This window comes from Gymnoscopelus braueri, assembly GCF_963280865.1.
Source record: "Gymnoscopelus braueri genome assembly, chromosome: 19".
Taxonomy (NCBI): domain Eukaryota; kingdom Metazoa; phylum Chordata; class Actinopteri; order Myctophiformes; family Myctophidae; genus Gymnoscopelus; species Gymnoscopelus braueri.
The window spans coordinates 43,768,341-44,027,624 of NC_137621.1; the positions used below are offsets into that span (position 1 = coordinate 43,768,341).

Sequence of the window (259,284 nt, forward strand, 5' to 3'; positions counted from 1 at the left end):
CGTCCAAATAATAACTAACGTTCGGGCGGGGTACCCCTATAATTTGTAATCCACAAAGAAACTTAGACGCTTGGATTTGCCTCACCGCTGGCCTCGGCTCCTCCCGACTCCAACACCGACCGGCGTCACGTTCACAAACACTACAGCGCTCGTCTCCCACGGCAGCAACGGTAGGCTTCTTCCTCCGCAAGTCCGCTGGGTTCGAATGTTCTTTGTTGTTGGCTGCAGCTTACTATCACGTTTAAAACTTTAACTTAAACTCTGTAATGCTGGCGCCTGTAGGAGATCTCCTCTCTCTCTCTCCTGTTGCTTCTGCTACACAGGTTTGGGTGATCGATTTCCTCCCCCCTGAACCGCACCCTCTATTAGTAACGTCGGGTGGCACAAATCATTCAATCACCCCCTAATCAGACCCATTACCCCTCACGTGAATAGGAAATGTTCATATTGCTCATTGTGTCCAACATGTTACATATCACTCGTATATGATAACATGCATAAGTCGGGCAGATGTTACATATCACACGTATAAAATAACACCCATAGATCAAGCAGATAAATATAATAAATATAATGTGCATTTGTCACAGTCCCCCCCCCCCCCAGCTGGAAGCTATTTCTCCAAGTCCTCCCAACGGAGGGTTTGAGATTGACCACATTAAAATGTATCCACTTTTTAACACTTCCCATTTCACTCGGTAATTTTTAGGGCCTATCTGACTCGTTCTCTAGCTGGACCTGACCATTTCGGGGGCACTAGCTTTGACGAGTCTGTGTCAGATGCTTTTGAAAGTGGGTGCGTTCTCGCCCAGACCAAATCACCTGGCTGGAACTGATCATGTTCCCGCCAGTCCTTACCATCTTTGGCTCGTCTAGACTGAGAGACACCCACCCTTCGTGTAATTTCTTTGACCATGGCCCACTTGGTATTATAGTCAATGGTGACCAGCAGCATGGTGTTCCTTTTCTTACTCCTCGGGAACGGCCCGGCCGAGCCGATCCCCAGGGACTCTCCTGCCTGGTCAGCCTTAGTGGGCGGTAGTAGGGTGGACGGCTTACGATTCTCCGGCCTGCATCGCTGACAAACGTGACACCTCTTGACGTACTCCCACACCTGTCTGCGGACTGTCGGCCACCAAGCCACTTCAAGGACCCGAAGGAGAGTCTTTAGCCGACCTGGATGACCACTCGTGGGGCGGTCATGGAAATATTCCAGGACACAGTGGACCCGGCTGTTGGGCACCACCACCTGATATTTCCGTCCGCCGTCTTTGGATGGTCGCCTTCGGTATAGGACTCCTCGGATTTCCTCATAGCCCACACGATCCGCTCGCTGGTCGGCCTGGTCTAGATGTTCCTGTAGATCTCTTACTCTGGGGTCTGCACCCTGAGCCCTGGCTAGGCCTGCAAGGGTTAACCCCGACGGCCAGCTCTGGATCAGACATTCCACCTCCGGTGGGACGCCTCGGGCTCGGGATCCCAGAGTGACACCATCACCGCCCCTCGATGGTAACCCCGGCACAGCCTCACACATCTGCGCCGACGACAGGTTGGGCGGTGGCTGTGAGGCGCCTTGTCGGTTGATCTTCTTCCAACAGTCGCTGGAGGGCAAGCCATGGGAGGCAATAGTGGGTGGCCCCTGAGATGCACCGGCGGGCTGACGGTAGGGAGTACTGGTGGGACTGCCGTGAGGAGTACGTACTCCACAGAAAGTAATGTCTGGCTTAGGTGGAGTTTGGGACCTTAGGTGTGATGCCCCGATTTTTTTCATCTGCGCCACTTCATGATCCCTCCTCTCGTCTCTCCTCATAAAACATTCAGTCACTTCTTTCCTGAGTTGTTCAACCGAGTCTTTGACGAGAGTCTCCATCTCCAGCATCCTGCGAGCTATGTACCCCCTTAGGCTCAGTTCCCTATTAATACCACTCTCCATTGCTTCTTCAAAGTCACCCCTGACCTGTTGTACCTCATTTTTGCAGGTTTGCAACTTGTCCTTTAATGAGGCCAATTGTTGCTGCACTGTGAAATCAGGGCCCTCACTTTCCTCAAAGTAGGCTGTCACCGCTACTACCTGTTTTGCCTTTTCCCCCTGGTGTTCCATAGTACTTTTCCCTTTTTTTCCCCCGTTTTTCCCCGGTTGTGTTTTTTACAGTGTATTTTTTTTATTTACTTTACCTTTTATGACAATTATTAAATTGTGGCTTTTAGTATTTACTTTTTAACCTGCGATCCCCGTACGGGCCACCACATGTAACAATCGGCCTTTACCTTGAAAGGACAGTTATTAACTAAAAGGAAAATCAACAGGATCGGCAGGTTTGAACTTAAATTACTTTATATAAATTAGCCACAAAATAAACAATTGTCAAAACAAATGGTAAATAAATAATACGGTTCGGCTTTTAAATAAACTTCTGTCCCTAACTCTTTCCCTAATAAACGAAATAAATAAACAAACAGATAAACAAAAACAGTACTTCTTTCAACAACCCCTTCCCACCCAAATCACAACTTCCCCCGTAAACAATAACCAAAGTCCCCACGTCAGTTACAATATTCAGAGAGCGCGGCACGGACAGTCGCCTACTCGCTGGACAAACAATAGCAAACAATCTCTCTTTGACGTCCGAACTGCCTCTTGTGCAACCACGGTCTCGGGAATGTCTATTGTGTCCTTATATCCAAACGAAAACGTAATCGATCTTCCGCACTGGCGTCCAAATAATAACTAACGTTCGGGCGGGGTACCCCTATAATTTGTAATCCACAAAGAAACTTAGACGCTTGGATTTGCCTCACCGCTGGCCTCGGCTCCTCCCGACTCCAACACCGACCGGCGTCACGTTCACAAACACTACAGCGCTCGTCTCCCACGGCAGCAACGGTAGGCTTCTTCCTCCGCAAGTCCGCTGGGTTCGAATGTTCTTTGTTGTTGGCTGCAGCTTACTATCACGTTTAAAACTTTAACTTAAACTCTGTAATGCTGGCGCCTGTAGGAGATCTCCTCTCTCTCTCTCCTGTTGCTTCTGCTACACAGGTTTGGGTGATCGATTTCCTCCCCCCTGAACCGCACCCTCTATTAGTAACGTCGGGTGGCACAAATCATTCAATCACCCCCTAATCAGACCCATTACCCCTCACGTGAATAGGAAATGTTCATATTGCTCATTGTGTCCAACATGTTACATATCACTCGTATATGATAACATGCATAAGTCGGGCAGATGTTACATATCACACGTATAAAATAACACCCATAGATCAAGCAGATAAATATAATAAATATAATGTGCATTTGTCACAATCTAATTGTTATGCATAAGCCATGGCCAACATTATAATGTACAGACAGTGTGTATAATAGTGTGTATACTGTACGATGCCACACAGTGTGAGCTTGTAAATTGGCTATTTTCAAAACATTTAGGAATATTTATTGGATCATTTTAGCACAAATCTTGTATGAGGGTGACAAAATATGTTCTGCATATTTATCTATTTAATATTTATCTATTCTGAAAGTTGAACATACAACTTTAGGGGTGCCTCCCCGTTTCCCCCCGGGGGCCTCCTGAGGTATCTCTGCGGCCGGGCACGGGCCGCTCGCCCCCGGTGTGACTGTCGACCTGGACGGACTGCCCCCCAGTGCGTCCTGACCGCGTCGCGCCACTCGGGCGGGGACCGGTCCTCGTACAGCGGGCGCTAGGGGTCGGCGACGATGTCGGCTACCCACCAGACCCGTCTTGAAACACGGACCAAGGAGTCTAACGAGCACGCGAGTCGGAGGGCTCGCTCGAAACCCTGTGACGCAATGAAAGTGAACTTTCTCTCCCGTACGGGGAGAAAGAACTCCGGAGAAAATACTTTCTCTCCCGTACGGGGAGAGAAAGTGACTCACGTCTATCTATTCTGGATACTCATATATCCTGCAGCTAAATATGTTCAGTATAAATTATTTTGGGGTCCTTGACATGAAACCACTGTTATATTAGACTCCATACTAGCTGTGTATGAATATATCTGACCCTTGACCCCTCTGTGTACCATGATGACCACACCAGCTAGTTCCAACCAGTAATCAACCACTCACACTTAACCACAACCAATCACCACTCACACACCAGCTGGTAACCAATCAGCACCACTCAATCCCCCATACCAATGAGGGGGAGGAACATTCACAGGACAAAACACCACACAGGGAAATACACATATGACCATATAGGGTCATAACAACACAAAGAGTCAAAACAAACAGCTTCCATGACGTCCATGATGATGACAATATGCTCTACATACATATCTGTAACAGTGAGAATAATCACCACCTGTCCTCTGTACAGACCACCTTCACAACACATAGACCTCTGTCCTCTGTACAGACCACCTTCACAACACATAGACCACCTGTCCTCTGTACACCCCACCTTCACAACACATAATCAGAGATAATACATGGAACCTCACTGCTTTCTCACAACATCAGCAGCACCACTGCTGCTGTGATTCACTGTTAGTGTCTCAATCACCTCCTAAACCCCCTCACAGCACCAGTATACACATTCACCACCCCCAAAACAACAAAAACAAAACAATAAACAAAACAAACAATCAATAAATAAGCCAACAACTACAACAATGCAGCAGCAGCAGCCATTGAGCTGGACATATGATGATGAGTATAAACAAAAGAAGAACAACCTTATATACAGGTACATCGGCTATTTGAACCGATCTACAAGCTCATAATGTCTCACGATGCGACACATTGTGAGCTTGTAGATTTTTCAAAACATTTAGTAATATTTTTGGATCATTTTAACAACACAAATCTTGTATGGGGGTCCCTGACACAAAATATTTCCAGGTGGGAGATGACATGAAACCATAGCCCCTTTCGGGACCCTGTTTACCTTTTTTGTATTTGGGAAGGCGGTATACCAGGGTCCCTTGTTGGTTAGAACACGCTCTCTCGTACCGGCGGCTACCACTGTCTGGTCTCGGGCGTACAGCTCGTCGCTTAGAAGTTGCAGAGATTTCTCAAAGGTACCAACAAGAGCAATACTAACACGCGAGAAAGCGGCATCAAAAAGCGGGGATCGGCGATGCCGTTTAACATTTTTAATAATTTAGTAAACCTTAAGCTCATTTCTCACTCTGCTCCTGCAGCTCCACTTCCCATGTCCCGCCTCCCCGCGTTGTGATTGTCATGCAAGCGTGTAGGAGCTCGCCAATCAGAGGCAGTAACGTAGGACGCGCAGCTTGTCAGTCACCGCGGGGAGGCGGAACATGGGCAGTGGAGCAGAGTGTGAGAAATGAGCTTAAGGTTTACTAAATTATTAAAAATGTTAAACGGCATCGCCGATCCCCGCTTTTTGATGCCGCTTTCTCGCGTGTTAGTATTGCTCTTGTTGGTACCTTTGAGAAATCTCTGCAACTTCTAAGCGACGAGCTGTACGCCCGAGACCAGACAGTGGTAGCCGCCGGTACGAGAGAGCGTGTTCTAACCAACAAGGGACCCTGGATACCGCCTTCCCAAATACAAAAAAGGTAAACAGGGTCCCGAAAGGGGCTAATGAAACCACTGTTATATTTGACTCCATACTAAGCTGTGTATTATATCTGACCCTTGACCCCTCTGTGTACCACACACAAACACCCCTGTACAGACCACCTTCACAACACATAGACCACCTGTCCCCTCTACAGACCACATAGGCAGATACGGTGTGTCTGCACCCTTACGGCAGCCTGACATTATGACATCATGGCAGCCAAAGAAAAATAAAATCATTTCACTTCATGTGTCGCTCGCTCAAACACGCTCGCTCAAACACACACGCTCAAACACACACACACACACACACACACACACACACACACACACACACACACACACACACACACACACACACACACACACACACACACACACACACACACACACACACACACACACACACACACACACACAGTAAAGCATCCAACATACATGGTTGTCTTAACTTTGTGCCTCAGTGTGTTTCACATCCACATCAACCAACAAGTGTCATTAAATCAGAGTCTTACCTGAGCTCCATAGAAGGAGGAAAACTATCCCTGTTTTATTCATGTCTGGATTCACTCACACTGGATTTTCAACTGGAACTTCACTGATCAATACTTGATGTCCTGAACAGCACTGATCAACACTTGATGTCCTGAACAGCACTGATCAACACTTGATGTCCTGAACAGCACTGATCGACGATCGCTGTCGTCCGTGTCTTTATGTGTGACTCTCCTTATCTGACCATCACATGGTTTCTCTGGAAAGTGGCAGCGCTCTTGATGACAGGAAATTAAACCACAACCTGCCCTACATACGACAGAGGAGCACATAGGCATCAAAATGGAGGACCACTTAACTCTGCAGGTGACAAAATGGAGGACCACTGAACTCTGCAGGTTCCAAAATGGAGGACCACTGAACTCTGCAGGTGACAAAATGGAGGACCACTGAACTCTACAGGTTACAAAATGGAGGACCCTAATTTTATTATTAAAAGGATCAAATCTATTTTATATTCATGTAGGCCTATACATTCTCTGTCTGACAGATGCTGTACTGCCATTCTTTTAAAACAGAATAGCCTTAAGACCAGTGAGGTCTACTGCATACAAAACTGAGGTTCCTTGAAATTCTAAAGTTTGAGTACCAGACCCACATAACTCTGAGTGTGTATACATGGACCATTCAGTGTTTCCGTTAGCCGGTATTTACCGGCCATTGACCGATAAAATGCTTAATTGGCCGTTATTTATAAACATCACCGGCCACCGTGGCCGGTTGGGAAAATGCTGATATTAGGCTATTTTATCATTAAAGCCTATTATTAATATTATTATTTGGATAAAGTAGTACAGGAGAGAAGTGGAGAACCTGGTTCTACAGGAGAGAAGTGGAGAACCTGGCACAACGGTGCCAGGAGAACAACCTGGCTCTCAATGTTGCCAAAACAAAAGAGATAATCTTCAACTAAAGTACAACCTTGAACCTTGAACCTTGGTCACTTCCTTCCAGCAGGCAGGTGTAATGCAGGTAAACAGTGTGTTGCCAGATTTTGCAAGGAAAACAAGTGGCCAGGTCTATGAAAACAAGCCCCAAAGAAGCAACTAAATTCTACAAGCTCACAACGTCACACGTTGTGAGCTTAAAGATCTGTTCTTTTAAAAAAAAATAGGAAAACAACACCAGCTAGTTCCAACCAGTAATCAACCACTCACACTTAACCACAACCAATCACCACTCACACACCAGCTGGTAACCAATCAGCACCACTCAATCCCCCATACCAATGAGGGGGAGGAACATTCACAGGACAAAACACCACACAGGGAAATACACATATGACCATATAGGGTCATAACAACACAAAGAGTCAAAACAAACAGCTTCCATGAAGTCCATGATGATGACAATATGCTCTACATACATATCTGTAACAGTGAGAATAATCACCACCTGTCCTCTGTACAGACCACCTTCACAACACATAGACCTCTGTCCTCTGTACAGACCACCTTCACAACACATAGACCACCTGTCCTATGTACACCCCACCTTCACAACACATAATCAGAGATAATACATGGAACCTCACTGCTTTCTCACAACATCAGCAGCACCACTGCTGCTGCTGTGATTCACTGTTAGTGTCTCAATCACCTCCTAAACCCCCTCACAGCACCAGTATACACATTCACCACCCCCAAAACAACAAAAACAAAACAATAAACAAAACAAACAATCAATAAATAAGCCAACAACTACAACAATGCAGCAGCAGCAGCCATTGAGCTGGACATATGATGATGAGTATAAACAAAAGAAGAACAACCTTATATACAGGTACATCGGCTATTTGAACCGATCTACAAGCTCATAATGTCTCACGATGCGACACATTGTGAGCTTGTAGATTTTTCAAAACATTTAGTAATATTCTTGGATCATTTTAACAACACAAATCTTGTATGGGGGTCCCTGACACAAAATATTTCCAGGTGGGAGATGACATGAAACCACTGTTATATTTGACTCCATACTAAGCTGTGTATTATATCTGACCCTTGACCCCTCTGTGTACCACACACAAACACCCCTGTACAGACCACCTTCACAACACATAGACCACCTGTCCCCTCTACAGACCACATAGGCAGATACGGTGTGTCTGCACCCTTACGGCAGCCTGACATTATGACATCATGGCAGCCAAAGAAAAATAAAATCATTTCACTTCATGTGTCACTCGCTCAAACACACACACACACACACACACACACACACACACACACACACACACACAGTAAAGCATCCAACATACATGGTTGTCTTAACTTTGTGCCTCAGTGTGTTTCACATCCACATCAACCAACAAGTGTCATTAAATCAGAGTCTTACCTGAGCTCCATAGAAGGAGGAAAACTATCCCTGTTTTATTCATGTCTGGATTCACTCACACTGGATTTTCAACTGGAACTTCACTGATCAACACTTGATGTCTGGAACTTCACTGATCAATACTTGATGTCTGGAACTTCACTGATCAATACTTGATGTCCTGAACAGCACTGATCAACACTTGATGTCCTGAACAGCACTGATCAACACTTGATGTCCTGAACAGCACTGATCGACGATCGCTGTCGTCCGTGTCTTTATGTGTGACACGTCAGCTCTCCTTATCTGACCACAGACCATCACATGGTTTCTCTGGAAAGTGGCAGCGCTCTTGATGACAGGAAATTAAACCACAACCTGCCCTACATACGACAGAGGAGCACATAGGCATCAAAATGGAGGACCACTTAACTCTGCAGGTGACAAAATGGAGGACCACTGAACTCTGCAGGTTCCAAAATGGAGGACCACTGAACTCTGCAGGTGACAAAATGGAGGACCACTGAACTCTACAGGTTACAAAATGGAGGACCCTAATTTTATTATTAAAAGGATCAAATCTATTTTATATTCATGTATACATTCTCTGTCTGACAGATGCTGTATGAATCTGACAGATACATGTTCAAATAAATGAAAGATTACTGTCTCACGCAGGACAATATCAGTCACCAGAAACATGGATAAAATGGAGTTCAACATGTTTATATAGAAGGGGGGGTGTCTGATAAAATGAATATCAAACATCTAAATATGGAATGAAGCAACTTTAAAAAATCTGGAATTCACACAAAAGCCGGAGTAGATGCTACAATGACCCCCCAAATGCTTTAAAGTGAAATGCCCCTTTAACTGCTCCTGATGAGCGTGCCTTGCATGGTTTCCTCCTCCATCGGTGTGTGAATGTGATGCATGTTGTGAAGCACTGTGGATAAAGTGCCTTGCTCAAGGACCAGGGGGAGCCGGGGATTGAACCTTCTGATTCCTAAGTGGGCCGCTCTACCTCCTGCACGACTACCCCCCCCCCCCACCCATGTACCACTAAACCCCCCCCCCCCATGTACTGACAGTGTTAAAGTCAGTGTGTTGAAACTAACCAACCTGTACTTATATTAACGTTAATTTTAATAATAAGGTTTGATCAAACTTTAAAAAAAAGTTTAAACAGCAGATCTACAAGCTCACAAAGTGTCACACTTTGTGAGCTTGTAGATCAGCTATTATGGACACATCTTGCCAGTTAGTAGTACCTCCTGAGCAGGGTAATGAGAACCATGTGAAAGCCAGTCATGTATGGAAACAAACCCAGAACGAGTGAAATGTGTCACCAGTGGTTCCTAAAGCTTTTAGCTCCTGAACCCAAAAGAGACATGTTGATGTCTCCCCGGGACCCAAACTAGTGAAAATACAAATCTACAAGCTCACAGCGCGTCCCAATGTACGTGTTGTGAGCTTGTATATCTGCTAATTTCACTACATCTTGAAAGTATCCGGCCACTTAAACACACACGTACATGCATGCACTGTTTCTGTATCCGTTCAGTCAAGACCGGGCATTTATTTTATCCAATAACAGCCCTGGCCTAGGGGGACAAGGGAACAACACAAATACAGGGGAGACACAGTTTACAAAGAATATAGTGTTTATTAAATAATCAAAATGAACGAACAGATCATAAATGAACAGATGAGGTGTGGAAATCAATCAGTCAGTAGTGTAATGCGTGTATGCATGAGTGGATTGTGTAGTGTGTGTGTGAGTGTTGAATGTGTGAACATAAATGTGGGATAAGGAGGTGTAGGTTGGGTGAGGAGCAAAAGCAAATTAACTGAAGTGAACAGAGGCCTTGGGAGGCAGGCTTTTATAGGGCGTGGACACCCCGGCCCAGGTGCACGCCAATTTGGCTGATTGCCAACATCTCACTGCTCCCCAAGTACTATAGGAACCAATGAGAACACAAATGAATACTATGCAAACCATAACCATATAACCTAAGAGTGACATAACATACTATAATATCATGCAGGGAACCGTCACAAGGTATTGTGTAAGGAGGTTATACATAAAAGTTGTGATGCCGAAGTGGGGAAAGTATAAAAAGTTGTAGAGGAAGGAATGGGAGTCGGATCCAGAGCTAAAGGCGTGGATCGCCCCTGTCACCGATGACTGTGCCAAAGCTCGGTGTAAATATTGCAATACTGTTATAAGAGCACAGTATAATGACTGGCCAGTCAAAAGAACATGGCCAGACAAAGAAGCACCAGTCCTGTTATGTGCCCAGTGTCAAATCCTTCACGGTACCAGTCAACGCTGGTCCATCAGGCACGATTAAAGATGACCAGAAACGGCGTGAGCTTAGGATCGTTGCATGATGCCACACATCCATAAATGCCGTGGATGAGCTGCCAGATATCCTGCAGGATGAAACGGGAGCATTCAAAATGCACAGGATGAAATGCACAGCAGTAATAAAGTCTGTGCTGGCACCACACTTCAGAGAAGAGTTAAGGCAGGTACACACTGCAGGATATTTGGTCCGATTATGCTGTCGGCGACCTTTTTTGGCGCTCGCCGACAAAACCTCCCGATCTGACGCAGATCGGCGAGATAATGCTCGCTGTGTGTGAAAGGCTCTGCGAGACGATCTGGCCGCGATCATCCGCTCGTGCGATGGCTTTCTGACCGTTTTCAAATAACTACCAGGTTAGATATTCGTCTCTGTCCCAGACTGGAATTCAGACAATATCATACAGTGTGAAAGGAGCTGAGACCACTCTGCGAGGAGTTGTACGCTATAGCCAATGAGAGCACGTTACAACATAATTGCGAACGCAGCGGAAGGAGGCGCGCCGAAGGCGCGCCTCCGCGCAAGTGGAGCTTACTATGAAACCGTGCTCGGCTTGTGAGTGTGTGTGTGTGTGTGTGTGTGTGTGTGTCTGTGTGCACTGCCTGCCTGCAGCTCCTCTGAGATAAGTAAATGTCCAATTTAGACGTACCATACAGGTCTTTGAAAACTGAACACACCTGTCAAGGTTGCGTTTAAGCCCGCCCCTTCCCCCGGAAGCCACGCCCCGGAGAAGGCTCCTAAAAACTCCCCATTGAAACCCCATGTTAAATGAAAAGTGCCCGAATCGCTCCGAAATTTTTTCTACCCCCCCTAAGTGGGGGTCTACGAACAAATACTTCGGGCTTGGATTTTGGCTCCGCCCCCTGGAAGTGGGCGAAACAGGCACTTCAAACACTTTGTTGAATTGTTCAAAAACATTCAAAGTTTCTTTTTTGTGAATTTGTATTTTTCTAAGATGCTCCTTTTAACGCAGAGTTTTTTTGTATTTTTTTTTTAATTTTTTCATTGGTTACTTTTTTTTTAATCTTTTTTTTTCATATTTATTAAAAATGTTTTGCGTTCGCTTCCCGCGTTCGCGCGTCTTACTTGTGTTTAGTCACGTATCCGTGACTAAACTCCTGTGTATATGTGACTAAACTCCTGTGTATATGTGACTAAACTCCTGTCTATGTGTGTCAAGTACCGATCGCTGAAACACGGCAAGTTTATCAGCACATATCTGGGGCTTGTTGAGATTGTCGACGCTAATGCTAATGGCATATCAGATGCAATTGTTAAGTTTCTGATAGTGTGTGGCCTGGACATCCGAAACATGGTGGGGATTGCTACTGATGGAGCAAGTGTTATGGTAGGAAATCACCACTCTGTGTTCACTTTATACAAACAAAAGTTTGTATAAAGTGAACTGAGGAGGAATGGACTGACGTCCTCTACTTTCAAACCTCCCCGGTGGCTGTTGGGGAGATTTGATTTATCCATGTATTAGCCAGCTGACCTGGCTTTTTTTCTTTTCTTTTTCCTTTATTTATTCAGGGAAACCCATTGAGAGCAAGCTCTCTTTTTCAATGACGCCCCGATAACAAACATTTGAATCACATAACAATGTCACAACTAATTTAACAAAGCAAAAAAGAAAAGCAGAAGCATAAAACAACATTAAAATAATCGCAAAAGGAGGTGAATCAGACAATACAGTGAGGACATGGATAACAACCCAGAGATTTAAAATAAACAGTGTTACTGTAAGCAATGAACATCAAGCCTTAGCGAAACAAATGCTCTATGAGGAGTCAAGTGCGTTTGCTCAGGATGAAAATGACATGGGGTGCATTCCAAGCCTCCAAATGGGAATAACCCTGAAGGATGACATCCCAGTACAGAGAACCTATGCTGCAATTCCCAAACCACTGTACAAGGAAGTTAAGGAGTACATCCAAGACTTACTGGCAAAGAAGTGGATTGTAAAGTCCAAATCTCCATACTCCGCTCCAGTGGTCTGTGTCCGCAAGAAGGATGGAAGCCTGCGGCTATGCATTGATTACAGGCTCCTGAACCAAAAGACAGTCCCAGATAGACACCCACTTCCCCTCGACCAGCTCATCCACACTCTGTCCAACCCACCAGTACTAGCCTGATTTCAAGCCAGGGAGGGAAGCTCAGAATCATTGCATACGGGTCCAGGACGCTGACGCCTGCAGAGCGGAATTACAACCTTCATTCAGGCAAACTTGAATTCCTGGCTTTAAAGTGGGCCATATGCGAAAATTTCAGAGACTACCTCTTCTATGCGGCCCACTTTGTTGTGTATACAGATAACAACCCATTAACCTACGTGCTGAGCACCGCTAAGCTCGATGCTTCGGCCACCAATGGGTTGGCGAGCTAGCAGACTCGCCAACGGTTTGACGGTTTGAAGTCAAGTATCGACCGGGGAAGGTTAATGTGGATGCTGACACCTTGTCCAGGATGCCATTAGACATCAACAACTATGTTGACTCATGCACAGAGGAGCTGTCCAGAGACATCATACTGGCAACAGACCGCAAAACACACCATATCACAGACACAGGAAACGTTCCAAATTATAGACAGTACCTGCAGAGCTGTGGTAACAAAGAAGCCCTTTGCTTGTTTGTATCAAACTACGTCCTTGGAGCAGCACAGACAAGACTCAAAGACCAAGATTCCATTGTATTGGCAGGAGGATTCGAAAATGGTCAGGAGGTCAGGATTGTTGACCATACAGGAGTCCGCTGCTTGCCTGAATTGTACAGCACCCAAGAGGAAGCTGACACAAGAATGGTACTGCATGCAATCCACCTCTCTCACACATACAACACCATCATTGTGAAAAGTGATGTTGTATTGCTGATCTATTATGTCAGTCGACGACTCTTTGGAACAGCTACCATTTTCATGCATGCTGGTCATGGGGATAAACAACGATACATCCCAGTGTCTGATATTTCAGAGAAATTGGGAACGGCTTTGTATGAGAGTCTACCAGCATGCCACGCATTGACCGGATGCGATACAACTAGCTCAGAATTGGCAAAACAACTGCTTTCAACAAGTTGGAGAAGCACATAAATGAGCTTCAGGGTCTAAAAATCTTTGGCTTGACAGATAGTTTTATCAGGTGCAAGACAATATGCCCTTATTCTGTATGGCCTAAAAAAGAAGGCAAAGGGCCAGCCGTGTTATAGTCTTGATGAGCTCCGGTGTATTATTGCATCAACGACAGACATGCCAGTCTCACATCTGCCTCCCACTGAGGACACTTTTGAACAGCATGTTCAACGGGCTATATACCAAACTGGTATATGGTGCCACAGTCATGTCCCCAAACCCCTTCTGTGGAATCCAGTTGGAAAGGGTTGGATGATAAAGGATGCATCACTGCAGCCTGTCCTGTTCAAAAAGGAGCCTGCACCAAAAGCAGTAAGAGAGCTCACCCAGCTCTACTGCAATGATAAAGATCGCAGTCAAAGTAAAACGTGCCAATGTCTGTCTGTGGGATTGCACTGCACAGAATATTACTCCTGCAGTTACAAGGACTGTCCTAATGCTTGACTAATGAATAAAATAAACAGAAAAAATAAATAGGTTTGTTCCCTGCACCTACACTGCTCGATATAGTATGTTGATTTGGGGAAATATTGCAAAAAGAAAGTAAATAACTGAAAATGAAAAAAGCCTGCTGTTTGATTATTTGTCATTAAGAATGGCACACACAATGTAGTTTATTCTATTGCACGTGCTTAACCTATACTGCATTTTAAGTCTGACTACCATAGAAAGCTTATAGAACAATATTATGTCATTCCTGCTGCTTTGAGGTGTAGAGATATTAGAACTACATGAGAATCATACGTAGATTATATGAATTTGAAGTGGGTAAAAACATGGTATCAAATTGTATTCTCTGTTATTAAACAGTCATTTTGTTGTATTTGTAGGCATTTTACAGTATTAATAGATCAGGATTGGAAGTCACTCTGGAAAATAAAAAGCATGCTGATTCACAATACAAGCATATTATGACAGATTCTTCTGGTTGCTTTTGGGTGCTGAAGTACTACCTGTAGACAATCTGGGGAAATATGATGTAAATCCAACCAGTAGGTGTAAAATGGTGCAGGATTAACTTGTGGGGACATTGCTGCACTCTCTTTGGTAAATCACTTATTGAAAAATGTCATGACTTTTGCAGTAAAAGTAAAACTTCTGACCATCCATTTCATGAAGAGGACAAGTCAAAGTTGAAAGTCAAATGAAAAAACATGTCTACCCCTGATAGAAGAGTATCACCAGGATTAGAAGGGTTAGTAGGGATAATGTTCCTCAGAAAGGTTAACTTTTTGCTAATTCCGCCTATTAAGGCCTTTACAAAAGGCTGCTGATTCACAATTGAACCAAATATTGGCATTCTGATTGTTTTGGGATGTAGGGACACTACCTGTAGACCATTCTGTGCAAGTATGATCTAAAAACAACCAGTAGGTAGAAAATGACAGAGGATTTACTTGGAACTCCCACTTTCAGGGTAGGCGTTTTTTGCTTTGCAGTAAAAGCAAAACTTGTGACAATCCATTTCATGAAGGGGACATCCTAAAGATATGAAAAAACTATGTCACATTTTGTTCTACCCCGGGTAGGGGTATCTCAAAAACTATGGCTCTTTTTGAGGGTTTGTTCCTGCACTATTTCTTTAGTTTTTTAAACCAGTGGTTCCCACATCTTCTCATGTCAAGGACCCCCAGATTAATATGTATTTGGTCGGGCGGCCTGCTCCACTCTGCCCTAATCACTCAGGCTGCCGGCTAGCCAACAGTGAGGCAGAGGTAGGGGCAGGGCCGTCACAGTATTGTGTGTAGTAAAATTGTGTATTTTCTTCTATACAGTGTCTGTTGCAGAGCGTCAGGTGTGTGTATTGTGTGTAGTAAAGTTGTGTATTTTCCATACAGTGTCTGTTGCAGAGGGTCAGCAGTTGTGTGTATGTGATGAGTAGTAAAGTTGTGTATTTTCTTCTATACAGTGTCTGTTGCATAGCGTCAGCAGGTGTGTGTGTGTGTGTGTGTGTGTGTGTGTGTGTGTGTGTGTGTGTGTGTGTGTGTGTGTGTGTGTGTGTGTGTGTGTGTGTGTGTGTGTGCGTGCGTGCGTGCGTGTTTTCTAACCTGGTTTCGTAGCTGTTTGATGGAGCCCTGCAGTGTGAGGATGTTGGCCAGCAGGGGGCTCTGCAGAGCCTCTCTCAGGCTGCCCAGTGATTGGCTGAGACCCTTCCTCTGCACCAGCTTGACCTGCAGGCGCTCCAGAGCTACCAGTACCTTCTGACCGCCTGACTAGAAAGCAGGGGTACAGACAAAAAAGAAAAAACAATAAAAATAAAAATAAAGAGTAGTTTTGTCCACTGACGTGCCCTAACACTAAATCACTGACCTCCTTTATTGTCTCCGCCAGGCCGAAGGCATGGTGGAGAGTATGTTTTCACTTTGTCCGTCCGTGTGTGTGTGTGTGTGTCCGTCACCTAACATTGGTCAAGCTTCACGTGACATCACAATATGTAATATAAATAGGTAAGACAGATTGACTTTTACCACCTCGCCTGGCGGAGACCTGTGCTCCGAGGAGCACATTTTCTAGTTCTCTTTCATTCTTTCGATCATATTTTGCACGTGTGTGTTCTCCTTGGGGTGAGGGAGGCACAGTCCCTGGGTCCCACCGAAGAACCTGGCAGAAAGAGCACAGAATTAAAATTAGGCCCAATCTACAGCCCTTAATACTGTAAAATGATTATTCACGCTTGTAGAATGTAACAACACCAGCCGTGGCATAATAGTTTTGAAAAAATCATGGTAGGGCAAGCAATATTATTATATTATCTATAGCAATGATTACTATAACAATATAGAGTTATTTAATACTGTTACTGAACAAACACTATAGCAATGATTACTATCACAATATAGAGCTATTTAACTAGGGTTTAACACCGGGATTCCAGAGATTTTATCGTCCCGGGAATTGAAACCGGTTCCCGGGATCCCAAAGGTTGTTTTTTCTTGTTAGAAATTACTACTAATTAGTAGAAAGGCCTATCTACAGCGCGGAGGAATTACTATTATAATTAGCGAAGTTACTTGCCGCGTTGCAGACCTGGGCATGGTCCCATCGTCCCGTTTTGAACCAATATGGGACGCACTGAATTTAACAGTAATGAACAAAATAAAACACAAGGAGAAGGCCAGTAAGTTTGTTGTAGGAGTCGTAGGACCCAGGTTGGACCTCCTATGCCATATGTTCAGTCTGCGCCGCTCTGTGCCATGCTGCGCAGTGTCGGGTGAACAGTAAACGGAAGACTTGCCCCAAAACACGTCACCCCCATTTCTTTCGCAGACAAGCGGTTCTTGTATTCTTGTATTTGTTTTACTGAGGATAAGGTTAGGAATATAGTTTTACTGAGGTTAAGTGTAGGAATAAAGTTAGGTGTTGGCACCGTTTTACTGAGGTAACGTTTAGGAATAAGGTTAGGTTTAGTTTAGGCATAGTTTACTGAGGTTACGTGTAGGACTACCAGGTGAATACCGCCGGATTTGCCCCGGGGCGACTGTGTTTTGGGGCGAGCGTGTTGCCACGAATACGAGCGCAGCGCCTGGGTATTTAGACCGATGATAGCTCAGTAAGCCTACTAACTCCACCACCATCACATCTCCAGAACTGAAGAGAAAACGCTAAAGTTAATGCGTTACGGTTAACGGCACAACACATGGTGGTCTGTCTGATCAAACAAAATCCCCAAAACAAGAGCAAACAGTCCCGTAACGTAACGTCACGTCAGAAACACTGCAGCAGCAGTGCCGTGTCACACAGCTGGCTACCCCAGGCATCTCCCGATATATATGGTATGGAACATTGTTCTAAATCTGATCAATCTGATAATTTCTTGCATATTTAATAGCAAATAGATAGGTGTCAATGCTTACTAGGAATACAGGATAGGTGGGCACAATAGGGACATCTGGGCACCTCGATGTAGAATTGTAGAATACTATTTAAGTATCTACATATAAATGCATTTTATTGGCCTTTTTTTTTTTTTTACCCTTTAACAGGAATTCCCGGGAAGCCCGGGAAAAGGCCTGAAAATTCCCGGGAATAAAAATTAGCTATTTCCCGGGAAATGTTAAACCCTATATTTAACACTGTTACTGAACAAACACTATATACAGTAGCAATGATTACTATAACAATATAGAGCTATTTAACACTGTTACTGAACAAACACTATATAGCAATGATTACTATCACAATATGGAGCTATTTAACACTTATTTTAACAAAACAATATCACTTACCCTACCTTAATGGTAGTGAATGTAGCAACCATCACAAAAGTATACATTATAACTACTATCTTGACGCTTATCATTAACTCACTGAGTAGCGTTAAAGTCACAGCGGTCATCTGCCTGGATTACGTAAGACGTGAAGCTGTTGACGTCTAGGCGTCGAAAGGACTGAGGCTTACAGCAAACTGCAAAAGATACAAAGGGCATCATAGATAGACGGATAGATGGACAGATACATAGATAGATACATAGATACATAGATAGATCTATACATAGATGGACAGATAGATGGACAGATAGATGGACAGACAGACAGACAGACATATGGACAGATCGATAGATGGATGGGCAGATAGATAGATGGATGGGCAGATAGATTGCTAGATTTTTTTATTTTTTTTTTGCATTCCCAAAAAAGATAAAGGCGACCCCTTACAAGTCTGACCAAATGTCGGTGTGATGTGACTGTCACTGAGCAGAAGCAATGGAGGCCCCTCCAGAGAGCAGGACCATCCTGTAACTTTGTTTTATTTTTTATGTGAGCCATGAGGACATGGCTCTGTAAAAGCTGGGGTGGATGTAACCGGGTGGAGTTTTAGTGTATGTCTTTGACACTTGATTGTGGTTTATTGTGTCATTGAGTGCAGGTGGAGATGTGCTTATTGTAATAATGTAAGGCTAACTGATTTGAGTGTCACTGCGTAATGATGTTGCACATGTACGTGCACTGCACACAGGAGTTGCACTCCTGTGTGAGGCAGATTTCTGCATTAAATTGCACTTCACTCTGCTCACCCGGGTAAGAATGTTTGTTTTTATCATTACATGCATGTAATGTCATGTTTGTTGTGTACTCATTGAATTTGTATAGCCTATTTATGTTTTAACCCACTTGTCAATAACGTAGTAGTCCTGAGCTCTCCACTCTGTTACAATGTCTGCGCCTTGATAGTAACTTTTTGTGTGCTTTTTGCAGTGCAGTGATCTGACTTACTGAGTTGAATACTCCCTTTTGCTGTGATGTGGGATTGCTTGTCTGCTCTTGATGTTTGACGAAGGACAAATTGTGATCTATTGTGTTGGAGGACCAGTTGCAGTTATTGTATGGCAGTGGCCTAATTTGTGTTTATATATTTAAATGTGAAATAAATGTTATGTTTTTGTCAATCTGGTGTCTTCACTAAGCCTCCCAAACCCAGTTTTAAAGCTCTGCAAAACGAACCTGTGTTTTTAAAGTTAAAGCCTTAAATGGTTGTTGGTGCAATTCCAACTGGCGTAGTCAGTACAGTTTTTTTTCTGTTTTTAGTAACCCCTAAATAGTCCATTTGGTTACAGTTGCATAGCATGAGAACGAGTTTGTTCCCTTGTTTGTGCCAGATCTGGGTTGAACATGATCAGTGGAGCTGCCTCTGGTGTTGTGATTGTGAACTTCATTAACGTTTTTGAAGTATTTTGACAGGTACATGGGTATCCCAATGTTGTGGTGTATCTTGTAGACCAGGCCCATTGCAAGTTGCCATACACCAGAGGCAGCTCCACTGAACGACTATGCACTGAAAATGGCCCTTTTCTGACCCCTGACCTCACTGGACGGCCCGCCACTTTTGAAAATACACCTCCCCCGCTTAGCGGAGAGTGTGGCGTTGTAGAAGGGGGTCTCCCTGAATGCATGCGCATGTCACAAGTGCCACGGCAAAGAGCCGTCTTGTGTCCAATTTGTAAAGGCTATGCACTCCAGTGAACAGCATTTATCCATTTAGATACATTCTTAATGTTATCAAAACAGTTAAAAACCATAAACATAATTTGTGTTGTCTAGCTTCGTTTAAATGCTTAATTTATAGTTTAAATGTGCAAATGATTGTAACCCCACGGCAGCAACGACTCATTCCTCTTCCGTTGGGCTCGCTGTTTCTTGCGTCTTGGCCGCAGCTTACTGTTTAGTTAAAACTTTACAACTACTAGTATCACTGGCGCTCAGGAGATCTCCTCTCGATTCCACCCGTTCCCACCGGGACACAGGTTTGTTTGCTTCCCACCTCCCCCCAGTACCACACCTTCTATTTGCAAAGTCGGGTGGCGCAAATCATTCAATCACCCCCACTGATCAGACCATTACCCTCACGTGAATTGGAAATGTCCATATAGCTCATAGAGTCCAACATGTTACATATCACTCGTATACAATAACATGCATAAGTAGATCAGATGTTACATATCACACGTATATAATAACACCCATAGATCAAGCAGATAAATATAATGTGCATTTGTCACAACTGTACTGGACTGGACTGGACTGACAAGGCATTTCATGACTTAAAACAGGCCTTGGATGAAGCCCCTACTCGCTACCCATGACGGGTAGATCAGGTGGGGCTTACAAAACGCACTACTTGAGTTGTATTCATTGACTTGTACTTTTATATTGTCCTTTGTTGAGGTTTCACCAATCTCTTGTAATTGTAATTTTAATCTGTTTTAACACAGATGCAGAGTTTGGTTTTATTTTCATGTGTGCAAATTATATTACTGTAGTATTTGCATAATATTTAATTGCATGAAAGAATATTTAAAATAATTGTCAGCTCTGGAAGTCACGCCATATGTGAGGGGCCCTTACTGTATTGGTGTCATATTTGAGCGTTAACCTGTATACATTTTAATAAGTGGTTGATTGGCCTCGCAGCCCTGGGCACTGCCCCATTAGCCGCATAGCATACGCCCACTCTCTTTCATTTTGTGATTTCAATCAGTGTAAGATAAATGCATAAGGTAACTCTACCTTATCTTACACTCAAAGTTAGCCTGTAGTTAGTGGGTTAGTTTAAGTTTCATTCACTCTGTTTCACAAACACAAAATCACATACACAAAGTAAACACCTGGAAACACAACAAGAACATTTTCCCTGTGCCCCTTCCACAAGTTATAGTGAAAAATCGTTACGCGGCGGATAAAAGCATGAAATTTGATACAGATGTCCCTTGGGTCATCCTAAAACATCCTAGAAGGGGTGCCCAAAAAAATCTTAAACAGGAAGTGAGTTATGGACAAAATCCAAAATGGCCACCTAAACTGTTGACCGTTGACTCAAAAGACACCAAAAGAATCTCCAAAAAGCATAAAATGTGGCACACATGTCCCTTGGGTCATCCTAAGACATCCTAGAAGGGGTGCCCCAAAAAATCTGAAACAGGAAGTGAGTTATTGACCAAATTGAAAATGGCCGCCTAGTGTTGTCGATTGACTCAAAAGACAACTAAAGAAACTCCAAAAAGTATGAAATGTGTCACACATGTCCCTTGGGTCATCCTAAGACATCCTAGAAGGGGTGCCCAAAAAAGTCTTCCAACAGGAAGTGAGTTATTGACTAAATTGAAAATGGCCGCCTACAGTGTTGGCGATTGACTCAAAAAGCCTATAGAATCTCCAAAAAGCATACAATTTGGCACATATGTCCCTTGGGTCATCCTAACACATCCTAGAAGGGGTGCCCAAAATAATCTGAAACAGGAAGTGAGTTATTGACTAAATTGAAAATGGCCGCCTACAGTGTTGAAAGATGATGCAAGATACCTAAAGAATCTCATAAAAGCATGAAATGTGGTACAAATGTCCCTTGGGTGATCTGAACGCATCCTACAAGGGGTGCCCAAAAAGGTTTTAAACAGGAAGTGACCGCCTAAAGCAGTTGACACAAAAGAAAACATAAAGGGAGGTCATAAAAGTGTATAATTTGGTACGTACATTGAGTGCTTCTTAATATATCCTAGAAGGGGTTATTTATTTGTTTGTTTGCTTGTTTATTAAACTTTTTAGGAAGGGACCATGTTGAAGAAATTCTAAATGGCTGTTTAAACAGTTGACCATGGCAGTCTGCATATTATGCAGACTCAATACGACAGGTTATGCAGTGCATAACCTAACGTATTTTGTAGTCTACCTTCTGTTTTCATTTCTACATCACTTATTTATTTTACTTTCTGCATTATTTTTTTATTGTACTCTTTGAATCTTCATTATTTATCTAACTCTCTGCATATTCTTATTCATTTTACTCTGCATCTTATCTTATTCTGCATATTCTTATTTTACACTCTGCATCTTATTTATTTTACACTCTACATCTTCTTGCTTGTTTTACACTCTTTTACAATCTTCTCATGTATTTTCTTCTTGATCATTACTGTTTTTTTGTGATTAGTATTTAGTAACTACATGTATTCATGTGTGCCATTTCGCAATTACCAGCACATTGGCATAATGCTCTGCAAGGTAACCCAGCATCCCGGCATCTACACTTTCTCGAACAGAAGGGCTCAGCTTTGCAGCCACACTTTGAGTTCTCTACAAACTTAAGCAGCCTCTGGCAAGAGTGTCCATAAAGGTGTCCACGAATCAGCGACTTTAATCCATCCATATTTGTCAGGAGATTGTAGAGATTGCATAGCTTTCAGGCTTCTGGACCAAATGCCAGATTGGCAAACTGCTCGATTTGAATATTGTAGCAGTGCAGCCCGTGTGGGAGGAGTGTTTTCCATTGAGAGACTATTAAAACTTTTTTTTGGCACCCCTTAGGATGCATTCAGATCACCCAAGGGACATTTGTACCAAATTTCATGCTTTTATGAGATTATTTTTTATGAGTGTCTTTTGCATCATCTGTCAACACTGTACACGGCCATTTTCAATTTAGTCAATAACTCACTTCCTGTTTCAGATAATTTCAGGCACCCCTTCTAGGATGTCTTAGGATGACCCAAGGGACATGTATGCCAAATTGTATGCTTTTATGAGATTCTTTAGTTGTCTTTTGAGTCAATCGACAACACTGCAGTGATGTTGCTAGGTTTTCAATGTAATGGGTCCTGGGACCCAAGGGTGGTCTTTTAGATGGGTCCCAGGGACATTTTATGAGTCCCACAAAAATTCACACCCTACGTGGTGCAGTGCTTGGACCCAGTTCGGTGCCCCCCCGGGACGGTTTTGTCAACGGGGGGCAATAGAATACATTTAATCACAGAACCTTTTTATCATTATTATTTTATTTTGTATCATTTATGAATGTAGAATTTATTTTTACTATTTATTGTGTAGCAATAAAAGACTGAAAACACTGGCTTACAGTGGAATTATTGGCAACTAAAGAAATAGGAATTCAAGAAATAATGAAGACAAATACTGACAATGCCTATTAACATTGGCTTGCAGTTATTGCACATAGACAAAATGCAATAATAATTATTAGGCTTGTCATTGAGAAAGGAAAATAAAGTTGTCTTTTTGAGGAGAAGTGGAACCTTTTAAGTCACTTTAAGTTTAGCATGAGGGAGAGGGTCTCCCTCTTCAGGGAATTTCTTGATATGATATCTCTACTAGGCTACAGAAAACATTCAGTTGGCTATTAAACATACACAAGACACAGATGATAGACAACCGGTTACTTACAGCTGCCATTAATTAGTGCTTTTGATTGCCTTTGTGGTCAAATCAGGGTCAAATGCATAGGCTCAACGAGCCATCGTTAACCTGCTAATGTTACACAGCTGATTGGCAACATGCGTTAAACGCATCCATCACATCACTCTGATCTCCATTCTCCAAGCAAGTTGGAGAACACTCTAAAATCGTGGATTTTACTTTGGCTGGTCAATTTAAGATGACAATAGCAACAAAGGTTATAGTAGTAGACCTGTATGTATGATGACTTTTTTACACGTTTGAGACCAGGTCTCAACCAGCTCCTCATGCCGTCTCACTCTCTCTCTCTCTCTGTGTAACCTGGCGTCGCCAGTCTTTCCACCTCTGTGTGTAGCGTAGCCTAACAGTGTGAGTGTGTGTGTGTGTGTGTGTGTTTGGGGGGGGGGAGGGGCGGGGCTGTGCTGCTGCTGCTGCTGCGACAACGTGTGTAACCTCGCATCACCAGTCTTTCCACCTCGGAGGAAAACAACGTGTGCGAGAGAGTCTCCACACAACGGTGTCTAACCGAGTTATACTTCTCTAGTACAAAGGTGTCTAACCGAGAGTTATACTTCTCCAAACAACGGTGTCTAACCGAGAGAGTCCATGCAGATCACAGCAACTAATTTTACCGCAATTTTTTTTTTATTTGTCTCTGTTGTTGGTGACAACTCTAGTGCGTCCCATGGACGCCACGACGGTGTCATGAATGCGTCCTTTCGCAATATTGTGCGTCAGCGACGCAGGACGCAGGCCTATGAGCATCTCTGCACTGTCATTTTCAATTTTGTCAATGACTCACTTCCTGTTTAAGATTTTTTTGGGCACCCCTTCTGGGATGACCCAAGGGACAAGTATGCCAAATTGTATGCTTTTATGAGATTCTTTAGTTGTCTTTTGAGTCAATAGATAACACTGTAGGCGGCCATTTTCAATTTAGTCAATAACTCAGTTCCTGCTTAAGATTTTTTTGGGCACCCCTTCTAGGATGTCTTAGGATGACCAAAGGGACATGTGTGCCAAATTGTATGCTTTTATGAGATTCTTTAGTTGTCTTTTGAGTCAATCGACAACACTAGGCGGCCATTTTCAATTTAGTCAATAACTCACTTCCTGTTTCAGATTCCTTTGGGCACCCCTTCTAGGATGTCTAAGGATTACCCAAGGGACATATGTGCCAAATTTTATGCTTTTTGGAGATTATTTTTGTGTCTTTTGAGTCAACGGTCAACAGTTTAGGTGGCCATTTTGAATTTTGTCCATAACTCACTTCCTGTTTAAGATTTTTTTGGGCACCCCTTCTAGGATGTTTTGGGATGACCCAAGGGACATCTGTACCAAATTTGGTGCTTTTATCCGCCGCGTAACGATTTGGCCATTTTTTGTGCTTAGTACCCCCTACTATTAATGAGAATTCATTGTACACAACAGAGACATAGAGAACGTTGCCACCACCAAGAAAGTGCAGGTCTTATGCATCGCCGTTACAAATTGGACGCTGGGCACGAGACGGCTCAGGAGCTTTAAACACTAAAGGGAGCAACAAACATACGGTGTTGAAACCCGGCAGACGGACAACAAACAAACAAACCAATACAAAAACACGACATTTCTGGTATAACCCCAAGACACGCTTTGCTTTTGCATTACAAAGTGCTCATTCTGAACATAATGTTCTAATGTTTAAGTGGAGTAGTGTCTCATGGAGACGTTGTCACACTAGAAATCTGACATGATTTGCTACCTGGGAAACGGGGAAAACGGGAGAGTGAGTCAGTTTTGGTGCTGAGCTTCCTGAGCAGCCTAGTAACAGCTGTGTTCCGTGAGCAAGGTTTTTTCTTTGCTGCATCTGAAGAGCTGTGTCCGTGAGCAAGCTTTTTTCTCTGCTGCATGTTCTTATGCTGCCTCTCTTCTTCTTTTGGCTTTCCGGCAGTCTAGACGCCCATTGGCGTATTTTGCCTCACACTGAGGCAGTGGTACTGCTCATTTTATACCGTGGCCTTCTTTGAGAAAGATTGCCACCTTGTGGCGAAAAGTGGGATAGGTCTGTTCCTAAAATATAAGTTACCAGGTAACTTATACCAAGTCTTATTCCAAGACACAATAAGGCTCTTAAAATACAAAGAACACAGTAAGAATATACCTTGAAGATTCTTACAGGGGCCCTCATCCAAGGTCATTTCGACTATGCGTGCGTCTCATGGTATCACAACACACTAAGGCCTTAAAGGTGTCATGACATTCATTTTCACTTTTTTTATTTTCAATGTTTTATTTGGGGTTTTATGACCTCAATTACACCCAAAAAACCTGAACTTAAAACATTCAGTGGATTTTCTGTGGTCTGGGGTTTTCTGAATAATTAGGCTGAAAAGTAATCTGAGCTTGGCCCTTCGACAGTGAGGTCACTGTCAAATAATCCCGCCCACTCTCCTCCTCGCCCCTCCCCTCCCCTATCCTTTCCTTTGGGGGGGGCGGAGCAGAGGCGATGATTGACAGGCAAAATCCCTCACCAGCGACACCCGCAGGCAAAGATTTCTTTTTTCATTGCAGTTGAAAAGGCTTTAGAAATGTGAGAGAAAAACACCTGCCATTGATCACTGGAATGGAATTTTCACTTAAAACTTTTTGTACACTTTTGAAGGACCAGGACAAAGACTTTGAATGTGGTGTAAAAGTGAATGTCATTAAACCTTTAAAAATAAGGCTCCAGACATCCCAAAACAAACTAGTAAGGCTACTTTTTGGCCTCAAATGTGGGTGGGTGGGCATTGTTTTTTGTATGCCACATGTTGTTATGACCTTTCTGATAGGAAGCAGCAGTGATGTAGGCTCTCAACACACACTTAAACAGTGTGCAACCTGGAAGTAAGTGATATAGGCCTACACAACACAACATCCCACCAAACCGAGATGTGGATATATTATAGGTATTAGCATATTGTTTATTTAGGATGCACTGTTAGCTGCAGCATTTGATTGATTGAATACTTTATTAACATAATTGTTAACAGTACAGAGTACAGTCTAATTATGCTAAAAGGATAACACAAAAGCCCCAGGGGCTTGTTTCCATTGTGGTCCATTGTACTCAATTCATCAGTAATCAGTAAGTACAATATGTGCAGCAGTAGCTATTCTTCCTGGGGACCACAGACAACTTTTCAGTGTGACAGGGTTACATAACAACCAATGTTGGAGGCAACTAGTTATAAAGGTAATTCATTAATGTTATATTACTTTTAGCGGTAACTGAGTAATGTAACTTGTTACTAAAGATATTTCAGTAATACGTATAATTATTACATTTTTAAAGTAACTTGCCCTACACTGATATTAACGACTCGCATCATAATTCAGAGTTCAGTAATCGTTTGTTTAATTGAGGTTGATCTTGCTTGGTAATGGTACTTCATGTTAGTCATGTCAATATAAATGGAAAAGATAATTTCTCATACAGAATAAAGTATTTGCAACACAGTGTTCTTTCTGATAGATACAAGTAACAAATGGAGTAATCTGTTATATTGAATACTGTATAGCAAATTGGTAAATTTAGTACAGTTACTCAGATATGTACTCAAACACTAAGTGCCTTTCACCTTTTACTCCCTACTTTTGATACCTTCTAATTGCACCTATGTGTTGATATTTTATGCTTCTGCCCTAATATATTACACAGGTAAATGAGTGTGCTTTGCACCACTACCATAAATGTCCAGCTTTAGTTACAGTAACGTTGCACGTATGCTAAATCAGTGGTTCTCAAACCTTTTGGGCTCTGAGTTGTTTAACCCTAAATTACAGTGGTATTTTTACTACTTTGGTATTCTACATATTAGTATAGGCACTATGACTATAACTATTGATGACCTTACAATGATTTATAATACTCTAATTTATTATCAGATGATAACACGGTTAGAAAGTATACGCCCACTCTCTTTCATTTTGTGATTTCAATCACTTGAAATTCAATGTCTTTAGGACTTGTATCCTGGACAGCAAGAGTCTTGAGAGAATATCAGTTTCAGTTAGAACTGATTGAAACCAACTTTGTGATGTCTAAAATAATTTTAGAAGTTTTATTTGTACATTCCAAATATTATCAAGGTATTCCACGGCACTCCTGAACTGCCTTCATGGTACCCACTTTGAGAAGCCATGCACTTAATGAATGGGGAGGTATTGATAGAGGTTCAGCTACCAAGCTGCAACATTAAAGTGAACATTATTGTGTAGTGGGCCAATCTACAGAATTAATACTTTACCTTTAGGACTAATAAGTATATTATGATGCCAATACTCACTTTTACGTAACTTTTAATTACATTCTAATGCAGAACTTCCAATTGTATATGAGTATATTTTGTATTGTGGTATTGCTACTTGATTTAAGTACCATCTGAATACTTCTCCCGCCACTACAGTGAATAAGGAGGGTTAGTTACATACTACCCATAAGGAGAAATATTTGGGGTTGGGGGGGACTAGCCTCTGAAGCATATTTTAAATGCAGGTCAGCAAGAGGTCAATTACGGAACAAAAAGATCAAATTGATATTGCATCATAAATGTTATGGCTTATTGTTCTTTCCCTTCCTCCCTTCTCACTCTTTTCCTCCCCCAGCTTGCTGATACATCGGGTTGCTTCCATCCCACAAAAGCAGCATTTACTTAATTCCACTCTGATGACGTGTTTACAAAAAACGTTTTGGGGGGAATTGTAACAGAAATACAATTTATATTCCCTTTAGGCTATTGATTTATCGATTATTGATTATGCATTTAGTATTCATCTTGCTTCAGTTATATTAATATATGACTGTATGCTGATTTGTCTGAATGTAATGTCCCAAGAGAAGTAAATTAGTCTGATAATATGTCTTATGAGTTTAGTACACCCTCAGTGTACTTATTAAGCAGCAGGCTCACACAGCAAGGTCAAATAGCTATTCCTCTGTAGGCAAGCGGCAGACCTAGACAGCAAGACGACAAGTTATAAGATTTTATGAACGCAAGGAGAATGTTCCCCGTGTCAGGCGTCAGTATGCTGGCTAGGGCAGTGACTATGGCCTCTGCATATAGCAGTGGGCCTTCCATTCTCAGTCGATGAGAATGGAACACATGTTAATAGTTGGTCAGGGTAGTGTCGCCGCTCTTGGACGCTGAGCGTGGAGCGGCACATTTCATAGTCAGGCAGAATTGACCTTCCATACTCAAGTGCTGAGAACACATCTTTTGGTCAGACAGAGGACAACAGACGGTCAGTCCTCAGAATTATCCTAACAATGTGTATGTATCCTTGTAGAATCTGTATTTAAGCTGCCCCAACCTCCAGATCGGTGTCAGACTCCCGTTGCCTTCCGAGACAACCGGACCCTGTCCACCTTTCCAACCATCTCATTCCATTCCTTTTCCCTCTCCGTTCTTTATTCTTATTCTCATTATTATATTACATAGGAATTAGTTATATTATTGTCATCTGTTGTATTTAATAAATGTACTGAAACAATATTTCAGTATTAACACTTCATTCTCTCACAGAGGAATTATTGAATTTCCACAACAGGTGTAGATAGAAAAAGTGGTGAAAGTACAGTTGTAACTCAAGTTCAGTTCTAAGACTACAGGGTTTAAGCAGTTAATAAATAATGTTCTGTGGCACAAGAGTCAACTGTTTGCTTGAAGACCAGAGAGCAATATGACCAGCAGAGGGTACTATTCGTTCACTCACCATCCAGATATCAGTCTGACATTTACTAAAGCTTTCATTAGTGTATGCATTTTCCACCTCAAGTAAAGTGTGACCGAAAAGATATGTTCAGGTGGGTCACCAATTTCATTCAATCTGTACCCATTTATCAGCATGTTCCTGATCTACAAGCTCACAACTTTTAATCCCAATTTTTTTATTATTTAAACCAGTGGTTCTCAAATATTTTCATGAAAATGTTGTGCCCAGGGAGCCTTTGTGTTGGAATGTTTAAAACATATTACATTTTATTGCAAGTTTTTGAAAATAGATCTACAAGCTCGCGACTATTTTCAAATATTCTATGTATAAAATAGGGCTAAAGTTAATGCATGTTTTATAATATAATTTGTCTGCAAAGTACTGTAACTAGTAACTAAATGTAACCCTGGCAGAAACAGTCAGATCAGTACTTTCGACAACGCCATCTTGGGAGTTTCATCCAAGGAATCAATTAAAGTGCTAAAGTAACCACACTGATTTGCAACATTGGAACACATTATACGTTTTCCCATCTCCTGAAAAGTAACAAGTTTTGGGTTTACGTGGTTAAACACACACAAAGCAATCCAAACCAAAAGGCACATCCATGTCTTTATTGAAGAAAGTTATCATAGAGCTGTTTGGTAGCAAACATGCAATCTTGGATGTAGCGCCCTTAAATACAAAGTGGACAAGGCAGTATAAATAATACAATGTGCACTGTATGTCATGTAAAATATATACTGTGTATATTTATATATGTATAAAACATGCTTCTTGGTTAATGGAGAGAGCACACTCGGCACACAAAGTGTTCCTCTCCACCTGCTATGTGAGCCACATACACACACACACACACCACAACGTGCCCAAACTAGGAGTTCGGTTTTAATACAAAAATATAAGGACAAACACATTCTAACAAAAGCCTCCATCGCATGGTGCTGCTCAATACTTCACTTTATGGGCCATGATTGCATAAGTCTTCTTGCCCCATTTTGTTTCGTTTTTTTTACCCATAAAATTTGACAAATTCCCCTCATCCCCCAGGAATAGTAGTGGACAGCACTTAAAGTCTGTGAGGCCCAAATGGGGGGGGCAAACAACACATGCAAGTTAACTTACGGAGCCCCCAGTCAAGTAGATTTGGATCAAAGAAAAACAATTCCACGTCATACAATGCTAGTGTGTCATCTCTGGTAAAAACTCCAGATGTACATTCAAACAACGAAGGAGCCAAGCTTGGATCAGAGGAGCAAAAGAACAAAATGGTGTGCCCCTTGCATTCAGTAAACATTTCCCTCATAAAATTGATCTTGCAATTTTGGTAATGGTTACAGGATTGCCTGGGCGTTACGCCTGGCCCCGGCTTCTATTATCAAATGAAGAATAGGCTCTATGCACAGCAGCCATATTGGACAGAGATTGGGCCTCTTCTTACTTCCTTAACAGGTGTTACCAATAATACTAATTAAGGCTCTGTTCCATTCTGGTCAAACAGAGTCAGGGTGCTGATGTTGTGCATGTTGGCTCACTGGAAACACCAGTGGGTCTCAAAGTGTGGTCCAGGTACCTTCGTGGTTCCTTGAGGGGGTTCCAAATGGCCCCTTACGGATGTGTAACTCTGAGAGTGTACACATGGAACCGGTTCCATTTGTACACTCTAAGAGTTACGGGTGTGCTTGAAATTAAAAAGTTTGAGAACCACTGTGTTGCACTAAATGGAACAGAGCCTTCATTAGTATCATTGGTAACACCTGTGAAGGAAGTAAGGAAGAGGCCCAATTTCCTTCTAATATGGCTGCTGTGCATAGAGCCTATTGTTGGATAACCCTTGTGTAATATTATCGTACTTCGAATCAATGAGGCAGTGCAAGGTTGAGTCAGAGAAATCAAGAATTAGAGGCACTCGAGGAATGCATTTTACAATGTTCAAGGATTCCAGACCTAGTCGATTTTTTTCCCCCTGGAAGTCGCAGCTCGCTTAGCTTTTAAGTACCTTATTCAAGTTCCTGTGGCTCAACGTGCGCGCTCACCAAAAAAAAAGTAGTGTTATGCGAGGCAAGTATCTATGGTCAGCATGACATAAAAAGGCAACAGTTTGGAAGTGAAACAATGCAGGTTATCAGGGGCTACACTTGACCTTCAGCTGTATTTACCCACCCAAGTTGGGAGTACTTACTATCCCATAAGTATAGCCTGTCAATATGAGACCCTTCAGATTGGTTACAATCACGTAAAAGTTTAAAAGTCTTTTCTTTTTGGCCACAAGGAGTCCCGTAGGTGGTAGGTAAGCAGTAGCCTACGTATGTCTTTTGGTTCCTTCTCTGAACAGTGTCTTGGTGGAGAAGTTGAGGTAAGTGCATCACCTTGTCAGGTTACAGACGGGCTTTCAACAGTGCTCTCGTGTTCAGAACAAGTTTGCCCAAACCATCGCGCCACACCGACATCATTTCTCGGGTTATGGACCTAAAGAGGACCTCCGCTAACTGGGCTCACGAAGCCAACCAGTCTCGAAATCATCACAGGCGTTTGAGGCGAGTTTGATACAGTCTTTAACTCCACCAGTCCAGTAGTTAGCAGTGGGTTGGGGTTGGGTGGGGTTTGGTGTGGTGGGGAGGGGAGCCTTCATCACAGAACCGTTTTTTTTTGTTGGAGGAGTGAAGTGTTGGTGCGCTGATGATGTGCAAGTGGAGCATTGTATGGTCCATCTCTGACTGAGGAGGAAACACCTCCCCACCACCCTGACGTTGAGCCTCACACCCAAAGCAAGGTTAACTGCAGGGAAAAAACAACAGACACACAGGCAAAGGTTAGTTTCTGGCAATCTCAAATGAAAATGTCAATCTAACGCAATGTTCCTCAAACTTTTAAAGGTTTCATGACATTCAGTTTTACAACACATTAAAAGTCTTTATCATGGTGCTTCAAACGTGTATTCAAATGTTTTAACTGAAAAATCCACTCCAGTGATCCATGGCAGGTTTTTTTCTCTCCGATTTCTAGAGCCTTTTCAACTGCAATGGAAAAAGAAATCTGTGCCTGCGGGTGTCGCTGTTGAGGGGTTTTGCCTGTCAATCATCGCCTCTGCTCCGCCCCCCCAAGGATAGGGGAGGGGAGGTGCGGGGAGGAGAGGGGGCAGGATTAAGGGACTGACGTCAAAGTCAAGGGGCCAATCCCAGTTTTTTAAGCCTAATTATTCAGAAAAACACCAGACCACAGAAAATCCACTGAATGTTCAAAGTTCTGTTTTACTTTTTGGGTGTAATTGAGGTCATAAAAAAAAATGAAAGTGAATGTCATAAGACCTTTAAATTCCAAGGACTCCGCCCTTAACTCTGACAGTATACAAATGGAACCAAATGGACCCGCTAGGGTGCATTTGGTTCCATTTTTATACGGTCACAGTTACAGACTTGTAAGGGTCAATTTAGAGTCCTTGGACCCCACTTTTGAGAACCACTGATCTAACGGATTGACATTATTGTTCATACGTAATTTGATGGGTTTGTTCACATCATAGGCAATTAAATATTTCACAAATATAATACCACTTTTATTCCCCTACAACATTTGTGAGAAGTTGTGGGAATTGTCTTCATTTCACTGCACAGAAGAAAAAAAAATTAATCGACAGCCAACTTTCTATGAACGATGCATCAGGCATCTGTGAAATTCAAATAAATAAATGACATTTATTGTTCTATTATGACCTTTTTGGTTTGCATGTAAATAAAGACAATGATCCTCAAATCAGCTTCCATTCCGAACACCCAGTAATATGCGGTAGGGTGCAGAGTATATATGGGGTGCGTTCGGAAATTGCGCACCGGAGCGCACTCGCCTATTAAGTTTGTATTGGCCAGTGCGCTCAGCGCTATATTTCCGAACGCACCCTAAGTAAAAAGCAAAATGGTCACTGTGAGAATAATTATGGTGTACAGATTAATAAAACAATTATTAAGTCAATTATTTTCAATCAGTGCATGCATTAGGGCAGTGGTTCCCAAACGTTTTAGCTCAAGACCCAAAAGGGAAATGTGATATCTCCCCAGGACCCAAACTAGTGAAAACAGCAATGTACAAGCTCACAACGTGTCGAAAATCTGCTATTTTCACTACTTATTATATGCTTTTTTTGTTTGTTTTTTAATGTATGGAATTTCTTTGATTTCTGTTTTTATTTATGACATGTTTTGAAAATATTTTTTATTTATGAAACACTTCTATTTTTAATATTTTGAAACGATATATTTTTGTATGTAAGGATATTTTCTTGTGACCCATAAAAATGGTGTCCCGACCCAAGTGTTTGGGAAACAGTGCATTAGGGCAACATGCCACATGTAGCCACTAGCCACCACCTGTAACATTACAGACACCTCATTACACCAGCACCATCACAAACCACCCAATCAGGGTTGTGTCCATCAGGTTATTGCACAAAAAAAAAAAGAAGCCATTTGTGGTTGTAAAACACTAAAAACACACATACATTCTCAAATTCAGCTGTGAATCAAGAAAACGTCTGGAGCAAAGTATAAGCACACAGACTGACAACTGTCATGATTTGTGCCAGTATCCATTGTTGGACTCCTCTCGTCTCGTCTTGGTACCGCTTGACCTGTGGGGACTGAGGTCAGAGGGGGAGGGTAAAGGTCACAATGGTTGTACTGTACTTGTAAAGCGTCTTTGAATTAAGTGGTATGCTGGTCACAGGAATGTGTATAGGAGCCAGCTAAGAAGTTGGATAAATACAGCTGCATTTATGAAGTTCATAAGTCATCAGTGGTGGAATAAGTACTCACATTTTGTACTTACGTAAAAGTACCAGTACCACAATGTAGAAATACTAATAAGTTACAAATAAAAGTCCGGTATTCAAAATGCATTTGAGTAAAAGTACAAAAGTATTCGCATTAAAATATACTTAAGTACTACTGAAAGTAAAAGTACTCATTATGCAGAATGTCCCCCCCAATGTCCCAAGTTTCCAAATGTATAAAAATGCTTTGAAAATAGCTTGTAAATCGTCTATTTTCAAATAGCCTAAGTATACATAGGGCTGAAGTGGTTAAGGTATGTTTTGTAATAATAATCAATTACAAATATACTCTCGGAGGTTAACCTATTCAAACCGGGAACGCATCTGTGTAACCACATAAACCATTATTTTATACTTTGGCTATTCAAAAAATAGCACATATACAAGCTCATGACATTTTTGGCTTAGGAATGCGAAAAAAAACAAAAACATATCCATAAATTCAAGTCTCCATGGGGTGACTAATCGATAGAAAAAAAGTCATTTTGGGGGTGAACTATCCCTTTAATGGGTTAAAAGATGGATCCTCTCAAAGCTGCAGTTTTATAGCTTAATGTATAAAGTGCTGTCGGTATGAACAATAAAAAAACTATTCAATAAAAACAAAACAAACTTGGAGGAGCTTAATGAATCTGGGTACTTTCCAATAAATGGTGCATTTATACATTTAAACATGGCCACCCAGACGGCGGAGGGAACCATGCAAGGCTTTATAGCCAGATTCCATTCCCCAAAGCTCGGTCACTCGCTCACTCTCCTCGCTTCCTCCACTCGCGCCTAAGCCCCGCCCCTGCGAGGAGCCGAGGATTATTTGTGAGGTCGAGTGGTCGAGTGGTTGCCGTCAAAGGATCGGACTGCACTGGGTCCGTCATTTCAAAGCGACAGAAAATTCCGCGATCACTTATGACGTCTCAAACAGCTGGACCAGAGCCGTGGATGAAAATATACATGCATAGAATAATATGCAGGTATAGAATAATACATAATATAAGAATAGACAATTCATCAATGTGGATGGCCACATTGTTATCTTTATAGTTAACATTTTGTGCAAAGCCATTTATTCCTGAAATAGTGAACGAAGCGCCAGGATGATTAAACATTTATGAATTAAATCCTGACCCGTCCCTCTTTTTGCTCTTACAGTCCCCAGACCCCCCACCCCCCGCAGCAGTCCCGCACGGCACTGCTGCTTATAACAGCCACCGTATATTACAGAGTATGTCTGACTCTGAATTACATCATTCATGCAGGGTAGCCATACGTCCTCTTTTCCCCGGACATGTCCTCTTTTGGGGGGCTGTCTGGGGAGGTTTCATAAAATCCTTCAAATGTTCGGGGTTTTGAGAGTTTGGGTGATATCCCTCCCACTTATGGGACGAAGAAAAAAGAAAAAAACTCAGACGATTTTGTGATTTTGCTTGATATTGTTTGATAGCGAAATAAATCATGACTGATAGACATGAAAGAAGACCCTTCACAGCTAATAGAGAATTTTAAATTTTAAGAATCGGTTCAGAATTGAATGAGTACGGCTATAGTTAAAGCGTAAAGTGTCCTCTCCTATATTCAGTCTATATATAAATACAATACATTATTTTAAACATAATCTTTGTCACAGTAATTTATAGTAGTCCATGCACTGCATTGAGACATGCAAGGAGAGAAATGAACTATCAGCTTTTGAGACAGAATAAGTGTGCACAATATATTACAATGTATATAATTGTATTATACTTTATATCGTATTGTTGCGTCTTTTCAGTCAATTTACACTGTGTGTGTGCGTGTGTGTGTGTGTGTGTGTGTGTGTGTGTGTGTGTGTGTGTGTGTGTGTGTGTGTGTGTGTGTGTGTGTGTGTGTGTGTGTGTGTGTGTGTGTGTGTGTGTGTGTGTGTGTGTGAGATGCGCAAGTGATCGGCGGGGGCGAGGGGGGGGCAGCCGGTGTTTTCGGGGCATGGTTTCGGGTTTCAAGCATTGTTTGTGTGGCCACATGTGGAGGAGGACCATGTATACGTCACAGGAGAAGGGAAAAAACTAAAAAAACGTGTACACGTGATGCGGAAGTCTGCCACGGAGGAGCTGACGAGAGTGGTCGAGCCTACACTTGATGTACACTCGCTAAATGCGGAAGTAGAGAGCCTCCTCAGCTCCTCCACTCGACTCCACTCGCCTCCTCCAAGAAGCAACTGAGTAATTGGAATTTAGCACATCCGGTTTGGAGTTGGAGTGACCGAGTGGGAGTGAGCGAGTGGCCGAGATTTTCGGGTTTGGAATCTGGCTTAAGTGTCTTGCTCAAGGACACTTGAGCCTTACGATTCCAAGATGGCCGCTTTACCTCCTGAGCCACTGCCGCCCCACATGAGTTGGAACTAATTAGACCCTCCAGAAAAATGTGATTATGCGATCAATCACATACTTTACCGCATATTTTGCAACTTCACTGCATAAAATCACATAAAAACCCCGCATATTTCATCGCAAAATCTAGGATTTTTGCCCACGTTTTTCTGGAGGGTCTAACTAATGGAACCCAACCTTACAGTATATAAATGAATGTCCCCATGTAGATTAATAAAATGTTGAATTATTATCATTATGATATGTACCCAAAGGTGCATTATGAACCACACTTTTCAACTAGACTGAAAATAACTGAAGCATTAACCCATTAAGACCTGAGGCCGAGTCTACAAATGTCAGTTTTCTGAAAATCTTATGTTTCTATGTGAGTGGTTCTCCAAACCTTTTCATGTCAAGGATCACCAAAATGATATGTATTTGATATGTATTTGGACCCCCATCTCAAAATATTTTGTCCCAGAAGAAAATACAAATATTTCAAAAATAGCAGCTCTATAAGCTCATAGTGTGGCACTTGGTGCAGCGCTATGAGCTTGCTATGAGATCTGCTATTTCTGAATAGCCAAAGTATAAAATAATGGATAAAGTGGGTAAAACCTAAAATGACAGACTCCTTCCCGGTCTAAATGAGTTAATAGGGAAGAAAGACATCGAAGTACATCGCTGTCTTTTATCAACGCTGATATTTGCCGTTTCAGTCCCTTTGGCAAATCAGTGTGCTTTGGTATTCCTGTGTTGCGATCAAAGCCCTCAAAATGTCCAGAGCTTGCAGTTCAAATATCAAACGCACTGCACAGCACACTGCACACAGTTTTACCCCGTCGGCTCATCAGAAATGAATAGAGGAACAATCATCATCGATATCATCCAGTGCCCAGTGCCAGTCCTGAAGACCGAAATCCAGTAATCTGAAAGGGAGATCATCTTAGATGGCCAAGCAGAGTGACAATGAAACTTTTCATCTGAACCTGACAGGGAGTTGAGCTGATCCTGTGTTAAAGTACACTCAGTGGTGCTTTAACTTTAAAAACAGCGTAATTCTTGAATCGCACTTGAAACAAACACAAATATATGAGTGTGTAATGGGAGAACCCATGTGTGGACGAACAACAAGGTTCATTCCACAGCTGTGAAGCATCAACAGAGCCTCCTGTTCATAATGGGGATTTTTTTTTACAGTACGCGCACATTTTATTTTACCTTAAAAGGAGTAGTTCACCCAAAAAATTACTTATTTTCTATCAATTACACACCCATGAAGCATTGAATTCATGGAGATTTTTCAGTTTTTGTCACATTCCTGAGCCAATAATTTTATGATAATAATAAAGATGCTAATGTATGAGACACAAAGGAGACTCTTTGTGTCTCCTACCGGAGAGACCGCAGGTTATCAAATTATTGGCTTAGGAATGCGTTAAAAACAAAAGATCGCAATGAATTCAATGCTTCATTGGGTGTGTAATTGATAGAAAATAAGTAATGTTTTGGGTGAACTACTCCTTTAATGTGAATACACAGTAGGAAACATGTTTGTATAGGAAATTACTAGTTTTTAGCTTAGTTTTAGTCTTTGTAAATCCTCTCAAGGAATGCCTTGAATTATAGGAGCTGAAACTAAAAGTTTGCCCTGGACGAGTATCTTTCTCTTCTTCGGCGGTGACTGAGGCATTGCTGCGTGCAGATAGGATGCTGGCAGCAGCCCTACTGAAGCCAAAATGCTGTGATGCTTACCGTGTACGCGAGGAGTGAGGATGCATTTGCACACTCACTTGTGAACCTGTCATGCAAAGTAGCCATTTGGGTAGTTGGCTCACGAAATCGAGGGGAACGTGTTCATGTGCGTGCGCATGATCTTGCCAAAAAAATAACTAGCGGAACGCCATGGCGTCGTGTTTTTAGATTTCTTTGGCTATTCAAAAATAGCAGATATGCAAGCTCATAGCGTGGCACCGAGTGCCGGAACCTGAATGATTCCAGTTCATAAGGAGACCACAAATGTCTAACTCCGCTTTTGTGTTTTGACAAAAAACAGTCCAACAAGTGTCTAACCCTGGACATCCCTGTACAAAGTCAAGCCCATATCCCTGCAGCCTCTTAAGGACTATAACCTTGCATCACTAGGCTTTCATTCTGAACTGACCAGTGCGATCCGGTCTAGGCCACGCCTACTCTAGAATTCTAGAAAGTGGTTTCCGGTTGGCCGCCACTTTGTTCCTGTTCCGACCAGATTGAATTACTAATTTAATCTAGTCGCGGCGCGAAGCGACGCGTTTCGAGCTTGTGGATTTGATACTGGATTTGGATTTGATAAAAGGAGATATTCAACAACATCCCCTCTAGACCGGATCAGAAAATCCCCAAAAAGGAGTCGATCCCGGGGTCTACTACTCAGGGAGGCCACAGTTCTACTGTACCTGCTCTTGCTGGGGGGAAGCTGTCGACTGGGTCTCCTCATGGACTGGCTGGGCTGGACCTTCATGGAGGCGCGCGGCGAGGAGCGGGCAAATTCCGACGCCGGGGGCTTCTTGGGGATCTTCTTGACCAGCCGACTCACCCACTTCTGCTGCTCCTCCTGGGAGATGGCCAGTAGCAGCAGGTTCTTGGCCGTGGACACGTCGTAGTTCACTGCAAGACAACGGGACATATTTTTAACACAGATCTAGTGCTGCGGACTTATCAGTGATTTACTTAGCGATTATTCTGTCGGTTACTTTTTTGATTGAATCATCCAGAAGCGTTTACCGGTATTTATTTATTATATATATCAACAAATCGATTAACCACTTGTTATTTCATACTTTGTCACACAACAGTGTGGTGTAATTTATTTATTTTAAATACCCCATCTATCTGCTATTTTCACCATTTTGAAAGTTTTTACCCATACCCAAAATAGGGATGATTATGAATCGATAATTTTATTAACACATTAAAACCGGGAAATCTTCGGTGTCATTTTAGATTTTAGATTTGGCTATTCAAAAATAGCAGATATACAAGCTCACATCACGTCACTTCGTGCCGAGCTGCGAGCTGCCATTTTTGGTGTTTAAGAATGTCGAATTTTCGTTTTTTCTGTGAATGATTTCTACTGTTTTTCAAAAAACAAGCCACATTCAAAAGGCCGTATAGCTCTGGAATGGAAGATCGCGACCGGCCAAAGAGAGTTAATGGGTTAAATTACCAATTACCGAAATGTTTTGTATAATCAATTGTCCCTGTACATTTGCCCCGGCCCACAGGTTGGTAATCACTGAGACGGACATACCTCGACACGGCGCGATGATCTCCTCCTTCTTGTCCATGTGATCTTTGTGGCACTTGATGTGGCAGCGCCGGCACTCCAGCGCGGGCGGGGGCTTGAACATGTTCCACAGCGGCTTGGTGCAGGCCTCACAGTTGGTGGGGAAGTGGTAGAGGGTGGGGATGAACTCGTGGCCCTTGTGGCAGATGTAGCTGGACTTCTCCCCGATGGCCAGCGGTTCAGGAAACTCTGCCTCCTTCTTACTTTCACCCTCGTTGGCGTAGAGAATCTAGTTGGAATTGGAATGGATTTTTTTTTAAAGATTGTTAAGACCGAAAACAACTGAAGCATTAACCCATTAAGACCGGGAAAGCATCCGTGTCATTTTTAGATGTCTTTGGCTATTCAAAATAGCAGATCTATGAGCTTGTAGATCTGGTATTTTTAAACATTTTTGAACATTTGTGCAAATCTTTGAATATATATATATATATATATTTTAAAAAGCGAACATTTGTAACTAAAATCTTTGCTTCTGGGGATTCTAAATCCTAGCAGTTTTGTTTAGTTTTTTTACACTTGTTGCTATACATCAGTGGTGCTCAAACTTTTTCATGTCATGAACCCCAAAAATGTATTTGGCCGCGGACCCCCATCTGAAAATATTTTGTTCCAGGGACCCCTCTCCCCCCCCCAGAAGCAAAGATTTTAGTTACAAATGTTCGCTTTAAAAATATATATATATATATATAAGATGTGCGTAAAAATTCAAGATTTTTCAAAAAATACCAGATCTACAAGCTCATATATCTGCTATTTTTGAAAAGAAATCTATAAAAATGACACAGTCTATGCTTTCCCGGTCCGAATGTATTAATAGGGAACATTTTAAAGATTGTTCCCGCCGCGCCTCGGCTGGCATTCACTGAGGGCACATAATGATGAGGTTTACTTTATAACGCGACTCTTTTTTTGTTTTCCAGCCGTAAGCCGAGTGGGAATCGTAAGGTCGCCAGTGCATGGATGTTTGTTGGCAAGAGTTGGGTAAGGAAGAGGGGAGGGGGCTCTGAGACTATGGAGGGGCTGACTACGTTACACTACGTTACAGAAGCACAACAGGAGGAATGCCATTTAAATGCAGAATAATACATTGTACGGTATTGTTTTTTTTTTTACACATTTCTGTAATAAAATTATCATATATATTTTTTTTTTTATTTGTGTAGTTTTCAGCTGGCATTTCATATCTGCGAAACCTAACCAAGAATGATGTTAGTTGGTATGTCAAATACGTGTAGATTGGCAGGTATGCATTATTCTGCAGTTCTGGTGCACACAGGCAGCTTATATTCTTTACGTTTTTCTTAGTTGCTGGTGCATAAAAGGCATTGTGGCATCAACTTTCCAAATCGTTTTTTGGGCAACACAACTGATTCCAACATCATGATTAAAGCAGCACTATGTAACTTTTTTTTAATGAATAAAATGTAATGTTGTCCAATCTGTACGGTAGAGCAGAGGTCTTCAACAGGGGGTCCGCGACCCCTAGGGGGTCCGAGGAGGTACTGCAGGGGGTCCGCGAAATTGTTGTTTGATTTTAAAAAAAAAGTTTTAATAAAGTTTGTTAATTTTTTTCCAAAAATGTCAATATGAGACATTTAGATCGTGTCAAAGGTCATGTTTCACCTAGACACAGGATCTGACAAGAATTTTGACCTGATGCTCAAGATTCAATTTATCCCCTGAGCAAGCAGGCCGGCTCTATTGGCTCAATGGTAATAATTTCAGCACTTGCGCAGGAAACCAGCTTCAAATACGGGGTAGAAGAGGAAAGTTACTTAGTGCTGATTTAATGAGAGACATTAAAAGTGTGATAAGAATCAACCTGGAATATCCTTGGAATCTCTTTGGAGTCGGCGCGGTACACATCTGTTTGAGTGACAGGCCTCACATGGAACAGTTTGCTGGAAAGGAAAGAAACGTTCCTTGGTAAGTAATGAGTATCATAACTGCATTAACACGAGCTATTATCACAACCTTGAATCTCCATATTTCATCTTTTTCTATGAATTAATCATACATTTATCATGAATTAATTCTCTATTTAATAGCGCATTAATTTATGAAGAATTATATCATAGTCTATTATATAATTTGTCGTAAGACAGTGCCTCGCAACAGTAGCAGAAACAGCCACAGGCTCTCAACGCGTCGTGATGCAACACGTGAAGCTTATAGATAGGCTGTTTTCACCATTTTCTTTGCCTATATTGACATACACAAAACAGGGACGCCAGGTTGAAAGTGGTTGTCTGTGGGTTGTATAAGTTAAGCAATGAGAAGTATAATAAGAGCTTACAATAATAAATAGATAGGTTCCACTGGAACACAGGTTGTTTTTTTCCCCTCCGTATCCTTAAAAGTACGTTTTGGACATACAAGGCTTCCACCCGACAACAACGACAATGTTATTTCTACAGCAAACGACAGCAGAGGAATGCACTTACTCTATGTCCAACACCATGTAGGGAATGGACTGCTCTTTGTCTTGCTCACTGTTATAGAAGAGAATCTTCTTGCTGCTGACTACGACATACTACGATATCAAAACAGAAAAAGACAAGGTTAAGGAATCAAGTTGTTTCCCCCAGTCATATTCCCCAGTCCAATGGTTCCCAAACTGGGGGTCGGGGCCCCCCCCAGGGGGGTCCCCAAATGATTTTGGGGGGAGCCCCCAGATGATTAGCTTAATGTGCAACATTGTTTTCTCACTCAACAGTAAACAAACCAAGATACAGTATAAGTGTATGCAGGGTATCTACACATTGTGGTCTTAAAAGTTACAATTTAATTGTGACTTTTAAGACCTTTTTAACCCATTTACACCAGAACCCCCTATCCGTAACTATGCATTTCAATCCGGGAACCCCTTTTGGGGTAGTTGTTGCTATGTACAGTATACAGCAACATACATTCTTTGGTAATTTTTGAATACATATTTGATCTGTGGAACAGAGTCAAACTAAAATGTAATGCCTACAATTCCAAGTGCAATTCCAAGACCCCTATTCAAATATGAATATTTTTGGGGGGGGGGGGGGGGTCACGGCCTGAAAAGTCTGGGAACCCTTTGGGTTACAGTACACAAAAGCTCAAAGCATGGAATCATTTCTACTTCACCTTTCTCTCCCATCCAAACTTCTTGGTGTTATTCCTAACAGGAAGCGAGAGCCACCCTTCAAGCCGCGTTTCTGGAAGAGAAAAGAGATGGATATTAGAACAAGTGGTCCCATGGAATGAAGCTAGACAAAATCTCATGACTGAAAATGTAACGATGATGTTTAGGTCTTTAATCTTAAAACAACCGATAACCGAAAATAGCCGATCTACAAGCTAACAACACGTGGCGTGAGCTTGTAGATCTTTTTGTTTTCTAATAATAAAATGGAATCAAAAACGTTATTAAAAGCTGCGCAAACACATCCTCAAAAAAACGCCACTGACCGACTGTGTATGCGTCCTCGGAATCGAACTCGGGTCCACTGCTGATGCTGGTGGAGTCCATGGACTGGACGCTGAGGGTCTGTAGGAGATGTCTGAGCTGCTCTATTTCACTGTCCTTACTGTCCAGGGCCATCTGCAGCTCAATACGCATCTGGCTCTCTTCTGCCAGTTGCTGCAAAACACAACGTGACGGGAAAGGGTTGACATTCAGCCCCGATAAGTCAAAAGTATGGATCTGTATGGTACCGTATAGGCCAGTCACAATCATTACGTAATCGCAATTGAGATATAATTAATTTTGCATAATCATCAGAATCGTGTACAAATAGATCTGTTGAAACATAGCGATAATAGCCGATCTATAATCTCACACAGCTATTTACGCTAGTTTTTATTCATTTATGTTGAAGTATACAATTACAGTATGAAATGCATGGCCTTGTTTTGGCCATAGTACATTATTTATTTTGATTATTCGTACCGTCATTATCAGTCATTTCCGTGTATATTTAAGTTATTTGTCATATCTGCCCTGTGCAATTTGTGTTTCAAAGCCTAAAAGGCAAACAGAAATGAAAAGTAGATTTTTACGCTCTTATGTTCAATGCCAAAAACTTTTTTTTTTTTAATTACGTGAAAATAATCTGCGTTCAAAAACGACAGTGGCGGTGGCGGTGGTGTTATACTGACCGCCTGCGCGTCGTTCATCTCCCGCTGGTACTTGATGATGGTGCTGTTGAGCTTCTCCTTCTCCGAGCGGAGCTCCAGCTGCAGCTTCCTGTTCTCCTTGTCCTTGCGCTTCATGTCCGTGTCGTTGCCACGCCGACTGCCTCCGGCGCGCACCTCCTTCCTGTTCATGATCTCCGCCAGCTTGTTGACGGCCTGCGGGGGGAGTATTTCCAATGTTTGAGTACTTTTATTACATCTAAGAGGCAAATATTGTACTTTCACTCCAGCACAATTATTTGACAGCTTTAGTTACTAGTTACTTTGCAGATATACATTATTATATTATAAAACATACATGAACCACTTTAGCCCCATTTCATACCTAGGCTATTTGAAAATAGCCGATCTACAAGCATTGTGAGCTTGTAGATCGGCTATTTTCAAACATTTTAGTACTTTTACTTTTGGTACTTTAAGTATATTTTGATGCCAATACTTTGGTACTTTTACTCAAGTAACATTTTTATACACTGGCCTTTTACCTTGTAACAAAGTATTTTTATATTGTGGTATTGCTACTTTTACTTAAAACGTAAAATATCTGAGTACTTTTTCCACCACTGAGGGTTTGGGATCGAATCCAACATTGAGGAATCAGAATCGGTTTGGAACCGTTTCCGGAACCGGTTTCATCTACACTGTCAGAGCTGGTATGTGGACCAATGAGGAGAGAGAACTCACACAGGATACAGGATAAACAAGTGAAATCGGAAGTGACGGCACTAAGAAATGAACAGGCAAAATTGGAACTGGATCACTATAAAATGGAAGCTCATAAAAGGGGACTCTCTCCTGATTGGCACAGATTTCGCAACCCACCTGAAAATGTATTTTCTGTTTATTGAAGAGTTGGAGAGACAGGGAGACTCCTGTTACTGAACAAACACTCTATAGCAACGATTACTATCAGAATATAGCAGAGGTGGGACAAAGTCCCTATGTTGCAAGTCCAAGTCGAGTCTCAAGTCTTTGCTCTCAAGTCCCGAGTCAAGTCCAAGTCAACACAGCCAAGTCCCAAGTCAAGTCCAAGTTCTCAGCTTTTTGTTTCGAGTCCCACACAAGTCCTTAGCATTTTGGTTCGAGTCCCACACAAGTCCTAACCTTTTGTTTCAAGTCCCAAACAAGTCCTAACCTTTTGTTTCGAGTCCCACACAAGTCCTAACCTTTTGTTTCAAGTCCCAAACAAGTGAAAATGTTAATTCAAGATATGTAAAGATTTACATAAATCATGAGCATTTTTCACAATTTGCATTTGTTTTAAAACAAGGTTTCTTCCAGGCCAACAGAACGCAGATACTGTACTTTTAATTTCCTCCTTGAGGACAGGGTTTAAAAGGGCCCTTTTTAATGAATATAATGTAATTTTGTACAATCTGTATGGTAGAGTATGTTACTACAATATAACTTATACAATCAGGGTGGTTGTATTTTGTCTCCCTGCTCTTCTATTGAGACATTTAGATAATGTCAAAGGCCATGTCTCACCTAGACACAGGATCTGACACAAATTCAGTGTATCCTCTGATCAAGCAGGCAGGCTCTATTATCACAATGGTGAAATTTCAGCAATTGCACTGGAAACCGCGTTCAAATCCGGGGTAGAAGAGGAAATGTATATAGCGCTGAAGTGGTCAATGTATGTTTTGTATTAATAACCAAAATCTACAAAGTAACTGGTACCTAAAGTTTTCAAATAATTGTAGTGGAGTAAAAGTAGGCTAATATCTGCCTCTGATATGTATGTAGTTGAGTAGAAGTAGGTAGCTTTAAAGGACAACTTTGTTTTTTTACAACCAAGGTCTATGTTTTAGCTTGTAATTAAAGTAAATAAAAGATGTGTTAAATTTCTTTTTTACTGCTTTCTATAGTTTTAGCATATTTTTTTTTTTTTACAGTGGGGGGGGGCATTCGGGCAGGTATGTATTTTTAACACAATAACCCGATGATTTCTTTATTATTATTTACAGTAGCTCTTGTAGCCCCCAACAACTCACATCTGGCCATCAAAAACCACGGGACCTTTTTTATTGTGTAAAAAATACATATTTAGCCACCTGCCTGAATGCCCCCACCCACTGTAAAAAAAAAAATCACAAAAATTGCTAAAGCTATAGAAAGCAGTAAATGAACATTTTTAACACTTATCTTTTATTTACTTTAATTACAAGCTAAAACATAAACCTTGGTTGTAAAAAAACAAAGTTGTCCTTTAAATCTATTATACTGAGGCTGTCTGTGTATGTGTCTATCTATCTGCTACTTTGTTCACCAGATGGTACAGAAAACACCCAAACAAACACTTTGTAGACACAGCCTCATGGCTCAACTATCGTTCGAAATTGTTCCATCTATTTCGTTTACAACGACGACCATATTCAATTAAATGACTGAATGACAGGTAAGGCCTTGTGATTGAACTCCTACCTGGGTCTTCAGCGTCCTCTCTGACTGCAGCTGCTTCTCAAACGTTGCCTTCATGAGGCTGATCTGTTGCTCCCAGTCCTGGGCCCGCTCCACATCTGCACAAACAACACATCAGCCCATTAAGACCTGAAGCCGATTCTACATAATGTCTTCTAAATCAATCCCAACAGTATTCTGAAAAACATAATGTTTCTATATCAGTGGTGCTCAAACTTTTTCATGTCAAGGACCCCCATAAATTATATTTGGCTGCCGACCCCATCTCAAAATATCTTGTTCCAGGGACCCCCCAGAAGCAAAGATTTTAGTTAAAAATGTTTCGCTTTAAAACAATACATATTCAAAGATTTGCACGCATTTTCACGATTTTTCAAAAATAGCAGATCTACAAGCTCATAGCGCGGCACTCGGTGCCGCGCTATGAGCTTGTCGATCTGCTATTTTAGAATAGCCAAAAGGGTAAAATAATGCTTTTTAGCTCAAATAAAAAAAAATGACACAGATGCGTCCCAGGTCTTAATGGGTTAACTCTGGGAGTGTGCAAATGGCCTTATGGGTCAATTTGGTTCCATTTGTACACTCTCAAGAGTTACAAATTGGTACATTAACCAGAGGGGGTTTACTGTGCACTAGGAGCAGGGTTAGTTTGAGGTAGGGCTGTCACAATCATGGCATTTTACTTGACGATTAAATGTCATTCAAATAATTGCAAATAAAGTTTTAATTGTGTTTTTTTTTTCATTGAACATTGGAAGATTTAAAAAAAAATCTGTTTGGCTTTTAGGGCTTTGTAAACAAAAATTGCACGTGACAGATATGACAAATAACTTAAATATACGAAGAAATGACTCACAATGACCAATACTCAAGCTATTTATATTCAAGATAAATAATATACTATTGCCAAAATAGGCCATATTTAATAATTTTACACTCAAAATTTGTAACACAAAAAATATTTTTGTATTTCCACTATTTCTTTATTTTCTTTTGAACATTTTCCAACATGGAAACGATTATGACGATTAGCAAAAGAATTGTGATTATCTCAAATGATTGCGCTTGGACGATTGTGTAATAATTGTGACAGGGCCTAGTTTGAAGTGTGAAGTGTGAAGGTGTTACCTTCTAGGGTCTCCTTCAGTTTGTTGTTCAGCTCTTCCTTCTCGTTGGCTAGGTTGGCCACGTCACTGGTCAGGGTGCGATTAGCTTCCTCTAGCTGTGGCAGGAAGACAAAACACCATTCCTGTTAATGAGCGCTACACAAAGGACTGTGTCAAATCAGAATTGTTCTCTGGCCAGTTCAGATTCCTCTTTTTTCTTTTCATGCCCGGAATGCCCTTCAACACGTTTTAAAGTTTAGTTTCACCGTCATCGTTTGCACAGTTCAAATCCATGACCACTCTCCATTGTTTGTAATTGTTTTTAATCTACTTAGCATTTCATTCTTATATATATATATATATATTTTAGTTTCTAGCTGCTTTTTCTTTCACATGTCTTCCTGTCTGTGTTTGCCTCATTGTTTGCTGCTTTTAATTTTTAATTTTGTTTTGTGCCGTCATATAAGCTAACTGACCGCAGACTTTTAAAGGAGCAGACCAGGATTTTAGGATTTCATTTCATAAGCTAATCTCTCCCAAAGGTCCCATGCGATTGATACAAGAAGACCAACATCAGGATAGCATTTTGAAGTGTGGTAAAGTTTTGTGTGATTTTGAGGTGGCTAAGATACTGTTATGTTTTGAGAGGCATCAGACTTCAATAACAATCCTGAATAGGCTGATACATCTCAATAACGGAAAAAGCATGTAAAAGGAATGGAATCCTATCAAAGTGGCAAAGGATCCACATCAAAAAGGGTGGTATGCTCCTTTAACCCTTTAAGACCGGGGAACCATATGTGTGTCATTTTTAGATTTCTTTGGCTATTCAAAAAATATCAGATCTACAAGCTCATAGCGCGGCACTCGCTGATATTTTTTTGAAAAATCGTGAAAATGCGTGCAAATCTTTGAATATATATATTTTAAAGCAAACATTTGTAACTCAAATTTTTGCTTCTGGGGGATTCTACAAGTGTCTTCTAAATCCTACATTTATTTATTTTTAAACGTATGTTTCTATACCAGTCCAACTTTTTCATGTCAAGGACCCCCCAAATACATTGTACATGTATTTGGCCACGGACCCCCAATATTTTTGTAATAGGGAATCCCAGAAGCAAAGATTTGAGTAAAAAATTGTCCCTTTAAAAATGTATATATTCAAATATTTGCACATTTTCATGATTTTTAAAAAAAATTGCAGATCTACAAGCTCATAGCGCGGCACTCGGTGCCGCGCTATGAGCTTGTATATCTGCTATTTTTGAATAGCCAAAGAAATCTAAAAATAACACAGATGCTTCCCCGGTCTCAATGGGTTAAGAGTGAGAGCAGTGTGTTTGCTTCATCCTGTTGTGACCAAATCCACGCTAGAAATGACACCGACCACATGCACCACAGCACCACACAAGACTTCACAGTTTTCTGCCTGGAGTCATGAAACTGCAGCTCAAATCCATCCATTTCATTCAATTCAACTTTGTGACATGAGGATTTGTTACAAATAAAACTCAAAACAGGCGTACACATTTAATGTCAAACAGCCACAAAAAAAAAAGGCCAAAATCCAGCACGAATGCTGTGGAGATTTTATTAAAAAAAGGCATACAACGTGCCTTTTTCTCAGTCTGCTTTTATTTATTTTTTATTAGATCTTTGTCTATATACTTCTTCATCCACAGAGCGGTCTTTCACTATAACAACATCACAAGCTGTTTTTCACACTGTGTGCCTGTTATGAAGAAAAAGTCTTGACTAGAGCACTTTTTCTGGAGCAGGAAGAAGATAAATCTTATTTATACCTGCCCCTATCTACAATGAAAAGTCATCAATTAATAGGTGCTCTGTCCAATGGCTACCAACCAGTACATCACCATGATTCATCAAAATAAAAATAAAAAGGAGGATAAAAAATGTATTATAATAATAATAATTGTACTATAGCAGACGTGAAGTCCATACCAGCTCTGATAAAGCGTTAACGTAAAAAAGTGTGATAAAACAGTTCTGGAAAATGGTTCCAAATGTGATGGAACCGGAATTCCGGTTCCCCGGTGTTGGATCCGATTCCTCCGGTTTCCGGATCCCAGCCCTAGCCTTTACCGTACCAACAAATAAAATATGTCTTATTCTTTTGCATTGCACTGATTTTAATGGTTGCACGGTTGACACCGACACCATTTGTTTTGGGGCAGGATACTGTAAGGACGCTGTAACCTGGTGGTGTTGTTTTTCTGCATTGTGCAGGATAGTTGTGTACTCTTGTATACTGTTGTTCTGTATTGACGGTGCTTCTCATTGTCTTTCAACCTTTGTATTGCTGTATACGACAGTACTTTCCTTACTCTGTACCTGTAACTTTGTAACTAACTGCTGTGCTGCCTCTTGGGCGACTGAAATTCCCCCACAGGATCAATAAAAAGCATAGACTGTAAAAAAGAATGGACAGCGTTTACGCCCATAGACTCAAATGAAGCCTATTTTTCAGCTATTTCAAATCCGCCATCTTTCTATATCGCGAATGAATGCTATTGGTTGGGACCAGAGCGGGGGTGGGGAATGAATGCTATTGGTTGTGTAGCTTGTCAATCAAAGCATCACAAGGTAGCCACACCCCTCCTAGAGCATACCCTACTTTATCATCCTTTTTTTTTTAATAAATGGGACCATAATTGACCAAAAGGCATATCATGGCGATTGAAAGAAGACTTTAAACTAGCGACAGGAAGCATATAGTATTTATGACAATGTTTATTAAGGTAATAAAATCAAGTCTAAAGTTCGGCAAAAACCCACCCACTTGCATTGAGAGTTATTTCTTCTGACACCAGCAGGGGTAAAACAGCGAAACTACACAGGCCATTCATATGAACTGCCACTTCCTATATAGACTCAATTTCAAAGCCGGATGCTGGGCCCTTGATAAAAAGGTATCTATATCTATATCCATCTATCTTCCTCTCACCGAGCTGATGGTGATGTCCTTCTCGGACAGCTCCTGGCGGTGGCGGGCCATCATCTCCTTGAGCTCCAGCTCCTTCATGATCTTCTCCTTCTCCAGGTCAGAGTACTGCTCCTCGGCGATGGAGCGCGCCAGCTGCTCAGAGTCCGCCTTGGTCACCGTCATCTCCAGCTGGGTAGCCAGGGAGTCCCTAGAAACCCAGGAAACGTTTGTCTTTAGTGTGTGTGTGTGTGTGTGTGTCTTTAGTGTGTGTGTGTGTGTGTGTGTGTGTGTGTGTGTGTGTGTGTGTGTGTGTGTGTGTGTGTGTGTGTGTGTGTGTGTGTAGCAGCCGGCATCGTCCTCAGCCATGTCTACGCTTAACCCATTAAGACCGAGTGCCGCGCTATGAGCTTGTAGATCTGGCATTTTTGAAAAATCGTGAACGTTTTTGCAAATCTTTGATGATTTTTAAAGCGAACATTTTAACTCAAATCTTTGCTTCTGGGGATTCTACAAACAGATTTTTGAAAAAACGTATGTTGCTATAATGTCAGTGGTTTTCAAACCTCCCAGTGCCGCTTCTCCCTACACGCACACTACGCAGGTTGCGTGGGGCCCCGCCTACCCGCCGGAAAAAGAAAAATTTAACGAACCCAATCCGCCCAGAACCGCGAAAAAAACGAACCCAATCCGCCCAGAACCGCAAAAAAAAATTGCGGAGGACACATGCACGCGTGCGCAGCGCGTGTGCATGTGTCCTGTATCATGCTTAGGGCCCCCGTGGAGTCTAAAGCGGCACTGCCCCCAAAATTATATGTATTTGGTCGCGGACCCCCATCGCAAATTACGTTGTTCCCGGGACCCCCCAGAAGCAAAGATTTGAGTAAAAAATATTCGCTTTAAAAAAAATATATATATATTTTCAAAGATTTGCACACATTTTCAAGATTTTCCAAAAATAGCAGATCTACAAGCTCATAGCGCGGCACTCGGTGCCGCGCTATGAGCTTGTATATCTGCTATTTTTGAATAGCCAAAGAAATCTTAAAATGACACAGGCTAAGTTATACTTCGTTCCAACGACCGACTTTCTGGATTTTCAAGTGCTCTGATGAAGCCACACTATTGGTCACCCTCTTGAGGACGTAATTGAAGATCCCTGCAGGCACAATTGAAGACTGTGAAGCCGCCGTTTCATGTAGAATCGTTTTGAAAGAGCAACGGGTCAGTGGAAAAACAGCAACACTCGGCTGGCCGACCAATAGTGTAACTTCATCAGTCAGTCAGTCAGTCAGTCAGTGGCCGAGCGACAATCATGTGCGCAAGCACACACGTGCACGTGTAAAAACAGACTGTAAAGACAGACTGAGAGCACAGTAAACCCACCTCTCCTCCTGCAGGTCCTGCAGTGACTGCTGCATGTCTTTATACAGCTTGTTCCTCTCCTCACACTCCTCCTTCAGCTCACGCACCTGGGTCTTATACAACGTCTGCAAAACACACATAACACCTGAGTCTTATACAACGTCTGCGAAACAAACACGCATAACACCTGAGTCTTATACAATGTCTGCAAAACGCATGCAAAACTTAACTTCAACATCTAGCATGAATCCACTTAACTGATGCCCTGAGTTCAGTAAGGCATACTAAGCCTAGTTTGAATATCGTTGCTGTCGGGCAGAAACCTCTCATCTCTTTTCATAAATGAATGCCCTACTTGATCATACTACAGCATCACACAAAAACATCAAAAGTTGCAGATCCACAAGCTCGAAACGTGGCACATTTTGAGCTTGCAGATCTGCTACTTTTGAATTTGAATCCTGAAAAGGATTTTGGACATCTGAGGTTTCCACCCGACAGAGACGATAAGTTTAAATGAGACATTACAGATAGATAAAGACCACTGGATTATGTATCACATTAAAAACTAACGTCATTTTTTGTTTATGTATATAAGTGGTCCGTCCTTAATGGACTCAGCAATCCATTAAGGCCCACTTATATGTTGAGAGAGGAAAACAGAAAATGCATGGAAAGAAATATGGACTTTAAATTCGACTCAAGTTCAGCAAACAAGGAGGCGCGCCATCGAACAGATGCAGAATGGACAGCTTATACTGGCTGGTTTAGGCCTAAAAACACCCACAAACCTCTGCATATAATGAGCCTTGAAGTATGAAGTAATTTTTTTAACCACAGCGGTTTCAATAACACAGCAGCGAATAAGACTCACAGAAAAATACTGCTCAGCTTCCAACTGCTCTTGAAGTTCCTTCATTTGGCCATCGGAGTCTAGTCGTTCCCTGTGGTGGGGAAAAAAACATATATTTAGTTCATTTGTACAGCCTTTCTATCAGTGGTAATTTTGACAGCTAATTTGTATTTTGTTTTTATTCATAGTCTTTTGAATAAATTGCCATTACGTTTTTGTTACATTTTAGTTATCTGAAATGTTTCAGTTTTAGCCTTGTTTTAGTTAAGATTTTAGTCAACTAAATCTATGGTTGATTTAGTCGACTAAAATGTATCTTGGCGGGCCGTGATGGCGTCGTAAGGCCTGATTTATACTTAGCTGCCTGCCGAAAATATCTGCTATTTTCCGAGCACGATCCCCACGCACAACCAAGCATAAATTGACTAGATCTCTTCTCCGCTAGCCGCTCCTTGACATTTTTGGCTAGTTTGTATTGGTTGACGAAATTGCCCATATACTTCAGTGATACTTTTAGTCATCATAGCTTAGTTACTATTTAGTTTTTGTTTAGTTTTCCGTCAGTGAAAAAAGGTCGATGAAATGAACACTGCTTTCAGTTTTTTTTGCCAAGCATTAGGCCCACCTCACCACCTTCGTTTCACCGTCTAGAGACTATAAAACATACAGTAACATACAGTAACATCCACCAAATAAATAATATACAGTAAATTAAGTCGTGGTATGGTTATTTACACTTGAAAGATATTTTGCTGTGTTTTTGGTGTGGACCAACTAAAGTCCTTGGGGGGGGGGAAATATTATATACATATTTAAACAGAGGAATTCTACTGTGCGTCCAAAACCAATGTAAAGACAGTATGGTTATCCCCAATATTTGATAATAAAGAATATCTCAATATTTATTACCATACTGTATACAGTAGTGGTTCTCAAAGTGGGGTCCGGGCACCCCCAGGGGTCCTTGAGGGGGTTCCAGGGGGTCCCCGGCAAAAGTAGTTAACATAGCATCACAATCGTTTTAACCACTTTATCCATTAATATGTTGGCTATTCAAAAATAGCAGATCTACAAGCTCACAGCGCGGCACGAAGTGACACGCTGTGAGATTGTACATTTGCTATTTTTGAAAAATTCGGAGGAATATCGAATAATCTTGGATTTAAAAAAAACATAAATCTTCTCTTCTGGGGGGTCCCTGGCACAAAACCTTTTCAGATGGGGGTCCGCGGCCAAATACATTTTAAATGTGGGGGTCCTTGACGTGAAAAACTTTGAGAACCACTAGTGTATGGAATAATAGTTTTTATTTGTTGACAAAATTGTCAGTATATTTAGTCTAGTTTTAGTCATAGTGGCTTAGTTTCTATTTAGTTTTTGTTTAGTTTTTTCGTCAGTGAAAAAAAAAGGTAGTTGAGTTTTTCGTCATAGTTTTTTAGTCGAAGAAATCAACACCGATCTAGATCTAACAATGGGAGGACTTCAGGCAGCGACAGGGTGGAGGACTGACTTGCGAAGCTCCTGGGTCTGCTTCTCCAGGCTGCGTTTGATGTCCAGCAGATGGTTGGTCTCCTGCTTGAGCTGCTTCTCGGAGGTGCGCAGCGAGTTGAGCTGCTGGTTCTGGGCCTTCAGGTCGTTCTGGGTCAGGCTGCGCTTCTGAGTCTCCTGCTCGATCTTCAGTGTCAGATTTTTGACCTAGGAGGGAGGGAGAGAGAAACAAGTGGAAAAAGTACTCAAAATCTTTACTTAAGTAAAAGTATCAATACCACAATGTAGAAATACTCTGTTACAAGGAAAAGTCTGGAATTTTCAATGTACTTGGGTAAAAGTACAAAAGTATTGGCATCAAAATGTATGTAAAGTACCAAAAGTAAAAGTACTCATTATGCAGAATGTCCCATTTCAAGTTTTCAACTGTATAAAAATCTTTTGAAAATAAATAGCAGATCTACAAGCTCACAATGCGTCGCATCGCAACGGATTGTGAGCTTGTAGATCGGCTATTTTCAAATGGCCGAAATGTATATAGGGCTGAAGTGGTTAATGTGTGTTTTGTAATAATAATAAAAATCTACAAAGTGACTGAAGTTTTCAAAGAATTGTAGTGGAGTAAAAGTACAATATTTGCCTCTGAGATGTAGTGGAGTAGAAGTTAAAGTATTGGAAATTGGAAATACTCAAGTAAAGCACAAATACCTCAAAATTGTACGCAAGTACAGTACTTAGTTACTTTCCACCACTGTATAAAACCCAAAGCCATCCATTGCACATTCAAACGTGCTCCTATAACAATCTGCCTGGTGAAAATAAAAAAAGGTCCAATAGACAACATTCAGCCACTAGATGTCACACTTACACCACCTCTGTTGCATAAGGTTCATTATTTCCCTGATTCCCTGAACTTTTGAACAGTGACAGAAATATCTAACTCTAAAAATCTTTGTTCAACTATAAAACAACCATTTCTCTTGTGTCCTCAAAATGTCTACTTCTGAAATTCTACTATAATTGGGGGGGAAACTCAAGCCCTCACAAGTACAGCGCGCGCGCGCGCACACACACACACACACACACACACACACACACACACACACACACACACACACACACACACACACACACACACACACACACACACACACACACACACACACACACACACACACACACACACACACACACACACACACACACACACACACACACTATGTATCTGTGTCCACATAAACAGAAGTACAAGAATGCCTTGTACTAAGGACATCAACACTGCCAATGCAGTCAGACAATAGTAAAACAGCCAGTTACAAAGTGTCTAGACTGCAGAACATTGTTACAAACCCTAGGCCAGCGGTTCTCAACCTTTTCAGGCTGTGACCCCCCAAAATAATTATATTTGAACTTAGGACCCCCCCACCCTGACAAGCACTTGGAATTGTGGGAGTTATTTAGTCATTATTTAGTTCGACTCGGTTCCACAGATAAATAGCAGATCTACAAGCAGATCCATCTACAGATCGATCTATCTCATGTTGCGAGGCGTTGTAGATCGGCTATTTTCAAAATGTTTGCCTCTTTCTTACATTTTATTTGACAATTTGACCAATGTTTCACCAGTTTTTATAGTATGGTTTGCTGATTACTTTTGATGCAGTAATGGTCTTTTTTTCTTTCTTTCTTTGTCACTTAACTGTAATCTGTCTGCATAATCGTCGCCATGTTGAAAACTAGAAAAAGTGCTCCTCGGAGCACTGCCAGACCCCTAGTGGTTGAAATCTGAATGGCCGGACTTCGCGTGTGTGCAGAGGAAAAGAGGAACAGACCAGAGGAAAAGAGGGACAGACCGACCGACAAAGCCTCCTGTAGGCCGACCCCTTGGGTCTGGCAAATATACATCATATATTTTCATGCAATTAAAAAGAAGCAGATCTACAAGCTCACAAATTACACAAATCATGAATGCAGTGTCCGATTGCCGTGAAAGGCCTAAGAAGAAATATGGCACCTTTTTCACATTGGCCTATTATAGCGCCACCAGGAGGCCACAATAATGTACCTGACCTGGCGGAGACCTGTGCTCCGAGGGGCACTTTTTCTTTTTCTTTTTCTTCTTCTTCTTTCTTCCTGTCATGGCTGCCAGTTCCCACCTGATGTTGTGTGGGAGTTCTGACTGCTCCACACCGTACTGGATAACTGCTAGCTTGCATAGTGTCTTCAGTGTTGGACTTAAATCTAAGATGTACAGATCATCAGTGTATGCATATTCTGCAAAGAGGATGATACGATCTCCCACCGTGCAACAGAACATCTTATGGTTAGAAGGGCCGTTTCCCTTGAGTTCAACCTTCTTCCAGGAGAAGGTCTCTGAATTGAATTTCCACAGATCACTGAAGTGCTCGTTCCAGGAGCCACCATATATGTAAAGCTCTCCATTGTAGACAAAGGCTGAATGACTACGGCGTACTTCTGAGAGAGGCTGAGTGGAAGGTGTTCTCAGCCAGCTGTTGGTCTCTGTGTCAAACACACTGACCTTGCCAAACCCTATGGCCCAGGCCCCTCAATGAACCAGGTGGTTGTTTGCCTCTGGTGTTAATCAAAGCCCAGACCATGGTGTTGATGTCCAACTTGTAGATGTCATTAGTGAGTCCAGTCAGCCGGGTGAGTCCTCCATAGATAAACATGACCTTCTCCAAGACACAGGCTGAGTGGAGACGCCTCGCATCTGGAATGGTTCCAGAAACCATGGGCTTCGACCATCTATGAGCGTCGACATCAAATGCATAAAGCACGTTGCAGTGAGGATACCCTCCCCACATGTAGATATCTTCTATGAGCACAGCTGTGTGGTCGCAGCGCCTGGAGGGAACCTCAAGGGGACGCTCTCCTCTTGTCACTGGAGGCAGCTTCATCCAGAGTAGAGAGACTGTGTTGAAGATGTGCACTTCCATCTGATCACTGTTGCTATGTCCCCCTGCAAAGCAGTACACTTGTGTCTTACTGCGACAGCAGCATGAGCACTCTTTGGTCCTCCTCTCAGATATACCGTCCATCGAAACATTTCACACACCAGCACCACCGTCAAACAATGTCACAAACTACAAAAATTACCCAGTGTCAATTGATAAAATGGTAGCAATGACGCTAAATGCTGCCAAATTATGTTTTGCTTATTTGACAACTCATTTTAAAGGACAATTGCACGGCCGTGATGACAGTGTGACGTCATTGCATTATGACGTCATTATGTAGATTAATCCATTAAGACCGGGAACGCATCTGTGTCATTTTTAGATTTATTTGGCTATTCAAAAATAGCAGATCTACAAGCTCATATGGTGCGGCACCGAGTGCCGCACCATATGAGCTTGTAGATCTGCCATTTCTGAAGGAGGAGCACCTTTTCTAGTTTGGATTTATATTGACTCCTCCTTTGACTTGACTCACGTTCACAATGGACTTATAGTATGTACTGACTTGTATGACTTATTTATAATTCCCTCAATGGCTCGATGTGACGCGTTGTGAGCTTATAGATCGTCTATTTCACACTATTAATGTTTTTTTTTTAGTGAAGTATTAAATATGTCAGTCATAAATTTTGGTTATTTGTCATATTTGCCCTGTGCAACTTCAAAGCCAAACAGAAATTACATTTGTATTCATATGCTCCAGTGACAAAACCACAATGAAATTGTTTTTATCGCAATTATTTGTGTGACTATTAATCGTCATGTAAAATGTCATAATCGTGACTAGCCCTAATAGTGCGGCACTCGGTAAACACATAACATTTTGGGGGTTCTTGACATGAAAACGTTTGAGAACCACTGTTTTAGCGCGCGCACGGGCACACACACACACACCTCCTCCGTGAGCCGGTCCTTGGTGCTGCGGAGCTCGTCCAGCTTCTGCAGGGCCTGCTTGTAGTCGCAGTCCGTCATGCTGCTGTGCTTCTCCAGCTCCAGCATGCGGTTCTCCAGCCGCAGCTTGGCCGCGCGCTCCTCGGCCAGCTTCTGCTCCAGCTCTGCAGGGCATTATGAGAAAAGAAACCATGATGGAACACATCACACACACAGCCACACCATGATGATCACATGCAGGACAAATTGACCAAGTAAACCATCCCCACTTAACCCTTTTAGACTGGGAAACTGTTAGGATTCAGAAGACATGTAGAATCCCCCAGAAGCAAAAGATTTGAGTTACAAATGTTCACTTTTAAAAATATATATTCAAAGATTGGCACAAAGTTTCACAAAAAAAAAAAATAGCAGATCTACAAGCTCATTTATTGCACTGAGCTTGTATATCTGCTATTTTCTGAATAGCCCAAAGTATAAAATAATGGTTAAAGTGGTTCAAATCTAAAATGACACAGATGCGTTCCCGGTCTTAATGGGTTAAATGTCAATTTGTCATTCATAAGAGAAAAGACATGACACAGAGGTTGGACAATGCTGCTTGTGGTCGTTCTGCATTGCATTGGCTCCATTCTGCACCAGGCGAGTCTCAAAACCTTTTCATTTCAGTGACCTCCATAACTCGGAGAGTGAACAAATGGAACCGTTTGTACACTCTCAGAGTAACAGATTTGTACTTTGTATCGTATCTCAGGTACTAGTGTAAATATGTAGATAATTATAATTTTTCCTCTTTTTTGATCTCCCTTCCCACTTGTGGGATGGACTCTCAAGAGTTAAATTACCACTTATGATTTTTTTCCTCTCTCCTTTAAGAGAAAAAAAACCCTTAATCTACACTGTAAAATCAAATGGAGGTACAAATCCTACAAAGAGGTACAAATCCTATCAAATGGAGGTACAAGCTCACAACGTGTTGCGTTAACTTGTGAGCCTGTCGATCTGCTATTTTCAGCGAAAAGGCTATTTTCAGCGTAGTAGCTTTCGCGGCTGTTTCCAGCGAAAGCTGCTACGGCTCCAACCCTGGCCGCAGGTCACAGCTCTCACCCTTCATGGACTCTGACTTGGCTCCATCGATGGTGATCTTGCTCTTGTCGGCCAGGCGTGCTTTGGTGGCCTTGTGGGACGCCTCCTCCTGCTCCAGGCCTTGCTGCAGAACCTTCAGCTTGTAGGTCAGGTCGATCTCCTTGTTGCTCTTCTCCTGCGAGGTGAAAGACGAGGCGTAGTTACAGAAGATATGTTACAGTATATGTCGTTGCTGTCGGGCAGAATCTTCTCACTTTTTGTGTCTTTTCGTAAATGAATGCTCTACTTGATCATACTGCAGCGTCACACAAAAGCATCAAAAGTAGCAGGCAAGTACAAGCGACGCGTTTTGAGTTTGTGGATCAGCTACTTTTGCGATTTTTGAATTTCAATCCTGAAAAGTCAGTTTTGGGCATATGAGTTTTCCACCCGACAGAGACGATATATGATGATACCAACAATCAGTGTTGGGCAAATTAAAGGAAGGGTAAGTGATATTTTTTGGTCAAAACAAAACGTTTTGTTGTTAATAAGTTAAGAGCTCTATATTCTGATGGTAATCATTGCTAGGGTTTGTTCAGTAACGGGGGTTTCCCCGTCTCTCCAGCTCTTTAATAAAACAGAAAATAAATGTTCAGGTGGGTTGCCAATTTCATCCAATCAGCAGAGAACACCCATTTATAATGGTCCAGTTAAAAAAAATAATGTCTGCTCACTTCTTTGTGACTTCACATCACTTCCAATAGCACTTGTTTATCCGGCATCTTTCTCTCTCCTAATTTGACAAAATAGGTATCCCACCCGGAACATGTATTTTCTGCTTTCTGAAGAGCTGGCGAGACGGGGAGACCCCTGTTACTGCACAAACACCCTGTAGCAATGAGTACTTTGAGAATATAGAGCTATTAAACACTCATTTTAACCAACACCACCAAAAAAAAAATCACTTACTGCACCTTTAAGAACCAACCAATACAATTGAGAAATGTGACAACCAGAAGCTTGTAAGATTGAATAGTTTCAAAAGGTGTACCTTCTCCAGATCAGTTAGTTTCTCTTGGAGCTGTCTCTTCTCCGTGTCAGCCTTAGACAGAGCCTGTCTCGCCTGCCGCCCCTCGTCTTCCAGGCCAGAAATACGTCCTATACACAAGCCCAGATCAGAGTCGAGAGAGAAAAAGGGCACAGCGGTCACAGAGTGAGCCTGGAAATGTGTTCACATGCACGTGCAGCAAGTATCTTGGGTCCTTCTTCCCCGTCTCTCAGTAAAATATACATACATACATGCTCACTCACTCATTCTGCCCCTCAGTTTGGCCTTTATGCCCCTCAAAAATTATCTGCTCCGAGGGCCATAGTGGCCTTGATGCCCCTTGATTGATCCAAGGCTGTAGTGTGTATGAACTGTTAACTGGTAATTGTTAAATACCAATCAAATTATTTCATGAAATAAACAGCTTATTTATTTACTCATTTCACTGACAGTTATAGTATTAACACTTGGGGTGCCAGAGGTTTATTAAAATATTATACGTTGAGTGCCGGGATTTTTTACCATTTTTGAACCTTTTTCAAGTAGTCACAAAATATTTTCAGTGATCTCCGTCCTCACGGTGATCCCCTCATTACACACATAGAGGTCTCGTACAATCGGGGGGAAAAAAATTAAAAACATTCCGTAATCCGTTCCATAGTTGCAGCCAGTTGAAAATAATCAAAAATACATTGTAAAAAAAAAAAGTACACAGGAGCCGAGATACAGGCTTTTGAAGTCATAAGTTAACCAGGAAGTGGATTGGAGTCTTGGCATTTGGCCTTAGTGAACTCAAACAATTTACACCACCGAAGGCCAAGTGGCCTTGACCCTAAAAATGATGAAATTCCGGGCCTGGGCATGATGCAGGACTTTCCAGGAATACAGGACATGTTCATTACAGCAGCGGTTCCCAACGTTTTTAGCTCAAGACCCAAAAGGGAAATGTTATCACTATTTTCACTAGTTTGACCCAAACTAGTGAAAACAGCAGATGTACAAGCTCACAACGTGTCGCTTCGTGCCACGTTGTGAGCATGTACATCTGCTATTTTCACAAGGCTATTTCTTAAAAGTTTTTGGGGGTAAATGTATGGAATTTCTTTGATTTCTGCATTTATTTATGACATTGTTTTGAAAAATGTTTGATTTGTATTATTATTTTCTTCTTAGCCTTTGAAACAATCATACATATTTTTCCATGCAAGGATAATTTCTCGCGACACATAAAAATGGGTCCGCGGCGCAGTGTTTGGGGAAACAGTGCATTACAGGACAGCGGACTAAACTGATCCCACCCTGTGCCCACAACAATCAAAGCCTCCGTCCGTCTCTCTCTCTCTCTCTCCCTCTCTCTCTCTCTCTCACCCATCAGGTCAGTGATGGTCTCGGAGCCCTGGCTGTGCTCCCTCCTCTCGGCCTCCAGGGCGGCCTGCAGGCCGATGCACTCCTTCTCCAGGCTCAGCTTGCCGCGCTCCAGCATGCAGCACTTGTCCTGCAGCTCGCGCCCGTTGGCCTCCATCTGCTGCAGCTGCTTGCTGCCCTCCGTCTGCGTCTTGCGGAGCCGCGCCGCCGCCTCCGACTCGGCGCGCAGCAGCGTGTTGGCCTCCTCCAGCTGACAGGCGGGGCACAAAAAAAAAAGAAAAGCGGTTGTGAATGTCTAGGGTTGTTGGGATCCGGAGGAATCGGGAGGAACCGGATCCAACATTGAGGAACCGGAATCGGTTCAGTCACATTTGGAACCGTTTCTGGTGTCAGGTTTTTAATTGAAAATGTACTTCGGTATGCTCAAGTTATGCCAGGTTAACACAATGCCAGGTTAACACAATGAAATCCCCCCAAAAAGAGCAATTATTTCATTAAAATGTATTTTATTTTAAAATGGGTTAAATATTCTTGGAGGCTTTAGGTGGCCGACCTGTTTCTGAAGGTGGATGTTCTTCTCATTGGAGATGTGTGAGTTCTGGTTCCTTCTCTTCATGTCATCCAGCTGGTCTCGCAGGCTGTTCACTGTTAAAGAGCACAGAGCAACAACAGACTGTATGACGTTTCTGTCGGGTGGAAACCTCATATGTCCAACACTGTTGCTTTTCAGCATTCAAATTCAAAAGCATCAAAAGAAGCAGATCTACAAGCTTCGAGCTCGCGGATCTGCTATTTTTAATGCAGTATGATCAAGAGGGGCGGTAATTTACGGAAAAACACAAACAGTTGGAATATGGAGATAAGAGGTTTCTGCCCGACAGCAACGATGAGCTAAAACCTCAACCACACTGTTCACTGTTAAAGATTACAGAGCAAACACAAACTGTATGAGCTAAAAACCTCAACCCCACTGTTCACTGTTTGAGCACATTATGAGCCAAAACCTCAACCACGTCTGGGGTTGGATTATCTTTCGGTTCAAATCGATACAAAGTGGATTTCTTTCCCAAAAGTGACAACCCCCAAATGAGTTTAATCTTCTCAAAGAAGATATAAATACTACCGGTATTAGTAAAAAAAAAAAACTAAAGTTCACTTTCACTTTACCCTTTGTGTTGATTTCAGTTACATTTGACCACGAGATAATACTCCCCAACAGCAGTGTATTCGCAAATAATTCATGGATATATTGGACGTTATGACAGTCAGAACAAAAGCAGAATTGAGATTCTACCCCCCCATCAGACATGGTTAACCCATTAAGACCTGAAGCCGATTCTGCATGTCTCCTAAATCCCAACAGTTTTCTGAAAAACATACGTTTCTACTGTATATCAGTGGTGCTCAAAATCTTTTTCATGTCAAGGACCCCCAAAATGATATGTATTTAGCCGCAGAGCCCCATCTCAAATGATTGTTCCAGGGACCACCAGAAGCAAAGATTTGAGTTAAAAATATTCGCTTTAATATATATATATATTCAAAGATTTAAACACATTTTCAAGATTTTTCAAAAATAGCAGATCTACAAGCTCGTAGCGCGGCACTCGGTGCCGCGCTATGAGCTTGTAGATCTGCTATTTTTTAAAAGCCAAAAGTGTAAAATAATGCTTTTTAGCTCAAATCAAAAAGTGACACCGATGCGTTCCAGGTCTTAATGGGTTAAAGTTGAAAGTTACTATCCCTAAATCCGATCCTGTTTATCTGTGTGCATTTCTGGCGGTCCACCATAACAAGTGCATCATGGACGTCGGATACCATAATGTATCATTTACATATGGCCGAAGGAAAAGGTTTTCCTGAAGCACAACAAAGGAAAAGCAGGGCTGCGGAAATATGCATCGTGCGAGCATGTTAAACTGGACATTTATTGAACTTGAGGCGTGCGTAATCCTTAAAAGAAATGGCTTGAGATTACACAGTCGTGACAGCTTCTAGAATAGTCCCCCCCCCTCCCTTTAGCTCAACATCAAGTAGGCATTTATTTGACCAGTAGGTGGTGGTAAAACCTACAATATGTCAGTCCATCCCATAAATGAGGCTATTGCCAGGCTATCAGCTAATGCAATGGTTCCCAAACGTTTTAGCTCAAGACCCAAAAGGGAAATTTTATATCTCCCCAAGACCCAAACTAGTGAAAATAACAGATGTACAAGCTCACAACGTGGCGCCACGTTGTGAGCTTGTACATCTCTGCTAATTTCACTAGGCTACTTCTTAAGTTTAAAATTTTTTGGAGGAAATGTATGGAATTTCTTTGGTTTCTGTATTTATTTATGACATTCTTTTGAAAATCTTTTGAAACAATAGTATATATATTTTTTTATGTAAGGATGTTTTCTCGCGGAGCATAAAAATGGGTCAGCGACCCATTTTTGGGTCCCGAGCCAGTGTTTGGGAAACAGTGCTCTAGTAGTGAACCTCCTATCCTATCACGAGTGATATGCTGATTGTGACACGTTAACATCTCATGCTTTTGTTAATTTCCCCACAGATACTACGCCAAGCTATGTATCCTGGGGACTTCATTGGTCTTATGTTATGTTGTTTTGGGCTATATTGTGTGTTTGTTTTTCTTCTGTGGAACAGACTGTGAACATGAATATCCCTGTGGGACAATAAAGACTATTATTATTATGATTATTAGTAGTAGTAGTAGTATTATTAGCCAATCAGAAACAAGGATTGGGACTATCCCTTTTAGAACAGAACAGATCAAACAATAAATTATATAGGTAATACCACAGAGGGTCACTTGTAAAAATTCTTGGAGTTTATGGTATCTTAGATCAGGGGTAGTTCTATTTGATGCAGAAACACAACATAATTGCCTTGATGCAAGTAACATTAACGGGCATCAATGGATTCCGAACCCCACTTTGAGAAGCACAGTTCCAGTGTACCTTCATTCTCCAGGCAGCGCTTGCGGTCGGCCTCGCTCTCCGCCTTGCGGTGGCTCTCCAGGCTCTTGTGCTGCAGCAGGGCCTTCTCTCTCTCCAGCTGCCTCAAAGTAGACTCCAGGTTCTTTCTGCCAGTCACCTGCCAAACAGCAACGCGGTAAAAGTTTGATGACGTTTTTTTTAAGTTCTACTTTTAATTAATACATTGTACTTTTTTTCTTACTGGTACTTGTTTTGCATGCAGTTTTTTGCCTCGTCCTTTGTCTTACTTTCTGTGGTATCTTGTGTTAATGTTACATGTCAGGGATTAAAGAAGAAAATGTACAATATATACTGTATATAATATAATAACTCTAATATTCACACTGCATTCTTAACTGTACTGTACAATACTGTACTGTATTTGAATGCCCTATTCATTCATATATATATACTGTCACCCTCAGATAAACAAAATAATTTATGATTTTTTTGCTTCGGCGAAGAAAGTGTCAACACCTCTTTCAAGAAAAAAAGGCTTAACATGATAAGAAAACGTTTTGATAAGCTACTCAAAACTCCTGTGAGACACAATTTACAATGCCATGTAATCCTGTAACCGGTTCTGTAAGAATTGGATCCCTAAATTGCCACTGGAATATATTGTTTGGAAGACATGTACAGAATAGATAAGATTGCTAGTTTTCTTAAGACATTCAGTCATGCAGGGAATAATTGCTCCATTACATATTGTGGTAACTCTGAATGAGAAAAGCAACCCAGTCAGATCAAACTATTTGAGCCTGTAGAACCAGACAAACAATAACAGAAGAAAAGCGATCTGCCTACACAGTGAGCAAGGCCTTCATGCCCAAAATAGGATTTGTCAAACAGAGCAGCAACAGGACACCATGAATAAAAAACATTAACAGCAACAGGTGTCATAGAAGATCTCTCCGCATTTTACTCTACGTCTAAACTACTGTAGCTTACCTCTTCTTCCAGCTCTTTGGAGATCTTCTCTAGACGACCGGTGGCCGTCCTGAGCAAAGAAAACATTGCAGAATGTTAAAAACAGCTCCGGTATTAAGCCTGATTTATAGATAGCAGTTACGCGCCAGTGTCTCCAAAAATAGCCGAACTACAAGCTCCCGACTCGCCGTGCTGCGACGCGCCGTGAGCTTGTAGATCGGCTATTTCCGTGCGCACACTGGCACACAACCGAGTGTAAATCAGGCTTTGTGGTGACGAGTGAACGAGAAAGGGACATTAAGTCTCAAACATGTCGGGTGGAAACCACGTCCAAAACTTTTGCTTTTCAGGAAATGGAAAAAAAGAACCTGGATCCAATGACGTGATTTAGAGACAAGCTCTCGTTACTTTTTATACTTTTCATTGCTTCAATATTGATAAAACCCACAGACACACTTAACCACTTTCAAGCTGGCCTCCCAAATTTTGGGCATATCATTATAATTTTCAAACAATTAAAAAAATAGCAGATCTACAAGCGCAATGCGTTCTGAGCTTCTAGATGGCTATTTTTTGCTACTTCTGCATGACACTGTCATACGACAAAGTATAAAATAGGGCATTCATTTATGTAGAAAAAATATATACAAATATTAAATTTGGGGATTTCTCAGCGCATAGGACTGGATGCAGAATTTTTCCAACATTTACCTGTATTTGTGCTCTAGTTCGTCTTTGGACTGCATCTCATTGTTGAGGTGCTCCTCCAGATGGTGGAGTTTCTTCTGTAGTGCTGCCGACTGAGGAGAGAGACAGGAGAGAAGAGTCACACAGGCTTTCTACAGGGTTAGGCAACTTAGATTTAAGCCTTTTTCAAACTTTCCTGCCAGTCAGAATCAGTGGTGGAAAAAGTACTCACATTTTTTACTTAAATAAAAGTATCAATACCATGATATGGAAGTACTCTATTACAAGTAAAAGGCCTGTGTTCAAAATGTTACTTGAGTAAAAGTACAAAAGTATTGGCATCAAAATATACTTAAAGTACCAAATGTAAAAGTACTAAAATGTTTGAAAATAGCAGATCTACAATGCGATGCGTTGTGGGCTTGTAGATCGCCCTATTTTCAAAAAGCCTACGTATAAAATATGGCTAAAGTGGTTGATGTGTGTTTTATAATATAATAATTTATATCTGAAAAGTAACTAGTAACAAAAATGTTCAAATAATTGTAGTGGAGTAAAAGTATACTATTTGCCTCTGAGATGTAGTGGAGTAGAAGTAAAAGTATTGAATATGGTAAATACTCCAGTAAAGTAAAGAATCCTCAAAAGTGTACTCAAGTACAGTACTTGAGTAAATGTACTTAGTTACTTTACACCAGTGGTAAGAATAAAATGTAACAAGCTTAACACTAGCATTCCTATTCTGGGGGAGGACATTCGGAGAAAATAGCCTGACACGGTGTGAGCTTGTACATCGGCTATTCACAATAATAACACTGCTGTCATTCATGGTTTGAACTAAGAATATAGGGTATAGTGGTTGGGACTAATGTATCAATAACAAAAAAAGCACAAATACAACGCAAGAATAACAAATCCTAAATCAAATTTGACGAGTCTGCAGCATTTGAAGCATACATTTTAGACTTTGTATGTCTTTTAAACTGCCTTATTTTTACATAAATGAATTTAACACCTTTTAAGGATCAGCAAAAATCCCCCTGGTCACGTGAAGCATCAAACCAACGGCCTCTTGAACTAAAGTGCACACCACATATGTTTATGATTACTTAAATCTGAGTCACACCCAACGTTCCATGAGAACCATCCGCTATCACACACCGTCTTCCAGCTTTAATATCCAGTTAAAAGGCAATAGATAAAACAGATTAGGAATGACAAAAATATATTTTTTTCTCTTTTTTTTCACAAATGAAGATAATCTATCATTGCACTTTTTGGTCTAGATACATGGAAATTGGTCTCGTATCAAGTATGTTAACACATTGAGTGCCAGGGTTTTTTTAAACAGGGTACTCACAGTGCCTGGATTTTTAACCATTTTTGAACCTTTTTCAAGTACCGGTAGTCACAAAATATTTTCAGTGATCACCGTCCTCACGGTGATCCCCTCATTACACACACAGGGGTCTCGTACAATCAGGGGGAAAAAAATTAAAAACATTAGGTAATCCGTTCCATAGTTGCAGCCAGTTGAAAATAGTCGAAAATAGTCAAAAATACAAAAGAAAAAGAAAATGTACACAGGAGCCGAGATACAGGCTTTTGAAGTCATAAGTTAACCAGGAAGGGGATTGGAGTTTAAATCTTTAAAAAAAAAAAAAATCTTTTTTTTCTCAAAAACGGTCCGGACCGTTTTTGGCACTCCTCGTTTGGATTATGAAAAACGGTCCGGACCGTTTTTGGCACTCAATGTGTTAAGATAACCGAGATAAAAATGACTGGAAATACAAAGTTTAAGCAACAGATCTGGACTTAATTTAAGGATATAGTGTACTAGCCATTTCCTGCAATATATCATTTCACAAATACAAATTGTGAAGAGTTGTTCCATAACGCGCCGGAGCTTGGAAAGTGGAAACCTCCAAAATTGAGTCACAGCCCTTCATCAGGCATGCACAAATGTCTCGACCGGAATACTGCATTTACATGACATATTTATGCAGTTACGATCTCCATAGCACCTGCAATACTATACTTTTACAGAACATGAATAATCAATAGGTAATGCGACATGACAGAAGGTGGTCAGGAGGCCAACGCATATTTGGATTTGGGAGGAGAGCTGTCACAAATATTACATAATGGCGGGATCGCAATCATTTGAGCTAATGACAATTATTTTGCACAACCGTTTTTCCATTCATCTGTCAAAAAACATAAAAAGAAAATAGTGGAAATCGTAGATCTACAAGCTTGTAGATCAGCTATGCAAGCACAAAAGCCCACCGATTTATTTTTAATTATCTACAGGTTCCAAAAACACAATTAAAACCGTTAATCGCAATTATTTATATTGTCAACTGAAATGTCATGATTGTGGCGGCCCCAGAGCCGGTCTGACTTTATGACACCAGCGGGTTGCAATAACCCATAACTGGATGCGTACAATCCGGACACAAAACACACGCTAATGTTAATTATAAAGTAATGAGTGGAAAACAGCAGTGAGATTAACCCTGATTAGCTTTGGCTTCATCTACCTGGAAGGTCCTTGAGTTTTTATGTGCAATGCAGAAGTCATAGCACAAAGTAAAATAACTGAAAATGTTTGTATGACCAACAGTATTCTGAAAAAACGTATCAGTGGTGCTCAAACTTTTTCATGTCAAGGACCCCCAAAATGATATGTATTTGGCCGCTGACAACAATCTCAAAATATTTTGTTCCAGGGACCCCCAGAAGCAATGATTTGCTTAAAAATGTTAAAAATGTTCGCTTTAAAACAATATATATTCAAAGATTTGGACACATTTTTGCGAAAAAAATAAATAAAGATCTACAAGTATATTGTATATCTGCTATTTTTCAATAGCTAAAGTGTAAAATAATGCTTTTTAGCTCAAAATCTAAAAATGACACAGATGCGTTCCAGGTCTTAATGGGTTAAACACAATATGTAAAATGATGATGATTGTTCCTGCTGTTCTACATACTGCCAACCAGGTGAAGAAATCACTGATTGAGGCTTTAACCTTCATGAAATATAGATTTTATGGAAGATGCTTCTCAACATATTGCTAGTTTGTCCACTTCAAATGCTCTAATCTTAAAATAATAGCTTCTATGGAAGCTGTGCAACATGAAGACATGCGGGCTTCCATATCAACTTGAACCCTATATACCGGGGTCCCCCAGGGGTCGTCTATACTTGGCCCCCTCCTTTCTTCCCTCTACACCAAATCTCTTTAAATAGCCGATCTACAAGCACACAACGCGTCGTAAAACACACCATGTCCAGAATAGGGACTCTAGGGTTCATGCGGTTGAACCTAGAAATCTTTCTTTATGCTTCAATTCACTCTTACTTTGAGTCAGCGTATTTAAAATATTCATGAGGATGTTATGAGCGCTGATGTGAGGCTATGTCTCTCTAGTTATGTTGTGAAGCTTGCACTCCACGTTGACATTATTTGCATAAGTCCACATTGTGCGGTTCAGATGGAATGCTTCCAAGTACTCACCTCTCCTTTCATGGTTGCTGAATTTTCATGTGCATCTGAGCTATTATTTGAGGCGATTAGCAGTCTGGAGAAAGAAAAGTAGAAAGTTGTAACTATGCTATGAACATATAAAATATAGCCAGAGGTACGTTCAAGAACATTGTTTGCCAAGTTTATATGTTTACTTTCGTTTCTTCTTAAATGTTTCTCCTTAACATTCCTGAATGTTACAAATACTTAACCTCAAAACATAAACGCAGTTATTTCCTAAAGCACTCACACAATGCCCTGTTATACGAACCTATGTTTATAGAAATGACCTATGTTACAAGAAAACAGCGTTTCTGTATGAACAGCAACTGACAGTAAAACAGAAGCCTTACTGGTCCTCCTTGAAATAGGTGAATCCAACAAAGGGCAGCTGATTTCCAACAAAGGCCTTAGGCGTTGGGAAACTCTCCACATCGCCCTTTATCTCTTCAATTTCATCAAAGTTACTGGTGTCGATGTCACTGCTAAGCTCTGGGACCACTGGCGCAACCGCTGACAAAGAAGAAGAAGAGAGAGACGTAAGAATACAGATCGCAATGTGAAAAATACCAGTCCAAGACTAGAATATTTTATTCGATTCAATTGTGCTAAGAACCACTTCGTTTTGTCAACATCCTACACTGAAGATTGACTGAAAAGTCAAGAGTCTGTGGAGAAATACAGAATAAACTCATTTTGGCTGTTTTTGATCCCCCTAAACTACAGTATATTGTCGGTGTTGGGTGGAAGCAAAACTGTTAAAACTGTTACTTTTGATCTACAAGCTCAAAACGCAACGCACCGCGTTTCAAGCTTTTGGATCTGCTACTTTTGATACTTTTGTGTGACGCTGTAGTATGATCAAGTAGTAGGGCGTTAATCTCGATTTTTTTGGGGAGGGAATTTTTTGGGGCTTTTCTGCCTTTAATTGGATAGTAGAGTGACAGGAGGTGACACACAGCAAAGGTCGTCGGGCTCGGGAATCAAACCTGCGACTCGCTGTCAGGCTGCATTAGAGCCTATACTGTATGTGGTACGCGCCCTAACCACTACGCCATTGGCACCCCAAGTAGGGCTTTAATTTATAAAAAAAACACAAAAAGTTAAAATATGGAGATACAAGGTTTCTGCCCGACAGCAACGATATGCAAGATGGAACGCTCTCTTGTGGAATCAAGTTTCCAACAAGATAGGGATACGGTCCCCACTCCTTTGGGGTATTTTCTTTTTAAATTGTCACATTTGCACATACGTGAAACATACGTGAAATTTGTGCTCTGTATTGATCGCATCCTAACTATTAGGAGCAGTTGGGCAAGTAACATTAATACAGCGCCCGGTCGGGGGTTAAGTGTCTTGCCTGGCCTCCTGGTTTTGGGCAAGTTATTAAAGGCAAAAATCTTAAATTTGAATTTTAAATTACTTAATTTTTTTTCCTTCACAAGTTTTCTTGTACAAACTCACAACAATTATGTGATGCATGGGGAGGTCGTAGATCTGCTATGTTCACAGATCTACGTGTGCCTTGAGATATTGACTAGCCCATTGGTATGCCTTGGACACAAAGGGTTTGAAAAAACAGTAAACTTGAGTGTCCATCTATTTCCTTCTCCACTAACCTGACCAGTCCATCCAGTCTTCAGTCCTCCCCTTGTTAACTAATGACTGACCCCTGACCTCACTTGAACAATGTGCATTATCGTCGCTGACAGGCAGAGAACCTTGTTTTTGGGTTTTTTTTGTTTTTTTTCTCCTTGTGAGAACCGTGTATGTCCAAAACGCTCATCAGAAAATGAAAAATAAATAAATAAATCTATTGTGAGCTCATAGATAGGCTTCTTTCGCTACTTTTGCAAATGTTGCTACTTTTGCAAATTGAAACTATGGAGATATGAGGTTTCTCCCCGACAATAACGATATACGCCAGTCATGGTTAGTATGTCTGAAACCCCTGTGTCTTATCCGTAGGGGCGGCTCGCAATACTTGGGGGATATTTTAGTTTCTACACTCTCAGAGTTAACCCATTAAGAACGGGAACGCATCTGTGTCATTTTTTGATTTATTTGGCTATTCAAAAATAGCAGATATACAAGACACAGAGTGCCGCGCTATGAGCTTGTAGATCTGCTATTTTGGAAAAATCGTGAAGATGTGTGCAAATCTTTGAATATATATTTCATAAAGCGAACATTTGTAAAATATCTTGTTCCAGGGACCCCCAGGAGCAAAGATTTGAGTTACAAACATCCGCTTTAAAAATATATATATTCAAAGATTTGCACAATTTTCACGATTTAAAAAAAAACAGCAGATCTCATGATCAAGCTTCATAGCTCATAGCGCGGCACTCGGTGCCGCGCTATGAGCTATGAAGCTATGAAGAGCTATGAAGTATAGAATAATGGTTAGAGCTCAAATCTAAAATGACACAGTATGCGTTCCCGGATGGAATGGGGTTAAATGGACACTAAGGATACGGACGGCGTACGTACTGTCTCTGATGGTACTGAAGGTCCACTGGTCGTTCTTGAAGAAGGGGTGTCGCTTGATTTCTTCCATGCCGTTCCGGCCCAGTCGCACCTCCCTCAAAAACAAAGGAAGCAAACCTCTCTGATTATCCAATGTCTCTCTACTGCTGAGCAATACAGACATATTATACACTATACAGTACAGCAGGGGTCTTCAACAGGGGGTCCAGGACCCCTAGGGGATCCTCAAGAGTTACTAAAGTCACCAAATCTTTGTGCGATTGGCACTTTTTCTGTGGGGAACTTCACTCCTATTCTGAGGGGAACGTTAGCCGAAAATAGCAGATCTACAAGCAAGCAACGCCTCACAGCACAAGATCGGCTATTTTTGGCAAATAGGTTTGGCATATACAGAAAAAGGAGCACACCAAGTACAGAGCCAACGATATGGAAAAGTTTCATCTGCAACACAATTTTATACAATATGTAGTGGGGGTCCCTGCTTCATCTCTCTGCCAGCTAAGGCCTGAAAAATTTAGTGAACAGTTTTTTGTTTGTTTAAAGCTCCGTCTTACCTGTCGGTCAGGAAGGCACAAATGATGTTCTTGGCGTCCTTGGAGATCTCCACATCATCGGGGAAGTTGAGAGAGTTCTTGTGGTCCATGATCTTACTGTAGGTTCCCACCAGAGAATCCGCATAGAACGGAGTGTCACCTGACAGGGAGCAAGTTACAATGAGGAATGCTGTTGTGACCCTTAGTGCAACAGTTGATGGGGGAAAAAAACTATTTAATAACAAATCCCTATTTTAGGCATGTCATTATAGGTATATACAAACACACACACAATTTAGTATAAATCTTATAAATATGTTAAAGGGCAAGACCACTTTGGTAGAGGTTTGGGTTGTGTAGTTATCTTGCCATGAAGAAATCAAAAATAATTGCTCCATTGATTAGAAATTGATAATTCAAAATATGCTCCTCATTGACTTACATTGTACAGTAAAACAGCTCTCAAAGTCACTCTTTTAGCACGTAAACGAACACAAACAAAGCGGATTCAGACAATATACTGTAGAACATCACCAAACCCAGTACCGTTTGTTTTTTTAATAAAAATGTCAACTTCCTGCTGATTTTACTATTTGAAGATCCGGATCTGCGGATCCAGTCCGTGTTTTCTTCTTAATAAAAATAGTAAAATCAACACATTTCTAATCAATGGAGCAATTATTTTTAATTTCTTGGAGTTACACCATGGCAAGGTAACTACACAACCCAAACCTCAAGTGTCAGGTGCCTGTGGTGAGGGTTAAAATATTGTAGTTGGGTGTGTGAGGTGTCCTATCTATGTGCGCGCGTACTTGCGCAGTACGCAGACCAGGCAAATAGGCCAAATGAGTCATAAAAGACACGTCGACTGACCGACGAGCATCTCGAAGATGAAGACCCCCACGGACCACCAGTCACATTCTCGGCCGTAGTAGCCGTCTCCTCCCTGAGACTTCAGCACCTCGGGGGAGATGTAGTCCGGTGTGCCCACTGCCGTGTCACAGTGGACCATGCCCGTCTGCTGCAAGACAAAGACAAACCTCACATAGAAAAACTCCCCTAGCAAGAACGGTGCAACCCTAATGTTATACCACTGGTGAACAACAGTGGTATAAAGTAGCTAAGTACATTTACTCAAGTACTGTACTGAAGTACAATTTGAGGTATTTTTTACTTTACTGGAGTATTTCCAATTTTCAATACTTCTACTCCACTACATCTCAGAGGCAAATATTGAACTTTTACTCCAATACAATTATTTGAAAACTTTAGTTACTACGTAGTTACTTTGCAGATATAAATGATTATATTATAACACATACGTTAACCACTTTAGCCCTACTTTATACATAGGCTATTTGAAAATAGCCGATCTACAAGCTCACAACGCGTCGCGATGTGAGCTTGTAAATCAGCTATTTTCAAATATTTTAGTACTTTAACTTTTGGTACTTTAAGTATATTTTGACACCAATGCTTTTGTACCTTTACTTAGGTAACATTTTGAACACAGGCCTTTTACTTGTAACAGAGTATTTTTATATTGTGGCGAGTACTTTTTCCACCACTGGTGTTCACATGCCGGCAGCCACTAAAGACACAAAGCTACAAAGCGACGTGGCATAACATAGCTGCCCGTGTGAACACCGCGTAAAGACACTTGAGAAACACCATCCTTGAGAAGAGCTTATTTTGCAGATGGCATTCACGCTTTCAAGGACTATGGCTTCACTTGGCATCCACTCTCTCTCTCTCCAATGTCAAACGTGTGAGTGTTGTCCTGCCAGCTGGACGGGCTCATAAAACCAACTTTTTTTTTAATTAAAAGCTGCAATGCGTAATTGCTACGGCCTACCCAGGATTCAAACCCAGGGTCTCCCGTTTTGAAGGAGAGATATTGCACTTATAGGCTTCAGGCGGTACTACTTGTCAAACAGTAGGTGTCCTGCCCGACAACAGGGTCTAAATGTCTCAGTGGAATAGTAGAGAGAGCACCCTCAACCACTGCACATGTGCTAGTAGTTAGATTGTATTAACATATTCTACCACAACCTAACATTTTAATCGTTAAAATAAGATTTAAAAGAACAGTCCAGTAAGAGTATGATAATAAGAATGACGGTACATGTTTGGCATGAATTAAATGGGAAAAACAACCTAGAAATAAGATGCTTTTAGAGAGCCTTGCACTGATGTTACAACAATGTAGTGCACGAGTTCCCAAACCATGTCAGCTCGAGACCCAAAAAAGAAAATCTTGGTGTCTTCCCGGTCGTCCAAATTTAGAAAGTATACATTATTAATTAACCACTTAAGCTCTACTAAAAATAGCGGAAATACCTAAGCTCTACTAAAAATAGCGGAAATACCATCGCTCATTTATAAGCTAGCAATGGGACGTGTTGTAGTGCTGCTATATTCACTATTTTCGAAAGTTTCTGAAAATGACTGGAAAGGTTTTTAAGTGTTATTTTTTTTAGTGGCTGAACGTTTTGTGAGGGGGAATATACATATTATATCGTCTCTGTCGGGTGGAAACCTCATATGTCCAAAACTGTTACTTTTCAGGATTGAAATGCAAATCTACAAGCTCAAATCTACAAGCTCAAAACGCGTGGCTTCGTGCCGCGTTTCGAACTTGCAGATCTGCTACTTTTGATGCTTTTGTGTGACTGTAGTTTGATGAAGTCGGGCATTCATTTAAAAAAAACACAAAAAAGTTAGAATATGGAGATGGGAATAAAAAAGGGGAAAAATGTACGAAAAAAAGCAATATTTACTTGCGAGTCACGACCCATAAAAGAAAATGGGTCACGACTCTCAAGTTTGGGGGAGGAATGACCACAACTCACAGTGTCCATCTTCATGCAGGTACCGAAGTCGGCCAGCTTGAGGTGTCCGTGTCTGTCCAGCAGCATGTTGTCAGGCTTGACGTCGCGGTGGATGAAGCCCATGGAGTGGATGGCGTCCAGGGCCAGCACCACCTCGGCCGTGTAGAAGCGCGCCCACTTCTCTGGCACGTCGTACGTGCTGGTGAGGTTGACCAGGTCCCCTCCCGGCATGTACTCCATCACCATGTACAGGTAGTGTTCGTCTTGGAAGGCACAGCACAGCTATGGACACACACACACACACACCAGTGTTAATTTCGTCGACTAAAACTATGACTACTTTTTTCGTTGACGAAAAACTAAATAAAAACTAAATAAAAGCTAAGCTATGGTGACTAATAATGAATTGCATTTTTATAGCGCTTTTCCAAGTGCTCAAAGCGCTTTACAATGGTTCATTCATTCATACAGGGGGGAGACATTGGGAGGTGGAGCGGCGAACAGTCGACTTTTCCCACATTCTCACACCAACGGTGGCAAGCTAGCGCCGACCGAATCATTGGAGGCAATGTAGGGTTCAGTGTCTTTTCCAAGGACACTTCGACATGAGGAGCCGGGATTCGAACCGCCGACCCACGGATCATTGGACGACCTGCTCTACCTCCTGAGCCACAGCCGCCCTATGAAGACTAAACCAGTTCAGTGGCCTTGTGGTTAGAGTTTATGTCAATTTCCCATGTATTGTCACAATTATTCATCTCAATTATTTGAGATAAACACAATTATTTGGCATAATCATTTCCGTGTTGAATTTTTTTCATACATTTTCAAATATATATTTTTTTTGCAGAAATAGCCTGTCTACAAGCTCACAACGTGTCGCATCGTGCTGCGTTGTATTCATGTGACCAAGGGTGCGTTCGGATATATAGCACTGAGCGCGCTGGCCAATACAAACTAATACGTGAGTGCGCTCCCGGTCCGCATTTCCGAACGCACCCCATGTCATTATTGTGACCTGCATGTGACATCAGAGGTGTCTGTGACAGGGGTGCAGGATCACGCACAGTCGCACATGCACCGGTGTGCACTTGCGTGCCCGCAGGCATGCGTTCCCATACTATGGTCACACACTGCTACTACTGTAGTACCCAATACCTCTGTTGTAGCCTAGCACGCAGATTAGCTGTTGGTAGTGTAGCTACATAAGGAAAACAATAGCCAGCAGTAGGCACTTTACACCCCATTAGTTGCGCAACCCAACCCCCGTCTGGTCATCTCTCCATTCAGTAGAATTCTTTTCTCCTCTTTGTTGTCTGTGTGTTCATGATAGCGACAAAATACTGCTGAAAAGTGAGTTTAGGAAACTTTTTTTGTGTGTGTGTGTGAAAAATCAAACGCCTTTCAGAAGCCATAGTCAGGAGAGCCTAATCTGATCAGCGCCGCACTGACACACACTCAAAATAACAATGCAAAACTAATTAGAATTGCATATAAAACCATCTTCGTTCTATTGATAGCCTATACATTGTATTATCCTACCTTTCTTTCTAAACTTCAATAAATCAAGGCATTCCTTGGAAAAATTACGACAAAAACTAAACAAAAAAATGATTTGTAACTAAAACTACTCCTGTAAACCTAACTAAAATGAATGAAACAAAAGAAATCATTCATAATGCAGGTCAGAGCGTGTCTGTGCACAAACACACGCGTGAACGTGATGTCATTAAAATAGCGTTCCCCCCAGTAAAAATAAATAAATCACCATTACACCACTGGTCTGTGACCTATGACTCAGCATTCAACCCGATCAGAGCCCCATTGTCTTCCACTATAAAATAAATATATACACATACTTATATAATATAATAACATGTGAAAAGATATAATGGAGGTACTTCTGTGGCCTACTGGCAGTGTGTATACAAAGTCTGAATCTGATCGGTCCAGCGGTTTTTGATATTAGCTACACACACACACACACACACACTGTAATAAAGCATATAAATGAGTGAGTCTCACTTGTACGATCCAGGGACTGTTGGCGAAGGCCATGATGTCTCTCTCCTCCCAGAAGAAGGCAGAGTCCGACCTCTTGATCATCTCAAACTTGCTCAGTAGCTTCATGGCGTAGACCTTCCGAGAGGCTTTATGCCTCACCTGTTAGACACACACAACACAACACAACACAACACAAACACACACACACACACACACACACACACACACACACACACACCATGAAAAGGTAGGCTTTATTCAATATATTGCAAGTAGGCCCCCAAATAATTGCCAAAACACTTTTTTTTCATTGATATAACAATAATTATGTCAGTATTTTTTTTTTACCTTGAAAGGTTTGTTGTGATACCGATAAATAGGGCCTTAACGTATACTACGTTCCATTGATCCAAGCCGGAACGCAATCGATTGATTGATCATTAAAATAAACTATGCAAACTGAAAATGCACACAGCCCACCCATCGGAACACTATCCCAAACAAAAATTGGCTAATTGAAAATAGCTGAACTACAAGCTCACAACATGTCGTAAATTGCATAAAAATGTAATAAGAATACAACAACAAAAAAACTTGTATGGGCGGTCCCCGGCACAAAATATTTTCAGATATGGTTTCTGTCAAATACAGAAACCATTGCACTAAATGTTCTTAATGGAAGAATAATAACTTTCGGACTAAGACGGTACTCACCAGCTGAACCTCGCCGAACGCCCCTCTGCCAATGACCTTGACTCTCTCAAAGTCCTCAGACTTCATCTGGAGGTCTCTGATATGGGCCATGATCTTCTCATCTGCAGAAGAGGAGAGATGTCAACCATTAATATCAAAAGCTGGTCCTCTGCCAGGTGGAAACTGCTACTTTTCAGGATTCAAATTCAAAAGCATCAAAAGTAGCAGATCTACAAGCTCGAAACACGCCGCGTTTCGAGCTTGTGGATCTGCTACTTTTGAGTGACGCTGTAGTATGATCAAGTAGACCATTAATTTACGAAAGAACACAAAAAGTTAGAATATGGACTTAAGAGGCTTTTGCCCGACAACAACGACACAAATGAGCGAGATCAAAAGCCAGTGTACACCGTGTAAGATCCTCAGTGTTAATGTAACATTTGGTTACATTTGTACACTATCCCTCTGATAGTGTACAAAATGGACCTGTAAGGGTCCATTCCAATTGGTTACATTTGTACACTCTCAAGGAATAAATGGATAGATAAATGAACGCTGAGGATTTTACTAGCTATATCCAGCAGTAACAACACTGTAAAGCTATATAATTAAAACAGAATCTAGATTTACGAAATGGACATCTGCAGGTCTAAAGTTAGACATACAGTAAACACACACAGTACTTACATCTGATTAGAAAGGTTTCTATGTTTTTGTTTTTGCGTAGTGCAGGGTAGTCCAGATCCAACACCAAGGCATTTATGGAGTCCTGAAAGGAGAGCCAAAACAATAATCACTCATCTTCACAGAGCAGGTTTTCTGACAAATAAAATAAAAAAAATGTTATGCTGATGAAAAAAAATACACTTTTTTCAATGACACTTGGGAAAAAAACACTGACTTTTGTGATGTTTCAAAAGTAAGTGTAAGTTGTGTTTTTTGGGATGAGGACAGTGTGGACGCGCTTTTTGATTGATTGAATACTTTATTAGTCAGAAATGTAAACAGCATGGTACAGTCAGAAATTAAGGTTAAAAGGATAACACCAAAAGTCCTGGGGACTTGTTTACATTGTGGTTCTATGTATTCAATTCATCAACATACTGTAGCATTAAAAATGTACACAATATCTGACACGGGAGACGGCGTCAAGAGGCGGCTGTTTGTAGCGAGAGTGTAGTCAGTACTGCTGTACGGGGCCCGAGACATGGACGCTCACAGCACAGCAGGAAAAGGCCCTGGATGGCGTCTACACAAGAACGCTACGAATGGCACTCGATGTCACATGGGCGGACCACATCAGAAACATGGGCCTTCACGGAGGCCTCCCACGGATGGGTCACTGACAAGGTCAGAGAGAGAAGGATGCGGCTGGCTTGGGCACTGCGTCAGGCACCCGGAAATGGTGGCAAGCGAACTGACACTTGTGGGAGCCAACCCAAGGCCCAGGCACCACTAGCTAGGAAGGGGAAGAAAGACGCACACCACCTACGTAGACAGACTGCAGGCGGTGCGACAGCGGAGCTACCAACACTGCAGAGCTCAAGACTGATGATTCTAGACAGGAGGGCAGCGATTCAGAAGTCCCGAGTTGGTGCTGGGATCGGCATGTCCGCACTCTCGCATCGCAAGGTGTAATAATGACTGGTTCCGGGTCTACTCTCACATAACCATGCTCCTCCAAAGATTTATATTTCGTCTCTGTCGGGTGGAAGGAAACCTCATATGTCCAAAACTGTTACTTTTCAGGATTCAAATTCAAAAGTAGCAACAATAGCAGATCGACAAGCTCAAAACGCGATGCAATAATTTTGTGTGACACTGTATATGATCAAGTAGGGCGTTGATTTATGAAAAAACACAAACAAATTAAACATGGAGATAAGAGGTTTCTGCACGACAGCGACAATATTTATTTTTAATACCTGTTAATAGCTCATACAGCACACACACATTCCAGGCAGTTCAAGTACAGTGGGCCAAGCAAGGACCCTAAATCTCCGGTTGGTTTTTAGTGCACTAGCACCATTTCTAATAGTAGTATCTGTTCTTTTTTCTGCCCAGTGTTTCCAACTGCGGTTATACAATACAATACAATCATATTCATTAAAAAGGGAAGTATCAGTCAAACTAAAGCCACACATAATTTATTGCACAGCTGCTTATCGTTGCTGTCGGGTGAAAACCTTGTACGTCCATATTTAAACTTTTGTTTTTTTGTAGTTTTTTTGTAAATTAATGCCCTACTTTGTAGCAAAAATAGCCGATCTACAAGCTCACAAACGCGGCGCATTGCGTGAGCGCGATGCGTTGTGAGCTTATAGATTGCCTATTTAATTATATATTTTTTGGTGAAAGTGGTTAAGTGTATCAGTGGGTTTTGCAAATATTGAACAGATGAAAAGTAGTAACAAGAGCTGGTGACTAAATAATAACTACATTGAATCCATTGGAACACAGCTGATTTTTTGCACATTTCCTGAAAAGTAACCGTTTTGGACATACAAGGTTTCCACCCGACAGTGACGTTATGATGTAGCTATCTAGCTAGACAGCCAGCTTTGATAGCATGCTATTTGCATGGAATAAAGCGAAATAAAAACCCATGACTGAAACTGATCTTTTTTTATGCTTTAAAGGGATAGTTCACCCCCCCAAAAAAAGTCTATCTATTAGTCACCCCATGGAGACTTGAATTCATGGGTATTATTTTGTTTTTGTTGCATTCCTAAGCCAAAAATTTGATGACCAGCGGACCGGTAGGCAGCGGTTCTGGTAGGAGACACAAAGGAGACTCTTTGTGTCTCCTACCGGAACCGCTGCCGGTCATCAAATTATTGGCTTAGGAATGCCTCCATGGGGTGACTGATCGATAGAAAAAATGTCATTTTGGGGGTGAACTATCCCTTTAACCTTTGCTTTTATGAAATATCCGAGACCATTAGGATTTATGGAAGATGCTTCTGCACATATTAGTCTATTGTTAGTTTAAATTGACCACTTCAAATCTTCACTGACCACTTCAAATCTTAAAATAACTAATAGCAGATCTACAAGCACAGTGAGCTTGAAGATCGTCCATTTCCCGTGCAAAACATGTTCCCAAATGACTGAAATTTGACAGAGGAGAGTCCAAATGAAGACCCCTTTGGCAACCGCAGCGTTAAAGGCCATAGTGAATCTGATATTATATAATGTTACGTAATGCAGTATAACAAACATCAGTCTTTGTGTGATTGTAAATACTTGTGGATCGTAAATCACAGAACCGGAGTGTTTACAGTGTTGTATTGTCATTGTGAGCCTCATTGTAAACTACATAACTTTACCCCAATTTCAATCAACTTGAGCAAAGTTCACATTGCAGGAAATTAATGTTGAATGAGTCACACAGTGAGAAAGATTTCAGTTACTTTTCAGGATTCAAATTCAACAGTAGCAGATCTACAAGCTCAAACACTCTAGTATGATCAAGTAGGGCGTAAATTTACGGGTAAAAAACACAACGTATGGAGCTTAAGAGGTTTCTGACCGACGGCAACAATATACTCAAGTAAAATACTGAACTGTACTTTTCAATACAAGTATTCAAAAGTACAAATTGCAAAGGTAGAGGCAGTAGAGTTTTTACTGCACCGGGTTTGGTTACGAACCCCAAACTCCGGTCTTTTACAGGGTCGGCTCGCTAAAGCATTATAAAGATAAAACCGATCAGTGCATTCACTCTATTCGAGAAATTTAGCAAATGTGCTCATTTGCTAAAGGGGACAACAAGCAATGGTCAACTGGGCTGTCATATTGTCCTCTAGAGTTTACATGGATTAAAGCTCATTTACATCTCACGACAATGTGCATGGCCAAGTCCTATTATGTGATTTGTGAAACAGTGTGAAAGGAGCCCCCCTTCCCCCCCCCACCCCCCACACACACACACACACACACACACACACACACACACACTAGTACAAAATGTCAAATTATGATGTTTTAGTAATATTGTTCCTGCGGTTCTACATACTGCCAACCACGTGACGAAATCAGGCTGAGGCTTTAACCTTTGCTTTTATGAAATATCTGAGACCATTAGGGTTTTATGGAAAATGCTCCTAAAATATATTGCTAGTTTGACCATTTCAAATGCTGTTTTTTTTTTTATTACCGAAAATAGCCTTGGCTATGTTCGCTGCGCAACATGCTTCCATGGAAGACATGCTGACTTCTATGGAAGACATGCTGACTTCTATGGAATCCAAAGGACTGAAATCAGTGGTGGCGACTGCGAACTTCAAACCATGAGTTTATTATGATCTCAGGACTGACATTTCTTTTTGAAAAATAACTACTTTTTTTTCCTTTCGGAAACAGTTTGACCCAGGCCAAATAAAAATGGCCACCAATAAAATAAGCACACCAAAAAAAAAACTAACGTGGGACCTGCGAGTCGCAGAAGGAGGGTTGCGGCGGCAGCAGCAGCAGCAGCACATGCAGCACAAATGAGGAAGTAATATATCAACATGTGCATTCCTCATCGGTCAAGCCACAGCTCTCGGTGTTTAAAACACAGCAGCCAACCCAAACACTACAACAACAAGTAACCCGCCCCGGCCCGCCTCCAATTGTGTCAATTTGTTTCTTTAACACCCTGTAATCCTCTCGTCTTTCTCCCATTTTCTTTTCTTCTGTTTTCTGTCTATCTATGGCTATTCTGGTTGGTTGGTTGGTAGGCAGGCTGGCATGGTCTTGAGTCTGTCACTTCCTGCTTTTTTTTTAATCCCCCTCCTGCCCTCTCTCACTATCTTTCCCTCTCTCTTTCTCTCTCTCTCTCGTTTCTCATGATTATCTTCCATCTCAAGTGGTTCTCAAAGTGGGGTCCGGGGACCCCCAGGGGTCCTTGTTTTTTTTCCCCAGGGGGTCCCCAGCCATGTTGAGCTTATAGATCTGCAATTTTTTTTTTAATGTTTGAAAAAATATCATAAATGTTTTACATAAATCTTCTCTTCTGGGGGTCCCTGGCACAAAACCTTTTCAAATGGGGGTCCGCGCGGCCAAATACATATCAATTTGGGGATCCTTGACATTAAAAAGTTTGAGAACCACTGTTCTCCCAGCTCTCTCTCTCTCTCCTTCCCCGGTCAGTCTGCAGCAAGCGGTTTCATCATCTGTACTTCTTCGCTTTCCCCATTAAAGGACTGACCTCACACAAAACTACTATTTAAGGGAAGAAAAAGCACGCGCACACACACTGTGACACACACACACACACACACTCGTGACGGACACGCGCAACACACGGATCTCCCCATGAGCTCAGCAATACAGGAAATGATCCACCCCGCCCGAGGGCTGGAGGATCATTTCACTGTCATGAAGCGAGTCCCTGTGTGCAAGTCATTTCCTCTGAGGCAGCATTCTCCACTACTATTGTACTGTGTGTGTGTGTGTGTGTGTGTGTGTGTGTGTGTGTGTGTGTGTGTGTGTGTGTGTGTGTGTGTGTGTGTGTGTGTGTGTGTGTGTGTGTGTGTGTGTGTGTGTGTGTGTGTGTGTGTGTGTGTGTGCGTCTGAACCGAGACAGAATACGCGCATGCATGCGTTGCCACAGACAGTCTGAAAGCCCACCTCTTCACACTTCACCTCATCCTAGGACTGGTGGTGGGCACTCAACCGAAAATAATGTCGAAAAACCAACATTTAGAACCAGTAACCGACTTAATCTCGCTCATGTAGGTTAATCCAATAATCCAGTGGTTCAGTGGGGGGGGGGGGGGGGTCCCCAAATTATTTGGTCCCCCCAGATTATTTGCTTTATGTGCAACATTGTTTTCTCACTCAACAGTAAACGTACTGTACATCATAAGTGTATACAGGGTATCTTCACATTTCTAAAGTGACGATTTAAGGACTTTTAAGGCCTTTTTAATACCTCTAACATGATCAAATAAAATAAGACCATTATTGTGTCAAAATAATCAACAAACTATACAATAAAAAAAGGACAAACATTGGCCAAATTGTCAAATATTACCCAAGAAAGAGGGAAACGTGAAAATAGCCGATCTACAAGCTCACAAGAGGAGAGGTGAGCTTGCCTTGTAGATCTGCTATTTTGGAACCGAGTCAAACAAAGTGTAATGCCTCAAAGTCCTACAATTCCAAGTGCTTGTCAGGGTGAGGGGTCCCCAGTTCAAATATGAGTATGACGGGGGGTCGCAGTCTGAAAAGTTTGAGAACCAGTGGAATAGAAGAAGCAAGTTGTTGGATGTTTATTTTTTTAACGCCCTACTTGATCATACTACAGCGTCACACAAAAGCATCAAAAGTAGCAGATCTACAAGCTCAAAACGCGCCGCTTTGCGCCGCGTTTCGAGCTTGTAGATCTGCTACTTTTAGCTGTTTTTGAATCTGAATCCTCAAAAAGTAACAGTTTTGGACATACGAGGTTTCCACCCGACAGAGATGATATATTACAGTGTCACTGTCAGGCAGAATCTATCCATAATTAATATTTTTCTTTTTTTAGGTTTTCTCATAAATGAATGCCCTATTTTATACTTTATCTTATGACAGTGTTGTGCAAAAGCAGCTAAAACAGCCCGTCTACATGCTCACTATGTGTCGCGAGGGGGCCCCGTTGTGAGCGTAGATCGGCTATTTCAGCTATTTCTGATGCTTTTGAAAAAATGGCTGGAAATCTTTGAATTTTGAAAGATTCTGAAAGATTTTGCGTATAAATGCCCAAACATAGGGGCACAAATGTAACGGTTTTGGAGGTTCATCCCCAACGTCAACAATAGTTATGTTATTAAAAAACAATTACATTGTTTTCCCAGTTCACACAGTATGAGACGTATGTCATTTAGATGTATGCTGTGTCCTTATCCACAGATGCCTGCTATGCTAGTCACTTAGGTAGTAGCACTTGTTTTTTGGCACTGAGTCACTCTATTAACTTGACCATACCTGTTGTTTGTTGACTAGGGCTCATGCCATTTACTGTGATTGTGCTGCAGCTTGTAAGTCACTCTTGATAAGTGTCTGCTAAATGCCTGCTAAAACATATATATGTTACAGTACAAGTGAGAAAAACTGAGCAGTTTTTCTCACATACCACACATACTGGTTTCCCATGCACTGTAATATATATATACGCGTATGGCCAAGAACCGCCAGCAAGCGCACACATGCAAACACACTCATACACTTTGTGCCAAAAACAAATCTTTTAAATGCCAGCAGCATTCCTGAATCTGATGTCCAAATCATCAGTGAGTCAGTCTGAGTGAACACAAGGTTAGAACATGCATAACAAAAAGCCAAGCGCCACAAGAGACATGACTGCACCACACACACGTTTGTAGTCCATTAACATTGCTATAAAAAAATACAAAAAACACAACAAGGCTCTGGAGTACATTTGTCAGCCCCAGACATAAAGCATCCATTTAGAAATATTAAAGAACCCTAAGTGTCTTGGAGAGTGTAAAACCACACTGAAACATATTTATTCTCTAATCCGCTGGATGTATTTGAACTTGTTCCAATCCACCACCAACACTGTACTCTGCCCTTCCCTCCCAAAATAAAAATAAATAAAATCACCCACACAATCAATCACATTAGCTCATGCTGGATTGTGATAATCTCAAGCTCGTCTTCTGGCAATCACTCAAAAAATAATGTTAATAATAACATAAGTCAGTTTGTTAAAGCAGCAATGTAATATTAACGGAGCTAGACCAAGATCAAAGATGGCTTTTAACACTTCCCCAGAAAACGGCACAGGTCTGCTGCTGCAACTCTGTTCTTTTTACATCAAAGCTGAAGACTTTTCAGTTTGGCGGTGCCTTTTATTGAGGCTTAAGGCAGTGGTTCTGAAACTTTTTCATGTCAAGGACCCAAATGTATTTGCCCATGGACCCCACCCCATCTGAAAAGGTTTTGTGCCAGTAACCCCCCAGAAGAGAAGATTTATGTAAAATATACAAATATATATTCAAAGGTTTCCAAAACATTTTCGATAAAAAAAATATATATCAAGTTCACAGCACGGAACAAAGTGGTGCGCTATGAGCTTGTACATCTGCTGTTTTGGAGCCTCCTGGAGCAATTATTTGAGTGACAGTGAATCGTCAAGTAAAATTTCATAATCGTGACAACCTTTTTTCATGTCAATCACCTCTAGGGCTGAGAAGAACCCGTGCAACCTAGGCTAAAAATCCACTTCCCTTGCCTTGAACGGCACAATCTATCCCTGAACAACTTGCCAGGTGGAAGTTTTGCGTCTCCACTTCACCCAATCAGCCTGACTTCTTGCATATCTGCTCCGCCGGCACTTAAGCTCTGTTATCTTATGGTTCTACTCTACGCTGTACTGTAATCAAGCCAGTTGGGCTATGCCTTGTTGCCTGGCAACCCGTGGAAAAATACAAAGAGATGAAAGCATGCAGAAGGCAAGAGAGGTTGCTTCTTTTTTTTTTAAAGCAAAGCTGCAGCACGATCATTGGCAACTGTTTGTATTTTATAGTGTTATTGTGTTCCATTCTATTTATGACTCGGTGTGCTGTTTTAGCATTCCTGCGCTGTCATTCTCTTTTACTTTTCGCCTGTTTCGGCTCTTTACCACCCAATAAAGGAAGCCACGTGGACGTAGCAGCCAGGAATGTGATGATGTAAAAAAAAAAAGAAAAAAAGCCTGATTTATAGGGCTACTTTGTTTGGGGCGCGGGTGAAAACAGCCGATCTGTGAGCTTGTAGATCGGCTATTTTCGGGCCAGTGCCGGGGGAGGGACCAGATATATTCGGCAAACGCAGTGAGGAATCACCAAAGTATTCAAAGCACCCCCCTCCCACACACACACACACACACACACACCAGAGACCCCCCCCCCACCACCATCTCTCTTTTTTACACCCCGTTTCCCAAAATCTCCTCCTCCTCCTCCCACTCCTTTCCGAACCATTCTCATCTCTAGCCATGTGGAACAGAAAACAAGAGCAAGCGCTCTGGGCTTTAAAAGGACTCGAGCAAAAGAAAAGCTAATGTTTTGATCAAATTCCAGACGTTTAAAAATAGTTTGTGGGGGGATAAACGGAGAGAGAGAGAGGGCCAGGCCGGGCAAGAGTTGGAGGACCTTGCCAAGCGAGGCCCATAACTCTTCACGAAAAGTCGACAAGAATCCTTGTCGAGAGAGAGAGCGAGAGCGAGAGAGAGAAGGGTGTTCTACCTACCTAGTATATCGTTGCGGTCCAGCAGAAACCTCTTATCTCCATACTCTTCTAATTGTGTTTTTACGTAAATTAGTGCCCTACTTGATCATACTACAGCGTCACACAAAAGCATCAAAAGTAGCAGATCTACAAGCTCGAAACACGTTTCAAGCTTGTGGATCTGCTACTTTTGCCATTTTTGCACTTGAATCCTGAAAAGTAACAGTTTTGGACATATGAGGTTTCCACCCGACAGAGGCGATGTTTGATTGCAAAGTTGCAATGTGACGCACAGCTTTAGTTTACACACATTGCTCTATTCTAGCGGCCCTGTATCTTTAAATGCACATACTTCTTCTTAGTTCCGATTGTATTTCACACTTGCTTTGGCAATGTAAACACATGTTTCCCATGCCAAATAAAGGCTGTTTGAATTTAACCCACTTAGACCGGGAACACATCTGTGTCATTTTGACATTTGATTTCTTTGGCACCGAGTGCCGTGCTACAAGCTTGTAGATCTGCTATTTTTGAATAGCCCAAAGAAATCTTAAAATGACACACAGATGCGTTCCCGGTCTAAATGGGTTAACTGAGGGCAGAGAGAGAGAGATAGATACAGAGGGAGATACGGAGAGGCTCGCAAAATAGCATGGCCAAAGACCCCTCGAGGGAGGCCGTCGTCTTATTTTTTCATTTGACAGATTGTTGTCCCACCATGTGCCGTTGGCCGGCGATGTACGAGCTTTATTAGAAGGTTTACTGAGGAATGTGACAGGATAAAACAGCAGGTCGAGAGAGCAGGGCTTGGATTTTGCTTTATGCCACTGGTTATCAAAGTGAGGGTCCGGGGAGCCCCAGGGGTCCTTTGGGGGGTGGGGGGGTTGATCCAGGGGGTCCCCTGCAAAAGTAGTTAGCTTGTACATCTGCTATTTCTGAGATTTTTTAGAAAATATATTTAACATAAATCTTCTTTTCTGTGGGGTCTCTGGCACAAAGCCTTTTCAGATGGGGGGGTTCGCGGCCAAATACATGTGCATTAGGGGGTCTTTTGGCACAAAAGAGTTTGAGAACCACTGCTTTTATGCAACAATAAAAACATGTCAACGTGAAAAAGTGAAGAATGAAAAAGAAAGGGGGGGGAAAAAATCACAAAACACAGTGGCATGCCTCCTACTACCGCGGTGGTTGAGGTAATTGCTGCGGTCTAACCCTGTAGAAATGCCAAGCATCCATTTAACTGAGAGAGCGGAGCCTTTACGGGTCAATTTTTACACTCTCCAGAGTCAAACTGACACTTAATGTTTGTGCAGTGTCATGCCAAACCGGGCTTATTATCTTGTCATGTCATAGTGAAATACATATCAATGCTCTATCCTACGAAAACACACGTGCACCTGCATGATTAGTTTTTCGGCGTTAAGTGATAGCTGCACCGGGAACAGAGTGTGTGACTGTGTGTGTGTGTGTGTGTGTGTGTGTGTGTGTGTGTGTTTGGGGTACTTTTTTTTTTGTTAGTGATCAAAAAAGCATGTTATGTGTATTTGTGTGCAATAGTTAATCGAACTAATTAATTATAAAAGATGATTGATAATCAATGATTTCATAAAATAATCCATTATAGGCTTTTTTTCAAGAAAATAGTGCACAAATCAAAGTCGATCATCAGGCTTGTCAATGACAAAGTATAAAATAATACTCAAGTTGTTATTACAAACATTATTAGATTCATTTAAAAAAAATCAATAGAATTAATCGCCAAGAAGATAATCGACAGTTGCAGCACTATATTTACCTATATTGATATGTGCATGCATATCGTTGCTGTCCGGCAGAAACCTCTTATCTCCATTTTCTAACGTTTTGTGGTTTTATCGTAAACGAACGCCGTACTTGATCATACTACATCGTCACACAAAAGCATCAAAAGTAGCAGATCGCATTTTGAGCTTGTAGATCTGCTACTTTTGCTATTTTTTTTATTAGAATCTTGAAAAGTAACAGTTTTGGACAAGTATGAACCAGGCTTCGGTGCATGCATGCATGCATACATACATACATGTGAATGCTTGTGTGTGTGTGTGTATATAATTTGAGAAGGATAGAAGCAGAGAGAGAGAGAGAGTGGGTGGATTGTGTTTCAACCATCAGGTTGGAGATGGAGCGCTGGTGATGCCGAGACCAGATGGATACAGCATCATGTGTGGGAGTTGTCCTCTCTCACCTCCAGGGACCCCCACCTCCATCTACTCCTAAGCCCTGAACTCGTGCACTCACTGGCAGCCCCAAAAAACATGGTGCTAATCGAAAGCAATCAAAGGAGGAGCAGACTCCCCATCGCAGTCAGAACGGCAGTCAGACTCACTGATCTGAGGACTGACCGGTGGTGGGGAAAGTACTCACATTTCTTATTTAAGTAAAAGTATCAATACTGCAATGTAGGAATATTCTGTTATTTCTATATTTACTTGAGTAAAAGTACAAAAGCATTGGTAACAAAATGTACTCAAAATGCCAAGTATAAAGTACTCATGCAGAATTGAAAGTTTTCAAATATATAAACATCTTTTGAAAATAGCAGATCTACAAGCTCACAATGCGTATTGTGAGCTTGTAGATCTGCTATTTTCAAATGGCCAAAAGGTATACAGGGCTGAAGTGGTCAATGTATGTTTTGTAATAATAATCAAAATCAAAAAGTAACTAGTAACTAAAGTTTTCAAATAATTGTAGTGGAGTAAAAGTACCAATATTTGCCTCCGAGATGTAGTGGAGTAGAAGTAAAAGTACAGTAAGTAACAGTACCCAATGCACTTCACTCTCCCTATAGCCGTTCCTGCCACCTTCTGCCTCCATTGATGCTAGCTATTGACCAAGATATGGCTACCACCATGCAGGCATATCTTGGCCACTCGCTCTCATATTTTCTTTGACCAGAATGTTAAGATTGCAATTCAGATTCAGCATGCTATTTTAAACAGATGCTAGGTTCATCGTTTACCTGGTATCCTATAGTTTCAACGTACAGATTGTTATTTTTTGACAGTATATTGTTTAGACTGACGCTATAGGTTCTTGGTTTACCTGTGATCCTAGTTTCTTGAGGCACTAACACTGTCTCTCTGGCATTCTATGTACGTGATTACCTTGCTTATCCTAAGTTGCTCTGGATAAAGAGCGTCTGCTACATGCCTACATTTTGAAACTCTGATATTCATTCAAATACTGTATGTTACTCGTCAGCGGTCGTTGCACCTTAACCTCATCTCCTCACTATTACACAAGTGGATAAATGATCAATCGCGGTTATAAAACATGATTACGATCTTAATAAGCATATGATTGGCGCCATAACTGTGCATACCGATCAGCTAATAATTATTTTTGCATAATCATCTACATGTTGAAAAATGTTCACACATTTTCAAATATTAAAAAAAGCAGAAATAGTAGATCTACAAGTTTACAACGTGTCGTAAGCTTGTAGATCAGCCATTTCTGCTATTTTTACATGTATAAATTTTAAATACATATTAAATATGTTAATCATTTTGTTGTATAATTAAGTTTTGTCATATCTGCCGTGTGATTTTTGATTACGAAACCTAAAAAGGCAAACAGATTTTTTTATTTTATTCAGATATGTTCCAATGTTCAATGCCAAACACACAATTAAATCGTCAATCGCAATTATTTTAGCGACAATTAATCGCCAACTTAAATTTGAAATGGTGACAGCCCTATATCCAGTGTGAAGAAGAATGAAGATGGTGCCTATAGGTTGCAGTATTGTTGGTGTAATATGCTTTATGTGGGCGGTGAGATGTTTGATCTGCAGCACGCTGGGGAAACCTTTTCCCTTTGTGCTGAATAAATCTATATTAATATCCCAAGAAGGTCCAACCATACTGTTGCTGCTGTACACAACAATGCATCCGTTACAGGACTACAACTGGCACGACAGAGACTATGTGGTGCACTGGTTCTCATCGTGGGGTCCAGGTACCCCCCCAGGGGTCCTTGACGGGGTTCCAGGGGGTCCCCAACTAAATGACTGATAGTTCAACTGCTTTCATCATAAATCAGGGTTGCCAGATCTGCTTATTATAATTTCCCTGCAAGATTTCATTTGAAAATAGCCGATCTACAAGCTCACAACGCGGTGAGCTTGTAGATCTGCTATTTTCAAATAGCTGCTGTATATGTTAAAGTACTCATGTGGCCCATAGTCGTTTCTTTTGGGCTGGTTTTCCAAGACCTGGTTGCTTGTTTCTCTCACAGAATCTGGCAACACTGATCATAATTACATGTACAAGTCAAGAGCGATTATTGTTAGAGGGCTGTCCCGATGTTATGAAATTGAACTGAAATGACAAATAACACTTGTTGGCAAGCAGTGTGGGAACATGTTCAACACTTTTCCATTGACTATTTGTGGTATAATGTCAGGTGGCATGAAAGTTTCAAATCAATAACATTTATGCAATGAATCAAGGTCAGATTAAAGCTATAGAATAACCCATTCTGCCACCCGAATACAAAACATTTAACACCATGTCTTCTGGGGTTCACTTTTTCCTAGGTCTGGGCAATATACTGCATATCACATTGATATCATATGAGACTAGATATTGTTGTTGGTTGGTTTTAAAGGCTGCCTTACAGTAAAGTGCTGTTGTTTTTGACTGTTCTATGCGCAGTTATTATAGATAATTAAAAGTCTCATTGTATAAATATTTGGTCTTTCCGGCAAGATCATCGCACGTTATGGATATTTTGGTATCTGGTAAAAAACACGGCATTATTTCATTTCTGTCTATATCACCCAGCTCCATCTTTTTCCCTTAGAAAGTTTAATATCGTTGCTGTCGGGGGGAAACCTCATATGTTACTTTTCAGGATTCAAAAATAGCAAAAGTAGCAAATCTACAAGCTCAAAACGCACCGCGAAGATCTGCTACTTTTGTGTGATGCTGTAGTATGATCAAGTAGTAGGGCATTAATTCACAAAAAGAAAATGGAGATAAGAGGTTTCTGCCCGACAGCAAAGATATGGTGTAATACTGTGTTGTCATTTCCTGGTTTGAATCACTTAACCACCCTATTCTGGTGGCAAACATTCTGTGAAAATTGTAGATCTACAAGCTCACAACACATTGCAAAGCGACGCATTGTTGTGAGCTTGTAGCTTAAGATATATAGCGTAGACTAGAGGGAAAACAGATGGGGCTTTAGTATAAAGTATATAGGATGTTAGTGGTTAAGCCTTATTTTACTTTCAAAAATTGAGAAAACGTTTTTTTTTAAATGGCAACAAAAGAAAATTGTGCCGATCAAGTTCACTTGAGCTTGAATATCTGCTTTTTTTTGCTACTTTTGAATTTTTTTGACAAATTAAAAAGAGTCTCTGGCAGGGACCTCCTGGAATTATTAATTATTAGCATATATCATTGTACAACACGTCAACGTGTTGTACAAGCTTTTGTATACAGCTTTTTTGGTGCGCAGCTATTTTTGGTGTGCGACATGCTTCCATAGAACAGTGGTTCTCAAACTTTTTCATGTCAAGGACCCCCAAATTGACACTTATTAGCCCAGGGACCCCCATTTGAAAAGATAAGCTAGGGACCCCAATAAGAGAAGGTTTTTACGGCTCTCTAGCAGTGATTCTCAACCATTTTAATTTCAATGACCCCCAGTTTGACATGTATTAGGCTACGGACCCCATTTAATGGCATTTATATCTCTGGGACCCCAATTTATATTGTAAAAATCAATGTTAATGTAACTCTGAGAGTGTACAAATGGAACCAAATGGACCCGTCAGAGTTACAGACCCATAAGGGTCCATTTGGTGCCTAATCTATCATTTAGCTGGGGACCCCCTGGAACTCCCTCAAGGACCCCTGGGGGTCCCCGGACCCCACTTTGAGAACCAATGCCATAGAAGACATGCTCCTACGGAATCCAAATGACTGACATCGGTCGTGGCGAAGCCTGAGAGAACTTTAATCCATGCAGACACCACTTTGAGAAACACCGCCATATCACAGTCAAAGTGGACATAACCTAGGAGCCGCTGATGGTTCGCTGGTCACGCACCCAGAAGACAGCCCGTCTTCTTTAGTGGCGTGCAAGAAGCTGTGGATAGATCTATTCGTCTCACCACAGGAGGTGTGGAGCAGAGAGACTAGCTTGTTTTGCAAAAAAAAAAACTGGTCCAGGCCACCATCCCCCAGTGCCTTATAAGGCAGTGTTTCTCCCAGCGAACAGAACACACTGCTGCTGCCTGCGAACAGAACAGCATGGAACACACTGAGACTAACCGGACACACTGACTCAGTCTGTGAGAGAGAGAGAGAGAGAGACTCAGAGAGAGACTCAGAGAGAGACTCAGAGAGAGAGAGAGAGAGAGAGAGAGAGAGAGAGAGAGAGAGAGAGAGAGAGAGAGAGAGAGAGAGAGAGATGGGGGGGATAGAGAGAGAGATGGGGGATAGAGATAAAAAGAAAGCGAGAGAGATGGGGGATAGAGAGAGAGAGATGGGGGGGATAGAGAGAGAGAGATGGGGGATAGAGAGATAAAGAGAGAGAGAGAGATGGGGGGATAGAGAGAGATGAAGGGATAAAGAGAGAAAAAGCGAGAGGGAGGGAGAAAGGAACAGAGGGAGTGAGAGAAAGGGGGAGAGAGAGAGAGAAAAGAGAGGGGAGGAGAGAAAGAGAGAGGGGGGGAGAGAGAGAGAAAGAGAGGGGCAGAGTGAGAGATGGGGGGATAGAGAGAGGGAGTGAGTGAGAGAGTGAGAGAGAGAGAGGGTATCCCCACCTCCTCCACCCCAAAACACCTCCACAGTGGAGAGCAGAGAGGTACTAGGGACAGATAGGGACAGAGAGAGAATAGAAATAAACTGAAGGCTAGAGAGAAAACATGTCTCTGAAATAAATGATAGCTGGCTGAATGCACCAGCACAGATGAGATGGGGAAACTTTATGAACCCTAGTGTCCCTATTCTGGGGGCAGACATTCACCCTGACCCAAAATAAACCAATCTACAAGCTCGCAAACGCGTTGCAACGCGCTGTGAGCTTGCAGATCAGATTATTTTTGCAAGGAGGAGATTTGGTGTAGTCGGGGGAAAAGGGAGGGGGCCCAAGTACAGACCCCTGGGGGACTCCGGTCAACTAGAGTTTAGGGTTTAGAGAGGAGGGGCAAATGACAGTGCGAGATCAGGCCTTGGGGACAACATACTGTAGGTAGGGAAGACATGCAGTGCATTGTGTGCTAGATGCTGTAGGCTACTCGTTTTGGAATTGTAATGTGTAGGCTAGTTGAAGCATCATACAACATGCAAATGCAGGGTGCTAAAAAAACAGGGCCAGAGGCTTAAAATCCAATAAAGAAGAGATATGGAAATAACTCAAATAAAACACGAGGGAAGCCCACGCACAGTAAAATCCTGAACATTATTTCAAAGAGTAGAATTGGACTTATTTTGAGACAAATTAAGGGGCATTGCTGAGTAGGACTACTTACTGCCTGACAAATTCAGAACAAAAACAGACTGAAATTGCCAAACAACAAATTGTTTGAGTAATGGATCTTTACGTGTAGCAATACTGACAGGGATTACATGCAACAACAAAAGGAAATGTTTGACAGGTTTGGACATACTGTAGGTGTTGTGTATTTACGCCACACCAGCACCCACAGTACTGTAAGTATCCCATGTGACAAAGGCTATGTCCCATGTACACAGGAATTTTTTTAATAGAATTTTCCTTCATTTTCAGAAAAACACCTGTCTACGAGCATGTTTACAAAATAAATCTCTGTTCACGTTGCTGTGATCGCAAGACGCCTGTCAATTGACAGCCTGTCAACAACAGTAGCAGCCCGGTCTGTGCTCTTATACATATCTCAATAACATTATACAATGTGCAAATCAAAACAACAAGAGATCAGACAAACAACATGTAATACGTCTTCTTTTACTACCCTGTACCTATTATTATTTGACAAAGTTTGCGATCATTCAAATATAGTGTTTATTCATACGCTTGTCCACTCGGCTCTCACTACTGATTTCAATGCATTCCGTCAGGGCTTGTTTGCCTCACGGTGCGTAGCCTAACGTTACCTCTCTCCTTCTTTGCGTAGCCTTGTGACAGTCCACTATACCAATTTAAAACCAGTGACGTCTGGTCCTCAACATTGGTGGAATAGTAACTGTACATTTACATGTGTAGAAAGTCCACATTAGCAATGTTAGAACCAGCACTATATATACCGTATATATTTATACATGTCCGCCATTATGTAATACTGATGTGTAAACAAGGAGATAACAGCGCGAGGAGAGACGACGCCACATGCAAAAAGGAAAATGTGGCGCATACTATGGCGTGCGTGTGGACAAAGCCCCCAAACGCATAGAAAAGGCTACGTTTTTCTGTGTGTACGTGTGGCCAGGGCCAAAGTGTAACCACTTGAACTCCACCATCCCTTCTCTGGGCATGTCATAATAGGCCAACATTCGGCAACTATAGGCGACCATTCGGTGAGAATAGCAGCCAATCTACAAGCTCACATTGTGAGCTTCATGGCTATTTTCTGCAAAGATATTTGATGTAAAGGAGGGTTTGGGAGGGGGACAATGATAGAACCCTGGGGGACCCCGGTCAATGAAGTACATAGGGTTTAAACAAGTGAATAAGTGGTTAAACTAGCAACTCAAGGATACGCGTTGAACTTGTCTGGGCGTTCAGCTCATCATGCCAGATACCAGCAGTGACAAACCAAAACGAACAAAGGAAAGGGAAACAGATTAGAAAATAAATTGTTGGCTTTCTCTCTAGCCAGTCATACTTGATTCATTGAATTATTGTTAGTATCACACGTTATTAACCTCTCATTTCCTATCGGTGCAACTCTGCCTATTGCAGCGCGCCGCGCAGCACGTGGGGGCTCGTGACGTAACCCCTCCCTGGCCATTAAAAGCCACTTTTATCATAACGTGTCTCTGATTGATTGATTGTACCGCACTTGTGACCAGAAGATTATGCTTGAAAGAGCCCTGACAGGTCTTTGTTGACCATGTCCTCATGACAACATTAGACCTAAGCCTACACTATTATGACATTTTACATGACGAGTAATTGTCACACAAAATAATTAAGATTAACTATTTAATTGTGTTTTCGTCGTTGAACACTGGAACATATTAATACAAATTACATCTGTTTGGCTTTTAGGTTTCGTAAACAAAAGGTGCACAGGGCAGATATGACAAATAACTTGCATAATTTAATAACTTAATCTTATATTAAAATTGGCCTACGGGAAAACCAGCCGGCCGGCAGGGCGGACCACGTCGTCACACTCATGTCACTATGACTCAGCCATAACCTATAAGAGTTCCCAATGCAGCTACGCCCAAATACTTGGAGTGTGTTGTCTAACCTCAATGTGTCGTCATGGCATCAGGGGTAAACAAATCAGTCAGCTCCATATATAGGCACAAAAGGGGGCATTATGGGCATATACTTATGACATCAGCGATCTCCATATACGGGCATAAAAGGGACATGGACTGACATCTCCATATATGGGCATATTGGTGGGATATGAGCTGCGACTTAGGTATGAGGGCCGCGTAGTGGCCCAAACTTCTAGTACGTAAAAAAGAAAAACATGAATAGTGGAAATAGCAGATCTACAAGCTCAAAGCGTGTCACATCGTGTGGTGCGTTCTGAGCTTGTAGATCTGCCATTCTTTTTTTTTTAATGAAAATATATGAAAATGTTTCAAAATGGAAATGATGATGACGAAAAACATTATTTGAAATAATTGCGATTAGGCGATTATTTAATAACTGTGACAGGCCTATCTATGAATGTACCTGACATGTATCAACCATGGCACCCCTATTCTGGGCATGTCATATCATAGGCGAAAATGTGCCAAAAGTAGCCGATCTACAAGCTCATAACGTGCCGTATTGTGAGCTTGAAGATCGGTTATTTTCGGTGTGGAAGGGGGGGGGGGGGAGGAGGGGGCCAAGTATAGACCCCTGGGGGACGCCGCTCAACGAAGTATACAGGGTTTAAGCGGTTAACCACCCCAAAATATGCTGACTAAACTCCAGTTTAGGTCAGGATACCCAAATTGGCGGTACAATTAGGATAAATACTTGGGGGCAGGGGGACACAGCGGTTAAGAGATTGAAGCATGAAGCCTGATGTTTACTTCATAAAGACAGTCGCATGCCGAAAAAATAGCAGACCTACAAGCTCACAAAGTGTCGCATCCGCGACACTTTGTGAGCTTGTAGGTCTGCTATTTTCAGCATGCGACACCGACGTACGACGGGAGCATAAATCAAGCTTAACAAGAGACAGAGATAAGGCCACAAGCGAAAGGGGAAAGTGCAGCCATTGGAAGGGACTTTGAGCCCCATATATAGACGCCAACTATTTACTCAGTGAGGTCATTTCCTTGAGCACGGCAGAAAGGCAACTTAATGTTATGTGACTGTGCAATCAAGTGTCCATATTTCTTTATCAGGAGATATGCCCTTTCTTTATGCTTGCCCTCGCCAATCACTCACTATTCCCCCAAGCTGCCAAGTGAGTCCGGTACCTCGGCTGTTCGGCTGCCAAATAAAAATCGTTTGAGCTTGCACAGGGGAAAAAGGGTTCCTGCCTTTGCTTGCATTCTACTGTTAATTGAGGCAACAACAGTAGACGTTTAGCTATAGTTTTGCACATAGTGTAGGTGGGTGCTGAATGAGCACTTGCTGAGGACTTTTTTCATGGCTATTTGGGTGTTGTTTTCAAAAACCATGGTTTAACTTCAGTCCTTGACTAAATAGTTTATTTTTCTTCTCCATGTCTAGACTGGGACATTGCTATGCCTGCAAGTCTGGCCCTGAATGTCTTATCAAAAAGGGACAGGTCACACTGCATTTTGAATTCTGCTGGAAGTCAAACATGGTAGGAGCGTAGCAGCATACCACCGACCGCACCAAGACAGATACAGTATATTCATACGATTTTGAGAATGTACCTTATTTTATGAATCAACCACAACTGAAATATTTCAAACCATACTCTGAACTTAGGTTGTAGACAAAATAAAATGTCATTAGGGGTGCAACAATTAATCAAACAAATCCATTTAATTTAATAATAACGATTTATAATAAATTTAAAAAAATGCAATAATCAATCATTCAATGAAAGATTTGGGGCATGTCATCCTAGGCGAAAAGTAGCTGATCCTCAAGCTCACAACGTGTTGCAATGCGACGCCTTGTGAGCTTGTAGATCGGTTATATTCAATACTTTTGCACGACAGCTCAGTGCGACAAAGTATAAATAAATAAGCGGTTAATTAATTCGTCGACATACAACGTATTCTTTTTTATGTGCTTCTCAATTATTCGATTAATCGAACATGGCAATCGATACAGAGTAATCGCTAAAGGAGAGATGAATAATAGCCACAGCCCTAAATGTCAGTCATCCAGGACAGGACAGGTATGTGATGCAGCAGAATGCTGTCTCATACCAGCAGTCAGATTCACACAGTCAGCGTTCTGCAGCCTCGGGGCTACAGTCAGTCAGTTAGTCAGTCAGCCACAGTATACCTCAGCCAAGCCTTAATTGCACCTCACAATAGACGGAAACCATTACTGATATGTGTGCCCCTCTCTCTCTCTCTCTCTGAGAGTCTTTCTCTCTCTCTCTGGCCTGAACCTGTATGAACATTACTGATTTAACCGTTACTATTACAACTCAACGGTCCTGGGCACCTGGCTATTTCAAGAGCAGCGTTTTATTGGGGTTGCTATGGCAAAATAGCAGGAGTGTCGTGAGTCATTCTTTTAACTCATTTAGACCTGAGGCAGATTCTAAAAACGTCTAAATCTAAATCCTTTCTATAAAACTGTATTTAAAAAATGTATACGTTGGCTATTCAAAAATAGCAGACATACAAGCTTGCACATCTGCTATTTTTGAACAAATGTAGAAAAATAAAAAAATAAAACATTTTGAATAATGTATGCATTTATTTTTTCTACATTTAATCTTCTCTTCTGGGGGTCCATCATGGAACAAAACATTTTCTGATGGGGGTCCGCGGCCAAATGTATATCAATCTGGGGGTCCATGACACGGATGCTTTCCCGGATTGAAGGGTATAAGAATGTAAAGGCTTTCCAGGTGTAAATGGGTTAAAAGTGAGAATGAGCCAGAGAGACTTAAGAGAACACGATCGAAGCCCCGCCATCATAAATCCCATCTTCTCCATCCCGGTGACAGCAGCAACCAACTAAAGGTGGCTAAAAATGGAAACCTGCAGGCTGTTTCCTCCTACGCGTGCTTCCCACTCAACTTTTGTCTAGAAACACACTCATCGCTCTTGTATCTCGTCGACTCAACGCAGGAAGTAAACAGACACCGTGGCACTGCTGAATGTTTATGTGCAGTGGTTCTTAAAGAGGGGTCCGGAGACCCCAAGGGAGGGGTTCTTGGTCCAGGTATTAGAGCAACGGCTTAACTACTTTTATATCGTTGCTGTCGGGCAGAAGAAACCTCTTATCTCCATATTTTAAATGTTTGTGTTTTTTTTACTGGATCATACTAGTGTCACACAAAAGCATCAATTCAAAAGTAGCAGATCTGCAAGCGTTTTGAGCTTGTCGATCTTCTGCCTTTGTTATCTTTTTATTTTAATCCCGAAAAGTAACAATTTTGGACATTTTCCACCTGACAAGAGACGATACATAGACTACATTATATACATCAAGCTCTGCCATCTTCAAAAAATCTAGTACATTAAAAAAAGGTTGGAATATTTTTGAAACATTTTAAGAAGACAAATCTTATATGTGTCCCTGGCACAAAATATTTTCAGATGGGGGTCTGCAGGCCAAATGCACGTTAATTCGGTTGAGTCCTTGACATGAATACGTTTGAGAACCGGTGGTTTAACAAGGAATGGATGCCTGATATCGTGGTCATGCTGACCCGCGGTGTTGAGGAATGCACAGATGTTACTAATTCACCAGACTAACTTTATCGTAAGCACTGATTCATTAAAATTCACGGCAAAACATCAACTTTATTCTCTTACTTTACTTTTCTCCACTGGAGAGGGAGATAGAACTTTATTGGAGTGGTTCTCACAGACTTTGTTCATGTCAAGGACCCCCCACCCACATTAAGATGTATTTGCCCGTGGAACTTTTTCAAGGTTTTTGTGAAAATAGCATATCTACAAGCTTCACAACGCGTCCCCACTTTCAGCCCCACTGCTTCATTGATCACACAGGGGATATTCAGTTGGCAGTACAAGTGCAGTTTCTAATATGCTAATTGTGGCTCTTTATACATCATAATTCATCTGGTACCAACCCCCAAAATGACCCCAAACCGTAGCATTGATGATCCCTGAATGCCTCAAAAAGCAAGCTGCTTATGGTAGTAGGTCCTACTACCAAGGAAATGTCAACATTGGCACTGCATTCTATTTAACTTTTGAAATCACTGACTAATTTTGACCACGCAGGCCGAGGGGAATCTAATGTTGGCACTGCAACTCAAATAAATGCCTTTTAACATCCCGACTATCCACTGTCATCATTCCTACGTGTGACCTAGGTTTACATCTAGAATGTATGACACTTGTTTGAAATATTTTAGTGTTAAAGCAGATGCTTTATCTTGATTTATCATATTTAAACCGTTCTCTTGGAAGTCGCCAGACTTATAAGAGGGTTGTAAATCACTTTTGAGTTATTTGACTCAAGGATTCTCATGAAATGGCCTAGAATCTTTTGTTTATTCAACCTCTAAGTATAGTCCTGTAAACTCCTGTTGTGGCCCCACTATGACGGTTTCCAGATTAGGGGCCACTAGTTTCCCTATAAAAAGGTTGTGTGTGTAATTCAAATTTTAAAAAATCATTTCAGAAGTACCTTTTTCATGTTGGAGAACTGATTCAAGGCCAGGGCATTACATAATGCAAAACGGTTGAAAAAACAACAACAACACTACAGTATAGCTGCTCAACCATCGATCAAGGGGGTAAAGAACCGATAGTGTGCATGCATGAATTTGGCATCTGCTCTGCCAATAATGATATACTTGGTCAAAACTGGGACAGTAGGCTACTATCCTTGTCTAACGTCTAAGTGGGCATAGCCTACAGTAGAACCCTGAAGTGACCAAGGGACAGGGATAGTAGCCTTACTGTCCAGTAGGCTAATATGCTTGTCTAGTGCCATGTAGATTTCAAGCTCTCCCCTTAACTTTGACAGTATACAAATGGAACCAAATGGACCCGGCAGGGTCCATTTGGTTCCATTTGTATACTGTCAGAGTTACAGACTTGTAAGGGTCAATTTTAAGTTTTAAACCCCCCCTAAAAGGAACCCTGGGAGTCCATAGAATCCACTTCGAGAACCACTGGTATAGTGGGCCTAGAGAGGCTACAGTAATAGACAAGGATAGTAGCCTACTGTCCAGGCTACTATCCCAAGTCTAGTGGGGGCCTACTAGCCTACAGTAAAATCCTGAAGTGACCATGGCGTGGGTGGGGGGGGGGGGACAGGCACATTTGTCCACTAATCCTAATCTGCAGAGACACCAACAACAGATTGTCTGCACTTCTTTTGGCTTAATCATTAGCCAGGGCCTGTCTCTGTCTGCCCTGTCGTCCATGTGCGTTTATTTTGGCCTCACTTCACCTTTTTTATCTCCTCAAATAGTATTGTTATTGCGCAAAAAAAAAAGAAGCCTTACATACTTTATTGCAAACCAGAATAGCTACATTGTTACCGTGGCCTAGGGATGTGGATAGTTAGTAGTTAGTGTCACTAAATTGGCAATAATTCTTCAGCAGCAGCACCATAGTGGAAGGAAGTCCGCCTACTCTAAAAATGATAACAAACCCTCCAGACTGCTACAATGTGGGACAATAACACAGCCAGTTGCCTATTATAAACATTGCTTGTGTCACTTTCAATATGTCTAACTCGTACTGTTTAGATGGATAGTGGTGCACGCCACACCGGTACAGTGGCGTGCACTACTATCCATCTAAACCAGGGGTGGGCAACCTTGGGCATGGGTGCCAACATTGGCACAGGGGAGGGTAGCCACTGGCACACTGGCATAAGTGTGAGAGAGAGAGGATTACTTTTTGTATATACAAATCTGTATGCATGTTGCACCCTGCACATGATTCTACATTCATACAAACTCTGACTAGGGTCTGGTAGATACAGTAGGTGTGGGGTTAATGGTGAGAGTCTAATGATCATTATAATTTCGAAATAAATAAAAGGTTATTGTGTACAGTAGATGGACGATCAAAATCTGTTGGAAATATTTGTATTTTGATGTGGTGTCATAATCAAACATATCGTTGATATGGCACACTGACCATCAAGAAAATAAAAACATGGCACTTCATGTCAAAAAGGTTGCAGACCCCTTGGATCTAAACACTACGAGTTATAGAGTTTAGAAGATCACCACCAAAAGCTCTTCAACTTGTATAGAAGATCACCAGCAAAAGATCGATCTGATCTTAAACTTTTATAGAAGATCACCACCAAAAGATCTTAAACTCTTATAGAAGATCACCACCAAAAGATCTTAAAACTTTGATCGACTTACCACCAGACTCTCCAGGTTGATGGCACATTTGGGGTCCCTGATCATGCCCTCCAGTTGTTTCAACCGAGTTTCCATCCTCCTTTCGGCGCCCGACGACATCTCTGCAGTCTGGTATATGGAAGCCGGAGCCCCCCACCCCCCCAAACGATCAAAAATGTTAAACCGTTTTGACGTTACATGTGGAGTTGTGGAGGGATCGGAACAACAACAAAAAAAAGAACCTTCTCTTCTTCTTTGTTCCTGGGCTTAATAAATGGCCGTGGGCCTCTCTAGCAGAGCTAGACTGGTGCTTAAAATGTGTGGACTGGACTCTGATCACAGTCACAGCCCACCCAGATCGCCTCTTTTTGTGTGCGTGTGTGTGTATGTGTGTGTGTGTGTGTGTGTGTGCGCAACAATGAACAAGAAAAGAAAAAATAATATCCCCCCTTCTCTTCTCTTCTCCACAAACAAACACCACCGTCCACAGATATAGAGATGAAAACTCCTGCGGTCTCGAAGTTGTTGTGTTATGTTGTGGCTCGAGTTTTAATAGATCCGAAAGTGGCGATCGAACCCACTGACTCTGCAGGAGGGACCAACCGATCCGCTGTTCCGAGAGGGGATGGATGGAGGATTATGCAGAAAGTTTGAATTGTGGAGGATCCACAGCAACAGGCAGCAGCAGCAGCAGCAGCAGGGCGTTTTCAGCGCCCCCCTCCCCTTCCTCCCTCCCCTCCTTTCTGGCTGCTTCACCCAAATACTTTTGACTCGATCCGATCACCCTGTTGTTGTTGTTGTCGTTTTATTCCTGCATCCAGATCATAACAATGAGTTGTTTTTGGGGGGGTTTCTTTCTTTTGCATGATCCAACAACAGGTCGATCACCCGCGGAAAGAACTACAATGTCCAAGCTCGCTGCGCCGTGCTCTCCCGCGCTGCATGTTTAATGAGACAACATTCTCTTCTTCTTCCTGGAGTTCATTTTTCTACAATGGTCTTCTCCTCCTCCTCCTGTTCCTCCTGGTGGGGTCGGTTATGTTCCCGTTGGGGGTCTGATGTTCTGCTCTGATCTCCTCGAGGCTCATCAACAACCCGATTGTTTTTAGTCGGGCTTCTTCTCTCTCTCTCTCTCTCAAACTCCACCAACCTCCTCCAAATTCCTCTCTCTCACACACATACACACACCGATCGCACACCAACACGTCACGCACACACAAACACACACTGCTAAACACGCACACTCCTCCCCGGCGTTGCCAGGTTTTGTGAGAGGAATAAGCAACCAGGGTCTATGAAAACAAGCCCAAAAGAAGCGAGCCCTTCCTTCTCGCCCTTTAAACATACTACATTGGCTATTTGAAAAGAGCATTATCTACAAGCTCGAGCTTGTAGATTTGCTATTTTCAAATAGCCAAGAAAGTTTGGAAAATGTGGAATATAACGTCCCACTCCCTGGCATAACATATTTTCAGATGGGGGTCTGCAGACACATACATACAATGTGGGGGTCCTTGACATGAAAATGTTTGAGAACCACTGCTTTAAACAACATTAGGAAAGAAGCTCAAAATAAGCAACTACCAATATTTACAAGCAACTTTACAGAAGCCCAAAGTCGCTTATAATAAAACAGACATGGCAACACTCCTCCCGTCTGTGTGTGACTGTGTGAGCTTGAAGTATTTCTCTCTCTCTCTCTCTCTCTCTCTCTCTCTCTCTCTCTCTCTCTCTCTCTCTCTCTCTCTCTCTCTCTCTCTCTCTCTCAGCAATTCAAATAGCTTCATTGCCATGACAAGCGTTCTTATATTGCCAAAGCATTGCATACAGTATGGTGCAAAATAATAATACATAGCCTATTCAGAATATAATAGGCTACAAACAAGACAAGGAAAAACATTATGCAAAATGACATTAGTCTATTAACTGTAGTAGACAGTGTTCACCCATTGTCCCTCATGTTGTGGCAGGCTGCTACATATTGTTATTTTTGTGAATTTAGGGCAGTGGTTCTCAAACCTTTTCATGTCAAGGACCCCCAAATTGACACTTATTAGCCCGTGGACCCCCATTTCAAAAGATATGCCAGGGACCCCCATAAGAGAAGATTTTTTACGGCTCTAGCAGTGATTCTCCACCATTTTAATTTCAAGCACCCCCAGTTTGACATGCATTTAAATAGGGCTACAACCCCCATTTAATGGCATTTCTATCACTTGGACCGCAATTTATATTGTAAAATCTATATCAATTTAACTCTGAGAGTGTACAAATGGGTCCATTTGGTTCCATTTGTACACTCTCAGAGTTACAGACCCATAAGGGTCCATTTGGTGCCTAATCTATCATTTAGCTGGGGACCCCCTGGAACTCCCTCAAGGACCCCTGGGGGTCCCCGGACCCCACTTTGAGAACCAATGATTTAGGGTAGTGTTCTTCTCTTAATATGTGTTTATATTTGTCACATGCAGTCAAGAAGTGGAGCTCTGTCTTGAGGAAGAAGTTATATGGCTGCTTATATCTAACCTTTATATTATCACTTATAATACTTCTACAATACATTATGATATTTGACAGCTTGTAAGAGCCTATAGGTGTCTCCACTAGGCCTAATAGCTTTTGTTTTGGTACAGCCAGTGGTGGAAAGTACAGTAAGTACATGTACTTAAGTACTGTACTTAAGTAAAATGTTGAGGTATTTGTACTTTACTTGAGTATTTCCAATTTCCAATACTTTTACTTCTACTCCACTACATCTCAGAGGCAAATATTGTACTTTTACTCCACTACAATTATTTGAAAACTTTAGTTACTAGTTACTTTGCAGATATAAATTATGATATTATAAAACATAAATTAACCACTTTAGCCCTAATTTATACCTAGGCTATTTGAAAATAACCGATCTATAAGCTCATAACGCGTCGCATCGTGACGTGTTGTGAGCTTGTAGATCTGCTATTTGAAAACATTTTAGTACTTTTACTTTTGGTACTTTAAGTACATTTGGATACCAATACTTTTGTACTTTTACTCAAGTAAATCATGAATTCCGGACTTTTACTTGTAACAGAGTGCTTCTACATTGCAGTATTGATACTTTTACTTAAGTAAAACATTTGAGTACTTTTTCCCACCACATTCTACAATACATTATGATATTTGACAGCTTGTAAGAGCCTAGGTGTCTCCACTAGGCCTAATAGCTATTGTTTTGGTACAGCCTATCTTGTTATGGTTCAGTTTGTCCTTCAGGCAACTACAGTATAACTATGATCTCTGCCCTGTGCTCGTGGCAGAACCACGTACACTGACATGAGTGTTAATGTAGGCCTACTTCTGACCATGATATCATGTACATAAGCATAACTCTCTCTCTCTCTCTCTCTCTCTCTCTCTCTCTCTCTCTCTCTCTCTCTCTCTCTCTCTCTCTCTCTCTCTCCACCCTCACCCCTTCCCCTCATCTCTCCTCCCTCACCCCCCCTCTCTCTCCTCCCTCACCCCTCCCCTCTCTCTATCTCTCTCTCCTCGCTCACCCCCTCCTCTCTCTCTCCTCCTCACCCCCTCCTCTCTCTCTCCTCCCTCACCCCTCCCCTCTCTCTCTCTCCTCCCTCACCCCCTCTCTCTATCTCTCTTTCCTCCCTCACCCTCTCTCTCTCTCTCTCTCTTCTCTTCTCTCTCTCTCTCTCTCTCTCTCTCTCTCTCTCCTCTCTCTCTCTCTCTCTCTCTCTCTCTCTCTCTCCTCCCTCACCCCCTCCTCTCTCTCTCCTCCCTCACCCTCCCCTCTCTCTATCTCTCTCCTCCCTCACCCTCCTCTCTCTGTCTATCTCTCTCTCCTCCCTCACCCCCCTCTCTCTCTCTCTCTCTCTCTCTCTCTCTCTCTCTCTCTCTCTCTCTCTCTCGCTCTCGCTCTCTCTCTCTCTCTCTCTCTCTCTCTCTCTCTCTCTCTCTCTCTCTCTCTAAATAAATGAATACATTCCCAGAGGATGATATATAAAAAAGTTGTTATAATAGGTGTGTGCTAAAGTGCTGCAAAATGTTACAGCTCCTGATAAAACCATTGTTTGCAATTTATGAAAATGTACAGGTACCTGCGTCCATCCATTTGCACATAAATACTAAATATTGTTGGTATAATATCTATTATTGTATCAGCAATGCTGCCATTTTCCCTTGTTCCTCCAACAGAGGGCGTAGTTGAGCTAACATTATTTCTTTCAGGCAGTGGTTCCCAAACTTTTTAGCTCAAGACCCAAAAGAGAAATTAGATGTTTCCCCCGTTACCCAAACTAGTGAAAATAGCAGATCTACAAGCTCACAACACGTTGCTTTGCACCGCGTTGTGAGCTTATAGATATTCTATTTTCACTACCTCTTAAAGGTTTTTTATTTTATTTTTCATTTTAATTAATTAAAAATAATTAATAATTTCATTAAAACAAATACAAATGTTGGAGTTGCTTTTAATTGATGAAAAGTTGTGTTTAAAAAAAAAAAAAAAACTTTTAAAAATCTTTTGAAAAGAAAAGAGATGTACTTTTTTTTTTACGTAGGAAACAAAAAAATATATATTTAGTCGTGACCCATATAATTGGCCTGCAACCCAAACATGGGGTCCCGACCCACTGTTTGGGAAACAGTGCTCCAGGGCACTGAGCTCCAGCAGTAGGCCTACGGCCTCCTATCTGCCCTGACCCCTCCAACAACAGCCTGGCCTCTCACTTTGACCTCTGATAACCTTTCCCCAGACAAGTCAACATAGTTTGGTGGGCAGGTCTTATCCTGTTGACCCCCCCTGTGGAATTCCACCCAACCTGAAGAGAAATGGCTCTCTCTGTCTCTCTCTGTCTTCTCTGTCTCTCTCTCTCCACCTTACAGGCCCTAAGCTTCTATTCTACTCCAAAACAGAGTTGTTTGATGAGTTGTCTTGCCTGCAATTTGTCTCACGCTGTATGATACATTTGCAACGTAGCTGCGCCCCCGTTCCTGGTGACCTTTGAGGGACATTACTGGAAGAATTGGAGTCAGTGAGTTTCAGTCCTCAGGGCAACACAAAATAAAGCATTGTTTTATTTCAGTAGCTATTCAAGACAAAACAAACACCCAATTCTAAACATGTTTCAAACATGTTCCGAAGTCCGGAATACATGCCCACTCGTTCGTGCAATACCCCCTCTATCTGATGTAGTCGTTGTACATGTTGTCTGACAAATTGGAGCCTCAGGCTTATCTCACAGTTTCTCACGCGCCGCCACTTGTATTGGCGAAGCGGTACAAACGTGACGCAAGGCTCAGCCAATTAGTGAAGCCGATGGGTCGGGTTAGCCAATCAGGGAAGCTGGTGCCCACATAACAAACACATCGGCGCAGCGGCACAGATGTCGGGTCAGGCCGGGAGAGGGAAGCCGGTGCCCACACCCCTCCCGGACACATGGGGATTGAGATGACCAAAGTCATGACGCCATCCCAGTGATTTTCTAGGACTCCCAATTTGATGTCGTTGCTGTCGGGCAGAAACCTCTTATCTCCAAATTTAAACTTTTTGTGTTATTTTGTAAATGAATGCCCTACTTCATACTACAACGTCACACAAAAGCATCAAAAGTAGCAGATCGACATCTGCTACTTTTGCTATTTTTCAATTTGAATCCTGAAAAGTAACAGTTTGTGTTTCCATCCGATAGAGACGACATAGAGCAGAGAACATTTTCTAAGAACATTTTTAATGTCAGACAATGATTTGGTCCAATAATGGTCTGTGATTTGGCCCACAATTCCTTTACTGAGTTTATTGAGTTGCTTTTCTTTTTTTTTCTTCTTTCTTTCTCTTCTGCACTGTAATTGTATCTATGATTATTTTTTACTTCTTTTGTTTTATGCATCCTAATGGCATTGCATTATTGTGTTTTCCTTTGCTTGAAGCACATTGAATTGCCTTGTTGTTGAAATGTGCTATACAAATAAAATGGCCTTTGCCTTGCCTTGCCTTGCCTTGCCTACTGTTTACTGTTGGTATAGAGAATGATAACCATGAAATTCTGATAAAAATAGCCATTTTTCATTTCAGCTGCAGACCCCCCGGGAACCTCCCCCACGGACCCCTGGGGGCCCACGGGGGGCCCCACGTTGAGAACCACTGCCTTAGATCGCTCTATTTTTTTGTAACCCGTCTGTGCAGATGCAATCCCATATCAGACATTTGGAAAGCAAATGCTTTCCATTATGTTAGAACTGAGGGCTTCTTTGTTTTCAGGGGTGGCATGGTGGTTCAGTGGTTAGCACTGTTGGCTCACTGCAAAGAAGGTCCTGGATTCAAACCTGACTTGGAGCCTTTCTGTGTGGAGTCGTTTCTCCTTCACCAAAAACACTAAGAGTACATGTTGGCGACAGGATGTCTCCATGTGCTGCTGCTCATAGGATGGGTCAAATAGAGAGGACACGTTTCCTCACGGACGTTCAATCACGTATAAAAATAAAAATAAAAATACAAGAGGAGATCTAATATCCTCCCATTTGACTTGAGATATTCCCAAAGTGTTTTCAAGTAAACCGCAGTGTTCATTTTGAAGGACATTTTGATTTATTTTTATTCTATAGTCTTGTGAATACAATTCCATGTAGTTTTAGTCATATTTTAGTCATCTGAAATGTTTTACTTTTAGTGTAGTTTTAGTTCACTAAATATCATAGGATTTTAGTCGACTAAATCTACAGTTGATTTAGTCGACTAAAATGTATGTTGGCAGGCAGTAATGGAGTCATAATGCCTGATTTATACTTTGTGAGCTTGTAGATCGGCACACACACACACACACACACACACACACACACACACACACACACACACACACACACACACACACACACACACACACACACACACACACACACACACACACACACACACAATCACACACACACACACACACACACACACACACACACACACACACACACACACACACACACACACACACACACACACACACACACACACCAGCACTCCTTCTGACTCTGAGGTCATGTTTGTTCATTGCAGGATCATCATTAACAAACATGACCTGTTTTTGTCACAAACCGCATTTTATGAATTCTTATGGTTATAAACATTGATATATAGCAAAATCAACATAACAAGGCCGTGCAAAAATGTTGCTCATTCTTCCATGTTTTAACAGCACACAGAAAACTACATTAATTCACTTCCCTTCAATATTCAGGACTGTAATATTCTGTGAAGCCACAAGATGGTGTGAGAGACCACAGGCTTAAACGTTTCCCCCTCTACAGAGAGATTCAAATGATCCCATCATCAGTCTTTTGAATTGAAAAAATAAATAAAATAATACATAGAGTTGTCACATAAAATCTATTATGCCTTGCCTAGCTCTAAAAGAGGGGCATTATATAAATACAAAACAATCTGCATCCTTTAAATGCCTACTTAGTTTTCTTCATAAAGTCCATTAACTACACAGTAATATCCCTTTGTCTTCATTGTTTCCATATTACTATATTACATCATCATATAACACAATTTTGTGACAGTTTTTGATTTTTTTTGTGAGATAACGAATGACTCCTCAATTATTAATTGGTGGGCTATTATACTTTTAAATGGGCCCTTTAATTAGTATAACAAAGTTCAAATGCTTTGCTAATGACAATGCCATAAATATTTGATTAGTTGTTTCTTTATGAATATCATTCATGATTAAAAAAATGGTGTTATGAAGAGTATTAAAGAACTTTTGAAATGTAAATTTAACTTTTTGCCTTGATAATCAATGCCTCTAAAGCATCTTTTCTATTCTTATTTTTGTGTGTTTTACTGCTTATAACAATTTTTGCATTTTCACAATTCATACTCACAAACTGTTCTAAAGAAATAGCATAATGAATTCTTATCAAATGTGTGGCATCCCCCTTTAAAGGGTAAGTTTACCTCCAAAATGACTCATTGTCTACACTATACATATAATACAGTCAAGCCCCTAGTAGGGACCCCACTGAGTCTATACATTTATGGTGATTGTTATTGCTTAAACATGTAATTTCATAATTTTGTGGGACATAATATGCTAATATGCATAATATGAGGGTCCCGTGGTCTTTGATTGCCAGATGTGAGTTATTGGGGGCTAGAAGAGCTACTGTAAATAATAATAAAGAAATCGACGGGTTATCGTGTAAAAAAATACATATTTAGCCACCTGCCCAAATGCCCCCGCCCACTGTAAAAAAAGATCGCAAAAATTGCTAAAACTATAGAAAGCAGTAAATGAAAAAAAATTAACACTCATCTTTTATTTACTTTAATTACAAGCTAAAATATAAATCTTGGTTGTAAAAAAACAAAGTTGTCCTTTAAAGGTATGATTCCATTGGCAGTATTTCTTCTTCTTTTTCTTTTTAAGTATGCAGAAAGAGTAACATTCCAGGAAAAAGTGACCATTTGAAGTTTAGTATGCATAGAACTTTCATAATTGTGGTTTTGGTTTGTTTGGGGTGTTTGAGGAGAACATAATATTGTTTGATTTTACAGCAGCATTGTGATTCCAGACTACAGTTTACTCCAAAAGTCTATACACTGCAGTGATTCCAACATGTGGGCCGGGGCCCAGTGGTGGTCCGTGAGGGTATTGCCCCGGCCCACCTGTTGGAAATGGTGTACACCAAGGGTCTTCAACATGGGGTCCGGGACCCCTCGGGGGTCCTCAGAGTTACTACAGGGGGCCACATTTTTGTGTGATAGGAACCTTTTTTTAACACACTTGAACCCTAGCATCTCTATATTCTGTGGTGAACATTAGCCAAAAATAGCAGATCTACAAGCTCACAACACGTCTTGTAGATCGGCTATTTTGGGCAAAGAGGTTTGGTGTAGAGGGAAAAAGAGGAGACCAAGTATACAGAGCCAAAGGTCAAGTTTACTAAGTACTGAGAGTTTTACATGTCTGAAAATACCCTGATGATAGTGCTGTCTAGCAAGTCTATGAAGCTATCTATGAAATCTATGAAAAGGTTTAATCTGCAACACAATTTTATACAGTATATAGTGAGAGGGGGGTCTCTACTTCATCTCTCTCTCAGCTAAGGGGTCCCTAGCCTGAAAACGTTGAAAACCCCTGGTGTACACAATTTGCTACACACTTATGGGCACAATATGTGTTTATGTTCAGTGTATTTGAACAGATATGAGCCAGGGGAAACGGAGCAGTGTGTGCCTCATATTTATTTGTCTTCATGAGCAATTCACTGGATAAAACAAATACTGTTACAACACAAAAAAATGACTCTTTTTCCAAAGCAATTTTGGCCACGTGTCATGTAGCCTACATGTTACAACGTCATAAGAAAAAGACAAGGATAATCTCCTCATACCACCATTTTCCCATTTTTAATTATAAAAAAAGCATTTCACTGTTCACCAGGCATTTACACTTGAATAGAATGCTCAGGTCAAACAATCTTATTTTTTTTCTCTCTTTTCATTATTTGCAAATGCAAAAAACTTGTCAACAATAAATAATACTATAAAATGTACACAAAAAAGTTGACAGTCCACCACAAGTTAAAACGTAGAACAGATTGGATGTTAAGGGAATAGGAGCTGGGGAGTTTTCAGAATTTCTCTTTTTTTTTCTTAGCAAAAACTGTGACGGTCCATACAAGATACAGAAAAAGCTGATCATCTATACATTGACACTAGCAAGATAACAAAGTTGTTGTTTTTTTGTTTTGTATATTTCATTTTGTACAAAGTGTAGGGGGGTGAGAGTCTTTACAAGCAAGCATCATTGTCTTAACTGTAGAGATTATACAAGCAAGAGTTAAGGCAACTTCTCTGTTATTATTCTTTTCTTTTTTTCCCAAAAAAGTAACACAACGCCATTTCATGTCATTGTTTCGTCTTGTGGACCGTTCGTCTCGGGGTTTGAAATAGTTGTCATTGCATAATTCCGGCCGTTGACCAAAGGCCTACAGTTCGTCTTGTTAACAGGAATGCTGGAGATTTGCGTGTGTCTGTCTGCCGTCAAAGAGACCGTGGTCCAAAAACAACCACACAGAGAACAGGCATTCATAATCATTTGTAAAACATACATACCATTTGCATGTCCAACACAGATAAGCTGTTAGCCATGGTTCACATGACGCTCTTCTGTCATGGTATGACAGATGTCATGTTTCAGGGCTAATAAGCTGATACAGTACACCAGTGATTCTCAAACCTTTTCATGTCAAGGACCCCCATCTGAAAATATTTTGTGCCAGGGACCCCCATACAGGATTTCTGTTGTAAAAATATTTCAGATATTCAATTTTCCCCCGCAAGATTTTTGGAAAATAGCACATCTACAAGCTCACACCGCGCCACACGTTGTGAGCTTGTGGACTGGCTTTTTTCAAATAGTCGACGTACATAGGGTCAAAGTGGTTAAACTGATTCTGATGCTGCATTAAGTCATTTTGCTCAAGGACCCCCAGGGTTCCTCGGACCCCCACTTTGAGAACCACTGGGTATACCATTTCCAAGTACCAACACAGATTAAGCTGTATCGTAAACAACTATGCGTGCATCTCCCTTGCGTGTGGAGAGTGGAAAGAGATTGAAAGCGTTCCTCTGTCCAAAAAGCCCCCTCAAAACTCTGACAAAACTGGACTGGGTAGAACTTTCGACACAGGTCAGACACAAAACAAACAGGGAAACTGTGACCTATCCACTATCAGACAAAGGACAGAGCAGTTTCGTTGTCGGGAGTGTTGTATGACTCACACATCTGTCGACAGAAACGCACACAGACACAAATTGTAGTGTCCAGTTTCAAGACTCCATCAGTCCTGGGTGTCGATGCATTGAGTTACAGGAGCTAAGGCCCAGTGAAAGTGTGGAGAGAGAGGACATGGAACTGGGTTCTGACTTACACGGTTCATTTTAACTCCGAGAGGGTACGGATGTAACCAAATGGACCGTACGGTACGGGTCCATTTCGTCACATCCGTAGGTCCTATCTTAAGGGCCCCCTTTGGTTACATTCGTATACACTTGGGAGTTGCAATTGGATAAACGTAAAAAGTGGACCATTGTGGGTCCAATTTGACACTTTCAGAGTAAAATAAACACTGGGGTGCCATTACTGTCCTTAAAAAAAGTACATTGACCTGTTTTATACACATGTGCGTCTACGTTCATTCTTGAGGCAAAACAAAAAAACGGGGGAGAGAAGAAATATCTGTCACGAGAAGTCGGGCAAGAAACTGAAGAGGGCAACGGAATTTCTAAAAGTGAAAAAAAGGGCGTATTGGTTTTTTTTAAAAAGAGGAAAGTGAAGCACACAGTGGAAGGGCAATGATTAAAGCGACATTAAAGCCGGGCCTTGGCACCGGACGAGCTCAAGTCTAAATGCCTGACTAACAGGCAACAGATAGGGTTGCACACGCTGCTCACTCTCTGAGTCAACACTCTTTCATCTCAAACGCCACAGGAAAATACTTGGCGTGCGTTTAACTCTGACAGTATAAGAATGGACCCGTAAGGGTCTGCTTTTGCACTAGAGAGAGGTAAATGAACACTCAGGTTTTTTCTCCCCCTGTGCAGGGCTGCTCTCTGCTTACACCTGCCTGGCACACACGAGTTAAACCTATTATTTGGAAAGTGTGCGTCATGTTTGCGGTGGTGCGTGTGCCGTGCGTGTGTGTGTGTGTGTGTGTGTGTGTGTGTGTGGGGGGGGGGGGAGAGAGAGAGGGAGAGAGAGAGAGAGGTTGAATTGTATTAAAAAAAAGGCAAAGAATGTACAGTGGTCGTGACAACATGAAATAAAACAAAAACAATTACGGGAGCGATGACAAAGCATGTGAAACTGTATCACTTGCCTGGCATTATTGTTTAAATACAGTGTTGCGGTTCATCTGGTGTGGACATATACAGCAGCGCTGTACGCCTGTGTCAAATGAACAATGACAGAGTGAAATGACAGGGGGGGTATTACTGCGTTCCAACGTTCTCCTCTGTGTCCAATTGCGTTACCGGATGAAATCAGAGCTTATTATTTTGGCAACAAAAGTTTTTCATTTTTTCCTCTATTGAAAACATGACACGTTTAAGGGATGATTGGGCTTGAACACACACCAGAAGCCTTTGGCATCATGATAATACTTTGTCTTTCATTGGTACAGCGTATTCTCAACCAGTGGTGCAAAGTACATTTACTTACTGTATTTTTTAAGTACTTGTCTATTTGAGTATTTAAAGTATGTAAATCTAGTAACTTTTGTTACAAGATTTAGATTCTCATTACAAAACATCCATTAACCAATTAAGCCCTACTGTATTTTATACTTAGGCTATTCGAAAATAGCCGATCTACAAAATCACAACGCGTCGAGCTTGTGGGTCAGCTATTTTCGAAAAGTCTGACTCATTTAGAAGACTTTTAATACTTTTACTTGGGGACTCTAAGCATATTTTGATGGCGATACCTTTGTATTTAAACTCAAGTAAATGTATTGCTACTTTCACTTAAGTAAAAAAAACATCCGAGTACTTCTTCCACCACTGATTGGTACAACGTATTCCCTCCAAGGGAGAGTCTCAAGTAAATACTGCCTTTGTTCAATGCCATCCATCCCAGCCCGCAGGCCAGTGTAACTGGATCAGATGGAACTGGAGAGGAGACAGTAATATGGCAAAACATCCACCTAAAACTCTGCAAAAATGCATGCGTAAGAGCAATGGCCGTTTCTCAAACTTTTTCATGTCAAGGACCCCCCAAATTAATATGTATTTGTCCGCAGACGCCCCCAGTCCTGAAAATATTTTGTGTCAGGGACCCCCCACACAAGATCCGTTTAAAAAAGAATCAAAATTCTTCACATTTTCACGTAGCCTTATGTATATAGGGTTAAAAGTGATTAAACCCATCTTGACCGCTATATTAACTAATTTTGCCGGGGACCCCCTGGAGCCCCTCAAGGACCCCACTTTGAGAACCACTGGGTTAAATGAATGCTCAATATTTGAGTGTGTGGGCCTCAGGCTCGAGGTCAATCTCTCCATCACTAGCCTGTCTGCAGTTCAAGCACACACACTCGTGACTATGTCAAGTCAAATATGATCTCCATGGTAACGATTGCATGACTCCACGCACATACAGTATCATTATTTCGTCACTGTCAGGCAGAAACCTCGTATCTCCATATTTCAGCCTTTTATGTGTTTTTTTTCTCCGTAATTTAATGCCCTACTTCGTGAAAGTGGTTAAGGGCATCTGCAGGGTTTTATAAATATTTATCCAATGAAAAATATTATGAGCTTGTGCCTAAATAATAACTATATTGGATCCATTGGAACAGGTTCTTTTTTCCCCATTTCCTGAAAAGTAAAGGTTTTGGACATACAAGGCTTCCACCCGACAGCGACACTTTGCTGGTGAATTTCTACCCTGTCAACCTCAACCCTGCTGACTCATTAGGATCCATAAAGCTACAATCCGGGACTTATTTTAATGAATAAAACATCATTTTAAGTATCTCTGCTGTCCGGCAGAAACCAGCTAACTCCAAAATGTTCATTTTTCAGGATATGACTAAAACTAAACAAAAAGTGGAGTTAGGAGGTCAAAAGGGGGTGGAGCCTGGAGTCAGCAAAACCAGCTAACTCCACCCCCCTTTGGTGGATTTAGCTGGTTTAGCAGAAAGTGTGAGGATCCAATGGAGTTAGCTGGTTTTGTCAGAAGCACTTTTTAATACTTTTCATTGGTTCAATATTTTTTTAATCAACACACAGACGTAAAGGGTGTTCAATAGCACTGATTTATGGAAAAAAATGCAAAAGGGGATAAATGGAGTTAGCTGGTTTCTGCCGGACAGCAACGGTATGTTAATACAATATAAGCAGTACATCTGCAGTGGTTGGAAGGTGGCCTCCCTACGCTTCCATTGAGACCCTGGTGTCAGGTAGGACGACTTACTGGCTGACAATGTCGATAAAGTTATTTGAAACAGACCACCGGATTGGACACCGTAGTTTGGACATGGTTGCAGTTAACCCTCTGTTGGGAGAGGGAGACAACGAACAGAAAGCTTACGGATTGTAGCTTTAGTGTTCAGAATGGGGAGCTTGCATTTACAACACCCGACTCTTGGTTTAATCTTCCTCACTCTTAATCATTTTGAAAAAATAACCCATTAACTGCATTAATATATCACACGCCATGTTTGACACGTACCGCCCATCACTATTACCCAACGGGATTGATGTGAGGTTGGCAAGAGTCTTGCGTTGCCAGAGTATCTGAGATCTGTACCCACAGTACATCTGGTGACATCTAAAGTCAACATAGATACTAGAACTAGAACATTTCTAGGACCCCCATAACTCTGAGAGCGTACAAATGGAACCAAATGGTTCCATTTGTACACTCTCAAGAGTTACAGCTCTCCGACTGTCCGGCAACTAGGCAAGAGCAAGACTGGGTTGGCAACTCCATTTTGTCTGGCTATATGGACAAGCAATGGTACAGCATGGGATTTCTGCTGTTTTGTGGCTTTTTTCCAATGTATACAGTTGAAGCTTTGTGAACTCTGGTTTATGCTGTAGCTACAAGTTGTGCAAATAAGAATGTACAACTTAAAAAAACAAACAAAGAAAAATACTAAAGACACTTTTTTTTGTATGCCCCCAACAAAAAGTGGCACATGGCTTGAACTACTTTTTCATGGATTGATCTCTTTGATACAATTTCTTTCCGAAAATCCCCTCAGAGTTATTTGAACTCTGAGAGTGTGCGAATGGAACCCAAAGGCGGTTCCATTGGGTTCCATTCGTACACTCTCAGAGTTACAGACCCGTAAACGGGTCCCTGGCGGGGCCCCCCGGACCGGACCGGACGTTGAGACACAGTGGAGTACTGGACACTAATCCATGTGCGTTTCCTTTCCACAAGAACAGACATGACAGAGCAACTTGCTTTGCTTGGAGGGGAGGGTGGTGGACCAGGACAGGACACTAGGGGGCAGTGTGGGCTGGGAGTCTTTAAATTAGTTGAAAAGTAGGCTTAAAGTCCTGCTCCTGTATTGTACTCTTTTTAGTCCAAAGATGCTTCTCAGACAGGCCTCCCGTGGTCGAGAGCGCAAGGAATTCACATCACAGAGCGGACGCTCTGGACGTCTGTCAAACAGACAACGGAGTCCCTCCTCCTCTCTGTTTCTACTATGTTACACATTAAACAAGTTTGGTTGGACTCTCACCCGGCGGGCGTCATATTATAGGCTGTTTTTGGAGTGCTGGTAGACTGGACTGTGGCGAGGAGAGTGTGGCAACGGGGTGTGGCAGGTGGGCGTGCGATCGGGCAGGAGGGAGGGTGGGGTTACGTTTTCGTTGATGGCACAGCGTTCCTCAGAGCATCCATCTGCAAGACAATAGAGAGGGAGTGGAATTAAAGACAGGTACTTACTTAGGTACTTACAAGAACCATGCGTGTAATCCTGAAACACCAAAATCCACATCTTAAAAAACACCGTGATTAAAATAAAGAACGAGATATCCTTATTCATTCTTGTTCCTTATTAATTAATGTAATACAGCATGTTAATATAATATATACTGTAATATGAATGATATTGTTTTAATTCACAGTAACCTTACCCAGAAACCTTTGCTCACTTCAATCAATAGGTTCCACTGTGCATTACATTAATGATTTGAGTTGTGCAAAATAAACCCTTTGACACGAACCCCCAGAAGACAGAGAGAGAGAAAGTGTTTGTGTGCATGTTTTTCTATTTTTATTGCTTGACACACAGCAAAGGTTATCAGGCTCGGGAATCGAACCTGCAGCTCGCTGTCCTTCGCTCGCTACATTAAAGCATATGTGGAATGTGCCTTGACCACTAGGCCATCTGCACCCCCAGCATGTGTGTATTTTTGTCTGTGTTACTGTAGGTATGACAGACAGAAACTAACATTTAACGTACATTGCTCTATTTGGCTGTAATGAGTGATTGTCTGTCATCTGAGGCTGACAAAAAGAAAAAGAAAATCTGTTTTCATTATACAGTCCATAGAGGTAATCTGTCAATCAATGTACCGCTATATCGATATTCTGTTAAAGTGAATGCTGAATATAATACGGATTAATAGCAGTGCAATATTCCATAAATGATGTTTCTGGCTTCAGTTAAGAATATAATGACATTCATCAAACTCAAAATAGCATGAGAAAAGAATAAAAAAGGCATGCACATTATCAGCCCTATATTTTTCTCTCTGTACAAGTGTACGTACGACACATTCTCTTCCAAATCAAAATGTCATGTCCATTTGAAAGGTAAACCGTTACATGATGCAGAGTGAGGGATGCACAAAGTACGGATGTGATGAGACAAGGAGGGGAAGAGGGGGAGGGTGGGAGGGAGAGAGGGAGGGAGAGAGAGCCTATAAACCTGACGCGTCGCGCAACAGCGCGTTGTCAGCACAATAACCCTGCAATGACAGGCAAGCTGATCGTTTCAGCTTGTATGTAGTATATCAAATCTAATTTGAAATCAGACATTTTATTTGGACACTGGCACAACCAATCAAACTCATCCATATTTCACTCAGTCTTTTTTGTCCCCCCCGCCCTTTCTGTCTGTCTGTGTCAGCAACCAATCAAATCATTGAAATATCTAGTGAACATGGTTGAATGGTTTGAACTCATAGCCACTTCTCCATTAAACACAGAGGTTCTCCAGTCTGGAATGCACACTAACTTATTGCCAACTCCTCATCTTCACTCAGTAACTTTAAGCATAGATTGAGGGCCAGCCTGATGAATCAAGCCTCTCCATATAATATAGCCCTCCTTCTGCATACACACACACACACACACACACACACACACACACACACACACACACACACACACACACACACACACACACACACACACACACACACACACACACACACACACACACACACACACACACACACACACACACAACTTTAATTTGTCGTGTCTTATATTTGATTGCTTTGTTCAATTTACAACATATTAGCCCTATATGGGTTTACTTTCTCACCTGCACTTATTGTGTCTTTTCACAATTGTTACCGTATGTACTGTTTTTATTGTGCGAATAAATGAAACATATAACAAGGACTTCGTGTATGAGCAGTGGTGTAAAGTAACTAAGTACAATTACTCAAGTACTGTACTTAAGTACAATTTTGAGGTACTTTTACTTTACTGGACTATTTTCAATTGTATATACTTTTACTTCTACCCACTACATCTCAGAAGCAAATATTGTACTTTTACTTTTACTGTACTTAAACTTTAGTTACTAGTTACTTTGCAGATATGAATTATTACATTATAAAACATACATTAAACACTTTAGCCCTATTTTATACCTAGGCTATTTTCAAACATATTACTGGTAGTATTTTTACTTTTGGTACTTTAAGTACATTTTGATACCAATACTTTTGTATTGAATGTAAAATTCCGGACTTTTACTTGTAACAGAGTACTTTTACATTGCAGTATTGATACTTTTACTTAAGTAAAACATTCGAGTGCTTTATCCACCACTGTGTATGAGTGACCTCTCACCTCACTTGTTCTGATTGCGTATTCGCAGGCACCTCCTCTTGAGCGGGGGCTCCAGCTCGGGGCTCCCGGAGCCCGACAGCGGCGCGCTGATGGAGCAGGACAGGATGGCCGTCTTGTCGATGCCGCCGGCGCCGCCGACTTTTGGCACGGGCTGGATGACCACGCAGCCGCCGCCGGCGGGCAGCAGCGGCAGCAAGTAGCCGTGTTCGCCCCCCTCCTCCAGGCCGTCATCATCGGGGATCGGCTTACCCTCACCTGTGCGTGCCGGGCCGTGGGAAGAGTACATTTACTCAAGTACTGTGCCCAAGTGCAATTTTGAGGTACTTTTTTACTCCACTTGAGTATTGTACTTCTACTCCACTACAACTCAGTGGCAAATGTTGTACTTTTTGCTTCACTACGTTTATTTAAGAACTTTAGCTAGTTACTTTGTAGATTTAGATTGTTATTACAAAACATACATTCGTCATTTATCATTCGTCATGATTTGGCTATTCGAAAATGGCAGATCTACAAGCTCACAATCTGTCGTAACGGTTGTGAGCTTGTAGATGTGAAATGTGAAACGGCAAATGGGTCGTTCTGCATAATAAGTACCGCATAAGTACTAATAGTGCATTTTCTATGCCAATACTTTTGTACATTTTTTAATTCAGGACTTGTAACAGATTATTTCTACATTGTGGCATATACTACTTTTACTTAACCCATTAAGACCAGGAACGCTTCTGTGACATTTTAGATTTCTTTGGCTATTCAAAAATAGTAGATCTACAAGCTCATAGCGCGGCATCTGCTATTTTTGAAAAATCGTGAACATTAATGCAAATCTTTGAATATATTAAGCGAACATTTGTAACTCAAATCTTTGCTTCTGGGGGTCCCTGGAACAAAATATTTTGAGATGGGGGTCCGCGGCCAAATACATATCATTTTGGGTCCTTGAAAAAAAAATGTTTGAGAACCACTGATGTAGCAACATAGGTTTAAAAAAAAAAACTGTTAGGATTTAGAAGACATTTTGTAGAAGCCTCAGGTCTTAATGGGTTAAATAAAAAATTACATCGGAGCACCACTACCACTCACCTGTGAGCGCCGCCTCATCGCCCGCCGCGCCCCGTTTCCCCGGGTCCCACTCCGTCACCGAGCAGCTGTTCTCTTTGAGAGCCTCCCGCTCCAGCTCGCCGTTAGCCGCCAGCTGCTCCTCCTCTCCTCCGCCTGTTACTCTACCGTCTCCTCTTCGGTCCGCGAGAGGAGGCTCAGCAGTAGAGGCAGCAGCAGTAGGCGCGAGGAGCGCGTGCCACCCCGTGCCGTTGACGATGACGTTGCACGGGGCAGCGCTGCTAGCCTGGAGCTTTGGCAGGGAGTGCGGGTGCTGGGGCAGGGGATGCTGGGGCTGGGTCCGTGCTGTGCTGCTGGGTAAGGAGAGCTGGGCGGGGAGGAGGTCTGTCCGCGGCCCTCCCGGAGGTTCCACGCTGCAGGACGAGCTGTCGTCGCTGCCGGGCGAGGAGCGGGACGTCTCCGGCGCGTTAGCGTTCCCCGCGGCCCCGTCCGACTCCTCGGAGCAGAGGCCCGGCGAAAAGGCCCCGTCTCCTCCTCCTCTCTCGTCCTTACCCACCTCCCCCCCGTCCCCCCACAACAGCCCCCCGGCCACGGCCGGAACACAAGGAGGTCCGGGCAGGAGGGGAGGAATGGGATTCGGTTCCCCGTCCGCCTCCTCCTCCTTGACCCGGACCCCCGGGAACATCCTCTGGATGACCTGCTGCTGCTGCTCTTGGCACGAGCGTTGGCCCACGGTGAGGTCGATCACCCCGTCCATCGGTCCGTGGGGACCGCCGGACAGACACGGGCCCCCCGAGCCGTCCTCCGCCTTTACCGTCAAGTCCACCACCGCTGTCCTGCCGCGTCTCTCGGAGAAACCGGGAGAGACGGCTGGTCCGACCTTCCGGTCCACGGCGTCTCCTCCAGAGGAGCCGGGAGACTGCGGCCCCGAGGCGGAGGGTTCAGAGGGCTCGGGGGCGCTGGAGATGGGGCTGCTGCTGTCCCTGGAGGCTTTGGGGCTGAAGGGAAAGGGGATGGGGATGGGGATGGGGATGGGGATCGGCAGGGGTACGATGACGGGGTACGGGACCAGGAGAGTGGGAGGGGGCACCAGCGGGGCGAGGGACGGCATGCCGAAGTTCATCATGGGAGGCATGTGGGGCATGTGGGGCATGTGGGGTCCGTTGGGCATCATGTTGACGGGGGGGAACGGGGGCATGCCGGGCATGTGGAAGCCAGGGTACGGAGGCCAGGGTTGTCCGGGGTTGTGATTGGCGGAGGGGTGGACGTGCGGAGACATCATGGGCCTGTGCATGGGGCTGGAGGGGGGGCCGAGGTTCCTCGGGGGCGGCGGCGGCGGGCCGATCCCGGGGATCATGGGGTTGGACAGCGGGCTGTTGGGCCCGCCCGCGTGGGGAGGGTGGCGGAGGAACGGCGGGCGCATTTGCTGGAACATCTGGTGCTCCATGAAAAGCGGCAGGGGCATGGGCCCCCGGGGCGTCATCACCATGGGGGGGCTACCGGAGGGAACCCCCATGGGCGGGTGCAGGGCGTGGGGCATGGGCGGGGGAGGGGGCGGGAGGGTGGGGCTCTCGTGGGGCCGGGGCGTGGGTATCTTCGCCGAGGAGGAGGAGGAGGGGGAGCAGACGGTGCCCGTGTCCGAGGGCGAGGCGGCGGAGGAGGTGGAGGGGGGAGCGGGGCCCCCCGGCGAGGGGGCTTTGCACCGGGGGTCCCCCAGCGGCGTCCCCCAGGACTCCGGAGTGAGGAGCTGCACCCCTCCTCCGCCGCACTCGGCCTGCCCCTCCCCGGGCGCACCCACCATGTGTCCCGGGTTGCACATCCCCCCGGGCAGGGCCGCCTGGGTCTCCTTGTAGAAGATGTCCATCTTGTACTGGTTCAGACACTTGGCGCTGCAGAACTGCAGCCTGCGCTCCCCGGCGCCAAAGTCCAAGTACTCCTTCGTGTGCCGAATATGTTTGCACCAGTCACACACCTGGAGAACACATGGAACACGAGAAGGCGTCAGTAACTCTCACCCAGCGCGCAACAAATACACAACTCATTAATGCAATCTAAAGTCAGATTTTGTTGCTGTCGGGCAGAAACCGCTTTACTCCATATATAACTTTTTGTGTTTTTTCGTAAATTAACGCCCAGGCCTAGTTGATCATACTACAGTGACACACAAAAGTATCAAAAGTAGCAGATCTACAGATATAGAAGCTCAAAACGCGTCGCTTCGCGCCGCGTTTTGAGCTTCTATATCTGCTACTTTTGCTATTGTTGAATTTGAATCCCGAAAAGTAACAGTTTTGGACGTATGAGGTTTCCACGCGACAGAGACGATTTATACTTAGTTGTGTGTCGGTGTCGCGCGCAGAAAATCGGCACGTGACACCGGGCATCACGCGGTATCCGAAACTTTAAAGCATCACTTCACCCATTTTCAAACGTATCTTCATGTAATTGATCCTCACTGAAGCTCATTGTAAGAGCGTTTGCCAATGGTAGGCATTTCAGAAACCTGCCTACCAGTGACATCATCGGTAGGCAGGTTTGGCCATTTCAAACAAGATTTCTTTCTTTTTTTAATGCAAGAACAATGGCTTCTATTTCATGTGCTAACTTTCCAGGAAGAGAACGGATGTAGCAGGGCTGTAGTCTAGCAGCTATTAGTCTGTTAGCTTGGAATCAACATCGATGTCCTTGGTAGGGAGGTTTCTAAACTGTCTATAGCCCACCAATGGGACAATGTGAGTGAGTAGATGGTAATTGTGCCATCTTATAATGAACATTAGTGAAGAATGGAGATATGAAGATAAGGTTGAAAATGGGTGAAGTGCTACTTTAAGTAACGACACACGAAACTCGAGTATTACTTTAAGCTATTTTTCTTTTTAAGCAGGAGCTCAGCCTCCAAACCGTCTGGACATGAACACAACACAACTATTACACAGTAGAAAGAGAACTGAGAAGTCCTTTTCTAAATGACCTACAGTTGTAGAGAACAGGAAAATGTGATAAATGTGTTAAATGGGCAATGTAACAGCATCACTCTTAACCACTCTTAATAATCCCCCAATCCCCCAATGTTTTCCCTCTAGCTCTACACCAAGCATCTTTGATGAAAAATAGACCCAGAATAGGGATGCTAGGGTTCATGTGGAGACCTTGAGGTAGCTTTGTTTAGAAAATTGTTAAAGGACCACTTCACCCATTTTCTTCATATAATTGATCCTCACTAATGTTCATTATAATATGGTACAATTTTTGTCTACTCCGTGTCTCAGAGGAGGGCTGTGGACAGTTCAGAAACCTTCCTACCAGTGACATCATTGGTAGGCGGGTTTGGTCATTTCAAACAATATATCAAATGTTTTATTATTATTTTTAAATAATGTGAGAACAATGGATTCTATTATAGCGTGCTAACTTTCCAGGAATAGAAAGCCGGCAGTTTCTATTAGCTTGGATTTCCCCATCGATGATGTCACTGGTAGGCAGGTTTCTGAACCGTCCACAGCCCTCCTCTGAGACACAGACCGAGTTGACAAAAATGGTACCATGAGCATTAGTGAGGACCAATTATATGAGTTGGAAAATGGGTGAAGTGGTCCTTTAATGTTAATCAACATTTCAATGGAGCAAGGAGCACATTTTATTAACAACAAACTGCAGATACCAACGCGGCAGTCACTGCAGGCAGCGCTGTAATAGAGAAATGTGTTTCCTTTACCATTTAAACCCTACACACTTCATTTACCGGGGTCTACACTTGGTGAAGCATACAGGGCTTAAGTGCTTAATTAACACATTAACCACATGAACCCTAGCGTCCCTTTTATAATAGGCGGACTTTCGTCGAAAGAGATTTGGCGTAGAGGTAAAAAAGAGGGGACCAAAGTATAGACCACTGGGGGACCCCGGTCAAAGAAATGTATCGTCGCTGTCGGGCAGAAACCTTGTATCTCCAAAATGTTCACATTTTATGTATTTTCGTAAATGAACGCCTTAGTTCATCATACAAGAGTGTGACACAAATGTTTTAATAATTAAAAAAAACGAGAACGGTTTTGGACATATAGGTTTCCACCCGACAGTGACGATATAGGGGTTTGAGTGGTAAAATTAAGATTTTACTATGTACTGTGGAGTGAAAGGTCCTTCATTTTTAAAAGAAGTTCATAGATGTTTTTCTTCAGTTTTTCTTTTCAGTCACTGTAAGGTGCAGAGGCCCAGTACGTCCCTGTTTCACCAGACTCACACATACTTCCTCCTCGGGACAAAAAAAAGCTTATTTCCCTTTGGGGAGGGAGGGACAGTGATGGAAGAAGTACTCACATGTTTTACTTGAGTAAAAGTATCAATACTGCAATGTAGATATACTCTGTTACAAGTAGAAGTCCCGTATTCCGAGTAAAAGTACAAAAGTATTGGTATCAAATGTTCTTAAAGTACCAAAAGTTGAAATTACTCATTATGCAGAATGTCCCATTTCACAGGTTTCAAATCGTTTGAAAATAGCCAAAGTTTAAATAGGGCTGAAGTGGTTAATGTATGTTTTGTAACAATAATCAAAATCTACAAAGTAACTAATAACTAAAGTTTTCAAATAACTGCAGTGGAGTAAAAGCATAATAATTTGCCTCTGAGATGTAGCGGAGCAGAAGTAAAAGCATTGAAAATTGGAAACGCTCCGGTAAAGTAAAAAAAAATACCTAAAAATGTTACTTTAAGTACAGCACTTGAGTAAATGTACTCAGTTACCCCACTGTGGGGAGGGAGTATTTAAGGAAACGAATGTGACCCTGCTGGAGCAGATAGCGGTGGGCGAGACCCGAACACCGCGCTGTACTCGTCAGGCCACACACAGCTCACTCTGTCAGCACTTGGAGGAGTGTCAGGTCCTAGGCTGCAGATAATTAAGGCATTAATCAGTTGTCAGACTCCTCAACGACATCCATCCATCACGCGGACCCTTAATCCCCCCTGCTGAATGTTAATAAGTTGAGGGATGCAACAACCGGAAGGGGGTGGGGGGGGGGATAAAGTCTTTAACCCATTTAGACCGGGGAACGCACCTGTGTGTCATTTTTAGATTTGAGCGATATAGCAATTATTTTATACTTTGGGCTATTAAAAAAATAGCAGATATACTGTACGAGCTCGTAGCGCTGCTATTTTTGAAAAATCTTGAACATTTGTGCAAATCTTTGAATTCATATATTTTTTGGAAACAACATTTTAACTCAAATCTTTGCTTCTGGAGGTCCCTGGGAAAAACAATTGACAAATGTCCGCTTTAAAAAATATCCATTCAAAGACTTGCACACATTTTCACGATTTTTCAAATAATAACAGATCTACAAGCTCATAGCTATGACCTTGTATATCTGCTATTTTTTGAATAGCCAAAGACGTCTAAAATGACAGAGATGCGTTCCCGGATTGATTGGGTTAAGCATCCTGCCGCATGCAGGTTTATTGGTTTTGCGGGTTTATTTGGCAACAGACAGTATACTCTAATAGTATCCTCTGTGCCTGTTTGCGGACACTCGCGGTCGCGGAGTGCTGGACAAAGTGCTCAGCCCCCAGTACTTCAGTGAAAATATAGATGCTCCTGGTCAGATATTACTCCACTACGAGTTAAAGTTGCTCTGTCAAATTTTGAACTTGAGTTAAAGTACTGGGGTAGTATTCAAAAGGACACATTATAAAGTACATTTTCTTTTTTAAGATCAAACATTTAAATGTGGACAAAAAAGTAACTACTGTAGCAGATCTACAAGCTCAAAAACCAATCGCATTGCGACACATTGTGAGCTTGTAGATCTGTTACTTTCACTACATTTGAAATAGGGCGTAAGTGATCTTTTTTCCATTCCTAGAAATGTTGGAGTCAAAAGTCCAAAAAATACAGTACAGTAAAGTACAGTACTCAAGTAAATCGTCTCTGTTGGGTGGAAAGCTCAAAGGTCCAAAACTGTTACTTTTCAGGATCCAAATAAAAAAACAGCAAAAGTAGCAGATCTGCAAGCTCGAAACGCTTGTAGATCTGCTACTTTTGATGCTTTTGTGTGACGCTGTAGTATGATCAAGTAGGGCGTTCATTTACAACAAAAAAAACACAAAAAGTTAAACTATGGAGAGAAGAGGTTTCTGCCCGACAGCAATGTACTTTGTTAAGAGTCCACCACTGGTTTTGAGACGGGGCATTTCATCCTGTTAAAGGCGTGTCCTGAATGACCCTGTAATGGTGCTCTTTCACTCAGACACCGTATCTCTCAAAGAATGAAAGTATCTAAAAAAAACAGAAAAGTGGTTTCACTGTCTCCTAAGTGGAATCGACCTCCACTTTCGGAGCATTTTGACAATCCAGACCAGCGGTTCTCAAACCTTTTCAAGTCAAGGACCCCCAAATTGATATGTACTTGGCCGAGGACCCCCATCTGAAAAGGTTTTGTGCCAGCCCCCAGAAGAGAAGATTATGTAAAAAAAACCAGAACATTTTCAATATTTTTCACATATTTTCAAAAATAGCAGATGTACAAGCTTGTGAGCTTGTAGATCTGCAATTTTTGAATTTCCAACGTAAAAATGGATAACGTGGTTAAAATGATTGTTATGTTATGTTAACTACTTTTGCTGGGGACCCCCTGGAACCCCCCCAAGGACCCCTGGGGATGCCCGGACCCCACTTTGAGAACCAATGATCCAGACAAAATGCCTGTCGTGAGAAACCGAATCATTTGTGTGTCTAAAAAGCGTAGAATGTTTGGAATACACCACATGACGACACAGCTGCAGCTCGTTGCAGAACCTCTACAAAAAATAAACAAATAAATGAAATAATCAGGACAAGAGACTTGTTCGGTTCAAACCTAAACTGCGATGGGGGATCAGCCTCTGGTTCAAAAGAACCAGAACCACACAGGTGACGCGCAGATGTCACTTTTTGGATCGTCCCTCTTTTTAAACTTTAAGCAGTGGACAATTCAACGAGCCGTGACTAAGTAAAAGTCCCCCGAAAACGTGCTCTGGAGAGAGTTGAGTTTGATAATGGCTGTTGGGCCCAGGGTATTTTAAATAATAAATGTCCAGAAAATTTTCCCTCGTCTCTGGGAAGACAGATGGAGAGCACTTAACGACTTTCTGCTCTGCGAGTGAAAATTTCACTGTGCATTACCCTAATGGAGTTATGCTTTTTTCTCTCTCTCTCTCTCTCTCTCTCTCTCTCTCTCTCTCTCTCTCTCTCTCTCTGTCTCTTTCTCTCTCTCTTTCTGTGTCTCCCCGCTCCCCGCACACAGATGTTTGCAGTTGAATGTAATTACGGTCATTTATTTCCATCGTGGCCAACGAACCGGCAGCCCAGTGGTGTGGTTTAAACCGTTTGCCTTTACAACAATTACGGAGCCTCCTATGCGAGTGCAATCATCTTCCGCAGTGACATTAACCACTTAAACCCCTCTCTGGTCTTGGAGAACCGGACTTGAGTTACGGCTGCACTTTGACCGCTTTCTTCCGTCTCTGCACCAAATACCATTCGTCAAAAATAGCCAACGAGCTCAAGCTTGCAAATCTGCTATTTTTGGTGAATGTTTCCCCCAGAATAGGCATAGTGTTGTTTTTTTTTAATATATATTTTGTGGGATTTTTGGGCCTTTATTGACAAGAAACAGGGGGAGAAGTGTCAGGGAGTGACATGCAGCAGGGGTCAAACGGGCCCGGGAATCGAACGCGCCTTAACCACTCGGTTATCGGCGCCCCATGGGCTCAAATGGTTTTAAGGCCCCGGTATACTTTAATTACATTTTTTATAAGATTTATTTTTGGGCTTTTTATGCCTTTATTATAGATAGGACAGTAGGCTGACAGGAAATGGAGAGAGAGAGATGGGGGTTGTCACGCAGCAAAGGCCGTCGGGATCGGGACTCGAACCCGTGACGCGCTGTCAGGCTGCATTGCAGCCTAGGTGCCTGGACCGCTACGCCAGCGGTCCAGTATACTTAGTTGCATGCGGGTGTCGCTCACTAGAAACAGCAAGCTCACAACAAGCTTGAAGATCAGCTATTTTCCGGGGCGCAACACACTGCCGCGCAACTAAAATCACCCTTTATAGTCCTTTAATTCTCTCTCTCTCTCTCTCTCTCGCCTCACTTCCCGAACCACACAGAGCTAGTAAAAAACTCGAGCAATCACTCAGTCGGATGGCACCGTTCCACTTTGTCTATAAGTACCTTGCATGCTAGCGGAGTAACAGCACAACACACAGCGGGGAAACTAGGTCACAGTTTTGGCTGGCGAGAGAATGCCCAGAAGACACCCTGTGGTGTTTATAGAGAGAGAGGCTGAGGGGAGCTTATTACGAGGCCGCACCGGGGTTAATGGTTTTTGTTTTCCGAACGGAGAGGATGAAGAGGTATAGAGGATGGCTCACATTCCAACAGGTTGTAGAGGAGGAAGATGCTTTTTGGGGAGATGGCGAGTACAGTACATGCAGACTGCAGAGGGCAGAAGGTTTGAGGTTGGGAAGTTGAGGAGATCGCGGTGAATGAGGAAGTTTGGCATTTGGTCTAAAGTCGGAGTCGTGAGGAGTCGAAAACCACCGATCGGCGAGCTCACAACGCGTTGTGATTCGATGCTCTGTGATCATGTAAATCATTGGTTCTCTAAGTGGGCGGACCCCCAGGGATACTTTGGGGGGGGTACCAGGGGGCCCCTAGCAAAAGAAGTTAATATAGCGTCACAGTCATTTTAACCACTTTAACAATTTTTTATACTTTGGCTATTAAAAAATAGCAGATATCTATGAGCCTTGTAGAAAATGTGTGCAAATCTTTGAATATATATACATTTTTAAAGCGAACCTATTTAACTCTAATCTTTGCTTTTGGAGGTCACTGGCACAAAATATCTTTCAGATCCCCATCTTATCTTTCAGATCCCTTATTTTCGTACGAAAAAGTATAAAAATTGGGCTAAATCCCCCATGTTATAGCCTAGACCAAAACAGGCAGTATTTCTGGGACGCCAGCCACTGAGAAAGGAAGGAGAGCTTTTTAAGCTGTGTAAAGTTCACTAAGGGGACAGTCTTGCATGCTTAATTTTTGTTAGACATGATGCTGTTTCTTTTCAAAAAACACTCACAGGGGCTGCTAACAGCTAGTGACAAAAAACTGGATGAGAATCCAACTGAAAAATTGCAACTACTGTACTTCTCCTTGCCGTCATGATATCGATACAGTTACGAAAACAATTGGTCTGTGGAAATGTCAGTATTTTAGTTTATCATCATTACTTTTGCTCAAAGCTATAGACCATGCAAGATATTAATACTTAGTTCTTAAATTGGGGGGAGAAAAATGGAAGACTGTCACACAGTGGCTATTTGCACTAACAGGTTGGCAAACATTGATGTCATCTTAAATCAGAATCGTCGTTGTCGGGTGGAGAACTCATATCTCCAAAAATTTAACTTTTCAGGAAATGGGGGAAAAAAAAGAACCTGTGTTCCAAAAGGATCCAACGTGGTTATGATTTAGTCACGGAAGCTCTTGTTAACATTTTCATTTCATTGGTTCAACATTTATAAATCCCACAGACACACTTAACCACTTTCACTTCAAGACATTTCAGAAACAGCACAAAAAAGCAGATCTACAAGCTCACAACGCGTCGCGATGCGACGCGTTGTGAGCTTGTAGATCTGCTATTTTTGCTACTCTTGTGCGACGCTTTAAATATGGAGATACAAGGTTTCTGCGCGACAGCGACGATACAACTGTATAAATATGCTAGACGACTGGTCAGACTAGGCTGGACAAGGCACGCAATACAACTTATTCTGGGCCCAATTATTATTATTTTTAGATATTTATTTAGGAATGTCTGCTTAATTTTTTGATAATGACCATGAGAGAGAGAGAGAGAGGGGGGGTGGGGGGGTATGACATGCAGCAAAGAGCCAAAAGGATTTGAACCCAGGCCAGCTGTGGGTAAGAACTAGTCTTATTTATGTGGTACATGCACTCTTACCAACCAGGTGATTCACACACAGAGGAGCCCCCCTGGGCCCGAGTTTTTGAGATATCTCGGTGTCTATATCGTCGCTGTAATCCATATTTCAACTTTGTATGTCTTTTTTTTGCGTCATACCACGGTGACTCACAACAGTATAGCAAAAATAGCCGATCTTCAGGCTCACGTGTAGATCTGCAATTTTTTTGCTGAGAGTTTTAAAGTGAAAGTGTGTCTGTGGGTTTTATAAATATTCAACCAATGCAAAGTCTTAAAAAGAGCTTGTGACTAAACAATAACTACATTGGATCTATTGGAACACAGGTTCTTTTTGCCACTTCAAGTATGTCAGTGTCTTTACCGATGATGCATTTGGATGCTACAGTGTACTGTATCTCTAACCAGCCACCTCTGTGTGGGGAGAAGGCATTGGGTTCGCACAGAGTAAACACTTAACAGCACTTTTTAATTAGTGACTGAACGCCATGACTGCTATAGATGATTCATTGACTCTTTGGACAGACCATGCCCATGGACAGACGGCTCCCAACATAAATTACTATCATTATCAGTCATTACAGGTATTTTGTTGCTGTCGGGTAGAAACCTCTTATCTCCACATTCAAACCTTTTGTGTTTTTTCGTAAATTAACGCCCTACTTGATCATACCAAAAGCATCAAAAGTAGCAGATCTACAGGCTCGAAACAAGTTTTCAAGCCTGTGGATCAGCTACTTTTGATACTTTTGAATTTGAATTCTGAAAAGTAACAGTTTTGGACATATGAGGTTTCTTTTACAAGAGCTCGGCACCTTTCTACAAGACGAACAACCGCAGACACACACAGGCGTGCACGCATGCGCGCACACACAAACGCGCACACACAGCACACACGCTCACGTGCACACACACGCGCGCACGTCTTCGTATGCATTTTGTAATGTATTGCCCATTCTACGACTCCATCAGGCAGCCTCTTTAATAAGGTAGATAAAAAAAGAATTGTCAGGTTGGATGACTCAAGAGAAACTTATTTTTCAATATAGTATATGAATTTTCTTTCATTCATTTCTTGAAAAAGGCCTGCCGCCAGCCTGGTCAACGAGGGCTATGTAACATGTAAAAGGGTCAGGGGGATTTGTTCATGTACTGTATGTACTGTGCATGAACTGCATGTATATCTGGTACATTATGTACTACAGGCTGTAATAGACCACCGAAGTCTGACATAATTTACACATCCTAGGTTTGTCTACCTGGTTCGCAGTTTTCCACCCCCATTCTGAATCCCTATAGACGTATTTAATATTGCGTCAAATAAGAACTGTGTTCCAAAAATAAACAAATGACCCTGGCGGTTTTACTCTTATGGATATGAAGCATCAACTGACGGTGAGAAAACGATAATGTTACTTCCGCCGAATTAGTTAAATCTTCGCCAGAAACAGACTGTATCAAATATAAGTGACTGACTATCATAAACGATACAGAACCTCCTCCCTGACAATATCACCGAATATATCTCCATAGCGAAATTACTTTACGAACCTGGGGATGAACGAGTGACGTCAGGACTTCTGTAATCTATACCGACAGCAGGGATTTGCTTATGTCATAATTCGTTTTTGTGTAATGTGTCATATAATCCCATAGGAGGTGGGCCGAAATGGTGGCATGACACGAAAATCTAAATTAGTCAAAAATAGCCGCTCTACAAGCTCACAATGCGTCGCGTTCACGACGCATTGTGAGCTTGTAGATCGTAATTTTTTTGGCAAAGAGATTTAGGTGTAGATGGAAAAAAGTGTTCAAAGTACAATTGTAACTCAAGTCCGGTTCTCTAAGACTACTAAGGGCTTAAGTGGTTAAACAACTTGAGCTACACCCCAGTAAATGGAGAGACATATTGTAAAGGGCAGGTATAGAGATGTATTTATGTTTTGTCAACCGTCCCCTGTTGTTGGATACTTTGTGAACCTTACTTGTGTCCTAACCTCGTGTCACCAGGCTTTCCACCACGGAGGGAAGCCTGATATTCACTGTGATTCGGGTGATCCGGTTTAGAAAAAGGGAAACAAATAATTGGGCTCCGGTTGGCGTCGCATTGTTTTTGTTCCCCACATAATGCAAATAAATGTGTTTAGTCACACTACGAGTTAGAATAAAAGATGGATATACCAAATGATTATGATACCAAAAGAAACAAAAAGGTTATACCATACTAAACACATTTTAAACTAGGGGAATAATTTTTGGGGGTGCACGAGATGCTTGGTTCCGGTTGGTGATAATTGTTTCCCCTATAGGATGAGCAGGGCCAGACGCGGTTTCTGATTGGCTGAAACTGGGGTAGGGAACGCTCGTCTGTGTTGACTTGGACCGTGCGCGAGACTAGGGGGTTGGGTGATGATTTACGACTTAACTCGAGCGGACTTCGCAACGTTTGGCACAGCGACATGCTCGCCGGTGCCTCTCGTGGCTTAAGTCTGCCTCAGACGGCGCACCTCTGCCGGGGTGTCAGAAAACTAGCGCTCCCGCGCCCCGCTCATCCTAGGAATACAAATTTAGCTTCCGGTTGTGGGTACTGGCCAGAGCATGTGAGCGGAGCGGAGCGGAGGAGTGGAGCGACACGATTTTGACGTGAGCGTGGAGCTGGTTTATAAAAAGGTTGGAGTGCTACTCAGAGTGAGGACCGCCTGCCGGCTGCCGCTCCAAGCCGCCCCGGCGGGGGCCGCGCACCGAATGTTTGAGGTCGCACGGACTCAGAGACACACAGACATCCAGCAGTGCACAGTGCACCGAGATTTCATTAGAATGTCTACTTTCTTTTTCATTTCTTTTTTTTACTGTTGAGCGACCCGGTTTGAGTGGAGCATGGAGCGAGAGGTGCGCAAATCAACGTGAGCGACGGAGCGACGGGGAGCGGAGTGCGGGGAGAGTCAACGTGAGCGAATAGCGAGCGTGAAACCAGCCCCCTGGAGCGCCGTGCGGCATTTCCACCCGCTCACGTGCTCTGGTACCGGCCGCCTGATGACGTAACGTTATTTCTGCTCCAGACTGGATCAGAAAACCGAAAATGGTATTGATTCCAGGCTACTTTTGTCCTAGACTGTGGGGCTCCACAGCTCATTTGGTAACCCCGTAGTTGTCTGCTAAGATGTGTGATTTACCTAAGTAATCCACAGGGGCCAATAAGGTTTAGAGTGTATTATTTAGTAATCCATAGGGATCAATAAGGTTTAGTGTGCATTATTTCTCACTTGGGACACATTTGGCCTGCAATCCACTATGCTCCGTTTATTCACACAGATGTAAGATATTATGCAATCCATGCTCAAGTATTTAGGCCTTGTTATTCACAGATTTAAGATATCGTTAGTGTCGGGCGGAAACCTTGTATCTCCATATCTCCATATTTCAACTTTTTATGTTTTTTTCATAAATTAATGTAAATTAATGCCTTACTTCATTAAATATACTACAGCGTGACACAAAAGTAGCAAAGATAGCCGATCTACAAGCGCTCAACACGTCTCGGCTTGAAGATCTGCTGTGAAAGTGCAAGTGGAAGTGGTTAGGTCTGTCTGTGGGTTTTAATATTGAACAAATGAAAAGTATCAACAAGAGCTTGTGACTAAATAATAACATAGGATCCATACGAACACAGGTTCTTATTTCCATTTCCTGAAAAGTAACCCTTTTGGAAGAGTTTCCACCCGACAGCGAAGTATTTGGCTCCGTTATTGTTGTGAAGAATAGTCTACAAAATGGATTTGAAATAAAATCATGAAATGAATGTATTCACATATGTATCTATGTACGTATGTGCCACACACATTGTCAAATTGATGATGAAAAAAAAACAAAAAAACACACATATCAGTCTGAAATGCATCCCAGAATCGAAATGCCATCATGATCATTTAAGTCCTGGATTGGTTGAAAATTGACTGATGAATCCGATAAATCCAAAAGACCCAAGTCGACGCATGAATATGAAGCAATAATAGAAATGAGAAAAGGCATGATGAAAAACAAAAAACAAATCTAACTTATAAAGGAAATAAAAAAATCAATCAAATGATCTGAAGCCACAGGGATCACACACTGAAAACAATAAATGCTGGACAGTATATTGGTTTGACATGCTATGCTGTGTGTTTGATCTGCATCATCTGTGTCACATAAATAAATCATGGGCAGTGTGTTAGATATGTTTCACAAATAGGCTCTATACACGGCAGCCATATTGGAATGAAATTGGGCCTCTTCCTGACTTCCCTCACATGTCTTACCAGTGATACTAATGAAGGCTCTGTTCCATTCTGGTCAAACAGAGTCAGGGTGCTGATGTTGTGCATGTTGGCTCACTGGAAACACTCTGCTACACCAGTGGGTCTCAAAGTGTGGTCCAGGTACCTGCGTGGTTCCTTGAGGGCAGTTCCAAATGGTCCCTTACAGGGTTACGGGTCCATTTGGTTCCATTTGTACACTCTGAGTTATGGTGGTCGTTGAAATGCAAAAGTTTGAGAACCACTGTGCTACACTAAACAGAACAGAGCCTTAATTAGTATTATTGGCAACACCTGTGAAGGAAGCGAGGCGAGGCTTAATTTTATTCCAATATGGCTGCTGTGCACAGAGCCTACAAAACAATAAACTTAAAGCTCTAGATTCTGGTGTTAAAATGGTTATGTCAGTGTCCTTACAAGTACATCGCTGTTTGTCTTGAAGACAACCCTGGGCGGTTCCTGTGTAAAGCTGATGTGCTGGGGTAATTTCACACCGAGGCCATCTTCGTCTCTCGCCTGGGAGGGGGGGGAAGAGATAATGGCTTCTTTTTACGAATGGACAAAAAATAAACAGATGAACAGAAACAACAACAAACTCAGAAAATGAAAAAAGACATGTGATGATGAAAGCAAAAGGAAAAATGATCAACATGCAACGGATGATGGACATGCATTGGGTATTTGTTGTGTGGGCCAGATTGCAATTTTCTTATTGCAGAAAGAGCTCTTCGTACATATATGTGCGTGTGCTTTCTTTTGTGCGCATGCGTGTTCTGTGTGTTTGTGCACGTGCACGTACTGTACATGGTATCAATCACGTTAATATGACACGTTTTAAAGTACAGCCCCTGATAACGTCATTCATTGAAATAGAATACATTTAGGACCGGTCCTTTCAATAGATACATTTGTGTGTGTAAACTGCATGTTTGATACTGTTGTAATACAAGTTAAATAACGTAAGAAATAACATATTATTCAATCATGAATGATCTACCAAACAAAAACGATATATCTACTTCATTGACCACAGTCCCCCAGGGGTCTATAGGGGGGCCCCACTCTGTTTTCCCCTCAAATCTCTTCAGTAAAAATAGCTCATCTACAGGCTCACGACCCGTGGTGTTGCGAACTTGCGACACTTTGTGAGCTTGTAGATCGGCTATTTTTGCTGAATGTTTGCCCCCAGATTAGGGACACTACAGTAGGGTACATGCGGTGAAGAAACAATATTATTCAACTTTTAATTTTAAAGAGGAAATTAGTCAAAGGCTGTCATTCCCTTCATTAAACAACTTAATAAAACCCTACGGTCACATTAAGACCAGATGTTTGGTTCAGTCTGGTTCAGTGTGGAGCACAGTGACAGTCATTCAAGAAAGAAAAGGTTAAAGGTCAACATCACTGACGCCATGTTTTGCTGTCGGGTGGAAACCTTGTAAGTCCAAAATCGGTCCATTTGAATTATTATTTCAAATTATTTAAAGTAGTGAAAATAGCCGATCTACAAGCTTGTGGGCTTGTAGCTATTTTCACGACTTTTGTGTGACAGTAAGGCATTCATTTACGAAAAAACTAAGATATGAAACATGGAGATACGAGTGTTCTGCCCGACAGCAACGAAAAGAGAAGCACATCCATCTAAAGTCCAGGTGCTGGACAAATGACAGATCAACAGTAAAAAATTCTAAACACAATCGGCACACCGGTGCTCAGCTCCACTCTTTGGCAGCTTAATCGATGTTTCGATCTCAGTCGACGGGGGAATCTCTAAAATTCCTGATGAAGATCGACTATTGATTGTATACTTTATTAATCGGAAACATAAACAGCACGTGGTACAGTCATATATTAAGGCTAAAAGGGTAAGATGAAAAAGTCCTGGGGACTTGTTTCCAGTTCAATAAGCATCAATAAAAAAAAAAGTGGAACTGAGAACCAGCGTTAGGATTAGATTTTTATTTTCTCCTTCGAAATGCGTCACTCATCGCAATGTGTCATTCATCAGCTAGCGTGACCTGTGTTACAATTATCATCATAGAAAGATCAGAGGTTTTCACTGCTGTTGTTTGGGATGTGACGGACGCACGCGTTGCGTGAGTCTGGGAACAACAGCAAAGTGTTTAACGTGTCACAATCCAGCTGAGGAGGAGCTCTGCTACTTTGTCACAATTCCTAGGAGAACAAAAGCTGAAAGAAACCAACGCCAAGGTCACACGGCAAGGTCACCGTTGTTTCCGTGCTGGAGTGTCACAAGGTGTTCATGCTGAGTGGACCTTATCTTAAGACTGGTTCCCAAGGGGTCCTTGGGGCAGTTCCAGGGGGTCCCCAGCAAAATGTATTAATATACATATCATCAAAATCAGTTTAACCTGCAATTTTATACTTTGGCTATTTTTGAAAATGTTTCCAAAAATGTGGAACATGTGGAATAAGTTTGAAACAACACAAATCCTCTCTTATGGGGGTCCCTTCCCTGGCTCAAACTCTTTTCAGATGGGGGTATGCGGCCAAAAACATTAATTCAGGTGTCCTTGACATGAAAAAATGTGAGAACCACTGATCTAATATATTAGTGTAGTTGATTTGTCACATTGTACTCTCTGCATCTGACACGCAAACACACACACACACACACACACACACACACACACACACACACACACACACACACACACACACACACACACACACACACACACACACACACACACACACACACACACACACACACACACACACACACACACACACACACACACACAAGCCCCATCCTCTAAGAGCACACAAACACATTCTAGGACACACTCACACATTTTAGACTTGGTATGCATCTTGGCAGGGGTGTGAACACATACAGATACACACACAAAAAAAACTGTCACATACATGCACTGTGCGCACGCGCGCGCACACACACACACACACACACACACACACACACACACACACACACACACACACACACACACACACACACACACACACACACACACACACACACACACACACACACACACACACACAAAGACATGCCATTGTGTCATTATTTTTTCTCCAGTTTGTGTTGTGACCCTCTGGCCCTCTGCCAGTTCATTTACATATAGCGCTAATGAGCTGTTGGCTACTGTGAACAAGACACGAGGCACACAAGATACCGAGCTTATAAACATGCACACACGATGAAGTGATCTAAGGTAGATAGACAGACGGACGGACAGACAGACAGACAGACAGACAGACAGACAGACAGAATGATCGATTGATCGATTGATCGATTGATCGATTGATCGATTGATCGATTGATCGATTGATCGATTTATCTTTATCGGTCTGTCTGTCTATCTATCGACTGATCTATCGGTCCATGGACTTTGTACCATGCAGATTCAAAAGCTGTAGGACAGGACTCTGCAGCAGTTATGCGGAATGGGCTAGCCTTAAGTCAATCAGCAGTATTGTTAACTTTAAGTCCTCCACAAAGAGCCGGCTGGGTGGCAACTGGACCAAATCATAATTATAGTTGTAGCAGGTTCCATACTACCCACAGGGGTCTTCAACATTTTTGTCAGGCCAAGGACCCCCTTAGCTGAGAGAGAGACGAAGCAGGGACCCCCCCACTACACATTGGATTCATGTTAAATGTGTGCTTTCCGACATTTAACCACTTAAAACCTACAATACTTTGTAAACTTGACCTTAGGCTCTGTACTTGGTCTGCTCTTTTCTTCCCTGTACACCAAACCTCTTGGTCGATAATAGCCGATCTACAAGCTCACAACGCGTCTGCGTAGCTTGTAGATCGGCTATTTTGGCCAACGTTCCCCCCAGAATAGGGATGCGAGGGTTCAAGTGGTTAATGGAAATATAAAAATGAAAGTCCCTATCACACAAAGATTTGGCGGCCCCCCTGCAGTATATCTGAAGACCCCCTAGGGGTCCCGGACCCCCTGTTGAAGACCCCCGACCTAGAAGATATGCAGTATGATTGATTGACTGATTTATAGATTGATTGATTGATAGATAAACACTGATAGATGGATGGATGGAAGGATGGAAGTAACATCACAGCAGAGCAGTGCAGCTGCTCTGGAGCTGACGTTCCAATGGCCTCACTCGCGCTTTGGTGGCCCTGTGGCGACTCACTCTGGCATCCCGAGGGGGTGACATGCCAGCTGTCACCGCGCTAGCCTCCATCTGGGCACTCGTGTGTGTGCCCAGGTGTGTATGCCCGTCACCTGCCAACAGAGCTGCGGTTCCCTGACAAAAGATGCTGACGGGTAAAGCTGTTGTTGGTACGTCGAGACACAAAACAGCCACCCTCAGAGGGGATCTACATAGTCCCCCCCCCCCCCCCGTTCTGGAATTAAGGTGTAACTGGCGCTCTCCGCAGCAAAATATGTCCTCCTGCATAATACTGTAATGAGGATCAGGTTTATACTTTTTCAGCTACTGTACAATCATGGACTGATTTTAATAAATGAAATGCCATTTTAACTGATCTGTATGGTAGAGTATGTTAATATAATATAACTAGAACATCGTCTTTGTCGGGGGGGAAACCTCATATGTCCAAAACTGTTACTTTTCAGGATTCAAATTCTAAAGCATCAAAAGTAGCAGATCTTCAAGCTTGCAGATCTGCTACATTTGATACTTTTGTGTGACGCTGTAGTATGATCAAGTCGGGCGTTGATTTACGAAAAAACACCAAAAGTTTGAATATGGAGATAAGAGGTTTCTGCCCGACAGCAACGACATCTGCAGTGGTCACCAGTGGTCTCCCTACTCTTCCATTGAGTGGGTGTCGGATAGGACACTACAGTTATTTGAAGCAGACAGCCCACCGGTTTTGGACACGTTCTAGATTCGCCACCTTCTTTATTGTTGATCAGACATAATTGCAGTTTTAACTTATAGATTGTAGATTCAATGTTTTGGAATGTCATGCGCCGTGTGAAACGCTGCTCTATATAACATTTATGAAATCACTCTCAATCGTTTCACTTCATTTTACGATGAAAATGTTCTGAGGAGACTAACCCTTTTGTTCCCGATTCTGTAGGTGAATTGCTCCTGATAGTGTAGTCAATTCATTCCAGTTCTTCTGTTGGTGAATCTATTCTACTTGACTTTCTGAGAGTGCATTCACACAAGGTTGCAAATGGCTCAGGTAGATCACCATTCAAAGTTGCCATGGAGGACACAAAGTTACATTTATACATACAGTAGGCCTGTGGAAGTGTGATATACACACAAATAGTAAATTAAGAAGCCTTGGGAACCCACTGTTTCCGAACCATATGGCCCAGTCAGGAGCCTATCTACTGTTTCTGTAGCGTGAGGGGGCGTGATGTACAGTACAAGTACAACCCCTGGACATGACGCTAGTATGTCACAGGGACTAACGACCATTCCAACCCTTTATGCTAAGTGTTAAGCAGGGAGGCAATGGGTACCATTTTTATAGTCTTTGGTATGACTCGGCCGGGGATTGAACCCCAAACTCCCAGTCTCTCTAACCAAAAGTGAGACATGTTTTGGAGCAGCTCTCATTAACCATCCAGTCAGACCCACCCTTGTGTACCCAGAATTTCCCAGGCATTACCTGGCTGAGGCTCTGTGGAGTTATTTTTTCTGGAAGGATGACTAAAAATGGCCACGTCTTTAACAAGTCGGAGGACAGATCCATCCTCAACTCCCTTCTCTTTCTATTATTGGCCTTATTGAACAGTCTGCCTCGGGGCAACACGGCTGGTGATATGCCATACCCACTGATTATAAAGAGACACCGCCAATTACAGCAGCCTTTTGTTGTCGTTTGACCTGTTCTTTCCCAGTGTTTTATCCCTATAAGCCCTCCCATATCTCATAGCCCCCCCCCCCCAAGAGAATGCAGAGCAAGACAATGTGGCAGAAAACTAAATATTCACCTTCATGTTCAATCATACATACTGTTCAGCTGGATTATGCTATGTATGTCGATATCTTTGTTTCTATTTACTGTTTGATTTCTTTTCTCCTTTCTTCTTTGCTCTCCCTGCCCCCCCCCCCCTTCTTCTTTTTCTCTGTCCTGAAGACAACAAAAACAATGGAATTTGCACAAAAACGAATTTCACACAATTCTTTACGCCTGTAAACCTGTGATGTGATTCATTATAGTTTGGAAGTATTAGCTGCCGTGTCATTGTTTACAGCTGACATCCATACGTTTTATCATGTTCTACTCGGTATTCAAACCCACCAAACTTCTACCGCTCCGCCAAGAGAGCGAACCCCTGCTTGGCCAGGGGAGATATTGCACTTATGAGGTTCAGACAGTACTACTTATCAACCAGTAGGTGTCCTATCTGACGCCTAAATATCTCAATGGAAGAGTACCGGGAGACCACCTCCAACCACTGCAGATATAGGTAAATTGCATAAACATACCCTACCATACAGATAATTGGGTTAAAATGATGTCGTATTCATTAACTCTCTCAGTGCCACGCCCCGACATATCCCGAGTTTTTCCCGAGTACCCTCAGTGCCAGCACGAGAAATCCCGAGTTTTTACTTTTGACTGTGATCGCGCTATTCTGTTTATTTTTCATGATCACTTTCGCTTCCTGACTCCTTCAGACTCACCCGGAGCCGGATGTAAAAAAATTTTTTCATTTCCGGGTCACGTTGTTTTTCTCCGGTGATTTTCGGCCAGAATAGGGAAAGTCACGGTTTTTCACACGGTATAAAAAGCGAACGGAGAGGTCCACGTCTACTCTCTTTGGTCTGGGTGACGATCAGTCATCGTAGTCGTGTATCGCATCGTAATATAGCCTGATCAACGATTGTCGAAAATGTCAACATCCGATTCTGACCGGATATGACGTGAGCCTGTTTGGGAGGGGGCGAGTGAGCCAGCGAGATCATCAATGTGTCGATTTGTTGCTCTCTACTGGTAGAACTGTATTATGGGTTTAAAACCCCAATCAGATCATTTATTTGAATGAAAAATTAAAAAATTAAAAAATTAAAAAAAACGCAAATTCCTGGCAGTTTGGGAGTACTTTATGAAAATACTCTTGGCACTGAAAGAGTTAAAAAAAGAGTTATGGATTGCGGCTTTAATGTCATGACTACTGTACATGTTATAGTGTACATTTGTGATGCATACTGTGTGCTATGTGCCTGAACATTAACAAGTTATAATATATATATATATTGGAATTCTTTATTCGGAATAACCCCTTGAGATGAACCATCTCGTTTTCAAGGGGCTCCGCAGTTACAGAATACATAATAATACATTTAAGAAACAGAACAAAACAAAACATAAATAAACAGGACAAAAACAACATCAATCAAGGGGGGAAAACAAGACAAAACATACAACAATAACACAACAACAATACACAAAGCACATACAGTACATGAATTAGATCTGTTACTGATAATTAGTGTTACTGATAATTAGTGAAAACATGAGCAGGTAGTCTCAAGGTGAGAGGACAGCGCCGTTTTAAACAATTGAGGAGATGATATTGACCGAATATGAACAGGTAGGTTGTTCCAGTCAGAAGGAGCTTTAAACCTAAAGGATTTTTTGGAAACCGAATCAAATACGCGTGGAACATCAAATTAACTTGTGCACAATGTCTCAGTTGGTGTCTAGAAGTAAAATGATTCATATACTGTTTGAGATACTGTGGGTAATTAAAGTAGATACATTTAAAAATGAACTGTAACCAGTGCTGCTGTCGTCTTACTGTGGGAGATGGCAAGTTAAGGTTTTCATACATGGTGCAATGATGAGTCATATAAGGACAGCCAAGAACAAATTTACATAAACGGTTGTATATTGTATTAAGTGGAAGAAGGTTATTTTTAGATGCAGTCTGATAGACTACATCAGCATAATCCATAATAGGAAGTATGAGTTGAAGAGCAAGTTTTTTTCTAACTGTAAGTGTAAAACATTTTCTGTTACGGTAGAGAACACCAGTACTGAGATTTATTTTTCTAACAATGTTGTCAATGTGACATTTGAATGTAAGTTCAGAATATCATTTATGTTTCATTTTTCCTAGAGAGTCACAAACATACTGTATATAGACATCCAAAGCACTAGGTTTTTGTAGAATGACATGCTGGTGTCATATCCATCTATGCTTGTGACCTCACTTTCACAACTGTGACGCCTAGTTGTATAGTTTGGAGTTCTCCTCTCTCTCTCTCTCTCTCTCTCTCTCTCTCTCTCTTATATTTGAGTTGGAATGGCTGGCAGCTATGAGATAATCACCTTCCTCTCCATGTCCTGCAGCTGTGTCAAGCAAGCCTGAAGCATTCCACTGAGCTACTGTACCAACACAAGCACACGCACGCACACACACACACACACACACACACACACACACACACACACACACACACACAGACATGGACACGCACGCGCACACACACACACACACACACACACACACACACACACACACACACACACACACACACACACACACACGTCTCCCCATTTTCATCTCCGGATGCACACGCGTGGTAAAAAAAAGAAGAAGAAAAAAGGCATAGTGTGCTCTGTACAATCCTGAGTGTTAATCTAATTCTGAGCATGTGCAAATGTAACGGTGTAAATGTGAATGTTATGGGTCCATTTGGTTACATTTGTACACGCTCAGAGATACAAATGGATTAATTAACGCTGAGGATTTTATTATGTGTTTATCGGGGAGGGCAAATCGCAGCAACAATGGTGTATGTGTGTACGTGTGTGTGTGTGTACGCGTGTGCGTGATTGAAGTGGTGTACCCTGTAAATTCCTGAGTATTAATCTAACTCTGAGCATGTACAAAATGTAACCAAATGGACATTTTGTACATGCTCAGAGTTACAAATGGATGAATTAGCAACACTGAGGATTTTACTATGTATATCGGAAAGGGCAAATCACAGCCACAAGGGTGTGCGTGCGTACATGCATGTGTGTACGTGTAGTGAAGATGTGTATGTGCGCATGTGTGTGTGTGTGTGTGTGCAGTAAAGACGTGTATGTGTAGTGAAGACGTGTGTGTGTGTGTGTGTGTGCGTGTGTGTGTGTGTGCGTGTGTGTGTGCGTGTGTGTGAGGTGGAAGTGACATTTCTGTGCTGACATGAAGAGGCACTCTGCCCCCTCTCGCCTGGAGGGAGCTCCCGGGGTAAGACACGCAGGAGCCTCCTGCAGGGGTCTCCCGGGGGGGATTCCATCCCATCCCATCCCGTCCTCCTTGCAGAGTGCCAAAAAAAAGCCCTTACACTGCGACAGGCACCAACCGACCAACCACCGACCGACCTGCCACTAATCCTGCTGTAGTCTCCTTCCAGACCTGTCTAATCCTCTAACAAAATACTTTTATGCCACGTTGGAAGCGCCTGTATGTACACTATATGTACTGTATGTTATGTTCCTAATGACATGTGCTTGTGCGCATTTGTGCTTGACTAAGCGTATAACTCCTGGTGTAAAAAATGGACGCGCCGTTGAATCAAAATTATTTACTTGAAGCACTATTGTATAAAAATCTTTTTTTTCCTGTGGTAGAGTATGTTAATACAATATAACACAGTATTTGGTCTCCCTGCTCTTCTATTGAGACATACCGTATAGATATGTATGTTTGACACGATCCTGTTTCTGGTTTGACACAAACACATTCTATTTCTCCCCAGAGCAAGCAGGCAGGCTCTATTAGATCAGTGGTCAGCATTTACGCATGCAGAAGACCTGGTTTAAAATCCGGGATAGAACAGGAATGTTACAAGTTGCACCAATTTTAACCTGGTGTCCCTATTTTGGGCACTTGATTATCACTGCCAAGGACGACTTATGACAACTTTTTTTTTTTACCAGGTTGCAAAACCTGGTCTACATCTACACTCGCTAGTCCTGACTTTTGCATCACTTTTTCCTCATTGGCTGGTCCTTCAGCCAATGAGGGCTCAATGTCCTCTCAGAATATGGGATCTAAAGACGACCCGCAATACTGTCTTCAGCCACTGTATGTATCTCTATGAACTGTGGCGCTGTTCCTCATTTGGCCTTTCAACATTGCAATTTCAATGTTTAGTGAGAGAAATAAGCAAACAGGTCTAGCAAAACAAGCCCAAAAGAAGCAACTATAGGCCACATGAGCATTTTCAACCGCCGCAACCTATAATATGACTGTGTCATATCTTGTTTCACACGGAAGTAGGAGATAATGTGATCCGAAGATTTACTGCTCCATTCACTTCCTGGTTCATTTATTTGGGAAATAACCTGTATTTCGGCTCCTGTGTTTTACTATGTATTTTTGGGCGAGACATGCTGTTTTCAACGGCGTATAACAAAGCGAACGGGAGGTCGCGATGACATTTTTTTTGTTTGTTGCTGAAGCACAGTGAAACCCTCCATGATTAGCAACCATCAGGGGATCGATCATACTGGAGATAAATATTCTGTGACTACTTGAAAAGGTAAGAAAATCTGGCAGTCAGGGCTTTATTTATTTATTTACTCTGGCAGTGGAAGAGTTAAACAGAAAATACATTTTCAGGTGGGTTGCAAATGTTCAGCCAATCAGGAGAGCATAATACCCATTTATCAGCTTAAATTTTATAGTGTTCCAGTTGTCTACTCATTCCTTTGTGTCATCACTTCCGAATTCACTTGTTTATCCTGTATCATGTGTGAGTTCCCTCTCCTGATTGGATAAAATTGGTATCCCGACCTGAAAATTTGTTTTCTGTTTACCAAAGAGCTGGAGAGACAAGGAGACCCCTGTTACTGAACAAACACTCTATATAGCAATGAGTACTTATCAGAATACAGAGCTATTCAACACTTATTTTAACAAAACAATATCACTTACCCTACCTTTAAGTGGTTAAAAAGCCCTTACACTGCGGCAACGAACCCAACCAATAACCTGCACAAAGTCTCATTCCAGCCCATCTAATCCTCTAACAAAATACTTTATATTGTGTTGGAGCGCCTGTATGTACAGTATGTTCTGAATGTATGTAATGAAATGTACTTGTATAAGCAGCAAACTCATATAACTGAAGGTGTAAAAGTGGATGGGACTTCACAGTTAACCACTTAGACCCCTTTAGTCCTAGAGAACTGGACTTGAGGTACAACTGTACTTTGACCACTTTCTCCGTCTACACCAAATCTCTTCACCAAAATTAGCCGATCTACAAGCTCACAATGCATCATGATACAATGCACATAAAGTAGGGCTTAAGTGGTTAATACATTCAGTCAGAATCCATACGTACTGTAGCCTACCACAAAATGGACAAAACATGATATGAGACTCATAGTATAATAAGTGCTTTTGTAATTTTGAGCGCCTCTGTGATAAAGTACTGTTGAATGACTTCTAGACAATATGGGTTGTTGCGGCAACCATCAGTGCAACATTACATTGCTTATAGGACAAAATTAACCCATTAAAACTGGGAAAGCAACTGTGTGTATATATATATATATATATATATATATATATATATATATATATATAAACCCTGAGGAAGACTACATTGTCAAAACGTTGGTTGTACCTTTTAATACACTTTTGCATCGTGGCTAAGAGCTGTGCGGCATCATCCTTTTCAACACTATTACCAGCACCTCATCAACACAGGTGTGCGCTCCCTCCTTTGTGTTTGCCAGGTTATAGATATACAAGTAAGACGCGCGAACGCTGGAAGCGAACGCAGCTCGAAAATATTGTGTATTTACGGACTTGTAATCCGTGTTATTTCACTGTGATGGGGGATTGTGTGTGTGTGTGTGTGTGTGTGTGTGTGTGTGTGTGTGTGTGTGTGTGTGTGTGTGTGTGTGTGTGTGTGTGTGTGTGTGTGTGTGTGTGTGTGTGTGTGTGTGCATTGTCTAAATTCCTGCACTCTGGCGCCCTCTACATAGGTACTGCATGCACACAGACACACAGACAGACAGACATACAGACACACAACCTGAGCAGGGTTACATAGGGTGCGTTCGGAAATACAGCACTGAGCGCACTGGCCAATACAAACTAATAGGCGAGTGCGCTCCGGTGTGCAATATCCGAACGCACCCTTAGTAAGCTCCACTTGGTCGGAGGCGCGGCTTCGCCGCGCCTCCTTCCGCGTTCGCAACCACATTGGTTCTCAAAAAGTCGGGTCTTACAGTAGGTCTCAGTTGGCCTCAGGTCTTAATGGGTTAAAGAGCAATTATCAAACCAATGTGGCTTTTACATGCTTTCAAATGTGTAATCAAAGCTAATTTCATAGCAATAAATAACTGAGCAAATCTTGCATGACGCATATAGGCCTAGTATGTAAATGCAAGTATTTGCATCTTGTTTGTATCTATGTATAAATCATTGACGTGGTTAGTGCGCCTGCCAAGAAACATAGATGAACTCCTGTCGGTGCAATCTCATATACACTGAGTTAATTTACTCAGAGTTAAAAAATGTACTTAAATTGATTGAGTTTTGAGTGTACAAATGGAACCAAATGGACCTGTAAGGGTCCATTTGGTTCCATCTGTTCACTCTCAGAGTTATGGGCGTCCTTGAAATTAAAAAGTTTGAGAACCACTGTGCTACACTAAACATAACAGAGCCTTCATTAGTATCATTGGTAACATCTGTGGAGGAAGAATTTCTTTCCAATATGGCTGCTGTGCATAGAGCTAACTAGGGATCAGATACAGTAGCAGCATTCTATATATGCAGTGGTTTCCAACCTTTTCTGGATCAGGGGCTATTAGAAAATCTTGACTGGCTTGAATCAATGGAATGGACATACATACGTTCCTATTTGATGGTATTACTATGAACTAATATTTTTCAAGGTTTCAAATAAAAAACACAACGTTACATTTAAAAAAAAAACTATTTTCTTTGTTTATATTAACGTTATATTATCATTAAAATCTTGGTTGTTTTGCCAATTATTTGGCGGCCCATGGCCCACGGGTTGTGAATAACTGCTTTACAGTATATCTGGAACGCATCTTTTGAGTTGGAGACGGACTCGTGTTTGAGTTGACGTGATCACGCACTGCAGCTCGCTGCTCTAGCTGACTCTATAATCACGCACAGCTGATTAGAGTCTAACTAGCTGTGCATGATTCAGTCAAAGCGGTCTTGCATGCATGCACACCCAGTAATAATGTTTGTAAACAAGAAACCTGTCTATTGACTGTATTCACGCGGCAGCCATTTTGCTCTTACGCTGCACCCTGGAGTGGGGTTTCCCACAGTGTTGCCATGTCCACTTATTCACTTGTTTTTATGTAAAGTTGTTTGTAAATATTGGTAGCTGCGGGTTGCTTATTTGGGCTTCCTTCCTAAATGTAGTTTAAACCAGTGTTTCTCAAACGTTTTCATGTCAAGGACCCAAATGATATGTATTTTGTCTGTGGACCCCCAGCTGAAAATATTTTTGTGCTAGGCACTGCCATACAAGTTTTGTGTTCCTTCAAAAATATTCCAAATATTTTTGTTGTTGTTAAAAATAGCAGATCTACAAGCTATGTGACGCGTTGTGAGCTTGTAGATCAGCTATTTTCAAATAGCTAATGTATATTGATTGGTGTGTGTGTGTGTGTGTGTGTGTGTGTGTGTGTGTGTGTGTGTGTGTGTGTGTGTGTGTGTGTGTGTGTGTGTGTGTGTGTGTGTGTGGGTGTGTGTGTGTGTGTGTGTGTGTGTGTGTGTGTGTGTGTGTGTGTGTGTGCGTATGATCATGTATGAATGCATACATGATCATACACAACACACGAAAACAAGCCCATTTTGGGCTTGTTTTCGTAGACCTGGTTGCTTGTTTCTCTCAGAAAATCTGGCAACATTGGTTTCCCACCAGGTTTGGTCAATGTCCTATAACCACCCTCTCATGCCCTGTGTGATTTGGGGAGGGTAAAGGAAAGACTTATTACTGAAACACTTAAAACCTGGCCAGTGAGAGAAGGAAAAATCCTCAGCACATAATCTTCACGTCACTCCTCCCAGAAATCTGCGTGAGAATGATGGTGAACCGGGGAAACCACCAGAAACCACGGAAAGTACGATTTTAATCTGTAGGATCATTAATAAAGACACAACACCAGGAACAGCTCAACAACAGAGAAACTGTAGCCTGCCACTGGGGTCGTCTTGGAGATAATTGAAAGTGCAGTTGTGCACAATTAGAGCTGTTAGAATAAAAAATATAAAACTATCCCAAATAAGACATTTGTTTCGCTTTTTACCCCCTTTTCTCCCCAATGTAACCAATTAATTCCTCCCCACACACATTTATGTGTGTTGTCACCGCTGTTGTATCCTACTGGCTCACCTGCCAGTGAGGAGCCCCCACCAGGAGGACTTAGAGCCTTCGTTCTACTCCTTCCGCCCAACACTCCCCGCTGACAGGTGCCGCCCCAGCCTGTAGGATTGCGTGCAGATTACGCCTCGCTTCCCTCCCCCGAACTCGGGCCAATTGTGTTCATATAGAAACTCGATAAAGCCGGATGCACCACCGGTGGTGGGCAGGTACTTGTGCCACCCCTCTATGCTGGTTAATCTGTAACTGTATCTGTAACTGAAAATTGTTCACTTTCATATCCCATTCACAGAGAGCCCGCAACAGTGATGTTCAACTGGCGGCCCACAGGCCAAATCCGGCCCCTGCGGCCTTTCTTGTGGCCCCTGGAACACATTCCATATGATCAAGTGGGGCATTCATTTACGGAAAAACACAAAAAGAGGTTTCTGCCTGACAACAACGATATACAATAATGGAAGACAATGGGGCTTGGATCAGGCTGAAACCATGCCCAAATGTGTTAGTCATACGACATAGATACGTCATAGTTCTGTCTTGTTTTCTTGACATGGCAGGCCTGACTTTTGTCTCTTGATCCTTTAGCTGTGACATGGCCTGTCTTCAGAAAGCCACAGTGAGCTTTCCATGTGTAAATGATCTTCCTGGAGGGACAGTTTTTTTATTTTTTTCCTTTTACTGGGTTACATTTCAAATTAAAACTGGCTTTGCAACACAGAGGGTCACACAAACCGGCGGAAAAACGCAGTCGGCATAGAGACGCATTTCAAAATAAAGACACGCGTCACAATCAATGTACCGATCCAAGAAGTGTATAGTGTGTGAGTGTGTGTGGGGGGGGGAATAAAGCCTGATCTTATTCTTCGCCTGCGATAGTGTCACTCGCCGAAAATAGCCAAGTTTGTGGCTTGTAGATCTGCTATTTTTGGCGAACGACACCTTTGTTCGGCAAGGTACAAATCAGGCGTGACTGAACACCAGGAATAACTGATACCTTCCACACAACCTCACCCGCAAGCTTAAACCCTCCAATAAACAGCCAAATAAGTGACTGATCCAAGTCCAACACTGATCTGACCATTAATCATCATTTGCCCTGCACATAAACACGTGCACACACGCTCTCACACACACACATACACATACACATACACACACATACACATACACATACACATACACATACACATACACATAGAGTGAGGAGTTAAGCCTGATTTATACACCGTTGTGCTCCGGTGTCCTGCCCCAAAAATAGCCGATCTACAAGCTCACAACGTGTCGCACCGTGCTGCTCGTATGCAGTGGTGGACAAAGTACTCAACCCCAGTACTTGAGTCAAAGTAGATCTACTCCTGGTCAAATATTACTCAACTGCAAGTAAAAGTCGCTTGCTTTAAAAAAATAATTCAGTATTCAAAAGTAGATGTTTTTAAAAATACGTAAGTATTTACAAAGTACATTGTGTTTTCGATATCAATGCATTGGCGTATTGACATTTCTAAGTTCCACAAAGATTAAAAGATTTTCAACAACATCGACAATTGTGAAAATAGCCCGATAAACTACAAGCTCAGAACGCGTCGCCCTGCGATACGTTGTGAGCTTGTACATCTGCTATTTTCGGGCACGGGACACCGTCCCACCACTAAGTAGAAATCAGGCTCTATGCAGAGGAGATGGAAGAAAGTAACACCCCCCCCACACCCACAGTCCCCCCCTCAAATGCCCAATTGCTAGTCACCATAGGAGGGGATTGGGTTGCACGGATGAAGCAACTGAGTATATTTCATGCAACACAATACCAGTGACTTTGCTTACCCCCCCCCCCCCTCTCCTCCTACCTCATTCCCACCACCCCCACATCGCTTCTCTCCTATCCAACGCACACAGACATGAGATACGCATTTTTTTTTCTTTCTCCCCAGCCATGACAATTTTTTTTCTCTCTCTCTCTCTCGCAAGCAAAAAAGAAAAAAGCCTTGGAGGCCTTGTTGTTGTGGCCAACCTTGTGGGTGCATGAGAAAAGAAACATGCGGGTATCGCTTACACAAATGGCCTGCATGAATGTGCGAGCGCCAGACAAAATATAGAATCTGAGCCGCCCTGCCGTGGCAGACGAAGGCCTTTTCCTGTGCGTTCGCCGCTCGCAGACGCTTTTTCGGGATGCTTTATACATACGTATGTGTTTCCTGCCCGGGGATGAGGTGTGTAACGCAGAGCGCTAGCCTGTTAGCGCTGCTGCGATTAATTGTCAATTAATTGTCACACAAATAATTGCGGTCAACGATGTCATTGTGTTTTTGTCGTTGAACAACTGGAACAAATGAATACAAATGTAATTTCTGTTTGGCTTTTAGGCTTTGAAGTTGCACTTTATACTTAAAAAAATAAACATTAATAGTGGAAATAGCCGATCTACAAGCTCACATCGCGTCGCATCGAGACGTGTTGATTAGGCGATTATGTAATAATTGTGACAGGCCTGGCTGCGCTCACAGCCAGGCCTGTCAGCCTTTTAAACGGTTTGGTTCTTAATGATAATGCTGCTGCTTCGCGTCATCGTCTCAACAGGTGCAGGCGGCATCGACACAGGGGATGGATTGCGTTGAATGGTTCGTGCCTGTAAAACCAGTGGTTCGTAAAAATGTTCATGTCAAGGACCCCCAACTACAAGATTTGTATCGTTAAAATGTTTCAAAAACAATCCTAATTTGTAAAAAAAAAAGAATTGAATAGCAGATCTACAATCGGCTACTTTCAAATGGCCATTGTATAGGGTTAAAATTAAAGTGGTTCAACTGATTTGGATGTTATTTTAACTAATTTTGCTGGGGACCCCCTGGAACCCCCTCAAGGACCTCTGCGGGTCCCCCCGGACCCCACTTTGAGAACCACAGCTGTAACCGATTTCAACTTATCGTGTGGCTCCGTGTGGATCCTGGAACCAATCAAGGTTCAGCATTTTGTCCACATTTTAACCACCGGTGTCGTGATTAAGGTCAATATGGGTAGAAATCAACCCAATCAGAAATGTTTTCTTTGATAGTGACCAACATTAGGAATATATGCCATGTGTTGCGTGTTAGAGCCCTGTTAGAGCGCATAAGGTGTTTGTTACAATTGTTTTGTGACAATGACATATCTTTATTTTCATCCCTCCCCACACTTCCCAGCATGCCCCAAGTCACCTTGAAAAGCATCAGTTGAACAGGCGGGCACATCCAAAATGACCCATATGAATGCATATTTATAAAGCCTCATGCCTGAAACCAACAAATGCCACAATCTGGAGGTCACTGGAGACATGGAAATAGACTGTTTGTGTCCCAACAATTGCATATGCAATGGCCTAAGGTATCACTGACTGTCTATTCATGACAGCTCTATTCCAAATGACTGGATTTCATGCTTGTTGGGCATGGAGATCTGAGCTGCAGATACAGTACGGACGCTCTACATTTCATGAGATTTCTCCATTTGAGGTTTATGTAAATGTCTGTCCAGTTGTGCCTAATAAAACATCACTGGGAATGTTCTCCTGAATACCCTTGTTTGTCATCGCCGCGAGGCCCAAGGCCAGGGATGGAGATTATGTTTTTGCCCCTGTGTGTGTGTGTGTGTGTGTGTGTGTGTGTGTGTGTGTGTGTGTGTGTGTGTGACTGTGTGTGTGTGTGTGTGTGTGTGTGTGTGTGTGTGTGTGTGTGTGTGTGTGTGTGTGTGTGTGTGTGTGTGTGTGTGTGTGTGTGTGTGTGTGCGCGCTCGTGTGCGTGTGTGTGCGTACTATATTCTCAGCTAATCTCGCAAACCACTGAACCTATCAGCATGAAACTTTTCGTGCACACTGCCAGTAGGCAAATATTTTAAATGGGCCTCATGGCGGCACTTTGTGGCCTATAACTCCTGAACCTATAGGTCGTACCATCACAATTTGCATGCCCATTTCCGCCTAACTATTTTTTTCCATTTAGCATTTTCTTCAAAAGACACTTTTTGATACTACTTTGATGCTATAATTGGATCCAATATTAAGGGAATGGCCTATTTTGACTGACCCCATATTTGAATCACATAAGACCTGGAACAATGTTGTTATACCTTTCAAACTTTGAACAGATATACCTGTATATACAGTATACTGTATGCAACATTAATTTCTTATTTTTAAAAAAATACAAATTGGAAGTTTTTCAGAAAACTTAGGACAGGATTTGGAAGGCGTTTTTAGAATCTGCCTCAGGTCTAAATGGGTTAAGCGCTTAAATGCTATTCCCCCCCGCAGCTTTCTCATGTCCTGGCGGCTGCAACCCATGACTTACACAGCCCTGGATAGGCAACCAAGCCTGGTGGGGATATGCGCTCCGTAGAGCGCCTCTTTCTAGTTTGCTTTGTTTTTTGACCGGGACAGTGCACACTAATAAACATTGTACTTTTAATGTGCCGTAGTGAGACAGAAGGCTAGTTTTCATTGTTGTCGTTGGGGCTACAATATGGTTTCTAGCCATCCTATAGATTTTTATACATGAATTCAGATTGATTTGTGATATAAGCTTTTTATTTTTCCGTCTTAATGAAATCCTATATGTCTAGAGCTTATGAGTTGCTTATGTTGCATTCATGCTGCTTTGATGTCCTGTTAACTGTTTCTCTGAATCAGTGGTTCTCAACCTGTGGGTCGGGACCCACCTGATTTTGGAGTGGTCCCCAGATGACAGTTAGGTGACCATTTAAGGACTTTTAAGACCTTTTTAATACCTTTTTAATACTGATAATAATAATGGAAAAAAGATCATAACAAAAGTAATCAACAAACTATACCATAAGAACTGGTCAAACATTGGCCAAATTGTCAAATAATATAAGAAAGAAGCAAACATTTTGAAAATAGCTGATCTACAAGCTCACAACGCCTCACAGCTATTTTCACAATATTTATCTGTGGAACCGAGTCAAACTAAATTGAATGCCTCAACTCCTACAATTCCAAGTGCTTGTCAGGGTGGGGGGTCCCCAGTTCAAATATGATCAATTTAACATGTTTAGCTCATGACATTCAGTTACATACTTCTTTGAATTCATCTTACACCTTTTAACTTCACGCGTTCTCAAAACAAAGCATGTTCCAAAGTCATATTTTGATCGTATATGACACCTAAATGCTTGAAGGTTGCCTCGCAGGGTTTCAGCGTGTCAGAGGGTCTTTGCCTGTTACAAGATGAGTCATGTGCCATTAACCCATTAAGACCTGAGGCCGATTCAACGAATGCTTTCCAAATCAGTAGTTCTCACACTTTTTCGTGCCTGGGACCCCCAAAATGATATGTATTTGGCCGCGGACCCCACCATGTGAATAGGTTTTGTGCCAGGGACCCCCATAGGAGAAGATTTGTGTTAAAACAAAAAATTCAAAAGTTTCAAAAAAAGAATATAAAATATTTTCTAAACCACTGTTCTAAATCCTAAGTGTTTTCAGAAAATCTTGCTATATACGTTGCTATATATACCGGTACTATATATAGCTCAAATCTAAAATGACACAGATGCTTTCCCGGTTATAATGGGTTAAGTGCGCCCCAATCCACAGGCCCTGTGAGAAAGGTGGAACATCTACAAATATTTAGGTAGAAAATGGTGAACAAACATGGTGCGACGGGACAGCACAGCAGGCACAAGGCTCAGCCTGATTCTCATGCTGGGAAAAAAAGTGTCAGCAAAGAAAAATAAACTGGATATCACTTGATTCAAAATGAACAGACACATGTATGTGCACCCTGGATCTCATTCCCGCTCCACTAACAAGTGCGCTAAAAAAAGTGATTAATGTTTGGATGAAGAACTGATTTTAGGACAAACAAGGAAGGAGATTAAAACACGCTCATACTCACATTGTAATTCCTTACATATCCAAGCTTTGGTATAAGAGAGAAAGCAGATTGTTTTATTTTTTACTGTTCATCATGGACGAAATCAGAAAACAGTGACAACTTCAATCATGACTGCCTTCCGTCATTCCGTTTTGTGGCTTCTGGTTAAATGCTCTTGAACGCACTAAAAGTGTCTATAAGCCATAAGCCACGGAGGGGCTGACAGTGGTGTTCAAAGTGTGTATTCGTGACGAGCTTTCGCAAAGACCCTGGTTAGAGAAGAGCGCTTCAAAATCTGGAGCTTGTGAGACTCAGGGAAATAACAGCCAAAGCCGCAATAAGGGACGAGGCTCCCCTGACCAACAGCTTGAGGCTGATGCCGATAGCTTCCTTCACCTCGATTAAGGTGAAAGAATAATACAATATGTGTGACGAGGAGGGACACCGTAGAGCTTCTTTGTTTTTGTGATTTTGATGCCCTGTGTTTTGCTCGACTCGGACCCACTGATGATAGGGGGGAAAAGGAGGGGGGGCGGTGACTTACCTTGTTTCTCTTGAAATAGGCCCTGCGGCAGGCAGCGAAGCACTTCTCGCTGCAGAAGCTCTTGAGTTCGCTGCCCATGCTCAGCGAGTAGCGCTTGACCCCGACCTTCTGGCACCAAGCACACATGATCTGGACATTGGACGCGTCCTCGTCTGGAAGACACAAGTATAGCGACAGGGGATGTTTATAGAACCCTTATGGACACAATGGAAATATGGTTGCATATGGTTGCACTAAAGGGAAGAAATGGTTGTCGCCTATTTTGATGTATAATATACATCAAAGTAGAAGACAACCAGGCTACTACTACTAGCGAGTGGTGGAAAAAGTACTCAACTTCTTTACTTAAGTAAAAGTACCAATACTGCAATATAGAAATACTCTGTTAAAAATAAAAGTCCAGAATTCAAAATGTACTTGAGTAAAAGTACAAAAGTAGTGGCATCAAAATGTACTTAAAGTACCAAAAGTAAAAGTACAACAATATTTTCAAATAGCAGATCTACAAGCTCACAACATGTCGCGATGCGACGCGTTGTGAGCTTGTAGATCGGCTATTTTCAAATAGCCTATGTATAAAATACAGTAGGGCTAAAGTGGTTAATGTATGTTTTATAATGTAATAATTTATATCTGAAAAGTAACTAAAGCTTTCAAATAATTGTAGTGGAGTAAAAGTACAATATTTGGCACTGAGATGTAGTGGAGTAGAAGTAAAAGCATTGGAAATTGGAAATACTCAAGTAAAGTACAAATACCTCAAAATTGTACTTAAGTACAGTACTTAAGTAAATGTACTTAGTTACTTTCCACCACTGCAAGTGATGTTTGAACAATTACAATTGAGGCATTTAGCAGACGCTCTTATCCAGAGCGACTAAGCAAGGTAATCACCTTAATAATACATAGAATGCCAGAGAGACAGTGTAGTGCCTCAAGAAACTAGGATACCCGGTAAACAGAACATAGCAACAGTCAGACAACGTACTATCGAAATAACAATTTGTACATTGAAACTACAGGTGTTTGTACATTGAAAATATAGATGCGTGTGTGTGTGTGTGTGTGTGTGTGTGTGTGTGTGTGTGTGTGTGTGTGTGTGTGTGTGTGTGTGTGTGTGTGTGTGTGTGTGGAGGATGGCCAATTTATCCAGTGTGCATCGATTAACAGATGTGTACTAACACCCAACCCAGAGCATAATTAGACTGAGGCCAGGTGTGACTGCTTACATCAGCCACCATCCACACCACAACTACACTTCTGAACACTGAACACAGAGCGTCAGCGACTGAATTCTAACCAGTGTTGGACAGTAACTAGTACATTTACTTGAGTACTGTACATAAGTACATTTTGTAGGTCTTTTGTCTGTTTGGTTTTTATTTTTGCAAGCTCCTGACTTTCACTCCACCAAATTTCACATTAGAAATATTGTACTTTTAACTCCACTATATTTCTAGGAAGGGACACTTGGGACCCAAACTTACAAAAGTTTACTATAAACTAGAATTGTGCTCCTCGGAGCACAGGTCTCCGCCGGGTCAGGTAGGATATTGTGGGCCAGCAATGTTGATGGAATATGAAGAATCAGACAGATCCGTACAAAGTTTTACACAGATCGGTGCAGTTATAGGTAAAAACACAAATCGTCCTGTTATCGCGCCACCATGAGGCTGATTTGAACATTTCTTCCTCGGCCTAGTGGGAATGTGCGTGCAAAATTTCACGGAAATCGCATGCTGTGTTCATGATTTGAGGCATTTTGTTCAAAACGGAGCACTCCTGCAAACTTTGGAAGCCAATCTTAGCCAATCAGGATGGAATATGAAAAATCTGAATGAACGGTTGGTTTAATTACTATAGAGATGTGTGTACCGATTTGCGTGATATTTGGAAAAAATCTGTAGGAGTAATATTAAAAAAATGTTTTGCACAAATCGACCTCCTGGTGGCGCTATAACAGGCCGATCTGAAAAATTCGGGGCAGAGGTTCTGCTCTGGCATCCAGGGAGTGTGCGATCGGCCCAACGGTGCCGGAGATTAGCTGCTCACAGACAGGCAGACGGACTCACACACACACACACACACACACACACACACACACACACAAGCACGGACGGACTTCGGCCTCGAACCACTTGAGCCCTATTTGAAGCTTAACTGCAATTTTCACTATTATTTAAAATGTCCGATTTTTGGGGGGTAGGGGGGTGTTCTAAATTTCAATACAGCAATGCATTGATACTAAAAAAACGTACTTCGTAATTTGTACTTTTGAATACTGTGTTGTACTTTGTGGCACTGATCCTAACTGTACGCGTAGAAAGCATTTGTCACATGTGTTAATATGTCTAGTATAGTCCCTTTGCTCTGTATGTGTGGTCCAGTAGTTCCAGTAAACTGTGCATCGGTTTGTGTCAGTCAGCATGTAAGTTGTCAATATGTCTGTATCAATACCACCAAGACAAATTCCGCCATATGGTATTTGGTGTCCTCGCTGATTAAAGCACTTCTGATTCTGTTTATACACAAAGGCATGTAGGCCGGGATAAGTGAGACTTATTACATTATAAAGCGTGTAAGTCCACGGCAGAGGGACTTAAACAAGCATGCGGAAACAAGAAGAAGTATCGGGCCCAAAAGACCCAAATGGCGTTTATTCTACTGATTCAGTCCAGCTGCCGGTTCAGTTTAAAACAGATCAAACTTCAGGCCACAGAAACCACCGCTGGATTTATAATGAAGTCCTGCCTCAAGTCAGTGTTCCAAAAATGGATACAGGGAGTCAGAGACTCTGGGAAAATGGCTATTTAAGGTCAGGCCGTGTAGATATATTAGAGATCCGGAACTGGGGCCAACAACGCTCCCTGACGCTATTAATAATGACGAATAATGTTGCTAACTACACAGGGGGCTCTTTAAAGAGAATATATTGGGGGCTCAGTCAGCTGCTGCTGGGGATGACATGATGTCCTCATCAGACCTAGTTTGGGGACGGCCATAAGCTGAATGGGTAGAGAGGCCGCCTGGGACAGTAACACGTGCCAGGTTTGATTCCCGGTACCCGGCAATGTGCCAAGGTGTCCTTGAGCAACATACTTAACTGCTATCCCTGCTGCGCTCAAGACTGACCACTTGGGCAGCAATCAGCTGGGTGAAGCTGAAAACTGAATTTCCCCTGTGGGATCAAATAGGTCTAAATTAATTAATGAATTAGATTAATTAATAAATGTTGGTGAGGATATGCCTCATACAGTAAGCACAGAATGCTTTGACAAAAAATACTGAAATAAAAAAGCCCAGATTTTTTACATTAATTTTTTTGTTTAGTTTTTGACAAATTGACTACTTAACCCTATACACTTCTACAAGCTCGCAACGTCGGCTATTTCCAAATTCAAGAGTGTTGTGTTTGTCACTCACTCATACAGGGACAAGCAGCGACATGTTGGTGTGGCAGATCGACATCATCAATACAATATAACAAGATAATAATAGCGATAATAATGAATGGAATATAATAAGAACATGAAATAAGAAAAGGAAAGACAAAATAAAGTTGGCCATAGTACAGGTAAGAAAGGTAGGCTCATTTCAAAAAATCTAATCTAATATATAATATAATATATATTTTATATTTTATAATATAATTGCCCAAAATACGGACACCAGGGTTAATGTGGCTAAAGTCCACCCTAAATCTCCTGATATGGGTTTGAATCCAAAGCCACCCCACTCAAAAGCCAGAATGCTGTCTACCCTCTTCCCTCTGCCATCTCACCTAAATTAATCAACGCTTTTGATGAATGTGAGCTTGACGTGTCATTGAAGAAACAGAACATCTATGGAAAATTAATCTCAGATTTACAGACGTGCAGAAAAAAAAGAAGTAAACACATAGTCATTAAAATCAAAGTAATGAGTTGTATAAACAGACCCTCGGGGACACCCGTGTGTCTCTTTTGTGGTAAACGGTGACTGCTGGTGGCATGTTGTAAGCCTCTTACGTCTGATTTATACTTGCGCACCGGTGTCTCGTACCAAAAAATTGCCGATCCACAAAATTGGGGCGGCCATAGCTGAGTGGTTAGTGAGCCCGCCTAGGGAACCAGAGGCCCTGGTTGCCCCAGGTTCGATTCCAGGCTATCCCAGCATATGTGCCGATGATATGAAATTTGTCCCTGAGCAAGACTCTTAACCCCAATTGCTCACAGGTTCTCATTGGAAACAAGACCGCAAGGACTTTCATGAACGACCTGTTAAAAGGAATTATCCTTATCCTTAAGCTTGTTGTGCTTGTAGATAGGGTTCCAACTAGGGATGGGCATTTTGGTAAACGTTTAACCTTTTTTTTAACCAGTCAAGTGAGCAGGCACAGGTCCGGGCACCAAACTTTAAGTCATGTCTTTGTTACGGACTTCAGCAGTTTACATAGATTATCCAGTATAGAAAGTGAATTGAATGCCAAACTTAAACTTGGCCCCACACCCTTCCCCCCCAAAAAACAAAACAAAAACTACACTAACAACTGGATGTCTTTGCGACGCGAAAAGAAAACTTTGCCACACTCGGAAGCTCTCCCAAATCAGGCGGGAGAAGAGTCGACTAATGAGCTTAGATACCTGCTGCAGGGCCTTGTTTTTCCCTCTGCACCTGCCCGAGTGTCAATATAACCCCGTCAAACTCTCTGTGGAGATGTTTGCATTCCGCCGGCCAGACACAGGGCTTCATTATCCCCTGCGTCTGCCGTGGCACAGGAGGTCGGTCCGCCCTGGCGCAAAGCAGAGCGGAGCAGGAGCTGTGTTGGCATCGCCCAAGAGGAGTCCCCAAAGGCCCCTGCATAGGCGGGGAAACAGATGGTGTGGTCCTGCTAAAAGCCCGTACGCCAAAACCCACCACCCCCCCTTAAACTTGCCCACCCCCCGCCTCCGCTGAATTATTCATGCTCCCAACGAGAGACAAAAAAGAAAAAAGAAACGACAAAGGGCCTTTTTGAGGTGCAGGTATGGCGGAAGATGGTGGCATTTTAGTATGGAGGCTGGATAATTGCTGGGCATCTTTTTTTGTCCCTCTGTGCAGATGTGAGCGTTTTGTTGGAGAGCCAGAATTGGGGATGGCGAGCGAAAACAACCCCCTACCTAAGACTCTCTGTGTGAAAATAACAAGGTGCCGTGGAATCAATAACGAGACCTTGTGACGTTGGTTCCCATTCTCTGTTCATTAGCCTTGCATTCATCCAGGTAATAATGCAAAAGAGCAACATTTCGAGGTGAGCCTGAAAGAAGATGTGTCTGGAGGGATGCTTTTCTTTGACATTATTGTGTTTTTGTAATTTCTATCTCCACTCCACTCACTGACCCAGAGAGCAAGAGACTGCAATGGAGAGACCATAGGAATTGGGAAAGAGACACAGAGACAGTAAGAGAGAGAGAGAGAGAGAGAGAGAGACACAGAAGGATATAAAATATGCATGATGGGGGCCCACTATGCAATCTTTTAGAGCCCCGAGGACTTATTCCCTTAATTGTGAGTTAGTCTTTGCTTAAAATCTGATGGCACGGCAGATCCATTAAGCTTAACAAGAGGTGCAAAACCTGGCCGGCTGGCGATAAGGAGGTGAGCGGAGGTGAAAGACTAATGGGCCTGGGTTTTTTCTTTTTTTCTTTCACCCTCACACTCTCGTAGTCATAATAATGTGATAATTGGGAGCTATACCGGAGGGAACCTCAGAGGATGTCTCTCGTTGCAACAGGGGAGCCTGATTTCGTTGCTGTCGGGCAGAAACCTCTTGTGTTTTTTTTCTTAAAATGAACGCCCTACTTGATCGTACTACAGCGTCACACAAAAGCATCAAAAATAGCAGATCCACAAGCTCGAAACTTTTGCTATTTTTGAATTTGAATCCTGAAAAGTAACAGTTTTGGATATATGAGGTTTCCACCCGACAGAGACGAGATCTACAAGTAGGGTTGCCATTGCCAACAACCTGAAATTCAAATAATGGACACCCGGCCAGGCGTCCCTTATTTCCAAGAGATAATGTATAATTATATTAACCACTTGAACCCCAGAATTCCATATTCTGGGGGGAACATTATTAGCCAAAAATAGCAAATCTACAAGCTCACGACGCAGACATTTTTGGTGTAGACAGAAAAAAAGCAGCCCATGTACAGAGACAACTCACGTCCAGTTTACTAAAGTCTAAGAGGGTTTAAGTGGTTATAACAACACCCTGATTTTGATAGTGTATAGTAACACATTTTGCTGGAGACACTGGGGTCCCCGGACCCCACTTTGAGAACCACTGGCGTATTCTGACCTTGTGTAATCCAGCATATGTGTGTGTGTGTGTGTGTGTGTGTGTGCACACGTGTGCTTGTACGAGTAACACCCGAGATTTTAACCCAGGTCCCCCGCATGGGAAATCAAACATAGACCGCTAGGCCAAGAGGGAACATACCCCCGCAACCTTTTCAACCCCAGCAGCTTGTACATCTAATTTTTTTTTTTATGTTTCAACATTTTGGGAAAAAAAAGAAGATTGGTAATAATTTAGAATTTTTTAACACACATCTGGCACAAAACATTTTCGGATAGGGGTCCGTGGCCAAATATATATCAATTTGGGGGTCCTTTGGCTGGTCCTTTGGCTGATCAGTAGCAGACTCCGCTGGTCATCAAATTATTGGTAATGTGACAAAAACTAAAAAAATCTCCATGAATTCAAGGCTTCATGGGGTGTGTAATTGATCAAAAATAAGTAATTTTTGGGGTGAACTATTCCTTTAAGTAAACAATCGGAGTACTTCTTCCAGTACTGCAGTATACACATGCATGTGTGGGCGCGTGGGCATATTGCTATACCTGCAGGTGGCTTGATGAGCGGCGGTGGTGGGATCATCGGGACAATCATGGGCAGGGTGCCATGCTCCATGATGCTGGGTGCTGACGTGGACGGGGTGGTGGAGGGATCTGGGACCCCGTTCCTGGAGGCTGGCGCCGAGTGGGTGGCGTTGGCTCGGTCCGGAGAGCCTTCGCTGCTCTCTGTCGACGCTGGCATTTTTGGCAACGAGTTTTCTAGAGGGGGGTGGGGGAGAGAAACGGAACAAGAGCTCAGTCCAGCGTCATTTGTTCTATTTATTGGATTTTGTCACTGACGGGCAGAAACCTTGTGTTTCCATATTTTTTTTATTTTTGGGGTCTTTTATGCCTTTATATACAGGACAGTAGGCTGACAGGAAATGGGGAGAGAGATGGGGAGTGAGTGACATGCAGCAAAGGCCGTCGGGATCGGGACTCGAACCCGCGACACGCTGTCAGGCTACACTGACTGAGCCTAGGTGCCTGGACCGCTACGCTAGGCCATATTTCAACTTTTTATGGTTGTTGTTTTTTTTCTTCGTAAATTCATGCCCTACTTCATCATACTACTAGAGGGCCACACAAAAGTAACAAAAATAGACGATCTACAAGCTCACAACGCAAGCACACATTGTGTGCTTGTAGATCAGCTTTTTTTTAAATATATTTTTGGGGCTTTTCTGCCTTTATTTGGATTGTACAGTGTAGTTTGACAGGAAACAGAGAGGGAGTGACACGCAGCAAAGGCCGTCAGGCATTAGAGCCTGCCCTATACCATAGGCATAGTATGTGCCTTAACCACTGTAAATGGGTGAAGTCGTCCTTTAAGTCTGTCTGTGGATTTATCATTATTGAACCAATGAAAAGTATTAACAAAAGATCCTGTGATTAAATAATAACTACATTGGATCCATTTTCTATTCCCTGAAAAGTAACAGCTTTGGACATACAAGGTTTCCATTCGAAGGTGACGATTTGTTAGTTACTCACGATAACAGAGCATCAGGTAAATGTGCAATGTAAAATCACACATAACACGGAGGCTTACGCCCATTCCCCTTCAATACGTACACAAGGGGTTTTCACAAATTCACACTTAACACAATTCACAGCAGGTTCAAGACGTGCTTTGTGATACATTCATCGATAGTGATACATTAATATTCACGTTTGTTTCATTGCCTAATGTGTGAGCTGATCCTTCATAAATTCAATTACACTTTTAAAAAAGTGTGCTTTCAATGTAGTCACCTGTGTCACCTGACAGTGAGGAATTCTACCGGAGAAGGGTAACGCACAACAGAGGTTTCACAATATCTTGAACCTGGGTCTCTGTGGTACTACGTTAAGTTTACTTCATACAGCACCCAGATGCTGCAGATTTTGACTTTGCCTTTGCTCTGCAATTATCATGAGCAAATGACAATAGATGAAACAACGGAAAAACACAAAGCTCTAACACTGGCAATATCATAGTCCACCAATAGTAGAGAAGAGCATTTTTAGGAAAATGCATGAAAAAACACAAACAGAATCAGTTTTATTGTCACATCACAGGTTTACAAGGTAAAAGAGTGGGTGAAATTCTTTTTTGTACATCGTTCCCATCGCAACGTTAGTTTCCATAGAAAGAAGAGGGGGGGGGAGAAGAAGAGGGTGGGGGGTAAGTGGGAAGGAGATCAAAACAAGAGAGCAACAGAAGGCCAGACAAGTTATCTACATATTTACAAATTACCTGAGATAATAAAAACTAAAAAAAAACTAAACTAAGGTGCCTGAGCATAGCAGCAATGTATTGTATACTGTGCATGTTATACTTATACTGTGCAAACATTTTAAACATGGAGATAAGCGTCCCGACAGTAACGATATGCAGTATGTATGCTATATTCGGGACAGACAAAGTTGCCCTGAATACAAAACACCATGTTTTGTGGTAAAAGGAGTACCATTTACTGTATGTACCTTTGAGAACTGAAATGTGTTGTGGGGTCTCTCCTATGTCCAAGTTGTCAGAGTCTCTCAGCTCCACCTTGTCATAGCCGTACCAGCCCAGGAGTTCATTCATAGTGTTCTCTGCAAAACTCTGCAACACAAAGGGTTGAGTAAAGGTTAGATTAACGACAGACACCCTTACAAAGACAGACGTGGCGGGAAAAGGCAAGTAAAAAAGAGTGTTAACAGAGACTGTATTTATAAGTTGTTGTTTGCAAGAGACAGTGGTCCTAGTTGGTACATCTTATGCCAGGTGCCATTCATTCTACTGTCATACAGCATGTTGGCAATATGTAGAAAGTGAAATACAAATGTTTTGGACGAAACAATTGTTTGAAATGATGAATGTAGCATTGAGTTAGTTGCTGTATACCTGAGGAGACCATGACGGTTCAATAGCACTGCTTATTACACGGCTTGGTTGAATGCTTGTTTCTGATTGGTCAATCGCTGAATTGAGTGGTGTGTTATTTCTTGATAATGACCGATGAGCTCTATAACAGACGGCTGTCTAATGAAAGACTCAGAGCACCTGCTCATATCAACCTGAGCTGCTTGATTTTATGCTGTATCCAACATGACAGCCATGTAAACAAACACATGTCATTTACAACTAAACGTGGCTCTCAAGAATGTTTTTGAAATCATTTGAAGCGAGAAATATATTCTATTTGATCCACTACATTTCCTTGTTTTCCGAGGCGCCCGTGTCCGCCCAGCACAACACTTATGGAATACTTTACCGTAAGCAAGGAAATACTTCATTTTGTTCACTTTAGGGTTAATTTATTTATGAAGTAGCCGTGTAATAAGCGGGATAACGTACGGGTAGGTGGTCATTATTGAAAAATAAATCCCGACAGGGTGATTATGCACAGACGCGGAGCCGTACCCGTACATTATCCCTTGCTCATTGCATGGCTTTGTTGAATACTCAGTTCTAATTGGTCATTCAAGGCATTGTACATTCTTTCCTGATAGCAGACGAGGCAATGCAAAGAAGGAAAGGAAATTTCACTTTCCAGAGGCAAACTGGAGCCAAACTTTCAACTGGAATACACCGAAGTTTCGATGTATTTAGGAAAAGTCAGGAGAATAAAAGAAGACATATCACACATCGTTTCATGCTGTCTTGTTTTTTGATGCACACGCTATATCATTTTATTGAGGTCTCTGATTGCGGTAAGTGCACAGAGTAAGTTTCTGACTGTGCAGTAAGTATGAGCTGTCATTGTTGTCATGAGACTGTCAATTAGTGTGACAGCCTGTCAACCAATTCCCACGCTGACAGCCCATACTGTCCAGCCAGACAGGGTTTTTAACCCATTCAATCCGGGAACGCATCTACGCATCCTCTAAATCCTAACAGTTTAAAAAAAAAACGTATGTTGCTATAATATCAGTGGTTCTCAAACTTTTTCATGTCAAGGACCACCCAAAATGATATGTATTTGGCCGCGGACCCCCATCCGAAAAAAAACATTTTGTCCCAGAGACCCCCAAAAGCAAAGATTTGAGTTACGAATGTTCGCTTAAAAAATAATAATATATATATTCAAAGATTTCTTCAACATCTCAAAAGCGTTCCTGGCCCACCCATCTGACCACTCGTTGGGTGGTCCGCATGTGTTTTCAAAGCATGTTTATTTCTTTTTTTTGTGCTTCTTACCCCTCCTTCTCCCCAATTTAGTCGTTATGCCAATTCATTCCTCCCCACACACATTTCTGTGTGTTGTCACGGCCGTTATATCCTACTGGCTCACCTGCCAGTGAGGAGCCCCCACCGGGAGGACTTACTGCTCCCATTCCCTCCCCCCAAACACGGGCCAATTGTCTTTGCATAGACGCTCAACAAAACCGGATGAACCCGCGGTGGATTCGAACCCCTAGAGTCTGCGGTGGTGGGCAGGTGCGTTGCCGCTGCACCACCCGAGCGCCGCAGACTGTTTGTTCTCGACAGCATACCGCTGCTCTGCTTTCGTTTACATTGCTATGGAAGCGGACGTAATACAATTTTTCGGAATAAATATTTTGTGTCAAATTATTGATTTTGTTCAGTAGTAGCCCTGTAATAAGCTGGATAATGTGCAGTGATGAGGTTATTTTTGGAAGAAAACCCCTAGTACACTATCCCTTACATTTCTGCACATTTACTTGTAAATGTACTACAGTATATGGACATGCTAAGTGATGGTTAGCACTTAGTACGATTTTTGTGACTGCCGGTTAATTATTTAATCATTTTATTTTTATAGTTTTCCATAAATACTATTATACTTTGTCGTACGACGGTGTTGTGCAAAAGCAGTGAAAATAGCCGATCTTCACGCTCACAACGGGTCGCACCATGACATGTTGAGAGCTTGTAGATCAGCTATTTACTATTTCTTTTAAGGTTTGAAATCACCCATAATGACATGCCCAAAATAGGGAGGCCAGGTTGAAAGTGGTTAAGCGTGTCTATGGGTTTTTATAAGCATTTATAACCAATGGAAATTCTTAACTAGAGCTTGTTGTGACTAAATAATAACTACATTAGATTGATTGGAACACAGGTTCTTTTTTTCCGTTTCCTGAAAGGTGACAGTGATGATTTGTAAAATGATGTACTGTGTAAAGCCCCAATAATGCTCAATGTCACACTCAAGGTACTAAGCACTAAAGCAGGGGTCTTCAACGTTTTTCAGCTCAAGGACGCCCTAATTGACCCCCCTAATTGAGGAAGCAGGGACCCCCACTACATATTGTATACAATTGTGTTGCAGGTTAAACCTTTTCATAGACTTGTTTGACAGCAGTATAATCAGTGTATGGTGGATTCATGTTAATGTGAATGTCAGATATTTAACTGAACTAGGCCTGCTCCTTCTTCCCTCTACACCAAACCTCTACGAGCTTGTAGATCAGCAATTTTGAGCTAAATTTCTCCTCAGAATATGGAAGCTGGGGTTAAGTGGTTAATGTAAAAAATGTTTATCCTATCGCACAAAGATTTGCCGGCCCCTCTAGTAACTCTGAAGACCCCCTAGGGGTCCCGGACGCCCTGTTGAAGACCCCTGGACTAAAGAATGGTGAGTGAGGTGAGTTAAGACAAAAGCAACTTTGTTTCAGGGCAGCACCGTTGCAAAGTTACACTACAAAAGAATAAATATAATATTTTGATCTTTTAAAGCAGGACTTCTGAAAAGCACTAACTTGGCGGAAGTGAGCATTTCCCTACGGGGATGCACACAGGCTAATTAGGCACTGGCATCGCCTCTCACAAACTTCTGAAGACAACGGGCAAAAGAAATGCTCCGATGTGGATTTTTTCCCCTGGATCTTTCCGCTCTTCCTTTGTATGAGGCACAGTCTAATTGGACCACCTAAATCCTGTCAAAATGCCACACTGTGTGTCCAACCTGAGATAATAGTCCTTATCACGGCACGATAAAAGAGGAGGATCCTATCACAGCTTAATAAAGAGAAACGGAAACCTTATCGCGGCACAATAAAGACCAGACAGTAGGATGTATCATGATATAGTAAAGTGTACACCGAGGCGCAGTGCAGGGAGTCAGGACACGTCACATTAGAGACTCTGTCTACGGAGCTGCACACAGTCGGTCGACATCCAAAACCCAGCACAACAAAGAGCAGGGGGACATTTAGCCCCGTCACAATATAGGCTCTACGCACAGCAGCCATATTGGAAAGAAATTGGGCCTCTTACTTACTTCCTTCACAGGTCTTACCAATGATACTAATGAAGGCTCTGTTCCATTCTGGTCAAACAGAGTCAGGGTGCTGATATTGTGCATGTTGGCTCACTGGAAACACTCTGCTACACCAGTGGGTCTCAAAGTGTGGTCCAGGGACCCTCATGGTTCCTTGAGGGGGATCCAAATGGCCTCTTACGGGTGTGTAGAGTGTGCAAATGGTTACATTCTCAGACAGACAAGAGTTATCAGGGTCCTTGAAATTAAAAAGTTTGAGAAAACTGTGCTGCACTAAATGGAGTTTTAATTAGAATAATTGGTACGACCTGTGAAGGAAGAGGAAGATTTCTTTCCAATATGGCTGCTGTGAATTATTTGAGCTAATCACAATTATCTGAGCAAATTGCAATTATCTTTGTCTACAAAGTTTTAAAAAATATGTTCAATGTCAAAACAATTAAATCATTAATTGTCAGCTAAAATACCATGATCGTGACAACCCTTAGAGGGACATTCACAATGCAGTAATGACTCACAAGGAAGGAGAATCCTAGTAAAGACAACCACAGCAAAGAAAGTATAGTCCTTCACATAAAGGATTTATCACAGTAAACACAAGTGCGTTACATAAAATGTCAGTCCAGTAAAACACATAGGCTATCGCAACACAATAGACACCCTATTGATACTTAGTTGCACGTGAGCTTGTAGATGTGCTATTTTCAGTGCGCGACCCTGGCGTGCAGCCATGTAAAAATCAGGCTGTAATGCCAACCATATTATAACACGTTATCGCACTAAAAATCCCATCATCACCTAATAAAGGGTAGACGGGCATCTATGATGCAAGCGTAGAACGTGAGACAACGACACTTTGCTAGAGTTGCACTGCTGCCAAAGTGCCCTTGGGCAGTTAGTTAGTGTGTGTGTGTGTGTGTGTGTGTGTGTGTGTGTGTGTGTGTGTGTGTGTGTGTGTGTGTGTGTGTGTGTGTGTGTGTGTGTGTGTGTGTGTTTGCGTGCGCTAGCGCCTGTGCCTCTCAGGGGGTATGCAAAAACAAGTAAATTTCCATGCTAATGAACTGAGAAATGTTTTCTTCCAAACAGCCAGTGACATTTTACAGTTAGGAGCATATCGTTGCTGTCGGGCAGAAACCTCATATCTCCACATTTTAACTATTGTGTTTTTTCTTAAATGAATCCCCCCCTTAATCATACTACAGTGTCGCACAAAAGCATAAAAACTAGCAAGTCTTCAAGCTCGAAACGAAGCGCAAAGCGGCGCGTTTAGAGCTTGTGGATCTACTTCTTTTGCTATTTTCAAATTCGAATCCTGAAAAGTAACAGTTTTGGAGATATGAGGTTTCCACCCGACAGAGACGAAATGGTAAGCAGTAATAAAACCATGAGACAAATGCAAAGAGGCTACAATCATTTAAGGTGCTGTAACTGATATTTTCTGTGTGTGTTCAGTAACAGGGGTCTCCCCGTCTCTGCAGCTCCAGCTAAACAGAAAATACATTTTCAGGTGGGACAAAAATTTCATCCAATTAGGAGAGAGAACACATTTATCAATTTCTTCTTCCAATTTCTTCTTCCAATTTCACTTGTTTATCCTGTATCCTGTATGAGTTCTCTTTCCTGATTGGATTCAATTGGTATACCAACAGGAACATGTATTTTCTGTTCACTAAAGAACTTGTTACTGAACAAACACTATATAATAATAATAAACTTTATTTGTATAGCACCTTTAATGACATGACATGCAGCTCAAAGTGCATTACAGAGCAAGAATACAATTACAAATAATTAAAGGGTACACTTATATTTATGCTGTTTTATCCTCTTTATGTAGTATTTACATTATTATTTTTACTATCTTGCGGCTGCACTTTAACAATTATTAATGGAATAATTCCTAGATCCTAGATTTCTTTTTTTTATATAAGGCATTGGTTTCAGATCGGTACTCTGTATCGAATGATACACACTTACATATTAGAATCAGTATTGGGAAGAAGTGCTGGTGTCAGATCATGTCTAGGTGCTACAGAGACGAAGTCTTTTTTTCAGCTAACACCACCACCACATGTCGTTTAACCGTTAACCAGCCAGCCTGCCTCTGGTCTGCCTTTGTTTGTTGTGGTATCATGACAGTGGCTGTCAGTCACTCTACACTGCTCAATCACAACTGTCAGTCACAAACAACTGTTGACAGGCTAGCACTGTAGCAGTTGTATCAGAGAATTCCTATTCCACCCAGTGCATTAAAGTGTAAACCCCAATCACATGCACGCACGCACGCACGCACGCACGCACGCACGCACGCACGCACGCACGCACGCACGCACGCACGCACGCACGCACGCACGCACGCACGCACGCACGCACGCACGCACGCACGCACGCACGCACGCACGCACGCACGCACGCACGCACGCACGCACGCACGCACGCACGCACGCACACACACACACACACACACACACACACACACACACACACACACACACACACACACGTGTGTGCATGCGTGGGAACGTAATGTGAACATAAATATAGGAGAAAATAGATGCAAAATAAATGCAGCTTTAGATCTTGTTTAACCTATTACAATTACTTGACATGACACCTGTCTCCTGTCTCTCTCTAAGCTTTCTAGTCATTCTTTCTATAGAAAACAGTTGGACCTATTTGATCCCACGGGGAGAATTCCGTTTTCAGCTTCACCCAGCTGATTGCTGCTCAAGTGGTCAGACTGGGGCGCAGGGGGGGGGGGGGGGGGGTAATTAGGGGTTAAGTGTCTTGCTTGTCATTGCTGGGGCTCAAACCTGTGAACCATCCCCCACTAAATATCGTGGGGGATATATATATATATTTTTTCATGAACAGTTCCTAATTAATCAGACATGACATCCATGTAAAAAATAAGCCTACAAATTCAAATAAAATTATGAATAATATAATGATAAAGTGGATGCTTTGAATAGAACAGAAATACAATAGAATTGCAATTATCAGTGGTAGCGAGCTAATGGCTCTCCTCCATGCTGAGCTCATCATAGACAGTGATACAATATGTCCTGCTGTTCTTACTGGAGGTACTTGGCGTGGAGCCCTCAATGTCGTTACCATTCAGTCCAGCCATGGCCGCCCGCACGCAGCCAGCTAACAACAGGTAGTTTCTCCGACTCAATTACCACTTTTAATTAACAGAGCGCCATCACAAAGCACACTGTGTGGATATTGCTTACAGAGGGGTAAGGCAGACACGAGCAGGAATTTACATACAGACAAAAAGCACACACACACACACACACACACACACACACACACACACACACACACACACACACACACACACACACACACACACACACACACACACACACACACACACACACACACACACACACACACACACACTCACACACACACACACACACACACACACACGCACGTTTGTATTACTATACTTGTCCAAGCGGATCTACAAGCTCACAACGAGTCTAGCTGCAACGCGAGCTTGTGAGCTTGTAGATCTGCTATTTTCGGTGCTTGACACCAGCACACAACTAAGTGCTCTAAATCCTAACCTGAATCTAAAAAAAAAACATTTTAACCATAATAACCGCATGACCAGGAAAACGGTCCTCACAATGTCTATTTCTCACATTCTACTATACTTGTGGGGACATGTGGCCCTCACAAGTAACACAAGTACTCACACACACACACACACACACACACACGTGCGCATGCGTATGTATGCACGCACGCACACAAGTACAATTCCAAGCAAAATCCTCTCAAATTTTCTTTTTTTCTGAAAGAAAATTAGCTTGGAGAGCATTTGGTTCTTTTATGGCCAGAGTTCCTGAGGTCCCTTGAAGATGTACCACACTTTGTAAATTGTTATTGTGTGTACCATTACTCCAGTAAATATCCCATTGCACGCTACATGAATGCACTCTTTGTTTCATTATGGCAAAAGTACTGTATCTCATCATCAAGGGGCGACACTGTGGCACCATACACATACAGTATACAGTATACAGCTTACAGAGGCAGATTTCCACTTAGCCCAGTTATTCAGGACCTAAGCAATTTTTCACGGAATGTCAAGCTATGTATTCGCATTTCGTCACTGTCTGGCAGAGATCTTGTATCTCCATATTTCAGCTTTTTTCTATGATATTTTTTCATAATGAAAGCCCTATTTTATGATTCATCATAGACAGAGCTTTTAGATCTGAAAGACTGCGAACGATTTTTGCCTATGTGCCCAAAACAGGGACGCCAGGTTGGGTGGGGGTGGGGGGCAGTTAGGGGTTAAGTGTCTTGCTTGTAAGGGTCCATTTGGTTCCTAACTATCAATCATTTAGCTGGGGACACCCTGGAACCCCCTGGGGTTCCCCAGACCCCACTTTGAGAATCACTGCCCTAGAGTTTTTGGTCCCTGAAAAAGTGAACTTTTTTTGGCGTGGTTATGTGTTGCTACTCTTAAAAGGGGATTTACTCAAAATGCTAGGAAAGCGTTACTAGCATTACTAATGAAGAATGACAGGAGCTATTGATCTGCCTGATATGAAATACCACTGTGGTGATGTGGTCAACAGCTAGGAGTGGCAGAAAGGTATAGAGGGCACAATCCATAGCAGGTGAAGCTAAACCAACACTACTGCTTTGATGAGAAGGACAACGTATATGCATCAGCGCACTAATGAGCAGGCATACTGCAGCTGGCAATTCCACCTGTGGAATGGCTTTTGAAAGCACATTTGATTCACTTTTGTAACCAAAAAGTGAAAGTGAGAAGTTAGTCAGACATAAGGCCTAGAATACAGTCTGAGCTTTGACGCCCCAAAGCTAAATAAGCCTCTCTATGGGCACAGTGTTTTTTGATTGATTAGTCAGAAATGTAAGCAGCATGTGGTACAGTCAGACATTAAGGCTAAAAGGATAACACAAAAAAAGTCCTGGGGACTTGTTTCAATTGTGGTCCTATGTATATAGGCCTGCCTGAAGCCCAGAAGCCTAATATCTCCTTTTGGCCAGTGGGGAATCACCTCGGTTTCACAAGTGGGAGTTCCGGGTTTGAATCCAGGAGGTAAAATCTGCAATATGCCTAAATAAATAGGGTGCTCGTCCGGAACAGATATCCCGGTTTTGGGGGTGGGTGGGGGGTGGAATTAAGCTGCCGATGCCCAGCAGCCTAACATCGCCCTTAGCCAAGGAGTATCCCTTTTGACTGAGTGGTGCAGGAGACGTTTGGTTTCAGGTTCGAATCCCAGGTGGTTAAGCCCCACGGCGGCAACCGAGCGACGCGCCACAAGGATGCTCTGACACAGAATCAAAACCTGGCACAAGTTGGGGGCGAAACTGTGGCACAGTGTACGTAACTTCCTTCCAGCGAGGATGAAACCTTGAGAAAGAGTCAACAGTTGGAGGGCAAATCCCTTTTGTTCCGTTGAGCTGTAGAGCACAGCCTATTCTGAAGACGGACCAGCGTGAACGCTCCACGGCTTATTGAGGAAAGAAATAAAAAGAAGATTTCTCACTTCCTCTGTCTCTCTCTAACTCTCTGGCTTTTCCAATCTGTCTCTCACTGTACTCTCTTTTTTTGTACCATGTCCTCTGTGTCACCCTAGCACTTCCACAAACAGGGAGTGGTAAAAGAGAGCGGAATCTAATCCTGTTTGGCGGCTCATCAAAGGGACCAAGTAGCCACTTGGCGCTAGATAAGGTGGGGAGGAAGTAGCGAAGGAGGCACAGTGTCAACTACAGATGTGCATTATGTTACACTGGATCTATAGCCTTTTCATCTGGCTTCACACAGACAGATTCTTCTGTTTAGCAACTGAAGCCTGATTTATATGAAGAAGACAAAAACAGCAGATCTACAAGCTTGCGACGCGCTGCGAGCTTGTGGATCAGTGTTTGCCGTGCGACACTGCTGGCGGCAGACAAGCGGCCGCTCTACCTCTCGAGCTACAAAGTATAAATCAAGGCTAACTCCACAACCTTATTCTCGCTTCTGTGTTGCTATAGATGACGTGATCATTTGCAGTGTGGCATCCATTGAAACATGACGTTTTAAACAGCAACATACTAACTGGAGTAATAAAAATAAAATGGAATCTAGTTTAGCTGCATGGAAGTCCAAAGTGATGAGGTTTCACTAGCGGAACAGGTGCATGAAGATGGAAGCCTCTACCTCCTCTGGACTTCCTGTTCTGTCCTGCTATGCAATTCACCAGCAGGCATTTAGCAGCCGCTCTTATCCAGAGCAACTTATAAAGTGCCATGAGTCTAGTCTGTCAACCAACCGCATCCCGACCATGAGGATATTGGCAAAAACTAACAAGATAACATTCATATTTAAGACAATTAACGTAAAAAGATATGTTGTGGTGTTTATTTTTCTTTCAAACCTTGAAAAATGAATTGTCATTGTGATACCGATGAATAGGAACCTAAAGGTCCAAGCCGGACCACAATCGATTGATTGATCATTAAAATAAACATGCTCTGAAGATGCCACCCATCGGACCACATAACACCACTTAACAGCCGTCAGATGGGTGGGCCGCGAACACTTTCGAGATTTTCAAGTGGGCTCCCCTAATCCAGAAAGGTTTGAAAGAAAACCAATAATCGACGCTGAGAATTTCGGATCCTTTCAGTCACAGCTTCCGAAATGTGTTTGCTTAGCATTGTTGGGAGTGTAATGACATCAAACTAAGAGAGGCTGCCATATTTATAGGCAGACTTTTATGTGACCTCTCTACATTGTATACACTGTATAGGCTGTAGTGCACTCATCCACCTTGGAAATCCCCCAAGATGTCTCTGTTGTGAACCTCCAGCACAACTACCCTGAGTGGGACTGACCTGAAACAGATCACTCTCAATCAAAAAATACATACTGTAGGTGGACTTTAAACACTTTCCAGTAAATGTGATACTATTATATCAACCGTATCCAACAATTACTAATTGGGATCAAACATGTTACATCAGTCAGGCTCAGTAGGATTCTAAACATAGAATGAAGAAAAAAAGATCACAATTTTGAGAACCTCTGCTGTTATCACTCTGTACCAGGAGTTGAGTGAATTGAACACGAGCGTAGTGTTGCTCATGATGTGGTGAATTTGACAATAGGGACCAAGCCTCAAACTGATGTCCCTCAGCCATTCCCATCTCGCACACCCATATTCCTTCCCCTTTATTCAAATCAGACCGCATCAAAAAGAAGTACGACAAAAAAAAAGGTTCTAGTACAGTGATACAATGTCCCCTATACAACAACCTGTCTATCCCATGTTTCTCTGTAGTAGTGTGATCCAAACAGGGCCAGTAGGGCATGTGTTGGTGATGGTGGTTGGGAACTTGATACCTTGTGGCCAGAAACCAGAGTAGGTCACAGTACACCGTGATAAAATTCCCTAATCCACAAGCCAAGTTTCCTTTTGCAGAGCCCTCTCCCGCCTCTCCTCTCCAATCCTTGCCTGGCCCACACTTTTCCACTCCCTTGTTCCCTCTCTCCCTCTCTCTCTCTCTCTCTCTCTCTCTCTCTCCCTCTAACCGCTCTGCTTTCATTTCCCTCTACTTTCCTTGATATGTGATCCGGTGGAGACGCTCGGGTTTCAGTTTTTACAGCTTAGCCAGCCTATTGCTGTATACATTCCTTTCTCCCCTGTTCTTAGCCCTCTCCTGCCTCTTCTCCATACCCCCCTGTACCCACTCCTCTTTCTCCCTGATTACTTACCGGGCCTTATTTTACCATGGCACACATTAACCCATTAAGGCCTGCAGGCCGATTCTACTTAATGTCTTCTAAATCCTTAAGAGTTTTCTCAAAAACGTATGTTGACTATATATCAGTGGTGCTCAAAACTTTTTCCATGTCAAGGACCCCCCCCCCCAAAATGATATGAATTTGGCTCATCTCAAAATATTTTGTTCCAGGGACCCCCGGCAGCAAAGATTAGAGTTAAAAATGTTAGCTTAAAAATATATATATATTGAAAGATTTACACACATTTTCACGATTTTTCAAAAATAGCAGATTTACAAGCTCATAGCGCAGCACGAAGTGACGCGCTATGAGCTTGTATATCTGCTATTTTTTAATAGCCGAAGCATAAAATAATAGTTAAAGTGGTTAAAATGAAAACGACACCAGACGCTTCCCCGGTGTTAATGGGTTAAGCAGGCGAGATGAAGGAAACACTGTCAAGACTGTTTAGCTTTTTTCAGAGGTATGGTCCCCTAAACAAGGGCACATTGTGCGGCTTTCGCTTCCCCTCCTCGTGTCCGAAATAGATGAGAGAACACGGGAGAAACTCAAGAAGACGGGAGACATTTTCGAGAGAGGATCAGGGCATCGCACACGCGGCTCTGACTCGCTCCTGAGGTCCGCGGCTCGATCGACACGGTTCACGAGGAACTTTTTTGCTCCGAAAGAGCACAACAAGTGTCCCCGGAGATCGCCACAACCCAGGGTTTTATTGGTCTGAGGTCACCTGCCAACATGCATCCATGCATGGTGGAGAACCGCCCTCCGAGCCATGCATGTCATCAGTGGTGGAAAAAGTACTCACATTTTTAACTTAAGTAAAAGTGTCAATACTGCAATGTAGAATTACAAGTAAAAGTCCGGAATTCAAAATTTACTTGAGTAAAAGTGCAAAGGTATTGGTATCAAAATATACTTAAAGTATAAAAGAAGAAAGTACTCATTGTGCAGAATGTCCCATTTCACAAGTTTTCAAATGCATAAAATGTATAAAAATCTTTTGGAAATAGCAGATCTACAAGCTCACAATGCGTCGCATCGCAACGCATTGTGAGCTTGTAGATCGTCTATTTTCAAATGGCCGAAATGTATATAGGGCTCAAGAGGTTAATGTATGTTTTGTAATAATAATCAAAAACAAAAAAGTATATTTGCCAATATTTTCCTCTGAGATGTAGTGGAGTAGAAGTAAAAGTATAGACAATTGGAAATACTCCAGTAAGGTACAAATACCTCAAAATTGCACTTAAGTAAATGTACTTAGTTACTTTCCACCACTGCATGTCATAACAGCAGGTCCATGATGTCAGGCTTTTAGAGCATTCTGGACATAGCCATGGGATATCATAGCCTTACAAATATGTATTTTTCTTCTTAACCACTCAACCACTTAAACCCTATTTGACCGGCTGGAGTCCTCCAGGGCTTTATACTGGGCCTCCTCCGTTTTTCACTACTACACACCAAATCTCTTCTGCCGAAGGCTCGCCCCAGAACAGGGTGGTTAAGCCTAATTTAAAACATTTGCAAAAAATAGCCGATCTACAAGCTCACAATGTGTCACAGTGGAAAATAACATTAAAAAATGTTTTTAAACATTTTTTTTTTTTAAACATTGAACGATTTGATTTGATATTTTATGAAAACATGGCAAAGATATGGATGCCAGGTTGAAAGTGGTTAATAGTCCCTTCAGCAGCAGGCAAGCACAGAAACAGATTGCTATCGCTGAAGCTGGAGGGACAAGCTAGAAACTCCAGTGGCGGTATTTGTACAGTACTGTGAATGCAGAATTCAAGAAAGAACATCATTACCTTAAAATGTTCTGCTAAGGAATTGCGCTGTGCCATTTTAAATTCATGGAAATACTAGATTTGAGTTTACTGGTCTGAGCCCAGCCCGATAATGTTTTGAGCAAGGCTGGGCAATATGGAAAGAAATCAAATATCACAATAGCTATGATCACAAACCTCGATATCGATATGGAGACGGCATTGCTGGGATGACAAGGTGCTTTCACAAAATATTTACACAATGAGATTTTTGATTAAAAATCATCAGCAATGCCTTATATATATAATAACTAAGTTGGTAAAGGCAAATAATAAAACTGCTAGAACAGTCAGGCATATAAGTTCATAAATATGACATCACTTAACTGTAACGCTAGTCTTGCATAGCCAGACGACCAGAGATCTCGGCCGCCTACTGACATGTCAGGGGAAATCTGGGTTTGAAACGGTGGAGAAAACCAGTGCTAACAAATGCCTACTGCTTTGAACACCAGTCCTGTTCTGATACCGTCCCAATATGAAGGACCGCCCTGATCGTCTTTGCACTGGCTCTGCGATGCTGTTATTTCCGAATCGTTTCCACCCAGTCATAAGCCCATCATCATCCATTAAATCTAGATGTCACCCACTGGACGTATCAGTAGGATGGCTACGCGAGACTGCTGTACTACTGCAGTAAACACCCAAAACACAACACTCATGCCATATCATGATGTTACGATATCCCACATCCCAGACGATGTCTAGTTTCATATCACGATATCAATATAATATTGATATCGCGTTGCTGTCGGGCAGAAACCTCTTATCTCCATATTCTAACTTTTTGTGCTTTTTCGCAAATTAATGCCCAACTTGATCATACTACAGCATCACACAAAAACATTAAAAGTAGCAGATCCACAAGCTCGAAAAGCGGCGCGTTTTGAGCTTGTAGATCTGCTGCTTTTGCAATTATGCAATTTTAATCCTGACATGTAACAGTTTTGGAGATTTCCACCCGACAGAGACGATACCATGATGTTAAGATGTCCCGAATCCCAGACGATATCAATGCAATATTGATATATTGTCCAGCCCTATTTTGAGCTGACCAGAAATGTCTTTCATTGACCAAAGTGACCAAAGTTGCCCCACAGAAACCCAAGTTGTGGCAACAGCAGCAATAAGACCCCTCGCAAGCATCATCACACTCCTCCCTGGACAACATCACCCTCAATGTTTTAGCCCTCTCTGCCAGGCTGCAGTGTTGGGGGGGGGGGGGGGGTGGAGTTACAAGCGGTGGAAGCTTAAGTACAATTTTCAGTCCTGTGTGGTAAGTGGTAACTAGTTCAAAATCTAGTAGCTTTTAACGTCAGTGTTTCCATCAAATATCTGGATAGCTTTGAACATTACAGTTACCCAGCTCCAGCAGAAGAAAAGGAAAAAAAACAAGGAAAAGGAGCACAAAACATCAAACTTTTCAAAACAAAAAGCTGCTTTTTCATATACATATATATCATAAATAAAATAAATATATCATACAAATAAATAAAAGTTTTTTTGGGGGGGGGGTTACAATTAGAGCAAAAATATATATTATATGTGTCATGTATTAAAGTAAATTAGGTAGGTGGCAACTTAAAAAGAAGTAGATTTAGCGACAACTACTTCTCTCTCAGTGGCAGTTTTGTGTTGTGTTGCTATTTCCAGTGTACAGTAGTATGGGTGAGCTTCTGATACTGCCTCTCTGTAGAACTCTGTCTCAACAATAAATAAATAAACGAACAAACAAACTAACAAACCCAGAAAGGTGGATTGTTGCTTTGCCTTTACAAGCAATAAGGCAAGTAGCCTAAATTAGGTCCACGGAGAAATATTTGGACTCCCACAGTTAGAGATGACTTATTAGAATCAAACAATTCTACGAACACATGGGAGACAATGTGTCTTTCCCTCTGTTGAAACACGCTCTTGTCCAATGTCTTTTGAGTGAAAACATTTCATATTTTTGTTGAGTGATATGGTGACCGTTTTTTTTTACCACAGAGCAAGTGGCCAATTATGGGCTGATAATATGCTACAATACTGACCCATGAAAACGACGAGAATGTCATCCCTCTCTGGAGAAATGACATAAAAGCATTGCTGTCTAACGGAATTGCTATTTTTTGCTGCCTATAGGCTACTTATTGTTTTAACAATAATAGGCTACAACAATGGGAACTCATCTTCTAATCTAGATAAACTTTACTTCAGACACAATAGGTCCATATATAACACAATAGGTCCATTAAAAATCAAATAAAATCATATAAAATCAACACCGGCTGGGTGAATAATGCAGATTAATCTATAGGTATAGGCTATTGCTCTGGGTTCATATAGATAGAGACAGATGATTTACAATAGCATGTTATGTGTCTGTAGATTCAAAGGGATTTCTTACAGGGTTGCTTCAGGACTTGCAGAGATGAGATCCAGCATCAGTGGCTTTGCGTTTTCCCACATATTTTATGCTCTGGTATATTCTTCTTTGTTCTAAATCATAGGCTCAGACATGATTACCCAACTAGCCTGCACATTCAGCCGATGAAGGCAAAATAAACAACTGTTAGCGTCCTAAAAGGATGATAACGCTTCTATGATCCAAACGCCACAATGTATACAAACAATGAGCACATGAAGACAAAGCAGGCTGCAAACGCCACTAAACACATCACGAACCACCACGATCCATATGCGGCTCAGATATCATCACAATATGCACCAGCACACAACAGACATTATGCATTATAGAAATACATAATGTGTATATTTCAGATATAAAGGCCTACGGGGGGACAATGCGATCGTGTCTGCTCCGTGCGCGATCGAGGCTCACATCTGGATAGCACGCCTCTGGCGCTTTGGGAGCCTCCACTACTATACGCAGCTGGACGGCAATCACACACGCGCACACGCACGCACGCGCCCGCGCGCACACAGTCACACACACACACACACACACACACACACACAGAGGGAGAGAGATCAGAGCACGCGGTGGTGTTGATCGCTACGAAATACACTTAAATGATGTATTCCATGTGTACTGCTACAGTGGCTGCTTTCAGCGGGGGCAGCCGTTGTGTGAGTGTGTGTGTGTGTGTGTGTGTGTGTGTGTGTGTGTGTGTGTGTGTGTGTGTGTGTGTGTGTGTGTGTGTGTGTGCGTGCGTGCGTGCGTGCGTGCGTGTGTAAGCAAGGGGACTGTTGACGCCTTTCACTGACGCACTGGATTTTCCATGAACTCTCCAGTCAAAGCCATGCATGTAACTATAATGGTGACACACACACACACACACACACACACACACACACACACACACACACACACACACACACACACACACAAACGGCTAAAATATCAGATGGCCCCCCAACATGTGAACACTGACCATGTTTTGTCATTGATCAAATAAAAAAAACAAGCTCACAACAAATACCATGGTAAATGAATGGGGTGCCGCCGCATCCATTGTGTGTACTATAGCCCCGGCTACTATAGTGCGGGGAGCGCGGATGAGACACGGGCATCAAACGTGCACAATGACAATGAAACTTAGGGAAAAAATCTAAGTTGGTCAATCAAAGACATCTCACTCCAGAGAATCGTGTATTCCCCCTTGAGGTCGAGCAGGCATGCATGCTCTCACAAGCGCTCCCCCCCCCCCCATCCATGCGTAATAATCACATGCAACATGGGCACATCAGAGCCCCCTTTTTTTCTTTAGTTTTTACCTTCATTTCTTCATTTATTTCCCTTTTGACTGGGTGAGCTGGTTTTCTGCTTCTTTTATTTTCCGGAGGTCTGCCCTCTTTTTCCATCTCTGCCATTTTTATGATACTTCTGTCAATATTTGAGGTGAGGTGTGGTAGAGATCGGAGAGGAGAGGAGAGGAGAGGAGAGGAGGAGGGGGGGGGGCAGCCTTACAGTTGCCAAACGGCGGATCTTGTCTTGAAGCTTGGCAACGGCCCGCGTGGTGCTGGTGCTGGTGGTGATGGTGGTGCCGCCGAGTGGGGCTCGCAGCGCCCGGCTAAGTCAGCCATCTTCTGCCCCTGGTGTGTTTTTCTAACGGTCCGATCCGTGCGCTTACGACTCTGTGTGAACCAGCCTCCGTGTGAGTCAATAGAGAGGTTGAGTGAGGGGAAAAAACTAGACAGGGGGAGGGGCGTCCGCTGAAACATTATATGACGCGCCGATGATCATCAGAGGTAGGCTATTTTTTCTTCTCGGTTGTCCATGGATGGAGTGTGTGTGTGTGCAACCAGAGCAGTCAAATCCACTTCGGCCGTCTCCGTCTCCCTTCTTCATGATGTTTGGCCAACTATAGCACCCGCAGTGACATTCTGCAAGCAGCAAACAGGTGCCCCATGGCAGGTATTCTTTTTTTTTTGTTCTTCTCCACAAGTTCTTCTTCTGTTCCAGAGGCTAGAACCTGCCTGTGAACCTGCTGCTCTCTGAATCCATGGACAGAAATCTTAAGACACACCTTTTTAGCATTGCCTTTACCTAGGTTTTAGCATTACTCCTTTTTCATTCTATTTATTAAAAAATATATTTTTTTTTCCTTTCATTAATGTTTTAAAAATGTTTTTCATATTTTGATCTGTGAAGTGCATTGGGTTGCACTTACTGTATGAAATGTGCTATATAAATAAAGTTTGATTTGATTTGATGACTTAACCTTGTCTGTTCCAGCAGCACAGTAAAATCCCTCACTGTTAATTTACCCCTGAGAGGGCACAGATGGAACCTAATGGACCTGTAATGGTCATAGTAGTGATGTCCCTTATAGGCAATTAATTGAGCAATATTGGTCGGTTTGGACTTAGTTAACCAGGCTTTGTTAGTTGATTAGACATTTGTTTAGCTTTTTTCCATTCCACTCCATATTAAACCCTTTAATTCTGCCGGTCAATAACTTTCAATTGCCAGTAGCCAATGTGAAATCAACCTCACCAAACTAAAAGGGTTGATTGTATGCAGCAAACACAATTTTACACACATTTCCATTCATTAAATTAACTCAATTACTCGAAAAAGAATTGCTGTATAGCTGAGGACAGCCCTATGGTCCCATGTGACTTTTGTTTCATGCTATTGTTGTGATATAGAATTCTCTGTTGTAATCCTAAAAGCTTTGCCTCAGTCTCTATCAAGGTGGTGACTTCATTCAGTTGAATTACTCATCTGAAAGCTCAGAGAGCAAGATGACAACGAGGTAGTGTCTGACGACATGTTCTGAAGTTTATTAATCACATGAATGAACCCTATTGCCTCCCTATTATGGGCATGTCATAATAATAATATGCGAACGTTCAGCGAAACAGGCGAACATTCGGTGAAAATGTCACATTATACAAGCTCACAACGCATAGGAGCGTGACACGTTGTGCGAGATTGTAGGTCGGCTATCGGAAGAGACCAAGTATACATTTACACAAGTCACCATACATGACTGGAAGATATGTGAATCATGATTAGGGACAAATAGAAAACATGATGTTCTAATAAGTACATGATAATTGTAGTCTAACACAGTACTTCAATATTAACATCCTGAGGGAGGGATGCTTGCAAAATCGACAACCTGGTCAAGACAGCAGCCTCTGTCATTGGAATAAGGCCGGACCTCCTAGACCCCCATTGTGGAGAGACACATACGGGCCAAAATGTCCTCCCTTATGGACAACTAGACTAGTGCCTTTTGGGCACCGGGAACCGGCTAACTCGGGAACCATGCAACTTGGGAACGATGCACCATTTATGGAATACCCGTTACTTGTTGTCAAAGTGCTCGTTGTCAGAGTATCCAGTGTGGTAGTAGGCCTTGCCGAGCCATGTGGCCCATCGGGCAGAAGCCTATCTCCTGTAGCGTGAGGCAGCTTGATGTACAAGTACACCCCCTGGACATGACGTAACATCCGGCCGGGGATCTAACACCGATCTCCCAATCTCAGGGCGGACACTTTAACCACAAGGCCACAAGGCCACAAGGTACACACTACCTAATTGACCAAATATGGAGATACGGGGATCCCTGACGCCGTGTGTTGATGACGTACATGGACATACTGCAAATGGGAGACAGACAGACAGACAGACGCACAGACGCACAGACGTACATACGTCCATTGTGCACGCTGCCACTAATATTGGCAAACCCAAAACACACAGAGATTGCAGACAGACAGATACAGACAGTTGTGGTTTTTCGGTTCTTGTAAAGAATTGGTGGCACTGCACACCCACAGGTCATACTGTATGGGACACACACGCCAGGTTTGAGGTCGTTCGGTCAGACGGCGCCCGAGTTACAGTATGTCCGGGACAGACACACACAGACGCATGGAGATGTTGTCCCTGACTGCGCACACACACACACACACACACACACACACACACACACACACACACACACACACACACACACACACACACACACACACACACACACACACACACACACACACACACACTCCGTGAATGTAAAGATAGATGCCACCCATCCCTACTTACTTACACAGCAGCGCATCACCTTCAGCAAATGGCTCATCATGATGAGTTGCTCCACTGAAGATCTGAAGTGCTCTTTCTTCATGGCTGCCATCCAGTATTATAATGAGCATAGTGAAGCGCTGGCTCCCTATAAATGGCTCGATAGACGTGATTTTACATGTAAATTCTGGGGGCGAACATTCGGCAAAAATAGGAGATCCACAAGCTCACAGCACAACACGCTATGAGCCTGAAGATCGGCTATTTTCAGCAAAGAGATATGTTGTAGAGGGGAAAAGGAGCGGACCCTGGGAGACTATGGTCAACTAAGTATAGGATTTAAGTTTAATGTAGAGCGTTAGGAGCATTGGCTCCATTTTGGTCCAATGCACTTTTAAGAAAGTGAGTGTCAGTTCTCACATAAAGGCACCATAGACTCGTGTATACTGCATTAGTGCATTGCCCATCAGAACGGGTGGTTTCAGGCATGTTACAGTGGTCAGTTCACATCTCAAATGCACTGGTGGCAAGTGGCAGGCTTAAAAGAAATTGCTCATGAGATGTGTTTTTTATTTAAAAAGCAATAACTACCTGATTATTCTTTTGACAATTGAGTTGATTTTAATATTAGTCACACGTCAAATTACTGTAGGGATTAGAGAGAGGGGTGAACTTCTTTCTCAAGTCATTATGTACTGTCTCTGTATTGTGTTCTGTTGTCCTGTCTTGTATACTGTGTGTATACTATGTTTCTTTTTTTCTTCTTCTTCTGAGCAGCTGCATGACAACCAAATGTACCTCCAGGGATCAATAAAGTATCTACCTGTCTGCTGTACCTATCATTGGGCCTGCAGTATCTTGATAAAGGATAGCACATGACAGAAGCACGTATCTTCAAGCTTACACAGATTCAAAGTGATCAAGTGTAGTTATTAAAGTATGTACAGATATATGTGAATCAAAAGGAGTATTGTATCATCCCACGGGGGGTGGGGGGGGGGTTACCTTTCCGAATTCACCAAGCAGATGGCTAGCTCCCTCATGAGCTCTCCGTGGGGGGCAGTTAGGGGTTAAGTGTCTTGCTCAGGGACACTTAGCAGGGCTGAACCGGGGACCAATTCTGAATGATTCCCAGACGGCCTCTCTGCCCATTCAAGCTTGTGCACAACACTAATCATTCACAGATCTTGAGCAAATGATGAACTCTGAACTCCAAAATAACCAACGCTATAAAAGTTATAGGTGCAGAAAATTAAGTGCTGTCGCCTGTACATAAAACCTAGCGGAAATGGACAGTCGGTGCCAAGGGACATAAATTACGTCTCATTCCCATATTGCAACAGAAATGTAGTGTTTCTGATGGGTTCCAAAATCTCTGATTTAACATTTGAAATAAAATAATGAAGGAAATGAGAGAACTGGTTTAAAGCAGTGGTTCCCAATGTATGGTCCAGGTCCCCAGCTCTGTAACTTTGAGTGTACAAATGGAACCAAATGGAGCCTTACGGGTCCATTTAGTTTTTACAGCTTAGATTGGGATCCCAGATATAAAACATTTGATCAAATGATGTCTGTGGCCTACTGCATATCAAACCAGGGCTCCTTATATTTAGGAGCCTTTCCTCCAACCGCTTCAACTAATGACTGAGTAATGTTTGGGACTGTGCTATGCGAGAGGTCCTGAGGAGGTGAAATGGGACAAAGCAAGAGGTTCTCCTGGAGAGTAGGTGAGATCAGAATTAACTCTATCTGGCTTTCAAATCACATCTCTTTCACCTGCAAGCCCTCAACTCACCGTCTTAAAAAGGGTTATATCCAAACTAGTCATCTATCACTGACCTCAACCGCAAAGCAATGGGTCATGCGGACACCCGAGTGCATCAGTGGATGTGAACGTCCCTCCATCAAGACATATACGACGGACGTTGTGTCAGCGAAGCTCATAGAATCATCAGAGATCGTAGCCATCCCCACGACGGACTGTTTCAGATGCGCCTCATGGATGGAAATTGGCTCTGTAGCCACAAGGCCACAGGCTGTGGATCGCTGAAGAGCTTATCTTCTCGCGGACAATCAGACGTTATGAACAACCTGAAAAAAGAAAGGAAAGATAGGTTTGGAAAACACTAATAACCCCCCCAACCTTGAGCCTTATTAATTTCTATCAACATCGTTCTTATAACCCAGGACAGCTCAAGCAATGTTTTTCAATGCAAATGAAATGACTCTGCCTAAAATAAATAAATAAAAGAGTTGTTCGTTAAAGGTCTAATTAGAAATATCAGACTAAGTTTGTGGATGTTTGATTAACCACTTTCAAGCTGGCATCCTCATTTTAGGCATGGCAAAAATACACGTGAAATGTTTCGAATTTTCAAAAATAGTAGATCTGTAAGCTTATGTGTCCTGATGTGGCATGTTGCGAGCGTGTAGATCTGATATTTTTGCTAGTGATCATACAATCAAGGTATATCTGTGGCAAGGTACATACACAACCCAAACCTCTACCAAAGTGGTCTTGCCCTTTAAGCAAATACATAGGCCTACTTCACACACACTTGCACTCAAAGGTCCACATTGGTAATAAGCTCTCAAGCTTTATTGTGTTTTATCCTTTTGATAGATTTTTGATTTGATTTGATTGCCAAATAAAGATGTCAATCATTTTAGTTAGACAAACCTTTCAGATTGCATTAAGGTCGCTTTTTAGTTCTGGACCAGACAATGTGATCCTTTCCCCAGAATAAAAGAGTCTCGGTTATATGATAGTGCACATAGAGTGAGTCCCTCATTCATTGTCAGTGAAGACTTGCATGCAGACTTATATGCATCAAAGATCAGAATATTGGATTTCTTGCTTCCAGCTTTGGGAGAGGCTTTTGCGCAATATTCAATAATCCAGACAAAATTGTCGAACATAATATGATTCCTATTTAAGGGTGTTTTTTTTTAAAGAGGGACACGGAATCCACAGCGCGAGGCAAGCAAATCATGTGTTACTTTGGGGTGGCATTTATATGCTTAAAGGCTCCATGTTACAATTGGCCCACTGATGTGAAGTGGAATTACAATGAGGTGGCAGTTGGAAAGCTAAGCATGCTTAGCGATGCCGCTCATCCCGCGGTGACATTCATTTGAGCTGGAAAATCACCTGGAACAAGTGCTGTGAACCGTAGCACAGGGTCAGGGTGAGTTTGACTGTTGTGCTACACTGTTTACACTGCATTACTGGTACACTAAAGCAAGGGTTCCCAAACCTTTCAGGCCGCGACCCCCCAATATAATCATATTTGAATTATTAGGCGTTACATTTAGTTTGACTCGGTTCCACAGATAAACATTGTGAAAATAGCCGAACGGTGCGAGGCGTTGTGAGCTTGTAGATCGGCTATTTTCACAATATTTGCCGGTTTCTTACGTATTACAATTTGGCAAATATTTTGGTATTAAAAAGGTCTTAAAAGTTATTCAATTGTAACTTTAGAAATGTGCATATACCCTGTATACACTTACACTGTATGTTGGTTTGTTTACTGTTCAGTGAGAAAACAATGTTGCACATTAAGCTAATCAACTGAGGACCCCCTAAAATCATTTGGCCCAGTTTGGGAACCACTGCACTAAATGCAGTGACTCGGAAAGACCCTCAATTTAATATGCATCTGTGATTAGTCCACAGACCCCCATTTGATACAATGTTTATCTTTGGGACCCTACACTGTAAAATCCTCAGTGTGCGTTTATTTGTTTAACTCTTCCATTTTTCATTTGGACACTCTTGGAGATCCAAGGGTCCATTTGATTCCTAACTATCAATAATTTAAATGGGGATCCCCTGGAACCGCCTCAAGGACCCCCCATTTATATAACGCCTTTCAAAAACCCAAGGACGCTTTATAATTACAAAAATAAACAAACTATTTACCAGAAGCCTGAGTAAACAAGTGTCTCTTCAGTGCGGACTCGAAAGAGTCCAATCTTCAAACATACAAAAGTAATGAAGAAAGTCAACCAAAAGATCTCCTCGTTGGTCAGTAGGAATGCAATGAGGACACTAGCTGGAGCACTCATCCAATGTCATTTATGCACCTCATGGTACTCTAGCTAGCACCTCAAAGGCATCAAAAGCAAAACTTCAGACCTCTCAAAACAAACTGATCAGGTTACTACTAAACCTCACACCTAGGACTCACCTAACCCCTGCTCATTATGCTAGGGTGGGATGGCTCAGGGTAGAGGACAGAGTACAGAAACTTGCAATGGGCCTGGTCAAAAGGTGACCATGCTTTTTCGGCTGCTGCCCCAAAACTATGGAACAACCTACCGCCATCTATCAGGGCTGTACCCTCGTTGGACATTTATAAAAACAGATTAAAAACGCACCTGTTCTCCCAGGCCTTTTAAGTAGTACCCCCTGCCATGGAGAAATTGTTGGACACCTGTTTACGTGCTCCCACATTTTTCCTTAATGTTTCCTTAGCTACTTGCCTTTTTGCTATGGTTTTTGTATTATTGCTTTTTTGTATATATTGTTGATCTTCTTGTTTTGTTTTTGTTTTTTGTATTTTTGCTTGCAGTTGTATGTGTATGTATTTGTTGCTTTTTGTGTGTTTTTTAAGCCTGATGTACAGCACTTTGGTCAGCCTTTGGTTGTTTTTAAATGTGCTTTATAAATAAAATTGACTTGACTTGACTTGGTCTTCAAGATACTCAAGGGACCAGTGACTACTTCAAAAGAGTGAGTAACGCCCCCACAGGCACAACACCAGAGGGAGCTCCACCGATCTCATTCCCCCCAGATTCGGCACAAATATGGGCATGAATTCATTCTACTATTATGCTACCAAAATGTGGAATGCCATACCAGCAATCATCAAAAAGTGAGACTCCCTAACCCCCTTCAAAACCGTCATAACCACCTGTCTGCAATTTGCAACTGGACCTAGACGAGTCTTCTAGCTTGCCAAAATAAATTACCCCCTCACTCTTTCTCTGTAAATATGCCTTTACTGCTCCTAGTATTGATGATCTCTTGTAGTCTTTATATGTCTTGATGAATTGAATACACAGGACCACAATGCCCTCAGGGCTTTTTGTATTATCCTTTTATCATTATTGTATAACTGTACCTCTGTACTTTTTGCAAACTGTTAATGTATTCAATCAATCAATCAAAACAGGAAGACAAAATGTTCTCTTATAGCATAGGGCAGTGGTTCTCAACCAGGGGTCCTTGATGGGGTTCCAGGGGGTCCTCAGCAAAATGAGTACAGTAGTTAATACAGCATCAAAATCAGTTTAACCACTTTCAACTTTTATACATTAGCTATTTGAAAATGTGGCCGATCTACAAGCTCACAGCGTGTCACATTGCAAAGTGTTGTGAGCTTGTAGACCTGCTATTTTCAAAGAATAAAGTGAAAAATTAATGTGTAATATTTTTTACAAACATTTCAACAACACAGATCTTGTATGGGGGTCCCTAGGCACAAAACATTTTCTAATGGGGGTCCGTGACCGTGGCCAAATACGTGTCAATTTGGGGGTCCTTGATATGGAAAGGTTTGAGAACCACTGTATCATGGCAAAGAGAGGAGATTAACTATTCTGTGGTTTGTTTTTAAGCTTATTCAACAAAGGAGGATACAGCTCCTTGGTTGCAGTATAAGCTGTCCTTGACAGACTGTGCTTGTCCAGGCTCAATTATAAGCAGATGGAGTAGGATTCAATGAAAGCATTGTTAAACATAACCCTGCCTGGGCAGTTTCGTATCATTCTGCGAGTAACTGTTATATTGTCACAAGGATTGTATTACATGAAGTGAAACATGAGGGCTGCGCAATCTTTTCCATCACTATGTGGAGCATTTAGCTTTCAATGGTGACATTAAAGGACAATTCCTGTGTATGATGTATTCAGATGGGTCTTTGTTCTTTGGAGTAGTTTAAGCATGAGATAAAAGTGGAGGTTTGACTATGTGATAGTGTGCAGTCATACTTGATACTTCATATGTACAGTTGAACTTAGTGACTGACGCTGTTATGTCACCGTTGCTGCAGAGCATGTGGACATGGGCAACCAAACCTTGTATCTCCATATTTCAACTTTTTATGCTTTTCTTTGTCATAAATGAATGCCTACTTCGTCATTCAAGAGTACAAACAGATCCAGTACTTGTAGATCTGCTATTTTGGCAATTTTTTTTGTGAAAAAGTTCTTTATAGGCTAATACAAAAGGAACGGTTTTGGACATACAAGGTTTCCACCCGACAGCAACAACATATCATGTTTAAAAGTACAGGCAAAATCTTCTTCATTTAGCATAAAATAGCCTAGTTCTTTAATTTTTTTGTTGCAGTTTGTACTAATGTTTTGTTGAAAGCTGCTACGCATGTGGTGATTTCCAGGATGATAAAATATTTGCTTAATTTCAAGTGGTTCTGACCAATGTGCGAGGCTACCCGAGCATAAAAATTCTCGTTTCTATCTGACTATCCACCCGTTTCTGTCTCGATGGTCAAACCAGATATTCACTCTGTTTGCAGTGTGGGTGTACATAACAGTAGCTAACAGTTTAACTAAGAATTCTAAGAAAGTGTAGATATATAGTAGATGAAAATAACTACTTGACCTAAAGTAACACACTGGATACTGTTCGAAAACTGATTATAAATTAAACTTTGTTTTATCTGGTTTGCTAATCAATTATATTTTCAGATCACCTTTACAGTTGTGTTTGTAGGCCTTATTTAAGTTAAGACACCACTAGTATCAAATGCATGGCAATGGTGGGCGTTAAAAACAAAGGCTAATAAAATCTTCTGCATTCATGTCTGGAATTAGCAATAATTAACAAGGGGAAACGTGAAGCAAAAATACTTAAATTGGATTAAAAAATAAAATACTACAGTATGCTATGGTTTTGCTTTGTTTTGCTTTTTACCTGTACAGCACTTTGGTTGACCTGGTCATGTTAAATGTGCTATATAAATAAACTTTGATTTGATTTGATTTGATGCTCTGTTAAACAGAGATAGTACTCACATGTTCTACTTGAGTAAAAGTATCAATACTGCAATGTAGATATACTGTTACAAGTGTCAGAGCTGTCTCTTGCCATGACACACTGGGGAGAGGAGACCAGGGTAAAAGGTATAACAAAAAAGTGTTTATTAAACAAGGCCTAAGAACAATCAACTAAAGAAGGTGAACAGAACATATTAACGACGGATCCGATGAGGTGTGGAGTCAGTAAATCAGTAGTGTAGATGTGCATGAGTGGAGCATAGTGTGTAGTGCAAGGTGTGAGGATGGAAAGTAAAGTCAAACAAAACAGGGGCATGGAGAACAGAGTAGAGGCTGGTGGAGACAGCAGGTCTGTCTCCTCTGGATCTCATCTCCAAATGGCATGGACAGGGCTATTTATGGACTCCTGGATGCACCGGGCCCAGGTGCTCCCCAATGAGCCATTAGGCCAGGAGGCCCCACCGTGCTCACCTAGGTCAACGGTTAATCGCAAGGCAGATGCCCCACTATAGTGGCAGATAACACCCCCCCCCCCCCCCCCTAAAGTCACGGTCCCACTAGGATCCATGGCTCTCCAATTGAACACTAATTTAATTAACATAGCAAATCAAATCCAAAAACTAGAAAAAGTGCACAGGTCTCCGCCAGGTCAGGTACGTTATTGTGGCCTCCTGGTGGCGCTATAATAGGCCAATGTGAAAAGGGTGCCATTTATTCTTAGGTCTTTCACGGCAATCAGACACTGCATTCATGATTTGAGGCATTTTGTTCCAAAAATGTGTTATGCTAAATTAGACCTGCTGGTGGCGCTATAACAGGCCAATGTGAAAAGGGTGGCATTTCTTCCTCGGCCTAGTGGGAATGTGCGTGTGAAAATTCACGGAAATCGCAAGCTGCGTGCATAGTTTGAGGCTTTTTGTTCAAAACGGACCAATCCTGCAAACTTTGGAAGCCAACCATAGGCAATAAGGATGGAATATGGGAAATCGGACAGATTTGTGTTGATCACATGACTATAGAGATACTGTGTACCGATTTGCATGACGTTTGGATAAAATCTGTAGGAGTAATGTAAAAAAAAAGGGTTTTGCACAAATCGGCCTCCTGGTGGCGCTATAACAGGCCCATGTGAAAAAAATGGGGCAGAGGTTCTGAATTGGCATCCAGGGAGTGTGTGTGCACAGTTTCGGAGCGACCGGGCCAACGGTGCCAGAGATTAGCTGCTAACACACAGACAGGACACACGGACGGACACACGGACGGACGGACGGACAGGGGCGAAAACATACTCTCTCGCCATGCCTTTCGGCCTGGCGGAGACAATAACCACTTAAGTGCATTTTACATCACACAATTTTAACATGAACTTTTACCATGGTATTTACTACATTTTAGATTTAGATAGTTTTAGATTATTTGTCGAACACTTTTTCATTTGAGCCAACAAGAGAGATAAACCCCCTTTCCACAAACGGTCGATACGCCTCATCTACACCGCCGAGACTCCTCTCGCTCTCATGTTAAGGACCTACCGACGTCACAAAAGACACAGGCGCAATAGCCGCTGTCAACTTCACCTCCATTGTTTCTCTCCGTTTCAGTGAACAACAGTCTGCTTTAATGTGACCTTTCTTGCCACAGTAGTGACATGTTTTGTCAAACCAACGTTTCCCGTCCTCCGGTTAAATGTCCTAATGAAAGGTGGGCTGCGACCGCCGCCACCATGGCTGGATGCGGTGCTCTCCCGGTGCGTAATTTGGGCGCCTCGCAGTACCCAGTCTCTGTGCGTCAACACATACTGATCAGCCAAAGCGGCCGTTTCTGCCACAGTTTTAGTCTGCTGTTCGGTGATATAAGTTGCTATACGACTTCGAATTGCATATTTAAACTGCTCTAACAGTACAAGTCACAAATCTGGTTGATTCCAATAACGAACAAGACTCCGGCTTGTTAACTAGTTTTGCGGCCCTGTGTGGTCGGCGACTAACTTCTTAGAGGGACAAGTGGCGTTGAGCCACACGAGAAGGAGCAATCCACTAAAATTGTGTAAATACCTACACTGTATTTAAATGTTATCATTGATTCTTTTATTCAATCATTCATTAAAAGAATATTATTTGTGTGATTAACAGTGTTTGTTATCGTATTTGAAGCCTTTTAATGTCTGTTTACGGGTTTCAGCAGTTCCGACACTTTTCTATAAATTAATATGGCTTTAAAGCCTTTAATGTCTGTGATGCCCTTAGATGTCTGGGGCTGCATGCACGCCACACTGAGCGGGCTCAGCGTGCGTCTACCCTTCGCCTAGCTCTCGAACCGGTAGCGGAGGGAGAGGTTCGAAATGGGGCGACCCTTCACCGAGAGGCACGGGTAAACTGCTGAGCCCCGCTCAACAGTGGAGGTGCTGGGATGTGTGCGCTTCCCCCTCGTCTCCAAGACCTTCCTGTCCAAGACGGTGCAGGCAGAGCCTCTCATCCAGGACAACTTTCAGTGCCTCAAGATGGTCATCATTGGTGGGATTCGCTATCACCTGCTGTCCCTGGAGGACCGTGAAGACCTCGGCGAGAGCAGCCGACCGCGACGCAAGAAACACGACTACCGCATCGCACTGTTTGGAGGCTCACAGTCCTGTCACTACTTCAACCCCAAGGACTCCAGCTGGACAGACATTCGCTGTTCGAGAAGCGGCAGGACGCCACGGCCGCCTTCTGGGACAACGTGGTGTACATCCCGGTTAACCCGCTGAGCCCCGCTCGTGATGGGGATTGAAATTATTCCCCATGAACGAGGAATTCCCATTCACAATCATTGGGTTGCTGGTGGAGTTCATCTACACATTTAGGATCTCAGTGAACAGCAGAAACGTCCAGTCGTAGCTGGACGCAGCCAACCGGTAGGCCTACCAGATTGAGCCGGTGAAGAAGATGTGCGTGGAGTTCCTCAAAGGACAGATTGACGCCACCAACTGTTTGGGTATCGCAGCGCTGGCAGAGTGTATGGATGGACTGTCCAGAGCTGAAGGCAGCAGCGGAGGCCTTCGTTCAGCTGCACTTCACTGAGGTTTCAGCTAGGTGCACACCTGCAACGTTTGTGGATGGAAAGTAAAGTCAAACACAGTGTTGGAAAAAGTACTCAAATTCTTTACTTAAGTAAAAGTACCAATACTGCAATATAAAAATACTCTGTTACAAGTAAAAGTCCAGAATTAAACATTTACTTGAGTAAAAGTACAAAAGTATTGGCATCAAAATGTACTTAAAGTACCAAAAGTTAAAGTACTAAAATGTTTGAAAATGGCCGATCTACAAGCTCACAACGTGACGCGTTGTGAGCTTGTAGATCGGCTATTTTCAAATAGCCTATGTATAAAATAGGGCTAAAGTGGTTAATGTATGTTTCATCATAGTTTATATCTGCAAAGTAACTAGTAACTAAAGTTTTCATATAATAGTGGAGTAAAAGTACAATATTTACCTCTGAGATGTAGTGGAGTAGAAGTAAAAGTATTGGAAATTGGAAATACTCAAGTAAAGTACAGATACCTCAAAATTGTACTTAAGTACAGTACTTAAGTAAATGTACTTAGTTACTTTCCACCACTGGTCAAACATAATCGGGGAATGGAGAACAGCGTAAAGGCTTGTGGAGTCAGCAGTTCTGCCTCCTCTGGACTGTGGAGCTCCTCTCAGAATGGTACTGACACGGACAGGGCTATTTATTTACTCCTGCAGGCACCGAGCCCAGGTGCTCTCCAATGAGCCATTAAGGCAGGAGGCGCCACCCTGCTCACCTATAGGACAACGGTTAATAGTAGGGCAGTCACACCATAATTACCCAGACTATAGACCAATTATTTGTTTACCAACATTGAGACTGGATGCACAAGTGATTGTTTATGCAATACATTCTCAACCTGTTGTTTCAGGGTACGCTGGTTTCAGCGCACCCCGACCCCCTCTTGTGTGTTGGCTAGTGCTGCGTGCCCTAGCGAGATCTGACAGAATGGGCTTCATTTGCAACCAGAATGACACTTGCAACCAGTGTGACGTTGTCAAGGGGTCTATAGTGTGGGGCATGCATCACACCAGTAAATTAAAATGTACTAGAGTAAAAGTACAAAAGTATTGGTATCAAAATGTACTTAAAGTACCAAAAGTAGAAAGTACTAATTATGCAGATGTCCAATTTCACAGGCTTCAAATGTATAAATAAATCTTTTGAAAATAGCAGATCTACAAGCTCACAACGCCTGAGCTTGTAGATCAGCTATTTTCAAATAGCCAAAGTTTAGGGCTAAAGTGGTTCATTGTATGTTTTGTAATAATAATAAAAATCTACAAAGTAACTAGTAACTCAAGTTTTCAAATAATTGTAGTGGAGTAAAAGTATAATGTTCTGAGATGAGTAGAAGTAAAAGTATTGAAATTTGGAAATTCTCCAGTAAAGTAAAAAATACCTCAAAATTTAAATAAAAGTACAGTACTTGAGTCAATGTACTCAGTTACTGGGTCTGTTAAAACCATAGAGTTAAAAATAAGGTTAAAACCTCAGCAGTGTTGTTGCGTCAACTCTTTTCAAGGGAGGAGTGTCCTCTACGACGTTTTTACGACGTAACGTATTCCGTCTGTCCAACATGGCGGCCACCAGTGTCAGGTCGTGTGTTTATGAAACACAGCTAGTTGTTCTTTAGTGTTTTTTAGCAACGTTAGGGTAATTCTATCGGGTAAAGTATATATTTTAAGTCCGTCACACAGAATACGCACATACATAGTTAGCGTTTACGTGTGTGTGTGTGTGTGTGTGTCGTAACAGCGGTAATATCTGCTTCATATCTGGTCATAACATGACATTGATGTCGAGACATGGTGAGAAGAACTTCATGTTATTGAGCCTCAAAGATAAGTTATTAATGCATATGTCAGTGGTGGAAAAAGTACAACATATTTTTACTTAAGTAAAAGTATCAATACTGCAATGTAGAAATACTCTGTTACAAGTAAAAGTCCTGTAATCAAAAAGTAGAAGTACAAACGTATTGGCATCAAAATGTACTAAAAGTACTTGTTCTATGCAGATGCCCCATTTCACAAGGTATCATATGTATAAAATGTATTAAGATCTTTTGAAAATAGCCGACGTATAAATAAGGCTAAAGTGGTTAATTTATGTTTTGTAATAATAATCACAATCCACAAGGAAACTAGTAACAAGTGTAATATTTGCCAACTGAGATGTAGTGGAGTAGAAGTAAAAGTATAGATAAATGGAAATACTACAGTAGAGTAAAAATTCCTCAAATTTGTACTTAAGTGCAGTACTTGAGTAAATGTACTTAGTTACTTTACACCACTGGCATATTTATTGTTGACTGAAAAAAACAACCCAGGATTACGATTGCTAAAAGAGGACATGCGTTCAGTGTGTGCTATGAGCGCGACATGGTCGCGACTGTCCTGCATTGGTCTGATGAGAGGAGGAGGAGGAGGAGGACAACAGAGGAGGAACATCAGCCTGTTCAACTCGCCATCCTCCTCCTCCAACTGGAGTAAAGTGGTGTCGGATGCGGAGAAGATCGTGGGCTATCCCACCTCCTTCATGAGCCTGAGGTGCTTGCTGAGCGACGAGCTCAGCAATGTGGCCATGCACGTCAGGAAGCTGGTGGGCACCAAACACCCTCTACTCAACACTGCCAGGTAAACCTCCAAAGAACCCACACGCAAACAGTGGTTATCAAGCTTCAATGACCCTCATTTTGGTACGCACTAGGCCAGTGGTTTTCAACCCTTTTCATATCGAGGTCCATTATTTATTAAGCATTTGAGCCACAGACCACCGTTTGATGAGATTTAGCCTTTCAGACCCAAAAGGGTTAGGGTTAGCCCCTAAAAAAAACGTTAAAAAAAGTATTTTGGTAACGTTATACGATTTTGTCCACAATTCCATGCTGTGTTGATGTGGTACCATAGGAGAGAAGACAGGAAAACATTGATCAAAATAACTATTCTTTAATTCAGTAATGCGGATGTTTAACAATAATTAAACTCTTGAGTGTAAAATGAAACCAAATGGACCCGTAACGTAAGGGTCCATTTGGTTTCATTTTACATTCTCAAGAGTTACATATCTAAGGGTCTATTTGGTTACCAACTCTCCATCATTTAGCTGGGGACCACCTGGAACCTCCACGACCACTGGTTGAGAACCACTGCACTAGGCCACAGACCCCCATCCATGGGGTCATCCCTATGTTCCCCACTTACCTTAGGTTTAGATAAGAGGGGAACATAGATGTTTCCCAGGTTTCCCAGTGAATTGTAACTGTTTCCCAGTTTTCAGCTTCACCCAGCTGATTGCTGCCAAGTGGTCAGACTTGAGCGCGCGCGGGGGGGGGGGGTGGTTGTACTTAGGGGTTAAGCGTTTTGCTCAGGGACACGTCCTCGACACATTGCTGGGCTGTGAATGAATCGAACCTGGGACCTTCCGTTTCCCAGGCGGGATCTCTACCCATTCAGCTATGGATGGGCACCCACTGACCAATAAGGGTCCATTTGGTTCCTAAATATAAATCTTTTTAAGCTGGGAGTGGGGACCCCCTGGCTGTTCCCCCACTTTCAGATGTTTCGTGTCCTATCCAGGATTCGAACCAGGGTCGAGGGAGGGACTCACTGGTTGGCCTAATGGAACTGAATGGAACCAAATTGATCATTTGGTTCGTTTGTACACTGAGAGTTACAAATGGATAAATGAACACAGTGGCTTTTACTGCAGATGTTTTTAATCAGTTAAACATGTTTAGTTGTTTTAAGCTAACAGCCATTGCCATTTGGGAATTGGGAATCTGTATAACAACTGGTAGAAATGATATGGATTGTCATGCTAGGTATGTCCATATCCCTGGCTCGCTTCGTTGTTTTTCCAACACACCGACTGGGGTTGTCTTTGAGACCCACAGTATCTGCATTCTGCACTCATATGTCATATTCTCATGTTCATATTCGTATTCTAATGTAATGGTCTAGTAATCTAAAAACACCAAACCCAAACCTAAAGACAGTAAAAAATAAATATTGAATACTTCATTAACAACATTGTACATGTAGTACAGTCAAAAGTTATGCTAAAAGGATAACACAAAAAGCCCCAGGGGACTTTTTTCCATTGTGGTCCATTGTACTCATGCACTCATTTACATCAGCCAGCCGCTGTACAAGTTTCATCTCTGGACTATCAGGTTTACCCTAGCTTTACTACCAGCCTTCTAAATGATCTTTCAATAATAATAATAATAATAATAATTATTATAATCTTTTATTTATAACGCACTTTACATTTTTGGAAGTGCTACAGGGTTTAAAAACAGTAGTTGACCTGGCAGCTCAATCCATTCCAGATGCATAGATGCACATACATACCATCAAGACATAGTATAATAGACTTCGCGTAAAAGACAAATGAACGATAACAATAAAGACAAACTGCTGGAGTATTATAACAGAGGGCACAAGAGTGCACCCCAATCATCTAGCCGAATGGCAGACATTTTACTGTGCCATGTAACATACCATACCCCAGCATTACCAGTCATGTGTAAGCTCGCTGGGACATATCCTCTTCCCTTTTAACATGGGGTTAAATGGGAGGCCAATCTGATAGGCCTGATATGCTGGAGGCATAAAGAGAGTGACACTCGGGTTCAACTTAACTGTTTGTTTGTTCATATCCTCCCACAATGCAATCAGCTAAACACTAACATCTACTGATGCAAATTGACAAAGCAATCTATATGTACATTACATATTAATATGAGTTAGGTCGTTAGGAGGACCATAGCAGGGTTTCCTGCAGGACAAAACTCAGTCTAGACTAGGTGCTACTAACTGGAGGTAGGTGCATGTGCCTGCTCGTGCGGGGGCTTCCCAATTTGGACAAAATGTCATACCTTAGTATACAATATGACTATGGGTTCACACTTATCTTATATTTTATGTGTAGCAACCATGCAAAGTAAACATTCTTTAAAAAACTGCATATTGCAGAGCCATAGAGGTATATTCTTCTATTCTGATGTTTAGTCTCGGTGCTGACTAATTAAGTGTCTGTGGTGCGCCTAGACTGAACCTGTCCGGCGGAATCCCTCCGTAACATCAAATCCAGTGGTAGCACATATTTATGTCCATTTAAGTGTAGCCTATACTGTATGAAGGAAGGAACCCAGTGTTGACTTTGGTCACTTTTACTTCCCTGCCACAAACATTAACAAGCCCCATTTTTCATTTCAAATTCAGTTCATTTATCCTGTTAGGCTTCAGCCTGGTTTCCACAGATCATTTGCTATACATAGCGAGGCTCTACATTTCTGTGGCCTACTTTTTAAGCATGTAGTGTATGGATGTTTATAGTCTCATACTTCGACCAAGATAAAAGAAGGTTGCATCAACTGCAACCTACAGTACATGGTCTTTTGTTCCATGCTGATTGTCTTTGCTGAAGGAAACATGACCTTCGGTGGTGTGGTGAGGCTGTAGGCCTATGTCTAGACAACTGGCCAGTGGTTTACAGACTAGTGACCGATTGACTCTTTAAAGAGATGAAATATTCATTTTGATAATTTTATTAAGGTTTTATTCCAGATTATTCTGGTGATCCAATTTCAAATTTTCTATGGCATGTTTGGGCTTTTGCGAGTCATTTTATAAAGCGGAAAGCTTGCCCGGCGTTGCTGGGGTCATGTGTTGGCAGTAAGCACGTTCCCTTTGGCTGGGTTATTGTTTGGGTGCCTGGCTGCACAACGCTTAGCCTTGTCCGAGACAGGTTATTGCGTGGGTGAAATAGGCTCTCTCTCCTCCTCTGGGTTATTGTGTGGGTAAAATAGCCCCCCCCATCAGTCTCTTCAGTACCCATTGGCTTGGTTATTGGGTACCCACCCAATAACCAGGCCAATGGGTGCCTTCTGCTCGTCGCTTATGTTGCCTGAGTTATTGCTTGAGTGAAATAGGCTCTCTCTCCCTGTCCAAGTTATTGTGTAGGTAAAATAAGCACCTGACAAATAAGTCATGTAGGTCTAAATGTTGTGTTGTCTAATAAAAATGTTTTGGGAGCTTATGAAGACGGTGTGCAGATATTCTTCTCAATTGCTCCCTCTAACCTCTCTCTCCCCCTCTCCCTCTCTCGCTGAACGAGCTCTGGTCTGACGTCACATGACAGAAACCATTGCCTATCAACGGCGCCTGGAGAGATCTATATCTGAGCATCATCCAACGCACTGACCTCCATATTTGGGTATAATCCGGGCACACTGACAAAAAAAGCCCACAGACAACTTGAACTTTATTTACTCACGTGACACTGATGCCCGTTAGGAATGATGCTCGTTGGAAAAACGCATGCAATACCTGTTGTACCCGTTGTCAGAGACAGAGTAGTTTGTGCATTATCGTAGTACTTGGAGGCCAGTATATGATGTCAGTACTATGACATTATATTGATGACATCCTATTAATGTCATAATCTCCAGGTATCTCCATATATGGCCATAAAATGGAGACAGATACAGACAGATACAGAGATCTCCATATAATGGGCAACACTGTCGCATGTTGGTTCTGGACAACCGGCGATCCGACAGACTTCCCACTTGGTGCATCACACCCTCGGATCCTTGGCGAATACACCCACCAAGTTTGAAGTCGATCGGTCGGACAGTACTCGGGGGTGGGGGGGGTGACACATTCACTCACTTACAGAGATTCTGTGTCATAATGTGCAATTACCCATAAACTGATAATGAACGACTGGATGGTTTATTTCGGTCATCCATTGAAAAGAACGAAACTGCTTGTGTGAATATTCTACCGATAAAGAAAAAGAAAACGTCATCATATATGATGATACACCAATCCATTTCACACAATCAATGACTGAAATAGGAATAGGCTTGAAGCCCAGGGTTTATTATTATTGCCCAAAAATGCTTATAATATTCAATAATGCATGCATAATGCCTTGATATAAGGGCAAACAAATACTTTGCCTCCCTAAATCATATCTAGATTGCCACAGAAAAGCAGAATTAATATCTAGATTGCCACAAAAAAGCAGAATTAAAAGTAATTAAAACTAATGAATTGTAACTGTTTCAAGTGTTCTTTGTTGGCACACGATCTATACAGCCGATCCTATGAGTTAATTAGAAATGCCTATATCTTACTGCCATTTCCCTCATCTCTGCTGGGACACACAGTAAAGACCCACTGGACAGGGAAGCTGAAGTATGCATTAACAAGTAGACCCTTCATTATTGCAGAGCATTTTTAACCTACATGTTCATCATGTTAAAAAAGTGCACATTTCTTTCCCGCAATCATAGAAATCAAATACAAAAGTTCACTGAGAATCAGAGAATAAATTGATTATGATGCATTCAGTATGATCTAATACTTTGTATTCTGTGGAAGAGTCCAAAGTCCAAGACTTTGCACTTGATTCCATTTTTATACAGGTCTATGTGGCCGTGTGCCTTCATCAGAGGCCAATACATTCATCCCCATTCAATGTTATCTGGGAAACTGGCCATGGATTCTGTTCGGTCACAGTGATAACTGGAAGTTGTACATTCAGGAAAGGCTACACCAAAGTGTTATATATTATTCATTGGTCAAGGAGCTATTGAAACAGATCACACCTTCCAAAAGCTATCAGATGAGTGAAGCGCTGAGGTTCCTTTTTTTATATGAGTGACCAAGAGAAAACAGCAACTTCGGGGGCAAGGAATGACGGAGACAGAGAGAGAGAGAGAGTCCTCGAACTCAATCCCGCCATGCAGACGGGTGTGTTGGAAACAGTAGCCCAAGGGTGTAATAACCTATACACCTAAATCTGATATGACAATCCATTTGGGTGTTGTAGCAAGGGGCGGGCGGGGGCCGAGGCAGACCTCTGACAGTCTGACTCCTCACTGTCAGCTTGGGTTGGCTGGTTCGTATTTCCCACTGTGTCTCCGCCTTAGACGCGCAGCGGATAAAAATATCCACAATAGCAGACAGGCAGACCCTCGTGGAGTTGAGTTTCGGTTTTTCCTTTCCTTTCATTCTCAAAAAACTGCAGCTCAGCTAACTTTGCCCCAAAGTCTGGTGTTACAGCGAAGAGACTGCAAAGCCCTTAGAAGAAAGACGAAGAAACTTTTCTTGTCTCTTTTTTTTAAAGACAGTCCTTGACAGTATAGTGTGACTTTACACAAGAATTCCCCCTGCCTTTTGTTTTCTTAATTCATTAGCGTGATTGTCTTTGAATGGTATGCCAGCTGCCTGCCCGCGGTTTGGACATCATTGTGGTTTCGAGGCCTAAGTGAAAGGAGTTCAGTGCCCTTTTGAATCATGAAATAAGGCACTAATGGAAACAGAACAAGCAGAACCGCATCGAGAATTCGTTCCTTGATAAGACTGACACCCTGGGAATGTTAAGCTATCTGAAGATTAAAGAGAGAAAAAAAATGTACCAGTCCAGAACCTTGACACTTACAGTATGTACTAGAGTTACAAAAGTAAAGTGTACCCTCAGGTCAGGGTGTGACTTGTTTATTTCTTTTTTTTTTTACATTTTTTATCCCACGATTTTGTAATCCTATTTTTTACACCCAGTGCCAATTGTCTATGTAATCCTGGGCACTACCTTCCCTCTGCCAACCTAGGGAGGCCAGGGCCGAGCTCATGCCTCCTTCAATGCATGAGAGCCAACTGACCTTCTTGTCACCTGACAGGGGAGAGTTTCCCTGATTGGACGTAGCGCGTGGAAGGAACACGTTATTCCAACCAGTTCCCTTCCCCTCCATCAGGCGCCCCGGCTGGCCAGGGGGAGGCAGTATAGTGACCAGGATTACTGCATGTTTTTGTGAGGGTACCTACCCTAGGAGACACGGGGAGAACATGCAAACTCCACACAGAAAGGCCCTTTCGCCAACCCCACCTAGGGTATGGGCACTGATGACGCGGAGGAGAGAACACGCCCCCAGCGCCCACAGCGTCCCCTGCGGGAATCGAACCCAGGACCTTCTAGCTGTGAGGCGACAGCACTACCGACTGTGCCACCGTGCCCCCTGACTTGTTTATTTCTAAAACAAAATCTCAGTTTGTTTGGAAGGTTGAAACCTCCAAATTCTAGAAATGAGACTAAACGATCTCAGTTAAACAGCAACACTTTCCCCACTGGAGATGGATGGCATCTGGCAAACTGTTTGCGCTAAGAAGTAGGAAGGCCTATATCTCTGACTGTTGCATAATTCATTCATTAGTTATATCATGCAAGAGAAAGTCAGACAGCGGATCGATATGGCACAACGCGGCGAGTCATAAATTTGTATTTATTAAAGCGAGCCCTCCGTGTTCTTGAATCCCTGCGCGCTGCTGCAGTCGCAAGCGCCGGCGACGCGGTGACCTGTCCACAACCCTTTAAAATGACAGCAGTCCATTCCTCACTTTCTGTTTCTTCTGCTCCCTCTCTCCCTCTGTCTCTCGCTCCCCCACCCCGTTCTGTTTTCTCTCCCAACCCTCTGTGCACCATCCTCACCCCACCCCTTTTTGCATTGCAGGAGGGCGGTGGTGATTGATTGATGTGTGGCGGTGTGGATAGTGACATAAATATTAATCATCTGCCATCCGCAGGCCACAGGTTTTACCTACACTCACTCAGGAGAGGAGCACCTTCATAATTTTAGCCTATAGTCGTTTCTGCTCGGGGAGTAGCTCATGTAGCTGTATGCCAGGGCTATTTGGTGTTTTCCAACTAAGCAAAAATTTAGAGTGACGATAAATAACTCCGCGACCAGGCCCGCTGCGATGAAAGACAGCCTACTTAATGTCAGCGGTATCGTAAATTGTCGGAAAGCAACTTGAGGTATTTTATGAGATGGATTCAGTTTTGGGAGGTGGGGGGGGGGAAGTGGGGTGCATGTCGGGGCGCATTCGCCGGCCTGAGGAAGGTTGGTTTCTTTTAAAATTGTCCAGTACCGCTAAAAGACTCCTTGAGTCACTCACATACAGTATTTCTCCTTATTTCTGTCTATGCTTTAACCCCCCCCCCCACGCACACACATACGCACACTTTTCTCCATCGTGCTTTATCTCTCACATCCAGTCTCTTGTCACCTCCGTTCGTCCACCTCCTCCTCCCGTGGTGCAGGGGCTGGGTCAGGGGGAGGAGGACGGGGGTATAGGGGGTGGGTGTGGGTGGCTGACGGAGGCCGATGTCTGGGCTAGTGAGTGGAGGGGGGGGCGTAGCCGCGTGTCTGCCCTGGAGCCTCTAACGAGAGTGTGATTCATGGCACGGGGGGCTCCCTAGGGACAGGATTAGAGGTGCTCTGTCTAACCGCTCCCCAGAGAGCGTAGAAAGATATTTAATCTGCCCACCGCGCACGCAGCGGCGACCGGCGGACTCTGTGCTCGGGGTTTGTGTGTGTTTGTGTTTGCGCTCTGTGTATCTGAGGGTTAGTGGTTTGGGAGGCAGGAGCTTGCTCTGCTAAAACAAATGACTGCGTAGTTGCACAACAGATCATGGACCCACATTTTTTTTTCTTTTTAGTCAAGAGGGACAGCAACACAGTAAGTTGTGTGGTATAATTGTTTGGTTCATGGTAGCCCCATGATAGAAATGCCCACAGATAGACTAGTAGTTAGAATGTTAGACCATATATGCTTTTGTAGTCTCTATTTGTTTAGAGAACACAACAGTACTTGTTTGTATTCTATTTTGGGCCTCTCCCCCCTTTTCTTATGTTTCAAACATTTTCAAATATCTCTTTTTATTCACACATAAGTCAAAATAGCAGATCTAATTAGTTCCTTGATAAGACTGACACCCTGGGAATGTTAAGCTGTCTGAAGATTAAAGTGGAAAAAATGTTACCAGTCCACAACCTTGACACTTACAGTATGTACTGGAGTTACAAAAGTAAAGTGTACCTACAGGTCAGGGTTTGACTGTTGCATTGCATCCTGCCCTTATGTTATTATTCATACTATTCAACGGTCATCACACATCGTTAGAGAGCATTTTTCTTTCCATTATAAAAAATATATTTTGCACGTTCAACTTGGGACACGTAATATTTTGCCTTTTCTTATTAAAAAATGATGGGAGGGGGGTCTTCACTAGAGAACAAATACGGCTCCCCACCAAATATTTAATTGTCTACTGATCAACGTAGTTTTAATGATTTATTCAAACAAACTAATTTCATTACGAAGTTGATCTCCTAATCTTGTGCTAATTTGTCTGAACCGTTCTAGGGGTTTTGTCTACGACAGTAAGAACAACCTTCAGATGAGGGGACTGGTGGTTCTACTCTTGTCAAAGGCAGCGGGACCCAGCAGCCACACCGCCTCTGATCTCCTCCCTCAGGACATGGTCAGCGGCATCTACCCCAGGTAACTGTTAATATGGACACATGGTGACACGGAACCATCTAATGCAGGGGTCTTCAACATTTTTCAGCCCAAGGACCCCTTAGCTGAGAGAGATGAAGCAGGGACCTAACCCTTATCTGTAGTAACTCTGAGGACCCCCTGTTGAAGACCCCTGATCTATTGTAAGCACAGGACAAGATCATCTGCGTCTGTCCAGGAAAGACAATCCCAGTCATTTGTCACTGTCGTGCAGTGGTGGAAAGTAACTAAAGTAACATTTACTCAAGTACTGTACTTGAGTTACATTTTTGAGGAACATTTACTTTAATTGAGTAATGCCATTTTTTGATACTTTGATACACTTCTAGTCCACTACTTCTTAGAGGCAAATATTGTACTTTTTACTCCACTTTATTTTCTTGTTACTTTGCAGATTTAGATTATTATTCCAAAACATACATTAACCACTTAAGGCCTATTTTATACTTCGAAAATAGCCGATCTACGATATAGCCGATCTTCCCGAAATAGTGTCACTTCGCTATTCCGATGGTAGATCGGCTATTCTGCTTGTCAGTGTGCTATTTAAATTTGTTTTTGAAAAATGTGAATACTTTTACTTTGGTACAGTATAGTATATATTTATATATAAATATACGTTTATTTTTATTTTTATATATATATATATTTTTTGAATACAGGACACATTTTACTTGTTTACTGGTACTGCTACGTTTACTTAAAGTAAATACTCTGAGTACTTCTTCCACCACTGCTGTCACGATGCAGCTGAAAAAAAATTAATAGTGAAACAAAAGCCTTGTGTCAGGTAATTCTATCTTGTCCTCTGTGGTTATCGTGCATATCAGTTCCTGTAAATAAAGCCCTTCATCATGTTGTGAAGATGATAGATTGAGGGCACATGACATCAGCATTTATAAACATCTCGTGTCATTTTGTAGTTCATTTTTCAGTCGCATTTGATTTTTTTCCCCCCAGTTTTATTTGATTTCATTAACATTTCTTGAATAAAATGTTTATCAAAAGGGTCGCTATTTAATGGGCACTCGTTAGACGACGCTTTGAAAATACTTGGTTCAATGGCACAATACAAGTGTTTGATATACATACAGTTAAAGGAGCACTTTACGCATTTTCAACCTTATCTTCAAATAATTGGTCCTCACTAATGCTCATTATAACATAGCAGCATTTTATTGATGCACTGTCTCCTTTGTGGGCTGTGGACAGTTCAGGAACCTGCCTACCAACATCATCGATGGGGGTTCAAGGCCTTTCTCTTCCTGAAAAGTTAGCATGCTGAAAGAGAAGCCATAGTTCTTGTATTAATTAAAAAAAGAAAAAACATTTCGCTATTATTTGACATTAAATGACATCACTTTATGTGACGTCGTCAGTTATCTCCATATTTGGGGAAAGCTTCAGCCCAATCCGACATCAATTGACTTCCAGTATAAGATTTAAAGGTAGGGTAAGTGATTTTCTTTGGTTAAAATAAGTGTTAAATAGCTCTATATTCTGATTGCTATAGAGTGTTTGTTCAGTGAAAGGAGTCTCCTTGTCTCTCCAGCTCTTTATAAAACAGAAAATGCATTTTCGTTTCAGTTTCATTTCCAATTTTATCCAATCAGGATAGAGAACTCAATCAGGATAGATTAAACAAGTGAAATTGGAAGTGATGACACTAAGAAATGAGCAGGCAAAATTGTAACTGGAACACTATAAAAATGAAGCTTAAAAATGGGTACTTTCTCCTGATTGGCTGAGATTTTGACACCTACCGGAAAATGTATTTTCTGTTTATTAAAGAGCTGGAGAGACGGGGAGACTCCTGTTACTGAACAAACACTCTATAGCAATGATTACTATCAGAAAATAGTGCTTTAACCTTTTAACAAAATACTTTTTGTTTTAACCAAAAAATATCACTTACCCTACCTTAAGTTATAAAAATTAGTAGGGTGAAAAATGTTCAGGGATTTACTTCCACAAGAACCTTTAGCGCTGATTGGTCCAGTGGTTTATAAAATAGACAGACAGAGAAAATGTCTTCTAGACAGCTAAGGGCCATGTCACGGCATAAAAAATGAGTAGATGTATGCAAAGATGAAAATGAAGAAAAACCAACCAGGTGCTCACGGGAGATAAAAGTAGCACATACTAAAAGTAATGGTGTTGCTTCTGGGATCAGCTAGAAACAAACACTGGAAAAACAAAGGTCCGAGCACTAAAAAATCAGGAGCAGAGAATGTGAATCTAAATATCCTTTACTGCAGCAAAGGTTAAAACGTCAGCATCTTTTGACCAACTGGTTTTCCTCAGGGCAAAGTGCTCGGATCTCTTTGTTTTTCCAGATGCAAAGATAAATACACACCCTTCAGGTTCTTTTCTATTAACCTTTGCTCTGGCCACTAGCTTAGAGCTAGTCCGTCTAGCTTGTTGCTTTGTCACTTTACCAGTGTTTATTTAAAAGAATTATAGACTTGGGTCGGTGTGGGCAGTACCAAGGTATTATGGTATAATATCAAGGTATGGTATTCAATACGTCAAAAATACAGATAATTATTTGGAGGTAGAAAATAAGTGTGTGTGTGTGTGTGTGTGTGTGTGTGTGTGTGTGTGTGTGTGTGTGTGTGTGTGTGTGTGTGTGTGTGTGTGTGTGTGTGTGTGTGTGTGTGTGTGTGTGTGTGTGTGTGTGTGTGTGTGTGTGTGTGTGTGTGTGTGTGTGTGTGTGTGTGTGTACGTGTACCTCTCCTTATCTATGCAAATAGACGAGGACCCGAGGGAGTGACCGGCGTGAAGTCTGATCCGACTGATAAGTCCAGATATGGGCATAATATGGAGATCTGGTTGCTGACTATTACATCATATTGATGACGTCAGGTATCTCCATATATGGAGATAAAAGGGACACAGACAGACAGATACGGTGATCTCCATATATGGGCATAAAAGGGACACAGACAGACAGACAGACAGACAGATAGGTACAATGGGCATTGCGTTTCCTAATGGGCATCGTTCCCAACGGGCATCGGTCTGGTCAACTAGATATGGAATCATGAAATTATTGCCACATATAAGTTTGTCTTGAGTCGACTTCTTCCAGCTACAAAATCACTTCATTAGACATTATTTGATCCATCTGCCAGTCTGCCACCACCGCCCACACGACATCTCTGTTCACACCACTGATGTGTCGCTATCGCCACGGCAACAAGTGTCATCAGGTCCTCCATCAAGGCACGTTGAATGTATGTTATAGAGGGGCACTTATTACCCATCTATTAATTATTCTATGGACCATAAGTGTTTAAACCCGGCATGTCATACATGATACGATGACTTCTAGCATTCCAGCGTGTACGTTTTTACACAAACTACCATCAAACATCACACTGGTTCTCAAAGTGGGGTCTTTGAGGGGGTTCCAGGGGGTCCCCAGCAATATTGGTTAATATAGCATCAAATTGCTTTAACCCCATTTCATATTTTAGCTATTTGAAAGTAGTTGATCTACAAGCCCGAGCTGGTAGATCTGCTACTGTATTTTAGTTGTGGACATGTTTGAATACATTTGTTTACACAAATATTCTCTTATGAATCTTTTCAGACGGGGGTCCATGGCCAAATAAATACATAATTTGGTGGTCCTTGACATGAAAATGTTTGAGAACCACTGATATATCATATACCCTGGTGAAATGTCAGGAAGGAATCATGGATTTCAATATGTTTTGCAATATATTGTGCAGATCGACTTAACACCACCCTATACACCATTGCAGGTTATTTGATCACGTAATTGTGATATTACTAAATACACGTGCAAATGTCATATTATTTACACTTGGGACATTAATGAGTTTACAGTATAGGTTACAGAAACTTATAAGAGCCCAGCCATGGTACACATGCATGTTTATTATTTATTTTGTGTTCCCCAGTGAGACCCATCTTGAGTGTACATGAAATTAGAATTCACAGGCATGCACTTCCCAGCTCTTTGATATTTGCGTTTTCCTCCCTCAACGCACAGTCACATAAAGTCCCAGAATGCAAGTAAGAGCAGGGGTGTCGGTGTGTGTGTCTTTACGGCGGTGCCAAGTGGTTACCAGAAGTGACTGTTGTATTTGGCGTGGTTGTGCGCTGGATGCCTGAATGGCTCCTTTCTTGCTCGTAGCTGGCACAAGGCGCGTGTGTGTCTAGTGCGGAGCTGTGCCGCGTTGGGCTCGCACGTTGAGCACGCACATCCCTGTATTAACTACTTAAACCCTATAAACTTTGTTGACCGGGGTCCCCCAGTGGTGTATACTTGATCCCCTCCTTTTTTTTACCCTCTTCAGCACATCTCGCTTTGACGAAAATAGCAGATCTACAAGCTTGCAACTGCGACGCATTGTGAGCTTGTGTCCTACCCAGGATTCGAACCTGTCCTGTCCGTCCATGCGAGGCATTGTGCGACTTTCATGCAATACCTCTTGTCCACCAGTAGTGGTCCTACCATCCACAGGATATGCATTTCTCAATAGAAGAGCAGATAGACCAACTATAACCACCATACAGACTGGTTAAAAGAGTGTTTTAATCACACAAAAAAAGTTGTGGATTGCAGTTTTAACCCTGGTATCCCTATCTCCCCCCCACTCGTTGTTTTTTAGTTTTCAATTTTTCATAAATGGTGGAAAATAGCTGATCTACAAGCTCTCAAAAAGTTGTGGATTGTAGATCGGCTATTTTCACTATTTGTTGTGCGCCAAAGTATATCGTCTCTGTCGGATGGAAACCCGGTCCAAAACTGTTACTTTTCTGGATTTTAAAAAAAGTATCAAAATTAGCAGATCCACAAGCACAAAAATGCGGCACAAGCTTGTGGATCTGCTACTTTTGATGCTTTTGTATGACACTGTAGTATGATCAAGTAGGGCATTAATTTACGAAAAAACGCAAAAAGTTAGAATATTGAGATAAGAGGTTTCTGCCCGACAGTGGTCGAATCAGCTGTCGAACCATCCCTTGTCAGACTCAGACCCCAGTATCTCGAGCCGCATGTATACGTGAATGAACGACTATATTATTACACATTCACCTCATGTCTCAACGTGCCATGCTCATCGCCGCAACGCTGGATCACTGAAGCTGGCACACATTCACTCCATCATGGGTGATGGATCATCATCCCCAACACACACACACACACACGCGGGTGCGCACACATGCCCACTTGCACGCCGGGCATGGCTTGATCACCTCATTTGCACCGTCTCTCTCTTTCTCTCTCTCTCTCTCTCTCAGCGTCCCTCCTCCCACTCCCCCACCTCCTCTCCCGGGCTCATTAGCACCTGCGCTGATGGGGAGACGGAGGGAGGGAGGCAGGCAGAGAGAGAGAGAGAGAGGGGGGGGGTGGGGGGGTGGGGGGGTGATTGATACCTCCAGGGGATGGTATCCTCCCTCCTGACAGGCAGCATTTGTAAAACATCTCGCACTCCGCTGCCCGACACCAACTACTCACCAGAGCACATACTAGACAGATAGATGCACAGTAAGAATCCTCAGTGTTAACTTAACTCAGAGAGTGTAGAAATGTACCTAAACGAACCCGTAAGTTACATTTGTACACTCTTTGAGTTACGTTTGTACACTCTTTTGAGTTACATTCGTACACAATCCTAGTTACATTTGTACACTCTCCTAGTTACATTTGTACACTCTCTGAGTTACAAATGGATAAATTACAACAGTGGGGATTTTACTGTGTAGATGCTGTCTGTAGACGGATAGAGAGTGGGCTCTCACGCACACCCCTGCATGCACGCGCAAAATATTGCGGATATAGTTCCGAACTGTAGCCACACCTCTTAATTTCTGGTGACAAATGAATGCGTTGCCGCTGGAACGGTACACAAGACTCCATGTGATGGACAGGCCACTGTTCCAAACACCCCCCTCTCACAATCACACACACACACACACACACACACACACACACACACACACAACCCTCTGCAAGGGCTACATTTGATGGCAAGGCAGAGTGCGAAGGGAGGGAGGCAAATGGAACAGAACAGAACACTCAGGACAAGGGGCGTGGCGGGGGGGCGGAACACCTCGGCAAGATGGCATCGGTTGCTATGCAACTGGCCACCAAAGCTATTTATACATCGGCCCCCTTGTCCCCTTTTTATTTTTTTTTCTCCCCAAGCTACGCTGCCGCTGATCAGGACTGCAAGAGTGGATGGAGGCATGGCTTTCGTGTGTGTGTGTGTGTGTGTGTGTGTGTGTGTTTGGGTGTGGGTGGGTCAGTGTGGGTGGTTGTTTGTATCCCTCTGTGTGCGTGCATCATCATAAAATGTATTTTTGCATGTGTGGCCACCTGCAAAAGTGCTTGTCCATCTGTGTGTGTGTGGGTGGTAGGGATGGGCATTTAAGACCTTTTTTGGTAAACGTTTAACCTTTGGACTGTGGGCGGTTAACTGTCTATGACGTCATATCAATAAATAAAGTTGCAGTCCTGTGTGTGGGCAGTTCAGATAAGGCCTACGCGTGTATTGTAACATACATTATATCACATTCTGTAAGGTTGTTTTCTTCTTTTCAAATGTTTTTTTTTCCTTTACAATTATAGATTATATTTAAGTGATTTATTCCATTCATATTCTGATATTTTATATACTTAATTTCGGTTATTTAGTCCTAAATGGTTAGTGACGCACATTTCGGTTAGACGGTTAACCGCCCCATCCCAAGTGTGTGTGTGTGTGTGTGTGTGTGTGTGTGTGTGTGTGTGTGCACGCGGAGAGAGTAGCTCACAGTATTCGAGTGTTATGTTTTATCTCTATGTGCTCATCTCTGGCGCACGCTGTGAATTCTTGGGTACATTTGGCTTCAGACTCTAACGTTTTTTTGCCCCTTTTGTATCTCCAGGTCCATACAGTGTGTTTCCAGTCATACTTATACTTTAAAGGTGACCGCAAACTTGAAACGGATGATCAAATCTGATCAGGAAAAAAACGAACCACTTTCTCATGCAGTACTGTACAAAACCCAGTTCGCCGTGAATGCCTTTTTGAAATTCATCTGCCAGTGTTGCAGTACATTGATGAAGATAGCCATCAGCAGCTTGGAATCTTACAATCGCAGTCCGCATCCCTAACTTTTATCCCACTGAAATATGAATCGTGCACTCAGCGCCTGTCAGTCGGCCGACTGCGTTGTCGTCTCTCGTCACCGAGCAGAGGAACCTTTTACTATGTGCAGACAATGGGTGTGATTGAGAAGCCAAATAGATGACATTATTGAATTTTAATAACATCTTCTAGGGTCCAACTTCGAATGCGCAATTACCTGGCTGCCAGACACACACTGTGTGTGTGTGTGTGTGTGTGTGTGTGTGTGTGTGTGTGTGTGTGTGTGTGTGTGTGTGTGTGTGTGTGTGTGTGTGTGTGTGTGTGTGTGTGTGTGTGTGTGTGTGTGTGTGTGTGTGTGTGTGTGTGTGTGTGTGTGTGTGTGTGTGTGTGTGTGTGTGTGTGTGTGTGTGTGTGTGTGTGTGTGTGTGTGTGTGTGTGTGTGGCAAGGGGCTGGAACATAAAGCAGACGACCAGCTCATCAGGTTCACACGGCAGCTGAAAGATGGCTGTAAGTGGCTATCAGCGCACCCAACCCTGTCTGAATGGATCCCTCCTGTCGCACAGCGGCGAGCTCATTCCATATGGAGAGGGGCCTAATTATCCCCCAGCAATGACTGAATCAACATTTGATTATAACCTCCCTAAGGCTGCACTGAAAGGCTCTATTCACAGACCCACTTTCACCCCTGTTTTTTCTCTCATAATCAAGAATAGCTGTTATTTTCTAATGATGAGCTTAATCTCTTTTTTTCTTTTAACCCTTTAAGACCGGGAACGCATCTGTGTGTCATTTTAAGATTTCTTTGGGCAAAAATAGTAGATCTACAAGCTCATAGATCTGCAATTGTCTTTTAATCGTGAAAATGTGTGCAAATCTTTGAATATATAAAAAAATTTAAAGCGAACATTTGTAACTCAAATCTTTGCTTCTGGGGATTCTACATATGTCTTCTAAATCTAAAAACAGTTTAAAAAAAAAAAACGTATGTTGCTATAGTGGTTCCCAAACTTTTTTCATGTCAAGGACCCCCAAAATTATATGTATTTGGCCGCGGACACCCATCTCAAAATATGTTGTTCCAGGAACCCCCCAGAAGCAAAGATTTGAGTTAAAAAAATTATATATTCAATGATTTGCACAAATGTCCACGGTTTTTCAAAAATAGCAGATCTACAATGTTTTATTTTTATATTTTTTGAATAGCCCAAGCATTCTTAAAATGACGGATGCTTTCCCGGTCTTAATGGGTTAACACAACCCCTGACACGCTGCAGTACAAGCTGTCTGTTGTGTTCTTTCAGTGGTCTGTAAGGAGGCAGGGAATGTGAACATTTTGACTTGTGAAATGTCTTGAGCGAAAGGTTTTTTATCAGCGGTCTCTACCTGGAAGACGGTAGTGGGGTTTTCATCCACCTGCTTTTATGCATATTTTGAATATGTTAATCTGAAAACCTGAGTTCGAAAAAAAATGCTGAATTAGAAACGCTTGCGTATATAGATAAAGAGCTTATGTTTTAGGTTTTGTTTTTACAAAATGGATGGAATTCTTGGTCATTCTGGTTTCATCTTTCAGCTCCACAATCAACAGTGATGTATGCCCCATAGAGGTATATACAGGTCATAACAGTATATTATGACTACTCTTCCAAGAGCATGTAATGTCAGATGCATAGAACATATGCCACCTCTCCATAACTATGTGTTTGGTTGGCGCTCTTTTGATTGCGTAATCTTATTGCGCCCTCTTCAGAATATTATATACTGTATACAGTATATAGAAGAGGCATAAAAGAAGCACTATAAAAAGGCCTTGACGTAAAGGTAGGATTTCAGAGATGATATAAAAGATGACACTGACTTTGATCCTCAGGCCTCCAGTAGCCTAGGTGCTGGGGCCACAAAAGCCTGGTCACACCAGGTAATAAGGCAAGTTTTAGGAACAACCAGGAGGGTCCTATCTTATTAAGTAAGGCTGCGCTCAGGCTTATACGGGACCAGCATATTTCAAATCTAACTAGGAGCCTGGCCTTGTACAAGGCTTTAAAAGTCCGAAGTAATATCTTAAAATCAATTCAAAAACTCACCGGCAGGCAGCCAGTAACAAGAAGGTATGGGTGTAATATGGTCGCAATTCTTTTTTTTGATAGCGAACATAGCCGAACATCAGCATCGCTATTTGACATACAACAATGTATATAGAGCTTTGTCTAGCATAGGGATGGGCAATATTATCGGTTTCGCGATATATCGCAATATTTTATTTCGCGATACTGTATCGATACTCCAGGCCGCCATATCGCGATTATACATTTTTTTTGCTTTTTCAGAAAAAACATTCAAAGAACCTATCACTGATCTGCAGCTACTCAATATGTAGTGTATATATATATACAATATGTAGTTGTGATATATGTATATAACGCAATATGTATCGTATTGCAATATATTGCAATATGTATCATATCGCAATATATCGTGATATCACAATATATCGCAATAATATCGTAATATATGGCAATATGTATCGTATCGCAATATATCGTGATATAATCGTATCGTGACCCAAGTATCGTGATACGTATCGCATTGTGAGATTCTTGCCAATACCCATCCCTAGTTGAGGGTGCTGATATTTTGCATGTTGGCTCACTGGAAACACTCTGCTACACCAGTGGGTCTAAAATGTGGGTCCAGGGACCCTCATGGTTCCTTGAGGGGGTTCCAAATGGCCCCTTGCGGGTGTGTAACTCAGAGTTATGAGGGTCCTTGACATTAGATAATGTTTAAGAACCACTGTGCTACACTAAACGGAACAGAGCCTTCATTCGTATCATTGGTAACACCTGTGAATAAGTGTTTAATTCACAATTAACTCTTAGACTGCCAGAGTTTCTCTAGAACAGTCTGTAGCCTCTGCCAGTGTTTTCTAAGCTAGTACTTAGAAAAAATGTCATTTTTTTTGTCCGTTAATTTTTTTAAGTGAATGGAGCAGCAACTTTTTGGAAAATGTTTTCTCCTGGTTCTTTGTGACGAACGGAAAAACGAAAAAAAAACCAAAATATTTTCTTTTGTTGCCATAGCTTAGGCAATAGCTAAATTCTCAAAAACGTTTATAAACGTTTTTGGCAGATAATAGAGTTAAGCACCCGTCAGTCAAATGCGGTGCGCCACTGGACGTTCTTAAACGTGTGTAAGATCTGTACGTTTCAGTCTGTGCAGCTGCGTCCATGCTCCATCATGCTTCCATCAATGCTTTTGTCTTCAGCATCCCTATTCTCCTCAGAGCCTTGTCCACGCTGGGGATCAGCTTTTCATGAAAATGCCACAGCCTGCCAAGGCTGCCCTTTGCAGGTCGGGTCGTAAGTGGGCGGTTTGGTACGATGTTGTATGCAACTCCGGACATGAATAATCCGAGCCATATCTCGAGAGACGTCAATAGGGGTATTCCCGAAGTATTTCGACAGGCAGTGCACCGATGTCTCTTCAACCATCCGTGGCCGAACTATCATCTTCCAATTGTCACAATGATGATATGGTGTGTTTATTCTATAGATGTGCTCCAGAATATTTATTCCTGGCACGCCTTCCCATTGGGGAGGGTGGAAGGTTTCAACACTTCTTCTGTCGTGTGTCCGTTCAGTTGGAAATAAGTCCATCTTAAATCGGAACACCCCTGCCTTTGGTTCCTGCTTTTCGAGCTGGCTCATCAGAGCCCCTAGGTTGTCGTGATGGTACGGTACGATAATCTCATCGATATCGTGCAGCAAGAGATAGCGAGAGCGCTCCATATTTCTGTATAAACAGTCATTGAGTGTGGCCAGCTGGCCATAATAGTGCAGGTCTCCTCCGTGCTCGGAATATTTCCATCCCCTCGATGGTGTCAAATGCCTGTCTATAGGCCAGGGTACCATCTCTACGAAACCCTCCTGGCTGTAACTGTGAAGCAAGCGATCGAGATCCGGACCACAGCTCGTATTGTAGACCACCACTCTGTCCACGCCCAGCAGTCTGTACATCTCTAGGGCCTGTGTGAACTGAAGCACGTTGTTGTAGTCTCCAAACAAAGCGGATATGCAGACTGTGAAGTCAAACTGGGGCTTTATTGCCCCTGTCCCACCCGTCTTCTGATTACGTATAGGGAGGAAGCTCTGCTTCCGTGCTTCTCCGCTGTCGGGACGAGTTGAGAGGGTGACGTGAGTTGGATTTTTGCAAGCTGTTGGAACCTTATATATGAAAAACTTGGTCTCAAAGGGAAAATCAAAAGTATCTACATTTCCGTGAAAGCTAGCCGGAGTGCTGTCGCTGGACAAGTTGCCACCACAGCAGAAAACGCAGTGAAGCGGCACCATGGCATCTTTCCTGAGTATAGCAATGACCCGCAAATCCCGGCCGTTCACCCTGTTGTCCATGTAGGCTGAAACCATTAGGTGCTGAGTGTTCTTGATAGGCGTGATGGTCTCATTACTCTGGGGACCGCAGGGACACGTGGAACATGGCTCAGTAGGTCGTTCGTTCATAGCTATGATGTTAGCTATAATGAAGACAGCAATAGCAGCAGCAAGGAGGATGAATACCTTTCTCATCATTGCACCGTAGAATCCCGAACCCCAAGAGGGCTAGCGGGAAACTTCCGCGTGCGTCACAGAAGGGGGCGTTCGGTAGGCCAATCAGAGGCAGGTGGGGGCGGGACAACTAGATTCTGACAAGTCCTGGAAAAGACGCGCTGTGATTGGCCAGTAGTCAACGCACTGTGATTGGCCAGTAGTCACTTTGAGTGGCAGCTTCCCCTCCCATACAGGTCGCTCCAATGAACTGCAGAGGCCAATGAGTTATCTAGGTTTCTATGGTACTGTACTGTAGATATAGCTCAGGTGAAAAGCTCAGACATCTTTGGTGCATCCCAAATTCAGGGGAACTTTGGGGAGGGGAATTCCTTATAGACACAGTGGTATGATTACTATGATATAACAGTGACATCATTCTGCGTCGTCCTTTTATACTCCTGTCATCATGTCATGATGCTTAGGTAACCATGGCGATCTAACTTTGACAACCCTAAGTCCCAGGACCGGGAGGGATGTTTGAAGCAAAAGTCCCCAAGTGGCCAGCTATGGTACTGCAAGCTCTGGCCCACAACCGGTTATCTGTGCCCAGCAGCCATATCGGAAATAATTTGGGCCTCTTCCTTACTTCTTTCAAAGGTGTTACCAATGATACTAATGAAGGCTCTGTTCCATTCTGGTCAAACAGAGTCAGGAATCCATGCCTTCATCTCAACCAGGCTGGATTACTGCAATTCCCTTTACATCGGCATTGACAAATCACTGCTAAAACGATTGCAGCTTATACAAAATGCCGCTGCCCGCCTCTTCACCGGTACAAAGAGGCGGGACCATACTGCTCCCGTTCTGGCTTCTCTCCACTGGCTCCCGGTCCGTTTTAGAATTGATTTTAAGATTTTAATGCTTGCTTTTAAAGCACACAACGGGCTAGCCCCCACCTTTCCTCAATGACCTCATCAAAGATTTATATTTTACCCAGACCCCTAAGGTCGGCCGATCAGTTGCTACTGATTGAGCTCACAACTAACAAAAGGTCTAGAGGCGACCGAGCCTTCGCTGCGGCCACCCCGAGGCTCTGTAATAGCCTTCCTTTTAATATAAGAGCCTCTCAGTCCATATAAAGACCTACTTCTATTCCCTGGCCTTTGAACACAGTTACACCACAATTATTGTCTCTACCTCACTATCTTATGCTACGCTTTTTTAATCGCAGCTTGTATTTTGTATTTTTATATTGTATTTTTGCACTGTATGAATTGTAACGTTGTTTTGATGTGTTGTATAGCACTTTGGTTGGCCTTGGTCATTGTAATGTACTTTATAAATAAAATTTGAGTTGAGGGTAGGGATGGGCAATATTATCGATTTCGTGATATATCGCAATATTTTATTTCGCGATACTGTATCGATACTCCAGGCCGCCATATCGCGATTATATTTTTTTTTGTGAAAAAAAGAAAATATATATATATATATATTTATTTATTTTTGCTTTTTCAGATACAGGCTTTATGAAAAAACATTCAAAGAACCTATCACTGATCTGCAGCTACTCAATATGTAGTGTATATATATACAATATGTAGTTGTGATATATGTATATATCGCAATATATCGCAATATGTATCTTATCGCAATATATTGCAATATGTATCGTATCGCATTATATCGTGATATCGCAATATATCGCAATAATATCGTAATATATGGCAATATGTATCGTATCGCAATATATCATGATATAATCGTATCGTGACCCAAGTATCGTGATACGTATCGTATTGTGAGATTCTTGCCAATACCCATCCCTAGTCTAGCAGCTAAATGTTGGAGACTGGAGATTGCATTGAGCACTAATATGCACTCTATGAAGGTTTTATTATGGCTACTGACCAATATTGCACTGGCCATTGTTTTGTTCTCGCCTTTCTAAAGCATGTCGTCAAAATCCAGCTCAACCTGGCACCTGCCACTCTACTCACCCTGTCCCATGGCCATGCTTGCCAGTTGCCACCATGGTGGAAATCATCCAGCACTAGTTATGTTTGTGTCACTATGGCTGCCATAGTCTGTTGAGTGTATGTGAAGGGGAAAGGGAGAGCTGACTTGTTGTGATACAGAACAGTGTAATTTCCCTTGTTTATCAGTAGTGGCCGTCTATCACACAACTGGGCTTTAAAGATCAACAATGTTTTTTATTAATGCAAATGTATTTTTTCTTTTTTTTTGTGTGCTTTTTACCCTTTTTCTTCCCAATTTAGTCGTTATGCCAATTGATTCCTCCCCACACACAATTAACGCAAATGTCTACATTGAGGTATCCTTTATTTCCCCTAGCCAGCGGCACTTGGCAGAAATCACGGAACTCATCCACACTGCCTTCCTGGTGCACCGTGGGATCGTCGACCTGAAGGAATGGACTAATTCGGACGGCCCGCTGAAGGACATGCAGTTTGGCAATAAGATGGCTGTCCTGAGTGGAGACTTCCTGCTAGCTAATGCGTGTACCGGACTGGCCCAGCTCAACAACACCAAGGTAACCCCTCCCCTACCCCGCCCCATCAGCAGTCTGAGCAGCGAACTCATCGCCAAACAAATCTCTTAACCCATTAAGACCTGAAGCCGATTCTAAAAAAATCTTCAAAATCGTTTAATGTCTAATGTTTCTATGTCAGTGGTTCTCAATCTTTTTCATGTCAAAATGTTATGTATTTGGCCGCGGACCCCCATCTCAAAATATGTTGTTCCAGGGGACCCCCCAGAAGCAAAGATTTGAGTTACAAACGTTTGCTTTAAAAATATATATATTAAAGATTTGCACAAATTTTCACTATTTAACAAAAATAGCAGATCTACAAGCTCATAGCGCGGCACTCAGTGCCGCGCTATGAGCTTGTATATCTGCTATTTTTGAATAGCCAAAGAAATCTTAAAATGACACAGATGCGTCCCCGGTCTTAATGGGTTAATATATGACACTGATATCAATGACAATCCCTGTATTGATGGGGGGCCTCCAGGAGGCCGTATTTGTGGTTCCAGCTATCGCTGTCAATTGTGTTGGTCCTGCTTAAATGTATTGAATCGACGGATCTGTTCTCTCACTTAAGCCACATCGTGACACTCGCGGCCCCATGCTTGCACGCGTTCTCAATTACACACAAACGCACAGGGAGCCCCCGCTCTGTTTGTTTTGTGCAATCGTGGAAACGGAGAAACTCGGCTTGCTATCATTTTAATGGTATAACGCAATGTTTATTGTGCAATTGAACCATAGAGAGGGAATCCGTCTTATTGACTTTCCATTTATAGATAAGTGTGTGTGTGTGTGTGTGTGTATACGTCTGTGTCTGTCTGTCGGTTTCCAGTGTGCATGCAGTGCACGTGTACGTATAGTACTACTACGTATGCGTGTGTGTGTGTGTGTGTGTGCGGTGACCTCATAAGCGCACTACAGACGGTATCTGGTGCACGCCCCGGTAACCCCTTGCTGACAGATTCTGTCACCAAGCTCCGCCGTCAGAATGCGGTCGCCCCGAGTGGATCAAAATAACCATGTTTCCCTTTCTCCCTGCGCCCGGCAGCCAAACCAGCCCTTATCGCCTTCCCTGCCCCCCCGCCGTCTTATTCAGCACAACAGTCTGGGTTTACGTCTGTCTGGGGCCAGCCAAAACGGGGGAATTTGAAAAGGTGTCCTCCTACTTTATGATGTAACCGGCTGTCATGGTGTCTGTAGTACAGGAAACACTATGAGGAGGCATTGGGCATTGCTCGTCGAATTGATATAGTTCCAGAGCTACAACATTGTGTCGCGAATATTGCGATTGACATTTGTCACTGTGGCTGTATACCCCCCCCCCCCCCCATATTTTGGAACTGAAACCGCCATCTTCCCCAAACAATGAAAAACTTGAGAACCGAAAAGGTGACAGACCGATTGATGAGCTGTTGATGATTAAACGCTATGATAGATTTATGTCTACCCGATGTCAATATTTGTATCTCTTTCCTATCACAGCCGTAGTTTATGTCCTCGGTTTGACTTCAAGGATGACTGATGTCGTGTACAGTGTGTAGTTTCTTTTGTTTGCTTTTTTACAGTTTATGTGTGGTCATTGTAAGGTGTACACACACTGTGTGCGTGATACATGTTATTACAGACACAGGTTGACAGATAACAGGCAGCGGTAGCACTTGAAGGCTCCGGAGTTTTTTCTCATAAACCAGGCTTTTTTTTTTCAAGACAGAGAGAGTGATGGAGATTATGTGTCCTGGCCTTGAGAGGAATCCTATGCCGCTACTTGTATAAACGGTAAAGTAATCTCGGCGCGCGGCTCCAGTTTCTCCCCTTCGCAGACCTGTCGGCAAAACACGATCCGGCTGGATTTGGGAATGGAGTAAGGGGGAGGCAGGGGGAGAGCTTATCTGATACTTTCCAAAAAAAGACCCTTCTCCTACCCAGCCCCACTTCCCAAGGCTTTGCAGAGACACCACATCTGGTAATACTGTAGGCACATTGTCCTTCCAGGTCTGTGGGTGAAGCTCGGGTTTCCTCAATATTTTCCCCCGACGGATTCGGTTACGCAGAGGGCACTGCGAGTCTGGCAGAGTGGCTCGCGTCACCAGACTTTGTTCAGATGAAACACGGATGTCTGGGGGGGGGGGGGGGGGGGTGTATATTATGCATGTACAATTCAGCTGAGATGGTATGATGAAACAAGGGTGTCTGGGATGTGCTGTATATGTGCAGATCAGCTGAATGTTGCGGATGATGATGTATACATATCGCCGCCGTCGCGTGGAAACCTTGTGCCCTTCAAAACCGTTACTTTTCAGGAAAGAAGAAGTAAAAAAATATGCATCTAATGTAGTTATTATTTAGTCACACGCTGTTAATACTTTTTGTTTTACTTTTCGACAGACTTAACCACTTTCTACTGTCACTTAATTATGATATATATCTTATTTTGTCTTCAAGAATAGCAGATCTACAAGCTCACAATGCATCGCATCACGACGTGTTGTGAGCTTGTAGATCGGCTACTTTTTGCTACTTTAGCATGACACTCTTCGTACGATGAAGTAGGACATTAATTTGACGAACAAAACATTAAAAGTCGCAATATTAAGATATAAGGTTTCTGCCCGACAGCAACGACATACAGATCAGCGGAGCTGTTCAGTTGATGTATATGTCACAGGTAGATTGGCATTCCAGGTAGATTGGAAGTGGAGCGCTTGTTTTTAGGCTCGGGGCGGGGCTGCGATGCGAGGACGACGAGAACGACAACATGAATATACATACATACTGGCCTCAGTGGCGCACTTCGATAATCATTGGACTCCCCATCCACTATCACTGGGAGTCTGGGTTTGACTCCTGCTCGGGACATTACTTTTTCAAACAACCGCAGACTATTTTCTTTCGCCGATAAAGTATAGTTTTGGACCATGACGGAGGCGCTCCGACTTAGGAGACCTTGAGGCCAAGGAGTCGCGCCCGAGCGCCTCCAGGCGCGAGTGCCCGCGACGACCGGCCGATGGTCTCCTAGTCGACTAAGCGCCGTCCGAGTTATGTACCGATAGGCACAGAATAGTAAATGATATTGTGGGGACTGCGTTTGCCCCGCTATGGTTTGCCCCAACTGCCACTCACTGCACTAACATAGCCCGCCAGCCCCGCCTCCTCAGTCTCGCCCCCTTGTTCGCGGGTGTGCGCGCGCGCGTGCATGTGCGCGTATGCGTGTGTGCGTGCTCGTTTGTGTGCGTGTGCATGCGTGCGTGTGTGGTGTGGGACTCATGTGTGGCTTACATTGCCCTCTGGCGTTGGTTCTACAGAATTGCCTGGGGGGCGGACGGGCGGTGAAAACAAGCGCTTATTTTCCATTCTACCTGGAATGCCAATCTACCTGTAACATATATACATCATGTACAGATCAGCTGAGCTGCTCAGACGATGTATACGTACACATCAGCTGAGATATACATATGGTTTCCTCTGGTCTGCTCTGTTCACACTTATTAACGGTAAGGAAGAATGCAGGGGATCGGCTGAATATGCCAACCATTTTATTTAGCAGATGGTGGTCAATGCTTGCTCTCAGCAACCATTTCAAAGCAGCAGCATGTCATCAGGGCAGTTGATAAGGACCGGCAGTGTTACTGGTGGAAATCTGGGCAAAATGTAGTCATGCATGCCCCCTGTAAGAGAGAACGGGCAACTGCAGTCTTAGCAAAGCACTTAAAAGGCAAGCTGTTCAGAAATCCACAGCGTTTTTACAATGAAGCTGGCAAGCTGCTGTATTGTGATCAACTGTTAGTGCGTGGGGATGTGTGTTTTTTTTTCTCAGAGCTGACGCAAAATGCTGTTGTAGGGTTTTATTGGGCCATGTACAGAATATTGTGAAATGAAAATGGTGATATGTGGAGTGATTTTTCTCCTGCCAAGCTTGTCCCATAGTCCCCAGATACTGTATGAAGACTACTTTGTTTTTGCAGTGTTGAGTGTTGCGGTGTTAATCCCTCTTTTAGCATGAGACAGACAGAAAAGTGTCGAAATACACCAAAGATGCCGATCAGCCGCATGCCAGACGCACCACCTGACATTAACCCATTAAGACCGGGAACGATCTGTGTCATTTTTTGATTTCTTTGGCTATTAAAAAAATAGCAGATATACAAGTTCATAGCGCGGCACTCTTGTAGATCTGCTTTTTTTTTTTATCGTGAACATTTTAGCAAATCTTTCAATACATATTTTTTTAAAGCGAACAACATTGTATTTTGCTGCGGACCCCCCATCTCAAAAGATTTTGTTCCAGTGACCCCCCAGAAGCAAATATTTGAGTTAAAAATGATTGCTTTTAAACTATATATGTATTCAAAGATTTGCACCAATTTTCACGATTTTTCTAAAATAGCAGATCTACGAGCTCATGAGCTTATATATCTGCTATTTTTGAATAGCCCAAGAAATCAAAGAAATTACACAGATGCGTTCCCGGTCTTAATGGGTTAATATATCTTCAAACATCCTCGACAGGTAAAGAAATACATGTGGGCTAAACTGTAGGGGCCCAGACGTAATCTCATCACTCGAGAGTGTCATCATTAACCCCCTCGGCTCTCTCCGCGGTCGGCCATCTGCCTTTTTAGCCCCTCGGACGTGGCCGACACCCGATACGATTTTACGGCGGAGTCTCAGCCGTACGTGGCTATAAATACGAGCGTAATTAACGGTGGGATCTTCCTTATGAAAACAGCAGGGGGGTAGGGGGGGTCCCCAGAGGCCTGATAATGAGCTGGCGAACAGGAGTAATCAGAGCTGGTCCGTGTTGCAGCCATTTACCTGGCCTCGACCCCCGGCCCTCACGTGGCTCCCAGAAGCCAACCGGACCATGTCGGCATTCAACCAAAACAAGGGCTTTAGATCACAGGTTTTCAAAGTGGGGGGGGCTGCCAGAAAGGTCAAATTTTCGTTCGACTTTTGATGTCTTCTTTTTTGTAAATGAATGCCCTACTTCATCATGTATCATCTAGTGCTGCACGATTCTTGCTCAAATGTGAATCACGATTTTCCTCCATAAGAATTGAGATCACGATTCTCACACGATTCTCACACAATTCTCTTGTAAATATAAAAATATTAAGCAAAAAAAAAAAAAAAAGTCATAATTTAAAATCGAGATCGCATAGGTGTCTGAATCGAGATCCCGATCTTTTTTCGATTAATCGTGCAGCACTAGTATCATCACAAGAGTGTCACACTAAAGTACTGAAAATAGCAGATCTACAAGTGTGCCAGACTGCCAGTGTAACCACTTTAAACATTGTATTTTGGGAATGTCGTTGTCAAAGATAAAAAATAAACTGTGAAAGAAAGCTTTCATCGCGGCTGGATGTGAGCTTGTAGATCGGCAATATTCGCTAATTATTTGTTGTTGAGCCATTTCGCAAAGGGGGGGGAGGGCGTAGGACAAGGACCCTCTCGAAAACGAGATGACACATCTCAAGGGGTTATCCTTCTAATAAAAGGTACTATATATATACGTAGCCAGGCTATAGCTATTTGGGGGTCCGCACTCCGTAGCATGGAAATGTTTTGGAATTTAAGATAAGAACAGCGTACCTGGCTGAGGAGGAACAACTTCAGTCTGGTGCATTCCATAAACACGCTCGCATGCACGCTGTAGTACTAACAATTCTGAAAGGCTACACACATCAATAATTTGATGTTCTTGTTCCATCTGTTGTTGTTGTTCTTCCATCTGTTGTGTACATGCTGACTGATAGTGGACAAGTGGACTTAAAAGTATCTCACTTTTCTCCCTGACAGGTTGTCGAATTGATCTCAAGTGCCATCGGCGATCTGGTCCAGGGTGTCTACTATGAAAACCCAGCTAATCTCGAGGTAAGAGCAAGTATTCTCATCATGCTGACTAGGCGTGCAACAGTTAATCAAGCTAATCGAATAAATATATTGATAATTTTATAACAATCGATTGATAATTGACCTCTATTTGGGGCTTTTTTATTAAAGGCCGAAATGTAAAAAAAAAGAAAATAACAGATCTACAAGCGCACCGCGATGCAATGCTACTTAACACATACAGTGCCAAGATCGCATCGATGCGTTCTTTCAAATCCATCGCTTGAGTGCCAGGATTCCAAAGAACGCATTGATGCGTTCTTTGGAATTTTCATTGTTTAATCTGTGATCGCACGGTCCTGTTTATTTCTCATCAACACTTTCTTTTTCCACTTACGTCACACTCACCCGGAGCCGGATGTAAAAAAAAAAAATCATTTCCGGGTCACATTGTTTTTCTCCGGTAATTTTCGGCCAGAATAAGGAAAAACACGGTTTTTCACACGGTATAAAAAACGAACGGACAGCTCAACTTCTATTTTCTTTGGTCCGGGTGACTATCAGTCATCGTCGTAGTGTATCACATCGTTTTCAGGCCGATCAGCGGACCAGGAATTGTCGAAAACGTCACATCCGGTGAAAGACAGGATATGACGTGGGCCTGTTTGGGAGGGGGCGAGCGAGGTGATCAATGTGTGGATTTGCTGCTCTCTACTGGTGGAACTGTTATATGTGCTTGACAACACAATCAGAGAATTTATTTGAATGAAAAATTACAAAACAAAAAAAATAAAAAACACGCAAATTGCTGGCACAGGGGTGAGTACATTATGAATAAACTCTGGCAGTCAATGTGTTAAGCATGAGACCATTGTGTGACAAAGTATAAAATAGGGCTTTAGAGGTTAACACATCCACTGCCAAGGGCTAATCTCATAATGTACTCACCAGTGCCAAGGTGTTTTTGTTGTTTTTTTGTTTTTTTCATGTCGCCATAGATCTTGTTAAAATCCTTAAGATTGAGCGCTACACAGTCTGTTTACATCCGCGAGATCTCCCTGTATCTCCCAGTGAAAACCACGTGTCAAACGGGGCATCCATGTTTGAGTTAGAGCGGATTACGTTAAACAGTGAAATGCGAGGAGAAAAAACTACAGGAAGAGAATTGAGTTTCAGTTTCGTCTGTAGAATGGGAGCGGGCGTGATCGTGAAAACCGGATCCCAAATAATTCTATTTCCTGTCATCAAACCGGAAACGGAAGTGGATCAAAAAAAATCCGAAAGTGCACCCGGACCGCGCATGCGCGAAAAGACCGCAGCCCGTAGGGCTACGGTCTCGGCGCTTAACAGTTGGATTTAACGGCCCGTAGGACTACGGTCTTGGCAGTTAATGTGTTAATCGAATCGCTGATATACATTTTAATAATTTTTATAATACTTCTCAAATATTCGATGAATCAAAAAAAAGAGAAGGTGAAACACAGAACAGTGGAGATTCCTTGATTATTCAATTAATAAAAAAAAGTCATCTATGGAATAATGGCTAAGAAGATAACTTCCAGCCGTGGTCAGAAGGTTCCAGAAATAAACTCCATTCACAAAATAAAACACGCCTGCATGAAAGCAGCTTAGTGGATGAATCATCACACGATGGATTCATTACATAATTCAAAGACAAAGCGTCTGGCAGACCGTGACAAAAGATGTGGTATAGACATCTAAGAGACTAGACATGTTTACTATGAGAGGCAAATTAAGACAATCTCACCACATAATGAATCAGAAAGACAGTTTCAGTTTCCAGATTTAACCATTTGAAGTGAACCCTCGGCAATTTTCAGCAAAAGAGTTGTAACAAGGTAGCTCACACTTTCTCTCAGAAGAAGGCACGTTTTCAGACTAGAGCCCACCCTCGGGCTCTGGCTCAAACAAAAGGCTCATTTTCGGCCTTATCTCGGCTTTCTACGGAAAAAAGGCCCAGAGTTTAATTAAATCCATACAAAGGCTTTGTTTTTTTTAAATACCAGAAACGTTAAACGAAAGCTATTGTGCCAAACTTCAACCCTACTTGGATATGTCCAGAGCTCATCGGTTGACCCTTTTTTAGTCTGCTTATTAACCACCATATTAAACCAACCCACCTAAATAGATTACCCAAACTAATAGCGTAACTTTATGAGAGTACTAGCCCGTTACAACTGTATTTCCTTTTCTTTGTTTAACCTTCACTTCCCCTGGGGAGGTTGGCTGAGCACGAGTGCTCTTTTTCAGTAATTCACTCACACAGACACACACACACACACACATTCAAATCTGGAAACTTCCCAGTATAACCACAGTCTTATGCTGTTGGCCACTGAGCAGTTTGGGGGGTTCAGTGCCTTGCTGAAGGGCACGTTAGCGGTGTTGGAGGAGGGTTAAACCATTAAGACCGGGAACGCATCTGTGTCATTTTAAGATTTCTTTGGCTATTCAAAAATAGCAGATATACAAGCTCATAGCGTGGCACTCACACTATGAGCTTGTAGATCCGCAGCCAAATACATAATAAAGAAAAGTTGCTTAAAAAATATATGCGTATATTCAAAGATTTGCACACATTTACGATTTTTCAAAAATAGCAGATCTACAAGCTCATAGCGCGGCACCGAGTGCCGCACTATGAGCTTGTATATCTGCTATTTTTGAATAGCCAAAGAAATCTAAAATTACACAGATGCGTTCCCGGAAAGAATGGGTTAAAGTGGTGGCCGTTCACTTCCCCACCCCGGATTCTTCCTGCCGGTCCGGGGGAATCTAACCGGGGAGCTTTCGGTCACAAACTCTCCCCTCTAACCTCGCGCAGCCACCGCTGCCCCAATACCCCAGTAGACCCCCTGCTATGAAATACAGCATGAAATGTGCTGTCACTGACTGCTGCACAGCCACTTACATCCTGAAATATGGACCCGCACGTGAAAGAGGAGGCGGATAGGATGTTCCGCTTGAACTTTGAGGTTGTGTGCAATGTAAAGAGTCATAACGTTGCTGTCGGGCAGAAAACCTCTTATCTCCATATTTTAACTTTTTTGTGTTTTTTTTGTAAATGAATGTCCTACTTGATCATACTACAGCGTCACACGAAAGTATCAAAAGTAGAAGATCCACTTGTCGATCTGCTACTTTTGCTATTTTTTTATTTGAATCCTGAAAAGTAACAGTTTTGGATATAATGAGGTTTCAACCCGACAGAGACGATAATTCTATTTCAGGGGTTTTTCCAAGTGGGCTCCGGGGAGCCCCAGGGGTCCTTGGAAGAGGTTCCAGGGGGGTCCCCCCTGCATAATGATTGAATAAAAACCACTTTAACCACTTTAACCCTATTTTATACTTCGGGTGTTTGAAAATAGCCAATCTGCAAACTCACAATGCGTCGCAATGCGACACATCGTGAGCAACCTTGAAAGATTTAACGCAAACCTTCTCTTATGGAGGGGTCCCTGGCACGACATCTTTAAAGATGGGGGGGGGGGGGGTCTGTGGCCAAATACATATCAATTTGGGGGGGTTCCTTGACATGGAAAAGGTTTGAGAATCACGGCTGTGTTTTGCTTCTGCAGGAGAACAGTCTGAGCGGTACCGTCAGCACGGCGACATGGGAGGAGCAGACCTTCCTCTCCCACGGGGCGCTGCTCGCCAAGAGCTGTCAAGCGGCGATGGAGCTGGCCCAACACGACAAGGAGTCTCAAAGACTGGCCTACAAATATGGCCGACACCTTTCCCTCGGCCACCAGGCAAGTCCCGCCGAGTTTGAAAACCCACTCAGTCCGGGAACGCATTGGATTAAGTGTGAAAGTGATTTGACTTCCATGCTGTGCTCAACACTGTCTGCTACTAAGCTTTTGTAGCAGCTACAAACGTCAGGCATTGCTTTGTATCTTCATGTCGCTGACTTCCATTGAAATTATCTGGCAATGTGAAATTCAGCTTTACTGTATAAAAACAACAAGCCAATGATGACAAAAGAACAAGAGTAATCTTTATTAATGAGGAAACAGCGTGAGTTGAGTTAACTTGGGTTGTCATGAACTATGAAAATATGTTATATAATAATAACGGAAATGTAGTCAGTTATTCAATTTTTGCAAGTATTATTCATAGTGTCTCAACTTGCACTACTTTCTGTGTTGTCTCCTGCTGTGGCTCTCCATGGCTCCATATTTGCGTGGCTACAGGGCATCTCAGCAGGGGATCAATAGATACATTCTTTCTGCAAGAATCCTCCTAATCAGGCTAACTCTGTTAAACCACTTGTGGGTTTCCTCCAAGTAAACTCTGCTTCTCATGATTCTAATGAATCTACAATGTTTGACTCACTCTGAGTCAAGCCAGGCCCTGATAGAGAGCCTCCTGCTGAGCTTTGGCGCTAGACCTGAACTTGTTCATGTGTTGGCCCCCTTTTCCACTATGAAGGGTGACCCAGAACCCTCCATGACTTGAACCTTTCCAGAACCCGTCAAGTTCTGCGATTGTTTTTTTGTTTTTGTTTCTATTATAACCACAACTGCCCCTGAAAGTGATCGTATGTCATAAAAACAAACTCCTAATGTTTTAAAAAATGTTGAAAGGTTTAACTCAGGGTTAATACTACTGTACCTCATGAGCAGGGTACAAATAGGTTCTATGCACAGCAGCCATATTGGAAAGAAATTGGGCTTCTTCCTCACTTGTGTTACCAATGATACTAATGAAGGCTCTTTTCCATTTAGTGTAGCACAGTGGTTCTCAAACGTTTTAATTTGAATGACCCCCATAACTCAGAGTTATACACCCGTAAGGGGCCATTTGAAACCCCCTCAAAGAACCACGACGGTCCCTGGGCGGTGGACCCCAAATTCGAGACCCACTGGTGTAGTGAGTGTTTCCAGTGAGCCAACATGCACAATATCAGCACCCTGACTCTGTTTGAGCAGAATGGAACAGAGCCTTCATTAGCATCACTGGCAACACAGTAAGGAAGAAGAGGCCCAATTTCTTTCCAACATGGCTGCTGTGCATAGAGCCTATTAGGTTCTGAGAACCTTATCTGAAGCTGAGCCTTAGCGTAATGGAAACAAATCCAGAACATGGCACGATTCACTTAGTTCTTATAGTGGAAAAGGGCCAAAACTAACACAGAGTTACTTAGTGAAACCTCTGGAAAAAAAAGGAGTTGGTCGAAAAAGATGAAAGATGACCAGCATCAGTGGTGTAAAGTAACTAAGTACATGTACTTAAGTACAATTTTGAAGTATATTTACTTTACTGGTGCATTTCCAGTTTTCAGTACTTTTACTTATACTCCACCATCTCAGAGGCAAATATTGTACTTTTTACTGCACTACTAATTACTTTGTAGATTTTGATTATTATTTTGAAAAATACATTAACCACTTCAGCCCTATATATATATATATATATATATATATATATATATATACATACACACACACACACACACACACACACACACACACACACTTTGGCTATTTGAAAATAGCAGATCTACAAGCGTTGTGAGCTTGTAGATCGGCTATTTTCCAAAGACTTTAATATATTTTGAAAACTTCAAATGAGTACTTTTACTTGGTACTTTAAGTACCTTTTGATGCCAATACTTTTGTACTTTTACTCAAGTACATTTTGATTAACAGACTTTTACTTGTAACAGAGTATTTTTACACTGCAGTATTGATACTTTGACTTGAGTAAAAAAAAATCGTACTTTTTCCACCACTGACCAGCATGTTCTCCCTTCCCATCTGTAGCTTAACTCCGACCTGCAGCCGTTTGTGAAGAGCGGAACGGTAGAGCCGGTCTCGTTCAGCTTAAATGCCGCCCCTGTGGTCTTCCACCGGCAGATAGTGGGCCAAGAGATGTGGCATCACCAGTTAGAACAGGTAATGACGCTTCTGAGTATGTGACACACTTGCTGTATAATAAACTGCTATATAAATAAAGTTTCTTATGTTATTTTGACGATAACTTATTTCAGATTACACCACCAACAGAAGGCCTCTGTATTTAACTCATTCACTGCCAGACTTATTTCTGGCTGCGTTTACCCACTGCCAGCGATTTTTCGATTTTCTTACCTTTTTCAAGTAGTCACAGAATATGTATCTCCATTATGATCGATCCCCTGATGGTTGCTAATCACTGAGGGCTTCACTGTGTGGTTTAACAATTGTCAACGAGGTCATCGCGATCTTGTTGACATTAATTGTCTGCCATTAAATGTCTTGACCAAAAATACATAGTAAAAAAAAAAGTGCACAGGAGCCGAGATACAGGATTTTTAAGTAATAAGTTAACCAAGAGGTGAATGGAGCAGCAAATCTTCGGATCACGATATCTTGGGTTGTGTTTGTTTTTTTATTACGTTTTTTACGTCCTTGGCAGCATTGGTAATTGGAAATAATTACGTTTTTTACGTCCCTGCCATCTTTATTCTTTATTTAAATGTTTACTAACGTCACAAACCAAATGTCTTAAGTTAAGACTTACATTATGTACATCATGTCAACTGATTTTATATTCTCCAATTCCAATGACAGGCTAAATAGTGTTTTTTCTGAAAATAAAGCAACTTGCACAATTTTTTTAATTCCATGCCTAAATGGTGTTTTCTATTAATGTCTACTAAAAGATTTTATGAGATGGTCATATAATTACAAGTGTCATGTTGTCTAATTGTGTGTTATCTCTTTACTTTAATAGGTAAAAGGATACAGAAACCAGCTGGATTATTCAAAGGTGAGCAGACTAAATTATACGAACTATAGACAATGGTGGAAGAAGTGCTCAGATGTTTTACTTAAACGTAAAAGTAGAAATACTGCAACATGAATATACTCTCTTAGTTACTTAAAAGTAAAAGGCCTGTATTCAAAGTTTTACAAGAGTAAAAGTACAAAAGTATTGGTAAAGATATACTTGCAGTACCAAAGTAAAAGGTATTCACATTTCTCAGAATTTGTCAAACCTTTTTGAAAATAGCAGATATGTACAGTATGAAATATTGACAAAGACTAAAACTAAGGACATTTTCTCTATAAATTAGTTTTGTAAACAAACAATACAGTTTCAGTTAGTTCTTGTTTTTTTATATAGCCATGTTCTTGTTCTTAATGTCAGTTAACTGAAATGTTAATGTTTTTTAGTGTTGTTTCAATTCAAATTTGAGTTATTTTGTTAGTTAGTTTTAGTTTTATACTACTGTATAATAACCTTGGTTAAGTGCTGCTGCAGTATACTTTCACGGTATGTGTTAGGCCTATTTCACACATGAAACCCTGCTCTGCCTATTTGTTCAGCAGCACTGCAGGTTGGCACGAGGGCCACCAGAGAAGGAGGCTGTCTCTTCTCTGTAACCAATATCAAAGTTGAGAAATGAGCTTTCCAAAGTCAATGTGTGAGAGGGAAGAAGGGGACCGATAGGGGTGCAGGAAGAGAGACCGAGGCAACAGGGGAAGGGTCTGACGCGAGGGGGTGGGGTGGGGATTGCGGGGGTGTGGGGGGTTATGTAGTCGTGTCTGAAACCAGAGCAGGGTGGATTAGTTACCGAGGCCTATTTGTGGAGGAGACACTGAGGCTCAGAGACAGTGGCATTGTGAGTGAATCTCCTTCAGCACACTCACTAAAGGAGAGGGACATGGGCAGAAGTTTCAGAGAGTACGTGAGATGTCAGATGAGGGACACAGGACGGAAAGGTGAGAGCAGGAGAGACGAAAGTGACACTGGGGCGAGGTTCGGGGGAGAAAAACTTGGAACATAATTATCAGCGAAGTGCTTAAAGTGGGATTACTGGCTTTACTGCAAATGTCACACACACCAAAAAATCACATGTGCTGTCTGCATCACAGCCGATGCATCTCGCTACAGTAGTTATAGATGCCTACATGATGCATATATGGAAAACATAAAATACTATATGCATATCATATTTTAACGTAAGATCCATGCACACATCACCTCCATGCACCTCAAAGTGTGCTATGATTGATGTTACATACATGGCCGTTTTTCTTTCCTTACTACTTGTTATTCTTAATGGCAATTTCTATTGTTATTGCTACGACAATATAGATTCTTGTATATCGTCTCTTGTCGGGTGGAAACCTCATATGTCCAAAACGTACTTTTCAGGATTCAAATTCAAAAGTAGCAGATCTACAAGCTCAAAACGCGTTGCTTCGCGCTGCGTTTCAAGCTTGTGGATCTGCTACTTTTGATGCTGTAGTATGATCACATAGGGCATTAATTAAAACACAAAAATGTAAAATATGGAGATGAGATGTATGAAATGCAAATCTTGAATCTTATAGGCTACAGTAGGTCACAATTACACAGAAATGTTCCACACATACTAGAGTAGACGTAAGTCTATCGCATAGCCAGGCGATCAGTGATCTCCCCAGACGTATCTGTAGGCGGAGATCTCTAATGGTCTGGCTACGCGAGACCAGAGGAGATGTGATGCTGTGTGGAAAGATGGGGAAAAAAAGGGGGCTATCAAAGTAATGAGGGGATGCAGCATCAAACGGAGGGACATTGAGGGTCATAAGGGGAAACATTAACCCATTAAGGCCGGGAACGCATCTGTGTGTCATTTTTTCTTGTAGCAGATCTACAAGCTCGTAGCGCGGCACTCGGTGCCGCGCTATGAGCTTGAAGATCTGCAATTTTTTGAAAAATCTTGAAAATGTGTGCAAATCTTTGAATATATATTCTTTAACACATCGACCGCCAGAGGTTAATCTCATAATGTACTCACCAGTGCCAAGGTGTTTTTGTTGTTTTTTTGTTTTTTTCATGTCGCCATAGATCTTGTTAAAATCCTTAAGATTGAGCCGTACACGGTCTGTTTACATCCGCGACATCCCACTGTATCTCCCAGTGAAAACCACGTGTCAAACGGGGTATCCATGTTGTAGTTAGAGCGGATTACGTTAAACAGTGAAATGCGAGGAGAAAAAACTACAGGAAGAGAATTGAGTTTCAGTTTCGTCTGTAGAACGAGGGCGGACGTGATCGTCAAAACCGGATCCCAAATAATTCCGTTTCCGGTCATCAAACTGGAAACGGAAATGGATAAAAAAAAATCCGAAAGTGCACCCGGAAATTTTTAGCGCGAAAAGACCGTGGACCGTAGGGCTACGGTCTCGGCGCTTAACAGTTGGATTTAACGGACCGTAGGACTACGTTCTTGGCGGTTAATGTGTTAAAGCGGACATTTGTAAAACATGTTGTTCCAGGGACCTCCAGAAGGAAAGATTTGTGTAAAAAATGTTCCCTTTAAAGATATATATATATTCAAATATTTGCAAAAAATTTCAAGATTCTTTTTAAATAGCAGATCTACAAGCTCGTAGCACGTGCTATGAGCTTGTAGATCTGCTATTTTTGAATAGCCAAAGTATAAAATATGGATAAAGTGGTTGGTTACACAGATACGTTCCCGGTTTGAGTGGGTTAAGAGAAATGGGATGCTGCATGGAAAGAAAGAAAGAAAGAAAGAAAGTTAAGTACTGTAGATGAGGTGTTGTGTTGTGAAATGAAGCATTTAAGGCCTTCTCCCTAAACTGTAAAGGAAACCAGGCAGGTACAGTGCTATTCACCTGCCCACAGTAAAAAAAAACTTTGTGTTACTCTGAAGAGTGTGCACTCTTCGGAGTTAAAGTAACACCAAGGATTTTACTGTGGCAGGGTTTTTTGAGGGAAGGCCTACAGGGCTGTCCAGGACCAGCTCCAGAATTTAATTAAAGTGCCCTCAGCAAAATGATGTCCCAACAGAATATGAGCAGAGGATAGACACCTACATTTCCTTGGAGCTTGCATACTTATAGGAAATAAAGAATCAACTCTTTTCTACCCATATCGCGTGTGTGTGTGTGTGTGTGTGTGTGTGTGTGCGTGTGCGTGTGCGTGTGTCAAGCCACAGATGTACTGTACATTTGCTGGCTGGTATTGTCTCTCTAATTTTGAGTTTTACCATAAAGTCCTAGTGCCACAGGCCTATTTCTCCCATGATAATGATACTTGGGTATTACTGTTCTATATTCCGAATAAAATTCTTCCCCAAAAATGTACGTTAACTACATGAACCATAGCATCCCTGTTCTGGGGAGGTCATAATAAGTCGGCCAAAATAGCAGATCTACAAGCACACAACGTGTCGCGTTGTGAGTTAAACCCCTGGGGGACCCCGGTCAACGAAATACTTAACGATGTAAGTGGTTAAAAAAATATGTGTTTCTATAGACACATTCAACAGCTCATTAAAAATACTGGATTTGACTTTGTCACTGCACCCCCTTGCCTCATCATAACTGTCGATCTACTTGGCAAAACTGAGATAGCAATCATTATAAAGACATCATATACAAGTAAAAACAATTTCATGACAACAACGTTGGAGTAACTAATACATCCACTGAACAAAAAAAAAGTTGTATTGTATACTATAAAACAAGCGTGTACTCGCCGGTTGGATGACCCCGGTCTACAAGCTGTTGCTTGTAGTACGGCTATTTTCTGCAAAGTAGTTGGAGTAGAGAAAAGAAAGGAGGGAGCCAAGTATAGACCCCTGGGGGAACCCTGGTCAACAAACTATCCGGGTTTAAGTGGTTAAAACCAGCCATCTGTCACGAGCATGCCGATCAGTAGACAGACATTGAAGGGACATGCATAACGTTAACGACTAAAAATCAGGGTAGGGATCGCATTTCTGCCGTCTCCAATGTTAACTCATATAGTGCCAATGACGTCTTTTGACGGCCGTTTTCAGTGTGCCATTAGTGCCAATGACGTCTTTTGACGTCTCCTAAAAAAAAAAAAAAAAATCAAAATACAATTTTTAATTTTTTTTTTTTTTTTTTGGTTATTTTTTTTTCTTTTGAATCTCAAAGGAACTAGGAGAAAACGATTTTCAAAAAGTTAATTCTCCATCCACTTCAATGTTAAAATGTAAACGGAGAAAAAAAATTCTCCGTTTGACCCAAAATGCCTTTGGCATATGGATCAACTAGCTTGAAATAAGCCTGGCAGTGAATGAGTTAAAAGAGGGCAGGAGCAGTGGCAAGGTGTAGGTAACGTTTGACTTCATAGAGTGGTCTACAACGTTATTGTATAATCTAGATAAAAAGATACAAATGTATTGATTATTGTATAATCTGGTCGATTTAAAAACAGAAAAAAATACTAATCATGGCACAAGGTCTTTAAAATTAACACTCTGGATTTGACTGTGTACAGGCAATTAGGTTGAATTAAGACACAAACGTTTTTACTTTTCTTTTAAATAATTCATTGTAATTGTATGTCTGGATAATTCATGTCATGTCGGTGCCTTTTTGTGTTCCTCAACAGCTGTGGGCGGTCATCAAATCGGAGAAAGGTGTGCGCTCGGCGCTGGACTTATGCTGTCACCATGGCAACAAGGCTCTGGAGGCCATCCAGTCTTTCCCTTCATCCGAGGCGCGCTCCGCCTTGGAGAACATCGCCGGTGCCGTCACCAAATTCTGACCTGCCCGGACTCACGCTCCCCTCTTTTCTGACTGCAGCATCTCGTCCTCGGGGACGAAAACCCTTAAATGGACACTTTGTTTTGTTTTTCTCCCAATTTAGTTGTTAATCAGCAGCCAATTGCTGCTGACCCCCTGCTCTTTTTCACCAGGGGGGTGTAGAACACTGGTTCTCTCTCAACGTGGGGTCCAGGGACCGACCCCTCCGGGTTGAGGAGCAAGGGTCTGTTACTCCGAGACTCTACAAATGGTTCCATGTGTACAGTCTCTGAGTTAAAATAACAGAGGATTTTACTGTGTAGATTGGGGTCCCAGAGATGTTTTTAAAAAGTATCAAATGGGGGTCTGTGGACTAATCACTGTCTGGGGGTCCTTGAAATGAAAAGGGTTGAGAATCACTGCCTTTAGTGTACCAGTAATGCAGGATTGGAGTGAAAAAAATAACACTTTGGGGGTCCCAGAGATGAAGAATTGTATCAAATGGGTTCGTGGCCTAATGGATTTCAAACTAGGGGTCCTTGTAACTAAAAAGCATGAGCGTCACTGGTGTAGACGCCCACGTGTCTCCTCCGATGAACGTGACGTCGCCAGCTGCTTCATTTTGCCCTGAGAGTTTCACCGGGAGGGCGTAACATGTACGGAGGAAGACGCCATCTTTACTAGCTCCACTCCCCACTGAACCGGCGCCCCGACCCACCTGTTGGAGTCAAATGGTGTAGCGACAGATATCGCCTGCCAATCGGAGCGCCTGGCCAAGCCGGAGGCACTGAGAAGGATTTGAGCCCCAGTCACCCACTTTTCTCCTGTGTCACCCGGACGCCTCTCAATAAACAGACTCTTAACACTTCTTTGAGCCAGGTGGCAACTCAATGTCTGAGACAGACTGTTATGTTTTGCTCTGTCACTTTGCATTGCAAATGCAATGGTAACACTCAGCAATGATTGTCATTAAAGAAAGAAAAAAAAAGAAAAAACTTCGACCCATCCATCATCGTGTCATATGTTGTCTGTGTCGCCTGATGATCGTGTTTGTCCCAGCACTGGTGTGTATGATCAAATCAACCCGGGGTGGGGAAAGGTCATGCTGCCTCCCCCTCCCTAACCGCCCTGGCCCAGCCTGCAAGCGTATTGTAGCTCCGCCAGCAGTAATTATTAATGAAGAGACTTGAACAAATGGACAGGAAATGCAGCGGTATTGATTGGGCCGGCTGCCCTGCTCTAAGCTGCGTTGGCTGGCGCCAGGCTGGTGGCCTGTGGTTTCCCAGGCTGCTGTCTGTGCTGCGGAGGGGGGGGACAGCCAAGGTGTGAAAGCAGGCCTGAGGGGGCAGCAGCAACAGCAGCACCACTGGCAGCTGTCTGTCACATCCATAGCCCACCCCGAGCTGAAGGACACACTGCTGAGTGGGGGAGGGGGGGGGGTAGAGCAGTGTTCCAAATGGGTCGTGAGAAAATATCCCATTTTCTTTGACATTTCCTATGTTTATTTTGATATGGGGGGGGGGGGGGTCCGTGGCCAAAAAACATATATTTTTGGGGGTCCTTGACAATTATGAAAAAGTTTGAGAACCACCAACATACGTTTTTTAGAAAACTGTTGGGATTTAGAAGACATTTGTAGAATCGGCTTCAGGTCTTAATGGGTTAAAATACTTTACTTTTTTATTGGTGGTATTGTTTCGAGCCAGGAGGCTCTTCCTCAGACCTTACTGCCCGTCCTCCGTAAGGTCTGAAAACCTCAAACCGTTACCATCAATAATAAAAAAAAACACGATAGGAGCAGCAGTCTGGTTTTAGTGTTATTTATTATAGGTTGAATTTTTTATCCGGCACCTAGCCCAGCAGGACAGGATGTGCGTGTCTTTGTCACTTTGTGACACCTTGGCAGGCATTGGTGGGACAGGACGTCATGTAGAAGAGACAGATATTGGTGATGGTATATATCGATATTATATCCATCTTGATATGAGTCTAGATATCAGGGATTTTAGAATATGATATGGCATAACTGTCTTATCTAATATCAATCTACAAGCTCAAAGACCATCCTAACGCATTGTGAGCTTGTAGCTATTTTTGCCATTTTTAATTGATATCGTCACAACATCAATATTGAGGTATTTTGTCAAAACAATACGGTGATATTTGATTTTGTCCATATTGCTCAGGTGGTAGTAAACCCACCAGGAGCAACTGAGGGAAAGAACAGCGTATAATACATATATAAAAGTAAACAAGGGAGAGAAGGGTGGTGTTGGAACAGAGACAAACCTGCAGGAAGAGGAAAGGTGGCACTGAGGATTGGTTGGACGAAGAGCGAAGAGGCTGGTATTCTTTTTTGGCTGGAGAAAAGAGAAGGATGGGGTCTTTCTAGTGAGATCAGAGCTGGCCCACAACATGCATGGGAGGGGCAGTGTCTAAAAAAAGCAAATGTATGTCTCTGTTGCCTGCTTGTAGGTCCACTTCCTCTAGTGGGTTTTTAGTTTCCACTGGTTGGGTGTGCTGCGTACAGCCAGGCACCACATACATGCCAGGGAAAGCCTTGGGCACGTAATGAAATATTTATCCTCGCCATGAGCAGACATGAGGGAAGTTGCATAGAAAATTAAAAGGACCAAACAAGGAGATGTGTGAACTACTAGAATGACAAAATATAGTTCTTAAACAAAACATTTACACCCCACCCCCCAAAAAAACAAACGAAAAAAATATATTTAGCCTACATCTGGCCTGACAAGTAAAGACTTTGATGAAAGCAAGGTCACGGAGGACTTGATGGAAATACATCGGTTTCAGTTGAGATCATTCCTAATTCTCCCAGTTGCAGAACTAAATGTGTTTTTGTTAATGAATGTGCCCCCTTTCTCTTCCCTTACCTTAAAACACTGCCACAGTTGTTTGGACAAGAAAGGCAGAAAGGGGAAGGGTAGAGGCATGTCACCTTTGTGTCTTATACAGGTTAAATTATTATTATGAATGATAGATATGAGATTGTTCTAAGATTGAAGGCGCCACCTGAGAAGCATAATTAGTTTGAATTAAAAGCCTCTGGGCACTGAATATGACCATATTCACTGCCCAGAGGCTTTTAATTCAAACTGATTATGTGTCGGGTGGAAACCTCATATGTCCAAAACGTATTCAAAACTCAAACACGTCGCTTCGCGCCATGTTGAGAGCTTGTGGAGCTGCTACTTTTGATACTTTTGTGAGGCTGTAGTATGATCAAGTAGGGCGTTAATATGCGAAAAACACGAAATGTTAGAATATGGAGATAAGAGGTTTCTGCGCCCCGACAGCAACGATCTGCTTCATGAACAGAAGCTCATTCAATGGTGCAACCACACCAAACTTGTTTTTCTGTGTTGGTGTGAGTGTTTGTTCATGAGTATTTTGCGGTGTATTTTCTAAAGAGCACATTTTCACCCAAGGGAGAACGGAACACACACAATTTTAGAACGCAAAATTAGTGGTGGAGTTATATTAGACTTTCCATTAGTCTTGTTATGAATGGCCCGTCAAGTAAACACCTGTTAATATCATCATGTGGCTTGACTGTGATGGATGAAAATCGTTCTACGGCGATGGGAACAGTATGCCTGCTTCCCCTCACCGACACAGACGAGCATATTGGCCAAAAATGACACTTTAACGAGCTCTTCTCTGTGTTAAGTGCTGGATCCCAGCCCCTCGCTGCAAAACCTTCGCTTCAGTGACCCTGGACCGTGCTTTCCCTTCTACAGGTCTGGCGCGCTTCATTGCGTGACAGATCAGACTGCCATCCAGACAGCTCATTAGCCAAATAATGAGAAGCGCACAGCCGCACGTTGTCTTATTATATCATCTCCATATCGACATATCTGTGGTTAGTGACAGAACATTGGGTGCCAGTGTGTGCGTGAAAGTTAAATAGCTGATGATTAAGATGGAATTATTGCACGAGGAGATGTTCTGGAGTTCACTGCATATCCATGGCGCTGGCCAAAATCTCGATTATCTAAGGAAAACCAATGTAGTTTATGATGAAATATACCAAAATTTGCTTTGCTATTAACAGTTTCTGATTAAATGTAATCACACGGTGAGCCCTTTCCTTGCAAGGTCTCCCCATTTGTCAAGATTGGATTGTGCTCAATAGAGATTTTAATATGTGGAGCTCAATAGAGAGGTTCATAATATGTAGAGCTAAAGGAAGACTTAACGTGTAATTATGTCTGCAAACCATAACCTTTACTTTTTGCATGTCAGTGCGCTTCAATTATAGTCTTCCCTATGCTTGGCTGGCTCTAAAACATGTAAAAGACACTACCAACCAATACTGAACACTAGTATCAACTACAGTATGAACCAATGTGGCTCTGTGCATAACTGTAGTTAGCTTTCCCAGATTGTGGCATAACCTTTTCCTGTTCCGGGTCAGTTTCTCATAGCTTCATTTGATTGGCTCAGCAGCAGATTTGAACTGGAAACATTGTCTCTGTCGGGTGGAAACCTCATATGTCCAAAACTGTTACTTTTCAGGATTCAAATTCAAAAACAGGAAAAGGGAATGCCACAATTTGGAAAAGGGAACTACAGACTCTATAGTAAGTAACCACAGCAACACCTAGCAAGCACGTACTGCAATAGTTCCCTATAGCATCTTATTTGTAATTTAAGTAACCACCCAGCAATTACTCAGCAAACCCATGGTGACTCCTTAGCAACCACTATTTATCATCATCATCACTAGGAATGGGATATGAAAATGTCATGTCACGATTATTGTGGCCAAAATTCTTAATATTATTAATTATTCATATTAACACGCTAATTAAAATATGCTTAAAACTTTTGAAATGCCACTTTTGTTAATCACTTGCATCCTAGCAGCACCCATATTCTGGTGGGAACATTAGCCAAAAATAGCTTACTTTTGTACTTTTGTACTTTTTCCACCACTTATTGGTTATTGTGAGCATCCCTAATCATATATATCCAGAGCACAGCACATAAGGCTTTGGTGCTTTTTTCTCTGTTTACTGTGCAGCAACAGCTCTGACAGTCGCCCACGATTCTCACCCAGCTGCTCATCATCATCAGCTACTAGTTAGTTACCACCTGTCTCAAGCTTTCACATTTACTTGAACTCAATGTTTGAGTTGCTTTCAGTCAGCCCACACATAGAATAATGTCATTACTTACTGGTAGAGAGAAAATAGCAATCCACGCTGAGCTAATTGTAGCTACACAGTTATAAGACATTTGCTGGTGTACTTTGAGTTCAACCAAAGGATGTCAAATGCTTTCTGGACAAAATGCTACAAAATAGTTTCAAACTACCTTTCACACACCATAACAACTAACTTGACACTAGCGACATCGTTGTTATGATCAAACGCAGACTTAAAACATCACATGTCAAAAACGATGAAGCGTGCAGTACTCAAGAGATATTGTCAAGAGATTGAGATTATTGCTGTGCAGAACAGCCCTGTTCTGTTGGATTACAAAAGCATCCATGAAAAACATATGAATGGCAGACTGCCATTTATTTGAAGTACATTGGCAGTGCTTCAAATCCTTGTGGATATATAAGCTTCATATGCCCCCTGCCACACTCTATTACATCTGCTAAAGTTCAAACAAAACAAACCTCCAGTAACCAGTGGACATTTTCCCACTGCTATTGTGTCTCTCAGCACTAGAGGGAGACATTGCCATATGTTTACCCCTCTGTTCAAGCAAGGTGCTTCAGGAAAGATCACTGATCACTTTCAGATTTCACAGCAAAGGCATACCATCTGGAATAGAGACAGATGCAGCATTGTTACTAAACTAGACCATGGGCAAATTGTATGGGCCTCATTGATTCACAGGCCTTGAAGAAAATATGGCATTCCTCAACAACAACAAAATCTACTTTTATGAGCCAATACGCTTTTTAATTATCCACAACGATGAAAACATACTGTATGTTCTCTTTTGAGATATAGAGAGAGCGTTTCATTGCGGTGTACCACAAATATGTCTGTTTTTCACGTTCTCTACCAAATATTCTCTACATGTGTAGCTGTGTGGCTTGAGTTGACTTTAGTTAGACTATAGATAACTCCTGTAATAGTTGGAGAGGAGCAATGAATGCAGTGGTGTGAATGTAATCAGGCTGATATTTACTATAATATATGACTTAGACTAAAGTGTTGTATTACAGTTTAACCGATTTAGACCTGAGGCTGATTCTACAAATGCCTTCTAAATCAGTAGCTCTCATACTTTCAAGATTTTTCAAAAATGTTCAAAAATAGCAGATGTACAAGATGTACAATGGCCAATTCTACAATGACACAGATGGTTTCCTGGTTTTAATGGTGTTAATACAATATCTGGTTGCATATTTTGTATAAAAAACAAATTAGATCAAGTTTTGATGAAGATTATAATCTACGCTGTAAATATGTGTTGCTAAGCAACTCCTAGCCGTGCCATTTTGGCAAATAACACACAGCACTCCGCCAATCAGATTACTTGATCAGAAACGACTGCTGTTCAACTGCAAACAGTAAGATCATGTATTGTTACCATCACAAGTAAGACGCGCGAACGCTGGAAGCGAACGCAGCTCGAAAATATTGTGTATTTACGGACTTGTAATCCGTGTTATTTCACTGTGATGGGGAGAGAACTGTGTGTGTGTGTGTGTGTGTGTGTGTGTGTGTGTGTGTGTGTGTGTGTGTGTGTGTGTGTGTGTGTGTGTGTGTGTGTGTGTGTGTGTGTGTGTGTGTGTGTGTGTGTGTGTGTGGTGTTGCATTTAAATCAGAGCATTGTCTAAATTCCTGCACTCTGGCGCCCTCTACATAGGTAGTGCATGCACACAGACAGACATACAGACAGACAGACAGAGACACAACCTGAGCAGGGTTACATAGTAAGCTCCACTTGGTCGGAGGCGCGGCTTCGCCGCGCCTCCTTCCGCGTTAGCAATTACTTCATGAGGTCTGCATCAATCTGCTGTTATGTTGAAGGTAAAGAAACCTGTTGGGGTACAGTAAGCTATAATGGTAGAAGGCGAAAGTTAATAACTGACCCATCATATCACTACACACACACTATAAATGAACAGAAAAAGATTGTACCACACTATCTCTGAAAGATTACCATACTGTACGTGCAACTTGCCAAGAATCAAAACCAGGAGATGAAAATACAGTCCTATTTTCGCCCCATCCCACCTGCCATCATGTTGCGAATTTCGAAATTCAGGCATTTATGACTTATTGACCATTCTGCTCAAATTGTTGTTGTCTTCTTGTGTATTGCGTCTAAGGGTTTGATGTGTGGCAACAAGTTTGCACTCTTGATTTTGTATTCTGTCAGCATACTGTAGCATAGCCATGGGTCCAGTGGCGTGGTCAGAAATGTGATAGACCTGGGAGAAAGTGAGGGCAGGCCATAGTTCTAAGTTCAAACGATAAAATGAAAACTGCTGCAAATCCGACCCAAGCAGTTGTCAACCACAGAAACATTGCACCTACCACAGTCTGCAGGGAGTACACGTCCCCATCCTCTGGGTATCTGCAAGGACCTCAGCCAGTCACAGCATACAGTCAAGTCAGGCTCTGTTGTAAAGGTAGCGAGACACCGGCTGGTACGGAAGATGTTCCAGACGAGCATCAAGGATCCCAATCACCCCAGTAATGGACTGTTCACTCTGTTACGGTCTGGCAAACGGCAATCTGGGAACCCATCGGCATTCAGCTGCTGGGCTAAATCTGTCTTGAGAGATTAGGCAAACAGTAAAGGAACATAAGGTCTCGATCCAGCACAGTTTATATCCACAGGCCATAGGACTTCTGATACCATAACTGCCCCCCCCCCCCCAACCCACATTATGACGCACACACAAACACGTGCAATCACAGTATTCACTTATACTGCATTGTTCACTTCAATGCAACCACTTTCTTTTCTTGTATCTTTCTTATATCATTATTTATATGTGGTCGAGAAGTGAAGCTCTGTTTCCTCCGCTCCTTCAGTGAGAGCACAGTCTGTCCTCTCTGGGCAGCCAGGTTTGCCGGCCTTTCTCCATGTCCAGGCTGTGCACTCTGTGGCTGAACATTAAGGTTTTTCTCAGTTTATTAGTCACCGTGGCAAATGTTCTGCCATGGTGTACTCTCTAGCCTAGAGTCAGAGAGCAGTCAAGTTTACTATGGTTTTGTTCGTTTGATCAAATGGGTTTCATAATTGTTTTTTTGTTGTTTCATAATTTGGTTGGTTGGATTTGTCAAGAAATGATGTCAATGTCATGAATATTAGTAGTGTTAGGAGGGTCTAATGGTAGTCTGAATTTAGCATCAGGACCAGTTCAATTTTTTTGAGGGATGTAAAATGATTGGGGTCACTCTCTCTCTCTCTCTCTCTCTCTCTCTCTCTCTCTCTCTCTCTCTCTCTCTCTCTCTCTCTCTCTCTCTCTCTCTCTCTCTCTCTCTCTCTAATTGATGTCAGGTGAAATTAAATAAAGCACCAAGTTCATTATTGACATTCATGCTTGATTTTCAGAGTCACTTTCTTCAGTGAAGAGTAGAATTTGACTGTAGAATCAACATTGTCAAACAGCGTAACTGGATTATCAATTGGTATAATATAACCAGTATTTTTCACAAGATTGTGATATACTAGAAAACTGTGAAATAATGAAATGTGTAATAAAACAATCCTCTATTGCAATGTTTTGTTTTGAATCATTTTTACATAATTTGTCAAAGATTATTTAGAAAACAGAGGTTTTCTCAGCATGCCATTGACATTCACATTTTCAGGTGCATTCTGTCATTTTCATTTAAAACATCAAATGACTTCTCGAATTAGGCCTACATGCAACCAACATGGCAGATTTCTCCACACTGAGCAGGTCATTAATGAGAAATAAACCCAACACGAAGTGGAGGAGATATTACCCTGAAGGGGTTTAGTATTACTTCTCAATAATGACCTGCTTCCCATTGATTATCCCGCTTATTACACGGCTACATGGCCTAATAAATAAATAAATAAATTGACCCAAAGGTAACAACAAAAAGGATTCAATTGCTTACGGTTTATGGTGATCAAATAAGTCCATTAATTTATGCCAGGTGCGTCCAGCAAGCCAGGTCAGTTCAGTAATATTCTGTTACTACATTGTCTATTTCTCGCTTCAAATGTTTTCATAACATTCTTGAGTGTATAAGCTAGCCTTGGATCAAGACTATCATCTATTTTATCGAGTCTGACTTTTACTCTCGTATCTACGATAGTATTGGCTAGCACCCCCCAGTGCGTCCTGCACTTTCACCAGTAAAGCCCGTACTTCTCCGTACGTGTACAAAAACAATATATAAGGTGCTTACCCGGTTGCCCAAAATGTTAGCTTGCGCTGCGGAGTCTTTGTGCACTGTATTAGTCTATATTTTTCAATAAAGAAGTGTTTTAATCCCGTCTGTGTCAGATTCTGTCGGAAATTCTCTGCATTCCTCAATAGGTGGTAGTGACAGGGCGCATCAGGTGAAATCCGGCATTACACTCAATGTAATCAGGAAGTAAACGAGGGGGGAAATGGCGTTCAGGCAAAGACGGGATTAAAACATATATCTATTGAAAGATATGGCTTAATACAGTGCACAAAGACTGCGAAGCGCGAGTTAACATTTGGGGCAACCGGGTATCAGCTTATATATTTATTTTGTACATATACGGAGAAGTCCGGGCTTTACTGGTGAAAGTGCAGGACGCACTGGGGGGTGCTAGCCAAGACTATCGTAGATACGAAAGTAAAAGTCAAGACTCGATCAAATACATCTATCAATACACATGATAGTCTTGATCCAAGGCTAAGTGTAAGCCTACTGTTTAGCTGTAGTTAAATACATATTGTGTTTATATGGCTGCAAATGTTGGATGCCTAAAGGCAAAAATCAAGCAACGCAGATTGATGGGCCAATTAAACCGTAGGTGCACTGAGTCTTTGATTAGAGCTTCTGTTATGAGTTCAGCGGTCATTAGCCTATTAAAAAAGAACAGACCGATGAATTAAATGACTGACCAATCAGAATCAAGCACTCAACCAAGCCGTGCAGTAAAGATTATTAAATGTGTCATCTTGTCAACCCCAAACATAGGCTACATTCCTCTGTATAACGTTTTGTATAATGTTCTGTGCCACTCCCTGGCACAAAGCATTTTCAGATTGGGCCCCCCATCTGATAGATGTCATCTCATGTCATGATACATCTTAATTTGGGGGTCCTTAATTGGCATGAAAAGGTTTGAGAGAAGAAGAGAACCACTATGTAAATCACACAATATAAAAATAATTCCACAAATGTGAGTGGGTCATGCTGCCATGTGGGTGCAAGCATGATTTAGGGCAAGGGTTCACAAACGTTTCAGTGTTGTGACCCCCCATAATAATCATATTTGAACTGGGGACCCCCCACCCTGACAAGCACTTGGAATTGTAGGCATTGCATTTAGTTTGACTCGGTTACACATATTTTCACAATGTTTGCCTCTTTCTTACATATTTGACAATTTGGTAGCCTATTAAAAAGATCTTAAGTCATTAAATTGTGACTTTAGAAATGTGCAGATACCCTGTATACACTTATACTGTATGTTGGTTTGTTTACTGTTGAGTGAGAAAACAATGTTGGGCATTAAGCTAATCATCTGGGGACCCCCAAAATAATTTGGGGTCCCGACCCCCAGTTTGGGAACCGCACTGATTTAGGGGAGACTGGGGATGGTTAATTGTCACTTCTTTTTTTTACTCAGACATGAATGGCTCATCATCAACACATCTGATAATAGTCACTCCTACATTAGAAGGAAGCTTAAGGTCTTGTCTTGAAATGGGTATAACTTTCATTCTCACTTATTCTAACAGTTAGTTGTTAACCATAAAATTCACATTGACACATTGTGACGGTAACAGGATAGGTGGGCACTATAGGGACATCTGGGCACCTTGATGTAAAATTGTCTATTTTGTCCAAAATGTTAAATTTAGAATATTTGAAATATGGTCTTAAGTAATGTAAAGTATACATGATTAGAACATGCTTAAACATTCGACAATTAAGGTCTAATATTTCTACTATTGCTACAAAACCTATTGAGTAAATATAATATATAGGTTACATAGGTATAATAATAGGTTATATCGATTAAAATTACTGGATATTATTAACATAAGTTGAAGGATAACATTAAGTCTGATAATGATGTACTGTGCATGTTCACATCATACATCACTTAAGACCATTTTTGTTTTATTTTTTTTACATTTTGGACAAAATAGCCAATTTTACATCGAGGTGCCAGATGTCCCTAGTGCCCACCTATCCTGTATCCATACAACCAGGGTTGATCCATATAGTTATCAATGGGATTTCAGTGAAAGAATGTGATATAGAAAATAAATAAAAACATTTGTAACTTTATCGTTTTTTAAGCTAAAATAAAAAAATAAATGACTAGAAACATCTAATTTCTTTGTCTAATTAAAGATAAAGACAACTTTATTGTCCATTACATTTAAAATAATAAAATAAAATAAAAAATACTCAAGGTCCATTGAGTCCATTGAATCTATTTGTTTTAATCCATGAATGTAACCATGATTATTTGTTGATTACACCCTGTATGTAGGCTAAATCACACAACTTTAATACTTTGATTTGTTGTCCCACACAGTGGTGTAAAGTAACTAAGTACATTTACTCAAGTAGGCCTACTGTACTTAAGTACAAGTTTGAGGTATTTTTAACTTTACTGGAGTATTTCCAATTTGCAGTACTTTTACTTCTACTCTACTACATCTCAGAGGAAAATATTGTACTTTTACGCCACAAAAAATGTAGTTACTACTAGTTACTTAGTAGATTTAGATTATTACAAAACATACATTAACCACTTCAGCCTATACATTTCAGCCATTTGAAAATAGCCGATCTACAAGCTCACAATGCGTTGCATTGTGAGCTGAAATTATTTTTATACATTTGAAAACTTGTGAAATGGGACATTATGCATAATGAATACTTTAACTTTTGCCACTTTAAAGTATATTTTTATGCCAATACTTTTGTACTTTTACTCATGTAAAATGAAAGTAGCCCATTTCTACATTGCAGTATTGATACTTTTACTTAAAACATTTGAGTACTTTTTCCACCACTAAGTCAGTCCCTGTCTCTCCATACACTCTCACAGGAGTGAGTACAGTGTAACTGTCCAGTAGTCCAGTCCACGGCTCCACTCCACGCACACAGCTGTGCGGAAGGAAGGAAGGCGAGGAAGGAAGTGACACAGCAGGCGCGCGCAGCACCGTCACGTCACGCGAGAAGGCAAGCCGAGGAAAAAAAAAACACACACCACACACACACACACAGTCAGAGAGAGAGAGACAGCAACAACAAACTGTTATATCTGTGTAATAATAAATAAAGCCCCTCCAGGACATTATTCTACCTGCAGACAACATGTCTACCGCCTCCCCCGTCACCAGACTGACGCGCAGGGCTCGGACGGAGTCGTGAGAAGGTGAGGCTCGAACCGCAAAACGCAAATAAAAACACATTTAAAAAAAAAGCCCTCCCGTCCACGCAAACCTACCGCGTCATGAACACGCACTAAAAATGTGTTTGTTATTCTATTCTTTTTTTGTTGTATCTAAACGTTATTAGGGGGCCGTTGGCTGTTTTGTGAGACTTTCCAACGCGTGTTTTATGAAAGTATCATCGCTATTCGCACAGCTGTTTGTTTGTTTGTTTATTTTTTTCTTCTCCTCGTTGTGTTTTGGTTCGTGGGGCTCTCTCTCTCCCTCTCGCGCTCTCTCTCTCTCTCTACGCTCAAGAATGAGGAAGTAAAAAAAGAACAGATCTACAAGCTAACAACGCGTCGCTTGGCGACGCGTTGTAAGCTTGCAGATCTGTTCTTTTTTTCCTCTCTCTCAATTTCAATTTCAAAATGCTCTATTGGCATGATAATTATGTATTGCATTGCCAAAGCATAACATATAACATGTCATAACATGACATAATACAGATACAACAGGTTAATAACATACATCTTAACAATAATGAATAACAAGCAATACAGTAAATGAAAGTGAATAACAGGCTGATAACAGTGATATGCAGCAGTTAGTGACTTTGTCTCTCTCTCTCTCTCTCTCTCTCTCTCTCTCTCTCTCTCTCTCTCTCTCTCTCTCTCTCTCTCTCTCTCTCTCTCTCTCTCTCTCTCTCTCTCTCTCTCTCTTCCCTCACCCCCTCCTCTCTCTCTCGCTCTCTCTCACCCCTCTCCTCTCTCTCTCCTCCCTCACCCCCCCCCTCTCTCTCTCTCGCTCTCTCTCTCTCTCTGTGACCTGAGGGAGAGAACAGCACAAGAAGAGAGCCACACAACTCTCTCTGCATAACATCCTCAAAACAAGTCTTCTTCAGGAGAGACGTGACATCTATTTGGATCAATCACAACTATTGTTTTTAAGAGAAATAATGCCAACACAAGAGATGCCATTCATTTACAGGCATATCTTATTTAGCTTGTTTGTGGTAGCCCATGTCTAGCTTTTAGATTAGTGATTATTATCATCCTTTTCAATGTTAAGGGACCCTGTCACCCCCAATTTGATAAGCATTAGCCCACGGACCACCTGATTTTTAGTTTTTTTTTGTTATCTCTGGGACGACCTCAACATTATTACTGACATGATTTGGTCTGATAATAATAATAAATATTAATAATGGATTTCATTTAATGCACTTTACATTTGGGAAAATCTCAAAGTTCTATAATAAGCATTTGCATAAAAACCATCACACCACTATAAAATATCTAAGAAACAGAAACAATACATTAAAAACATGAGGGCATAAATAAAGCCTATATAGGTAAAACCAGTGTAGGTAAAGAAATGTTTCTTTTAAAGAATCAACAGACTGTGGTGCTCTCAGGTGGTCAGGGAGAGCATTCCACAGTCGGGGTGATATGGTTTGTCATTGATCCAGAATTCCTTTATGTAAACAGTGAAACTCTGATCAAAATACTTAGCTGTTGTGTACCCCTTGGAACCCCCTCAAGGACCCCTGGGGGTCCCCGGAGAGCCATTGGTCTAGAAGACATTGTTAATAAAACAATAGGATATGGCATTAATTGTATCTTGTCCCAATATAGCATGTTATGTCCCCTTTTGGTACAACATTTGTGGATGTATAAGAAATTAACTAGCTGCCGACCTTGACAAACTGTCAATTTTGTTTAGTTTACAATTAATTTACATACCTATGTTGCATTTATATGGGTGACATGTTGACCTTAACGGATGTCCTGAAACTTAGCACTTAATTCTTGTATGTGAGATCAAGTTGGAAGTTGTGTGTCTTTGCTAATTGCTACGCAGACATACTTCTTACATTAGTGACACACAAATATGAATTAATTATAATGACTTGTTTCTAATTGTAGGATATGAATTCCTGTGAGTATGGGGCAAATCGAGACGGAGCGATGCTCGAAAAAGGCAAGCCTTTCAAATTAGTATTTATCACCTGGATTAGAATTTTTAATAATGATATATGGAATAATGACGATATTAATACAGAATGTAAGAGGACTGTGTTTGTTGAAGCCTACAAGTATACTGTAATAGGAAATACAACCACTGACTGGTTATAAAAAGATATATACTGTAATTTAATTGCAATACTACATTTATCACCTTTCTTGCCATGTATCTTTATGTGAGGATTGATTCACTGCATAAACAGACACTGAGGAGGATGAGAATAAGACCAAAAAGTGTCATCAACACATTCCGTACTGTCAAACTAAGTATACTGTTTAGTATCTTTGTTATTAACATAATCAAAAGTAACACACTGATAACTCGTGCTTTGCTATTTACAGAGGATATACTCATCATCCCAGACATCAAGGAGGAGAAGACGGACCTTGCCGTCGGTGAGCCAGTCGTGGAAATCGATGGAGGATCTCCATGTGTCACAGAGGCTGGTAAACGGACATCTGCAGAGATGGGCTCCGACACTAACCAGTCCACCAGCACCAAGAGAGTCAAAGTCTCAGACCAGGTAAACACATCTCTGTTTCCACCGGTAACCGGAACGCTTGCCCCAAAACACACACTCCCCCAATTTTTCCTTGGACTGTTTGGCCCCAGCGGTTCTTGTATTCTTGTATTCGTTTTACTGAGGTTAAGGTTAGGAATAAGGTTAGGTTTAGGCATAGTTTTACTGAGGTTAAGTTTAGGAATAAGGTTAGGTTTAGGCATAGTTTTACTGAGGTTAAGTTTAGGAATAAGGTTAAGTTTAGGCATAGTTTTACTGAGGTTACGTTTAGGAATAAGGATAGGTTTAGGCATAGTTTTACTGAGGTTAAGTTTAGGAATAAGGTTAGGTTTAGGCATAGTTTTACTGAGGTTAAGTTTAGGAATAAGGTTAAGTTTAGGCATAGTTTTGCTGAGGTTATGTTTAGGAATAAGGTTAGGTTTAGGCATAGTTTTACTGAGGTTAAGTTTAGGAATAAGGTTAGGTTTAGGTATAGTTTTACTGAGGCTATGTTTAGGAATAAGATTAGGTTTAGGCATAGTTTTACTGAGGTTACGTTTAGGATTACCTGGTGGCGACCGTTTCGAGGTCGCCGGATTTGGCGCGGGGTGAGCGTGTTTTGGGGCGAGCGTTCTTGTATTCTTTCCACTGTGCTCTGACAATCTGGTGCGTGTCCTAGTAAACCTTTAACATTAAAGAGAGAAGAGGTCGCACTCAGAAAACGATCGGGTTACTTGTCTTTAATCTTCTGTTTTATGGGTTTACAGATCACAACAAAACGTTTTTTATTTTGGCCATCCAAACATTTTGTTGTGATGTGTAAAGGCATACTGTACAATGGGAGTTTAAAGACAAGTAAACTGATATTGTTGCTCTGAGTGCAAAACTCTTCTTTCTTTAATGTTAACAAAATACATGACAGTTGAAATCTGGTCTTAACTATCCAAGTAGATGTATACAAAAATACAAAGTATTACTCTGACCACTTGTACTTCCACTATTATTTTCTTGATAACAGTTTAGTTTATGATTACATATATTTCCGATTAAAACCAGGAAAGCATCCGTGTCATTTTAGGAAGCATCTGTGTCCTTTTAGGTTTTTGCGTTAGCTATTCAAAAATAGCAGATCTACAAGCTTTATGCAGCTCTGCGAGCTTGTACATATGCTATTTTTTAAAATCTTTTTAGAAAAATGTTGAAAGTTTGAGAACTACTGATTTAGAAGGCATTTGTAGAATCGGCCTCAGGTCTTAATGGTGTTAAATGTATGACCCTTCTTTGATCAACCACAATGCATATGTCATTGCCCCCTTCTAGACCTTCCAGCAGTTGGTGGAGGAGAGCAGCCGACATGAGCCTTTATGCCTGACCACGAGCGGAGACGTGACAGACGGCCCAGAGAGATCCAGAGCGTCCTACCGAAAGCCTCTGTTCAGCATCTCGCACAGGATCACAGAGAAGAAGGTCACGCCCAGCATGGAGCAGCACGCCGGTCTGGGGACAGGGCAGCGACTCACCTCCAGCGGCATCCTCTCGCCCAAGCTCCTCAACACCGGGGAAAATGGCCTATTGGAGGCGTTTCCCACCATGGGGACGCCGGGCCAAGATTCACCGACAGACTCCTCCGGCCTTTATCCGCTGATCGAGAAGATGTTCTTCATCCTCAACACTCTAAACTCCAGCATGACGCAGCTGCACAGCAAGGTGGACCTGCTGTCGCTCGAAGTCCTGCGGATAAAGAAGCAGATCAAGCCGACGGAGATGGCGACGGAGTTCCAGCCTCCCCCGGAGTACCTGTTGACGAGCGACGAGCTCGGCCAGCTGATGGAGCAGACCTCCAACGCCGGGGAGCTGGGCTGTCGCTTGCTGGTGCACCTGTTCCCGGAGCTGTTCAAAGCCAAGGACTGCACTCACGGCTGCGTGGCCAGCAAGAGAACGCTGGACTCTCTGCATCTACAGCTGATCCGTAACTACGTGGAAGTGTGCTTCCCCTTAGTTAGGAACCACAGCGTCTGGCAGGAGGAATGCCTCATGCAGATAAATGACTTCTTTAATCGCTTTTGGGCCCAGAGGGACATGGAGGGCGCACGGCTCTGCAGGAAACAGGCGACCCCTTGTGTTGCGATAAAGCCCGAGCAAGAGGACCAGCTCTCCGTGGACGGACAGCAGAACAGCCTGGCTGTGCCTGACCTTACCTTCGACGCACAGGTCACGGAGGACCTGGACGAGTTCTCTTCCCCGGAGGACTTTGTGATTTTCCTCCTGCACCGTCTTTTCCCCGAGGTTTTTGAAGAGGGGAAAATGCCAGAAGGCGGTTTTAGTAGTGTAGGGCAGCTGATTTTGGACTCGGACAGGATGGAAATAATAAAGAAGTATATGGAAGCAAATTTTCCCGACGTGCCAGAGGATAGCTGGCTCCAGGTCTGCATTCAGCGTATGGAAGATGCACTCGAGGGACCTCATAGTAACGGCAATGGGAGTGAACCTGACAATATCAACGATGAGGGCTATGACCCGGCCAGCCACCCTGAAGACGTTTCTATTATCAAGGTTACTGACCTGTGTGACTATGACAGGCCCGGTCGGAGGGCCAAAAAGTCTCTGCTTGCGCCAGTGGATTTTGACAATCTGGAGATCCCTCCACCAGACTTCAGTGTTCCTCAGGAATATCTCCTGTCCAGGGAACAGCTGAAGAGCAACTATGACTGTAGCTTGTCCATCGGGAACTTTGCCTCTCGCCTGTTGGTGCTGATGTTCCCCGAGCTCTTTACCCAAGAGAACACACGGAAGCACTACAACTGTAGCGGTTCCCTGGGGAAGAAGCAGCTCGATCCGGTTCGCGTGAACCTGATCCGTCACTACGTGCAGTTACTGTACGCACGGGCCAAGAACGACAGAGTGTGGATGTTGGAATTTGTGGGCAAACTCGACGAGCGTTGCAGAAGACGCGACACGGAACAGAGGCGGTCGTATCAGCAGCAACGCAAAGTCTATGGTCAAGAGTCGGAGCCAGACGCCGGGGACTTTGTCTGCCAGGTGAGCCACCTCAATCCGGACACTAGCCTGCGAGAGGACCCGGATATCCCCTCTCTGCCCCCCGAGAAAAGCAGCAAAGACTTTTGCAAAATCCCTCTCGAGGAACTTAAGGTGACCGTGCCGGATTTCCCCGTCCCGTCCGTCTACATGCTCTCAGACGCTGAGGTGCGGGAGATAGTCCAGCAGAGCCTCTCCGTTGGGAATTTCGCGGCCCGCTTGTTGGTGCGGCTGTTCCCCGAGCTCTTCACCCAGGAGAACCTGCGGCTTCAGTACAACCACTCGGGGGCCTGCAACAAGAAGCAGCTCGACCCCGTGCGTCTCAGGCTGATCCGCCACTACGTGGAGGCGGTGTATCCCGTGGATAAGATGGAGGAGGTGTGGCACTACGAATGTGTGCCGAGTATCGACGAGCGCTGCCGGCGCCCCAATCGCAAGAAATGCGACATACTGAAGAAAGCCAAGAGATCAAGCACTGTGTCCTAGTGCAGGGGTCTTCAACAACAGGGGGTCCGGGACCCCTAGGCGGGTCCTCAGAGTTACTACAGGGGGGGTCGCTAAATCTTTATGTTTTTTTTACATTATCCACTTCAACCCTCGCATCCCTATTCTGAGGAGAACTTTAGCCAAAAATAGCAGATCAACAAGCTCTGTGAGCTTGTAGATCTGCTATTTTTGGCAAAGTGGTTTGGTGTAGAGGGAAAAAGAGCAGACCAAGTACAGAGCCAAAGGTCAAGTTTACTAAGTATTGAGGGTTTATGTGGTTAAATGTCTGAAATAAACAAAAAACTTTAATTTACACAACACTGATGACAGTGCTGTCAAACAAGTCTATGAAGCTATCTATGAAATCTATGAAAATGTGTAATCTACAACACAATTTTATACACTATCTAGCGGGGGTCCATGCTTCATCTCTCTCTCAGCTAAGGGGTCCTTGGCCTGAAAAACGTTGAAGACCCCTGTCCTGGTGAAACTATTTTTGCTGTTAACTCTTTAAGACCGAGAACGCATCTGTGTGTCATTTTTTGATTTCGTTGGGCTGGACCGAGTGCCGCGCTATGAGCTTGTAGATCTGCTATTTTCTTTAAATCATGAAAAGTTGTGCAAATATTTGAGTTTTTTTTCAGCTGACATTTATAACTCAAATCTTTGGTTCTGGGGGTTCCTGGAACTAAATATTTTACAAATGTTCGCTTTAGAAAATATATAATCCAAGATTTAAAAAAAATAGCAGATCTACAAGGTCATAGCGCGGCACTCGGTGCCGCGCTATGAGCTTGTAGATCTGCTATTTTTAATAGCCAAAGAAATCTAAAAATGACACACAGATGCGTTCCCGGTCTTAATGGGTTAATCAACACTTTTTTTTTGTTTTCATGAAAATAAATTGCACAGTACATATAAGCTGAAGTTAAAAGTTAGACTTTTACAAACTTGTCCTATGTAGGGTGAAGCCAAGCAGTTATGGGTTTTCATCAAGTACTATTTTTTTGGTCATACTTTACACTATGACTACAGCAGTAGATGTTGTAGTTTAGTCTTATTATTGTTGGAAAGAGTTAATAAAAAAGCTTTTATTTATATGCCAAAACCATCACGTTTAGCTTATCTAACATACCGTGTTAACTGTTGTAGCCTTAAAGACAATAACAATGTTAGCTAATAACATAGATCACACAGCGAACATATATGGATAGAACGAAAACTGATCTTTCCATCGCATTAACTGACGTAGCATTGTGCCACCACTGTTTCAATAACAATGTCTTATGTTATACCTTCTTATAGAAGTTTATATTATATGAAAAACAATTTAACCATGACAATGGATCATGTTAACCTATTTCTAATAAAATCACATTTATAAATGCAACATATGGTGGAAGCTTTTATAATACAGTGTCTTAAAGCAGAGGTTCCCCCCCCCAGGGGTCCTTGGGGGGGGGGGGGGGGTCCAGGGTATCCCTAGCAAAATTTGTTTACCACTTTATCCATATTTTATATGTTGGCTATTCAAAAACAAAGTCACAAGCCCACAGTGCAGCACAAAGTGACGCGCTGTGAGCTTGAACATCTGCTATTTTTTTAATCTAGAAAGTATTAAGAATGTTTGCACACAGAAATTCTCTTCTGGGGGTCCCTGGCAAAACATTCTGAGATGGGGGCCCACGGCCAAATACATATACATTTGGGGGTCCTTCACATGAAAATGACTGTCTTAAAAGACCCATCAGTGTGTACAATTATCACGCGGGGGTGACATTCTAGGGTGGGTCAACCTTTCTAAAAAACATTATCCAGCTTTCGTGTTACCTGACATTATAGTGAGTATTTCTATAGCGTTTTTTTTTAAGTGCTGGGTTCTTTTTTGTTTCAAATTTAAAAAAAATGTTCTTCTTGTTTTGGGGTGGGGTTAAAGCTGATTTAGAGTGTTTGTTCAGTAACAGGGATCTCCAGCTCTTTAATAAACAGAAATGTTCAGTTGGGTCGCCAATTTCATCCTATCAGGAGAGAGTACCCATTTATCAGCTTAAATTTGATAGTGGACCAGTTCCAATTGTGTCTGCTCACTTCTTTGTGTCATCACTTCCAATTTCAATTGTTTATCTTGTATCCTGTACGAGTTCTCTCTCCTGATTGGGTGAAATTGGTATCCTGACCTGAAAATACATT

General features: G+C 42.2%; 4 protein-coding genes across 8 annotated transcripts; 2 read left to right on the top strand and 2 right to left on the bottom strand.

The window, feature by feature from the left end:
• Positions 1 to 29,933: 29,933 nt before the first annotated feature.
• Positions 29,934 to 104,254, bottom strand: rock2a (rho-associated, coiled-coil containing protein kinase 2a). 4 transcript variants are annotated; one of them, XM_080414904.1, is made up of 33 exons: positions 103,104 to 104,254; positions 78,905 to 78,986; positions 78,239 to 78,339; positions 77,546 to 77,683; positions 75,542 to 75,802; positions 73,563 to 73,707; positions 72,711 to 72,849; positions 72,160 to 72,251; positions 70,020 to 70,179; positions 69,658 to 69,721; positions 66,158 to 66,246; positions 65,468 to 65,516; positions 64,499 to 64,634; positions 62,089 to 62,180; positions 61,539 to 61,785; positions 60,174 to 60,280; positions 59,162 to 59,315; positions 58,058 to 58,218; positions 54,208 to 54,392; positions 52,719 to 52,788; positions 51,866 to 51,969; positions 50,504 to 50,690; positions 47,558 to 47,651; positions 46,433 to 46,527; positions 43,970 to 44,161; positions 43,280 to 43,451; positions 42,956 to 43,026; positions 42,283 to 42,371; positions 41,661 to 41,739; positions 39,800 to 40,064; positions 38,946 to 39,156; positions 33,836 to 33,973; positions 29,934 to 32,118 (listed from the first exon to the last, which is right to left on the bottom strand). In XM_080414904.1, exons 1-32 carry the CDS (start codon positions 103,200 to 103,202, stop codon positions 33,904 to 33,906), a joined length of 4,200 nt encoding a protein of 1,399 aa, XP_080271030.1. In that variant the 5' UTR covers positions 103,203 to 104,254; the 3' UTR covers positions 29,934 to 32,118; positions 33,836 to 33,903. The 4 variants fall into 4 exon arrangements, with proteins under 4 accessions (XP_080271030.1, XP_080271029.1, XP_080271031.1 ...); XM_080414903.1 differs by having other exon boundaries at positions 73,563 to 73,710; XM_080414905.1 differs by lacking the exon at positions 33,836 to 33,973 and having other exon boundaries at positions 73,563 to 73,710.
• A 13,724-nt stretch (positions 104,255 to 117,978) lies between these two features.
• Positions 117,979 to 183,008, bottom strand: sobpa (sine oculis binding protein homolog a). Its single transcript, XM_080414314.1, has 9 exons — positions 182,685 to 183,008; positions 165,601 to 165,721; positions 163,639 to 163,851; positions 156,772 to 156,923; positions 156,249 to 156,272; positions 136,450 to 136,548; positions 121,769 to 123,716; positions 120,683 to 120,937; positions 117,979 to 118,492 (listed from the first exon to the last, which is right to left on the bottom strand). The coding sequence occupies exons 1-8, from the start codon at positions 182,778 to 182,780 to the stop codon at positions 120,684 to 120,686; spliced, it is 2,907 nt and encodes a 968-aa protein (XP_080270440.1). The 5' UTR covers positions 182,781 to 183,008; the 3' UTR covers positions 117,979 to 118,492; position 120,683.
• A 14,097-nt stretch (positions 183,009 to 197,105) lies between these two features.
• Positions 197,106 to 239,683, top strand: pdss2 (prenyl (decaprenyl) diphosphate synthase, subunit 2). The gene is made up of 8 exons (XM_080413679.1): positions 197,106 to 198,164; positions 206,751 to 206,888; positions 220,916 to 221,114; positions 226,914 to 226,988; positions 230,546 to 230,719; positions 232,733 to 232,864; positions 233,685 to 233,720; positions 238,335 to 239,683. Exons 1-8 carry the CDS (start codon positions 197,881 to 197,883, stop codon positions 238,488 to 238,490), a joined length of 1,194 nt encoding a protein of 397 aa, XP_080269805.1. The 5' UTR covers positions 197,106 to 197,880; the 3' UTR covers positions 238,491 to 239,683.
• Positions 239,684 to 250,888: 11,205 nt separating this feature from the next.
• On the top strand, positions 250,889 to 257,735 carry bend3 (BEN domain containing 3). 2 transcript variants are annotated; one of them, XM_080414922.1, is made up of 4 exons: positions 250,889 to 251,050; positions 252,974 to 253,028; positions 253,415 to 253,596; positions 254,893 to 257,735. In XM_080414922.1, the coding sequence occupies exons 2-4, from the start codon at positions 252,977 to 252,979 to the stop codon at positions 257,092 to 257,094; spliced, it is 2,436 nt and encodes an 811-aa protein (XP_080271048.1). In that variant the 5' UTR covers positions 250,889 to 251,050; positions 252,974 to 252,976; the 3' UTR covers positions 257,095 to 257,735. The 2 variants fall into 2 exon arrangements, with proteins under 2 accessions (XP_080271048.1, XP_080271049.1); XM_080414923.1 differs by lacking the exon at positions 252,974 to 253,028.
• The last annotated feature ends 1,549 nt before the right edge of the window (positions 257,736 to 259,284 follow it).

Bases quoted from the DNA above. Each gene is read 5' to 3' on its own strand.
- rock2a (XM_080414906.1), bottom strand. From the start codon at position 103,202: ATGTCGTCGGGCGCCGAAAGGAGGATGGAAACTCGGTTGAAACAACTG. The intron at 78,340-78,904 runs GTAAGTACTGTG...CCTCTTCTGCAG, and splicing joins AGAAACCTTTCTAATCAGAT to ATGAGAAGATCATGGCCCAT. The intron at 44,162-46,432 runs GTAGGAGTTCAA...CTCCCCCCGCAG, and splicing joins AGAGGACGCTGAAGACCCAG to GCCGTCAACAAGCTGGCGGA.
- sobpa (XM_080414314.1), bottom strand. From the start codon at position 182,780: ATGGCAGAGATGGAAAAAGAGGGCAGACCTCCGGAAAATAAAAGAAGC. The intron at 123,717-136,449 runs GTAAGGACACTG...TGTGTTCTCCAG, and splicing joins AGACAAACAGCGATGTACTT to GTGTGTGACTGGTGCAAACA. The intron at 120,938-121,768 runs GTGAGTGGTAGT...CGGCACGCACAG, and splicing joins CGATGAGGCGGCGCTCACAG to GTGAGGGTAAGCCGATCCCC.
- bend3 (XM_080414922.1), top strand. From the start codon at position 252,977: ATGAATTCCTGTGAGTATGGGGCAAATCGAGACGGAGCGATGCTCGAA. The intron at 253,029-253,414 runs GCAAGCCTTTCA...TGCTATTTACAG, and splicing joins CGGAGCGATGCTCGAAAAAG to AGGATATACTCATCATCCCA. The intron at 253,597-254,892 runs GTAAACACATCT...GCCCCCTTCTAG, and splicing joins GAGTCAAAGTCTCAGACCAG to ACCTTCCAGCAGTTGGTGGA.
- pdss2 (XM_080413679.1), top strand. From the start codon at position 197,881: ATGCGTTCAGTGTGTGCTATGAGCGCGACATGGTCGCGACTGTCCTGC. The intron at 198,165-206,750 runs GTAAACCTCCAA...GAACCGTTCTAG, and splicing joins CCTCTACTCAACACTGCCAG to GGGTTTTGTCTACGACAGTA. The intron at 232,865-233,684 runs GTAATGACGCTT...TTACTTTAATAG, and splicing joins GGCATCACCAGTTAGAACAG to GTAAAAGGATACAGAAACCA.